The 288,358-nt window shown below is 41.7% G+C and overlaps 1 pseudogene; it reads right to left on the reverse strand.

The window, feature by feature from the left end:
• Positions 1–17,685: 17,685 nt before the first annotated feature.
• Positions 17,686–19,199, reverse strand: LOC145355601 (protein strawberry notch homolog 1 pseudogene; annotated as a pseudogene).
• Positions 19,200–288,358: the final 269,159 nt, after the last annotated feature.

Genomic DNA, 288,358 nt, shown 5'->3' on the forward strand with positions numbered 1-288,358 from the left:
TTGTTATGGCAACTTTTGACTTTGAAGCAGTACAATAAGGAGAATTTGTAATTTATTTCAAAGATTTAGGAAATATTTTGTAAATGTTTAAAGTAGAGTTTTGCATCAATTATAACAACATTAATTAGAGCATCATAGAAACATTAATAATAGCATCATAGAATCTCTACAATGCAGGAGGAGGCCATTTGGCCCATTGAGTCTGCACTGACCAAAACACCACCCAAGCTCTATCCCCTATCCTCACATATTTACCCTAGCTAGTCCCCCTGACACTATCATCATTTTAGCATGGCCAAACTACCTAACCAGCACATCTTTGGACTGTGGGAGAAAACTGGAGCACCCAGAGGAAATACACACAGACGCGGGGAGAATGTACAAACTCCACACAGACAGCGACCCGAGACTGGAATTGAACTCAGGTCCCTGGTACTGTGAGGCAGCAGTGCTAACCACTGTGCCACCATGTCATGAAAAATAAGATGGGCTAGTCTCTGTGACCCTTGATCTGGAAACAGGGCCAACAGGAAGAAAGTCAAGATGCTAGTTAAGTGGCCAGACAAAGAAGAGCTGCAGGCAAAGGAAGCACATGTGTGTGTTTAAGAGCATGTATTAGTGTTACATCTGAACAGGACAGAAAACTAAAGGCAGAGATTGTGAATTGGACAGTTTTATTGCTGTTGCTTTTACTTTGCCAGAGTTAACCAGACCACTTAAGAGTTTATTAAAAAAGGTGAAAATAAAGAAGTCTCTGGGGAAATCGGTGACATCAAGACTGTTGTGAAGGTAGCAGAAGCGTGCCATTCTGGTAATGATCATCTCCGGGGAGCTCCTCTAGAGTATGACTGCCAACAAATGTGACTCAAGGGCCAGGTCTATGCAATGAGAAAGTGAGAGATCCTACAGAGACCACGTTAGAGATGTCCATTGATGCATTTGGTACCATGCAAGTATGGGAATGATGTGGGTTCTTATGGCTGTATCTTTGCTGTATTGACCATTTTAAAGTGAAATTTACATTTTCTCATTAAATGTTTGCCTCTTAGTTCATGTGTGGCTTGTTGCTTCTGATTCACATGAAGGTAAAAGCTACAAAAATGAAATATTGACAATTTCTTCATTTGGAGGTTTAGAAAATGTGATAATTTTGGTTTCTCAAGGAAATTGTAACAAAACTGGGGGCTTTACAGGATTGAATGCAAAGGCTAACAAGTGTTCACTGGAACTTTTCAGCATTTAAATAAGCAACATTCTAATATGTCTTCACTATACTTTTCTGGGAAATCAATATGGGTACCTCTGATGCTCAAGCCTTTAAGAGAGATGTTCTGACTACCAGATACTTAAAGCAATTGAGTAAAGATGATTTTCAGACTTTGGCTGAGGATGTAGGGGTAAACATGATATCAGGAGTTGAGAGGAATGGGATCCATGAAGAAATGGCTAGGCACCTGGGGCTGAATGAAAGAAGCAGTTCTATTAGTGATTGAATACAATGGGCTAGAATTGAAAAAGACCAACAAAAGATTGACTTAGAAAGAGAGAAATTAGCAGGAGAGAAATCAACAAGGGAGGAAAGAGAATTGAGGCTGACTCCAAATTCCCCTCACATTGATTTGCTGAAGGATTTTTGTTTAGTTACAAAATTTATTGTGGGGGGAGTAGGGATGAACTATGTCCTTTGAGAAAATTGCCATTAATCTGAATTGGCTGAAAGAGTGCTCCTGCAAAATAGGAGAAGGCTTTGTTAGTGTACTCATCACTTCCAGCAGAGCATGTATGTGACCACAAGGAAGAAATGACTGCTGTAGTCAATACTAATGAGTTGAAGAGAATGGGCCCGACCTACGTAAAATTCAACAGAAAAATGGAAATGCCATTCAATAATTGGTGTAGGTCATTGAAGGTGGAGCAGATTCTTTGAATACCTAAGGGAGATGTTGGTGCAGGAATTCAAAGATAGTGTCCCTTTGAGATTCTGGTTTGCCCTGGAAGACCACAACATTCACAAGATAAGGGAAGTCTTGGTGATGGCAAAAGATTCTGAGTTGAAATGAGTCATACGATGATATATAACAGGCCCCATTTTGGAACCTTCCAGAAAACTGGAATGAGAGGAAAGATGATGAGCAAACATTGAGTGCTACTGAGAAAGGTGGGAAAGGTAAAGAGTCAGGCACTATTCAGTGCTAAAAGTGATGATTCTGATGGCAAGGGAGGAGGGCATATTACTGGTAAGTGCCTTGGGTTGGAGGTTGCCAGTGACCCTGGAACACCACTGCAGTGTTTTGGGGAGTGGGGAAGGATGCATCTATGAGTTGTCCCTTCCAGCTTTAGTGTAATCATAGAATCCCTTAGAATCATAAAATCCTACAGTGCAGAAGGAGTTCATTCAGCCCATCGAGTCTGAACTGACCACAATCCCATCTATACCCTATTCCTGTAACCCCACATATTTACCGTGCTAATCCCCCTGACACTAGAGGCAATTTTGCGTGGCCAATCAACCTAACCTGCTCATCTTTGGGCTGTGGGAGGAAACTGGAGCACTCTGAGGAAATCCACGCAGACACGGGAGAATGTGCAAACTCCGCACAGACAGTGATCCGTGGCTGGAATTGAACCCTTGTCCCTGGCGGCTGTGAGGTAGCAGCACTAACCATTGTGCTTCGAGAGGGTCCATCTTCCAAATCAGTGTTCCTGGACATATCTTTTCTGGGAGGTCCATGTTCTTCTTCAGTGGTGTTTAAATAAAGTTGAGGGCCTTTTAATATGGCACCCAGATATGATAGCAGGATGCACACAAACTAGCCAATCCCACCACAGAATATGGTGTTAAACCCCTGATGCATAATATGAGGTTGGGCCTAGAAGATAGGCATGGGTTCCCACCAGCCTTCAGTGGGAAAAACTTCCCATCCCCGCATTCAGTAAGGGACTTAGTCCCAGATGGGAATTCCACCCAATGGGCAGGAATTACCATGCATCTATTAGTGTTTTGTGATGGCAGGAGGCAGCTACCATTGACCAACTGCAGGATCTTCTGGTCCTGCCGTTGTTAATGGGGTTTCCCACTGAATGCACCCCTTGCCACCAGGAAACCCCTGGTGGAGGTCTGCTGTTATTGGGATCAGAAAGTCCCACCTGCGTGGAATGCTGGAAAATCCTTGCCAATGTCCTTATGCTAGCTGTTAAGCTGTTTATGTTGCTAAGAACTTGTTGTATCTCAAACTGTTCTAAGGAAAACTTAATTATGACAAAGCTTCCTGTTTTCCCAAGGGGGGAAATGTAACAAGCTTTGAGCTAAAAACAGTAGAGTAAGGAAAATTTACGTTTATTTCAAATATCTAAGGAATTTGTGACTTTAAGAATGTTTGAAAAGGATTGAGAGTGTACATCAATTATTTTCTTCAATAATTTATAAAAATGGTTCATGCATGACATTGTGACCCATGATTTGGAAGCAATACCAGCTGAAAGGAATTTAAGACAGAAGTTGTGTGACCAGACAAATCAGGGCTGCTGCAGAAAAGGGGAGAACATAAAACACATTTACAAGGAGCTGTGTGTGTGTAATACTTCAAAACAGGACAGTGAAAGATGGTTAAAGCAGAAATTAATTAGTTAGACCAACACCTCCACTTTCTCAGGAGGCTAAGGAAATTTAGCATGTCTGCAATGACTCTCACCAACTTTTACAAGTGCACCATTGAAAGCATCCTTTCTGATTGCATCACAACTTTGTATGACTCCTGCTCTACCCAAGATTGCAAAAAACTACAAAGGGTCATGAATGAAGCTCAGTCCATCACACAAACCAGCCTCTCATCCATTGACACTGTTTACATTTCCCGCTGCCCCAGAAAACCAGCAGCATAACCAAGGACCCCACACCGCTGGATATACTCTTTTCCACTTTCTTCACTTGGGAAAAAGATACAAAAGCGCGAGGACACATACCAACTGACTCAAGAACAGCTTCTTCCCTGCTGTCATCAGTATTTTGAATGGACCTACCTCGTATTAAGTTGATCTTTCTCTACACCTGAGCTATGACTGTAACACTCTGCACTCTCTTCTTTGCTTCTCTATGAACAGTATGCTTTGTCTGTATAATGTGCAAGAAACAATCCTTTTCACTGTATAGTAATACTTGTGACAATGAATCAAATCGATTTAATATTGCTTCTTCAGGTTCTGCCAGACTGTAGAAGAGATGAGATAAAGGACTCTCTCAGGAATTTGCGCAATCAATACTGTTGCAAATGTGACTAAGGAAGTTCAAATGACAAATGTTTGGAAGCACATCAGATGGAATACAACTGCAGATATATTAAACTCGAGGGCTCAATCAATTGTGAGAAAGAGAAAGGTCCTACATCTTATGGGCCAAGTTGGAGAACTTTTGTACTGCCTCGGTACACAAGTCTGCAGGGAGTGAAGTCACTGTTTGTGATTGTGTGAGATGTATCTTTGTTGTAATGACTATAAAGTGAAATTTATCTTCTTTTTCTAATGAAGCACCTTTTTTTTTGTTAATTCATGTTTAATTTATATTTCTAATTCATGTTAAAGTAAAAGTTACAAAAAGTGAACTCTTGGTTTGTAATTTCTTCATTTGTTAGTCCTTGGTGAATTTGGTTTACAATTTACAGGGATCAGTGTGTATATTATACCCTGCCATGGTTTTAGAATGACAATCGCAGTAATTTATTGCTGAGCATTAGTCGAGTTTAGTTGGGCACCTCAATGCATTTGACCTGAATTGATCCAGTAACCTGCCGCAAATGCAATAAATGAGAAATAATGAATATGGTTAAGAACCAGCGAGACTCAAAAGGGAGAAACTAGAATGATGTAGCTGAGGCAGATTGAAGCCTGATTATAATTATTCACAGTACTGACAATATGCAATGCTCTCAATCAGATCTCAGCCAGGCTCTAAGCTTCCTGCTGGCAGTGTGCTTTACTTTGAAGCGAGTTCTAATAGTCCAAAAATGAAGCTAATGCATAAAGCAAACTTCACAAAATGTTTATTTATCTTCTTCTTGAAAAAGTTTACCTTCAACAGAAGGCCAAGTGTGCAGATGGAATAAGATGGTCATGTCATTTAGCCCCTTTGAAAATGTGAGTGGAAGTGGTTGGCCGATGAGCTGTATATGAAATTGCTCAGGGCCTTTAATGATTTAGAATTCACAAAAATCAGTCAACACTATTAGCAAGATAACTTAATGCGATGTATCATGGTGATAAGGAATGTAATGGCAGATGAATAATATTTTTGCTTACCCCGGTGTGATTTGGTGGACTTACTTTTCAGTTGGATATATGTTAAGTCTTGTGGTCCTCAAAAGTTTGAAGTAATCACCTTCAAACAAAATGCTGGAGTTTCTTTGAATGTACTTCATAGATTTCATGTGCTATGGGCTAGTATATTGTTGCTCAGCACATGACTGTAGTGTAATAGTAATGACGTGGCAGTCTGGATGTGCATGTACAAAACAGTATTGGTATGGATTTTCATTTTAGAGGTGGGAAACAAAATTCAGGATATTTCCTGGATTGGTACAGTAAATAATTGTATCTGAAAGAGGAGTGGTACCATCTGATTAAATTTAATGCGCTCTGCTACTTTTGATATGAGAAAATTCATAACAAATAGAACATTCCAATCCTGGGGCTTCTGTTTAAATAATGCCCATTTTGGTTGATGCATGCTTCCTCTTGCATGGACTGTCTAAAGTTCTCAAAATTATTTTCAGCAGTTTCAACACCTGGCATAGTGTTTGAGCAAGTTCACGTCCTGGAAGGGCCTTTTTTTTAAAGAATTGCTGCATTGACCTCTGTCGCAAGGTATTGGTTGTAGTTTGCTAAGTTTTATAGAGCTAGTCAGCATCCTAAGTAATTCAACAGTATTTAGTTCACAGTAAAATTCAACAGTATTTGGTTCACAGTCCAAGCTGGGTGCTGTTTCCATGCTTGCTTCCACACAGCTCTGTCTAATACTATATCAACCACTCAGTGTGGATCATGTGTTCTCTTATATCATTATGTACTCAGTCCTATATTAACCCCTTAAATGCCAGACTCTTGAATTACAACCTCCAGAATTAAGTGCTTGATATAATTATGATACATCAATTTAATTTCTTTGACTCAGATCTCCTCCTCCAATCTTAAATAATCTTTAAGCTTCTTGCTGGGGTACAGTGACACAGCTGCTAAATATCTCTCATACCTTACCTAGTCAGCCATCTAGAATTTTTTTGAGCCCAGAGGGAGAGTTTGCATACTAGTCCTGCTGCAGAGGACACAGCTGAAGAACTTGCAGACACAAAAAAAGGCATTGGGGGCCCATGCCTGAAACCTGAACGCCTATTACCTATAAAATTGGACAATTCTCAATACCTCCATTGTCAGGTTGACAGCAGTTACTAAGAAATATAAATAAATACAACAGTGGTATGATCAACTGTCCCAAGTAGTCGGAGGAGAAATGCCTTTATTTCATAGAATCATAGAACCCTACAGTGCAAAAGGAGGCCCTTCGGCCCATTGAGTCAGCACCAACCACAATCCCTCCCAGGCCCTACCCCATATCCCTACACATTTACCCACTAATCCCTCTAATCTACGCACCCAGGATACTAAGGGTCAATTTTAGCATGGCCAATCAACCTAACCCGCACATCTTTGGACTGTGGGAGGAAGCCGGAGCACCCGGAGGAAACCCATGCAGACACGAGGAGAATGTGCAAACTCCACACAGACAGTGACCTGAGCCAGGAATCGAACCCAGATCCCTGGAGCTGTGAAACGCATGGGGGTAAAAATTGATATTCACTGGACTAGTTTTTCAAACTTAACAAAGGTCAAAATATTCACTGCTAGGTTAGGTCGTTCTGCAGAATTAACCTGTATAAATGCCTGCCTAAATTTCTAATCTTCAGTCCACAGGATTGGGGGTGGTTTGGGTTAGAATAGGAGTTGAGTGGACAATCTCAGAAGTACAGACTGGTTAGAGGCAGGTTTGGTGTAGGTTGGATGACTCAGGTGCAGAAGTGGGCCTTTTGAATGGCTCATTTGAAAGGTAGTCATCAATGCTGAAGTCCCCGTGCTCTGGATGAGATGTCACTGCCTTGAGCTGTGTATTCAAGCTGTAAATGTTATCCAACAGTTAGCTAACACTGGAATGAATGGCCCAACATGGTCTTTCCCAATGGGAGAGATGTCCTTGTTGCTGGCTAACCACAGTGTACCTTACTGAACCACTGAAAGCATGGAATGGATTTTCAAGACACAGCCAATACTACGGCAGCATTTTACCATCACTATTGTGAAGCTATGTAGTTAGCTGCCAAGAGACAGTGGGTGGTTGAATGATTAACATTGCCATACTCATTACTACATCTATTTGCCCTCTTGCCACTCATCTATTAGGGTGCAACCACATTGTTGACCCTTGACCAGGCCCATTACTGTTGCAACTGTTGCGACATAACAGGTTGACTGGAAGAGAGAAAAAACTGTCAATCAGTAGGCCTATTAGTGGTAATGGAGCACAACTTGCCACCTTGAAGTCACAGACAGCATACAAAGTATCAATCATTTGCACAGAACCCGTTTCTCCACAACATCTTACATTGATGGTATGGTGAAAATCGTTTGCGCATGTAAGCACACAAAAATGAATGAAGGGTATTTTTCAGAATGAAGATTTGTAGCTTGTGGTGTTCCGCAGGGATTGCTGTTGGGACCTGTGTTTGTAGTATATATAAATGATCTGGAGGAAAATGTGGGTAACTGATTTGTTAGTGTGCAGATGACATGAAGATTGGTGGAGTTGCTGATAGCGCTGGGAATTGTCAGAGGATACAACAAGATATAGTTAGATTGGAGACTTGGGCACAGAAATGGCAGGTGGAGTTTAATCTGAATAACTGTGAGGTGATGCATTTTGGAGATCAAATTTAGGTGTGAATTATGCTGTAATTGGCAAAACACTCAGGAACATTAACACACGAATGGACCTAGGCGTGCAGGTCCATGGTTCCCTAAAAGTGGCAACACAGATGGTCAAAGTGATTAAGAAGGCATATGGCATTCTTGCATTCATCAGCCAGGGCATTGAGTACAAGAGTTGGCAAATCATAGGAGACAGAGGGTGGTGGTTGATGTTAAGTATTCGACATGGAGTTCAGTTACGAGTGGTGTGCCTCAGGGATCTGTTTTGGGGCCACTGCTGTTTGTAATTTTTATAAATGATCTGGATGAGGGTATAGCTGGGTGGATTAGTAAATTTGCTGATGACACCAAAGTCGGAGGTGTGGTAGATAGTGAGGAAGGGTGTCATAGTTTGCAGGGAGACTTGGACAAGTTGCAGAGTTGGGCTGAGAGGTGGCGGATGGAGTTTAATGTGGAAAAGTGTGAGGTAATTCACTTTGGCAGGAATAACAGATGAGTTGAGTATAGGGCTAACGGTAGGACTCTGAATAGTGTGGATGAACAGAGGGATCTAGGTGTATGTGTACATAGATCCCTGAAAGTTGGGAATCAAGTAGATAGGGTTGTTAGGAAGGCATACGGTGTCTTGGTGTTTATTGGTAGGGGGATTGAATTTAGGACCCGCAGCGTCATGTTGCAACTGTACAAAACTCTGGTGCGTCCGCACCTGGAGTATTGTGCGCAGTTCTGGTCCCCACATTATATGAAGGATGTGGAGGCTTTGGAGAGGGTGCAGAGGAGGTTTACCAGGCTGTTGCCTGGTATGGAGGGGAGGTCCTATGAGGAGAGACTGAGGGATTTGAGGTTGTTTTCGTTAGAAAGAAGGCGGCTGCGAGGGGACCTTATTGAAACATATAAGATGATTAGAGGTTTAGATAGGGTGGACAGTGATAGCCTTTTTCCTCTGATGGAGAAAGCTAGCACGAGGGGGCATGGCTTTAAATTAAGGGGTGGTAGTTATAGGACAGATGTCAGGGGTAGGTTCTTTACCCAGAGGGTGGTGAGGGATTGGAATGCCCTGCCTGCTGCAGTTGTAAATGCGCCTAGTTTGGGGGTGTTTAAGAGATCCGTGGATAGGTTTATGGATGGAAAGGGTTTGGTTTAGGTTAGAGGGTCATTGTTTTTTAACTGGTCGGCACAACATCGTGGGCCGAAGGGCCTGTTCTGCGCTGTAATGTTCTATGTTCTATGTTGCAGCTATACAAAACCTTTGTCAGGCCACATTTAGATTAGTGTGTGCAGTTCTTTCACTACACTACCAGAAGGATGTGGAAGCTTTGGAGACAATACAAAGAAAGTTCACCAGGATGTTGCCTGGTCTCGAGGGTATTGACAATGAGGGGAGGTTGAATAACTAGGATTGTTTTCACCGAAAAGATGGAGGCTGAGTCGAGACTTGATAGAGGTCCATAAAATTATGAGAGCTATTGACAGGGTGGATAGCCTGAGGCTTTTTCCTAGGGTGGATTGTCAATTTCAAGGGGATGTTGATTCAATGTGAAAGGGGGAAGGTTTTCCACGCAGAGAGTGGTAGGTGCCTGGAACATGCTGGCATAGAAGGAGGTGGAATCATGGGTACATGATTCAGGAGGAAAGAAAGAGATATGGACTGAATAAAAATTTCCTTTTGAGTTTAATTAGGGCATCATAATGGGTATAGGCTTGGAGGGCTAAAGGGCTTGTTCCTGTGCTGTATGTTTTGTTCTCTGTAATCTGAATAGCTCACAGCTCTATGCCTTACTTTTTTATTCGTAGATGTCACAGAGGAGTTGTCAAGGAAAGGTTGGGTCCAGCTGTCCCACACTTTTGTCCAGAAGCTTCACATTTTGGTACATGTTCTGTGTTCTATATTCTAAGAGTCCAGAAGAAGAGCCAATCCTGTGCCCTGCTGACTGCTGTAATGTCCTTTCAGAAACTAAGGATTCAAATTGTGGCTGCAGTGAATACAGCAGGAGTCCATCAACCCTCGTGGATTCAGACCAGCTGCATTCCAGTGAGGGGACTTGCTAGGCTCATCCACACCAAGCTTCAGGGGAAGCATCATATCATACTGTAGCTAAGCTGTGAGACATGGTACATACTCCTGCTTCAGCATTGAGGTTTGTATGTGTACACTGTTCATGTAGACACATACAGAATACATGTGAATGAGCACTGTGATGCACAGAGTGAAGAGCAATATCCTACCATGCACTACATATCAGACTAACATTAATTCATCTAGTCTTTCAAAAAGGGCAAAGGACATCATGACAATGACCCAGATTGTGGATGGTCAGCTTGGCTGAGACACATCCATCCTCTGGAACAGATGGACGTGGTGATTTCCAGAGTTGCTGAATAGCTGGCAGTTGCTGATAGTGAATTTTTGTTAGCAGATGATAAAGGTGGAGTTGAAATCACCCTGATACATGTTGGTAATGGTGGGCATCATGATGTCAGTTCATTGAGCTCAAGGGTGAATGAGTCAGTAGGGCCCTGCGACTCCTGGAGCCCACACCCTCCTACTTCCTTGGGTTAAGAGAAGACAATTGGAAATCATTTTGTACCACTTCTGGAGAAGTGAACCAGAGTTTCCTAACTTCTCCAAACTTCACTTATTATCCAAGGAAATATGCCACGTTTAGACCTGCTCTAACCCAGTATACACAAGGTTCCACACCCCTAGGATAATAAAAGTGAACTCAAATGCAGGCAGTTGATCATTTAAATGACTAGCTGCCTCTGTAAAATGTGCATGCGTCAATTCCCCCCCACCCCTTTACTCCTGCCCTGATAAAAATGGGCAATGCCATGTTCAGGACATGAGTTACAATTCTCAGAAAGTTATACTATTTTCACTATAACAGAGTCTCTGTCATGGCAAAATCTGGGCTAAATTGTAGAAAAACCTAGGAATATCCAGTTATTGGTCCCGCAGTTAAATTCAGGGGAAATATTTTTTCCAATATGAAAGGTGGAAAACTAAGTTTTAGTTTATTAATTTTCTAGATATTGTTCAAATAGGTCATGGAATATTTTATACTCCCAGTTTTTTCATTTAATGCCAGATTTGGAAAACAGCATTCCCAAATGTACAGCACTTCCTCAGTACTAAATATTGTCGATCATGTGCTCAAGCAGAGAGCAGGGATTTCCTGACAACAGAGCCAAACTTAACATTTGAAATTATGGTAGCTTCCTCGGAGTATGCCAAAGCAGTGGTAACAAATAATTAATCCTCTTGCACGCTGCTGTTCTGAGCCTTCAAGTAAAATAGATGAGGAAAATATTTCAACAGCAAGCACTAATTAAATATTTATAAGAAATAAATATTTTTAAACTTAATTTGTGAAGCAAACCTCAAGTTTCCTCAGAGTCAACATCAGTAATAATATGAAAACAACACTAGCCCATTCGGTATGCAAGCACAGCTAGCTATCTGTGCAAGTGAATCTCATTCACACTACTTACTGCAGTTTCTACTATGTATGTGGACACATTATTAAATCACAGCAGGTTCCTAATTTGATAGGAATTCTGTGTAATGCTGGAATATGTGGATTGTTAAAAAGGACAATCCATCTTTAATTTAGATGTCAGATTTGAAAAAACAAACATGTATGTTTCTAGGAATAATTTAGTTGGTTTGTTATTGTTTGGCTAAATATACGATAAGCTATAAAACTATTTGTTGCATTTTGTATTTAATTAACTGAATAAGCTTTACTGGGGAGGTGAGGCCTTGTTGTAAATCGCTGGACTAGATATCTTGAAACTCAGCTAATGTTCTGGGGACCCAGGTTTGAATCCCGACATAGCAAATGGCAGATTTTGAATTCTATTTTAAAAATCTGGAATTAAGAATCTACTGATGATTATGAAGCCATTGTCGATTTTCAGAAAAACCCATCTCGTTCACTGATGCTCATTAGGGAAGGAAATCTGCTGCCCTTACCTAGTCTGGCCTTCATGTGAGTCCAAAGCCACAGCAATATGGTTGACTCTCAAATGCCTTCTCAGTTTGCAGAGCAAGCCATTTAGTTCAAGGGCAACGAGGAGATGGGCAATACAATGTAAAGCATGATCAGTGTTCTCAGCAAGAGGCATAATTTGCCTGAAGAATGGAACGACAATCTCAACAAGCCAACATCTGAAAGAAAACAGAGCAATGTTCTATATCATTCCGACAGGAGGTGCTAGCAACTATTTTCTGTGGTAAAATTCTGTTTCATATCAAGCTTTTATTTCTCATTTTTGGCGTCTTCATCCAGATTCTATTGTTTTTTCATTCATTCATGGGATGTGGGCATTGCTGGCTGGACCAGTATTTATTACCCATCCCTAATTCCCCTTGAACTAAGTGACTTGCCAGGTCATTTTAGAGGGCATTTGAAGAGTCAAGCACATTGCTGAGGGTCTGGAGTCACATATAAGCCAGACCAGATAAGGATGACAGGTTTCCTCCCCTAAAGGACATTAGTAAACCAATTGGGGTTTTACACCAATCATTTTCATTCCGGATTTTTATTGAATTCAAATTTCACTATCTGCCATGGTGGGATTCAAACCCACATCCCCAGAGCATTATCTGGAGTATTAGTCCAGTGACAATGCCACTATGCCACCATCTCCTCCCCTTTATGATAGCTTAAACACTCTGATCTGGAATTGTATACTAATCCAATTCAGGATCTAATGCAAAACATTGAGGGTTGAATTCCCTTAATAGTAACATAGTTAAAAGCATGCACATCCTTCCAGCATTGAAAATAATCCCATTTTTTCAGTCCCAAAGAAATGGTGCTTTTGCACGTTCAGTATTCAGCATATAAATCAACCTCCATTTTTCAGCCATGACATGCTAAACTTGCTTTAGTCACCCTTAATTTTTCTCTTCATAAATGCAAGTTTAACTTCCACTCCCTTTTTACTGGACACAAGGGATCAAGTGGGTGATACAGACTTTGTTGCAAAAATGCACAGCAGTTTACACATCTTTACATCGGATGCAGATGATATTTCAAAATGGTGAACACCTCCTCACCTCAGTGGTTCACTTATACTCAGTAAATAAGGTAACCTCATGTTTGAGGCGTTGAATTTTGACTTGTATGCCAACATCTATGGTTCAGCATAGAGTGACTTTCTAACTGGTACTGAGCCCCAGTATCATATCCCATTTTCTTAATTGTTTGTTTCTTATCAACAGTTTCTACAATTTGCTAAACCTATTCTCTTGCAATATTATCCCAATCTGTTTGATATAGACCAACAAAATCTTCTTAATCCCTGTGAAAAAAAGTTCTATTCAGGCAACATTTAAGATCTATGTCACAGTTACTCAACTATTTCTGCCCATGATATGGTCCACAGCATAAAGGTTTTAAAATTGTCTTCGAGAACGAATAATGAGTGTTCTTGCTCTGTTTAATCAATTGGCAAACAATATATCATGAGATTTTAGTTTTACTGTTTTGACTTCTCAAATGATGTGTGCTTCAGATTGTGTAAACATTTTAAGGACTTCAACAAAGTGCTAATTCAACCAGGACCTTGGTGGCAGTCTTGCAAGTAGAAATGTGAATGTATTTGTATTTAATGGAGCTTATATGTTTTCTTCTCTCTCATGAGAGTGTAATGCCAGATCAAAGGAAGATAATGTTTCCCAACCAATGGATGCATGAACAAAGTGATTCTTAAGGGCCTTTGAGTATTTGGCATTTACTATATTCAAGAAAAGGGCGATTCCAACGGATAAGCAGAATAATAGGTTAAATGGAGATTATTAAAATAATTGTACTTATGGAAGCAGTGCACCTGGGATAATAAAGAAGCTCCGGGGCAGGTCCATCCCATGTTTATCCAGCAGTAAGGATACTTTGTATCTTTGCAAGCAATAAAAGAACTAACATCACAAAGTAAATCAAAGAAAAAGATTTAATACAGAATTTCACCAACACAAGCTCCCCACAATCCCCTGTATTTTATTTGGACCAGGTTAGCTGACCATCAATTTTTTTTGCCATTAATTACATTGTCTACCAGCTGACCCTCAAAGCATGTTACCATTGGTTAAATTATAACAGATTCCAATGTTATCATTGGTTACATTATAACATCCCAGAAGCTAATAATTGCTTCTGATAATAATATAAAAGAAACATTCTTTTAAAAATTGATTAAAGCAAAAATTAGTTTTTAAAACAAATAACTAATTTTACAGGAAGCTCACCCACCCATATGAAAAGATGGTCGCAAACAGTCCACCCTTAAGAAGAACTATCCTGCAGAAATAACATACTATAGGTGGCCTCAGCAAGCAGAAGGTGGGGCCTCAGTGGAAGGAAGTCCCACTCTCAAGAGTTGTCAACCAATCTGATTGGCTAAGAGCTCTTCTAATCCCAACAGTTCTAGAGCTGTTAGGATTGTAAGCAGGCACATAAATAAAAACAAGGCAACTGGAGACAGGTAAGTCTCAAGCTATTTGGGAGGGGAGAGAGTGAGCATGCTAGAAAGGCAAAGCAGGGAGGCACAAAGAAAAGGAGGGGTATGGTGTCCCTGGTGCACACAATGCATCCCCTGCCCTACCCACAAAGGGTGTAACACCCTTCTCACCCTTTCACCAACTTTGGTTAAAAAAAAACAACTTCCCACTCTCAACTGCCTTCCACCGAACCCAGCCATGGCTGGGGGTTTGTTTGTTATTGAACGAGATTACTTCTTTGAACTTGATCCTGGCCTTCAAATCTGGGGAGGTGAAAACTTTGAGATATCTTATAAGATACAGTCTTAAGGTCAAGTGGAGGCAGGAGGGAAGGTTCAACATGGGCCTTCCAGTCCAGAACTTGTTACCAATGGAGGGAGATAGGCATCAGGTATCAGTCCCAATGCCGACCCACTTAACTTTCAGGCCCTCCTATCTCCTTCCTAGCTAAATTGGCCAAAGACAAAGCTGAGTGATGAGTTGGAAAGAGTGGACAGGGCTCAGCTATTGGAAGAAAAAACTGTGTCAAATCAGTAGGAAGCATTCAAATGCAAATTCTATAGGCATAGCAAAGAAGGGTGGTACTGCAAATCTAAAGCCTCTGATTATCCAATGGCATATAGGCTGCAATAAAGCAGACTAGTGAAACTTATGGCAGTCATAACAGACTTAATATTATTAAAGTATAGAAGAGTATAGAAAGTCCAGGGTGTGGTAAAAATGGAAATTAGGAAATCAATGAGACTATACAAAATGGTTTGGCAGGTAAAATCAAAGAAAATCCTAAGGTGTTTTATCTACACGTTAAAAGCAAGAGAATAATTAAGGAAAAGATAAGACCTATCAGAGATGTACATGGTCATTTGTGGGTTGATGCAGAATATGTGGGCAGGGTTCGCAAAGAGTACTTTGTAGCTGTCTTCATTAAGGAAAAGGGTAAGTTATTAATTATTAGTCACAAGTAGGCTTGCATTAACACCATAATGAGGGGACATAGCTTTAAACTAAGGGGTGGTAATTATAGGGCGGATGTCAGAGGTAGGTTCTTTAGTCAGAGGATAGTAAGGGCATGAAATGCCCGTCCTGCAGCAGTTGTGGACTTGCCAACTTTAAGGGCATTCAAATGGTCAGTGGATAGGCATGTGGATAATATTGGAATAGTTTAGGTTAGAGGGTCATTAGGTTGGTTCCACTGGTCGGTGCAACATCGAGGGCCAAAGGGCCTGTACTGCACTGTAACGTTCTATGTCTATGTCTATGAAGTTACTGTGGAAATCCCTGAATGCAGACATTCTAGCTAAAGATGAAGAGTGTGAAACATTAGATACATAAACATGGTGAGAGAGCAAGTACTGCAGGGATTGGCATCCTTGAAGGTGAATAAATCAACAGGGCCTGAATTGTATCCCAGGCTGTTGTTGGAAGCCAGGGAGGAAATTATAGAAGCTCTAAGAATCATTTTCCAATCCTCACGAGACACAGGTGGGTTCCCAGTGTATTGGAGGCCTGTGACTGTTGTACCATTATTTAAAAAGAATGCAACAGTTATACCAGAAAACTATAGGTTGTTGGTTTTGGTGGGGCAAATGACTGAAAACAAGTCTGAGAGATAGGATAAGCTGTCACCGAGAAAGGCACAGATTGATCTGGGATAGTCCGCATGGTTCTGATACAGGAAGATCATGTCTAACTAAACAGAATTTTTTGAGGAAGTTACAAGGAAAATTGATGAGAGTTTTGCAATGGATATTATCTAATGGATTTTGGTAAGGTATTTGACAAGGTCCCACCTGCAGGCTGGTCAGAAAAATAAGAACTCATGGGATACTGGGGAAGGTGGTGATTTGGATTCAAAATTGCCTCAGTGACAGGAAACAAAGGATAATGGTTGATGGATCTTTTTGTGAATGAAAAACGTTTTTCAGTGATGTTCTGCAGGGCTCAGTGTTGGGGCCCTTGGTGTTTTGACTTAAATGTGGGAGGCTTGATGACACAAAAATTGTCCATGTAATTGATAGTGAAGAGGAATACTGTTACTCCAGAATGATATCAATGGTTTGGTTGAGGGGGCAAAGTAGTGGCAAATGGAATTCAATCAGGAAAATTGTGAGGTAATGTATTTGGGGAACACAAGCAAAGCAAGGGAATACTCAATAAATGGTAAGATATTGAGAGGGGTTGAGGAATTAATAGACCTTGGAATGCATATCCACAGGTCATTGAAGGTGGCAGGACAAGTGGACAAGGTGGTCAAGAAAGCATATAGAATGCTTTCCTTATTCTACAAGATATTGACTACAGAGATATAATGATGAAACTATATAAAATGTTATTGAGGCCACAGCTGGAATTTTATGCACAAATCTGGTCACAATATTACACAAAGGACATAATTTCACTGGAGAGAGTGCAGAGGAGATTTACAAGAATCTTGCCAGGGCTTAAAAATTACAGCTATGAGGAGAGAGTGTATAGGCTGGAGTTGTTATCCTAAAACACAGGAGGCTAAGGGGTGACCTAAATGAGGTGTACGAAATTATGAGAAACCTAGATAGAGTATGCAAAAAAGAATTGTTTTCCCCCTAATGGGGCTAAAGGCTGATAGGTCTCCTGGGCCTGGGACCCAAGTTCGATTTCCGGCTTGAGATGAGACTTACTGTGCAGAGTCTGCACATTCTCCTTGTGTCTGTGTGGGTTTCCTCTGGGTGCTCCATTTCCTCCCACAGTCCAAAAGATGTGCAAGTTGGCCTTGCTAAATTCTCCCTCAGTGTCTGTGAACAGGCACCGAGGTGTGGCGACTAGGGGATTTTCACAGTAACTTAATTGCAGTGTTAATGTAAGCCTACTTGTGACAATAATAAATAAACTTGAGAAGCAGGAGTAGGCCATTTGGCCCTTCGAATCTGCTCCACCATTCATTTTGATCATGGCTGATCATTGAGTTCAATATCCTGGTCCCTCTTCCCCCTCATATCCCTTGATCCCTTTACCCCAAGCTATATCTAATTTCTTGTTGAAATCAGACAATGTTTTGGCCTCAACTACATTCTGTGGTAGTGAATGCCACATATTCACTGCCCTCTAGGTGAAGAAATTTCTCTCACAACAGTTCTGAAAGGTTTACCCCTTATCTTCAATCTATGACTGGGGTCGCTCCACTGTTGGGAACAATCTTTTTGAATCTATCCTGTCTAATGCTGTTAGAAAACAAATTACCCTGGGGTTACGAATTTCTTTGCTTCTACTTTCTTCAACTTCTCATCCCCAGAACCCAAATCTAAAATTCCCATATTGTGTATCCCATTCCTCTTAGCATTCTGAATTACAGCACTTAAAGTGTCTGAAAAATACTGGAAGAGTGTGTTCTGCTGATGTACCTCCATACCAAGGATTCAATTCAGAAATTTCCCAACTCTATTATAATCTTTATCCAATGTGAGCTGTCCTAAATGCTGTTCCACATTGATCAAATTCACACCTATTAATCCCTGTTGAACATCTTTAAAAAAATCCCCAACATAGTCTTTGGGTGAAGACACCAGTGGACGGTCCAGATTTGCAATGAACTTCATTACTATTTCCAAGGTATTTCTTCCATACGTGTCATCAAATCTATGGTGTCAGTGGCTTGTCTTGTCACCATGTGTGAGAGCACCCAAACTTGCAAGTCTTTTGCAACAATAGGTGAGACTCTCTCTACTCCTGCCAATTCGAAGATGAGAAAAACACACTCAGGAGAAGTCACTTGGTTTGATCGATGCGTTCTACCAAATTGCTAAACGGCACTATCTGCACTCTAAGGCAATTCCAAGGTCATTTACAATCGCTGCCTTTGGTTCTTAACCCTGCGATCTGCTTGCAATGAAATACCAGAACTGGCTGTTTCTGAAATGATCACAATGTTCTTCTCTCCATCCATAAACTGTTGCTTTTCTGCAATATTGAGAATTTCTACAAGAACATCATGTTCTGATCTAGACTCGTAAGATATGCTGCCATCATTGTTGCTCACAACCCTATTTTTACGGCCTGCCATCTCTGCTGCATTATCTGGACTATCAAGTTCATCTATTAATTCATTCAGTGTGTTGGGAGACAGATCATCAGCAAGCCTCCCCAGCTTCTCAAGCCACCCTTGTTCCATTTACTGGGCTCATTCTACTACATCCTCTCTGGTTACAATACTATGGCTCCTGTTACCTAAGGGAGTGCATTATTTGTTGTACTGTTGATTGTGGTTGTGGAGAAGCTAAGCTTTTTTGATCCAAGGCCATATGCTGATAAGGCACCTTGGATCGAATCTGGATCTTTTTCTTTTCTTTTTCCTTCTTGCATTCCTTCCTCACTAACCAAGGATCATCTTCTTCATTGGAAGGTTCATCTCTGAAAGGGTTAAAGTCAACATCGCCAGAACTGACAGAGAGAAAGTTTTCTTCATCACTGCCTTCACTTTCAGATACTTCAGATTCACTCTCTGAAGAACTGCTCTCAGCAAGAGTTTTGCTTTTGTGGGTCATTTTTGCTTTCCTTTTATCCCATTGGCATTTCTATTTTTTTCTTTGCTCTGCCTTGATGGACAGTTAATAGGAAACTCATGATTGCTGGGCACACTCCTATCTATTCCCAACAAACTGGGCAGTTTGTTTCTGTCAGGCACTGGAAAGTGTTTCTCAACTGAAGTCTGGAACCCCAGGTTCCAAGTTGATTCATATAAGCCATGTTTCATTGTTCTGATGCACCTATAGCATGAGCATACATTATTCTTGCCTTTGGCTTCTATTTTCCATAACAGGTACTGTTTTTCTGGTGCCTTTAAAAGAACTTGGAAAATACACATTGCTTTTAAAAATGTAGCATTGTAAGTAATTCTTCCCCCTACTACCCCCAAAAAAACTTTCTTGGAAAGCACAGTTTAAAAAAAAATCAAAAGCATGACATTCATCTAAAAATCCTTCTATGATTTACTGCAACTTATTTTTTTAATGTCCTGCAGTCTTTTGTCACACCCTTTGCTTCTTAATTTCCACATCTACCTTTTTACTCTAGCCTTTAGCTACTTTGGCCCTTCATCCCTTAGAACTTCCTCCCTAAACTCCCGTTTTCCTTCTCCGATATTAAATACTACATTTTTTTAAAATCCATTCTGCAGGTGGGATGGGTAGCTAAATATCACTCTGGAAACCCTATCAGATTGTACCATAGACTTGAGATCTGATGGTAAAAATATCCCTTTGATCATCTTGGTTGCGTTCAGTCAATTCTGTAAAGGTTAGAGCTTATGCCTGGTCCCGCCTCAATCTTTATATGAGCATTAAGAATTAAAATGCATTTGTTTGATTTTTTTTTTAAATTTACCACGTCCCTTGCTTCAACTCAATGTAGTAGAACAAACATGTATCACCAATACTGCACAGCAAACACATTGAAAGCAGGTGAATGATTTCACGTCAAACAAATTTTTTTTGAATTATTATGTTATTGGAACCTGATTACTTCTGGAAGTTCTGAGCTATTGTTATCTAAAATAATTCACTTTCAACAACCCTGAAGACAAGAAACTCTGTGAAATTATGGAGAATCCTCAGGGCACAGATTGACTCCCATATGCCCCATATACATAACCACAATGTTGACAGTCTGTTACTGTTTTATGAGTGCAAAGAAACCAGAAACCTTTATGTGCAGCAGATACCCGGGGATAATGGAGAAAAAACAATGTGATCAGCATTTTCCATTTTTATTGTCTAAGTTAAGTGAAAATCGTACAGGGGGACTTTTGATATCACTGATTTTTATAATAGAATTTATCACCATTGTATTGGGACAAAAACTATTTCCTTCTATCCATTACTATCATAAATCTAATGCTTTGAGACTCTTTATAGCAATAATGTCACACTTGCTATTTGCTGTATAAATGAAAGTAACAGAGACAGCTTTTCATTTTATACAATGGCCAGCACCAAATGTGAGTCATAATTCTGAATAGTTATACTAATTCCCGATGGTTGACTCCAAGAAAAAATGGGAACGCAACGCACATCTAATTAATGTCAACTTGGGAAGTTTTCCTTTCATGTATTTCTTTCCAAATATATTGAGGTAACTTAAATACAATATTCCGGCCTACTCTATCAGACCTCCCAAGTCAGGTATGACATTCATTGAAGAAGCAACTCCATCTATTCTGCCTGCACAGAAATGACTCAGTTTCAATTTTAGACAAGCACTTCCTCATTTTTACTTCCCACAACAGTAATCCTGTCATCACCTTAAGTGATGCAGCCAATTGAAAGGAGTTAGGAACTTATTTGAAACTATCCTGCTTTGAAATCTGAGATCATTTCTGTCCCTATATGGGCAATTTTTAATATTGTCAGAGTTACCAAATCAGCCAGCTGAAAGTGGCAAATTAATGGACATTAGTGATTTTTGAAAACTTAATTTCTTTTTTACCTTCTCAGCCTGCCTCTCAAGGCCAAACTTTTATGTTTCTTGAGCACACGGATTCCTGAGTTGGGAGCGTGCAAAATCATGTGTGAATATTGCTGGTGAGATGTCATCATAGAATCATAGAATCCTACACTGCAGAAGGAGGCCATTTGGCTCATTGAGTCTATACAGACCACAATCCCACCCAAGCCCCATAATCCCGTGTATTTGTCCTAGCTGGTCCCCTGACACTAAGGGGCAATTTAGCATGGCCAATCCACCTAACCCACACATCATTGGACTGTGGGAGGAAACCGGAGCACCCGGAAAAACCCCATGCAAACACAGGAAGAATGTGCAAACTCCACACAGACAGTGACCCAAGCCGGGAATCGAACCCGGGCCCCTGGCACTATGTGGCAGCAGTGCTAACCACTGTGCCACAGTGCTGCCCTTGTCGTTTCCTGATTTTCCTGTCCCTCACTTGAGATGTAGCAAGGTTCCTGCCCAATTTTAATGTGATTAGCAGGTCTCCCCACCATGTGGATCTTCACATTTAGAATTTTCCCTTTGTCGAAATGTCGGAGATGTTTACAATTCCTTGTTAAAAATGTGAAGCAGCAGAAGGAAATTCACTAAAGTTGTAAAAGTAATATAGCTCCTGGGGGAGAGGCTCATGCCCAGGCAGTGCTCTGATACTGCACCCTGATGCTGGACGCGAGAAAAAGATTTTCCATCCAGACAGTGGTGGGTGGCTGCCATTCACTGCCTAAGTTGTAGTCAAGGCAAAAGCATTCAACTCATTTAAAAGTTACCTGGATTTGCACCTAAAATGTTGTAACCTGTAAGGCTACAGACCAGGTACCAGAAAGTGAGATTAAAAGGAGTGGCTAGTTTATATTTTTCCCTCTTATGGCCAAGTAATGACAATGGGCTGACTGGCTTCTTTCTGCACCGTCATGTTCCTATGGTTCTATAGTTACGAAAGGCATCCAAAGGAAAGACTGATCTTAGTATCGCCACAGACATCACCAGAAGCAGAAATTACATGGTAAGGTTGCCCACGCCAATCAGTTCAATTCAATTACGTCACCAATTACAGCCATTTTTTTGCCTTACTAACATATGACCAGCATCAGAATGCGCACCCCCAGCATGGGGAGACTATATTGAAGCAGTCTTCTGGGATTAGAAGGGCCTTCCTTTCTGGTTGCCCCTTGGCCCATGGACTGGCCCTTGGTGGCAGTAGCCACTCCTCCAATCAGTTGGACCTGCCCATCTGGTGTCTATATATAAAATGAGTTTTGCTGAAAAAAGGGACACACTATCAAAGCTTTTCATTTTGTACTCAACAGTTGTAAGAATGCCAAATATCAAAGTCCAACAACATGTACTGCATGAGAAGAGGGATTTTTTTTGGCAAAGTGGACTTTGGTCGAGGCGTTGCCATAGAAAATAGGAATATATGTGACTTCTAGCATGCATAAGTGAGCCACACTGTGAGCCTGATTGATAATCTTTGATCAATTATCATTCTAATTCTTTGCACAATTAGATGTTGTCCAGTTGTGAAATCATATCTAATGTTGAACACTATGGCGGGATTTTTTAGCCAACCCACCATTGCCCACCAGCGGGATCTTCCAGTCCTGCCAATGATTGTGGCACTTTGTGTGGCTTGTCAATCTCACTGCTGGAGAACTTGCCATGGGAGGTTGTTTTCAGCAGGACTGAAAAATCCCACTTGTGTGAAGGGTGAGAAAATCCCACTCTGTTTTGAATTTTTCAAGTACAGACTGGTTGGGTATGTCAGTATTTTGCCTGTTATGAACAGCTGAAGGAACTTGCTGTTTGATATAACTGGTTGATAACTACATTTATTCACAGACAGGGCACTGTCCTTTGTAGAAGGAGCATATCCATGCATTGCAAGATTTTTAACTAAACAAAAGCTTGGGGGAACAGACATTCATTGGTACATTTCTCATGGCAAAGTCTTAACCAATCAGAATCAACATACCAGATTTGAATTTAAACAAATGTTTGACAGTTCCATACTCTCTGCTGCATAAATTGTTGTTCCTTTTAGAATTGGTATGTTTGGGGTGAATTTTCTCATTCCACCTGCTATAGGAATTGTAGCAAGCTTGAGGGTTGGACCATGGAAGGTCTGCTAATGTCGGGCAGGGATTTTCCAGTTTTGGGGTGAGCGTGACTGGAAAATCCTGCCTTCTGTGTCTGTCCTACTGAGTGCAATTCAAAAAGTTTCAATAGCATGCCTCTTCTTCCAACAATACTCAAGTCTATGCTACCAAATGATTATTTAGAAATTGAGTTCTTGTGTGCTGTTCAATCTGCCCAACACACACACACCATCATCTCCTTGCAGCCTCAGAAATGGCCAGCTCTATTGATGACATTGCCAAGCTGCCAGCCCTCTGATTGAACTGACAGTTTTGAGAGACAGGTTGCTGCAGGTGCAATGACCTCAGGATCCTGCCATCCGATCTCAGTGAGCTGAGGGTCTGTTTCAATCTCAGCAATAAACCTTTCCTGACTCTCTCAAAATTCCAACCAAGTATGTTCCACACAAAATTCCAGACTGCGTTTTTCCATTGCTGCAATTCAGTTAGCATGCTTACCTTGAAAATTGGCAGTTGCAAGCTGACATATATGGAGTCCCACTGGCTGACTTACATAAGATATAAATTGGGCCAACGTGCAGATGATGTTCATTCAGGACATGTCTAAAGTGATTATCATGGGAACAAGGAACTAAAGGTTCCTTGCATGTGTATGTGTCTTGGTCATGTAAGAATTAGGATTATAAAAGATAAAACTGTCAGTGCATTGCTGAGCTATATACAAAAATAGACGAAAAAGGCAATAGGTTGCATTTATGTATTTTGCTCCTTAAAATATTTGTCATATCGCATCTAGAACATTTTTTCCACTCCAGTCACAGATGTAAGTTAAAATACTGTTGCACAATTGAAGATTAAAAAATTAGTCACAATAATGATTCCAGGTATTATGGATTTAAGTTAGAAGAAGGATCAAATTAAACTTGCCTTATTGCAGATTTTTCACACAGAGGGTAACGGGTGCCTGGAACTCGCTGTCAGGGGAAGTAGTGGAAGCGGATACAATAGTGGCTTTTAAGGGGCATCTTGACAATTACATGAATAGGATTGTAATAGAGGGATATGGTCCCTGGAAAGGTAGGGGGTTTTAGTTAAGTCGGGCAGCATGGTCCTGTAATTTTATTTTGTTCTTTGTTCTTTATTTCCTTTAGCAAAAGCCCAGGCTTTGAGATAAATTATAGGAAGTTTATGATTTAAAATGACAAATTTAATCCAAGTAAATTGTTCATTGTAACAAAGGTTCCACACTTTGAGACTTGGTGAGAAATCAAGAAGTAAAAAAGAAAGTCAAGAAATGGGAGCAATTTAATGCTCATAACAAAATATTTATTAGTGTCACAAGTAGGCTTACATTAATACTGCAATGAAGTTATTGTGAAAACCTGTGGCAACTCTGGAGAATTTACCATGGCCAATACACCTAATCAGGACATTTTTTGGACTGTGGGAGGAAACCAGAGCACCCGGAGGAAACCCATACAGACACAGCGAAAATGTGCAGATTCCGCATAGAAAGTTATCCAAACCGGGAATCGAACCCGGGTCCCTGGCGCTGTAAGGTAGCAATGTTAACCATTGTGCACCGTGCCACCTCTGTTCACCAGCTAGATAGTAGGTGTCAATCTGGCCTGGTGGTTCTGTGTCCCCTACAACCTTATTTAGTATAAACCAGGCACTTACTACTCACTCACCAGAACCAGACAGGGAGGCTGCGGCAGAGGCAGGGTGGTGGGAGTCCATTTAAGGGCAGGCAGAGGTTGTTACCTGTTTGTTGGTGGACCTTGCATCCAGCAGATCTCTCCATTAGGCATGCATTGAGTGTGAGGGGCTCCCGCACCAGGCTGTAGGCATATCCACCAAGGTTTAGCCTGCAGGCTGCCCATGTGACTTGATCCCTAGTAACCGCCTTCTCCTCCCACCTCTAACCCCTAGCTCAGCTTCTGAATGGACAGGTTGTTCTCAAGTCTTCCCGCCGTTGATTTAATGGAGTTGAGTCAGTATTGTGGTATCGTGCTCCACCACACACATTCCAACCCTCTTAATGTGCCCCTATTTCACCACCTTTCAAATCACCACTAAGAAGAGGACAAATTTGTGAAGAACACCATTAAACTAGTAAATCTGAATGGATTAAACATGCAAATAGATACAGTTCTGTCAAAAGAAATAATTTTTGGAATGTGATAATTTGATGAGATTGATCTATCAGTGAACATGACACAGCAATGTTGAATCTAATGACATTTCCTTTGTAATTTATTCTCATCTGCCTGACTGTAGAACATAACATTGAATATCTGGACCTCAAGAGTAAGTTAATGGAATGGAATAGAAGTAATGCTTTATGATTTAACTGGGTCATGGTATATACACCGATTTAGATTCTTAATAAAGTAGCTGATTCTTTTTCAATGGCATACTGCCAGTGATAAGATAACAGCATGGTCCTGGACTATGCAAGCAGTGTGAGTTCCTGTAGGAGTTGTCACAGCAAGCAGAATCACAGTCCATTGTAAAATATTTTGCCCACGGGCTTAGTCTGTGTAACCTGTAATTCTCTAATTGAACAAATCCAATTTAGCAATGTTAGATTTACTATCTTCTGTGCATGTACATAGAGTTTTGAACTATAGGTGAACAGATATCTCATGGTAAATTGATGAGGACACCAAACATACATTTGAAACAAACATCCTATGTAACACAAGCATTGAATCTTCAGCAATCAATGTCAATTTCAACTTGATTACACTGGTGATATGCCTGAACAAAGTAACCTTCTGTACTCTGTGTTACAGAGAATGGTGTTGACTGCAAATTTTGACCTATAGCACCACTTGTTTTGGCATTGCATGGGTCAGGAAATGAAACAAATGGTTGGTGGTCTACCCTTGATGACCCCACCACAGTCCACTCCGATTAGTATGGTTTAATGGGTAAATGTGGCAGAAGCATAGAGATTTGTGATGTCAGTCAGCATCTAACACTGATTTAGTGTGTAGCATGCCATTTTGGACCTTGTTGATTCTGTCAGTGCCCTCTCTTAACTGAACAGTTCAGTTGCCTGAGAGATTCCCCACAGTGCTATCAAAAGGGATCACGATTTCACTTTCTGCTGAGGCATGTTTGACATTTTTGTTGCTGCTATGAAATTAGTGGAATTGCTGTGTTGGAGAAGTTGGCAGTAGTTCTTCCAGTAAAAAGGGAGTGTTGCTAGAACTTTGGAAGGAATGCTATGATTTGTGAGAGTTTTTAAGCACAACATTTCATCCCATCATGGAAGGTATAGTTACAGTTCCTCTTGAACTGCAGAATGACAAGGAGATTGAGTAAAGGCAGCAGAAAGGAGAAACAGTGGAAGGAGGAAGATTCTCGCCAGCAAGGGTATTTATGCATTCCATCGACTTGAATTCTAGCCAGGAGCAGTGACTGCAGCTGTTTTTGTTCTGCTCACATCACTTTATCAGTCTTGAGATAATCATGCATCACGATCCATGTGCCCATTAACAAGCCCTATGGAAGCTTTATTCTGTTTACATGGTATCTTTCATGACCTCAGAATGTCTCAACGAGCGTCAGAGAAATGGAGGTGAATTTTCCCATTCCTCCCACCATGGGAATCATAAAAAGCAAGGAGCACGCCATGGAACTTTCCATTACCCTGGGGCAAGATTTTCTGATTTCAAGGCCAGAAAATCCCACTCAATATTTTTGAAATTTAGTCATCATTGTAATGTAAAATGTGCAGCAGCCATTCGGCACAGCAAGATCCTACTAACAGCAATAACATGTGGGTTAGGTTAATTGGCCACGATTAATTGCCCCTTAATGTCAGGGGGATCAGGAGGGTCAATATTTCGGGTTACAGGGATAGGACTTGGGTGGGATGGGTCAAATGGCCTCCTCTGCACTGTAGATTCTGTGAATAATGATTATTTTAGTGTTCATGGACGAGGGAAAACTATTGGCCAGCTCTTCATTATATAGTGCCAGTAGAATCATTTACATTCACCTGAGAACAGACAGGGCTTCAGTTAAATCCCTAATTTGAAGAGCATTGCATTGTTCCCTCAGTAATGCTCTGAAATGACAGTCTAAATCTGCAGCTCTAATCTCTGGAAAGGGGCTTGAAACTGCAACTTTCTATATCAGAGCCAAGGAAGCAATATTTAAATTCCTTGGTGGATTTAAACTAAATTTAAAGAATCATTCTGAATTGTCCAGATTAAAAAATACATTCTGAATATTGAAGCAGTCATATTAAACCCTGTAAACAGTGTCATCACTTGTGCTAGCTTTTGTTTGTCTTCTCTGTGGTAACATGGCAATTTTTAAACAGATCTTCCTTTGGATGATGATCATGTATGAACCTTTCTGATGCAAAGGCAGGTTCACTTTGTTGCGCACTGATGTTACACCAATTATCATTAACCATTAATGTTGACTAAGATAATGGGCTGAATTTTTCCACTCACCTTGGAGTCCTGCTGATGGGCTGAATGCAGGAGGTGATCTGCTTTGATGGGGCAGTGGGACCCAATGTGCTGGCAGTGGCTAATGAAGAAGCCGCCACCCAGGCTGCTGTCCAATTAAGAATAGTTTTTTTTCTAAAAATTCATTTTAAGGATGTAGACATCACTGGCTATGCTGGCATTTATTGCCCATCCCTAGTTACGCTCCAGAAGGTGTGGTGAGCTGCCTTCTTGAACCATTGTAATCCCTGAGGTGAAGGTACACCTACAGTGTTGTTGGGGAGGGAGTTTCAGGATTTTGACCCAGCTACAGACAAGGAACGGCAATATATTTCCAAGTCAGAATGGTGAGTGACTTGGAGGGAACATCCAGGTGGTGGTGTTCCTAGGTATCTGCTGCTTGTGTCCTCCTAGATTGCAATGTTCAAAGATTTAGAAGGTGTTGCCTAAGGAACTTCGGTGAGTTCCTGCAATGCAACTTGTAGATGGTACACATGGCTGTCACCATGCGTCAGTGGTGGAGGGATTGCATGCTACTCATTCCACAAGCAATCAAGCGGATTGCATTGTCCCGGATGGTGTTAAATTTCTTGAATGCTGGAGCTGAACTCATCCAGGCAAGTGGACACTATTCCATTACACTCCCGAATTGTGCCTTGTAGATGGTGGACAGGGTTGGGGGATCAGGAGGTGAATCAATCACTGCAGAATTTCTGCCTTTGACCTCATTTAGTAGCCACAGTATTTATATGGCTGGTCCAACTCAGAGGTCAATGGTTGATGGCACCCCACTCCCCAGAGCTGCTGGCCCACTTAAAGGACTGACAGCTCAGCAGTGCCATTGTCTCTTTTTCTGTCTTCATTAAAGGGATGGAAAGCACAGTTCTGCCATGTAATGAGAACCCATGCCCCATCTTTCATACCAGATGGTTAGGGGTCTATTTTGTGCCCAAAAAACAGATGTGATATCATTGAATTCTTAAGCTAGTGTTTGAAGTGTGGTCTTCAACCTGATTTTGTTTTTCCTGGCAATGTGATTTATCATCTCATTACTTTCATCAGTTTCACAAGTAAATGTAATTTGAACAAATACGCAACCCTAAAAATGAGAGTGTATAAGATTGGAGGAAGCCTTGTGGCATGGTTCAATAATTGGTCAGGAGGTGAATAACAAGAGGGTGGAGATAAACATTTTGTCCTCTGATGGCTAGGATTTGACAAACAGTGTGCTGTAGCCTCATTTTCTCCCAATACATACCGCTATGTACAATTGTTAAATTGGTGTTTGATTATGTGGTGTTGTTGACTCCTCACTGTCCTCTATGTGCTATATTCCAGCCTGGCTGTGGTTACAGAGAAAACATAAACCAAAGTGAAGCAAAAAGCTTATAAGCATGAAAGCAGACATTTTAAAAGCATTATAAATAAAACTTTTGAATGCAGCAAAATTGGCAGGTCATCTCTGCATATTTCTGAGGCATAATGCACAACACATATCAATGACTTGCATGAAAAAATAGAGGGTCGCACATCCAAGTTTGCAGATGATAGAAATTTCAGAGACAAAGTAAATGCAATTCATTGTGAGAGGGTGAATTATCTGCTTTGGATCAAGAAAAATAATTAAGAAGAGAAACTGGAAACAAATGGAGAGTGTAAGGATTTCAGATGTTTATGTGCAAAAAAATGCTAAAAGTTATTGCACAGATTCAAAGAGTAGTCAAAAAAGTGAATGGAATATTGGCTTTTATCTCCAGCAGGATGAAATTCCCAAGTGGTTCCTCAGTTGTGCAGAGCCTTGAACAAGACCCTATTTGGAATAATACATTAATTTTTAACCTCAAGAAAGATGTATGACCTTGAAGCTAATACAGTGGAGATTTGCTTGAATTTAAACAATTTAAATATGAGGGCAGGTTGCATACATTTTGGCTTGTGTTCCTCTGAGTTTAGAAGATTGATTTAATTGCATTATTTAAAATGATTAGCAATTCAATAGGGTAGGGGTACTGCATGAGATTTTTACTCATTCAAAACCCATCCACTTACATGGACTTAAAGTTGGGCTCAATATTTTGTTTATTGTAGGAACATAAAACAAGACAGCGCACTCTTCACATTACATAGGATTGCATAGAATATATGGCACCGAAATAGGCAGTTTGTCTCAACTAAGACATGTTTGCAGTTACGTTTCACTCAGGTCTCCTCTCATCATTCCTCATCTGAATCAACCATCATGACCCTCTATTCGTTCCTCTTTCATATGATTGGAAAAAGTTAGAGGTGGACTCTTTTGGAGTGAGATCAGGTGGCACTTTAGTTAGCACTGCTGTCTCTCAGCTCCAGGGAGCCAAGTTCAATTCTGGCTTTGGGTGTTTGTCAGTGTGGAGTTTGCACATTCTCCCCATATCCGCATGGGTTTCCTCCTGGTGCTCCAGTTTCCTCCCACAGTCCAAAGATGCACAGGTTAGGTGGATTAGCCATGCTAAATTGTCCCTTAGCGTCCCAAGATATGTAGGGGACTTATCAGAGTAAACACACAGGATTATGGGGGTGGGACCTGGGTAAGGTGCTCTGTCAGAGAGTTGGTGCAGACTCAATGGGCCGAATGGCCTCCTTCTGTTCTGTAGAGTTCAATGATACTGTGAGACTAAGAAGCACACTTTTGCCAAAAAGATCATGGAAATCTGAAGTCACTGCCCCAACAGACTGAGTTCCAGGTCAATTGACATTTCAAGCTGTGACTGATGGATTTTCTTTTCAGCAAAGGTAGCAAGGGATATAGAGCAAAGTCAGGTAAATAAATTTGTGCTACAGATCAGTGCTACTCAAAATCGAATGACAGAACAGGTTTGAAGGTGGGAATGGGCTACGTCTCTTCCTATGTGTTCTATGACTTCGTATTTCTCTTCAGTGTTTGTTTACATGTATGCTAACAAAATTGTCAGCTCCTGATTTTGTTACTGAATCCTAATTACCATTGGACAAAGATAACCTCTACTTTCTACATGCTTATAATTTACAGTATTTCTTAACTATATAAACAGCTGCTCTTTGATAGATTCAGAGATGGCAGTAGTTTTAATTAGTTTTACTGTGTTGATACCTTAAATTCAGATGGTCACTAATTAGTTCTGTCATTCTTCCACATAATATTATGAATAATTCTATCAGTATTCCATTAAACAGGCACTGTGCAAATCACAACAGTGTATTTGCTTCTTCAGATTAATTCTGAATTATTTACTTTTTCTCTGAACTCCGTGAGGTGACAAGCATGAAAGTGAAAGGAATGAGAATAGTAAACTTAATAATTTTCCCCTTGTGCTTTCTACAATCAACATGGAGTTGCAACTTTCTACTCAAATTAAATTGCTGTTTACATTATTTGATTCAAAATGTGAAAGTTCAATGCTCATAAAATCATCTTCAACTGCAATAGAATTGCACTTACATTTTCCACAATCTTCATATTGCAAATTTCTCTGAGAAAGATTTGCAAAATTGGAACTAATTGGAGATGAGTATATTAAAGAAAAAGAAATAAAAAATGCTGCAGTGTCTGTGGAGAGTGAAACAGAAACTGAGAAAGCAACGGTAGCGCGGTATTATTACCAGACCAGAAATCCAGAGACCCAGGGTCATACTTTGGGGATCTGGGTTTCGAATCCCGCTAGGACAGATGTCAAAATTTGAATGCAAAATAGAAATCTGGAATCAAAAGTCTCCATATATAGAACAGAATCCCTACAGTGCAAAAGGATGCCATTTGGCCTATCGAGTCTGTACCAACCATCATCTCACCCAGGCCCATTGACGGCAGGGGGACCAGAGAATCCTGCCATCAGCAAACAGCACATAACATTCCACCGCCAAGAAACACATGACTAGGAGACTTGAGAACCTCGCCTGTGGTCTGGCCAACATGTGACTTTAGATCCACAGCATTGTTGTTAACGTTTAAATACCATGTGAAGTGGTTTAACAAGCCATTTGGTACAAGGACAATTAGGGATGGTACCAAATGCTGGCCCAACAGCAATGTCCACATCCCATAAGCAAATTTTTAAAAAACGTGTATGCTAAAGAGTCATATTGGACTCAAAAGATTAACTCTTTGTTTCTCCCTCCACAGAGGCTGCCAAACCTGTTGAGTTTTATTGTGTAGCATTTCTATTTGTATTCTAGATCCCCCGCTTCCACAATATTTTGCTTTTATATTTCTATCTAATTTTTCACAACCTCAGGACTTCCCAACACACTTCACAGCCAATGAAGTATATGTGCAGTGCAAAAATGTAATATGGAAAAGCTCTTGTCAATTAGCTGTGGATGTGTTCTCACCCAGAACAGGATTGATATTCATAATTCTAAGAAGTAAGCAACTTTCCCATATTCCCTTCTGCCTTGGTAGACATTCTTTCACAAAAGAATTGTGCCAATCATTCCTCTTACAGATTGCCAGCTATGGCAATCTGAGCAGCTGTTTCTGTTACTGTAACAGTTCAATAGTACTAATGATTCCACATGTCCCCCACATACTCACTCTATCATTAGAATGAACTGTGCCAATTGAAACTTTTAATAGAAATGCCTGTGCCAAAAAAATTGAAATCTGAGCAGTAATGACAAAAAAAAAGCTCTTTGGCAAAATATATTGATAGAAAGTTTTAGATCTTCCAAACTGGCAAAAAAAGGATATACACCATAAAGTTTAAAAAAAAAGGCCTGGGAGAATTTATTTGGATTGTCAGAGATTTTTTTCCTTCCATTTATCAATTTGGACTGATAAGGACACTTTTTGCACCTTCAATTCCAATGAAAGTTTAACACATCAGTGAATTATCACTTCTGAACTGAAAGTATCACTTAAGAGCAATTGTTGGGAGTGGAACACATTAATATTTATTAATATACCATTTTCCAGTTTTTGAAATCCAGTAGCAATTAAATGTCTGTCTCTTGGGGCTCTGCTGGTATCTATCAAAGTCGCTGGTACCAGGTCTTTGCAAGCACCTGGAAAAGATTACACTGATATTATTCATCAGTAGTCAGAAACTGACTGATGCATTATTCTGAAGTTTTTGCAGCTTCATTTATTTTTGAAAATGCATAAAAGCTACAAGTCACAGATCAAAGATTTAATGCCATTGCAAACTGTCCCTGCATGGCATGCTATACTCAGGTGCACATCTGCACATTGTCAGTCAGTACAATGTACAAAGGTCGACATAATCACCAGATAACAAGATGTTCAGAATCACCCACACAAAACTTAAAACACAGTTATTATGTATGTAGAACAGAATGTACTCAGTGCTAATTCTAACAGTGGTTCCAAATCAGCAACTGACTAACTCCCTGACTGCCTCTCTTCAAAACACATTGAGGTTTTCACATAAGAACATACATTTGTGTAACATTTGTTAAGTCCTGAATATAACCCAACATGATTTAAAATCAATGTTACTATTCAAGTGTCACTGCTATTACATATGCAAATATTGCAGTAAATTGCATAAAGCAAGATCCCATAAACCACAAATGATAATCTGCCTTAGTTGTGTAGCCTGGTCATATGCAACCTTAGAACCTGGGGCTTTCTTTTCCCAGAATCTGTACCTCTGGCCCAACCTAGGTAACTCATCCAGCCCATGAGCTTAGTCTTTTCAATTTGACAGTGAAGTTTCACCCAGATGTGCAGGAAACAAAGAAGTTTTTAGCTTCTAGTTGTTATTTCTCCAGGTTCCAGGCAAATTAATAACACTGTCTGCAATATTCAGTGATATCCTAGCAATGAATGTGACCTGATCTATAGAATAGCTTCCTCTGCATCCTTCCCCGTGACAATATGAATCACATAGGCCTTGTATTTAATTAGAAATGCTAATTAGCTAGATTTGAAAACCCAATTCTCTTTTAGATTGTAACTAAATAAACAGTTTAAAGCACAACCATATCCAAGAATGCATACTCAACACTTTCTGAAGACCCCCAAGCTGGGATTTTTATTCCTGAGGTGGTGCACAGAGATGAGAAATAGCTCAACTCCCTTAATCCGCCTCAGTAGAAACTGCCCCCAATATCTCTTCACTACTTCCTTCTGCTCCATCAAGCGACCTCATTCTTCAGGCATCAAGAGGAAGAAGACACACCCAAAGGTGCAGCATTATATCTAACCAGACCACACTTCTTCAACACAGATACTAACACGTCGGACGTGTATGACACATTTAGTGGTATGTGGTGAAGGACGCCATACCACGTCTGAGTAAGAGACATCTGCACACACTTGCCCTTGGAAAATGGAAGAAAGCCACGATGATTCTCCAGTAGGCAAACTGGTAAGACCTCGGGAGTCACCCTATGGGAGACAATATTTGGAGCATCAGCAGCAGATGTGTGAACATCTGGCAGAGTTCAGAAACTGAGCGTGAAGGAATCCATAGTGGTGGTCAGCTCGCACTTGTCTTGGGAGCTCGATTGCATGAGCATCAGTCATCTCAAGGTCACATGAAAGATTGACTAATCTCATGGTTAGATACATGGGTCAACACTCCATATGGACACAAGGACATGTAACTCCTTGGTACAATGCTCACTTGGCAGCCAGAAACACAGTTATCAAAGTGTGAGCAGTGAACTCCATGGAATACATAGAGATCTACGTTCCCTGAACAAGACATTCACACTAGTGGCACAACTGTTGCTGGAGTGGATGACTATTGTGGCCCAGCAACCAGCCCCAGCTAACCCATCTGGAGGTCACTCAGGGATGTGAAAGTTAGTGAGGAGGTTGAGGATCTGAGAGCACCCGTATCTTCTTCTACCTCTCCAGATCCCCTGCCAGGGATCTTGTGTGCTCTTCTTGTCCCAGCAACAACAGTTGCCCCTGCAGAAATGCAGAGGTTACAGTCTATGGTGGTCCCTAACAACTCCCTGTACAACAAGGCTAACAACCATATTCCTCAATATCATGCAGCAGGAGAGCTGAGCAGCCTGCCTCCACCTCATCTGAGGGTTAATGAGGCGAAGGGGTAGGGGGCTACATCTCAGTATTCCAAGCATTGGGCGCCATGTCATCTTGATTACTTTCTACATGGCTATGTGGCCTCAGTTACTGATAGGTTTATTTCATATCACTTTATTAATACCGCTATTAAGTACTTTGTGAATACACATGACTATTGTCAAAAATGTTTTGGCTTCCTTTGTACACCAATATTCTCAACAAGAGTGTTTTACAGAAAGAAGGCAGTTCTTAGTGCTGGCACTGAAAACTGCACCTGAAGTATGAGTGCATGCATGTCAGCAGTGGAAAGCTGTTTCCATCTCCAGAGTTTCAGATAAGGCAGTCATAAAACAAAGATTGTGGGTTGAGATGCTCCTTGCAGCATTTCCAATCCATCAATGTTTGTCCTTCAGGGAGGAACAATGATCAGACTCAAAAGATCAAAGCCAGTTCATCAGGTACACTTCAATGATGAATTCTGTCCCAGGCAGTCACCCACATGTGATTGTTACACAGTGGCTAGAGGGGATTTTCTGAATGTCAGGATGCAATGTTTGCTCGAGGGAAGCAAGCTCATGTGGCTTTTCCATTACATTTGAACCCTTTGTCTTTCAGGTGGTAGAGGCCATGGAATCACAGGGAACCCAAGTGTCTGGCAGCAGTATGCATCACAGATATCACGCACTTCTGACACTGGACACCAGTAGTGAATGGATAATAGGGTAGGAGTTAGTAGAAGGAGTTGCAATTGTACGTGTGGCATCAGACTGAACAATTTGTAGTTGCAGAATTACTGCTTGGGCATAAAATCATAACTCAATGCTATGAGTGGGAAGTCATGCATCCTACTTGCACATTTGGCAGATAGTCATGGTTTCAGTTGGCAAAAATGGTTATTACCAACTCAATGACAGCCTCTAACATATATGTGAATGGTTGAAGTTGTGAAGGACTGCTCAAGGTGCATTTGTGCGATAGGTTGAGGTTAAGGATTATGGTTATGGTTTCAGCCATTTTGATGACACTGAAGGCTCGATTTTACCAAACATTCGTGCCCAGGCGATCTGCACCCGAATCCGAGCAGATCGCAACTTTACTTGCGCCCGATTAAATAGACTTAATGAACTGCGCGTCTAATTCTACCGCCAAATCCCATTTTACCACCTCCTGGTCCATTCCGGATTCGCGCTGCAAGTGACCTACTAAATAAAAATCTGAAGCTGTTTCCTATTCTGCAGGGGAACCTCCGAAGCCCACCCTCCTCACCATCCTTTGCAGATCCCCCCACTAACCACTCTGGCATGCACCCCCTCCCCGGGATCGGACCCCCCTGGGAGGCAGGCGCCCCCCTTGGCAGACACCCACCCCCCCCACCCCAGGATCGGACCCTGCTGGGATGCAGGCCCCCCTCAGCAGAGCACACCCCCAACCTACCTCAAACGCTGGTCTCCCTCCACAATCTTTCTCGACCATCTACAGTCCTTCAAGAGTCTGCAGTGCCTTCTTGGCCACAGACTCGGAGCCATGGCTAAAGTGGCCGGGTTTCACACCGTTTCCGCTGGCGTCCACTGGAGCATGAGGGGGCTCAGATGGATCTCTGGTTGGGGGTGGTGGGGGGTAGGAGTGTGGTGGGCTCAGATGGATCTCTGGTTGGGGGGGGTGCTGGGAGGTCTGCTGCCACTCTGTGGGCAATCTCTCCTCCTCACCAGATCCATCTGAGCCCGCCACCCTCTTTACCTCCCCAAACAGAAACCCATCTGAGCCCCCTCCTCACCCCCATACAGGATGATCTGTGTCAGAGAGCTGCTCTCTCTTCTTTTTGCTTCTTTTTCCTGCAACTGGTTTTAATGGTACATCACACAAACAACTAAATATACACAAATCAAATCCACACAAATGTAATCAGGAACAGGAGGCACAGAATTAATGTGAATGGATATTGTCTAATTAATATTCAAAGCATTTTCTTCTTGCACTTAAGCCATGTAATAACAGAAATAAAAACAGGAATCTGTTTTTTCATTTCCTGTATCCTTCCTGTAGAAACATGTTTTAACAAAATAAATGGAGTTGATCATAAATAACTTATTAATGACATCACAATAATATGTGCATTTGTCAAAGTTCCACTAATGTCAACACCAGTCAAGCAGTCGACTGATGGTTATTTCTAAAATTCAAAATTTTGAAGACTACTTCTTCATCCAGAATTTGCTATAATTGTCAACTTTAAATTCATCTTTAAATTGCTCCTCTTTCATTCTAACTCTTTTGGGAACATGTTTGCCCAGTCTTGCTTTCCTTTCAGCTTCTGGCAGAAGGGAAACATCGACTGGCATCATATTTTTAGGCTCCTTGTATCGGGTATTGATAGTGGCTCATCTAGGTTGAACCACCAAAACAGGATACAGCCTGGCATAGATCTGCCTTCCAAAGGGAACTACTGATGTTGTATTGGAATTGTTCTGCCTGGGTACACTGACACAGGATACACAGCAGGAAGCAATCTTTCAGAAGGCACAAATCGCCACAGCCATGTGCTCCAGCTCGGCGCCCGGGCACGCTGCCTCTGATTTTTTTGAACAGTGCAGTTCAGAGATCCGAATGGTCCGGCAGCGCCCACAGCGCGGATCAGATCGGAGCCAGCAAGAAGCGTAGCGGCACGCTGGAATGGGGATTCCAGGCTCAGATCTGTTTTACGCCCAGATCTGTATTATGCCCAGATCTGGCCCTTAGGCTCCAATTGGTAAAATTGGGCCCTGAATTTCAGTATGTGATCTTGGTTTCCCCCTGGTGGGGATGCTCATTCCCCAGTGGAAGTGTGGCTTCCGTGCAAAAGGTTAATTATGTAGAAACTGGGGACAGGTTGTAATTAGTGATATTTCAAGAGCCCATGAGACTAGAGTTGATAGGTTTAAGATGAGAGCGGAGAGATACAAAAGGGTCCAGAGGGGCAATTTTTCCTACAGATGGTGATGAGTGTCTAGAATGAGCTACCAGAGGTAGTAATAGAGGCAGGTACAATTCTGTCTTTTAAAAAGTGTTTAGACAGTTAAAAGGGTAAGATGGGTATAGAGGGATATGGGCCAAATGCAGGCAATTGGGAGTAGCTTAATGGTAAAAACTGGGTGGCATAGACAAGTTAGGCCAAAGTACCTGTTTCCATGCTGTAAACCTCTATGACTCTATGACTTTACTCTAAATTATCAGGCTTCTGGTGATGGCCCCATCCTGAAAAGAATCAGCGATGGGTTAGATGGGTCTGTCCACCAGCCTGTCTCCCATTGCAACCCCTCCTCCCCCATGTCATCTCCATGACCTTGGACAGGGGCCTCCTCCTCTTCCTCCTCCTCTTCCTCCTCAGATGTCATAATTATCGCTCTCCCCTCTCTGGATTTAGGCCCTTTCTTTGCACCATAAAGTGGAGCTTAATGGGCACAACAACTATGTTAGGGATACTGACAGAGGCATACTGAGGAGCTCCTGCAGAATGATCAAGACATCTAAAGTGCATCTTCAAGATGTCAATATCCAGCTCTATTGTATTACAGGTTAGCACATTGATGTTATTGTAGTGATTTTCAGGCTCTGTGTGCCATGGGAGTTATTAACCACCTCCTTGTCACCCAGAAGGCAACAACAAACCTGTGTTGGTGTCTGAAAAAGCTGAGGCAGCTGTGAATTCCTCACTATAAAATAATTGTTGCAGCTTCCTGCAGACTGTACACACATGTGCAGGAGCAGCTTGGTGTGGTCACACCTAGCTGCACATTTAAAGAGTGGAAGGGTTTCCTGATTAGGAAGGTGCTCCAATGGTGATGATGGGGGCTGTCATTCACCTTTTGTGCTGGAGGGAAGCCTGCTAACTCTGCAAACTGCTGGTTCTCTGTTTGCTGCACCACATCCACTGGGATGTTTATTTGCTCCCCACCTAGAAAAGGGAGTACTTGTATTTGCCTTGATGCACTGATTGTGAGATGCTTTCGAGGCCAATGGCTGAGTCCTGGAAGGAGTCAACAACATAAAAATTCAGAGACACTGTGTTTGTGAATGCGACTGGCAGGGCATGGAAATCTGCAGACTGTGTGCCCCATCTTGTTGCATTTCAATAGCCAAATAATCATAAAAAAACAAAATTGTTTCAGGGCAGAGGGTGTCCACTTAGTCCATCATACCTGCACCAGTTCTCACCTAGCACCATTCCTCAACCTTCTCCCCATAACTCTGCGCATTCATCTTTTCCAGATAACATTTTAATTCCCTTTTGAGTGCTTCAATTGAAGCATTCTGAATAATAATCTCTTGTAAGGTGAAAAGATTTTTCCTCATATCAAATTCTTGGATTAATTTAAACTTCCTTCTGCACAGGTTCTCTGTCATATCCAGGTATGAACAATTCTATACACTTGTCTTAGGATAAAATCTTGTTGCCCTTTTCATTCTCCTCCCCCTGCATGGTGAGCACTGTGCTGTCTCCAGTCTCTGGGCTTATCCCTTCATTCTGGCTGTAAATTTGATTTGATTTATTATTGCCATGTGTATTAGTATACAATGAAAAGTATTGTTTCTTGCACACTATACAAAGTGTAGTGTACATAGAGAAGGAAAGGAGAGAGTGCAGTGTTACATTGCTCCTGTCCACAATTCCCTATGGCATGAACATGCAAATACGCCATCCCCATTTCGCAGATTCTTTGGCACAGTGTGCTCTTGTCCCCTTTCTGACAACTGTCCTTGTACCCGCCTGTGAAGTAGACTTGCCCACACTCACACTGGTATCTAACATCATGCCTTTCTTTCTGGACTTCAGTTGATCTTATTGAAGGATTGGGTGTGTACATATATGGGGTTCTCTGTGGCTGAGTCTTTGCTTACCTTCTATTTTATGGCCCTAATGTCTTGGGTAATGGTCAGACTATCAAATTCAATTTTCTTAAAGAAACTAGATAAGGACATAAATGTCACCAAGAGAAAATTGTCAAATTAGCACTCAAATCTACACCATTTTGACTTTTAGTAAAATTTATAAAGATTACACCCATTGGCCAAGATTTTCCACTCCCATTTGCTTTGGGTGGGTTTGGTAGCAAGAGCAGAAAATATTGCCTAATTCAAATTAAAGTTGATGTAAATGCAGCAAGCAATCTTCCAGTTAATAGCAGGTCCTGGTTCCTGACATTAAACATTAGGGAACACATGTAATAAGGTAGCATGTCATTATCAGGCCTATACGCTGGAATCATACCTCCATCCATAGGAATATCATGTCAGAACAGCACGATGCACAACCAGTTTCAGAAGGCATACACCTGATGAGCAGTACTCTGAGGGGAGCTCAGAGGTGAGCATGGTGCCAACGAGGTAGTTCTAAGCTCAGGGGGAGGATAGGCAAGGGCTGGGCAGGGATGCTAGAGTGGTGCCAGGGGGTGCACTTGCATGAAGAATGTTTCCTGATGTGCGGCTGTGTGCAGGGATGGCCTTCTAAAATGTTGTCCAGATCAGCAAAGCTCTGAGATGATCATGGGGTGGGTGAATCAGAGGCAGCCCACCAGTGTTACAGCTTGGAACCCATCCTTGCCTTGCTTTTCAACTAAGTCCACACTTTATGGTGAAAAAATTCTGTCACTGCCACGCAACACTGGACTTTGCTGATATTGGAGACAATTCTCGCCATTGTATTTTTCCCAATTTGTTATTGTCTTTTTCCTCAACTCTATCATTTCTCTCATAATTTACACATCCCACTGGTCATCATCCTATCTTATTCATGAGCATTGAAGAAACGTTATTGTCCAATAAAATACTTACAATATTCATTTCCCAAAATCAAACATTCCATTTAATTCCAGACCTTAATATGCTGTTTGTTTATTCATTTGAACCTTTATATAACCATTTTTTTCTGTGTTTACCACAGCTGTTGTTGCAATTTTAAATTCCCAGTAGTCAGACTCCAGTGTTCTGTCTCCAATTTGCATGAACTAAGTTCGTTTAAGACAGAAGAAGGTGCCCTCACAGCTCAAATTACTTCATAAAATGGATGCTTATGTGAAGATAAAAGTGGCTCAGCTAATTTTTATCCCAGCTTTGCACATCCATATTGTAGAGGGATGATTCTAAATGCAAAGCAAACCCGCAAACCATTTATTAATCATGCTATCATTTACAAAGTATGAAATCCGACTACTTCCTATATTATTAAGCCCACTCTAATTCTTGTGAGGATTAAATAGCATTTCCTACTTAAGTTATTAAAAGAAAAACATTCTTAGGACCATCAACTCCCTGTAAGCCGAAATTTTACTCATGCATTATCTTATCATTGTCCTTGACTACTCTTCCTCGTCCCAAGTCCAAAATAGCGACATCTGTACAAAATTTGCACCTGCGCAAATTTTACTTTGTTTTTTCCTCCGTTAAAATTTTGGTTTCCATTTCATAACTCGAGGTGACTAATAATGGTGCCCAGGCCTCCTTACTGCCCGCCCCCAACCTACTCCACAGGGGATAAGGTGGGTGGTAAGTCACTGCCCACACATAGGCCTGTGGAGGACCTTAACTGTTCAAATAATTGGCAATGAAGGGCCTCAATCTGCCTCTACTGCTATAAAATATTTGCAGTGGCAGACAGCTCGAGTGCAAAGGCCATTTTTGAAATAGCTTCTTTGCAAAGGTGGGAAGGAAGTAGGAGTGTGAATCAATTGGAGGAATTCCTTCCCAAGTTGTCAGCAACCTTTCATTCTTCCCTACCCGCCTTCCCTCTTCTCACCTGCTTGACCCCTTGCGATACATCATAGAGAATGTTGTTGGGGTAGAAAGAAAATCCATTGCAAAAGATATTCTGTCTATGATTAGAAATTTTAAAATAGACTCAGGTCAGAGCAGTCACACTCAGCTGTACAACAGTGGAGAGGCACTGGAGGTCAAATTTGTGAAAGGCTGAAGACAGAGAAGGGTAAAGTAACACTTTTGTCACAGTCATACATATCAGAATTTAGCCGTCCCGCCGGCCGTGGAAATCGGGGCAAGCGAGGGACAAACCATGGAAAGGTCCATTGACCTCAGGTGCAATTTTCCCATTTCGGGGCGACCAAGGCCAGGAAATCCCGTCCATAAGATGTCACATGTGACTTTGATAAGGACCCTTTTGGCACTGTGCTATGGGCGTAATTCTGATTGAAAAGATTTAAACATGGAATTCGGAGAAAGTTGGGTAAAATTTGAGTGGTGACAAGGGGTGGGAATGGCAGGAATGGAAAATCTCACGGGAGCCCCAATATGACATGTAGAACATAAAAAAAGTACAGTACAAACAGGCCCTTCGGCCCACAAGTTGAACTGAACAAGTCCTACCTACTAGGCATACCTATAACCCTCTATCTACTAAGTTCCATGCACTTATCCAAAAAATCTCTTAAACTACCCTATCGAATCCGCCTCTACCATCACTGCCGGCAGCCGATTCCATGCACCCACCATCCTCTGAGTGAAAAACCTACCCCTGACATCTCCTTTGTACCTACTCCCCAGCACCCTAAAATGTACTAGTAGGATTTTCTACTGAGATTGTCCCCACCTTCTGCCAATAACATAATGGGAATATATACATTGAATGTCAGGAACCCAATTAGAGTAAATTTAAATATGATTATCAGACTTTCACCTGATAATCCCCATGTTAGTTTTTCTATTCATGTTGGTGTAAGGACACACTGACATGAATCATGACTGGTCTCCCACGATGTGTAGTTGGTGAGCAGAACATGCATGAGGAGCTCAGGTGAGTTCATTGCTCAGGAAGGAGAGGGTCATGCCTGGATAGTGCTCTGGCCCTGGTCATGGGAAGTGCTCAGGCATTGCCAAGGTGCAGTGCCAGAAGTCAGCATCAGAGGCAGTGCATGAGCAGTGTCAGGGGGCAGTGCTGGAGGGATTATTTGATGGGGGGGTGTTCAGTAGGAAAGGTGGGAATGTTGTGTAGGGTTATGTTCCATTGGGAGGGTGTTCCATTGGTGGGAGGGGTGTCCCAAACGGGGCTTGGTGTTAGGAGTGTGTTGTTTGGGGTGGGGCGGTTATGAGGGAGAGGTGGTTTCTATCATTTTTTTTGTATCGGAGCACCATTTTAAAATGGCGCATGGATCCTTTTGAACACAAGCTGCTGGTGGGAGGGGCTGCATCAGATTCTGACCCACCAGTGTTTTCTTGTGGGATCCACTTCTTCCATTCTTTTCAGCTATAAGCCAAACAACACAGTGGAGAAAGCCACCATTGGGGCTGGTGACTTTAATGCCATTTTTCCCACCCAAAGCCCAACTCTGCAAAAAAATGAGAAAATTCCACCAAGGCTATTGAAGCTGGAAAAGTAATTTGCAAGGACGGTGGGATGAAGGAGAGAGGTAATGACTACATATTTAAACGATAGCATTTGCTCATCCAAAATTAGATAACAACTAGGGGAATTTCACAGTAAATTCATTGCAGTATTAATGTAAACTTTACTTGTGACTAATAAATAAACATTCTTAAAGCTTACTTTCTACGTCAGACTCCTATTCATAGACTACAGTTCAGCCTTTAACACCATTATTCCTGCTAGACTCATCTCCAAATTTGTGGCCTGGGCTTGGCTTTTCCCTTTGCGACTGGATCCTAGACTTCCTAACCTGCAATCAGTAAGGATAGGCAGTAACTTCTCCTCCGTGATCATCCTTAACACCAGTGTTCCGCAAGACTGTGCCCTCAGCCCCTTACTATATCCCTTATACACCTCTGACTGTATGGCAAAATTCCCCTCTAACTTGATTTTCAAGTTTGCTGATTATAGAATGCCTACAGTGCAGAAGGAGACCAATCGGCCCATCAAGTCTTCACCAAAAACAGTCCCATCCAGGCTCTATCCCCATAGCCCCATGTTTATCATGCTAATCGCCTGACCCTAGGACCAATTTAGCATGGCCAATCAACCTAACCCACACATCTTTGGACTGTAGGAGGAAACCAGAGCACCCTAAGGAAACCTTCCCAGACACAGGGAAAATGTGCAACCTTCACACAGGCAGTGACAGAATTGAACCCTGGTCCCTGGCACTGTGAGGCAGCAATGCTAATCATTGTGTCACTCTGCCAAATGTTATGGGTCAGATCTCAATCAATGATGAAACACAATACAGAATAGAGATAGAGAATCTGGTGAACTGTTGCGGTGACAATAATTTCTCCCTCAATGTTAACAAAGTGAAAGAGACAGTCATCGACTTCAGGAAGCATAGTGGAGGGCATGCCCCTGTCTACATTATGGGGACAAAGTTGAAAATGTCGAAGGCTTCAATTTTTTGGGTGTCCAAATCACCAACAACCTATCCTGGTCCCTCCGTGCTGACACTATTTTTAAGAAATCTCACACAAGCCTCTTCTTTCTCAGAAGCTAAGGAACTTTGGCACATCCACTACAACTCTCACTAATTTCTGTAGATGTACAATCGAAAGCATTCTTTTTGGTTGTATCACATTGGTATGGCTCCTGCTCTTTCTAAGACCACAATAAACTATAAAGGGTTGTGAATGAAGCCCAGTCCATCAGTCAAACCAACCTCTCTACTATTGACATTGTCTACATTTCCTGCTGCCTTGGAAAAGCTGCCAGCATAATCAAGGACCCCATGCACCCGGACATGCTCTCTTCCACCTTCTTCCATTGGGAAAAAGATACAGAAGTCTGGGGTCATGTACTAACTGACTCAAGAACAGCTTCTTCCTTGCTGCTGTCAGATTTGTGAATGGACCTATCTCACATTAAGTTGATCTCTCTTACACCTCAGCTATGACTGTAAAACTTCATTCTACACTATCTCCTTTCCTTCCCTTTGCACACTATGCTTTATCTGTATAGCGGACAAGAACATAGAAACATTGAAGATAGGAGCAGGAGAGGGCCATTTGGCTCTTCGAGCTCCTCCGTTCATCATGATCATGGCTGATCATCCAACTCAATAGCCTAATCCTGCTTTCTCCCCATCACCTTTGATCTCATTCGCCCCAAGTGCTATATCTAGCTGCCTCTTGAATACATTCATGTTTTGGCATCAACTACTGCCAAAGGTAATGAATTCCACAGGTTTACCACTCTTTGAGTGAAGAAATATCTCCTCACCTCCATTCTAAATGGTGTACCCCGGCTCCTCAGGCTGTGACGCTGATTATGGACTCCCCCACCATCGGGAATATCCTCCCTGCATCTATCCTGTCTAGTCCTATTAGAATTTTATAAGTCTCAATGAGATCTCCTCTGATTCATTTGAACTCCAGCGAAAACAACCCTAACCTAATCAATCTCTCCTCATACATCAGTCCTGTCATCCCTGGAATCAGCCCTGGTAAACCTTTGTTGCACCCACTTGAGGGCAAGAATACCCTTCCTCAGAGAAAGAGACCAAAGCTGCATACTAGTGTGGCCTCACCAAGGCCATGTATAGTTGCAACAACACATCCCTGCTCCTGTACTCCAAACCTCTCCCAATGAAGTCCAACATAACGTTTGCCTTCTTTGCCACTTGCAGCATCTGCATGCTTACCTTCAGCGACACCCATTCCTAGTGCACATTCCCCTTTCCCAAATTACAGCCATACATTCCTTTTCACTGTATACTAACACATGTGACAATAGTAAACCAAATCAAATCAAAAATTAGGTTTTGGGCCTCAGAAATACTTGAGCAAGTTGCTCTGCCTGGCTTTGCCTCAGACGGACAATATGACTTGCTTTCTCAAGAGAAAAAAATAGCATTGGCTTCAATTTGACCATTTTCTCATCAATTTAAGGCTGGCCTTGAATTTGTGCCACTGCAAATTGGATTCTGGTACAAAGCAAACTTTCCCTGTTCTTTCAATTACCCAGTTTTTTACCCATTTACTTAAGCACTTCTGTTTTTGGCAAATAGTGGAGCAAATCATAGTGGCCTTCATAGCGAGGGGGATTGAATATAAAAGTAGGGAGGTCTTGCTGCAGCTGTATAGGGCATTGGTGAGGCCGCAGCTGGAGTACTGTGTGCAGTTTTGGGCACCGCACCTGCGCAAAGATATTTTGGCCTTGGAGGGAGTGCAGAGGAGGTTTACTAGGCTGATACCGGAGTTGAGGGGGTTGCGCTACGAGGAGAGGCTGAATAAACTGGGCTTGTACTTGTTAGAGTTTATAAGAATGAGGGGAGATCTCATTGAGACATATAAGATGATGAATGGGATGGATAGGATAGAGGTGGAGAGACTCTTCCCGCTCAAAAAAGACAATAGGATTAGGGGGCACAGCCTCAAGATAAAAGGGGGGCAGTTTAGAACGGAGTTGAGGAGGAACTTCTTCACTCAAAGGGTGGTGAATCTCTGGAATTCTCTGCCCGTTGAAGTGGTGGAGGCTGCCTCGCTAAGTATTTTTAGGACGCGGGTTGTTGGGTTTTTGATAAGAGAGGGGATTAAGGGTTATGGGGAGAAAGCGGGAAAGTGGAACTGAGCATCGACAGATCAGCCATGATCTTATTGAATGGCGGGGCAGGCTCGAAGGGCTAGATGGCCTACTCCTGCTCCTATTTCTTATGTTCTTATGTTCTTAAATCTTTGATTAGGACTGTAAACTGTTGCCAATAGTTAAGTGTTTGAATTAGATTTACTGTTCTATAGCAATAAACATGAATTGCCTATTGAGAACTGCCCAGAGAAATCCCGTGAGTGGGATTTTCTGGCCATGTTTGCTCCAAACCCGGAAAATCCTGCCTGAGGTTAATAGACCTTTGCATGGGCTGCCACCCATGGTTGGTGGGACAGGAAAACTCCCCCTTGTATCTTGTGACTGGTTTGTGGAATGTTCGCCCGAGGTAGCGACTTCATGAAACCCTCAACTCAGTTCCAAAGTATCTGGATCAGCATCTTGTAATCTTCAAAGCTATGGACAGGTGTTTGGAGGTGGGATTACAATAGGCAACTCATCTTTTAAAAATGTTTCTTTTACAGCTGGCGCAGACACAAAGGGCTCAATGGCCTCTCCCTTTGCCTTAACTTCATTATGTTCCAATAGTTCCAATAATTCAGTTCATTCCAGCCAAACCTGCCAAGCATTGAAATCTTTCTTTGCTAGTTTTATGTAAAGCAACTGATGTTCAGACATGCAAACTGACATTTATTTATTCCTTAAGAGGCTCACATTATCTTTACATCTATCTTGAAGAAAAATAATTACAACTCATGTCATACTTACACAATATTAATATGAAACATTCTCAACTCATGAACAACTCAGGTTAGCTGGTTATCTGCTTTGGTAACAGCCAATATAAAGCTGATGCTGTAATGAAAATGGAATTTTTGTTTTCCAGTTTTAAACAGCAGAGCTATTGTCAAAATCTTCAGACTTTGGGTTAAACAGTAACTTCAGAGTGTCTAAATTTCAAGTCCTTATAAGCACATTGAAGTATTCAATTCAACTCATGACCACCCTTATGAATTTTTCTCTCCCTTCACTTCTCTTTGACTCCATCTATTCTTTCAATCTCACCCCTTGCCCTGGATTCATGACACACTTCTCTCTGACCCTGAACAATCTTTCCTTAGTAAAAACTTTAGCTTCACGCTCCTTATGGTTCAAGTCAATGAATTTTGAGCTTGGCATGATACTGAGTTCTCCTTCTGACCCCTTTGCCTCCATTGTTTCCATACTTTTGACCAGCAGCCTACCCCTGCCCGGTGGACACTTTGTCACTCCTCCCTTCTTCCTGATCACAGATGTTTTCCTATTATTCCACTCTTCAAAAACCCCTCCGCCACAATGCCACCTCCACGCTCCCCCTCCCCCACCACCCCACATACTACCACAGCTTTTTATCTGCTTCAAACTTATGTTTCCATAAGTTTGAAAGATCATAAACCTGAAACCTCAAAAATGGCAAATCCTATCCGAGGTAAACAAAGCTTTGCATGATCCACCCCTCATCTGCTATGATTCCCATTGTGAGTGGGATGGAAAAATTCTGTTCTAACTGTTTTTCTCTCTCCACAGATGTTGCCTGACTTGCTGAGTACGCCCAAGATTCCTATATTTTACTTCAGATTTTCAGCATCTGCAGTATCTTACTTTTGGAGTAAAGTTTCTTTATTACGGTTCTTAGCATGCATCGGATAGAATTAGCTTCGTGCACACTGAGGACCATGGTTTGGGAACCAAATCAAGGATCTACTTCTATACAATAAAGCCCATGCGTAGGCCCCAGCTGGCACTTCAGTGTGATCCCATATTCCTCACTTCTCAACTTTTCTATTTTCAAATTAAGTTTATGGCATCCTACTTTACATCTAGCTAGATCTTTGTGTCCACTGAGGCTCAGTTGCTGCCATCTGGGGTCTCATCTCTCTTCATGGACCAACCTCCAGTAAAGCTTTGTGTGTGAAGGAATCTGGAACAGGAGAGATGTACATAAACTGCCGACTTGCTATTATCCATTTCATATACTATTGTCTAATGTGATGGATGTTGCTATCACTAGCAGTTGTATTTCTCTGCTGTTTCACGTCACAATGTTCATACTTCGGCTTTACACTGTGCATAGTTAAGATACTGCTTGACAACTGAAGAAAAGAATTTGAATAAGAAGCATTGGGTGCAAATAATCTTTACTTTAAAATAAATAGATCAGAATAATGTATTCAGCTAGGCATTCTTCTTGAGCTTATAAGATTATTTTACAAAACGTTTGATGGTTCACACAGAGGATAGAGGATTGCATACTTTCTTGGGTCTGTTGTAATATTATTTTTCTAAAGGTCTACAAATTACTTTTACTGAAATACTGTGTTATTATTCCACATCAGTAAAATGGTTTCTTATGTTGATTAAAATGTTGCAATTTTTAGCAGTCCTTTTATTTTCAATTGCAAACAATTAGAAAATTGTGCTTACAGCGTACATTAAACTTAAATCTTCAGCTTTATTTTTCTTAATTACTTTTTTTTAGGAAAGAAACACCTTTAATAATGAAACATAAAGCTGTTTTTTTCTGCTGAGTCTTTCTTCTCTGGACAGCTTCAGAAACCCTTTGGGGCTTCTTTGTCTCAAAGAGCAGATTTCATTGAAAATCAGTCATGCTACTGTGAGTAATCAGATAACCAAAATCGGTGGTGGGGGAGTAGAATATCTAACTTATTCTATGGTGGATGTTTGAAGACAGAAGTGTACGATTACAAGCATAATTGTAATTTTTTTGGAGAATGTAGTAGTTTGCCCCTTCAAGTGGCCTGCATTAGAAGAGTCACCCAATTGTCCAATGGGGAATGAGCACAGGGGTCTGGAGGCAGAACGTGGGCTTTTGTAGACAGATTGATCATAGTGCTGGGAATGAACAGGTCGATGCATCCGGAATGTAACTGTTAATAGTAAAAGTTTGTTAGCTCACTGGTGGGACCAATTATTGTATTAATTACATTGGCAATTAGAAAAACAACAACTTAGATTGCCAGCAAAGGGCTATTACCACCCTAAACCCTCAGTAATATTTCAAAGATACTAACTTAACTCCAATGGGAGTTCCTCAGAGGACATCATTGTACCTTTGCTGCAAGGCTAAGGTAAATCTTGGAGCATTGTAATTTTAGGTCAGCATTGAATAACATGTTAAGGGATCGATTGTTATGTGGTTTAAACAATGCAGCTATACAGTGAAAATTGTTAGCTGAATCAGAGTTAACTTTAAAAAAGGCACTGGAAATGGCATCAGCAATGGAGAATGCGAGAAGGATGCCCAGGAGCTACAAAGTACACGTAACGATGAGGTCCACCAGTTAGGGCCGTTTGCTGCAAGCAGCAGTAATGCCAGGAGTGAAAGTGCCGGTTTAATTATAGAGATAAACACAGAAGCCAGAAGAGTCACAAAGTATACAAGATTTAAATGACAGCCCAGGAATAATACAGGGTGCTTTAGGTGTGGAGGAAGTCACTCTCCAGAAACATGTAGATGAAGAGAAGAGTGCTTTGCATATGGATGAAAAGGACATTTGAGGCACAAGTGTAAAAACAAGCAGGGCTTGCCTAATGCCAGGAGAATAAAAAAATCCAGCCCCAGTACAGTGTAAGAGGATCATCCAGCAAGTGAACGAAACATTTTATCACTCAGTCATTTGGAAGCAGGCAAAGTGATCCCTATCACAGTGGTATTGTTAGTGAATGGACGGTCACTGAAAATGGAGGTAGACACAGCAGCGTCAGCTATTGTTATGAGTGTGCAGACCCCACCAGTATCTCCAAGAAGGGCTTCAACCCCTGAGGCTGAGGAACACTGCAGCTAGACTGGCTATATATATCAGAGAGCCATTAAAATTGTAGGGACGACCAGTGAGCTTTAGACAGAATCCTGCACAGTTACCACTGATACTGGTGTCAGGCCAAGGACTGAGTTTAATGGGGCATGACTTGCTCCAAGGGATCAGGTTCAACTGGCGAGAAATTCTTAAAATAAAAGAGAGGGGCCAGCACAAAGACATCAGAAAACACCGGCATGTGTTCCAGGAGGAATTGGGAAAGATCAAAGGATTGTAAGAAAAAATCCATATGGATCTGGAAGCCACTGCCAAGATTTTGTAGAAGAAGCTCTGTGTGCTATGCATTAGTAGAGAAGGTAGAGTCAGACTTAAAATGACTGGAAGGCTTGAGCATCATTGAGTGAGCAGCACCCATTGTGCCAGTATTTCAACCAGACAAGATCACGTGTATTTACGGAGGATACGAGTTGACGGTGAGCTAGGCTGTGAAACTCGACAGGTGTACCCCATTCCTGAAATAGATCTGTATATAAAATCGTCTGGGGGTCTTACAAATTGGACATGAGCCATGCTTACCAACAGTTAGAACAGGGCAATGCATAAAGAGAATATGTCACCATAAATATTCATAAGGTGCTATACCAATATACAAGACTACTGTTTGGGAGTTTGTCAGTTTGCGTCGTCATCCAGTAAACTAAGGAGAATTGGCTGCAGGCTTTGCCCAGTTGACATTTTAAAACAGAATCCACTGGCCAATATGGATGAAGTTCTGAAGAGATCTCAGGAATCCACCTAAAAAGAGAAAAGTCCATCTTCCAAAAAAATGAGGTGGTCCTTGGTTATCGGATCAATGCTCAAGGGTTACACCACATGGAAGTCAAAGTGAGAGCATTTAAAGAGCCTCCAGCCTCTAAGAACACTTCAGAACTCAGATACTTCCTCGGGATGGTTAACTATTATGAATGGTTCCTCTCAAATCTTTTAACATTACCAGCACAATTGCATGTTCTGTTTAAAAAAGCACCAGAGGTGGTATTGGAAAATGCCACAGAAACAGGCTTTGAACCAACTTGAGCAGGCACTTCTAAGCCAACATGCTTATTAGTTCATTTCAACTTCTGTTAGAAAATAGTACTTAGATGCGACACATCACCGTATGGGTTTGGGTTTCTGTAATCCCACACAATGGATGGCAATTCCAAGAGATCCATCAGATATATATCAGGAACCCTATCAGACATGGAATGAGGACACTCCCAGATATTAAAAACAAGGCCTAGATGTTATCCTCAGCATCAAGACATTTCATCAATACATATATGGGAGACATTTTACTATTATCACAGACCATAAGCCACTTTTAGGAATATTCAGGGAAGAGAAAGCAGTTTCACCAACTGCTTCTGCTATAATACTGCAATGGGCGTTGTTCTTGTTGGCTTATGAATATACCTTCGGACATTAGTCAGGAACCCACATAACCAATGCAGGTGCCTTAAGTTGTCTTCCATTGTCATAAGCATGCTAACTCCTCCAGTACCACAAGAGATGGTAATGCCTTAAACCTTTTGGACTATTAACCTGTGACAGCACAATGAATTAAGTACTAGACTAATAGAAACCCTCTGTTATTGAAGATTAAACAAAAATACTGCATGGATGGCAGAATGAGACTGTTTCAGTGAAAATAAAGCCTTATCAGCTCGAGAAGCAGGAGCTTAGTTGTGAGGATAGTGTTGTTCTTTGGGGAATGAGAGTGGTCATCCCTATATTAGGGAGAGAGCTATTGCTGAAGAATCACAGAAGGCCCATTCAAAGATTGAAATGCAAGCAAGAAGCAATGTTTGGTGGCCTCGCATTGATGCTGGTATAGAAATGATTGTGAAACAATTTGAGCAGTGCCAGGTTACATCAGAAGTTACCTGCTATAGCCCCCTTTTACCCTTGGGAATGGTCAGGTCGGCCATGAGTCAGAGTTCACATAGATTGCATTGGCCCATTTATGGACGCAATGTTCCTTCTGCTAGTAGACGCTCATACAAAATGGATGGATGTATTCAAAATTAAGTCCACAACATTGTGTGCTGCAGTTGAGAAACTGTGCCAATATTTTGCCAACCACGCTAGACAAGAAGTACTTGTCTCAGACAATGGAATGGTATCCTCAAGTGTTGAATTCTTGAAGTTCATGATATTTAATGAAATGAAACATCCGAACTGCGGCATATCACTCCTCATCAAATGAATTGGCTGAATACACAGATCAGGCTTTCAAGGCTAGTGTGAAGAAACAATCACTTGTCTCACCAGAAACCAAGTTAGCACAGTTCCTGTTAGCCTATAGATCCACCCTGCATACCATGATGGGAATAGCTCCAGCTGAGCTACTGGTAAGTCAATGCTTGAGAACCAGGTTGAGCCTGATAGTTTTAAGTTTGTGGGGAGGGTGGTGGCAGGGCAGCGTTACCAGAAAAGGAACCATTATTCATCAAAAATGGAAAGAGACTTTGAGATAGACAATCCAGTTTTTGTGAAGAATTTTGGAAGCAGATCAAGTTGGTTCCCAGACATTGTTGTGTCCAGGTAAATGCAAATTACAGCAAATGCTGGAATCTGAAACAGAAACAGAAAAATACTGGAAGATCTTAGCAGGCCTGACAGCATCTCTGAAGAGAGAGTAGAGCCAACATTTCGAGTCTAGATGCTCCATCATGAGCCAGAAAATGCAGTATGAAGCAAACATCTTGATCATAAGAATATGCATTTGAGAAAATGAATGTAAAGAGCCTTGAATTAGTAAGGTATGTTTTAATACTGTCTGCATTATCATCAGTTTCAAACTGAACACTCTTTGTTGATCTGCATCATATGATCCACATGAAAAGATTTCCACATTCAAAATAATCCAGCCAGTGCCAATTTTCTTGACATCAGTATTTGTTCCAGTTCAGACAGTATTGGGCCCTAAATAATAGGTTAACAAGCTTTAAACAGATTTGTTAATCTATTATTTGTTATTGGTGCTTTACTGTCCAATTTCAACCCTTATATTTCTGCCTTCAAAAAATCACATCCATGCACAAAACAATAAAAATGCCTCTGTTAATTGTGTTGTTTCCATTACCCTATTTTGTCAAATGTTTTGCTGCCCTCGACTGATTTTAGTGCAGTCTATTATCTGTGGCTAATGCTCCAGTTTCAAAAGTGTTAAAATGGACAATAAAATCAACCTTTTTTTAACTGGAAAAGATAATACCTGCTGGTGTAGTGGAAGGCATCCAATTCTCTGTCAGCATACAGCAGTGGATTTGTCTGATTCCCTGGCAGTCTAGCAGTGGAGTTGCATCCATATTCCAAAGCAGTATAGTGGAAGACATCTGTGTGTCTGTGTTCCTTGGCAGATTTGTGCATCAACCTGTATTAATCATAATTGGATCGTAAATAACCAAATTTTGCGATGTCTGATGCCAAATATATTAAAAAATGCTTACACTAAGTGGCAGATATGCAATTCTCCCCCATTCTGAATGCTAATAGTAGGAAAGGAAACATTGGATGAAATACTTGTATATTTACTGATAGTGGATAGATGATCATGGGGCATATACCCAAACTCTCAATGCACGTACGCCTATTGCATGATGCTCTGTGTTGGGAGTACTAAAAAGGAAAAGTTACCGTCAGTCTATTGGAAATGAAATGAGCTATTGACCAGTAGCTAAGGTGAATTTAGAAAAGAACAAATTCTCCACCCCACATGCTTAGGATCACGCGATAATTTGGATGAGGTTGATCATTCACCCCCACATTAATTCTTCAATCCTGAAATGTACTCACAGGATTGTTATGGTGCAGAAGAAGGCCATTTGGTCCATTGTATCTGTACTCTTGCCCTCTGTTGCTGCTCTGATTAATTCTCAAATTATCCAGGATGTTTATCGTCCATACTATTTTATTTAGAATTTCCTGATATTAGAATCAAAATTTGACTTTTGCTAGTTTAAACCTATGCCCTATTATTCTAAACCCATAATTTGAAATAATAATTCAGATTTAACTTACCTATAACATTTATTAATTTAATACATTTATATAAGATCATTTCTCTGACGCTTCATTTCCAGGCTGGAAAGTTCAAGTTTCCTTGGACTTTTTCCATAGAAGTTTATATCTCAACCTTCTGATAGTCGGAATAAGTCGGCAACTCTTTGAATTACCACCAATGGTGAAATATATCCCATGTTCAGAATGGGATACAGTTCTCAAGATCATCTTATTACAATTGGTCCCCAGGTGAGGTTCCACAACTTAGTTAACCCAGGTGAGAATCCTCAATTTGGTAGCATCTGGGTGAAATATCCTGAAATTGTTATGCCCCAAGTAAAAACAAATGAAAACAAGGTAAATGAGTTGATGGCACAAATCATTGTGAATGAGTATGATTTGGCCAATACAGAGACATGGTTGCAGGATGGTCATGACTGGGAGTTGAATATCCAGGGGTGTCATACTATTCAGAAGGACACACAGGAAGGTAAGGAACATGGTATAACCCCAATATTTATGGATAACATTCAGGTGGAAGTGAGAGGTGATATAGATTCTATGCAAAAAAAGGTTGAATCCATTTGGGTGGAAATTAGAAATGTTAAGGAGAAAAAGTCACTGATAGGTGTAGTCTATAGGCCACCAAATAATAATATCACAGTGGGGTGGGAAATAAACAAAGAACAGATGCATGTAAAACTGATACAGCAATTATCATGGAGATTTTAATCAGATCAAATCAGATCGTTCAAGGCAGTCTTGAGGAGGAGATCATAGAATGTATCCGCAATAGCTTCCTTGAACAGTATGTAATGGAACCTAGGAAGGAGCAAGCTATCCTAGATCTGGTCCCATGTAATGAAACAGGAATAATTAATGATTTTACAGTTCGGAATCCTCTCGGAAAAAGTGATCACAACATGGTTGAATTTAAAATACAAATGGAGCATGAGAAGGTAAAGTCCAATACCAGTGTATTGTGCTTAAACAAAACAGCAATGGGTCGAGGAAGGAATTGGCTAAGGTAGATTGGAAGCAAAAACCTTATGGGGGGACAATTACAGAACAGTGGAGGACTTTCAAGTGGTTTTTCACAGTGTTCAGCAAAAGTGTATACCAGTGATAAGGAAGGACTGCAGAAAAAGAGATTATCAGCTATGAATATCTGAGGAATTAAAGGAGGGTATCAAATTGAAAGAAAATGCATACAAAGTGGCAAAGTTTAGTGGGAAACTTGAGGGTTAGGAAATCTTTAAAGGTCAACAGAAAGCCACGAAGAAAGCTATAAAGAAAAGTAAGATGAATTAAGAGAGTAAACTAGCTCAGAATATTAAAGCAGATAGCAAAAGTTTCTGCAAATATATAAAATGAAAAAGAGTGGCTAAAGTAAACATTGGTCCTTTAGAGGATGAGAAGGGGGATGTAATAACTGGAAATGAGGAAATGGCTGAAGCACTGAACAGGTGTTGTGCGGTGGACTTCACAGTAGAAGACACAAATAATATGCCAAAAATTGATGACAAGAAGGCTACAGCAGGTGAGGACCTAAAACTATCATTATCATAAAAGAGATAGTGTTGGGCAATCTAATAGGGCTAAAGGTAGGCAAGTCTCCTGGTCCTGATGGAACGCATCCCAGGGTCCTGAAAGAATGGTGGGGAAAATAATAAATGCACTAGTGGTAATTTTCCAAAATTCGTTGAACTCTGGGGTGGTTCCTGCAGATTGGAAGACAGCAAATGTGACGCCACTGTTTAAAAAAGGAGGTAGACAAAAGCCAGTTAGCTTAACTTCTGTAGTGGGAAAATGCTTGAATCTATCATCAAGGAAGAAATAACAAGACATCTGGATATAAATTGCCCTATTGGGAAGATGCAGGGAAAGTCATGTTTCACTAATGTGGTGGAATTCTTTGAGAACATTACATGCACAGTGGACAATGTGGAACCTATGTATGTGGTGTATCTGGATTTCCAGAGGCATTTGACAAGATGTCGCACCAAAGGTTGCTGCACTAGATAAAGGTGCATGGTGTTACAAGTAATGTATTAGCATAGATAGAGGATTAGTTAACTAACAAAAAGCAAAGAGTGGGGTAAATGGGTATTTCTCTGTTGGTGATCAGTGATTAATGGTGTGTCTCAGGGATCAGTGTTAGGACCACAATTGTTTATAATTTACATAGGTGATTTGGAGCTGGGAACCAAGTGTGTCAAAGTTTGCAGATGACACTAAGATGAGTAGCACAGCAAAGTATGCAGAGGACACTGAAAATCTGCAAAGGGATATAGGGAATCTAAGTGAGTGGGCAAGGGTCTGGCAGATGGAGTACAATGCTGGTAAATGTGAGGTCATCCATTTTGGTGGAATAACAGCAAAATGGACTATTATTTAAATGGTAGAAAAAATGCAGCATGTTGCTGTGCAAAGGGACTAGGTGTCCTTATGCAGGATTTACAAAAAGTTGGTTTTCAGGTACAGCAGGTAATTAAGAAGGCAAATGGAATTTTGTCCCTCATTGCTAGAGGGATGGAGTTTAAAAACAGCAAGGTTATGTTGCAGCTGTATAAGGTGCTGGTGAGGCCACACCTGGAGTACTGTGTGCAGTTTTGGTCTCCTTACTTGAGAAAGGATATACTGGCACTGAAGGGCATGCAAAGGACATTCACTAAGTTGATTCTGGAGTTGATAGTGTTGGCTTATGAGAAGAAACTGAGTAGACTGGAGCTAAAGTCATTGGAATTCAGAAAAATTAGGATAGAACTTGTAGAAACATATAAGTTTATGAAGGGAATAGATAAGATAGAAGCAAGAAAGCTTTTTTCCACTGTCAGGTGAAACTAGAACTAGGAGGCATAGCCTCAAAATAAGGGGAAGCAGATTTAGGACTGAGTTGAGGAGGAACTTCTTCACACAAAAGGTTGTGAATCTGTGGAATTCAGTGAATTCAGTGAATCTGTGGAACCCAGTGAAGCAGTTGAGGTACCTCATTGAATATTTTTAAGGCAGGGATAGATACATTTTTGAATAGTGAAATAATTAAGGGTATGGTGAGCAGACATGTAAGTGGAGCTCAGTCCATGAAAAGATCAGCCATGGTCTTATTGAATGATGGAGCAGGCTCGAGGGGTGAGATGACCTACTCCTGCTCCTAATTCTTATGTTCTTATGTTAAATGATTCCCTTTCTTTATTCAACCCCTCTGCTGGTCACAGCAAGAAATCAATGAAGGATCTCTCCCTTCGCAAATAACTTTTCCCAGTCCAATATTTATGGTTTAAAAGGAGCCAATTTAGTCAAGATTTCTTGAGTTAATGGTAGGGTAAGTTTATTAATTATTAAGCGCAAGGAAATGATAAAACACATGCATATACGTTCATATGGATTAGAAATGAGTATTAAGTCTAATTAAGTAAGTAAAAAACAGGTGTTCAAAATAGTCATTGACTTGTGAGGAATAGATGATTGAGCATTGTGGCCATGGTGATTCAAGATTCCAGTAGAACTGGCTTCAGTGGGCAAATAGTCAGTTTTGAAATTCCACCAATGTTGACTTCAACAGGCGAATAGTCGATTTGAGATTCCAATGTTCTGCAGTTTGACAGAGAAGTCTCCCTATTTCCATTTTAGCTGTGGTCTTTGTTGACTTGGCTTATTTCAACAATCAGAATGAGAGCGAGATGGAGATATACCTGCAAAAAGCTTTTGTAGGGGTATTGCTGCTGCTGGTTAGCTTTTTGCTTCCATGTCACACATCCTCTGAGACTTCCAGCACCTGAGGCAACTTTTCAACTGGCTTTTATCCCAATTTTTGTATCTTCCTGCTCGACAAAATCCACAAACCCATCTAGACATTATTCACAGGTTATTTCTTGTTGAGATGATATTCATCTTCCACTGTGTCCCATTGTCGTAGGCGATTAGTTTCTGGATGCTTTGCCTGGAAATAAGTTAGGGCAATTCTGTTATCTCTCTCAGAGTATCAGACCCACAGCATTTCAGCCAGTGACTGACTTTACATCCTCAGCCACCTTTGGCTCGCATGCTCATTTTAAGTGACTCACATGTCTTATTTAAAATTTAATATTTCTGTACGTTCCTGCATTATTGTGAAAGTCTGACCAGAGCACAGTATATTTTAATGATGAATACCTCTGACTTGTATTCTAATGTCTTAGCCTTGCTGATTTCTCTTCCACATTGAATCACCACGACCAGGAAGTTCCCCTTAAAACCTTCCACTCACCATACTGATTTGGAAACATATCACTCTTCCTTCACTGTTGCTAAGTCAAAATCCTGGCACTCCCTCTATAACAGCTTTGTGAATGCATCTACAGCAGATGGACTGTAGCAGTTTAAGAAGGCAGCTCACCACCATCATCTAAAGGGCATAGAACATAGTACAGCACAGTACAGGCCCTTCGGCCCTCAATGTTGTGCCGAGCTATGTCCAAACTCAAGATCAAGCCATCCCCTCCTTATAATTCTGGAGTGCTCCATGTGCTTATCCAATAATCGCTTGAAAGTTCCTAAAGTGTCCAACTCCACTACCACTACAGGCAGTCTATTCCACACCCCAAACACTCTCTGAGTAAAGAATCTACCTCGGACATCCCTCCTATATCTCCCACTGTGAACCTTATAGTTATGCCCCCTAGTAACAGATACATCCACCCATAGAAATAGTCTCTGCACGTCCACTCTATCAATCCCTCTCATCATCTTATAAACCTCTATTAAGTCGCCTCTCAACCTTCTCCGCTCCAAAGAGAACGGCCCAGCTCCCTCAACCTTTCCTCATCAGACCTACCCTCCAAACCAGGCTGCATCTAGTAAATCTCTGCACTCTCTCCAATGCTTCCACATCCTTCTTATAATGAGGTGACCAGAACTGAACACAATATTCCAAATGTAGTCTCACCAACGTCTGGTATAGTTGCAGCATAGCCCCACGGCTCTTAAACACAAACCCCCAGTTAATAAATGCTAACACACTATAAGCCTTCTTCACGGCTCTATCCATTTGAGTGGCAGTTAGGGATAGGCAATAAATGCCAGATGTGGAGGTGAGGAGAGTTTCTTTTCCCTCAGGGGGTTGAGTGCCTTTGGAAATCAGTTTTCCAGAGATTGCTGGGGACTGAGTCAGTGAAAACTTTTAATTCTTGACTAAAAATAGAGTCAAATAGTATCGGGGTAGGTAGGATGTCGTATTTGAGGCTACAATCAGATCAGCCATGATCTTATTAATGGCAGAGCAGTCTCAAAGAAGCTGAATGGCCTAATCCTGTTCCTAATTCATACAATCGTATCTTGGTAAAATGTGACCTATGTCCACAAGATGAGAGGAAGGGGTGGACCAGGGATACAGGGTACCCCATCCCCTTCTGGAAACAAAGAATCAGTGACCCTTGTACCCCTCTGTAGGGGCTCAGAAATGTTCAGCAATCATCATGTTTCATCAGGTCTCCAGGTGTGGACTCCTAGATGCCCCACTTTCTTTATTCAGTACGCCTAATCTCACTTGACTTACCAATTTTGCTTGAGGCAACATGGCAAATGGACAACATGGTAGCACAATAGTTAACACTGCTGCCTCACAGCACAAGGGACCCTGGTTCAATTCCCGGCTTGGGTCACTGTCTGTGTGGAGTTCTCCCCATGCCCGCGTGGGTTTCCTCCCACAGTCCGAAAGACATGGTGGTTAATTCCATTGGGCATGCTAAATTCTCCATCAGTGTATCCGAAGAGGTGCCTAGGGGACTTGCACAGTAATTTCATTGCAGTGTTAACGTAAGCTTACTTGTGACACTAATAAATAAACTTTAAACTTTCCTATACTGCTACATTACATTAGATGAACAAAAAGGCCACCCATCACAACGCCATGAAAACTCCAAATCAAGGACGAGATGCAACACATCCAGTGGGGTTACTCAACGTATTCTGGACAGGAAGTCTTGTGATCTTGAGAAGAGTATTAAACAAAGGCAGTGGTTCACCTGGATGCTGAAGATCACGTGAGACTCTTCAAGGAGAGCAGCAAGATCTCTCGATGTATTCTACAATATCACTTCCTCAAACAAGGTCATAATCAACTCATCATTCATCTCTTTGCTGATCATTGGATCGTGTAGTGAGTAATTTGCCTAGATTACAGTCCTATTCCTCAGGAAAAACTTCTTTTATTGAGGTGCCTGGATTTGTTTCTGGAAAACATGATACAACACAATATAGATGCATGTCTTTTAACTGTGATTCATAATTCTGCCTTCAGCATGGATGGATATTGAAATTCACCTTAAAGAAGGAGCAGATAATTCAAAGGTGTCATTACTAGCCATTGCTCACCAATGATGGAAAAAAAGCACAATTACCACACTGTAATATCAGGAAGTATAAAATTTAAATTTTGAATGGTAGCCTGACCAAAGCTGCCGCAGCTAATCTGCAGCCACACTGAAAAAAATATCAATCAGTAAAATTTAAAATATATTTTCCTGGATTTGTGCCTTGTAATACGAGAGGTGGATGTTTGAATTGACTATCAATTGTGCTTTGAAGCTTCAGCGATGCAAACAACTACAGATTTGTAGAAAGTCAAGAATTTTGTGTGACACGTAACAGTTTTTCTTTTGTAATTCAAATTACTTTTTGTCTGTGTGTATTTTTTTGCTGTGTACATAACTTTACAAAATTGGATTGAAGGAAATGCCTCTGATGTCTGACTGTCACCTGAAAACACTTTGCTTTGAGAGCTCTGTAGAATCAGTAAATCAGTTCCACAGTACAAGGAAGCTGAAAGGTTGTGTTGAATGCCCTGCAAAGAAGCATGTGAAGCTTCTAACAATTCAATTATGAATTTTGTTGGACTCAGAATCCTGTGAAAAGCACAGTTCAGCCACCTTTCCTGCTATAAGACATTAACATGTATCTGCGTCCCCATTCAGCAAGTGTCTGGTTTCCGGGTGGGTCAGGGGTATAGAGGGCTGGAAAACTGCACATCATGAACTATTATGACTGAAAGTCATATTAGAGTGACAAGAACTTAGCCGGTGGTAATTTCTTCTTTGGGTTACACCTTGGCATTTTCAGAGTCAAGGATCTGAGAAGTTTCCAGCGTACTCAGTACATCATAATTTTGCTTGGTTGCATCCATCTGTGCCCCCTGCCAACCTCATCCCCATTCTCCGCCCACCCCCCCCCAATTCCATGCTATCGCAAATACACGCACGTATTTGTTGATGAACAAAAAGGAAAATGTGGAAGAAGGGCCAAGGACATTCACCAACTTCCAAACCTCATTCATATGATTCACATGAACATGTGCAAATTTCAGGTGCTGACTCACACTCACCCAGACCAAGTGGCCTTCTCCAATTCCTAACATGTGTCTCCTTGTGTAAATGGGTGACCTTTGGGAATTCTGGCACATTGTAACGGGGATAGGCATATTCTTACAGATATTCAACGTTTTTTGTCTCTTTGATGCATTTAGTACCATCTTCAGGTACAACAGTAGGAAAACATATACTCTCCACATCCCTTTATTACATTCCTAAAAGTTAATGACTATCTTAAAAAAAACAAAATTGAACCTAACAACTTCTGCTAAGTACAAGTAAATTGAATGTGCAAAGCTTGTCCTGCCACAAAGAATACTCATCCAAGATTTTAAACTCAGAATAAGTTTCAATGATTTCCAGTATGATTTTTATATCTCATGATGATAAGAATGGTATCACAATTATTCAAATGATATAACCATCCTGCTACTCTAGTGAATTGTATGTTTGTATAAGATGGAGGCTTTATTAATGTGGGCATGTACAATTTTCCTACATACTTAGCTTGGTGTGATACAACTTGCAAGGTTGATCTTGTAGAAAATGAAATATCGTGTAAAAGTTTACACATTTAATTTATTGGCTGTTGTGGCTTTTATGCAATGAAGCTGTGATGCTAATAACAATTTGTGTGTGAATCATTCCAATAATGGTCAGTTATTCCTTTATTAAATAGATGAGTCTGGCATCCTTACAGATTTTAACTCATTAATATTCTGGCATTTCATTTAATTAGAACTTCATTAGAGCCTTACATCAGTGGCTTAAAAGTTGTATTTGTGCCATGAAGTTGGTAGTACTCTTGAGTCACATCATCCTGGGTTTTAGTCCCACGCCAGTACAAAAAAAACAATGCTGGCACTCCAATGACATACTAAGAGAGGACAGCATAGTCAAGGTATCATCTTTTGAATATGAACATAGAACTTAAGAAAAGGAATAGGCTTTTCAGACTTTCAAACCTACCCTGCTATACCATTAAATCATGGCTGACCTGATTTCAGTCTCAATTCCTCTTTCTTATCTGCTCTTCTCATAAACAAAGAACAAAGAACAAAGAACTGTACAGCCCAGAAACAGGCCCTTCGCTCCACCAAGTCTGTGCCGACACACAAATCTCTCTAATCTAATGTTTTCTTGGCGCTACATGGTCAATATCCCTCTCTCCCCTGCCTATTTGTGTATTTATCCAGATGCCTGTTGAACATTGTTATAGAATCTGCTTCCACCACCTCCTCCAGCAGCACGTTCCAGGCATTCACCACGCTCTGTGTGAAAAACTTGCCCCTTACATCTCTTTTAAAGTTTCCCTGTCTCACCTCAAAATATGCCCCTGAGTAATTGATGCCTCCATCCTACGAATAAGACTCTGACTATCCATTTTATCCAAGCCTGTCATAATCTATTTGTCCCCCTCATCCTAGTGTAGAAACCAGAACTGTACACAATACTCCAAATGCGGCCTAACCAAAATCTTATGCAGCTGCAACTTGATTTTTCAATTCTTATACTCAACATCCCAACTGATGAAGGCCAGCATGCCATATATCTTCTTGATATCTTGTTCACTTGCGTCGCCACCTTCAGGGAACAGTGGATCTGCACACCAAGATCCCTCTGTATAAAGTTTATTTATTAGTCACAAGTAACACTTACATTAAGACTGCAATGAAGTTACTGCGAAATTCCCCGAGTCACCACACTTTGGCACCTGTTTGGGTCAATGCACCTAACCCGCATATCTTTTGGAATGTGGGAGGAAATTGGAGCACCCGGAGGAAACCCATGCCGACATGGGGAGAATGTGTAAACTCCACACAGATAGTGACCCAAGCCAGGAATCCTACTGTGAGGCAGCAGTGCTAACCACTATGGCACCATGCCGTCCCTCTGTACGCTGACATTTCTAAAGGCTCTACCATTTACTGTGTAGTTTCCTTCTGCAGTAGACCTTCCAAATTGTATCACATTTGTCTAAATTCCATCTGTCATCTTTCTGTCCAGATCTCCAGTCGATTTATACACTGCTGCATCCTTTGACAATCTTTCTCACTATCCGCTACTTTCCTAATTTTTTTATCTGCAAAGTTACTAAAGCTACTAATCAGACCACCTACATTTTCCTCCAAATCATTTATATATAATATAAACAACAGAGGCCCCAGCACTGATCCTTGTGGAACACTGCTTATCACAGACCTTCAGTTAGAAAAGTACCCTTCCACTGCTACTGACCGCTTTCTATGTCCAAGCCAGTTTTGTATCCATCTTACCGTCTCAGATTCCATATGACTTCATCTTCTGTATCAGCCTGCCATGAAGAATCTTGTTGAAGTCCACGCACACAGCATTCACTGCCCTGCCGTAATCAATTTTCTTGTCACTTCCTTGAAGAACTCAATCAAATTTGTGAGACATGACCTCCTCTTCACAAAACCATGCTGCTTATTCCTAATAAGCTTATCTCTTCCAGTTGTGTGCACATCCTGTCCCTTAGAATCTTCTCCAATAATTTCCCCACCACTGATGTAAGGCTCATAGGCCTGTATTCTCCCGAATTGTCTCTTCTGCCCTCCTTAATCAGAAGAACAAAGTTAGCTCCTCTCCAATCCTCTGGTATCCTGCCTGTGGCTAAAGAGGATACAAAGATTTTGGCCAAGGCCTCAGCAATTTGTTTCCTTGCCTCTCTCAGTATTCTACGATAGACACTATCGAGCCCTGGGGACTTGTCTGCCTTAATGTTCTTCAAAACCTTCAATACCTCCTCCCTTTTTATCTCAACATGTCGTAGAATGTCAACATCCTCCTTTCTACACTCAACATCCACCACATCCTTTTCCTTTGTGAATGCTGATGCCAAATACTCATTAAAACCTCACTCACTTCATTTGGCTCCACACACAAATTCCCTCCACTGTCCTTGAGTAGACCTATCCTTTCCTTAGCTATTCTCTCCTTCCTTATATACGCATTTGAAGCCTTGGGATTCTCCTTAATCCTGCCTGCCAAAGACATTTCATGGCCTCTTCTTGACGTCCTAAAGACCATATTTAAACTCTTTCCAGCTATCTTTGTATTCTTCAGCAGCCTTATCTGTTTTCAAATTCCTGAAATTGATGTAGGCCTCCTTTTCTTTTTCTCTAAACTCACAATCTCTCTTGTCATCCAGGGTTCCCAAATCTTGCCATCTTTATCCTTCATTTTTACAGGGACATACTGGTCCTGAATTGCTAACAACTGACTTGACATCTATCAAAAATCTATCTAACTCAACCTTAAATAAAATTAATGACCCAGTGTCCATTGATTTTGGAGGGAGAGGGTTTCACAGACTAAAGACTCTCTGAGAGAAATTAAAAATATCCTCAGCTCCATTTTAAAATGGAGATATCTTATTTTGAAACCATGTTCCCTAGTTCTAATCTCCTCCAGAAAAGGAAACATCCTCTTACCAAGTCTCCTCAGGATCTTATATGTTTCATTAAGATTACCCTTCTTTACTCTAATCTCTAATGTGTATAGGCCCAACCTGTTCAACCTGTCGTTACAGGGTAAGACCTTCAACCCAAGAATGAATTGAATGAACCTTCTCCAAAATGTTACTATGAAATCCTTTTTTAATTAGGGAGACTAAAACTGTACACATATTCCAGATGTGGTCTTATCAAAACCCTGTACAGCTATAGTAAAACTTCTTTCCTTTTAAGTTCTATTCGCCTTGCAATAAATGCCAAAATTCCATTTGCCTTCCTAATCACTTGCTGTACCTGCACACTAACTTCTTGTGATTCATGTAGTAGGGCACAAGTGGCCCTTGCGCAATGCCAGCCCTGTGCCCCCCATATCTCTGGCAATGGCCCGATCATTGCCCCTCCAAACATGTTTAAAGCCCTGTTTGCTCCCCTAGTTATGCGATTTGCAAAAAAACTGGTCCCAACACCATTTGGGTATGGATTGTATCAAAGACACAGCCTCCACTTTCCCCAGTATTGGTAGCTGTGCCACACAAACCAGAACCTACTTCTTCCACACCAGTCTTTGAGCCACATATTCACTCCTCTAATTGTATGTACCACGAGCCAATTTGTATGTGGCTCACGTAATAATTCAGAGATTCTAATCTTTAAAGTCCTGCTTTTCAATAGAGTGCTCACTTGCCCACCAGATCTGCACTGGAAGATGCTCATAATCTCCAACATTTACAGGGACTTAACAGAGTGTCCATGGGTCTTCTATCAATTTATAGTGGACCAGCAGGAGAACGTTGGAGGAAAGTCACCCTACTCTCATGTTCTAAGTTTGTGAATTCATAAAGACCAAAATTGAACCACCTTGCTTCCAGTTCCCATCATTGTAACATTTGCTTTTGTTTCTATCCAATTCAATCTAATCAAAGTCTAATTCAAAGTCTCATCAAATAAGACATTCTCGATACAAACTAACAAGACAGGCTCACCACTTCCTGTCTTGGGCTTGACCTACACAATTCAAGCTGATTAGAGCAGGCATTGCACCTTCTCCAAGGCTTGATCTCATCTGCATCTTAGCCAAAAGGCCTAGATGCCACCTTAAAAAATTGTTTTAAATGAAGCCTCAATGTAACTTCATGATTTCAACCAAGTTCAGGATGCCAAAACTGCAATTGATCTTAGCTAAAAGGATTATAATGTTTTTGCATGTGCTAGATTTGCTCTCTGCATATCAAACAGGGAACAAAAAAGATGCTATATTCTTGTACGCAATGCCTCACCTTGGTGCAACTTGTAGTGAACAGTGGAACACAAAGTAACAGCTCATTGAAACATCAATTAGGAAGATGAAAATAATTTCTTGGCTAAGCTAATCTTAACTTTAGATGCATAATATGAAAATAGATCATGAGATAGCTGAAAGACATTCAGAGGGAGGAGACAGAGAACCTGAGATATTAGCTTATCAGAAAAGAATGTGGCTCAATTCAAGGATTTTGTTGCATGCCTTTTGGCAGCTTACACTGGCTCTTAAGTGTTATCCTTAAATCCAAAACTCTCATGAGAACAGAAACCAAGGCAAAAACTAATGTACGTGCTGAAAAATAGCCTCTCACTTTTGGAAGCAACTACAAGATAAGAAAACTGTGTTTTTTCAATTGAAATCAGCAATAAAAGCAACAGTCCTGAGAAACCAGGCATTCATGGAACAACCCCCCTGTGGTTCTGGGGTCATAAAGTGGTGGTACTCACAAAATAACAATTGAATGTCCCGTTGATTTGATTCACATGTGGAATTTCAGAGCAACTTAATTGCAGTGTTAATGTAAGCCTTACTTGTGATTAATAAATAAATCATAAACTTCTTAAACATGTCTAGTCAATGGTAGTGTTGGCATCTACAAGGATTAACTGGAATTTGGTTCACATCAAATTACTGCACGAGAGCACTAGTGTCGAAGTGCGGCATTTGGATGGATAGTTGGGATATATGCGAGTCCTGCCCTTTGTCTCAAGTGAAGAAGTGACTGTGGAGCCCCACAGGGATCTACGTTCAGGCCATTGCCAATCACCTATTTTATCATTGATCTGGACAATGGAGCTGGGGGACTTCAGAAGTTGGAAGCTGATTCAAATATATCTGCAAGTGTAGATACTTAAGGTGAATAAAAGGGATTATGAGCGGATCTAAATGAAGTGGAACATTGGATCCATTCCTGACAGATGGCATTTAATAGACAAAACCCACACAGGGTTGTAACTTAAGACTGTTGCTTGGAAGAAAGATTAGTGTGTCACAGTCCATGACTCTCTGAATTTACATAACCAATGCTGGGAGGCTATGAGAAAAGAAAATAAACACTGGGGTGTATTGCCAAGACAATCAAATACACTGCAAATTTACTGCACCGTCCTCTTAGAAGTCCTTAGCTAAGTGTTACATTGAATACGGTGCCAGGCTCTGATCCTGTCATGTAGTAAATGATATAATTGAATCATTGAATCAATGGAATGGTTATAGCACAGTGAAGGCCATTTAGTCCATCAATTCTGTGTTGTAGCTAGTCCATTAGCAAGAATGCATCAGCATAAAAGAAGTCAATATTTAAAAGTTGACAGTAAAAGCTCATCTGTGAGGTCTTGGTTCAGCAAGAATTTTAAAAGTGACTGATGCTTTGAAGAGTCAGAACATTGACTGGTAGAGGATATAGTACCTTCGCATCCGAGTCCCCGTGGAGAGAAAGGCTTTGGAGTTGGCCTCTTTTAATTGTATGTTAATTGTATTATTAAGTATAAGGATTTACAGGTGGAGGGTATTGACTGACTAAGCATCTTGAGTAAATATAAAAAGAAATTTGATTGAGAGATCGACTGTCTGTCTCTTTTCTGTGGCTACGTTTGTGGTCAGGTGTCCTAATATAACATAAGAAGTAGGAGCAGGAGTAGGCCATCTAGCCCTTCGAGCCTGCCCCGCCATTCAATAAGATCATGGCTGATCTGAAGTGGCTCAGTTCCACTTTTCCGCTTTCTCCCCATAACCCTTAATTCCCTTATCTGTCAAAAACCTATCTACCCGTGTCTTAAATATATTTAGTGAGGTAGCCTCCACCACTTAAGGGGTGGTAATTATAGGACGGATGTCAGAGGTAGGTTCTTTACTCAGAGGGTAGGAAGGTCGTGGAATGCCCTGCCTGCAGCAGTTGTGGACTCGCCAACTTTGAGGGCGTTCAAATGGTCAGTGGATAGGCATATGGATAACATTGGAATAGTTTAGGTTAGAGGGTCATTAGGTTGGTTCCACTGGTTGGCGCAACATCGAGGGCCAAAGGGCCTGTACTGCGCTGAAATGTTCTATGTTCTACTTCAACGGGCAGAGAATTCCAGAGATTCACCACCCTTTGAGTGAAGAAGTCCCTCCTCAACTCCGTTCTAACCTGCCCCCCCCTTATCTTGAGGCTGTGCCCCCTAGTCCTGTTGTCCTTTCTGAGCAGGAAGAATCTCTCCACCTCTACCCTATCCATCCCCTTCATTATCTTATACGTCTCTATAAGATCCCCCCTCATCCTTCTAAACTCCAACGAGTACAGACCCAGTCTATTTAGTCTCTCTGCATAGTCCAACCCCCTCACCTCCGGTATCAACCTAGTGAACCTCCTCTGCACTCCCTCTAAGGCCAAAATATCCTTGCGCAAGTGCGGCAACCAAAACTGCACACAGTACTCCAGCTGCAGCCTCACCAGTGCCCTGTACAGTTGCAGCAAGATCTCCCTGCTTTTATATTCTATCCCCCTCTCTATAAAGGCCAGCATCCCATTCGTCTTCTTGATCACCTGTTGCACCTGCAGACTGGGTTTTTGTGACTCATGCACAAGGGCCCCCAGGTCCCTCTGCACTGTAGCATGCTGCAGCTTTTTGCCCTTTAAATAGTAATCCCTCCTACTATTATTCCTACCAAAGTGGATAACCTCACACTTGCTAACATTGTACTCCATCTGCCAGGTCCTTGCCCACTCGCTCAGCCTATCAAGATCCCTCTGCAGACTTTCCACACCCTCCACACAATTTGCTTTTCCACTCACCTTTGTGTCATCAGCAAATTTCGACACCTTACACTCAGCCCCCTCCTCCAGATCATCTATATAAATGGTAAATAGCTGAGGCCCCAGCACCGATCACTGGGGCACTCCACTAGTCACCAACCGCCATTCCGAATAGCACCCATTGATACCAACTCTCTGCCTCCTATTAGACAACCAATCCTCTATCCACGCTAACACCTTACCCCTAACTCCATTCCCCCTAACCTTCTGAAGCAACCTTTTGTGCGGCACCTTATCAAATGCCTTATGAAAATCGGGAAACACCACATCCACCTGTTCCCCTCTGTCTACCACTCTAGTCACATCCTCATAGAATTCCAATAACTTTGTCAAACACGACTTCCCCTTAACGAATCCGTGCTGCGTCTGCTCTATCAAACAATTCTTCTCCAGGTGCCTCGCTATTTCTTCTCTGATGAGGGGTTCAAGCATTTTTCCAACAACAGACATTAAACTAACCGGCCTATAATTCCCTGCCTTTTGCCTGCTACCTTTTTTAAATAGCGACGTAACATTAGCCGTTTTCCAATCTTCCGGCACTTCCCCAGAATCCAGCGAAGTTTGGTAAATAATCACTAAGGCATCTACTATCACCTCTGCCATTTCCTTCAGAACCTTGGGATGCATTTCATCTGGTCCCGGGGACTTGTCCACCATCAGTCCCGCTAGTCGATCAAGCACTACCTCTCTAGTGACAGCAATCGCATTCAGGCCCTCAAATCCTACCATCCTTCTATCTTTAATATCCGGCAAACTATTCGCGTCCTCCTCCGTGAAGACCGAGGCAAAAAACTTATTTAAGGCCTCAGCCATTTCCTCATCCCCCACCACTAAATCCTCCCTCTCATCCTCTAAGGGCCCAACATTCAGTCTAGCCAGCCTCCTCCTCTTTATATATTTGTAAAAACTCTTACTGTCCTTCTTTATATTTAGTGCTAGTTTAGCTTCATAGACTATCCTTCCTTTCTTTATCAACTTCTTAGTCAATCTTTGTTGATTTTTAAACCTCTCCCAATCTTCTACTCGCCCACTACTTTTAGCCACTCTAAACGCATCAGCTTTTAATTTAATACTCTCCTTTATTTCCTTTGATAACCACGGCTGGTTACCCCTTCTCCTACGTTCCTTCTTTACCATTGGAATATATTTCTGCTGAGCACCGAAAAAGATCTCCTTAAAGATCCTCCACTGTTCCTCAGCAGTCCTACCGACCAATCTGCGCCCCCAATCTACATTTGCCAATTCCTCTCTCATCCTATTGTACTCCCCTCTGTTCAAACAGAGGACACAGGTTCGGGACCCTACTTTCTCTTCCTCCACCTGCATCAAAAACTCAACCATACAATGATTGCTCGTCCCAAGAGGATCCCTCACAACAAGATCCTTAATTCTACTTGCCTCGTTACATAACACCAGATCTAAGATAGCTCGCTCCCTCGTCGGTTCCATCACACACTGTTCAAGGAAACTATCCCGGCAGCATTCCAAGAACTCTTCCTCAAGCCCACCGCGTCCGACATGGGTCAACCAATCAATATTTAGATTGAAATCCCCCATAATTATCGCTGCTCCATTTTTGCACGCATCATTTATTTGCTTGTTTATAGCCCTCCCCACCTCCAAGTTATTATTTGGGGGCCTATAGATCACACCCACCAGCGTCTTCCTCCCCTTACTTTTCCTTGTCTCCACCCACAACAATTCCACGTTTTGCTCTTTGGAGCCTATATCTTCCCTTATTACCGCCCTGATATTATCCTTAATCAGTAAAGCTACCCCACCCCCTTTTTCCTCCCATCTATCCTTCCTAAACACTTGATACCCCTGGACATTCAGCTCCCAGTCCCTGTCACCTTGCAACCACGTTTCCGTAATGGCCACCAGATCATATCCATTTGTGCTGATCTGCGCCATCAGCTCATTTACTTTGTTCCGAATGCTTCTCAGATAAAGTGTCTTTATCCCAGCCTTTATCTGGACCCTATCTGAAGGAACGCTACCAACCTTTCTCATGCCCCCTACTCCCTTTATTATTGGGACATCCTCAACATTTTCCCGTGCCCGTACCCTCTCTTTTACTTTAGACATTGTAATTTCTCCCACCCCTGCACCGCCCCCCCCCCCCCCCAATTAGTTTAAAGCCCTATCTACAGTCCTAGTTATACGGTTCGCCAGGACTCTGGTCCCAGCACGGTTCAGACCAAGACCATCCCATCTGAACAGGTCCCACCTGCCCCAATACTGATGCCAATGCCCCATAAATTCAAACCCATTCCTCCCACACCAAACCCTGAGCCACCCATTCATCTCTTTAATCCTATTTACCCTGCGCCCACCTGCACGTGGTTCAGGTAGTAATCCAGACATAACCACCTTGTCGGTTCTAATTTTAATTTAATTCCCAGCTTCTCATACTCCCTCTGCAGATCCTTAGGAGGGAAGCTGTGATGTACACTGGTGTGCTTGATTGCACCATGGGTGCTGGGATGCATCATCAACCCAGGAATGACATTTTAATTGTAATTAATTAAATTTCTTTTTGATATTTTATTTCAGCTACAATGTCCCACCAGGGGCTGTCACCCGTGTAACTGTTGTTTAATTGATTCATTATTGTTACATTAAAGAGTATAAAAAGAGACTTGATCGAGGTGGGACATTAGACTCGAGTATTTGCTCCTCTTCTGTAGTTGTGGCTGGGTGTCCTTGGAGAGAGGGCATGCAGCGTCTAGCAGTTCAATTAAATTCTTCCACATCTGGTGGGCACCACAAGGGCTGGAATGTATCATCAGCCCCAGGAATGCTAGTTCAATTTAATTTTGATAGTTTTCCTTTAAAGGCTTGTGTTTGGTTAAAGTGTGCCTTTAAGGTTAAATAGTTTACCTAATAATTTGATTTATTCTGAAGAGTATAAAGAAAGTCTTAATCCCCTCTGTGCCTTTCCATTTGGCACAGAGAAATTTGCTGAATGGGCACAGCCTCCACTTCCTCACCTTCATCTGCCCTCTGATCAGTCTCATCATCCGAAGGTGGCAGAGGGATCTAGTGGAGGGATCTATACACAGGAGCCCTCCTATCTACTGTCATAGATTTGGCACAGAAGGGTATTGCACATAGAAATCTCATGCAAGTGGAGGATAAGTCATTATGTGGACTTGCAGGCCACATGCAATTCGTTCAGTGTTGTGGAGTTTGTGTTTCATGTTTACGGGGGTTGTTCAAGTTTGCAGCCACTTTTTCATTATTGGAAGGAGCTACTGCTCAAAGTTTGGTTGCACTTCAGCCCCACACTCTGGACCTTTGGCCATCTTGTAGGGAGGAGGATGGGTAGATCAGAGGACTTCCTCGTCAGTTTGTTCCTGGGCCTAGCAAAATGGCCATAAGCAAATCCATGCAGCTGTCAGTTGGGGTAGTTTTTCCATTTGATGACCTTAGTTTAATAAGTTTTCATTCAAGCTTTTGTTTAGGTCACAGCACTCCTTTAAAGGTTAGCTAATTAACTAACTTAGCCATTTCTTTTTAGTTTGTTCCAAAGTGTATGAAAGGAGACTTCTGAGACAGTGGGGTGAGGTGATTTTACCAAAAGAATTCTAAGTGCCAAACGAATGTAAAAATGGGGAAAATGGGCATTGTTTTTGGGTGACTTAAAAATTCGAAACTTACCTAAAAATGAGGCCGAACTGATTTCTCACCAGCAGGGGGAGTGGTTGGGGCCTAGCCCGAAAGCTGGCACATAACAACATAGTGCACAATTGTGCATGCTAAGATCTCTGTCTTCTGTCAGGGATCTGTCAGTGACTGGGTCTCCCCAGCTATAGCTGGCATCTGTGGCCAATCACCCCCATTCTGCCCCCCACCCCATGCCTGGACTGATCTCAACTGAAACCTCACACGCATGGACTGGCTGAATGCCAGTTGTAGAATGCATGGTGGTTCCCTCCCTCAATTGGCCTGTTCCCCCTCAGGACCTGTCCCTTGGCACTGTCCTGTGCCCAGCGGGCAGTACCAGTGTGCCAGGCTGGCAGTACTAGGCTCAAAACACCCATCTGCCTCTGACCTCCCGGGAGGCCTTGATAGGATCATATGTGAACCTTGCCTGAGAGAACCTCCCAGCATGACCACAGAAGCAAGTGAGCCTGGACAATTCTATCCTGTGTTCACTTGTAACACTTAATTACTATTTAACACAGAATTTGAATATTACAATCAGCCTCGACCTTTTCTGGCGCGATGCTAATCTTGTTGGATATCCAGTGCCAGTAAGATAGTGAGGGGCAAGAAAATCAGAGCAAACTTGTTTTTTCAGATCTCTTATGATCTTACCAGTTTGTCCCATCCATCAACTGGCAGGGTGAGAAGGTAAGATCGTGGCTTGGGTGTTGATTAAAGAGGAGGCAGACATTTGTACTATTGTATTCTGTAAATCAATCTAGTATTAAGTAAAAGATGGATGTCGGGTTTCCAACTTCATCATCTGCCTTCAGAATGGATAACATGGGAACATAAAATGGAAGCCTCAAGGTGAAGATCGGAAACTAGGAATTCTCCTTTTAGACCAAAGTTTGTAATCTGAGTTACTTGCATGAAGAAGGGTTGAAAGCAAGTGCAAGTTAATCAATTACTCACTGATGTTCTCTGAATCTGAATCCTATGATCAGTGGAAAAATTCAGTGAATAAATGAACATGGGCTACGTCCTGATTGAAGAGAAAGAAAAGGAATGGCATCAACATTGTCACTTCAAACCAAAAGATGAATGAGAAGCAAAGTATTTTGTGAGCTGGATGCCTGGCACTTGGATACTGATAAAGGATTGGATCTTCTCTTCAGCTTCATGGATGAAATTTACAAGAGAGATGATCTATGAAATGCCAACTAGGCATGATCAGACTTTGATATATTTCAAAAGATGGACGATCATTTCACAGGGGAATATATTATAGACTTTAACAAACTGTGGTAAAAATTGCAGAAATTCATTTTGGAGATTTCTTATTCTGTGCTCATATTTAAACTGCTGATTGTACTGAGGTGTTGCATATGGATTGGCTCCTCCTCTTCACTGGCATTCAGCTCTCAGTAAAAGACACTCTTCTGGATCAAATCCATGTCTTGGATAAAGCTGAAAGCAGACTATTTGTTGAATAATTACCACTCGATCGAATTTCGGCTTGAAGCCACCCAAGAACGATAGTAACTATGTGTTGCACCAGCACCTTTGCACCAAGCCGTGTGCAAAATCCATGCTTTACTGTCCCACTGTGAAAGGACCAACAGCTGAAGCAGAACTTCCTTTTGATTCTAGTGGAAAAAGGGTGAGATAGACAGCTGCTCTGGTTAAACTAACTAATTTTGGGAGAATTAAAGGTATCAGTGTCCCCCAGGTGGCCTGACTAACATTTGTTCTAGCCAATAACGCTGTTTGTTCTTCTGGTAAAATAAAGAGCTAATTCCCATAGAGATTTTGAAATGTCATTACATTGAATATACAATGATGCTGATGAGCAGGAAATTGTGACTGTTCAACAGAACCACTGGAATCATTGATCACTGAGACTAAAGGGCAGAATCCAACACTAATAGAAAACCAAAATGCAGTGGATGCTGTTGAAAATCTGAAATAAAAACAAAATATGCTGCAAGTACCCAGCAGGACAGGATGCACAGGTGGAGAGAAATAGAATTAACATTTCAGGTTGATGATCTTTCATCAGGACCAGATAGAATTTAATACTGCCTAACTGCCAGAAATGTCTTTAAATATGCAGATCAGGTGCTACTGATGTTGCTAGAGCCAAACAACAATTTTAAACACAAGCCAATACAGGGGAAATGTCCTGGCTCCTCCAACTCCAATTATTTTGAAAGGCTTGTTTTGTTGAGAGTCACAGGAAGCAGGAGTACTCTGGCAAGGCTCATTTAAAAGAATATATTGGCATTCTTTTTCTATGGGCATCTCTCTCAATCCCACAGCCACAAATTTTACACCATAGAAAACATCCTTTCCATATGTATCACAGCTTGTTATGACTCCTGCTCTGACCAAGACTGCAAGAAACTACAAAGGGTTGTGAATGTAGCCCAGTCCATCATGCAAACCTGCCTCCCCTTCCACTGACTCCATCTACTCTTCCTGCTATCTTGGAAAAACAGTCAGCATAATCAAGGATATCACGCATCCCGGACATAATCTCTTATACCTTCTTCCGTCAGGTGAAAGATACAAAAGTTTGAGATCACGTACCAACCCAGTCAAGAACAACTTCTTCCCTGCTGCCATCAGACTTTTGAATCTTTCTTTACACCCTAGCTGTAACTGGAACATTATATTCTTCACCCTCTCCTTCCCTTTTCCCGCATGCTTTGTCTGTTTAGTGCACAAGAAATTATACTATTCACTGTATCTCAATACATGTAACAATAATAATTCAAATCACAAGCTCTCTGCTATTTCCCTTGCTTTACAAAACTTTGAAATAATCACTTTTCAACACAAATACTGGAACTTTCATTGAATATATTTTTCCAGATCTCACCAATTGGTGCAGAATGATTTAGGAGAGAGTGGTCATTGTATCAGGTTTAGGCTGACAGTAGAAAAGAACAATGAGAAAACCAAAGTAAGAATAATTAAATGGGGAAGAGCCAACATCACTGGGGCAAAAAGGAAAGTGGACCAGACAGACTCGAACCAAAGGTTGGTGGGAAAACCTGTAACTGAACAATAGGGTACCTTGACAGGAGCAACAAAATATATATCCCCTCTAAAGAGAAAGGTAGAACAAACTAATCCAAAGACCTTGGATGAAAAGGGAGATAAAATTTAAGTTAAAGAAAAAGTGTGTTCATGACAGGTATCAGGCAGAAAATACAATTGAGAACTGAGCTGAATACCGAAGGCTCAGAGGAGAGATGAAGAATCAAATAAGAGAAGTGAAGAAGGATTCTGAGAAAAGACTAGCAGTCAACATAAAGGAGAATCCCAAAGTCTTCTATCAGCATATAAATATTAAAAGGGTAATAAAAACAGGAGCAAGGTCAATTAGGTACAAAAAAGGCAATTTGCGCATAGATGCAGAGGGCATGGCTGAGGTGTTACCCAGGCCATGCTGACAGGAGAGGAATTTCTTTCCCTAGAAGGGTTCAAAACTGATAAGGAAGAAGTAAAGTTGACAAGGCACCTGGAGCAGATGAAATACATCCTGAGATATTGAGGAAAGTGAGAATGGAAACTGAAGGGGCATTGGTTGTAATCTTTCAATCTTTTCTAGATCCATAGGTAGTGTAGTGGGCTGGAGAATTGCAAAGATTACACATCTTGTTCGAAAATGGTTATAAAAATAATCCCAACAAATGCAGACCAATCAGTTTTACTTCAGTGGTGAGGAAGCATCTAGAAACAATTATTTGAGATTGAATTAATAGTCATGTGGAAAACTTTGGGTTGAATAGGAAGAACCAACATAGATTTCTTAAAGGTTCAACTAACTTTCTGGAGTTTTTTTTTGATGTGGTGCCAGAAAGTGTTCTCTTGATGGACTTCCAAAAGGCATTTGAAACTCCAGCTCTGACAGCTGTGTGCACCATTTGAGGGAATGATAATTTTTGTCACCTTCATAATGTGCTTGTCTGCATTTAGTTTGATCCCCGTTCTCTGGGTTCTCATTGTGGCTTTATGCAAAATTGTAGCCATGGTCTTATTTATCTGCATCTTGTATATGGATATCACCAGCTGTTCCTCTGAGATCAGATGCAAAACCGCAGGAAAATAGTCTGTCTGTTTCTGGAGCATAAAGAGGTGTAGATTAGGTTGATTGGCCATGCTAAATTGATCCTAGTGTCAGGGAGATTAGCAGAGTAAATATGTAGAGTTACGGCTATGGGGCCTGGGTGGGATTGTGGTCAGTGCAGATTTGTTGGGTCAAATGGCCTCCTTCTGCACTGTAGGGATTCTATGGGTTCTATGGATATTCTGAGACCAGGCCCAACTACACTTCCACTCCCCTTCTGACCACTCACATACTCTGCAATCCAACTACTCTTTGACCTGACCACACATTCACAATTAGCCCACCTGACTAATCCCCCAATCAACCTGACCACACCTTGGCCACCCAACTACTCCTTGATCAGACTCAACTATCTCCTGACTCAACCCTATTATCCATAATAACCCCCTGAATGCTGACAATCCCCCCAACCTGATTCCCTACCTCACCCACCTATCCATCTCCCCAACTCAACCAGCTAGTCAACATACCTCCCTATTCACATCACCTGCCTTACTTATCTCACTCACCCTAGCCACCTTATCCAGTTACCCACCTCACTCATCTGCCCACTTCCCATCTCATCTATCTACCATTTATTCACCTGAAGCACCCCATCTACTCACCTCAGCCAGTTATCTACCTCTTTTACCTATCCACTTACCCAAACTGCCCATTCACCTACCCAGCTCACCCACTTACACGCCTCATACAACTAACCACTTCATCTATCTACTCACTCACCTACTTCACTGATATCACCCATGCTGTTCCACTCATCCACTCATCACTTTACCCATCTCAATTGCCTCACCATACCTGCCTGGCAATTTACCCACCTGCTCACTCACTCACACAAATTTATTCATTTATCCATTCACCGACATTCATTAAAATATACAACCCGTAAATACTTAGCAGAATATGGCAGCTATTGCTGTAAAAAGCGAAAGTGTCTTTCTTCCCCAGATTGTATCCTGCTCCGATGGAATTCCCCAGGGGATGCTGCACATTTGTTTCTTTGACAGTCGCTATCGAATATCCTGGAAGCAGCACCGGTTGGGAGAATCTTTACCCCCAGCGGCAATGCCGCTACTTAAAGATACAGGCCAGTATGGTATATAATATATACATTCAGACTGTTATTGGCTTTCTGTTCAAAAGAGGGGTTTGAAATTCCTGTGTAGTATGCAAAAAACATGTGCAACAACAGCTGTTAGACCTCTGGCAGGCTCATTTGATTAGAACTGCCTTAAAAGCTTTACTTGGTTACTTAAATGTCACATCTATTCTATTCACAACTATTAATAAAGAACTGCCCCTGGAGATTTTATTTTAAAGTATGCAGCTGAAGGGAAGAGGGAGTCAGGGTAAATGAAACATGTCTTCTATTTACTTACATAACTGCATGAAGCCTATTTACAGTCTGTACGTAGAAAGAATAATACAAGAGTTTTTTTTGCAAAAAACGCTTCTATTTTACTTAAATGACACCTCTTGATGCAGTGTCTTTCTTTTTTTCTTTTTGCTTGTCCTAAATATACAGAAGGTATGCAGATTCCCTGATAAGAGAAGCATGGTACAGTTTTGTAAAGGATAGCAATTATAATTGAGGTTGTTCAAATGACCCCTGTGGCATATGCCTAAGAGGAACTGACATTACAAATTTCAGGATTATGGTTTATGGAATTGTAAAATATGCAAAATGCTCTCTAAGTGTGATTAAAATTGTCCATTCATTTCCAGCTGATACCCACATGTTAATTGGCTTTGCTTTATACTGATGTTTAGATTTTTGTTACAACAGACGACAACAATTCTTTGCTACCATTATTCAAAATATTCATACATCCTAATTGTCAGCTTTAAGCCAACTACTACCTGTATATTAGCTTTTCAGTGTATCGTGAGAAAATTGAATCTTTTTAATTGATGCAGAAAGTTGTCAGTGTCAAATAATCATATTTTTTGGAAGGTTAGACTGGAATTCCAAACACTAGCTTTTGGGATTGGAACTGATCAGATAATAATTTCTCTGGCACTTAGTTACTCTAAATCTTGAGGCAGAAACATTTAAAATACAACACAGTAGCACAGTGGTTAGCACAGCTGCTTCACAGCGCCAGGGTTCAATTCCAGCCTTGGGTGACTGTGTGGAGTTTGCATGTTCTCCCCGTGTTGGCGTGGGTTTCCTCCAGGTGTTCTGGTTTCCTCCCGCAATACAAAGATGTTCTGATTAGGTGGATTGGCCGAGCTAAAATGCCCCTTAGTCTCAAGATGTGTAGGTTAGGGGGATTAGTGGGGTAAATATGAGGGTTTACGGGAGTGGAGCATGGGTAGGATGAAAAGGTGTGTTGATGGAGACTCAAAGGGCTGAATGGCTCCCTTCTACACAGTAGGGATTTTATGAAGCACTGGTTGTTGAGAAACCTAGTTATAGGTGTATGTGGCGTTGTTTGTCAAATAATTAGTTTCTCAAAACAATTTATTTTCCTCAATAGGATCTTTCCAGCTGTGTCTCATGTGGAGTTTTAATGTTGTTTGCATCTGCTTTCTTGAATGAAGAAGAATGTTCCTAACAGTGATGCATTAATTGATTTCACTTAACATGAGTTAAGACTTTTTTTTGGATTTGAAAATGTTCGAGAATAAAACAAAGAAAGAAAGTGATGGAACATTCTCACTCGGAAGGACTGTAAAATTTAAAGTTTACTTATTAGTGACACAAGTAGGCTTAATGTTAACACAGCAGTTAAGTTACTATGAAAATCCCCCTGTCGTCACACTCTGGTGTCTGAGGGAGAATTTAACATGGGCAATCCACCTAACCTGCACATTTTTGGATTATGGGAGGAAAGCAGAGCACCCGGAAGAAACCCATCCAGAAATGGGGAGAACGTGCAAACTTCACACAGATTGTCACCCAAGTCAGAAATCGAACCTGGGTCCAAAATGTCAATAAATGCCTTAAACTAGGTGTCAATAATCAAAATGTCTTAGGGAGTGGGGGGCATTCCCTTTTAAAGGATTAGTCCCATGCTTTCAACATTCATATGCCTTTCATGTAATTTTTAAATCTCGATTACTACTAAAACTTATGACCTGGACAGCTTTTAACGGGAGAATCACAGAAAAAACAGAAATTAGATCTGGACTATATAATAACATCTGGATATTTTGGATTTTTTGGTCTGTCTGCGTGAGGTATGGAGCCGTGACAATTTCATACCTGCCTTTGGTTGACTGGAGATTGCAACATTTAAGGTGCAGAATGTGTCCAGTCTGGAGATATCACATTCTGCTAAGAAAATAAGGTAAAACACTTTTGGAAGAACTAAAAAGATCAGAGATAATGTCAAGGAGTAGAATGAACAACAAGAAGTGGGGGAGCAGATGGAGAGGATGGTTAACTCTATGTAGCTATAGTGTTGCTGTTAGCTCTGCACTGTCGAGCAGAATGAGGCTCAGAGAAGTCATGGGAGCTGTTGCTAGCTCCATGTTGCTTGGAATTGGAGCTTAAAGACAGCCCAAGGAACAGTATGTGCTCAATGCAGCCAGGGAGATTAGATTGACTGGATAATGTAACAAATTGTATATGGCCTCAGATGGATTGAGCTTACTGGACAGCAGTATGGGTGGCAGAGTGGCACAGTGGTGACAGAATAGTCCAGTGCCATGTACCCAAGTTCGTTTCTGGCCTTGGGTGATTATCTGGGTAGAGTATGTATGTTCTTCCTGCGTCTATGTGAGTTCCCTCTAGATGCTCCACAATCCAGTGATGTGCAGGTTAGATGGATTGGCCATGGGAAATGGAGGGGGTTATGGGGTGGGTTGGGCCTGGATAGATGCTCTTTCATAGAGTCAGTACAGACTCAATGGGCTGAGTAGTCTCCTTTTGCACTGTAAGGATTCTATGGTTCTATAGATACAATTATCCTTTTATCTATGTTCATTGATGTTTTTAGTGTAAAGATTGTTTTCTTCTTGTGAAAGGTCAGATGTTAAATTTTATGTTCTGATTGATTTTAAGAATAACTGAACTTAAAAGAGAAAAGGATGAAAACACATCTGTTGCGATCCTCTCAAAAAAAAACCCAAAGTGCTGCCACCGGTGGGAACAATAGTGTGCATCCTGCTGGAGCTGCCGGCACTAACCAGGCGGGATGCAAACGTTTTTTGGTTGCAGAAAAATCCCCAACGTGATACATGCTGGGCAATCCCAGATCCACAGAGATCAGGATGTCCAATCTTAGGGTACAATGGCAGCCACCCACCTCCTTCACCTACCACGGTGATTGCAACGTTCTGCAGACAAGGGGAACACCCCGAACCTTTTACCACAGAGGGGCAACCCCCCCATCCCCAACCACTAAATATTTGAATTACCCTCCCCCACACACCCATTCTGCCAGTGCCACCCTACAAGTACCACTGTGCCAGGACACACAATTGTTCTTGCCTTAAGGCTCCTTTACAAGAAGGAATTAATTAACCTGTTGCACATTACCAGGTCTAAAGTAGCTTGCGTAATAATTGGTATAAGAATGAAATGCACACAGAAATTGTTCTGAATAAATCCTATGAGCTCATCCACCAGGCTACTTCTACCAATCTGACACATGCATGCTTTCAGATACAGAGGCTGTGGTAAATTCCCTAGGACCATAGTAACTATAGGCCTTTCAGCCCATCAGGCCTGCTCCACCATTCAACATGATCATAGCTGATTGTCCACTTCAATGTCTTTTTCCCACACTTTTCCCATTTCCCTTTACATTTGGCATTTTGAAATCTGTCGATCTCCACTTTAAACATGCTCAATGACTGAGCTTTCACAGTCTTCTGAAATACTGCGTACACTATCAGAAGAATGTGGAGGCTTTGGAGAAGGTGCAGAAAAGGTTTATCAGATGTGGTTTGGTTTGGAGTGTATTAGTTATGAAGAGAGATTGGACAAGCTTGGTTTGTTTTCACTTGAACATCAAAGGCTGAGGGGTGACATGATTGGAGTTTCCAAAATTATGAGAGGCTTGGATAGAACGGATAGTTGGAATCTTCTTCCCAGGGTAGAATTGTTTATTTATTAGTGTCACAAGTTGGCTGACATTAACACTGCAGTGAAGTTGCTGTGAAAATCCCCAAGTCGCCACACTCCAGCGTCTGTTCAGGTACACTGAGGGAGAATTTACACGACCAACGCATCTAACCAGCTTGTCTTTTGGACTGTGTGAGGAAACCGAAGCACCCAGAGGAAAGCCAAGCCAACACAGGGAGAATGTGCAGATTCCACACAGTCAGCAACCCAAGCTGGGAATAGAAACCGTGTCCTTGGCGCTGTGAGGCAGCAGTGCTGATCATTGTGCTGTCATAGAATAGTAAGGAACTGAACAGTGCAGAAAGAGAACATTTAGCTCATTGAGTCTGCACTAACCATAATCCCATTCAGGTCCCAGCCCCACATCCCTACATATTTACCCATTAATCCCTTTAACCTATGCATCTCAGGACTCTAAGGGGTTATCTTTAACATGGCCAATTGACCTAACTTGCATATCTTTGGACTGTGGGAGGAAACCGGAGCACCCTGAGGAAACCCACGCAGACATGGGGAGAATATGCAAACTCCACACAGTTCATGACCCAAGCCAGGAATCGAACCCAGGTCCCTGGAGCTCTGAAGCAGCAGTGCTAACCACTGTACTACTATGCCACTTGTCAATTACTAGGAATCATAGGTTTAAGGTAAAGGGTAAAAGTTTAATGAAGATATGAGAAGCAAATTTTTTGACACAGAAAGTGGCAAGTACCTGGAATGCACTTCCAGAGGAGGTGGTAGAAGCAGATACAATAGCAATGTTTAAGATGCATCTTGACAGATACATGAATAGGAAAAAGGTCTTTAATTTAAAAGGTGTCATGTTTTGGTGCAGGTTTGGTGGGTCAAAGGTTCTGTTTCTATGCTGGACTGTTCTTTATTCTTGTAGGGAACTCTAAAGATTCACAATCCTCTGAGACAAATAATTTTCTGCATCTCGGTGCTAAGTAGTTTCCCCTTACTTTGGAATTGTGTTCCCTGGTTCTGAATTTCCCAACCGGGGAAATATCTTACCTGCATTTATCCTGTCTATCCCTTGAAGCATTTTGTAGATTTCAATGAGATCACCTCCCATTCTTTAAAGCTCTAGAGAATACAGGTCCCATATCCCCAATCTTTCATCATAGGACAGTTCTGCCATTCTGGGAACATGTCTGGTGAACATTTTTTGCAATCTATCTATGACAATAAAATTTTCTTTAGATAAGAGGAGCAATACTGCACACAGTACTTCAGGTGCAGTATATCAAAGTTCTATGCAAGCAAGAACTTAGCTAGTCCTGTACAGAAATCCTCTTGTGATAAAGACCAATGTACTATCAACCTTCCTAATTGCTTGCTGGACCTGCTTGCAAACCTTCAGTGATTTATTGATGAGGATACTGAGGATTTTACCACTCTTGCAAATCCTGGCCTTATCTGCTGATGCACTCTTGGTTTATATGTTCTGTCCCTTCCTGCCACATTCTATTTATCAATACTGATATCGCTACCTTGCTTTTGTTGCATTGTCCTTCCTGTTCTACTTACTACATTTCCCTCCTCTTTCCCAGTCAGTTACCAGTCAAGTAGTCAATCTGAGATGACTGTATGTTACTTAGGAGTGATCTTCAACCAAATCTCCCTGTTTGATTAATCAGGACTCATCCCATTGATAAATATCTTCTTCCTTGAATGCTGTTTTGTTTTACCATTTGACCATAAGATATAGGAGCAAAATTAGGCCATTCAGCCCATTGAGTCTGCTCTGCTATTTGATCAAGGCTGATATGACCCTCAACCCCATTGTCCTGCCTTCTCCCTGTAACCTTTGATCCCCTTACCCATCTAGGAGCAGAATTAGGATTTCACAGAACACACTTTTTCAAAGAGCTCATGCAGCATCCTCTTCTGGATGCAGATAGTTGGATGCATAATTAGATGTTGTTTGGTTGGCAAATTCCCCAGTTATATTTAATTGCCTTAGCGGTACAAGGATTTCTTCCTGTCCTTCTTGGAGCACTTGTCCGGCTTTGAAAGGTATTCTTCAATTAACTGTTCTATTCAAGTTGTTCTATCCAATTCAATGGTATCACTGCAATTGACAAAACTAATGTAATTAGCAAGGTAATGCACACATCCAGTTTCCAGGTAACAAATGATGCTCTAAATGTGTAACCAGTCCATTAACCCTTTCCTTATGACTGTAATAAATTTGAGAGTCAAGTGGTACCGCCTGAACCCGAACAGAATATCGTTCAGCAGGTTATTTGTATACAATCATCATTACACAACATTGTTGCCAATTGTTTTCATCACTTTACTGATGACTAAGAGTAGTTGAAGAGGGAAGGTAATTCAATTTATATAATTTTAAGTGTGCCTGCTGCTGCTTCTGGCACGCTCTCCTACATGCCTCATTTGACCAAGCCAGGACCCCATTGGACCAAGCCAGGATCTGGTATTGGTTGAGTGAATGATATGCTGGGCCACAATGTTACAGTTTGTGGTGTAATATAATTCTGCTATAACTAATGGCCCACAGCACCTGATGTTTGAACTGCTCAGTTTTTTCTGAAGCTATTCCATTTAACATGGGCCTGAATTTGAGCCGCTGCCACCTGAAGAGTTGGTGGGGAACACATCCCTGCCAACTGCAAAGCTCTACTGCCATTCTACATTCCAATAAGCATTCAATAGAATTGGGCAGGATCTCTGTCCCTCACTTGGAAGGAAGTCCACCCAGCCAACCAATCTGATTGGAAGTATCAGAACTAAGACCCGGGGACAGCACGGTGGCACAATGATTAGCACTACTGCTTCACAGCACCAGGGACCCAGGTTCCATTCCCACTTTGGGTGACTGTCTATGTGGAGTTTGTGGGTGGCCTGGTTTTCTCCCAGATTCCAAAGACGCATGGGTTGATTGGGCATGCTAAATTTCCCCGTAATGTCAGGGGGACTAGCAAGGCAAATAAGTGGGGCTATGGGGATAGGAGCTGTGTGGAATTGCGATTGGTGTAGATTCGATCAGTCAAATGGCCTCCATTTATACAATAGGTGTTCAGTGTTTCTATGAACCGGAGACCCAGATAAGTGTAGGGGATTCCAGGGTTGGGAGGATGGGGAAGGCCTGGAAGGTCACAAAGAGTGGCAATCAGAATCTTGGGAGAAAGTCCAGGGAGGTCCCTTTTCCCAGTCATCAGAGGGCTTCTGACAGAGGTGCACACATTAATTAACCACTTAATAGTCTCAATTGAGAAAAGTGTAGGCTTCACATCTGAAGCCATGTCCTTCCACTCCACTGTAAAATTGCTGTGAGGTTGGGGTGGGCAGGAACCCAGAGGGAATCCCATCCCTGACACTTCTTACTCCCCCACTGCGTACCTCCCCTCCATCCCTAAAAATGAACTGTTGGAGGGATGTGTCAAATTCTGGCAATGAAAATAATGTCAAACAGCACAATAGGTCCTTGCCTCCACAAGGTTTATACTGTGGCCGTTTGACTGTATTGTCAACAAATACATCTGGGACAGGTAAATTGGCAAAGTGAGGTCAATTTTTTTTCCCTCATGATTTTCTACTCACCCCGTCAGGCAGTTATATCCTTAAGGGATTGGAAAACCTCATCAGTAGTGACACTGCCATGCTGTTCTCAGTGATTCTTCTAAGTGACATGCAACAGGAAGGAACTCATCAAATAAAGGTAAGTGTTAGGTGGTAATCAGCAGGAGGATTCCTTGCCCATATTTGATCCAATGACTTAAGATCATCTGGTGTCCAGAGTCTATACTGAGGTCTTCTCAGCCCACTTCCTTCTGACTGTGTATCACTCTACTGCCACATGTGCTGAGGCTGTCCTGCTGGTTTGACAAGAAATACCCAGGGATGGTGATGGAAGAGCCTATGGTATTGGCTGAAATAAATGATTTTGTGGGTGTATTTCTTGACTATTTTTTAGGACAGCTCTCCAAGGTTTGACACAAGTTCCCATAGACAAGCAAGAAGGACTTGACAACATTAACTGGCTTTTGCCTATGTCATGTTTAGGGCTGATGTCAGTGCATAGTTTTACTCTAATTTTGGTGGTTATAGCAATTTTAGAGGGTATATTGTGGTCAGGAGTCATATCTGTATAAATGGGTGGCCAGTTTAGCAGTTTTCCTTCTCTGAAGGTTAATGGTGAATCAGATATGTTTTTCCAACCATATAGTATTTTTATGGTTCACCATTATCAGTACAAACTCTGTTTCAAATTTATTTCAAACAACCAATTTTAAATTTATCAGCTGCTAGGGTGGGACTTGAACTTGTTTCTTAGAATCATTAGTCCATGTATTTGGATTATTAATCCAGTATAATAACTATAATGCTACAATAACCCTGGATTTTTATTTGTGGAATAACTAGATAGAAAACAAGTAAGCATCAGGAAGATTTTTCACCCTTACATTTTTTTGGCTCTTAATTGACCTTTGGGTTGAGTGCACTACCAGAAGGAGTGGTCATCATAAATTAACAGAGAGTATTGGGAACAAAAACTGTGATGCTCAGCTGTTAGAAGATCATTATATTTATTCCATTTTTATTTTATGATCATTCATTATCACCAGTCCATTCAGAGTAGATGAAAGGTGTTCTGTTCATGACTGGCATCCAATAAAGTTTTTTGCATTGCGACTTGTTTAGATAAATGTGAATCCATACAGAATTGTTTGGGACTAAGCATTAGAATATATGTAATCAGTGTTAACGTGATAATCAAGTTGTTTCTCATCAAGATTTGTAAGACTATTACTTAATATATCTTGACAAGAACTGGTTATTTGACAAATCTTAAAAATGATGGTGTCTGTTATCAGGCACATGTTGGACAAAATGGATTGTATCAGCATAACTTTCTGGTGCACTATGGCTTTGTTTACAATCTATCACCAAGCAATAATTGCTCGAATAAAAACTAAGTGCTCAATAGGCCTGGCAACATCTGTGGAAAGAGAAGAACGGTTAATATTTCAAGTCTAATATGACTCTTCTTCAGAACTCCAAACAGGAAGAAGTCGTATTGGATTTGGAACGTTAGGCACAATCTTATAACCCATTCACTCCACACTCCCACTGCAGCAAAGATGTAGAATTTGGCGACAAGATAAATCTCTGTTCACTGCGGTAAGACAGGAAAATCCCACAGGCATGAATGGTCAAAAAATTCCGGTCAATAACTCTCTCCACAGATTCTGCCAGATTTGCTGAGATTTTTTTATACTTGTGTTTTTATTTCAGAATTCCAGAATCCACAGTAGTTTATTTTCATTATAATTGCTGAAACCTTCAAAATCCTGACTGTGGAGTCAAAGTTAGAAAAGCTATCAATCAATGAGTGGTAGACAACAATTATTGGAAAAAGCTTGACACAAGAGTGAAAGTAACTGAGAGGTGACTCCCTGAATCATAAATCCAGAGTTCAGAAAATGATCATGCCAGCAATCCCACACTGTCCACACCATTAAAGAAGATAAAAACAAAGATAGCATCAGCTACTTTGATACAAGCCAACTGTGATGAAATATATCATTCAAGAGAATAGACATCAGGGGGAGCAGTGTTGCACCAAGAGACAATTGTATTAAGAAATTACATGACTTCAACTAAGAAGAAAATAATGTTGCAAGAACAGCTGAGTTCAGTTCAGATTCATTGCTGCACTCAATATACTAAGACCAAGAGATATGTAAGTGAATAAAGCTACATTCCCTTTAATTAACAGGAGTTGTCAATATTTTATTGCTTGACATAAATGACAGCATAATTGTACAGTACAGTTAAAGGTTTTCACTTTGGGCTATAGTCCCCAATTCTACTACGAAATGTATGGGAAATGATTTTTCTTGGCTGATGCTGTTCCCTGATTGCTGTGATGTTAATGTTGATCAGGGGAAAGAACAAACCAATTGATTTCTCTGTATGTATTTGGTTGAGTGCAATATAGTGACAATATAGAGAGACAGAACAACATAAGACATAGAAGCAGAAGCAGAGCATACAGCCCCTTGGGCCTGTTCTATTATTCAACATGATCATGGCTCATCTTCTGCCTTATCTCCAGTTTTCCTTCCACTTCCCATCTCCCTTGTTTCCCTGAGAGACAAAACGTTAATGATCTCAGCATTACACATGTTCAACAGTGAAGAAGCTGTAACTAATTGGGGTAAAGAACTTCAAAAATTTGGGGGCGTGATTCTCCCAGCCTGCTGCATGGCTCTGGCAGTGCAGTGGGATGGGATACATAGATGGAGGCTGTGTAGCGGGCTTCCCACTGGCGCCCAGCTTCTGTGCATATCTGGCTTATGGATTTCTGTGTCTTCAGCTCCGTGCCAGAAATCAGAGCAGAGCTCATTAAAATATTTAAATTCTAATTTAGATCTTATTAGCGGGCCCGGGTCTGAAGTCTCTGGGCCTGTTAGCCTCTCTTCTCCCATCAGGAGTGGTTCACTCCAGCAGGGTTTACAATAGCTCTGCACTAATGGGGAGCTGGTAGCCTAACTACCCCCCACCCCCAGAGTGAAGAGGGGGCCTTAGAGACCCCCAAGAGGTCAGAGGTAAGGGAGGTGCCCACTGGACATTGCCAGCCTGGCAATGCCAGCTTAGCCCCCTGGCACTGCCCAGGGGACACCTTGGCATTGCCCACTGGGCATTGACGGTGCCAAGAGAATGGGACCAGAGGGGCATGCCCTCTCGGGGCAGAATCTCTGGGGGGGAGATTGGTGAGGATGGTGGTTCCTGCTGCCACTCTACAACTTGGATCAGCGATAAAGGGAAGGAAGAGCTGATTTGAGGCTGGCCATCGGGGTGGAGGGGAGTGGTGGTTGGCCTGCCCGGGAAGGAGGAGGGGGTGCGAGGGGTGAGGGGGTGACCTCCGGGGAGGCAGCGATGTCGGACTGCAGGGGAAGGCGGGGGGGTTAGTTAGGGAGATAGGAACTGTCAGGGGGGTGCAGGGAGATCGAGACAGGCTGGGGGTGGAGTGTTGGGGCTGGCCCAGACATGTCCAGGAGACCAGCGATTGGGGCGTGAGGGGGATTGGAGGGGCAGCAATGCAGGGTCACGGTGTTGGCCAGTGATTGAGTGGCCAGTGACCATGAGGCTGCCAGTGCGGGGCTACTGTTCATGTTCTGATCTCAGCTCTGACAGATTGCTGTGTGTGCAGTGACCCGCTCAGTGTGCTGATTTCAGCCTCTCCGGTGAGAATTGGCACCGACCCCTGATTTTAATGAGATACACGCACTCTGTTATGCACAGAGGGTGGGAGATTCATACTGAAAATCCCATTGCACAAAGCAATGGGATTTACTCCAGTTTTTATGCAATTTTCCTGGGAGAATTCCACCCTTGAAATGTACAAGATTCTGAAGGAACTTGACAAGATAGACACCAAGAGGTTCTTTCTCCGAACTGAGGAGGAATCTAGAACACAGGGGGATCTCAGGACAAGGGGTAAATCATTTAGGACTGAGATGAAAAGAACTTTTTTCTCTTAAAGTGTTCGGAACATACAAACTAAAAACATTTGAATTAGGAGCAGGAATTGGCCACTCAGCCCCTCAAGCTTGCTCCCCTATTTAATATGATCATGGCCGATTTGATTGTAACCACCACTCAACATTCCTGCTTACCCTCTATAAACCTTTAACCCTTTGCTTTTCATTTATCTATTTACCTCTGCCTTAACATCCAAAGATCCTGCTTCCACTTTTGAGGAAGAGTGTTTCAAAAGTCATGAACCTCTGAGAGAAAAAAAATCCCCTTATCTCTGTTTTAAATGGGTAGCCCTTTTTAAACAGTGACACCTAGTTCCAAATTATCCCAGAAGAAGAAACATCCTTTCCACATCTGTCCTGTCAAAATCCCTCAGGATCTTATTATTTTCAATCAAACTGCCTCTTACACTTCTAAACTCCAGTGATACAAGTCCAGCCTGCCCATCCTTTCTTCACAAGGCAACACACCCATTCTAGATATTAGTCCAGTAATCTTCCCTGAACAACTTCCAACACATGTACATCCTTCTTTAAATAAGTAGAACAATACTGTACACAATACTACAGATGTGGAAGGCAATTCTCCCAAGAGTGCTGAATTGGCGAGATCATAACTGTTCAATGTAGCTTCAGACCTGAATTTCTCCACTCTGTGCACTGCAGAGGTCCCAATCATGAATATCATTAAAAACACAGGGGGGCGGGGCCAATTCACACCAGAGTCTGACAGTTCTTGAACTCTACGCATATGCAATGGCCCTGGTTTGTCAGTCTTCCCGTTTGCTGGCCAGATCGATCATTGCCAGCCCAGGACTCCCGCAGTGCTGCCCCTCCAGCTCCTGACAACCACCCCCCTCCTCACCACAGCCCCGATCACGGTCCCCACCACAATTCCCAGACCAGCCCTGACCTCCCTCCAGTCTCAGAGTGCCCCACTATCCAGCTCCCCGCACCTGATAGTGGTGATCTTCCTATCCCCCTCACCCCAGCAGACTCCCCCTCGCTGACCTTTCCCAACAGACCACCCCTCTCCCACCCCCCAAGGCAGGCCTACCGATGGGAGGCAGACACGCCTCCCCCCCCGCCCCCCCCAACCAGCAAAGTACCCCCCAGCCCGCCCTGATCGCTGGCCTCCCTCCTGCCCAGATCGATCCCCACGCAGAGTGGCAGCGAGACCCACCTCCCCCACCAATCACCCGCTAGGCCCTGCCCCTTGGCACTGCCTGGTGCCTGCTGGGCAGTGCCAAGGTTCCTCTGGGGCATTGGCACTTTGCCCTTTGGACAGTGCCAGGGGGCACTGGCTGGCACTGCCAAGGTTCCCATGCCTGGGGTGCACCAACCCCCATTGCCCAACTCCTTGGGGGCCCCAATTGTCTCCCCACTTCACTCCAGCAGGACCTTCCGCTAGTTCCCCAAATGTGGGGAGCTACTCTAAACCCTGCCGGAGTGAAATACACCTCGCAGAGTGAGAGATGCTACTGGGCCCAGTAAGTTCCGTGCCGATCCCAATAATGACATATAAAATTGATGAAAAATACATTTAAAACAGATTTAAATCTCTTACCTCTCTTCCCACCTGTTTCCAGCACAGGTCCCGACTGCAGCCGTTCCCTGGCTCTGGGAGATGTGCATGCGAAATGGCTGACATGCGCATCTCCTGATCCGACCTGAACCTATGAGATCAAAAGAAGGAATTTCCATGTATTTAATGCTGTTTCTATAAAATAGGATGCTTTTTGTTTAAAATAGTGACATCATCAATAGACATAACTTAATTGTACGTCAACATGATGTTTGTCCATGGTGGATAGTAAGTGTGTTGGCATAAAAGGTGCAAGGTTAAAGGGTAATGGGTGGATTGATGTGAGTTAACATATGGATTATAAAGGGCCCCTGGGAATGTGGGGTGTATGGGGGTATAAGGGGCCATAGGAGGATGGGCACAGGCTGGCGTAAGGGGTAAAAGGGCCATGAGTTTATGTGGAAGAGGGGGTATGAGGGGCCTTGATGGGTGGAGGGTCATGTGGTAGCAGAAATAGGAAAGGAAGGGGAGCATGTAAGGATTAAGGGGTAAGAGGTGAGGACTGAAGGACTATTTAAAAAAATAAGCTCAATAAAGAACCAGAGTACAAAGATGGGTCTTCCGCCCAGCTGATTTTGCACAAAACAGTTTAGATACTCATTCTGGGGACATAGGGCCCAATCTCTAATCCTGTCCCTACCCCCCCCACATCACTCCCTCCTCCACCCCTCCACCCCCTCCTCCACAACCACTCCCTCCCTGAAGCAAATATGGGAACTGCGGGTAGCCATTCTTAAAGGTTGAGTTTGTCAAATCAGGAATTCTCCTGTCTCTGCACAACCTGCCCAAGAGTGACAATTTGGGCCAAAATATTTGTTCCATGTTGCTACCAATTTTTCATTCTCGATGATAATTACTTTTGTTTCTGCCTCTTAAGGACTGATGTTTATGGTAACTACGCTCCTTTTGAAATATTTGTAAAAACTCTTACAATGTGATTACTCTCATGTTTTTCAAATTTGAGTTTCCCTTGGCTGGTTTCTAAAACACTCACAATCCTCACTTTTGTTTTTTTTGCAACATCATGAACCTCCTCTTTTAATACTATTCATAACTTACTCAGTAGGCCAGGGATAGATCTTTCTTGTAGTTTTTGTTTTTTAATACGTTAGGAACTAGAGATAGTTTTAATTAAGGTATATTTGTGGGTATTAGAGACGAGGTATAACTTGAAGTTTAACAAATTATTTTATTTGCTGATTAAAAAGGTGAAACCTGGGTCTAGTTTAATTTTAAGGTGAAGGCAGCAGGTTTGGAGCTCTTTATATACCTAAATTTTTAATGAGCCCTGCTGACCCTGGAAAGGAAGTTAAAATGAATACAAGGTAGAAAAAGAACTGCAGTTGCCAAAAGGATCAAAAGAGAGTGACCCATTGAAAATAAGTTTAAGGATCAATTGCTGATTATGTTCTAAGCTGAAGGGAGCACTTTAAATCTCTCTTACTGAACACACTAGCATATTGCTGAGGAAATTAGGTCTAGGAATCTTAGATGAGTGCTCTCAAATTAAGGTAACAGTGAATGTCAAATGAGTTTTGGATCTGAAGACAGATACCAAATTGTCAGCAGTCTACTAGGAGCTGGAATAGAGGGAGCAGGTCCTAAAGGAAAGAGAGAAACATCTTAAAAAGACCTTTGGGTTAAATCAAAGGAAAAGATTCAATTAAGTGAAGTTAAAGGTGTGGAGCAGAGGAAGACTCCAAATTTAAGGAAAGAAATTTGCTGGAAACAGCCTTGGACCTTTGAGAAACCATAAGATCCGGGGAGATAGCCAAATGCGTGTGGCTTCTTACTACAGGTGTTCTGTTGGTATAGCCGAATTCCTGAGAGAGTGGAAGGTGGAGCATGAAAGCACGTGCCAATCGATGGGAGAGGAACATTGGATGGAGAAGCTGGAGGTGGATGCTTGTTGAAGAAGACTAAGTGAAAGTGAGGACATTCCAAAGCAAATTCTTATGAGTGGATATTGGAAGCCCAAATATAAAGACAGAGCTTTTGTGAATTCAGTTGGTTTACAGTGTGACAAGTCTCTGTTGGGAGTTGATAAGGGACCCATGAATGTTGTTTTGGATGGAATTTGCCATTTGGACTCAATGTTGTGTTTCTGACTGCAGTTTACTTATTGGTTTACAGAGATTATGTACTCACTGTGAACATTAGAGGATAAGATAAATTTTATAATATGTGTCATCCTTACAAATTTGTATATGTCTGTAAAGGTATAGTTGGGGTGAAGGAGCATTTTCACTCAGTTCATCTTCTCTTGTTAAATAAATGTTAAATTATTTTTGAAACTATTCAGCAGATTTCTGTCATTCCATTCATTAGCCACCTTCCACATTTCTAAACAAATAGTAAAAGTTAGGATCGATCAAGCTAGGTTCCACCCTGGATCTGCCTTGTCCAGTAGTAACATCAACTGAAATCATAACAAGAGGAATGTATTTTTGATGAACATTTTGAATTCTTTTCCCTCAGTGTTTCACACTGTTTGTATCCTTTTGATTAGTCATTAGCCTATGGGGTTTTCCTCTCCAGAGAACAGTGTCACTTAATATATTCAAGGCTGAATCATAGAATCATGGAATGTTTACCCACAGAAAGAGGCCACTTGGCTCAGCTCACCTACAGCTGGCTGAAAAACTAGCTTACCAGCATGTTACCATACTTAAGAAGCATATCCAGATACCTTTTAAATGAATTGAGGGTCTCTGCTTCTATTGCCTTTCAGCTGATATATCCAAGACCCTACTACCCTCTGGATGAATTTATTTTCCTCATCTCTTCTTTAATCTTTCTACCAATCACTTTAGATGTATACTCTCTATCACTGACCTGTCTGCCAAAGTAAATAGGCCATTTGACCTCTCTGCTAAAATAGATAAGCCTTTTCCATCCACTCTTCCATGTCCCTCACTATTTTGAACATCACAATCAAATATCCCCTCAGCCTTCTCTGTTCCAAGGAGAACAACTGTAGCCTCATAGCTCCTCATATCAGCAATTTTCCAGTCCTGCAACGTCCTCATAAACCCCATCTGTGCCCTCTCTGATGATAAGACATCCTTCCTGTAAGAAGGCAACCAGAATTGCACGCAGTGCTCAAGTAGAGACCTAACTAATGTTTTATGTATTTCCAGCATAAGCCCTATATTCTATATCTTGATTAATAGTTGAAAAGATTCCATATACCTTCTCTTAACCACCTTATTGACTTGTCTCGTTACCTTCAGGGATCTGAGAAAATCCCTCCCATTTATTGTCTAATTTTTTATCTTGTTTGACCTCCCCAAGTGCGTCACCTTACATTTTCTGGGTTGAATAAAAAATCGAGAAACACTCAGCCTCTTTGTTTCAAATTTTGGGGATGATTACAAGATATTTCCTGAGTTAATTTCAGGACTTATTTGTTTATTCACGCATTTTTCTCATGGCATGGCACATAATCTTTAGCCAAGAGGTATCTAGGAAATGATGACTATTGAACTGAGTTTCAGCTTTCAAATTTAAATAATTTATTCTAGTTCTACCACTTCTGGCAGCAGACCTCTGAAGCTCTAGTTGCTGTGTTATAATGACTGCATGGATTATTTCTTCAAAAAATAAAGCATCTTAATTCTGATTAATTAGTTTATAGTAAGGCTTATTTAAAATAACCAACTAATTACTTAAGGTACTTCAGTATGTGACTTGGCAATCATAAGCCAAAAGATACCCATAACAATGAATGCCAGGCATAACAAGATTGAGTTATGGAATAATCTTTACACATGAAGATAACATTTTGGTGGGCATATGATGTGACCATATCTTGTTCAAATGTAATTTTCAGGGTGTTGTGTGACATACTGTGGTTTTGCATTCTCACCTGTTCCTGGTTATTCTCTGTGTAGTCATCTTGTCTTGCATACAGTGGTGGTACTTGCGTGACCCTCTGTGACTGAAATAACACTTTTTGCGTCTGAGTCATCGACACTCTGATCCATTTGTGAACAGTATGACTGTGGTAGTGCGCACTTTCGCATTTCCATACTTACATCTGACCCAATGTGCACACACTTTGACCTACACTTAACAGTGCTAACCGTTTTGCTTTCTGGCTGTGCTGCTGGGACATCCTCTATTTCCATTCTAATAGAATAAGAGGGCAGAGGAGGTTTACAAGAATATTACCAAGACTAGAAAAATCTAGCTAAGAGGAGAGATTGGATATGTTGAGATTATTTTCCTTGGAACAAAGAAGGCTGAGGGGTGATTTGAGATGACGTGTGCAAAATTATGAAGAGAAGAGATAAAGTAAAAGTAAAGTTTGTTTATTTGTCACAAGTAAGGCTTACATTAACACTGCAGTGAAGTTACTGTGAAATTCCCCTTTCCCTTGGTTCAGAATTCTAGAACCTGACAACATAGAGTCAAAATAGGTTTAGAGGAGACATGAGGAAAATCTTTTTATGCAAATGATGATTGGTGTCTGAAATTTGCTGCCTGTGTTGGTGATGGAGGCAGAGACCCTAAATTCTTTTTAAAAGTACCTGGATCTGCACCTTAAATACTATAAACTACAGGGCTTGGGGCTAGGGGCAGGAAGATTGAATTAGAAAGAGCACCTGGGTGCCCTTGGGCTGGCATGGGTCAAATTGCCTCCTTTTCTGTTACACCTTTTATACAGTTCTATGGTTGTATGGTTCTAATGTTATGAGCTTCCACCTCGATTGTGAGCAGATGGGATGGGAGAGTGACACAGACTTGTTCCCAAATGTCAAATTAGCTGGTGGGAGTAGACTGTCTCTCCATGGTATGGCCTGAAGGTTGAGCATGGTGATTCTGAAATTTTATTTGGTTTCCTGTCCCTCTGAAAGTGTTGATTTGACTGTCTTGATGGCCCGTTCTGCTAACCCGTTTGATAACCCATTTGCGGGTTATATGTTTTGCACCTCATATTTGTCCTGGAAGAGTTATGTTGTATATTGGAAACTGTTGTCTGAAATAATTGTTTCAGGCACACCAAACATGCTGAAAATAATGATGAGTATTATCAACAAACATAAAGCTGGCCATGTCCTTGATCTGGCAAATGGAAGGGAGTTTGGTAAATCAGCCGTTTACCAAGATGTAATCTTGGCCATTTAGCTGGAATGAATTAGTGGTTATTTTTATCATGGGATAGAGGGAATTTTATTTGGTAACAATCAATCCCTGACCTGCGATGGTCATGATGTGGAGATGCTGGTGTTGGATTGGGGTAAACTCAGTAAGTCTCACAACATCAGGTTAAAGTCCAACAGGTTTATTTGGTATCAAACACCAGTAGCTTTCGGGGCGCAACTCCTTCATAAGGTGAGTGGGAGTTTGTTCCATGCATCTGGCAGGTATAGCATGTTTCTGTCAATCTGTCAACACCCTCATTAATCCTTGGCCAAAGATCTAATTCTTTAGTGATACATTTTGTTCATTCAGCACCCATGTGTCTGATATTTAGATGATTCAACACGGTTTGAGAAATTGTCTGACCTATCAAAACTTGCTTGACTTTGAATATTATGCTTTTGGAGATGCCCAGCCCATCTTTGTAGTGCCAAAATGATTGGATACTTTTGCAAACTTCCTTGGTGTTATTGGACCAACTAATGATAATAACTCACCAGCTGTTATAACTGTGGATCTTGGGTGGCTTGTCGTATCATTTTGGATTGAATAAGTTGATGTGGAGATTGTCTTCCGTCTTGTATTCAATATCAGTAATCTGCAGTTCTGGAGGCACATCTTTGTTGTTGGCTGGGTTGGTAACTGACTCAATGTAATAAATTGAGGGTGACTCGATGTGGCTCCAAGTAACAACGTTTTTATTGCCACTGGTGACTGTACAACACTCATCCCTGTTCTAACTGAGGATCATTCCCGACCTGGGATACTCACCTTTGCAACTGATTGTGGCAGGAAGTTGAGACAACGCTCCATAGGGCCCACCCGATCATGTGGCAGTCAGGGAACGTCCCCTTGAAGAGGCCATGCTATCACATTCAAGGTGTCCTGAAAGGTTATCAATGTGTTTCTTATGGAGTCAAGTCTTCCTTTGGTTCTTTCTTGTGTGTGATAGTGGCCTCTGCCAAATCGTGGATAGTAACCATATGCATGTCACTGTGCAATGACAGACGAATGATTGCTGGGCCAATGGTTTCCATGACATAAAAATCTCCAATGACCACCTGGATCTCCTGTATTGGCACTATATTGTAATAGTGCCAATGCATGGAATGCCAGACCTGTTGTGGGTGGTAAGCCTTTCAGCTGTTGACCGGACTATGGTGTACCATTTTCCCATTTATGTGGTGTTGAGAAAGTGCAGTGGATTTTGGCACTTGCACCAATATCGATTTTTACACATGTGATATATTGTCCATAATGTTGTGGATACTTTAATGTTAACAGTGGCAAATGCTTCAGGTGGGCTGATTTTGTCTATGAGTGAGGTTGACAAAATGTACTGTTTGGCTTAGATTTGTACATTGTGGTGTATTGGGGTGTGTTTCCCTTTATTGATAGAATGAAATGAGCCCTAAAACTATGATTTGTATCAGAATTCTGTGGAATCCTTATTTGTGGTGAGTTGTGTACTTAAGTATGTCTTGTTCGATGCGTTCGTGACACATTTATGCCAATGCCATTTGATGGAGTATAATTTGCTCACATCAAAATTTTCTGGATATTACCCGTCTAAACATCTAAGGACCCATTGCATACAGGTTTTGGATGTATTTGATGTTCTGGTTTCTGTGGCAGTGGTAGATTTAAGATCGAGTGATTGAAAGTGCTGTCTGCAGACCATGAATGCCTCAAATTTCCTACCTTCATCCAGTGGTGCATCAATTGAGTGACCTTTGACTTTGTCCAGTAGTGCTTTCCCAAAAAACTGGATGGGCATTGATGCAATCTCCGTCAATCTCTCCACAATGTCATCGACACTGAAGTTACATGCGGCCCCTTTGCATCAGTACTTGTTTAGAAATTGATGCTTTCATTTGGCCATTATTGATACAACATGAACTGAAAATTCTAAATTTGGTTGGACCTTTAGTTGATCTTCAGTTTGCCTGAAGATTTTATCAGGGTCTTTTAGTTTTCATCATAAACCTAATGAGTTTACACGTATTAGCCCCTTATTGTGGAGATCAAATCGAAATTTGGTGGATTTTTTCCCCTTAGTCCTGCAGACACTTTAAGGAGCTAGAAGAATGCCAGCACCGACCAAAGCAGGAGATATTTGCCCCCAGATTTCTTTAGTCAATAAGGCAATGACTATTGCTGACTTTGATGATAGCTGTCCACAAAGGTGTAGCAATTTCTGTGACATGGATTTAACCTTTCCTAATGTAAATTTAATTCTGCACCAGTTATAGAGGATCTCTAACACCCAGTACAGGTGGTGTCAGCAAGTAGGTTAAATAGCCAGTCACGATGATGAATTCTAACAGACAACAAGCTAGGAGGTAACAAGCAGGATATATCATTCACTTTTTAAAACATTATTTTACAGAAAACTAAATATAGAATTAGAATTACACATTTGGGTTAAGGTAGAAGCTAAAATCTCATAAATAATCTTTTAAAAAAATGTTAGTTTATATATCTATGAAATTTTTGGCATGGAATGGGGAATGGTGATATTCAATAAATACAAAGTCAGGTTGTTCATTGGTGATAATGACTAAGTACACTTGGTAAAACCTCACGTACTAAGATGCAGTATATCATTAATCGTTTTAATAATGAGAATAACAACAGAAAAAAATAGAAATTCACTTCAAATCACTGATTTTTTGATTGATTTCTAAAAAATTGCTCGGGGATGTGACTGGCAATTAATGCCCATCACTACTTTCCTTGAGAAGGTGATAGTGAGCTACCTTCTTAAACCACTACAGTCAATGTGCTACATGTACACTCAAAATAGGGAGGGAATTCCAAGACTTTGTCCAGTGACAGTGAGGGAACAGCAATGTATGTCCAAGTCTGTATGGTGTGATTCTATCTGTGAGAACTTCCAACAGTGCAGGAGCAGTAGAGTATAATTATCAACAACTTCTGAATTTCTTCATTTAATTGCACATGTCAGGACAGTTGCTAAGAGTTCCGCAGAGTAATTACTGTGAACACTGTCATTATAACTGCAAAGCCCAGACCATTTCTTGTCGGATGTTTGCCAAGGATGTGATCTGAAGCTAAATTGAATACTCCAGATTCCTTTCAATTTGCCCATGAAATCACTGCTGGTCCCTTATCTTTGCGGCTCTGTGTGATAATCTAATTTTGATTTTAGCACATCCTTAGCGCTTTCAGTTCCCTGGATCTGGAAACTAAATAACATTGGAATGTTGGAAGAGTGGTTGGAATTGTGGAAACCACTTGTAACCCAAAGTCCTGGTTCATGCTTCAGGGGACAGGATGCCTTTGTTCAAATCCACCATGGCAACCAGTGGAATTTAACATAGTGATTAATAAATATGGAATTTGTTATGGACCCCAGAGGAAATAAGTTGTATTTGTGTATATTCTGAATAGGTTTTAGCTTCAAGTTTAATTTATAATCTCTATTTGTGGGTGTAATATCCCCCAGCACTTCCAAGGGGAATCACTGATTGAATTCCCTGTGGGAGTCATTGAATATGAGTAGTCAATAGCTCACCAGGTGGAGCTTGTCTTCCAAGCTCTGTACAAAGTAGGCCTCTGAGTGAGTCAATTTTTGTATTGTCCCTGTTGGGATCTGTTTATGTTCACCACAGGCTTGTGGTTTTGCTTTACTTTATCTTGTGCAATAAAGCACTGCTCCTTTACATTTGATTGCTGAAGTTATTATAGTGGGTAAAAAAAGGTGAAATCTGGGTCTAGTTTCATTTTAAAGTGGAGACATCAGGTATGGAGCTGTTTGTAGCCCTAATTTTTGAATTGGGTTTTAGACCTCTTGATAGAAAGTTAAGGGACACACAGGATAGAAAACCTGGGCTGTTGCCTAGCAACAGAGAGACGGCAAGGAAACAGAATGCAGTTTGAAGTTCAGTTGATGATTATGTTTTAAACTGAAGGGAGCAGTTTAAATCTCTTTAACTAGGCACCCTAGCAGATTGCTGAAGGAAACAGAAGTCTAAGAATCTTAGATGAGTGTTCTAAAAGTTGAAGTGACAATGAATATCGAGTGAGTTTTGGATCTTAAGGGAGATACCAAGTTGTCAACAGTCTACTGAGAGCAAGAATAGAAGGGAGTAGATCCTAAAGGGAAAGGAGGAAGGTCCTAATAAGACGTTTAAATTAAATCAAAGGAAAATAATAGGAATCTGGAAAAGGTCCAGTTAAATCAAAAGTGAAAAAGAGGATGGCTCCAATTTAAAAAGAGAAAGCTGCTGACAGCAGACTTGGAACAAAATGGGCTTGCAAGACCCAGAAGATCCAAGGAAACAGCCAAATGTGGGCGGTGCCTTACCATGGGCCTGTAAAGCTATGGTGTTCTGTTGGTATGGCTGAATTCCTGAGTGTGTGTGAATGGTGAAGTTTGAATACACATCACAATCAAGGAAGATGAACGTCAGAAATAAAGTCTGAAAGCCTGGAGGGGGATCCTTTGTCAAAGATGTCCAAGTAAAAGATTAGTTTAGGAGTAAAGGCCAAGATGATTTCTTTGAGAGCAGAGAGAGGAAACTCAAGTTAAAAAAACAGACAGAGCTTCTATGAGACCAGTTGGCTCACAGTGTGACAAAAGTCTGGTGCAGATGATGGGGAGTGGATGGGGATGGGGAGTGATGGGGTTGGTAAGAGATCCATGGCATCTATTTAGGGTAGTGTCTGTCAATTGGTTTTAGAGTGTGTAATGTCTCTTGGTTCATATGGACAGTGTACTTACTGTGAACAGTAGAGTGTAAGATAGATTTAGTAACTTGTGTTATTCTTATAAATCTATATATATATATATATCTTTGAAAGTACAGGTGGATGTGTAAATAAGGAAAGACGTTGGGGGGAATGAGTATTGTAAAATAGTTTTTTTTCTGGTTTGATAAATGTTTTATTCTTTCGTTAAAATTTCATAAGCAGACTTGTGTGGCTCTGCTCAGTGGTTGCCCTCCACATTTCTAAACAATAAATAAAAGTTAGGATCTATCAAATTGGATCTACTCTGGGATCCAACTTGTCTGTTAGTAACATCAACTGGGATTATAACAAATTGGGAGCTAACCTCAGTAACAATGATCATGAAACTATAATTATCTTAAAATCTACTTGGTTCACAAATGTACTTTAGGGAAGGAAGTCTGCCATCCTCAGTGGAAGTATAGACTTCTGTTCTCAGTGGTGACCTTTCTTATGTATATCTAAGGCTGAAAAAGATAGATTTTCAATCAGTACAGGAGTTGAGGTTTACAGGGAAAGGGCTGAAAAGTGGATGTGAGGAATATTGGATCAATCGTGATCCCATTGAATGGCGGAGCAGGCTCAAGGGGCTGAAAGGCCTACTCCTGTTCCTATTTGTTATGGTCTTCCCAGGCTGGTGTCTGTTTTAGGGCAATAATGACTTCTGAAGTCAGTTGGTTCTAGAAGGATCTGAACTGAGCATTGGCAAGCAAGTTATTGGTGAGTGTTTCTTAATGGTGTGACTGTTGATATCTTCCTGCATTTTAATTACAAATGGATGGCTAGATGAATTCTGTTATTTCTGGAGAGAATGCATCTGAGCAACTTTCCTCCTTAAGGTAGATGCCAGTATCATGAGACCAGTTGGCTCCAGGGCTTCTGCCCTACATGGAGGATGTTGTCAATGGGAATAGAGTTGGTTATGGCATATTAGACACAGTGGCCAAGAAATGCATTGCAAGCGTCTGTGCAAAGTGGCTGCCTAAACATCCAATATGCTGGGCAAGTTGTGAACTTTCAATATGTACACCAGGAACTTTATCCATCATCTTGGTAAAGGCAGGCAAAGAAGCATCTATAGCCTGTGCCAGAAACAGGCGTTAAACCTATTGCTTTAATTTGATGATTTATTGTCACATCTATTAGGATACAGAGAAAAGTATTGTTTCTTGCAAGCTGTACAAACAAAACATACCACTTATAAACATAAGAACATAAGAAATAGGAGCAGGAGTAGGCCATCTAGCCCTTCGAGCCTGCCCCGCCATTCAATAAGATCATGGCTGATCTGTCGTGGCTCAGTTCCACATTCCCGCCCTCTCCCCATAACCCTTAATCCCCTCGCTTATCAAAAACCCATCAACCCACGTCTTAAAAATATTTAGCGAGGCAGCCTCCACCACTTCAACGGGCAGAGAATTCCAGAGATTCACCACCCTTTGAGTGAAGAAGTTCCTCCTCAACTCCGTTCTAAACCGCCCCCCCTTTATCTTGAGGCTGTGTCCCCTAGTCCTACTGTCTTTTTTGAGCGGGAAGAGTCTCTCCACCTCTATCCTATCCATCCCATTCATCATCTTATACGTCTAAATGAGATCTCCCCTCATTCTTCTAAACTCTAACGAGTACAAGCCTAGTTTACTCAGCCTCTCCTCATAGCTCAACCCCCTCAACTCCGGCATCAGCCTAGTAAACCTCCTCTGCACTCCCTCCAAGGCCAAAATATCTTTGCGCAGGTGCGGCGCCCAAAACTGCACACAGTACTCCAGCTGTGGCCTCACCAATGCCCTATACAGCTGCAGCAAGACCTCCCTGCTTTTATATTCAATCCCCCTCGCTATGAAGGCCAGCATCCCATTCGCCTTCCTGACCACCTGCTGCACCTGCAAGCTGGGTTTTTGCGACTCATGCACAAGGACCCCGAGGTCCCTCTGCACCGTCGCCTGCTGCAGTTTTACGCCACGTAAGTAATGGTGCTTCCTACCATTATTCCTACCAAAGTGGACCACCTCGCACTTGCCAACATTAAATTCCATTTGCCATTTCCTGGCCCATTCGCCCAGCCTATCTAGATCCTTCTGCAGACTCTCCACACCCTCCGCACAATTTGCCGTTCCCCCAATCTTGGTGTCATCAGCAAATTTCGACACCCTACACTCGGTTCCCTCCTCCAGATCATCTATATAAATGGTAAAAAGCTGAGGCCCCAGCACCGACCCCTGGGGCACTCCACTAGTCACCATCCGCCAATCCGAATAGCACCCGTTGACCCCCACTCTCTGCCTCCTATTTGACAACCAATCCTCTATCCACGCTAACACCCTACCCCCAACTCCATGTCCCCCGACCTTCTGCAATAACCTCTTGTGAGGTACTTTGTCAAACGCCTTCTGAAAATCCAGAAAGACCACATCCACCGGCTCTCCTCTATCCACCGCCCTAGACGCATCCTCATAGAACTCCAGTAAATTTGTCAGACACGACTTCCCTTTAATGAAACCGTGCTGCGTCTGCTCCATCAAGCAATTCCCTTCAAGATGCCTCGCAATTTCCTCCTTAATGACGGATTCTAACATTTTACCTACCACAGACGTTAAACTAACCAGCCTATAATTCCCCGCCTTTTGCCTGGCACCCTTCTGAAACAACGGCGTAACATTAGCCATTTTCCAATCTTCCGGCACTTCCCCGGAATCCAGCAACGTCTGGAAAATAACCACGTCTGAAAAATAAAGTACACAGGGGAGAAGGAAAGGAGAGCAGGGAGAATATAGTGTTACTGTCAGTGCTAGCATGTAGAGAAAGATCAATTTAGTATATGGTAGGTCCATCTAAAAGTCTGATGTTAGCAGGGAAGAAGCTGTTCTACAGTCAATTGGTGTGTGATCTTAGACTTTTGTATCTTTTTCCCACAGAAATAGGTGGAAGAGAATATGTCTGGGGTGCATGGGGTCCTTGATTATGCTGGCTGCGTTGCCAAGGCAGCAAAAAATGTATTCAGAGCCAATAGATGGGAGGCAGATTTGCATGATGGACGGGGCTACGTTCATGATCCTTTGTAGTTTCTTGCTGCCTTGGTCAGAGCAGGAGCCATACCAAGCTGAATGTACAAATAGCATTGATTTTGTGACCTCCATGCAGTTTGTTTCTTGGCAGCAGGAGCCATTTGCTGATGTTGGGATCTTCTGGTCCCGCCATTCTCAATGGGATTTCCCATTGATTCCACACCTTGCTGCCAGAAAACCCGTGGTGGAGTGCACCTTGGATGGGGCCAGAAGATACTGCAGGTATGAATGGCTGGATAATTCCAGCCAATGCATCTGAACTTTGAGGGCACATTTGAAAAATTGAATAGCCATGCGCAGCACTAGTCATGTTCAACAACACTTGGCTCAACCAAAAATTCCTAAAAGGGCTTTTGGAATCTGTTGACAAAAATATATGTCTTTACGAAATGCTTGCATCGTTGTCGAGCCAAGGCGTGCAGAGATGCTTTTCTCAACTCTGTCAGATGCTGTAGGTCACTAGTACACACTACCCATCTGCCCTCCACCCCCTGTCTGCTTCAAATCAGACCCCACCTCACCGCTGCTTCCTAGACCACCAGCAGATTACTGCTCCTTCTTCGTCCTGATCACTCGCCACAGACCTGAAGGTCTGTATGGTGACACTATAGCCTGAAATAGTAATTCTGTATGCCAGTAAGTAAGGAATATCCAGCAGGCATCTTCAGTCAAGTAAATGAGGCACAAAGCCCCATTTTGGATCAATACTAAGGTTCTCTCTGTGCCTAGTCCATGCAGCATGAACTAATTTTGTGGATTGAACAAATTTCACACATGAAGAAGAACATTAATTAAGCATTACATATTTTGTAATTTTGTCACAAATGCTAACAGCAGAAAATACTTCTGTTACTCTCCACACTTGCATAATTATTGTAATTAGTATTCAAACAGCCTAAATTTGGATATTTACATGTTCATGGAAAAGTCTTATTTTAGACTGATTTGGATTGTAGCTCTGGATGTGTTTAATTATGCTTTGCAATATGATACATTTGTTTTCTCTCTGTTTGCTACTTATATTTGAATAAGAAGGAAAATTCACTAGTGAATCTCAAACAATTAAGCACTGAACCAATCTCAAACAAAACTTAGTCAAATCTCTTAGTTAAACAAATTAACTAACTGAAATTCTCATTTACCTAATTTTCAAAAGGAAATACATACAAGGTCTCTTGGGGCCGAAGAAGGGAATGTTGACTTCAGCAGAGCAGCTCTTAGTCACACTGAGGTCAATGTGAGACAATAGTATTACTGGAGGCCAACCGTATGTTAAGTACAGAAAGGTGTCAAATTCAGTGCAAATTAGAAGGCCCCCCCAATAAAACTAAAACACAATAACAATATTCCAGTTCGTGAATCCCACTTAAAATGGACTCTTACGAGGATGCCTGGTAGCATTCAATCTCAATGTTTGCTTTCAATCTTCTTTCTTCTATGCTTGACAGAGCATATTTCATGTCAATTCAAAGTACAGTATACTGAACAGTCTTCATTGCTATACAGCAGTGATCATCACTTGTGATTGCACAGAGAGCAGATTTTTAGTTTCCATATCTTTTGAGATCTCCGAAGAACTGTTGAAAACCAAACCCTTCTATACATCATATTTTGCCTACATGAAAGGTACATGCCAGAGATAAGACTTCATTATATATCTATTCCCAAATCCTTTAAAAGACAGTCTATTCATGTAAACAGTTGTAGTTGTTTGCACCAAAGCTATTTCCCTTAGATAAGGCTTTCTGATTTAACTGTTCCCTACCTCTTTGAAGAACAAGCTTTATCAGCCATCATTTTTCCATATTATAGTTACTGATGTTTATTACCCTAGCTCTCAAAGTTATACTTTAATCATTCGTGGTTGACATCATTGCTGTCATGTGTCTCTTTGAACAAGCTATTTACCAATAAGAAGACATACTCTGCATTCTTCTTATGAAACCTCAAAGCCACCCTGTTCACGATAGAAAGTCTATTGCTCCACAACACAATGAAGTTTGATTGTTCATCCCTTAACATTACACTGTGTCCAAAATTGCCTGACAGGAAAATGTTAATGTTGCCCCTGGATGACCTTCTCTATCCAACAGGGCCAATTTTAGCTCATGGTTCTTAAGTCTTCTGTCTCCAAAGGCCAATGTATTAAAAGAGTTACTGTGCCTAATAAAGTCGGAGCTATATACAGAAACGTCAACCCTTACCTTATGCTAGTACTGAACATATTGAACATGGATAGCATGGTAGCAGGAGTTGCATGGTGGCATAGTTGTTAGTGCTGCAGCCTCACAGCGCCAAGGACCCAGGTTCAATTCCAGCCTTGGATGACGGTGTGTGTGGAGCTTGCACGTTCTCCCCATTGCCTGTGTGGGTTTCCCCCAGGTTCTCCAATTTTCTCTCACAGTTCAAAGATAGAATCATAGTATCCCAACAGTGATAAAGAGGCCATTTGATCCATCAACCGATTGCAAACCCATCCTTGTAACCTCATGTATTTACCTTGCTAGTCTACCTGACGTTTAAGTGGCAATTTAACATGGCCAATCCACCTAACCTGCATATCTTTGGACTATGGGAAGAAAGCCGGAGCACCCAGAGGAGACCCACTCAGACATGGGGAGAAAGTGCAAACTCCACACAGACAATGACCCAAGTCGGGAATTGAACCCAGGGTCCCTGGAACTGTGAGCCAATGCAACTTTCCAGCAAGAGTCTTCCTGTCAAATAGCTGTTATCGCACTCTACCATCTGCAGTTGTTTAACTATATTTAGCTAGTACAAACAGGTAAAGTTTGCAATGTCTGTAAAATAACATTCACATTTAACTATCTGTCTTACGGAAATGAAAGTTAAAGAATGAAAGACATGAACAAGTAAGGAAAAACATGAATAAATCATTTATATTGATGCAAGGAGCAGTATAAGCTTGAGGGGATCAGCCATGAAGAAGGATTATGTTTGTGATATATGCTACGTACAAAATTCATTAAATTCATTAACCCTTTCCCTTCTTCATTTCCAATGCTGATAACTTGAGACGTGGCAGATGTACTGGATTCACACTCTTAATTCTTATGCAAGTAAACTCAAACAAATGCCATAATCTTGTTTGTTGGGGCCATTCCCTTTTGATGAATTGTAAGGAGCTCTTAAAGCCATATGAGTATCATTGATAGCACCCTGCAGCTGTAGGAATCCAGAGATAGTAGCAAAGTCCATTGTTTTGGTAGCCTGGCTGGCATCATCTTGATCTGTGTGTAAGGTGAGCCTTGTTAATTAGGACATTGGTGAGTAGATGTGCATGAAATCCCGCAGAGTGTGGAACCCTGGAATGAGCTAATCATAAAGAAGATCAGCGTGGCAGTGACTTTGCGAGCCATTGGCAATGGATGGCCTCGCTGTGCTTGTAGCATCAACTCCTCCTGAAGAATTTGTCAATTGGGAACCACCACATCCGGCATCAAAGATATCAACGCTACTGTCTCTCGCTCATCTGGAGGTATGAGAAGCATCTCTCTGCTCCCTTGGTCTTACCAGGTGCCTCGACTCAATGCTTCTGACAGCCTCAACTTCTGAGCATTGAGCTGGCTCCACACACAGGCTCTTGTTCATTAAGGTGAAGTACTTTCCTTTGCCTAGCCTGGCAGTTACAGACACTTCTCCTTTTTAGCTGCCAGGTTACATGGAAGATTGGCTGCTCCATCCATGCTTCCTCTGTGCTTGTCTCTGCAGAAACATTGGACAGAGACATGATTGAGCATAAACCTGCAAAGATCATCTTCCTAGGAAGTGACTGTGGAGCCAGAGAGTTACTTGAATTCCAGCTACTACATTCCAATTTACTCCCTTTGCCGCACTATTACAGCCTTCAGAATCACCTGAAGCACACCCACCACCTTAACCCAACCCCCTCCAACATTGCCTCCCATGACCTTCCCAGAAAATATAACTACAATGACATTGATTTGATGCAGCCGCTTGGAACTGAAAGAGATCCGTCAGACACTAAAAGACTCAGACAGGGCAGTCTCAGACTGCATCCTTTATTTACACAGCAGCCCAAACTTGCAGTGATGGAATGAGAGTTTGTTGGGGGTGGTTGCGTTGTTCCCACACCTGAACCTCCCAGCTGCAAAGTTTTAGACATCTGCGTTTTGACTCATAGCTCATTTTCTATTTGTTCCTTCTGATACTCTGGAGTGCCCATGAGTGAGATACTAAGCAGTTGCTTAATGGCCCCAATTGAAATTTTATTCCTGTATGAAAATACACGAAAATTTGAGGTGCCAATTCACCAATTTGACATTTGACAGCTCTCAATGTGTCTCAGCTGTGCCTTACCTTTTGTTTTAGCATGCCTCCACAACTGGCCCCACAAGTCTCAGGGTGTCCCTTAGAACAGTCCATAACCCCAAATCCCTGGGGCTTGAGACACCTCTTGCGGCAATTTAAAAAAAAAATTCTTTTTCCACCAAGTCACTGATTCAGGGAGTGGGTGGTGCGTGGAGTAGTGGGTGGGGTGTTGGGGGGGTTGGGTGGTGAGGGGAGTGGGGTGTAGGGTGGTGGGTGGAGTGGTGGGTGGGGGGGTGGTGAGGGGGTGGGGGGTGGGGTGTGGCGTGGTGGGTGGGGGTGGTGGTGAGGGAGGTGGGTGGGGGGTTGGTGAGGGGGTGGGGTGGGGTGGGGGGTGGGGTGGTGGGTGGGGGGTTAGTGAGGGGGTGAGGGGGTGAGGGGTGGGTGGGGGAGTGAGGGGTGGGTGGGGTGGTGAGGGGGTGAGGGGTGGGTGGGGGGGTGAGGGGTGGGTGGGGTGTGGGCTGGGGGTGGTGAGGAGGGTAGGGGGTGGGGGGTTGGGGGTAGGGGGTTGTGAGGCAGGTGAGTGGGGGGTGGGGGTGTTGGGGGTTGGGGGTTAGGGGCTACGGGGTGGTGAGGCAGCTGAGTGGGGGGTGGGGGGGTTGGGGGTTAGGGGGTACGGGGTGGTGAGGCGGCTGAGTTGGGGGTGGTTGGGTGGGGTGTGGGGGTGGTGGTGGAGGTGTGGGTGTGGGTGGGGGGTTGGTGTTTGGGGGGGGGGGTCCACAGCAGTAGATCAGAGAATACAGAGACTGTGGAGAACCCAGTGAATGGGTCCAATAAGGCTAAGAGAAATAAAACACGGACAGTGTACAATACATGACAGAACAGATGATCTGAGGTGTGTTTGCTTTAATGCAAGGAGTATGGCAAATAATGCAATGACTTTAAACTTGGATTACTACATGGAATTATGGGGTTGTTGCAATTACGGAGACTTCGATGAAAGAATGGCAGGAGTGGCAGCTTAGCATGCCATGATTTAGATGCTTCAGATGAGATGGAGAGGGTGACAAAAGAGGTGGGGATGTTGCTGTACTGGCTACGGAGAATGTCACAGCTAGACAGAGGGAGAGCACCTTGGTGGGATCATGCAGTGAGGCTATATGGGTAGAACTCAGGAACAAGAGCAGTACAATCACACTGTTGGTTGTAGTATGGGCCTCCCAACAGCCAGCGTGAAGTGGATGATCTAATATGCTAGCAGATTATGAGAAAATGTAAAAACAACAGGGTTATTGTGATGAGTGATTTTAACTTCCTCAATATAGATAGGGATTCCTTTATGCTAGGGGCTTGAATGGGGCAGAGTTTCTTCAGTGAGTCCAAGAGTGCTTCTTGAGCCAACATGTAGAGAGTAAGATAGCCCCTTCCCAAGCTGGTTCTGGGAATGAGCTGGGACAGGATATCTCAGTAGGGGACTATTTCGGGAACAGTGATCACAATTCTATTAGTTTCAATATACTTGTAGAAAAGGATACAAAGTAGTCCCAGAGTGAAAGTACTAAACTGGAGGAAGACTAACTACAGGAGCATTAGGCAGGAGCTAGAGAATGTAGACTGGAACTGGTTATTTAAGGGTAAATCCACATCCAATATATGGTAGTCTTTTAAAAGTCAGTTGTTAACAATTAAGGATAAATGAAGGATAAAGATAGCAAAATTCGGGATGACAAGAGAGATTGGGAGCTTAGTGAAAAAGAAAAAGGAGGCATTTCATGAAATCAAAAACAGATAAGGCTCTTGAGGAATACAAAGGTAGCAGGAAAGAGCTTAAACAAAGACTTAGGAGGGCAAAAAAGGGCCATGAAATGTCCTTACCAGGCAGTATTAAGAAGAATCTCAAGGCTTTTTTTTGTGTACAAAAGGAGGAAGAGGGGATCTAAGAAAAAGGTAGATCCACTCAAGGGCAGTGAAGGAAATTTGATTGTGGAATCAGATGAGGTGTGTATGGTCCTTAATGAGTACTTTGCATCTGTATTCACAGTGGAGAAGGATGCGGTGGATGGTGAGTGTCGAAAGCAGGATATTGACATTCTAGGACATGTTGAGATAAAAAGGGAGGAGGTATTGGAGGTTTTGAAAAACATTAAGGTGGATAAGTCTCCAGGGCCAGATAGGATCTATCCCAGAAAACTGAGAGACGTAAGGGAAGAAATTGCTGAGGCCTTTGCCAAAATCTTTGTGCCCTGTTTATTTGTGGGCAAAGTACCAGAGAATTAGAGAGTTGTTAACATTGTTCCTCTGTTTAAAAAGAGCAGAAGAGACAATTCAGGAAAATACAGGTCTGTGAGCCTTACATCAGTGGTAGGGAAATTATTGGAGAAGAGTCTTAGGGAAAGGATGCACTCACATCTAGAAGAGATAAGCTTATTGGCAATAGGCAGTATGGTTTTGTGGAGGAGAGGTCGTGTCTCACAAATTTGATTGAGTTCTTTAAGAAAGTGGCAAGAAAAATTGACCAGGGCAGGGTGGATGTTGTATACATGGACTTTAGCAAAGCCTTTGATAAGGTTCCTCATGGCAGGCTGATACACAAGGTGTAGTTATATACCATCCAATGTGAAATGGTAAGATCGATACAAAACTGGCTTGGGCATAGAAAGCAGAGAGGAGCGGTGGAAAAGATACTTTTCTAACTGGAGACTGCAACAAGCAGTGTTCCACAAGGATCAATGCTGGGACCTCTGATGTCTGGAATATATATAAATGATTTGGAGGAAAATGTAGGTGGTCTGATTAATAAATTTTCAGATGATACAAAAATTGGGAGGGTAGTAGATAGAGAGGAGCATTGTCAGAGGACACAGAAGGATATAAATCAGCTGGAGATCTGGGCAGAAAGATGGCAGACGGAATTTAACCTAGACAAATGTGAGGTGATGTGATTTGGAAGGTCTATTGCAGAAGGAAAGTATATAGCAAATAGTAGAGCTTTCAGAAATATTAGCATACAGAGGGATCTAGGCGTGCAGTTCCCTGAAGGTGGCAACTCAGATGGACAAGGTGGTCAAGAAGGCATATGACATGCTGGCCTTCATCAGTCAGGGCGTTGCGTATAGGAATTCGAAAATCATGTTGCAGCTGTATAAGATTTTGCTTAGACCATATTTGGAATGTTGTGTACAATTCTGGTCACCACACTACCAAAAGGATGGTGATGCATTGGAAAGGATGCAGAAGAGATTATCAGGATATTGCCTGGTTTGGAGGATATGGACTATGAAGAAAGGCTGAACAAATTTGGATTGTTTCCATTGGAGTGTTGGAGGATGAGGGGTAATGTGATAGAGGTTTGCAAGATTATGACAGGCTTGGATAGCATGGATAGTCAAAGTCTTTTTCTCAGGGTTGAAGGGTCAACTACTCAAGGGCATAGGTTGAAAATGAGAGGGGGAAGTTTAAAAAAGATGTAAGGAACAAGTTTTTCACACCAAGGTTGGTGAATGCCTGGAACATGCTGTCCAAGGAGATAGTGGAAGCAGATTCTATAATGTTCAAGAGGCATCTGGATAGATACATGAATACAGGGAATGGAGGGATATGGACCATGTAGAGGCAAGAAAATATTAGATTAGAGAAGCATCTGTGTTAGGCTTGAATCTGCTTCCACCACCTTTTCAGGCAGTGCATTTCAGAGCCTAACCAGTAACCAGAGGAGAAATGGTTTTGTTCACGTCACTTTTGTTTAATCAATTATTATTTTTATGAAAGTTTTCCATTATTGGTCCTTAAATCTCCCATTCCATTCATATTGGTGTCACAAAAGAGGTGATCCTCAAAGGAACTCTTTTGACATTTAGGAAAATTTCAGTTAGATGAAAGATTTTGTTTGGAAAGCTGTAGTTTGACGGTACCTGCCCTTATATAAACAATTGCAATACACTTTTGGAGACAATAAGGCAGATTATCATCACTTATACACCTCAGTTATTTGCTGGGATCTGATAAAATTCTGTAACAATGTTATCACAAGAATGATAATACCTATTAAATGTCAAGCATTCACTTACAAAATAAAATGAAAAAGTGAACATACTCCTCACACACATTATCATAGAATGAATTAAAGGCTTTAGCTAGCTAATGTTCAGTAGTTTCCTTCCACTACAGTACTATTGCAGAATACAGTGTTAATTGAAAAAAAAATTGGTAATGCAAAAAGAAAACACACATTGTTTAAAATTCAGTAAAAGTCTTTGAAGAAACTAGGACATTGTGGCATTGTAGCAAGCTATGTTGAAAGCAAAAATAATTGCTTTAAGTTTCACAGTATGTCTTGGATTTAATACTTCTGGATAGTTTGGAAACCAAAGTCTATTGAATGTTAGACTTTAAAAAAAAATCTTAACAAATGACACTCTCGAAAATTGTAATCATCCTATTGTAAAATACATTAATATTACTAATTTATGCCAGAGATAAATGGCCCCTGCAAGCTTGAGATGGACTGTTGCCAGAGTCGTTGGCAATTTCCTCAACGCATGCAGGACCCAAAGTGGGCAACGCGCCTGAAAGGCCATACATGTGTTTGCCTATCTCATCTTAATGGTCTCATAATTTTCATCAGAGTCCAATCCATATATGGGTCGAAACACTACCTGGCCAGTGAATATAATGGAATATCTCAGTAAGGAAGCTGCAGCCAGGAACCCAGATTAAATTCTTTCTAAGACTTTACTGGTGGTATTTTGCCCATTCTTGTTACATCTTGCCTGCATTTTGTGGGTATTTCTAGGCTAGTCCAGGAGTTCAGACTGACAAGCCTAGTGATTTTTTTTTGCAGAGAGCAGACCCAGATCAGGGATTGGATAGATTGATTGTTTTCCTTGGAGCAGAGGAGGGGGGGTGGGGTGGGCATGAGGGAGATGTACAAAATTATGAGAGGCATAGATGCCGCAGACAGGAAAAACTTTTCCTTTTGGCGGAGAGATCAATGAATAGGGGCATAGATTTAAGGTAAAGGGAAGGAGGTTTAGAAGTGATGTCAGGAAAAACATTTTCACCCAAAGGATGGTGGGAGTCTGGAACTCATTGCCTGAAAGAATGATGGAAACAGGGACCCTAATTACATTTAAGAAGTATTTATATGTAATAATAAAAACAGAAAATGCTAGAAAATCTCGTCAGGTCTAACAGCACCTGTGGGGAGAGAAAACAACGAACAGTTCAAATTTGATGACCCTTCATTGAATAGTTAGGCAATTCATCTTTGATTGGCGCAGATATGATGGGCTGAAGGGCCTTTTTCTATGCCCTGTGACTTCAGATGCAGGGTGTGCCCATCCCAAATATGGGAATGCTGTTGCCATAACGATTTGGTTCAAGGTCACTGTGGAAGCAAGTGTAAATTCCAACTCTCCACAGCGGTAATGCAGCAATACTGTCTGCATGACAATGCTTATAGTTATGTAGTGACTTCTCAAATTGAAATGAGTTATATGAATTGCAGAAGAAATTACTTTGTGACCGTTGATGCTCCTGTAGGAAAAAGTGGGACCCAGCTTGCATTAGCAGTGTTGCACAAACAGCAATTCTCTGAATAACCACATAATCTGCTTTTTAGTAGTATTGTCTGGAGGGAAGAATCTTGGCCATGACAGTGAGAGACATCCATAAGAAGGATTGAGCTTTTTGAAGGGGTAACCAAGACGGTATATGAGGGCAGTGCAGTTGATGTTGTCTATATAGACTTCAGCAAGGCCTTTGACAAGGTAGGTTGTTGCATAAGGTTAAATCTCACAGGATCCAGGGTAAGGTTTCTAAATGGATACAAAATTGATTTCTTGACGGAAGGATGGTTGCAGAGGGCTGTTTTTCAAACTGGAGGCCTGTGACCAGCGATGTGCCTCAGGGACCAGTGCTGGGTTCACTGTTATTTGTCATATATATTAATGATTTGGATGAGAATCTAGGAGGCATGGTTAGTAAGTTTGCAGATAACATCAAGATTGGTGGCGTATTGGACAGTGAAGAAAGTTATCTCTGATTGCAACGAGATCTTGATCAATTGGGCCAGTGGGCTGACAAATAGCAGCTGGAGTTTAATTTAGATAAATGCAAGGTGATGCATTTTGGTAGATTGAACCAGGGCAGGACTTACTGGTAGGGCACTGGGAAGAGTTACAGAACAAATAGATCCAGGGGTACGTGTTCATAGCTCCTTGAAAGTGGAGTCACAGCTGGGTAGAATGGTGAAGTAAACATTCGGCATGCTTGGTTTCATCAGTCAGAACATTGAATACAGGAGTTGGGGTACCTTGTTGAAGTTGTACAAGACATTGGTAAGGCCACACTTGGAATACTGTGTGCAGTTCTGGTCACCCTATTATAGAAAGAATATTATTAAACTAGAAAGAGTGCAGAAAAGGAATATTAGGATGCTACCATGACTTGATGGTTTGATTTATAAGGAGAGGCAGAATAGACTGGGACTTTTTTCTCTGGAGGGTAGGAGGCTGAGGGGTGATCTGAGAGACCTATAAAATAACGAGGGGCATAGATCAGCTAGATAGTCAATATCTTTTCCCAAAGGTAAAACTAGAGGGCATTGGTTTAAGGTGAGAGGGAAGAGGTACGAAAGTGTCCAGAGGGGCAATTTTTTCACAGTGGGTGATGAGTGTCTGGAACAAGCTACCAGAGGTAATAATAGAGGCAGGCACAATTTTGTCTTTTAGAAAGCATTTAGACAGTTACATGGATGAAATACGTATAGAGGGATAGCGGCCAAATGCAGGCAATTGGGATTAGCATCGGGATTTTAAAAAAAGGGCAGCATGGACAAGTTGGGCCAAAGGGCCTGTTTCATGCTGTAAACCTCTATGACTTGATGACTAACAATTGCAGCAGTCAGAGATTTTACAAAATAACTCAACTCAATGTTGATGTTCCCAGATCAACAGATCAATTGTCCACCTGCTTCTTAAACTGCCTCATGCCTAAAGCAGCAAGACAATGAAATAAAAGCAACACGACCACAGATTCCAGCCATAAGCCAGCCGAGTCATCAGACTTCAAGAGTTGTATATTCCTTAAATTTTTCTGGACTCTAAATTAATTAATCTATCCTCCCCACTTTTTTACTGTTATGTATATTAGGTTAAATACAACAGAGGTGATCTCTTTTTCAGAAAACCTGGCTAATTTTACATGTTATGGCCACAGCACATATATAGTTAAACATTCATGGAATTGACAAGCATATTTGCTCAAAAAAATGTTGTGATCAGATGAGGAGAGCCATTTGACTCCTCCTCACCTGATTGTAGCAGTAACCAAACACCTATCTTGTCTACTGAATAAATTCTACAGACATTAACTGATTTAATTTTCTCTTCTTAGGTGGTCCCTTTGGTTGGACAATGGTTTACTGTATTCCCTCTCTGGTCAGCTGGGTTCTGAACTAGGTGTTAAGTCCAATGCACAATCTACAGATTCTGTCGCTTGTAGTGTGGGTCACATGGTGTTTAAAAAGTTGGGAGGTGGGTTGTTTGGAGACTTGTGCATTCTGTCTGATGCTTCGACTTTGCTTCTGTTGCCAATAAAATATCTTGATGTGCTTGGTGCCCCCTGAATGAACTTTCTCCATTTCAGTCAGTCACAAGCCAGGGTCCCACATGAGTTGGCGGGGATGTTTGGCCTCTTTAGGGATACATTGAAGACATCCCCAAATTGTTTCTACTGTCATCCTGGGAACCTTCTGCCATGACTAAGTTCCAAGTGGAGCAGTTGCTTCTGGAGTTCTGTATTAGACATATGAATGGCATGCCCTACTCAGTGGAGTTGATTCTGAGTAATTAATTGCTTAATGCTGGATGTTTTGATGTGGGAGAGGATGCTAACGTTGGACTGCCTTTCTGGAATTGAAAGATCTTGTAAAGGCATGCTGGAGATACTTCTCCAGTGCATTGACATGTCTGTGTAGGTTGTCCAAATCTCTGAAGCATATAGGAGCATTGGGTCCACTGGCACCTAGGAAACCGTAACCTTATTCTCAGCTTTGTGCTGCATGCACTTCCATTCTTTGTGGCTATTGACCCATCTATACTCCATGATTTGATGTGGAGAGTGTTCTAAGTTAATGAGCCTATCCTCCCCACTTGCGGTGTGTGAGTTTATGCAAGTGCATGTGTGCCAAAGCTTTCTAAATTATTTTATATATATTGGGTTAAATACAGCTAAAGTGATTTTTAAAAAAAAATGAAAAAAACCTGTCTGATTTTTGCATGGAGGATTTGAATATAGGAATATGAATTATCTGGTGACTCTGATATAGCAGACCACTTCATTGAAACACTCAATGCTGCCCATGTTCATCCAGCAGAAGGAACTCTCCAGTTGCAAACAATGAAATAAAACAACGTTTTTCTTCAACAAGTAAAACAAAAGAAAAAGATTTAAGAAAGAAACTTCATTCATCCAACACTTGAGGTCACACCCTCAGCCATCCAAACTCCCCACAATTCCCAACTGCTTCTTATTTATACTGAGTCAGCTGGTCAGCTGACCATTACGCCACTTTGTCATTGGTTATATAGCATACTGGGTCATCTAGTCAGCTGACCTTCACAGCATGTTACCGTTGGTCACATTATAACAGATCCAATGTTATCACTGGTCACATTCTAATCTATCCTGCTAGTTGGGATTGAGTATAAAAATTGGCAGGTCATGCTTCAGCTGTACAGAACGTTAATTAGACCTCATTTGGAATATTGTGTACAACCCTGGGGACCACACTATCAGTATGGATGCTTTAGAAAGGGTACAAAAGAGGTTTACCAGGATGTTACCTGATCTGGAAGGTAATAGCTATGAGGAGAGGTTGGATAAATTCAGTTTGTTCTCATTGGAACGATGGAAGTTGAGAGGTGACCCGATAGAGGTTTACATGATTATGAGTGTCATGGACAGAGTGGATAGTCAGATGGTCTTGCCTAGAATAGAAAAGTCAAGCACTATATAGGTTTAAGGTGCATAGGGAAATGGTTAGAGATGTGCAAGGCAAGCTTTTTACGCAAAGAGTGATAAATGTCTGGAATGTGCTGCCCAGGGAGGTGGTGGGAGCAGGTAAAAAAGTGGCATTTAAGGGGCATCTAGACAAATGCATGAATAGGATGCGAATGAAAGGATATGCATTCCATAAGTGCATACAGTTTTAGTTTGCACAGGCATCATGATTGGCGCAGGCTTGGAGGGCTGAAGGCCCTATTCCTTTTCTGTACCATTCTTTGTTCTTTGCTCTTTGAAATGACAGCAAGATTGAATTTCATTCATTCCAGTCAGAAATGTTGGAACCTGATTCACAATCTTGGAGCAGCCCAAAAATCACTTACGTTCAATCACCCATCAGTCACTCCAAGCCTAGTTGGCAGTCATTTGTCCTACGTATCAAGGATGTTGTTGGAAAAGAAAAGAAAATTCATCACCGAGAACAAACTGAAAAAAATGTTAGCATGCAGAACAAATAGTCTACAAATAATCTTTCCTTCAGTCAGAGGGAACATTGAGCTGGGAAATTGGAAGCAATGATGAATTTTGTCATCTATATCTGCCTTCATTAACAGAGCGCTCCCCAGATTTGGAAAACAGTACACATCTTCTTGGACCTCACCATTGATCTTTATCAAGGTTAGGCAAAGAGGAATGTTTTCTGGTACCGACTTTGAAGAGGAGTTTGGTTTCCCGGATTTTCAATAAAAGGCCCATTTTCCAATATGCTTTGGAGAAGGAATTTAAATGACCTGGAACTTTTCGGGCACGATCTTACTACCCATTTACACCACACTCTTGCTGCAGTGAAGTGAGAGAATTTAGTGACTAGTCAAATCTCTATTCGCTGCAGCCGGATGGGAAAATCTCCTTAGTGTGAACGGCTGGAAAATTCCAGCCTTCATCTATGAAACAAGCACTGAAGGAACAATTTCTGCTGCGAATGGAGATGGAGTGGAATGCTTCTCGGTCAGGGAGGCAGTCAGTGTTTGATGGACAGAATATTTTGAAGTACCTCATAACCGAAACTCTGTCTTCAATTCCACTATAATTTTACCCAAAAAATTAAAAACAAAATTTTAACAACTAGAAGGTTATTAATAAAACTTAAATTAATATTTTAACAACCAGAGGCTGTTAAATGCCTGAGAAACTGTATAGGGTCAAGGGGCTGATATGGTCTTGCTCATTCTTGGATTTGGCTCAGTCAGATATGTAGCTGTCCACATTCAGTATATAACCATACAGATTAAGAGCAGGAATATGCCATTCAGCCCTTGGAGCCTGCCATTTAATCAATTATTATATGTTGTATATAGTTATATATAATATGCAAACAGTTAATTCACTTGGAAATGACTCTTGAGTTATTGCTTTAATTGTTAGCAAATGCATGTTCCACATTCTCTGCATCTCACCATGGTTCAGCGGCAAGCACTTTCTTCAGTGAAACTGACAGATTGGGAAGCCTTCGAAGAGCGAAGCTGAAAAGCTGCAGTCCTGCCTAGACAAAAGCCTGGTGCTCACAGCACTTGAAAACATGCTCACACTGCTTAACAGGTAATTTCCAGTTTTGTGGAAGATTGTTCACCTGTCTTGTACTTCACTCACCTTGAACTGCTCTTCACTGCTGTTGGATTTCATTGTGGCAAAGGAGTAGCCAATATAGTCCTACTTTGTACTCCTGATAAGGAACCGAACACAACAACTTCAGCTGCACATGCAGCAACACCAACAGCAATAATAGCTGTTTGTCAGCTCTTTAGCTATATTTTGCTCCACAGGGCATAGGGAATGGGCACAGGAATCCAGCTGTTAAGAGTCAAGACTCACAAAATAGGGAATACAAGTATAGGATCAGCCGTCTCAGCATATGTGAGCACCAATGCCTCAGGAGGCTCCAGCTTTCTTGGTCGATCATAGCTGACATCTGCAGTCTCCTGGAACAAGATTTCCTTCATGTGTGGGCACACGTGGCCAGAGGCCATCAAGGCATCTATCACTGGAGGGCCCCACGGTTGTTGAAGCCACAGGAGTGAATTTATAGTTCAGTCATTTTGACCCCTTCCGTTGACAAAATTTCCTGCATCATTCCTCCTGCCTCTGTGATTAACTGGGGAATGTGGAAGCAGGATTCTGATGTCATGGCTGATCTAAACAACCACTGCAAAACCCTCTGTTAAAATAAACAGCTTCCTGACCTTTCCAAACTGGCCTTCCCACCACATGTAAGTTTATTCAGGTGATAGCTTACCCATTACATTAGAGTGCTCTCACTGGGCTGTGAAATATGTACCCCCAGGCACAGAAAGAGAAGATATTTCTGAACCAAGGCATTTTGTTAATTTGGTAAATTAATACAAATGCCGAAATGGTCATTCTTATTTCCTTTTTCTAAGCAACCCATGTTGTTTATTCTCCCTCCTGGTGTGACTGACACACACACACACACACACACACACACACACACACACACACACACACACACACACACACACACACACACACACAGAGCAATATCTGAATTTGCTTATTTGCTTCCATTGCAATCTCCTTAGCCATTTATAAGAATTTAAAACAAGTAGATGTAAATTAGCTGAGTTTGAAAATGCCTGAGGCGATCTCAATTGTTCATGTCTAAGTTTTTCAGTCTACTTTTTGTCCTGATTACTGATTTAAGTCATTTGTTTTAAACCCAGCTTCAAGTTCAATACATCCATGTCAGTTTATATCAATCTACTTGAATTTCTGAACTGAGGCCAACTTGTTCATTTTCATCCAGAGCTCTCATAGGTCAGATATTAATCCTGGTCTGTCAGTAACGTCTTAGATCATCAGCTATGCATCTTGAGGAAATAAATGGCAAACTGACAACCCTTGTCTCAATCAGCAACAGAACAAATGAAATTATCACTTGAAGACTTTTGTAGTTGACAAATGATTAATATTCATGCCAATTTTGGATGGGTGCAATCAGATTTAGGTAACACTTTAAAAAAAAGGCATAAATAAATTTACTGTTTTTTAGTGGTATTGATATCCTTCATCAGATTTATTGCAGGAGTCATATTGACTTCAACTGACACAGTATAAACGAACTTGTGAAAAATGGACAATAAACTTAACACTGAATTGCTGTATGACCAAGTGAACTTTTATTGTTTTCACCTTTAGCGACTTTAATTTTTTAACATGTATGTACATATTTATTTAAAGGCACAAAAATTACAGCTTCATCAAACACTTGATTGTTATGGCATCTCATCAGAAGACAGATGGAAAACAACATCGCATGACCCTAACAGATTGCTTTTGGTGTAATTCCTTCCAGCAGTCTTCACAGCATATAAAAGAAATCCAGAATTGACTACTAATTACCAAGAAAATCTTTAATCATGTGTCATATATAATTTACATGAAACAAAAAGCAAATCTTTCTAATTAGTTGCATCTTTTGAAGGTTAACCCTCGGAGACCCTACATTGCAGCATCTGTGTGGCACTTCACTAATCTGACAAGGTTGGCATTTTTCAGTTGAAAAGATCAGTATAAATAATAAATCATGGCATGTGTTATATTATTTATGCCCATTTTCTTACAGTTTTTAGCATAAAAATTTTAAAAATATTGAACGTCTTCGAAATTTGTTTCTTTTAGTTCCAGGGAAAGAATACTCTCAGAAGTAGTTTCTCTCAAACTGATTTTAGTGCATTATGAGCACTTACATGACTGAATAATTTTTAACTATCTCAGTCCCTCTAGAAATGTCTCAATTTTTACTAAATTTCTTATTTAAAATAGTTCAAAAGCAATTCCATTACACCTATTAGCAGTAGGGTGATGTAAGATCTTTAACATTTTTTAAAGAACTATTGGATAAAATCTAGTACATTAATGTGCCTCAGTTTTTAATGGACGAGAATCAGCAATAATCAAATGACTATGATATGCAGTAGCAAAATTCTGAATTGTGGAAAGGGGAAATTCTGTAAATGAAATATCCCTTTAAAGAAAGCAGGTCTTTGAATAAATATTGTTTCCAATGGACCACCTTCAAGCATTTTGGAGGTAATTTTGACCCTTGGGCGATGATGTGCAATGGTTAATTTCAGGTCAGTTGCCTGATCTTGTAATCTTGTAATTTTCATTTTCATACATATAAAACAATAAACTGAGCAACAGTTCATCTGGTGATCTTGTTATTGAGCCCATGAAACTCTTCTCCTGATTTATCCTTCCACTGAACTCTATAAAAACAAAAATCAGGAAAGGTGTTTAACATGCGACAAAGCTAATACTGCATATTTTGCATTACCTTCAAAGGTCAAACTGACCACATTCGAGTCTGCATTGCAGATTGAATACAACAGTGTGGAACACTTCTTCCTTCTTTGTCCACGCTAACCACATTGCATAATGGCCTTCAGTTATCAGCAACATTTGGACTCATTGAAACCCACAATCTGGTTGTTATACAAAGATCCTGGCTTCAGGTCCATCCTGCTTCTCCAGTCCAGTCTGTCTCCAAGATCGTCCAGATCATACAACATGCCATCGCAGGTCCACTGATCTGGTAATAATTTCCCTAGAACCCAGAATTAACATTAATTTTCAGTTAGCATCAAATATAGTTTTGTAGAATGATCTTCCCCATCAAACTTTTCCGTAAGTGTTTTGTCTGGACAATTATTTTTACTCACGAGCAAAAGAGGGAAATCTGCTCCATTATGAATTTAGTTTTGAAGTACTATGACTATAATTGTTTCATTAACAGATAGACTTGCATGTTAGCTTTGTTAGTCTTTCCCTTGTTTCTTTATAGTTGCTGGATATCATGGAGGATAACATTACTGCTTTTATCTGTAATGGTCCAACTATGACTGGAAGCATTCTGTACAAAGCAGAGAAAATGAGAACTCTAAAAAACAAACAGTGCCACTGATATGATACATGTTTTCTTCAAAATCAGAAGTATGGCCAAGCGAGATAAAAGGGAGTTAGATTCCATTTATGTGGAAGATTATTTTCTCACCAACATATTACAAAAATATTGATGTCAATGATAGGAACACATCACTAGAATGGTAACTAGGTTTTCTGCAGAATCACCAGAATTGGTGTCTATGGTTTATATATTAAGTTTAAAAACTAGTGGGTCACCACCTTGAGGCTGGTTACTTCAGCGCTATTCCCAGAAACTGCTAAATACAAATTGAAGGCTGATAATCAAAACTGAGAACATATGAAAAGATTGGAGGAAATAGTGAAAAACTGATTAGAATAAAAGTAAAATGCTGTGGGTTCTGAAACACAAATGGAGAGTGTTGGAAAATCCCAGCAGGCATGGTCACATCTGTGGAAAGAGAAACGAGTTAACATTTGGAGTCTGAGAAGGCTTATCTTAAGAACTCGTGTTGGACATCAGAGTCTTTTCCTGCTTGAAATGTTAGCTCTGCTTCTCTCTTTACCAAAACTGCTAGACTGGGCTTTTGACAGCCTTTCCTGTTTTTATATCTATTAGCAATTTCTGAGTAGGTTTCACATTGTCTATTTGCTGAAGTTCAATTATGAGGCGGCATGGTGGTGCAGTGGTTAGCACTGCTGCTTCACAGCACCAGGGACCCTAGTTCAATTCCTGGCTTGGGTCACTGTCTGTGTGGAGCCTGCACGTTATCCCCATATGTGTGGGTTTCATCTGGATGCTCTGGTTTCTTCCCAAAGGTGTGCATTGGCCATGCTAAATTCTCCCTCAGTGTACCTGAATGGGCGTTGGAGTGTTACTTTTCACAATAACTTCATTGCAGTGTTAATGTAAGCCTGCTCATGACAAGTAGATGATTTTTTTTGATAAGACAGACCACATGTGCTAATTTGACATTAAATCAAATTGCTGAAAATGCATCATTTGGTAATTATTAAACAAAACACAAGAAATTTAGAGTGGCACAGTGGCACAGTTCTTCAAGGCACCAGGTGGCCAGTCCTGCCCCCATTCATTGGCCCTGATGGGTTAACAGCATGACAACTCTGGGCTAAATTTCATATACAGTAATCATATATACATATAATCATATATAATCTTTACACTGCAGAAAGAGACCACTCGGACCATCGAAACTGCACTGACAAGGCCCTATCTCTGTAATCTCACGCATTTACTCCACTAATCTCCCTGACACTGAGGGGCAATTGAACATGGCCAAATAGCTAATCTGCATTTAAATATATCTCCTTGCCAAATTATTCACCCCTCACTCAATAGTCATATCTCGCTGACAAGATATTCCATCGTCGAGATTTACAACAGGTTTGGTCAACTATAAACGCATTCAGGGGATCCCCCTTGGGGCGCAAAGGTCAGTATAGTCTCTGGAAGGAAGAACCACTTTCTTTCCGATGTTTGCTAGTATCTGCAATAGTTTCTGCAGTCTGTATTTCCATTTCTCAGATGGACTCCGTAGGTATTTGGGAGAAAGAGGAAGTTTCCTGTTCCTCATTATTTTTGTGGTTATGGGACTTGCAGATTGCCTGGACTTTTGCATCAAAAACAGCAGCTGAATTCTTAGAAACCTTCTTCTTACTTTTCCTTGACCAAGATCCCTTTCTGAAGTTGTTGCTTAGAGTTTTTCCAGGGGTTTTGTACCTTCGCAGCCACTCTTAACACTGTTCAAAATCTTTAAAAAACTCAAAATGACGGCTATCAGATGATCTGGACAAAATGCCAAGTCATTTTCCAAATCAGGTAAGTGGTAAATCCATCTAGTAATCCCCAAGTCTACTTGCAATGTTCAAAAAGGATCAATGTTTTCACATTTCCAGGGAAAGACATTGTCTGTCTGAGGGTGTATTGAATTTTAGAAGTCTTTTCATGTCTGAGTATGTCTGTCATCATTACTTAAAGCTTTTTGAATGTTTGACCACATCACAATTGAAAAATTCGCTTTTGGCAGCCGTCTTTAAGGCTGCTAGTGTCCATTGGAATAGAGAATATGAACTTTCTTTTCAGAATTTGGACTATCACAAGCATATTTTTGTGACATAACTGATGAGCTATTTTGGGAATGCTCTTTGGACATGTGGCGCACACAATATTAGTCCTCAGGTCCGAATGAAATTGAAATGACAAAGTACGGATGATTGCTGTGCTGGTAGCTTACTGGTGAAAGAGTTTCAAATTTTGGGTCACCACATGATTCTCAGGTGGGTTCAGGAAAGGCAAAGACTATTGGAAAGCTCAAACCAGGTGGAACCCAGGCCCCTGGTGCCCCAGGTGGAGCAGGATGCTTCTCTTTTGATGGTGGCTCTTTGAGGAAAGCACGTTGGGTACATGTAGACTTAATTATAAGCTTAACTCTGACAATCATCAGCTGCATTCAGGGTATCCAAGTTTTGGGAGCAGGTGCTGAAATAAGTGTATTTTTTAAAATTATGCATGTATAATCTCAGAAGTTTAGCAGACTTAGACCAAGTTTGATGCAAGGATACCTAGGAATACTAGGTGCAGTAGACTTTTGCTGCCAGCAGAGGCTTTCACATCACCCGTTCTCCACATCATCAGTAAATAGGCAGGCAATCTTTCCCCCTACTGAAGTGTTGCATGCAGCAGTACCATACAATCACTGATTGCACCAGTTCACAAACTCCCAAGAAACCTGCCCTTTTTTGTGGCCTTGTGGAGTCTGTGGACCAGGACTGCACAGTGGTTAGCTCTGCTGCCTCACAGTGCCAGGGACCCAGGTTTGATTCGCAGCTTGGCTCACTGTCTATGTGGAGTCTGCACATTCTCCCCATGTTTGCGTGGGTTTCCTCTGAGTACTCCAGTTTCCTCCCAGAGTCCAGGTTAGGTGAATTAGCCATGCTAAATTCTCCCTCGGTGCATCCGAACAGACGCCAGAGTGTGACGACTGGAGTTTTCACAGTAACTTCATGGCAGTGTTAATGTAAGTCTACTTGTGACACTAATAAATAAACTTGCATAGGGAGTTATAGTTATTGTCTCTAAACCCTTTTCACTTTTTAAGAAATCTTCTATTACAGTTTTTTTGCACTTCAACACCATGTTCCTGATCTAAGGGCACTTCAGAAAGAAAGTGGTTCTTTTCCCCCAGAGGCTTTACTGAACTGGAGGGATCTTCTGGGGTGCATTATCAACCCTTTTGATCACATTTTGGTTCAATGTGTTAAGTTTCATTTGTGATTTGTTTTTGTTACAGGCAATTCCCCTTTAAGAGTCGGCCCCTTTGAGTTTGTCCTCAATTTATTTAAAACTTGGTTAACTCAAAAGAGTGGGAGCTTCTTTTGGGGTGCTCTGAGTGTGGACAACAGTCCCTGTCCCCTTCTGTCATTCGTCCCCAAGACCTCCCATAGCCGCAATAATAGAAGAGGGTCCTTCACCTCAAAGTGCTGGAATCTCAAGGCTTCAACATCGAGAGGACAGCTGCCAAAATCATCTCAGACAGCCTGAACACTAGCCTGCCTCCAGTCCAACTACAAGCTGAGGGCTTGTACCTCATAGAAGCACTTGTAGGCACATTTATAAGGAACATGAGCTCATTTGTTTAAACTTTGCACATGTTTAAGATCTGATAGAATTGTTTAGTATATGTTTGTCACATTTATCATTTATGCCTTTATTGCTGCATCGTCAGACATCACCCACACTATTTCTTCCTAAAGTAAGGTCAGACTAAGTTTGGTCAGCTCCTCGGCTGTGTCAGAGCACCTATGAAATTGGGCAATAGGCAACGAAGAGTGAAATGAAGATGACAATATCTAGACAACGTGAGGGTGAGATTTTAATACATAAGAATTGAAAGGATATATAATGATTGAAGGGAGCAGGTGTATGAGGTTGTCCTGAGTCTCCAGTGCAAGGAGTTCCTTAGCCTGCGCTTCCTGCTCAGTCCTCTCCTCCATGTCCTTCCCATTGGAGCAGAAGAGGCAATCAAGCATGTACTCCTGATCTATTGAAGCCCTCACCTACCCTGCAGTGCTAGATTATGCGCAATATCCCCATGGGGGCATACTGCAAGACATCATCAAAATCAGTCTCGGCACTCAAATCCCACCTTTAACAGGCCTACTTAATAGTTGCTTGGGCACACTTGTGGCAAATATTGTAACCTACCTCTGCTACAGTGTGAAGGTTTCTTCAATAAGTCCCTGAAGATCCAAACCTAAGGCAAGCTGGGGGCTGGATAAGTTGTCAAAACTGGGATTGTTGAAGTGCGTGGGCATTTTGTTTGCCCCTGGGGAACTAGACGTAGCTATAGAATATGGTAGTGACAGATGTTGATCATGCAAAACATTTCCAGTTAATAAAGATTACTGACTGGTGTCCGGGAGCCTTGACAGCCACATAGGTGCAATCAGTGGTATCTTGTATCTGACAGAATCTTGTGAAGACTACAAAGCCGATGCCCTTTAACTTTTGACTGTCATGGTCAGGTTGGTAGCACACACTGCCATTAGCCCTCTTAAACAATATATTGGTCATCTCTTTCATGCATGGTGAGCTGGGCGACCCTGTCCATGTCCCCAGTAGAGACCTGGGAAGAGAGTGAAAGTTCAGTGTCAGGGCGATCTTCGGGGTGAAGAGCCTTGGGTGTCCACCAAGGCCGATGGTTGCAGCTCATCCTGCAGTCTGGCATATAGAACAGTGTAAGAAGTCTCACAACACCAGGTTAAAGTCCAACAAGTTTATTTGATAGTAAACCCACAAGCTTTCGGGGTTTGCCTCTTTGTCAGATGAGTCCAATGCCAGCATCTCCACATCATGATATAGAACAGTGACAGCTTTTCATGAGAGCCACAGCTTTTGTTGACACTGTGACTCAAACATCTGCATGTGGTTTAGGCGAGTCTGGTAGACCCTCTGCCACAGATAGGGCCTTGTTGGCACGGCAACATGTTGTTATTCCACCTGTTCTTCCGTGACTTGTCCAGCTGGAGGCTGGCCCGTTTGCTGATGATCTTGCTGCTACAGTAGTGTTGCCTCCAGCACCTGGACCTCCTGACTCTGCATTGCGCCTCCTTCACATAAGAGCCACGGAAGACTGGATGTAGGAGCACCATTCTCATTACTCTCTCCCTCTCTCATGCATTGACCTCGGAGTCAACCTTCCTCGGGACCCCAGTCGACCCTTTGCTCCAGCGGCAAAACCCCTCTGAGTCGATTTCTTCGAGTCCACACTCATTGTCTGTCTGCTTATAAACAAAAGATTTTTGGCCACCTGAAGTAAATCAGAAAAATAAAGAACATGCATTTATATCGAGCTTATCTTGCCTCAGGAATCCCCAAGTTATTTCACAGCCAATAAATCGCTTTTGAACTGTAACTGTTACAGGTTTAATATTCAAACTAATTCTTCCCATGTACTATATTACCACATTTTATCTATTTTGGAAAAGTGTTTAGCATGATCAGTAACATCCACTTGAGTATCAGAAGTGGGAAAAAAAATCAACCCTATCAAGAAAGGTTTAGATTTTCATAAGCAGTAAAACATTTAATGTAAAATTAAAACACTGTTCACCTGCAGTACAATATTATAAAAACACACCTGTGTCGGGGAGCCTTGTCTGTCAACAGCACACAGCAGGGAACATGGGCACACACTCCATCATTTCCCAATGTGTGTTTCAGATGGGTCAGCCTCCCCACCAGGAGTGTGTATTTGCAAAATCATCCCACTGTATGGAAAATCAATTAGAACTTGATTTTCATTCATTAGTTTACAGAAACAAACCAGCAAGCAGCCACGAACACCTCAGAACATATGGCACAAAAGAACATATCCCACATCACAGCCATTTTTCAATGCTACTGAAAAATATACTTTTATATATCTCTAAGCAAAGCACGCACAGTGAGCCTGGCACGAGTGTACACATTCACTTAGAAAAACACAAATACTGTGGATGCTGGAATCTGAAACAAAAAAAGAATAACAGAAGGCTCTGACAAAGAATCATCTAGGCTCGAAAAGTTGGCTCTACTCTCATTCCACAAACATTGTCAGACCTGAGATTTTCCAGCAATCTTCTGTTTTGTTGTACATAGTCACTGAGCTTTTTTTAATCAATCATCTAAGTTAAGGCCACAATCAAATCAGCAAAATCTTATTGAATGATGGAGTGGGGCTCAATGGACTGAAAGAGCCAATCTTGCTCCCAATCTTATGATCTTAATAAGATAATTTATCATATTTCATAATTATAATAATGGTAGACTTACCTAGATTAGTGATAAAATCCCCTTTTCACCCAAAAGCTTGGCTGCTCAGCCTACAAGCCCCCTTGTTGCACAAATTAAACTTCCTTCATGTCATTTCCTTAGAAAGGTCACCAGGAAGATTAAGTCCTTTACATTCAAAAGCTGGGTTGATTTAAATACCAGATAATAACGTAGTGAGTCAAAGCTATACAAATATCATACATGATTTTCTTTAAGAAAAAAATAATTGGAATATAGCAATGAAGTGTCAGATAGCACAGCTAAGTCCACTTTGATCACCGGATAAGGGTATATTCTCCAAATGGTTGAAACCTGAAAATCCATAAGAATTAAAAGAAGAGGAATGTTTGCCAAGAGACAAAGGAAGATAGAAAGGGGAAAATTGCAGCAGCAGCAAATTTCAAATAAGAATAGAATCTTTTGGATGTATGCAGCAGGTACGTCTGTCTCTGCCAGGAGAAAAGACAGATTCATGTTTCTGAATTATACCCTTTGTCAGAATCAAGGAATGTCTGTTTCTGAGGGGACAAATGTGACATGATAGAATGGAAGGCAGAAAGTGAGAAAGGATGAAACGACAAGAGTTCAGAGTATTGCAAATTCAGAGGCAGTAAATAAATGGATGAGTATCAGAAAATGTGCGGAAACACTAAGAAACAAGAGACTGATACATTATATATTTTGTACATGATGAAGTCCATTTCAATACTTGCATAGATTTTCTTGACATTCAGGGAACTATATGAGAATATCAACAAAAGAGTGTCAGAAGGGATATCATCCATTGGAAAATTGTAATTATGATACAATGACCTAGCTGCTCCTGTGGAGTCAATTGATGAAGATATAAATGTGCTGATTATGATTAATACATTCTAGACTGATTTTAATCAGTTGCATGATGAAGTATTTGAGAAAACATTGTCTAAAATTCAGATGGATTTGACATTGAGCTCTAAGACTCATGTTGAGCCTTTGTTGAAGAGAAAATGTGCTCTATTTCATATCCCTGTTAAAAGATCTATTTTAAAATCAAAGGTCTGGTTTAAATTTACAACAATAATCTCTTGCAGAGCATCACATGGACAGCATGGTGCAATTTGCGGCCTGTTAGTAAGTCTTTGAAAAGATTTATTCTGAAGGTCAGTAAAATTAATAGGATGGATTTTTCTTCATCTTGCAAAAATTTTAAGTGACCAATTACTGCATATCCTCATCAAAGCGAAAACAGACTTTGAACATTCATTGCATCACACAAATCCAGAAGAATAAAGGGAAATGAGAGAAACAAGCATTGGAAGTAATAAGCAGGATATAATTTCTGGACCAAACTGAAGTTGGTAGGTATTAAAACCACATAAAAGATGTCTTTTTAAAGTGATCCGTGAGCTACAAATTGCTGACTGTGCATATAGCCCTCTTTCAATTTAGGAGTCCCTCAATTTAGGAGTAAACTAGCAGATAAGCTTTAGTCTTTAATAAGACAAAGAGCAGGGTATTTCAGCTGTTCTTGCCAGCGCAATCTTCCAGTCTCGCTGATGGCAATCCTCCCGTGCTGTGGCTTCCCGAGTGGCGGACGGTGAGAACAATAGGAAACTCCGTTGACAGCTGTGGAGCTGGAAGAACACAACGCTGGCCAATGATTGGCTCCCTCCACCATTGCAAAACACGTCGTGGGGGGCAGACTATCTCTCCAAAATGCTTGTTTATTACGAAAATTACTACTGAAATTCAAATTAGTCTCAGCTTCCTTCTGAGGTTCCAAGTAGTCTTCACCCAACTCATTTGATGATATCAAGCCACATGTTATCAAGAACTGGATACTGCAAAGGCTATGAACTCTAATAACATTCCAACAGTAGCACCGAAGATTTATACTCCAGAACTTGTCCTGTCCCAAGCTGTTCAAGTACAGCTAACAAATTGGCATCTGCCTGACAAAGATAACACTGCCCAAGTATATCCTGTCCATAAACAGCAGAACAAAGCCAACCAGCCAATTACCACCTAGTCTACTCTGGATTAGCAGCAAAGTTTTGAAAGGTGTTATTGGCAGTACTATTGAGCAGTGCTTTCTCAACGATAACCTGTCACTGGTGCAGAGTTTGTGTCCCACCATGGTCAGTCAGCTCCTGACCTCATTACAACCTTGGTCCAAAGGGCTAAATTCAAGAGGTGAGTTGAGAATGATTGCCCTGGAAATCAAGGCCACATTTGACCGAGTGTGGCATCGAGGAGCCCAAGAAAAACTGAAGTCAATGGGAATCGGGGAAACTCTCCACTGGTTGGAATCATACCGAGCACAAAGGAAGATAGTTTGTGGTTGTTGGAAGTTAATTATTTCAGCTTCAGGACATTTCTGCAGGACTTCCTCAGAATAGTGTCCTAGGCCCTACCTTCTTCAGCTGCTTCATCAATGACATTCCCTCCATCACAAAGCCAGAAGTGGAGATTTTCATTGATGATTGCATAAACATAGAACATAGAACATAGAACATTACAGCGCAGAACAGGCCCTTCGGCCCACGATGTTGCGCCGACCAGTTACAAAAACAATGACCCACTAGCCTATACCAATCCCTTTTCGTCCATAAACCTATCCAGAGATCTCTTAAACGCCCCCAAACTAGACGCATTTACAACTGCAGCAGGCAGGGCATTCCAATCCCTCACCACCCGCTGGGTAAAGAACCTACCCCTGACATCCGTCCTGTAGCTACCCCCCCTTAATTTAAAGCCATGCCCCCTCGTGCTAGCTTTCTCCATCCGAGGAAAAAGGCTATCACTATCCACCCTATCTAAACCTCTAATCATCTTATATGTTTCAATAAGATCCCCTCTTAGCCGCCTTCTTTCCAACGAAAACAACCCTAAATCCCTCAGTCTCTCCTCATAGGACCTCCCCACCATACCAGGCAACATCCTAGTAAACCTCCTCTGCACCCTCTCCAACGCCTCAGCATCATGTTCAGCATCATTCGCGACCCTTCAATACTGAAGCGGATTCTGTCCATACACAGCAAAGTTGGACAATATCCAGGCTTGGGTCAGTAAATTACAAGTGACATTCACAACACATGAGTGTCAGGTAATGAACATTGAATAATGGATAGGGGAAGGTGGGATCAGGATATTGAATCTGATAATCAGCCAGATCAAATGAAAGGTGGAACAGGCTTGAAGGGTCAAATGGTCTGCCCCTGCTTCTATTTTCTATGTTTCTATGGTTCTATAATCATCTCCAACACAAGGGAACCTGATCACCTCACCTTGACACTCATTGGCATTACCATTGCTGAAACTCCCATCATCAACATTCTGGGTGTTACCAGAAACTCAACTGGACCAGCAATTAAACTTGCTGGACCCAAAGTATCTCAAAGGCTGGGAATGCTGTAGTGAGTAAATCATCCCCTGACTTCTCAAAACCTGTCCACCATCTGCAAGGCATAAGTCAGGAGAGTGATGAAATACTCTCCACTTGCCCGAATGGGTGCAGTTCCAACAACACTCAAGAAGTTTACCACCATCCAAGACAAAGCAGCCCCCTTGATTGGCATTCCATTCATCACTCTAAACATTCATTTGCTTCATCATCAACATACAGTTGCAGTGTGTACCAACTACAAGATACACTGCAGAAACTCACCAAGGTTCCATTGACACCATTTTCCAAATTGTGACCTCTGCAATCCAGAACAACAAGAGCAGCAGATACATGGGAACACCACTATCTGGAAGTTCCCCTCCAAGCCACACACCATCCTGATTTGGCAATATTTATTCATTTCTTCATTATCACTGTGTGAAAATCCTGGAACTCCCTTTCTAGCAACACTGAGATTGTTCATACAACACAAGGATTGTGGCAGTTCAAGAAGGCAACTCACCACCATCCTCAAATGCAATTAGGACAGAGCAATCCATGCTGGTCTAGTCTGTGATGTCCACATCTCATGATTTAATTAATGTAAAAGATTTAAGGAAAAGATGGTAAAGCTATTAATTAAAATACGGATATAAAAATTTAAATACAGATAAAAGGATATTTTAAGATGAGACTTCAAATCAGTTTCTGTGAGTATTGTTCGATATTATTCTTTCCCAAGTAAAGGGCTTGAGACTTGAGATTTGGTTTAGCAGCTGTGATGGCTTCTGTAGTTGAAGAGTTGGAGCTTACCTTTGCAAGTGGACTCAACAAGCAGAACATGTCCTGAGGGTGAACGAAGGCTCCTTTCTTCACTTTTATAGTACTACAGATGGTTGCTCTTAATAGCCTAATTTAGTACAGCAGTTGGATAGCTGTTTTTTGGAAACCTTCCTCAGTCTCTCCCTCTTCAAAAGCAGTTCGTTTTAAGGTTTCCCTTTCATGATGCTCACTTTGGTTTGTTCTTTAGACAGCTTCCAGCCTTTCTTATAGTATGAAACCCAAAGGTAGCTGCTCCAAAACAGATTAATTATGCTTCTTTAGGTATTGGCCGTTCAAGCAGCCTTTCTCCCACCTGGGTTCTTTGTTTAGCTTCGCAGTAAGGTCCTTCTCAGTTGATTGACTTTGTTCTGAAAGAAGACCAGCAAGTGAAAGAATCTCATTTACACTTGTGGAACACTCATTGAATATAAATATATCTTTTGTAATCCTCTTGAGAAAACCATCCTGTAACGTTTTGAACCAAAACAGAAAGATGCCAAGTTCTGTCCACACATCCCTTTTCTGAACAAATGCTTTTGAATTTTTGTTTCATAGCTAACATGTGTTTTTGAAACAGTTGTCCTTAGGAGTCATTTCATAACTGCACATTGATGATAGTAGGCAACCTTATTTTACTTATTGAGGTGACTTTTTTTAAGATAGCAGAACGAGTTCCATTCAATATTTGGCATGATGACACAGTGGTTAGCACTGCCATCTCACAGTGCCAGGGACCTGGGTTCAATTCCTGCCTCAGGTATCTGTCCAGGTCGAATTTGCACATTTTCCTTGTGTCTGCATGGGTTTCCTCCAGGTGCTCCGGTTTCCTCCCACACTTCAAAGATGTGCAGGTTAGGTTGATTGGCCATGCTTAATTGTTCCTTCATGTCAGGGGGATTAGCAGGGTAAATACGTGAGGTTATGGCATGTTGTGGGATTGTTGACAGTGCAGGCTTGATGGACTGAATGGCCTCTTTCTGTAATGTAGGGATTCTATGATACTATGACAAGGAAATGTGGGATCCCAGCCATAAATAAATTAATTTGATGTTGTGGCATTGAAATTAGCCTAAGCTGTAACAAGAGATGACTGGTAGCATTTGGCCAGATTACACCTTGCCTGTTTTTTCCCATTCATTTAGTGTGTAAAACAGGCTGCCGATACACAATTGTTCGTTTCATGCCCATATTTAGATACATTTAACAGTCCCACACCCCATTTGTGAAAAATAAACAACATCATGGTTGACTGCTGTAAATCCCCCAAATTATTGTCTAAGTAGCCATGCACTCACTTTAAAATGTATTAATCAGCCCCTTAATGCAGAGTGTGTAGGAGATTCTCCGAAAAAGGAAACAGGACATAAATCATAGCCAGATGAATACTGTCAGATTCATTAAATTTAGATTAATTATTAATCAAAAATGTTACATGCTAATACAGGACAGAGAAGTGAAGGTGGGGTGGGGTGGGGGTGGGGGTGGGGGGGGAGGGCACTGAGATGGGGGTTTGACGGGGAGGGAGGTGGTTCACAAAATTTACTGCAGCCAGGCAAGAATAGTCTGCATGCAAACAGTGAGCTCTTCTACGGACATTCACTTCAGGGTTAATCTGAAACACTACCTGTGTGTTCGGTTATCTTTATTAGGAAATAGATCAGGGGTGGGGTGGATAAATTGTTTCAACGTAAGACATGAGGAAATCAACGTAAATAGTTGTGCGTGATGTGGAAATTGTGAAATACATGCCATCTTTTTTACCTTGCTGATTTATGAAAATTAAAGTTTAAAGCCATCAAAACATAGTTTATGCACATTAAGCATAGTGTGTTCCAGAAAATACAATTGTAAAAATGTTCCTGTTTTTAAGGCTACAGATTCTAATACCTTATTTAAAAAGTATTAGGAAAGATAGAAAGTATCATGCAGACCTCAGTAATACAAAAAAAATTGCAATAATGCACCAAAAATAATGACCTCAAGTCCTGCTGCCTCCAAATAAGGAACTGATGCACATACAGGAAATTCACAATCTGTGATCTTTTGCATGTGGGTGGAGAAATGTCAATGGGATTTTGGTGGATATAACTTAGGAAATGAGCAAATGATCAAGGAATTTCATTTGTGAAAATACTTCAATATAAAAGCACTATAAATCAATATCCTCAGAAAATAGCTGCAAAACTCTTTTCTTTCACTTCAGAGATGAGAAACACCTAAGAAATTCCCAGGTGTTTGCCTTTATACAGTGAATCTCTGATGGGCAGTGTGAACATTGGGTGAGAACAGTGAGGGATTCACTGGTGAGGCGTCACATTCTGTTCTTGTTTGTGAACACTTAGTTTTGCCTCAATAAGCATGAAGCGTTCATTTGTTGACTCCTGTCCCTTCAGAACAAAATCTCAATTTATATTTTAAAGGTCACCATTACTTCATGAGCTCCAATGAAATACAATGCACGTTGATAGTGAAAGGTCAAGGCCTGTATTTATCAAGTGTAGCAATTTAAGACCCATGTGCATTATATATGGTATCCTGACAGTTACTGTACTAGATTGCTGATGCACAGCTTTGTGAGTTCAGATACCCCCACTGTAAGTTATGAAATTGAATTCAATAAATTTTGGTTAATTATAGACTAGCTGGGTCATTGATATTCTCAGGGAAGAGAACCTCTCAACCTCTATCTCATTTGGCTTGCATGTTACTCAAGTTCCACTATATGTGATAGACTCTTAATCCCTTCAGGGCAACCATGTCCATACTCCATGTCCTAAAAATAAGATTTTTTTTAGCTTTTTATTCATTCAATTGATCAATTTCTAATCCTCCTTAACTTATGGGAGCATTATGCATCATACATATTTTTACTCCAGTTGGTTCTGAAATTTCTCTCTTAGTCTTTGTCATGTACACATGCAATTATAATTATCTCCACTGGTATTGGAACAATTGTGACACAGATTGAGATTGGGCAACGTAAAACAGATCAGGATTCAATCTTTCCAGTCTGTTTCATTTATGATAACGAGATGTTTTGATGGGAGTTTCAACCTGGTGTACAATGATCAGTTTCATATGCTGTCATTACTATACTGATGCTAGACTCACAACAATTAGTACCATCATCACCAGAAGAACGGCAGTCCTCCAAGAAGTGACCACCAATACCATATTAGAGCAGTAAACAAATATAGTTTTGCCGTCAATACCAACATCCTGGAATAAAATATAAGCGGAAAGATTCAGTACGGTGGAGAAGATACAAGATGTAAATAAATCTTTGACATTCTCACATTCATCAAAGCCTTTAGATGGACACATGACAGCAGTCAGTGACTTCTTCCATTACCTGCTCACCCTGTCATGGTACCTTAAGAAATTAGCTGCTTATTGTTGCTCCTATTAGATGCCCATGTCATAGTTTTCAATAGGAAAGGAGATTGGCACTCAAACCCACATCTGTAAAAGTTTGACGCAAATGTACCTGTTTTTTCAGTATTAGGCAGAACTGAACATCAGAATAACAATGGATAGTCAGAGTCTTTTTCCCAGGGTCGAAGGACCAAATACTCAGGGGCACAGGTTGAGAGTGAGAGGGGGAAAGTTTAATAGAGATTTAAGGAGTATGTTTTTCACACAGAGGGTGGTGAATGCCTGAAATGCCCTGCTGGAGGAAATGGTGGAAGCAGATTCTACGACAACATTCAGGAGGCATCTGGATAGATATATGAATAGGCAGGCAATAGAGGGATAATGGACCACATAGAGGCAAGAAAATATTAGATTAGAGAGGCATGTGTCAGCACAGACATAGTGGGCTGAAGGACCTGTTCCTGTGCTGCTCTGTTCTTTGTTCTAACAAGTGAGGGCACCAGTGATTCAAGCATTGTTGGTGTTATAATTATGTTGCAAGTTTACTGTAAGTGATGAAATTCAATGCTACTGATCTAGAGTAAACTGAAAATGTTGTCCTAAGTGAAAATATAATGTAGAATTATGCGAACTATAAAGCACGTAAACAGGTCATGCAACCCAGCTGGTCTTGTGATGATGTTGTGCCTTTAAGAAATGTAGTTTTATCATTTTTCTTGTAAAAGATAAGTTTGAAAGTTAGTTCTGAAAAAGCAGGTGGCTCAAATGTTGAGAACGCAGGCTGATGATTGATTTTAGCTGGAGATGTATTTCTTTAAATAGAGTTAATGCATTTTTGTTTATTTAGGTTTCCCTTGGGATTCCACAGTAGGGTTTTGATTAGGTCTATTGACTGATTAATGTGAGGAGTTAAACTCGCAAGATGTGTTGTGTTTTGCTTCATTTTTAAAATTGAGACTAGTTGCTGACTGGAACTATTTAAAAGAGACATCTTTCTCTCTCTCTCCAGAAAGTTCTCTCTCCCTCTCTGTCTGTTCAAAAAGCTTTAGGATTGTTAACAAATACAAGCATGTAAGCTTGTGTTGTTTGCTAACTGGTTTTGAAGAGGGGTTTTAAATCTGTAAGAGGAAAATTGCTTGAATTGGAACTAGATTAGCAGTTAAGAATTTTATCTTGTCATGTTTAAGCATTGTTCAAATGTTAAACGTTAAGTTGATTCATTTACCATAGTTAAACTGTATTGTCAAATAAAATTTGTTTTGATAAAAAATCTCTAGCTTGTCAATAAAATCACACCTGGAATAAAATATCTTATCTTCATACTAATGCAAAAATTAGCAAATAGCTGGAGCTGGTCTAATTTCAAATCATACCTTGGGGTTTCTGATCCATATGCTAACAGGTCATTCATGTGTTTTTGCTCCACATGTGTCTTTGTCCATCCTACTTCCTCTCACTCCATCACCTTGCCTTTCTAACCTTCTTTTAACTCTTATACTTACAGTACCTAGTTTTCCCTTAAATTCAAATAACCTATTCACTTCAACAAACGCAAATTCTAAAAATATCACAGACCTATAAAATTTTATGTAAATATTCAGGCTAGATTTGCAATTTCTCTGAAAATTGTATTCTCCAGTGTTAACAGAAAGGTGTCTGCTGAGCATCAAGATTCACTTTTATGAGCAAAATTGTTTTTCAATACATAAAACAACTGAAGACAGTAATATATTTCAAGGACCAATTGATCCTGACACAGGTTCACAATGCATGTTTGTTTCATGGAACATAAGAACACAAGTAAATGAGAAATAGGAACAAATCATAGATTCCCCACAGTGCAGAATGAGCCATATAGCCCATAAGTCTGCTCTGGCTCTCTGGCAGAACATTTTAGAACATAAGAACATAAGAACATAAGAAATAGGAGCAGGAGTAGGCCATCTGGCCCTTCGAGCCTGCCCCGCCATTCAATAAGATCATGGCTGATCTGTCGTGGCTCAGTTCCACTTTCCGGCCCTCTCCCCATAACCCTTAATCCCCTCTCTTATCAAAAACCCATCAACCCGCTTCTTGAAAATATTTAGCGAGGCAGCCTCCACCACTTCAACGGGTAGAGAATACCAGAGATTCACCACCCTTTGAGTGAAGAAGTTCCTCCTCAACTCCGTTCTAAAACGCCCCCCCTTTATCTTGAGGCTGTGCCCCCTAGTCCTAGTGTCTTTTTTGAGCGGGAAGAGTCTCTCCACCTCTATCCTATCCATCCCATTCATCATCTTATACGTCTCAATGAGATCTCCCCTCATTCTTCTAAACTCCAACGAGTACAAGCATAGTTTATTCAGCCTCTCCTCATAGCTCAACCCCCTCAACTCCGGTATCAGCCTAGTAAACCTCCTCTGCACTCCCTCCAAGGCCAAAATATCTTTGCGCAGGTGCGGCGCCCAAAACTGCACACAGTACTCCAGCTGCGGCCTCACCAATGCTCTATACAGCTGCAGCAAGACCTCCCTACTTTTATATTCAATCCCCTTCGCTATGAAGGCCAGCATCCCATTTCCCATTTTACCCAAGCCCTTTCCCCTGCCCTACCTCTGTAACCCCACATATTTACCAATCCACATTACCTGTACACCTTGGGACATTAAGGGGCAATTTTTGCCAAGACAATCCACCTAACCTGTACATCTTTGGATTGCAGGAAGAAACCAGAACACGCAGAGGAAACCCACACAGACATGGGGAGAATGCACAAAGTCCGCACAAACAGTCACCCAAGGCCGGAATCGAACCCAGGTCCCTGACGCTGTGAGGCTGCAGTGCTAACAACTGTGCCACCATGCCACCCAGTAGACCAGGAATCGACCATATGGCCCATCAAATCTGTTATACCATCCAACACAATCATGGCAGACCATTTCTTTCAAATTCATTTTGCTGATCACTCCTCATATCCCTTGATTCCCTGAAAGACCAAAAATCCATCAATTTCAGCCTTCAATATATTCAAGAATGGAGCATCCACAACCCTCTGGGGATGGGAATTCCAAAAGTTCACTGGGGATTTGGAATACAAGAACAAATGGCCTAAGGCAAAAGGCCGAGTAGGCTTTATCATGTCATGATTGCTAATGTGTTTGTTAACTTTTACAGTCAACATCCTGTATGATGAGGCACACAAACCATTTGTGAGGCATTAATAATTGCTGTAATTATGGTTATAATGTGAACTTTGAAATTTCAAATGATTATTAATAACAAAGATTACAATGTTTCAAGTGAATGGGGATTGTTTTTCCTCTTGCAAGTAGCTTTTCGTGACCACAATTAATTGGAATACATACCGAGTAGAAAAAGATATACTAAATACATTAAAAACAAATTATAGTGAAAGCAGTGATGCATGTGGAATCAGTGTACTGCACAATATATTAGAACTCACAGCTTTGCATGTAGTATTGATATAGTTTAAATTGCGGCTGCATTCTTTGCCTTTTTTTGAAAACTGTGCTGATCTTGTAACGGCTCAAGTTTAATCGTGGTTTATATGACAAGGGAATTAAGGGTTATGGGGAGAAAGCGGGAAAGTGGAACTGATCCACTTCAGATCAGCCATGATCTTGTTGAATGTGGGGCAGGCTTGAAGGGCTTGATGGCCTACTCCTGCTCCTATTTCTTATGTTCTTATGTTCTTATTTCCAGTTTCTAGAATATTGGAATAGCACATGGAGACCATTGTTCTTGGACAAACTGAAAAATGTGTCTCTTGCTCATCAAAGAATCTGAATATTAACCATAAGTAGTCTCACAACACCAGGTTAAAGTCCAACAGGTTTATTTGATAGCATGAGCTTTTAGAGCACCAGGTGAGTGCAGAATTTGTTTCATAAATAGGGCATATATAGACACAAGCTCAGTTGCAAGATAATGGTTGGAATGTGAGTCATAACAAGTAATCAAGTCTTTACAGGTACAGACAATGTAAGAGGAGAGAGGGTTAAGCATAGGTTAAAAAGGTGGGAATTGTCTCAAGCCAGGGCAGTTAGTGAGATTTTGCAAGCTCAGGCAAGTCATGGGAGTTACAGATAGTGTGACATGAACCCAAGATCCTGGTTGAGGCCGTCCTTATGTGTGCGGACCTTGGCTATCAGTTTCTACTCAGCGATTCTGCGCTGTTGTGTGTCTTGAAGGTCACCTTGGAGAACGCTTACCCAATGATTAGAGGCTGAATACCCTTGCCTGCTGAAATGTTCATCACCATCTCACATGAGAACACCATCCACCAGGGTGGTACATGGTACATACTCTTGTGACTCAGCCAACATTGTCTATCTGATACGCTGTAGGAAAGGATGTCCCGAGGCATAGTACATTGGCAAGACTATGCAGATGCTATGACAGTGGATGAATTAACACCACTCAACAATCACTAGGCAGGAAGTGTTCCCTTCCTGTCAGGGAACACTTCAGCAGTCAAGGGCATTCAGTCTCTAATCTTCAGGTAAGCGTTCTCCAAAGGCAACTTTCAAGACACATGACAATGCAGATTGCTGAGCAGAGACTGATAGCCAAGTTTCGCATACATGAGGAATGCCTCAACCGAGATCTTGGGTTCATGTCACACCATCTGTAACTCCCACAACTTGCCTGGACTTGCAAAATCTCACGAACTGTCCTGGCTGGAGACAATTCACATCTCTTTAACCTGTGCTTAACCCTTTCTCCACTCACATTGTCTGCACCTGTAAAGACCTTATTAACTGTTAAGACTCACATTCCAACCATTACCTTGTAATTGAGTTTGTGTCTATATACGAATGGTTTGTGAAACAAATCCTGCACTCACCAGATGAAGGAGTTGTGCGCCAAAAGCTTGTGCTACCAAATAAGCATGTTGGACTTTAACCTGGTGCTGTGAGACTACCTACTGTGCCTACCCCAGTCCAACGCTGGCAACTCCACATCATGAATATTAACCCTTAGGGCTAAGTTGTCCCTTCTGCATTGGAAAACGCAAGTCATTTGCTGACTTTGGGATCACAAATCCATGTCCACTCACCCCCACAGTATTTCCATCTCTGTTAGAGATGGGTAGGAAAAGTTTAGGTCTGCCACCTTCCTAGACAGGGTCAAGGCAGTAACAGAGGCAGGTGGATGTCAAAGGGGCTGGTTAGAAGGCCTCCCTTGTTTCTGTCAGTAAGAAGTCTCACAACACCAGGTTTAAAGTCCAACAGATTTATTTAGTAATGCTAGCTTTCGGAGTGCTTCTCCTTCTCCTCCAGTTCTGTAGGACTTCCTACAGAAACTCAGCACGTATGGAGCAGTTAAACTAAGAGTACTCCTCGCCACAATGAATGGCTCGGCACTCTACACCAGCATCCCCCATGATGATGACACTGCTGCAACTGCCTCAGTACTCAATGCTGACAGCAGCCAATCTCCAGCTGCAATTTTACAATCATCCACTTCATCCTGGGCCACAATGTCTTCATCTTCAACAACCAGTTCTTCATCCAGACACACGGAACAGTTGTGGGGACCAAATTTGCACCTCAATATGCTAACATTTTCATGCACAAGTTCGAACAAGACCTCTTCACCACACAGGACCTTCAATCAACGCTAGATATAATTATGACATTTTCTTCCTTTGGACTCATGGTGAACAATCACTGAAACAACTATATGATGACATCAACAAGTTCTATCCCACCATCAGATTCACCATGGACTACTCTCCGGAATCGGTTGCATTCTTGGACACGTGCATGTCCATCAAGGACGGTCACCTCAGCACCTCACTGTACTGCAAGCCAAAGGATAACGTCACGATACTCCACTTCTGCAGCTTCCACCCTAAACACATTAAAGAAGCCATCCCCCATGGACAAGACCTCTGTATACACAGGAACCGCTCAGATGAGGAGGATCGCAACAGACACCTCCAGACGCTGAAAGATGCCCTCAACTCATCGATCGACATTTCCGATGCACCACAGTGAAAAACTGCACTGACCTCCTCAGAAGACAAACATGGGACATGATGGACAGCGCACCCTTCATTGTCCAGTACTTCCCTGGAGCGGAGAAGCTATGACATTTTCTTCGGAGCCTTCAACATTTCATTGATGAAGATGAACATCTCGCCAAGGCCATCCCCACACCCCACTTCTTGCCTTCAAACAACCGCATAACCTCAAAATGACCATTATCCGCTGCAAACTGCCCAGGCTTCAGGAGAACAGTGACCATGACACCACATAACCCTGCCACAGCAACCTCTGCAAGATGTGTCGGATCATCGCCATGGATGCCATCATCTCACATGAGAACACCATCCACTAGGTACACTGTACACACACTTGCAACTTGACCAACGTTGTCTACTTGATACACTGAAGGAAAGGATGTCCCAAGGTATAGTATATTGGGGAGACCATGCAGGTACTACAGTAACAGATGAATGAACACCACTCAACAGTCACAAGACAAGAGTGTTCTCTTCCTGTTGGGGAACACTTCAGTGGTCACAGGCTTTCGACCTCTAATCTTGGGCAAGTATTCTCTATGGCGGCCTTCATAACATATGACAGTGCAGAGTCACTGTGCGGAGACTGATAGTCATGAGGACGGCCTCAACCGGGATCTTTAATTCATGTTACACTATCTGTAACCCCCACGACTTGCCTGGGCTTGCAACATCTCACTAACTGTCCTGTCTGGAGACAATACACATCTCTTTAACCTGTGCTTAACCCCCTCTCCACACACATTGTCTGCATCTTTAAGACTTGATTATCTGTAAAGACTCATTCCAACGATTATTTTGTAAATTGAGCTTGTGTCTTTATATGCCTTGTTTGTGAACACAAGTCCTACTTACATGACGAAGGAGCAGTGCTCCAAAAGCTAGTGCTACTAAATAAACCTGTTGAACTTTAACCTCGTGTTGTGAGACTTCTTACTGTGTTTACCCCAGTCCAACGCCGGCATCTCCACATCATTGTTTCTCTCAGGCATCGGCCCAGTCCTCTCCATGATTGTTTGGCTCCTATGCCTCATCATTCATTCTGTCAACTCCCTCATGCCTCAGCCAATTCCCATTTATCCACTATGCTCCCTCTACCCTCATGCTCCTTCTATACCTGCTTGACTCCCTTAGGTTCATCCGCAATCTCCATTTATCCCTCATATTCTTCCAAAATCTACTGTGTGCAGAATCAATCAGCCATTGGCAAGTCTGGCAAGTCTTCAAAGTGCTCCTGAAACTGATTCAATAAACAAAGAGGCAGCTAAAATATCCTTTTACAACCCCATGAAAGTGTCAATCAACCATCGCCTTCCATTGCATTAATGACAACAGCTTTAATCCTTTAAATACATTTTAATCTTACCCAATTATAAAACAAACAGTGGAAAACCAAAAGACGCTCACTATTATCCCAAATGATGTTAAACTAATCGGCCAGCTGTTGCTCCATCTTTCCTTATGTCCTTTTTTGAACAGTAGTGTAACATTTCCAAATTCCAAGTCCGCCTGTACCCCAGAATCTATGATGTGGAGATGCCAGCATTGAACTGGGGTAAACACGGTAAGAAGCCTTACAACACCAGGTTAGAGTCCAACCAGTTTATTTGATAATAATCTTACAAGCTATTGGAAACGGTGTTCCTTCATCAGGTGTGTGGAAAGTTCTCCACACACCTGACGAAGGAACACTGTTTCCGAAAACTTGTAAGATTACTATCAAATAAACTGGTTGGACTCTAACCTGGTGTTGTAAGACTTCTTACCGTGTTTACCCCAGAATCTAAACAGGATTAGTAACTTATTGTCAGTAGCTCCGGAATTTCCACTCTTATCTCCCTCAGCATCCTCAGATGCATTTGATCCAGCCCTTGTGACTTATCACCTTTAATTATAGCCAGCTTTTGTAGTATCTCCTTTTTTTCTATATTTATTACATTATAACAGATGCTTTAAAAGGTGTTTCCCCAAAGTCACCTGTGAACAATGCATTTGTATTTGGATGTGGTTATCTCTTTCCCTTGAATGAAGAATTCCATTCAAAATAGCCCAACAGCAAAATGTCTTTTTTTCTGAAAAGGAAACGTTGCATTATTTTGTACTTTTGTTCTGGGAGTGACTTGAGAAAAGATAGTCACTAACACTTACACACATAGAGATTAGTTACCACTGAAGATAGAAATGATACTTACAAACACATATCATTTTTAGCCTCTCCTCTTCAGTGCAAATCTGCACAGACCTGAAATTGAGATGTTGTACAAGACTTTGAGATTGTAGGATTGTCTCCCCAGCTGTAAAGCTTTCCACTAGCGAATGGGTGGCGGGTGCATTCTTAGCTAAGCTCATCAGTTGGAACAAGAACAGGGAAGATAGCGGTTCAACACTCCTTTGCATCTGCAGGCTTGATAATTTCAAACTGGCAAGTTACTTCCAGCAGAACAATTGGAGTTCTGGATGTTTTTTTTCTGTTGAAAAGCAGTTTCTGTTCACAATGTCTCTCATGATATTTCAAGATGGTTCAGTTTCTCCAGGCTGTTTCCTGCCTTTTCAATGCAGCACATACTAAAGCTGGTTGCTGTCATCCTGAGTTGCTGTTCCGTGTAAGAGAAGTGGTCATTCCATTACAGTTTTGAATTATTTTTACCAACTGTGCTGTCAAAGAAACCCAGCATTTCACACCTTAAAATCCTGATCAATTCATTTCTTTGTCTTTGAAGGAAAGCAACCTTTTGTTTGTCTTTTATCTTTTGGTACGTTCATTGAATTTTAGATGTCTTTAGATGTCAGGAAATGTCTATTTCTGATCCACTTGGAACCCTCCAGAAAGCTTAACAAACATTGTAGTCGAAAAAATAAATAATTTTAAGGCCTGTATGTCCATGTTAAAAACATAATGCACATTTTTTAAAAACCTGTAACATAAGTACATATCATAACATCATTCAATTTGATTTGATTTGATGGGATTTATTATTGTCATGTGTGTTAGTATACGGTGAAAAGTATTTCTTGCACACTATACAGACAAAGCATACCGTTCATAGATAATGAGAGAGCGCAGAATTTAGTGTTGCAGTCATAGCTTGGGTGTAGAAAAGATCAACTTAGTGCAAAATAGGTCCATTCAAAAGTCTGATGGCAGTAGGGAGAAGCTGGTCTAGAGTCAGGTTGATGTGTGACCTCGGACCTTTGTATCTTTTTCCTCATGGCAGAAGGTGGAAGAGGGTATGCCCGGGATGAGTGAGGTCTTTAATTATTTTGGCTGTTTTTCTGAGGCAGCGGGAAGTTTAGACAGAATCAATGGATGGGAGGCTGGTTTGTGTAATGGACTGGGCTCATTCATGACTCTTTGTAGTTTCTTGCGGTCTTGGGCAGAGCAGAAGCCAAACCAAAATGTGATACAACCAGAAAAAATGCTTCCTATTGTGAATCTGTAGGAGTTGGTGAGAGTCTTAGTTGACATGCCGAATGTCCTTAGTCTTCTGATCTCAAATGCCTCCTCTTTCGGTGTGAGTTTAGAAGCATCACCTTCCTTGATAAAGATAGATAGCATCATTCAGTGGGACTTTATGGCTTCGCTCATTCTAAATCCATAAAATCCCACCTGAGGTCAATGGACCTTTCGATAATTCACCTCTCGCTTACTCTGATTTCTGTGGTGGGCAGTGTGGTAAAATTTCAACCATTGACTATCTCATGCTCTCTGCCCCCATACTTTGACCTTCTTTTTGGTCCATGGTCAGCCTCACTCTGCCATTTACTATTTATGTGCTTGTTGAAAACTTCTGGATTTGTTTTTACATTGGCTGCAAGCTTTTTCTTATATTCTCTCTTTGGCTCTTTAATGTTATTTTCCATTTTCCCTCTGAACTATCCAATTTGTTCTGCATTTGTATTATTTGCCTGACATTTCATTAGATAGAATCCTTATGGTGCAGAAGGAGGCAATTTGGCTCTGAGCCAATAACAATCCCAACCAGGTCCTATTGCCAAAACCCCATGTATTTACCCTGCGAATCCCCCTAACACTAAGGGTCAATTTAGCATGGCCAATCAATCTAACCTGCACATCTGTGGAGTGTGGGAGGAAACCAGAGCATCAAGAGGAAACCCATGCAGACACGGGGAGAATGTGAAAATTCCACAGACAATGACCCAAGGCTGGAATTGAACTTGGGTCTCTGGAGCTGTGAGGCAGCAGTGCTAACCACTGTACCACCCCATATGCATAATTTTTCTATACTTCTTAGTCTCAATCCGCTTGTCATTCAGGGAATTCAAGCATTGTTTGCCCACTTATGAATGTACCTTTCCGCCTCTTAGGAATGTACTTCAACTCTACATGAACTATTCCTTCTTTCCAGGCAGCCCATGTTCTCTCTGTTTTGCCTGCCAATCTTCCAGTTTCCTTGCAACAGATCTGTTTTCATCTCCAGTGAAATTGGCCGTCCTCCAATTCAGCAATTTTATTTTTGTAGTATATTGTAGGAGCTGAGCATTTTGTACATTGCCCTCTCTGCTGCTCTCTCAGTTGTTGTGGTGCAGTAAAATTAGTTCAGGAATGACTGTTTACAATGAGTCTACATGGTTGTCTTTTCTCAATACAGCACACAACAGAAATATGGTGAAAAAGATGCAATGGAATTTTCTTTTACGTTCAATTTGAGAAATTAAGGACTGAAGAACATTGCGACATACTTTTTTTGGAACTCCTAAAATTAAATTTCAAGAAGTTTGAGTGGCTTGAAAGATTGCCCTGCAAGCACATTATGTCTGCTCAGGGAGTTAGCACAATGCATAATTTAAAAATAGTGGTAAGTAAAATTATGGGTGGACTGGCAAAAGGTACACTATCCCAATGCCCTAATTTATAGGTTCACCTGCCTCTTTTCTAGTCCATGGGTGGCCCATGGATTCCGCATATCAGCTGCAAGATCTAGCAGTAGATATCCTTTGGATCAAGGAATGAGAATCATGTGAAATCACAAATTTCCTTGCGATAAATCCCATCTGTATGATGAAGATTTTGAACTGCCATGGTAACAGTAGTCCTTGTGAAAGTTCAGGAGAGGCAAGGGCCCATCTGCAATCAACTCTGCTGCTGGAGCCTCAGTACAAATATGGAAATGTAGAACCATAGAAAATAAGAGGAGGAGACCATTTAATCATGGCTGATCATGCAACTCAATAGTGTGATACCGCCTTCCCCCACATCCTTTGATCCCTTTCACCTCAAGTGCTATATCCACTTTCATCTTGAAAATATTCAATGTTTTGGCCTCAACTATTTTCCATGGTAGTGAATTCCACAGGCTAACCATTCTTTGAGTGAAGAAATCTCTCCTCATCTCTGTCTTAAATGGTCTATCCTGTATCCTTAGACTCTGACTCCTGGTTCTGGACACTACCACCACTGGGAACATCCTCTTTGCATCTACCCTGTCTGGTCTTGTGAGATTTTTATAGGTTTTTAGGAGATCCTCCCTCACTCTTCTGAACTCCAGTGAATACAATCCTAACTGACTCAATCTCTCCTCATATGTCAGTCCCGCCATCCCAGGAATCAGCCTGGTAAATCTTCTGTGCACTCCCTCTAAAGCAAGAATATCCTTCCTCAAATAAGGAGACCAAAACTGCGCACAATATTCCAGGTGTGGCCTCACCAAGACCCTGATAATTGCATCAAGATGTCCTTTCTCCTGTTCTCAAATCCTCTCGCTATGAAGTCCAACATACCATTTGATTTTTTTACTGCCTGCTGCACCTGCATGGTTACATTCAGTGGCTCATGTACAAGGACACCCAGATCTCGTTGCACATTCACTTGTCCTAATTTATGACCATTCAGATAGTAATCTACCTTCCCGTTTTGCTACCAAAGTGAATAACCTCACATTTTTCCAAATTATACTGCATCTTCCAATTATCCAAATCACACTGAAAGATCTCTGCATCTTCTCCACAGCTCACCCTTACACCCAACTTTGCGTAATCTGCAAATTTGGAGATATTACATTTAGTTCCCTCATGTAAAGCACCAATACATACAGTGAATAGCTGGGGTCCCAGCTCTGATCCCTTCGGTACCCCACTTGTCACTGCCTGTCTTTTGGAAAAAAACCGGTTTATTCCTAATATACTGTGCTCTCTGCTGGGGAGGTGTAAATAAAGTTCGTTCAGTAATGGCTCAATAATGAGTCCACATGGTGGATCTTTCTCAGTACTATACATAACAGTTTTTGATTGTTCATTTTCCTTTTCCATGGTCAAAATGATGTAACCTTATGAACACTGCTCCCTAAAATTTCTCTGACTGACAGCTAATCCATCAAAGCCACTTCATTCTCCACAATCAAGTCCAGCAATGTTTGATTGATGCTCAGATTGTGGCAATAGATTCATACCTTATCAATACCTGTATTCTTTTGTGGAATTTGTTATCATCTTTGCAAAAATCACATTATTGAAACATGAAACCTTAAGGTAAGTTTTCAAATGTGTCTATAAGTTTGTACACATTTTCTGAAAAAATTCTTTGAAAATATTTTGCCTTGTCATTCAATTAGAATGCATGAGAATGATTAAGTTGTAATTTTTTTTAATATAAAGTGCTAAAAGAATTTGGCATTGGAAGAAACAGTGCTAAGTGGACAAAAGATGATAGTGTATAATAAACGATTTGTCTGAGAAAGACAGATGGTGACAGGCTGGTGGTAAATTTAGCTGGTAGATATCAGCTACTCCTGCTGTCACCAAGGTGACACTTCAATTCAATCTGTGAAGCAGATTTTAATGCCCGCAATCTTAAAATTTGATGGCGTGAGTAGAAAAGACCACAAGCGCAATTAATTAGCCAGTGAAATAATCTTGAATTTGAGAACAACATTGTAACACAATGAAAACTTGAACCATCGGAAATGAAGGAAATGCTAAAACCTGGAAATTACTGTGACATTATCACACGAACATTCATCATAGGTTAACACCACTGTTAAAGCAGTAACAAGACAAATTCAATTCAAATTTATTCGTTATTCATTGGAATATAGTTATTCATAATAGCTCCCAGGCTTGTATGAAATATTTCACTAAACTGTGCCACAACTTGAAGAAACTGCACTTACGGCAGCGAGCAATAATTTTATACCAGATTCCTTGATTTGAAGATCATGGTGGAATCAATCCAAATTTCCAAATTGGGGTCCACAGGAATTACACAGGAACGCACAGAAACACATCCACCCAAAAGTGCAATAACCTCTAAAAATGAGCAAGGGGATTGGGATATGCAATTTGCTCATACCTATTGGTACAGATGCAGACAGTGCACAGCACACTGGCTGCTAATTCTTTAAAAATCAATATGCTGTCAATGATAAGCACTCTGTTGATAAACTGCACAACTGAGCAGGGGACACAAATCGTGAGAGGAAAACAGAAGATAGTGCATGCCCTACATTACTTTAAAGACTTTTTGCACATCTTAAAGGGAGGAACATTCTGGCTGCAGCAGGTGCTGGAATTCAATGCAAGAACGATTTTGAGATGGGAAAGACAAGAGGTGGGATTTTATGGCCTCACTGATCCTGAAAGAATAAAATCCCAACTGAGGTCACTGGGCCTTCCCATTGTTCGCTCCTTGCCCACTCCAATTCCCATAGCAGGTGGAGCAGTAAAATTCAGGAGAACGTGTAAGGGACCGATCTCCAAAGCTTTCTGATGCTGCACTGGAGGTGGCAAGGAGGAGAGATGTCATCTGTCTACAGGGAACTCCCCAAGCAAACACTCAGAATGCAGTGAGATTCAGTAGCTGTTGCAATCAACGCCAAGACACTTTCCCTGAAGGAGCTGGATGCAGTGCCTCAAGTAGATCAATGATCTCACACATATGATCAAGGTCAGTGACTGCATCTGCAAATGTCATATTCTGCTAACTGCACCACTAGTCTCACACACTTTTGAATTCACAATGCACCCATCACTTACCCACCAACAATCCCCATTAATCAGGACTTAAGCATAAGTCATAGCTTCACCTCACACTATTACATACTTAGCAACAATCCAAGCTCATACCCACAATACCCAGTTTGTACACACTGACAGCTATTCACACACCTCCCTTTATTTTGCAGGATAAAATGGCACCTAAGTGGAGACAGCGACACTAAACAATATGATTGGAATGGCCATGCCTTAGTCCATGCTTGTACATATGTCAAAGGTTGATTGATAAACTTTCTTTGGAATGTTCAGTTTGTGGCAGCTTTTGTTTTATTACATTATCGTCAAGTAGAGTGTCAAAGGGAAGGGGAATGGGGAATGGGGATCATGGTTACATTTGCTGGTATCACAATCAGATGAGTTGGTATTGAACCACCCCTTTTCCCTTTTCCCTCCTTCTCCCCCTTCAGACAGAAAAGTGGAGTTGAGATTACAACCAGATAAACCATGATCTTATTGGATTGCAGAGCCGGCTCGAAAGACATACAAGTTACAAAATAGAAACAGGGCATCAAGCTTAACCCATGTGGATATTGTTCTCCCATGCAATGAGGCATGGTGGTGGCTGTAAAATTTTGCAAATAAAAGGTGCAACTCAGAGGGAACTGTGGGACCAATATGTCTAAGTCATTAAGGGTGGCATGATAGGTTGAAAGAGCAGTTAAGAAGTCTACAGTGTCCTAGTCTTTAATAGGGGCATAGAGTACAAGAGGAAGATGTTTATATCGAGTTTATATAAGACACAAATTATACCTCACCTGGAGTATTGTGTACAGTGCTGGAAGGATTTTAGGAAGGATGAGAAGGAATTGAAGAGAGTGCAGAATAGGTTATTGAGATGAGGAAGAAGCTGTTCCCATTCGTGAAAGGATGAAGAATAAGTGGGCGCAGATTTAAAGTAATTGGGATAGGTGGAGAGACTCTTCCCGCTCAGAAAGGACAGTAGGACTAGGCGGCACAGCCTCAAGATAAAGGGGGGGCGGTTTAGAACGGAGTTGAGGAGGAACTTCTTCACTCAAAGGGTGGTGAATCTCTGGAATTCTCTGCCCGTTGAAGTGGTGGAGGCTGCCTCGCTAAATATTTTTAAGACGCGGGTTGATGGGTTTTTGATAAGACAGGAGATTAAGGGTTATGGGGAGAGGGCGGGAATGTGGAACTGAGTCACGACAGATCAGCCATGATCTTATTGAATGGCGGGGCAGGCTCGAAGGGCTAGTTGGCCTACTCCTGCTCCTATTTCTTATGTTCTTATGTAAAAGAATCAAAAATGATTTGAGTAAAAATGTTTTTTTCACACTGGGAGTGCTTTGGGTCTGAAATGCACAGTCTGAGATTGTGGCGGAGGTGTGTTCAATCAAGGTACTCAGGAGGGAATTAGATTATTACTTGATAAGAAATAATGTGCAGGGTTACAAGGAGAAGGCAGGATGATGGCTCATTCAGCAAGCTGGTGCAGACACAATGGGCAAAATGGTCCTCTCCTGTGCTGTAACGACTCTGTGATTCCAACCGGGCTCCTGCCCATCCTAACCTCTCCTCTGGGCCAGGTCTTGGCTCCAGTGGCTCTTTTGGGGAAGCCTCCTTACAGCAGTCATCCTCCACTCATGGCAGGGGGTTGCCCTGCAGAAAGAAAAGTGCCAATAGCTCAGGGAAATGGTACTTAATTGGCTTTTAATTGTTTAAATCGGCTGCCTGCCTCCAGTCAGCGGGTAGATGCGCCGCTCCTTTTACACCATTGGGAACACTTTTCACTGTGGCACTGTAACTTAGAACTATCCCCATTTGAGACTTCCCTCTCCCTCCTGGAAGACATCTCATCGGGCTGATGGCCAATTGGGGATCAGTTGCTCTGCAGATCCACAGTGCCATGCTAGTCTGGTGGTCATGACTGGTACTGCAGGTCGGGCAGGCGCTGACGTCAGTCATGGACCCGGACATTGAGGAAAGTCCAAGATCTCCCTAATGCCAGCCTGACCGTCCCTAGTGAAGGGAGGGAGAGGAATTAGCGGATGGGGGGGCGCATGTTGGCAGGGGGCGGGTATAATGCTGTAAGTGAAGAGGCAAAGCTGTGGAGGGGACCTCTGATTGGCATAGGAGGCTCCTAGGAGACTCCCCTCCTTTTACTGCCATTAGATAATAATTGCGCACTTACGGGTCTCAATTGAGCCAGAGCCAGACCCAGCACCTCCCCCGCCATCTGAAAATTGTGGCAAGGATGAAACAGCTGTAGGTACACCGCCAATGGCATGGTCTCCTAAATGAAGAACCCCCTGCCGGATGAAACAGTTGTAGGCGCACCACCAATGGCATTGTCCTCTAAATAAAGAATCCACCTGCCTGCTTGCCAGCCCACGGAATACTCCATGTAGCATATGGAGTAAACGTGGATAAAAAAACTTGAGATGCACATCGGCCATGGTTTAGATGAGTGGCCTACTCCTCTTTTTTATGGTCTAACAATGATACAAATTGGGATCTAACCAGGATGCTGATGGAATATTACCATCTGATGAGCAGTGCAACTGCTAGAGGAGAAAGAGATAATGGCTCCAATGAATGGATGGCAGTAGATATAGTGCATAGCAGCATGCCACATGATTGTATCTTGTAGCATATCACCATTTATATTTTTTTTGGTTTTTAGATGGTGCTTCTACATCTAACATGCCTGAAGCACAGCATTTGACATCTTCACTTTGGTTCCCCACTTTTATATTGTCTAAAACTAGCTTCCTCATTCCAGCTGTAGAATCACAATAAAATTACAGAATTGTTAAATGTAAAGATATTTGAATATTTCAATTATGTTCATTCTAGTTTAAAATACGTTCATTTTAAGTTCACACATTTTCACAGTTTATGCTTGGCCATTCATTTAGTTAGGCACACAGATTTGCCTCATTAACCCGCTATGCCACACAGAAGAAATATTTCACACCTTTTAATGAAAAGCAATCTGATTTAATTGCTGCAGATGTGATATCTAAAGGTGTTGATAAGCTGCCTGTCAAACATTTATGTTCTAGATTGGTTCACTGAATGTGAGATATTTTCCAATGAAATGAACTAAGCAGCTGCTCAAGAGCTCATTGTCAACATTCTTGCAAGGACCCTAAACAGGAAGACAAATATCATAAGAAATTTCAAGAAGATATCTGACCCTTCCTTTACCTTTTACGTAAAATATGAAATGGATGACAAAAGCCATGAGTAAAACTTCACCAGCTTCTCCACAGGCTAAAGAGGTTAACATAACAATAATTGGAAAGAGATGAAAGGAAAAAGTGTTGAGAGAGAGGGTTGAGAAGGTAATTAAAAATAGCTCATTGCTTTTATCCATGGCCGAAGTAATTCAGCGAGAAACCAATAAATAGAACGGTTATATTGATACGGCACTTCAACAAAACACATAATTTGATAGTTTTTAAATAGCAATGTAGAATACATGATCAGTAGTAACAAAATAAATCATTGCCAGAGTTTTTACGTTGCAAACATCCACTCACTGAAATATTATCAATCGGCCAGAGTATTGGATGAGTTAAATGCAGACAACAGTTTACTGCACCTTTTAACTGACATGTATGTATTTAACTGGGCTCCACTGTGTCACCATTCCCTTTCTAGTTCAAAATAGTGGCAAAGTTCTGTCAAATGTCTGTCACAAGCTACATGTTCTAATGCATGACTTATTGTTTGATAACTGCTGCTAGAGAATGAATGGGAGAAGAGCTGAGCCAAATCTCGACTCAACCCTTTGACATGGAGGACTTCAGACAATTGCTGCTGCAGTATATGAATGTTGCTGGAGGTTCCTGTAGTAAAGGAACAATACTGTGCGAAAGTTAGCCAACCTGGGGCTATGTAATGCCTAATTGAAACAGATAAGAATAATGAAGGAAGTTGGCATTTTTTCAAACTCTCTTAAGCCGTTAATTATTTATCTGAAGTATCAGAACTTAGGGCTATAATTAGCAGAAAGCTTTTACAAATGTAGGAAGCAACTAACCAGGTCTTTTAAAATCAGACAACAATTAATATCTCCAATACTGGAATTGCAAAATCCTATTCTTAAACAGCACGGTGTCAGGGTACATTTTCCAGCAGAAGCCCTGACATGACCAATTGGCTGTTTGCTTTGTTCATGTCGATTGAATCTATGGCTACATGCCATGTCAAAGCGAAGAGTGTTAATGGCTCTTGGCACTGGTGTCTTGTGCATCCATGTTGAAACCAAACTGAACTTGTCCACAATACTAGCATGGTGCTAAGCAATTATAAAATGAGTGGCGGCTTTAGTGGAAGGTAGAAGTTAAAGGGCACAAGATTAAAATCCTTTGCTTTTTTGGGATGCTGTGACTACCTTTTGAAGTCTGGAGAGAGCAGATAGAGAGAAGCTGTTCCAATCAGTGGAAGGGGCAATAACCAAAAGATAAGCAAGTGATTGGAAAAAGAACCAGAGGCAACTTGAGAAAAAAGTACATAGCAATCAGTTAAAATTTGCAAAATTCACTTCCTGAGATTATGGTGGAGGCAGATTTAATTGAGGCTTTCAAAAGAATTTGATTAATTGGAAGGGGATTGACAAGTTGAGTTTTCCCTCAGACAGCCAACATGGGTACAATAGGCAGAATGGCCTCCTACTGTATTGTCACCATTCTATATTGTTTGGCACTTGATGATGTTTCTCTCTATAATCTTCCACCAGGGAATTTTCACAGGAGGTGCATCCTGGGTTCTGAAAACTTCTTTGATTCTGTGATTCTGTTGTACAACCCAATTACAAGAATACAATCAAAACCATTATGCCACACAAACATGACAGAAGACATTATGAGTCAATGTGTTTACCGTCTAAGCTGTTCTGTAAGAGCCCTATAATACTTGGCACAGTGGGTATCAAGATTTGTCATGGTCTGCTGTGTGCTGCACAACTTTGGCAGCACAGCCCTTGTCACCAACGACACAGTGTGAAGCTGAGGAGCAGGATGAAAAGAAGAAGGAAGAGAAGGAGGAAGCAATAAAGACAATGTCCTTTCTGGCTGGGTTGTATCTCAATGATTCATCTATCTGCAATGTTAATTGTATAAAGTGCATTGTACCTCTTGCCAATGCAAGATGGCTGTTCAGAGTGGCTGCTGATATTTGTCTGCATGTGCACACTTGTCCACACATATACAGGATTTGATTATGTAGATGTGTGCATGTTGGGCTATCAATTAGATAATCCTCAGCGATGCCAAACTTAACTTATGCCACAAATATAATGCAACCAGGTGGAAAGCTTAATGCAAGCCACCCCTCTGAACTAACTAAATTGTGCTCAAATTTTCCATAGTCAACATGGGGCACATCCAATCAGTGTGTAATTTTAAACAATTCTACACTTCTTGAACCTCATGGGCCCAGGTTCTTGGTGTGTGTCCTGCCTGCAGTTTCTGGGGATCAGGATGGGGAGGGAGAGATTGTGTCTGATCCAGCTAACAATGGCTGCAATTCTGTTTGGAGCCCCATTAAAAAAGTCAATCACAGTAAAAAAATGTTAACTCGATACTGGCAGAGATGGTGTAATATTTGCAATTCCTTATCCAGTAATGACTGCACATACACCCTGATGGACATTGCCCCTTATAAAGCTGGAGGTCACAAATACAACCATACAAGCACAACAGTGGCAGCAAACACAATCTATAAGGGGTAAGGATAAACAGGTAGAGGTCATACATTATCTGAGGAGACATAAAGAGAGCTTTATTAAGACCATGATGAGTTGGGTTAGGTGTAATAGATTTGTAATGTTTCACTTTGTGAAAAAGCCAAAAACTGAGTAAAGATTGATTCCTGGCCTCCTCCTTCAGCAAATAGTTAAACATGGTAGCAGAAAATGGTTGCCTAAAGTTGAAGGTTGGGAACCAATATTTGTAACACTGAATAATACAATCTGAGCATTTATTTTGAAGAATGGCTGAAAGCGTGTAAAATTTCAGAGTATGATTATTCCCCGATGTTTTCAGTGTCTGACTCCTATGACAAATGGAAGAATAAAGGGGGTGTGTGGATACAGGATACATCCTGACAATAGAGGAAAGAAGATATGGTTTTGGTATTGCTGCTTTTGAAACAAAAGTGAAATAAAAAACAAAATATTCCGTGAGTTAGCTGCCTGTCAGTTGGATATTGATGAAGGTTTGGCTTTTCTATTACTTTTCAAGGATACAATTTACCAGAAAGATGGTCTATTGGATGCCTACAAGTGTAGGTATACATGAGTAATTACTTTTTAGTTTAACTTGGCCATTTTTATCCTACATTTATTGTAGGAACAAATAAAGTCAAATAAACCATTTTAGTACTAACATAGCTGAAGGAATCAATTTGTATTCTTTATTAACTACATATATTGATCAAATTATTGTATTAAGTAGTAACCAGCCATGAAACAGATGATTAAAAGTGATAAACCTGGATTAAGTTATAATTAGTGAAATAATGTAAATAATTAGAAAGAGTAGGCTTTCAGTTCAAGTATGAATGTATAATAATGAAAAGAGGTGAACATCTCAAGAAAGTGCAATGTCAGCAAGACACCATTTAAACAAAAGAATCTTTCTAAACCTTTATAAGGTATGGTAGGTACATCATGGCCTTATGGAGGTCTGGTTAATGATTTGAAATCAGATTAAAATTGGTAGATTAAAGAAGCCATTGTTCTTTCTGGATGATATATTAATGCGCTTTTGAACCAGGTGCTGTTAATCTGACAGGATTGCAATATCTGGGAGAAGCATCCTAACTTCGACAGAACTATAACTAGCACAACATTAATATGCTGCCTGTATCATACTGAACAGGCACAGTGTAATCATGCATCAGGACCCCCTGCTCAATTTCAGGGGATGCCTACCATCTGCTTATAACAATAATGTGGTACCCTTTTGGAAGATTAAGGGTTAACAAGGTTAACACTTCGGTGAGAAGGGAAGCATGAATATTCATAATCCATGCACAAAACAAACCGGTAGACATTTTACTAAAAATCTGTTGTTATTGAGGCAATGCCAGATGCCCCAGGAAGAATCAAGCACCTCCTTCAATTGTCTCTTGTGTTCTTGTGTCTCAGGAGAAAAAGTGGTTTAGTTTTGTGCCAGTTTCTTGGCTGTTTCTGAAAATGGCTCTGCTCCAATTTATAGATGTGGTAATGGAACTTTTAAAAACCAATCGTTTAAAGCAAATAGTCAACTGACTGATCTGGTAGATTTTGATTGATTGACAGCTTTAAAAATAACCCTCTGGGTTAAATAAAAAGTCAACCTGGAGTTTAATTGGAGTGACAATCTTACATGAGCTCTTCCTGTTCAGCTGTTTGCTTTTGTCCTTGTATCCCTCCTGTTAACTCTGCTTTGCTACCAAATAGTCAACAATTCTGCTATTCCCAGACCCAAGAAGCAATTTTGTAACGGACAATGCATACCAGCTTTAGAAATATAATCCATATTTTATAATGTATAGTTTATGAAATGGAAACAAATCTTACTTGATTCAAATTGCATTCTTTAACTCCACATATGTTAGAAGCTGCTGCAAAAATGAGTTAGCATATTCATTAATTGAAAGGAGAAAATAAAACACAATTCTAGAAACGACTCTGGGATGTTCTTATTTGAAGGAGGAATAACATCTTAGATGGGAACTTCCTTCACAACTACAGTTCAATGCCATTTGTAATTCCAATTCCAGTTCTCTTCTGGCACCTGGAAGAGGCGCCAGAAGAGGAGATCTCATTGAAATGTATAAAAGTCAAAGAGGATAAGACAGGATAGATTCTGAAAGAATGTTCTTGATGGTGGGGGAGTCCATGACTAGGGTGTTTTAGGAGAAGGGCATAATCTTTTTGGACTGAGGTGAGGAGAAATTTCTTCATCCAGAGAATAGTGAATCTCTGAAATTCACTATCACAGAAAGTAGTTGAGGCCAAAACATGTGTGACTTCAAGAAGAAATCTTTGACCAGCGGTGTACCTCAGGGATCAGTGTGAATACACTATTATTTGTCATTCATGTTAATGATTTGGATGAGAATTTAGTAGGCATGATTAGTAAGTTTACGGATGACACCAAGATTGGTGGCATAGTGGACAGTGAAGAAGGTTAGTTATCTAGTATTGCAACAAGATCTTGATCAATTGGGCCAGTGGGCTGACAAATGGCAGATGGAGGTTAAGTTAGAGGTGATGCATTTTGGTAGATCAAACCAGGGCGGGACTTATTCAGTTAATGGTAGGGTGTTGGGGAGAGTTACAGAATAAAGGGATCTAGGGCTAGAGGTTCGTAGCTCCTTGAAAGTGGAGTCACAGGTGGACAGAGTGGTGGTCACTCTATTATGGAAAGGATATTATTAAACTAGAAAGAGTGCAGAAGAGATTAGTTAGGATGCTATTGGGGCTTAATGTTTGAGTTATAAGGAAAGGCTGGATATACTGGAATTTTTTCCTCTGGAACGTGGAAGGCTTAGAAGTGATCTTATAGAGATCTATAAAATAATGAGGGGCATAGATCAGCTTGATAGTCAATATCTTTTCCCAAAGGTAGGGGAGGTAGGGGTTTAAGGTGAGAGGGGAGAGATACAAAGGGGTCCAGAGGAGCAATTTTTTAACACAACGGGTGGTGAATGTCTGGAATAAGCTGCCAGAGGTGGTAGTAGGACAACTTTGTCTTTTAAAAAGTATTTAGACAGTTACGAGGGTGTAGAGGGACATGGGCCAAATGCGGACAATTGGGACTAGCTTAGGGATTAAAAAAGGGACAACATGGACAAGTTGGGCTAAGGGCCTGTTTCCATGCTGTAAACCTCAATGACTCTAAGAAATTAGACAAAGCTCTTGGGGTAAAAGGGATCAAGGGAGATGTGGGGGATAGGGGGGTGGCAGTGTTGGAGGCTGGATCAGGATATTGAATTTGATGATTAGTTATGATCAAAATGAATGGCGGAGCAGACTTAAGGCTGAATCGCCTACTCTTGCATCTAGTTTCTATGTTTCTATTTTCCATAGATAGTCATTTCCAGAATAGGTTGCTAATCTGTCGCCAAGAGGTTATAACTTGTCTCCACACCAAGCGTGCTGACCAGAAGTCTCTCTCGTTTTTACCAGTAATCATTGGCATGTTTGGAAGGACTAACAGGTTGACAAAATCAACCTGGCAGATTGGATTATGAACACACCTTGGCCGTAAAGTTCTAGGGTGGGACTTGAAGCTGGAGCTTTTGGCGTAGAGATAGAGAGCTACCCACTGCCCCACTAGGCTCACTGCCACAAGGCCTCCTGTCATTTGGAATTCAGAGCTAATATTTTAATCTCTCATTCTCTTTCATATGCTGATTGACTTCCTGTGCATTTTTAATACCTGCTTTAATTACTTGCAGATCTTGTGCAGTGTTGCTAATGATGAAAAATTTTAAAGTTGAAGTTTATTTATTTATAACAAGTAAAACTTACATTAACACTGCAATGAAGTTACTGTGAAATTCTCCTAGTTGCCAACTTCAGCACCTGTTCTGGTCAATCCACCTAACCAGCACATCTTTCAGACTGTGGGAGGAAACCAGAACAACCAAGGAAAACCCATGCAGATATGGAGAGATCATGCAAACTCCACACAGACAGTTACCCAAGCCAGGAATTGAACCCGGATTCCTGGTGCCGTGAGGCAGTAGTGCTAACCACTGTGTCACGATGCCACCCCAGTCAGATTTTATCAGAACTAGGATGCTTTACTATGTATTATCATCAAGAAAATTATTTATTTGCACTGGAACTGGCCATGGGATCTGAAAAAGGTCCCCAGTAGAGTCTCAGGACTAGCTGCATTTTTTTTTCAGAATAAGAATCTGACAACACTTGGACTGCAATTTGGGAATCCAGCAATATATGGATATATCCAGCAGTAGGGATACTAGGAAAACCAGGACCTGGGCACATTGAAAAAGGATCCAAGAGATTTAGAAGTATAAGACAGGGAGACCACTTAGCCTGGGAGCAAGAGGGGAAGTTTTGGCATAAGCAAACTTTGGAAAAAATACATAAGGGTTTTTGTGTATTAAGATAGGGTTGCAAGATCTCGGGAGGGGACATCTCTGGGGAGAAGGATCCTAACCTTGACAGAACTATAGACAGCATTGTGTGAGGCAAAGCTTGACAATGCTAAAGAGGAACTGGTGTCACTAGGAGTGATCAACTTCTTGTAGCCTTGTCAGAGGCCAGGGAAACAGAAAAATGAGGTCCAAACTGAACTTAGCTATTTTCAAACATTTGGGTTTTGTTTCTCCAATGCATTTGCACTAATCAATGTTTACCTCCGATCAATCTACAATTATTTTTCTGCCTTAGGTATCCCACCTCTCACTGTACAAAACTCCTATGCTTAGATTTCTTTAAAATAAAGAGTTTGGAAAATTTTCTACTTCTGCATTCCTGGTACATACTGAAAGGACAATATCAGGTAGGGCGCACAACTTACCAATGTATATTTCCTTTGTATGATAGGGGTGCAGAATAAAGAAAACATCCTTTAGGTTATTAAGAACCAGTTTGCTGATTCATGCAGACTTCAATAAATATAAATTTCTAGAAACAAACCAAAATACCCACAATGTTTATAAAATGGTTTTAACCTCAAAAATACTTCAAAAAGAATGAAAAAGAGTGTTCAACCAAAATAATAAGGTAAAGGATTAAAAATTGTTATTATTCTTTCATAAGATGTGGGCATGGCAGCAAAGCCAGCATTTAGGATCGTAAGAACAGGAGTAAGCCATTCGGTTCATCAAGCCTGTTCTGCCATTTCACAAGATCATGGCTGAGCTGCAGTTAACTTCAAAAAACTTCTTTTGACCCATAGTCTGTAATACCTTTGCTTAACAAAAAATTATCTATCTCAGATTTAAAAACAACAACTGATCCAGCATTGACTGCCATTTGTGGAAGACAGTTCCAAACTCTACCACTCTTAGTATGTAGAATTGCTTCCTTCCATCTCTCCTGAATGGTCTAGCCTTAATTTTAACTTATTCCACCTACTTCTAGAATCTCTGACAAGCAGAAATAGTTTACCTTTATCTATCCTGTCTCTTCCTGTTAGTATCTTGAAGACTTTGATCATCCACACTCTTCTAAATTCTGGAGAAAACTGATTTGTATAATCTTTCCTCATAATTAAACCCCAAAAGTTCAGGTGTCATTCTTGTAAATCTACACTGTACTCTCTCCAAGGCCAATATATCCTTCCTAAGGTGTGGTGCCCAGACCTGCTCTTGGTACTCCAAGTGGAGTCTGACTAGGATTTTGTACAGCTACAGCATAACTTCTGTGTCCCTATCTTCCAGTCCTCTAGATATTTAGGCCAGCGGGTCTACTGGCCATTTTGATTAATTTTTATACCTGTTCATGGCATTTTAAAGGCCTGTACACCTGAACCCCCAAGTCCACTGTATTTAACATCATACTATCTAGAAAGTACCCTGATCTTTTCTTTTCAGTCCAAAATGAATAACTTTAGACTTTCTTAGATTGAAATCTATCTGCCACAGTTTTACACATTCACCTAGTCCATCAATATCCCTTGGTAATTTTCTGCTATCACCTATGTAGTCCACAATGCCACCTTACTTTTTGTCATCAGCAAATTTAGATATATGGCTTTCTATACCATTATCCAAGTTGTTAATAAATAATGTGAACAATTGTGACTCCAACACAGATCCTTGTGGGACACCACTAGACACACTGACCAGTTTGAATACCCACCATTATCCCTACCTTCTGTTGCCTGCCATTCAACTAATTTCCCAACCATGTCAGTAATTTGCCTTCAATTCCACCTTAGTTAACAATCTTTTATGTGGGACTTTATCAAAGGCCTTCTGGAAGCCCGTGTAAGCAACATCCATAGACATTCCCCTGTCCGCTACCTTAGTCACCTTTGTAAAAAAAATCAATGAGGTTTGTTAGGCATGACCTACCTGTCATGAATCCGTCCTGGCTCACTATGATCAACTGAAAATTTTTTGAGGCGTTCAGTTAACCTATCCTTGATTATAGACTGCAAATTTCCCCACAACAGTTGTTAAACTAACTGGTCTATAATAACCTGGATGTCCTCTTTCACCCTCCTTAAAAAGTGGAGTGACATGAGCAATTTTACAATACAGTGGGACGACTCCTGAATCTAAGTAACTCTGAAAGATTATAGTTAGGGTATCAAAAATGTGCTCACCTATTTCCTTTAACACTTCAGATGGAAGCCATCAGGTCCTATGGATTACTTATCCTTTAGTTCCATTAATTTCCTCATTATCAATGTTTTACCTACATGAATGGTATTTGATCCATGTCCCCAATCCAGTATTCATTTCATTTTATGGCAAGTTATCCCCCTTTTCTGTGTAAATATTGAGGCAAATAATTATTTAATATGTCTGCCATTTCTCCATAGTCATTAATAATATCCCATTGGGCCAATATTATTCCAGACCACCCCTTTCCCTTTATGTAACAGTAAGATGTCTTGATGTCCCTTGCAAGTCTCCTTTTATAATCCCTTTTATAACTCTTAGAGTTTAAAGTTTTAAAGTTTATGTTTAAAGTTTATTTATTAATGTCACAAATAGACTTACATTAATGCTGCAATGAACTTACTGTGAAAATCCCCTTGTTGCCACACTCTGGCACCTGCTTGGGTACACTGAAGGAGAATTTAGCATGGCCAATGCACCTAACTAGCACGCCTTTCAGACTGTGGGAGGAAACCAGACCACCTGGACAAAACCCATGCAGCGCGCAGAGAACATGCAGACTCTGCACAGACAATGACCCAAGCCAGGACTTGACCCCAGGTTCCTGACGTTGTGGGGCTGAAATTGTATCCTGTTCAGTTTAATTTTGTTGGAGGGGGATGGTGGGGAAGCAATGAATGTCTAATTTTTTTTCTGGCAAACAATCTCAAACTTTTCCAAAAGTTCATCATAGTTTATATAAAGTTGTGAGGCAAAAATGTTTGATTCTATGATAGTGATACATCACTATACAACACATAATATTGTGCTCTCAGTTCAGTGGCATTAAATTTCTTATACATGCTGTGCAATAATAAAATTGATGCAGTCTGTCACTTTGTGGTCCTTTGTTAGTCTTTATAGTTTTCCCATTTAACGGGATCTGTGCTTTTTTTTTGCATTTTTATAAGATAAAAATGCAAAAAAAAATGCATTTAGATTAATACTGTTCCTTTTCTCTTTAGTTGTCCATGGCTGTGTTTTCTGTGAAGCGGAGTTTTTCTTCCTCAGGAGTATAAACTAGTTTTGTATGTGTTTTATGTTACATTAAATTTTTTAAATGCCTTCCACTATTGCCCATCCTTAATTGCTCTTGAACTGAATAGCTTGCTCAGACATTTCATAGGGCAGTTAAGCGTCAACCACATTACATACTTGATGAAGAATCATTGTTTTCTTTCATATTATCAAGAAATCACATCTATACCAAAATTGGTATAATATGTAACCAAATCGGGATTCACAACATCACTTGAACCTGGATATAGACTTGCCTCAAGTAAAGCCTTTAAGAAACCAACATTCAGTTGAAAAGAAAAGCTGTTTAGAAAAATCAAAGAAGCTCAGATTGTTATAAGAGGAGTACCCAGTACATCTAGCCTTTCAATACACACTGATCTTATTGTAAAATGTGCTTAAATTTGAATTTTAAATATTGCTTAAAAGCTTACTTTTGATTTTAGAAATATCAGTTAATGGAGAAAAGTGAAGGACACAGCAATTTCACAAAGTATTTTGAGTAATTTGATTGGTTTACCAAAAAATGAGTGATGCTGAAATATTGAAATGACTTTTTCTCCATATTAAATTTATCACAGAGCTGTGGTTTTCCATTATAAATGGCTAGATAGGCAGTTTCCATTCCACATATTGACAATAAAAGTGGTGCAGGAGGTAATGATTGTAGACAGGAAGAACACACTGGATGAAAGATTTTTCATAACATAAATTGTTAACCTGGCATCCAGAATGGTTCAGTTGAATGATTTGTAACATGGGCTGCAATCTGGGTTCAGAACTAAATGACTAAAGGATAAGATTTTATGTTTCCAATAGGTCAGTTTTGTTTTTATCTGACTATAAGAATGCAAGAAATAGAAGTAGGAATATGCAATGCAGCCCCTCAGTCTTCTTGCACTCTTGCTAACCATGATCGTGGTTAATTTGATTTTGGTGCCTGAAGATTGGAAGGTGGCAAATGTTGTACCTTTGTCTAAGAAGGGCTGCAGGGAAAATCCTGGGAACTACAGGCCAGTAAGCTTCACATCTGTAGTGGGTTAAGTTGTTGGAAAGTATTTTGAAAGACAGGATCTACAAGCATTTAGAGGCACAATGACTGATTAGAGGCAGTTAGCATGGCTTTGTGAGTGGAAAATCATGTCTCACAAATTTGATTGAGTTTTTTGAAGGGGTAAGCAAGAAAGTAGGTGAGGACAGTGCAATTGATGTTGTCTACGTAGAATTTAGCAAGGCTTTTAACAAGGTATCTATGGTAGGGTGTTGCATAAGGTTAAATCTCATGGGATCCAGGGTGAGGTAGTCAAATGGACACAAAATTGGCTTGATGTCCGAAGCCATAGGGTGGTTGTGGAGGGTTTTCAAACTGGAGGTCTGTGACCAGCAGTGTGCCTCAGGGATTGGTGCTGGTCCACTATTATTTATCATTTATATTAATGATTTGGATGAAAATATAGGAGGCATAGTTAGTAAGTTTGCAGATAACACCAAGGTTGTTGGCATAGTAGACGGTGAAGAAGGACATCTAGGATTGCAATAGGATCTTGATCAATTGGGCTAGCAGGCTGATGAATGGCAGATGGCGTTTAATTTAACTAAATGTGAGATGAATGCATTTTGGTAGATCGATCCAGTGCAGGACTTACTCAGTCAGTAGGGCATTGGGGAGAGCTATAGAACAAAGAGATCTGGGGTACAGGTTCATAGCTCCTTGAAAGTGGAATCACATGTGGAAAGGGTAATGAAGAAGGCATTCGGCATGCTTGGTTTCATTGGCCAGAACATTGAATACAGGAATTGGGCTGTCTCATTGAAGTTGCACACGACATTGGTAAGGCCACATTTGGAATATGTGTACAGTTCTGTTCACCCTATTATAGAAAGGATATTATTAAACTAGAAAGAGTGCAGAGAAAGATTTACTAGAATGCTACCAGGACTTGATGGTTTGAGTTATAAGGAGAGGCTGGATAGACTGGGACTTTTTTCTTTTGGAGTGTAGGAGGGTTAGGAGTGATCTTATAGAGGTCTATAAAATAATGAGGGGCATTGATCAGCTAGGTAGTCAATATCTTTTCCCAAAGCTAGGGGAGTCTAAAACTAGAGAACATAGGTTCAAGGTGAGAGTGGAAAGATACAGAAGTGTCCAGAGGGGCAATTTTTTTCACACAGAGGATGGTGAGTGTCTGGAACAAGCTGCAGAGTTAGTAGTAGAGGCGGGTACAATGTTGTCTTTTAAAAAGCATTTAGGCTGTTGCATAGGTAAGATGGGTATACAGGGATTTGAACCAAACGAGGGTAATAGAGACTATTTTAGGGGTTAAAAAAGGGGCAGCATGGACAACTTCGGCTGAAGGGCCTGTTTCTATGCTGTAAAGCTCTATGACTCTATCTATGATTCCATAACTCTACTTTCCTGTCTGTTCCCCATAACCCTTGACCTCCCCCCAAAGTTCAAAAACCATCTTTCTAAGCCCTGGATATATTCAACTTCCACAATTTTCAGGGGTGGAGGATTCCAAAGAGTCAAGAGTCTCTGAGTGAAAAACAAATCCTTCTCTTTTCTGCCTTAAACATACAGCTCTTATTCTGAAATTATGGTCCAGGTCGTCTGGTCTCCAGACCGTTGGAGATTGGATGAACAACTCAAGGTGTGTATCAGGACCCTGCCAAAATCATGATGCAATGCCTCCACTGTAAGGACTTCTCTTTTCTCCCTCAAGACCCCCCCCATACCCAAGTTCATTACACCAAATGCAAATAAGTATGGCCTGAACCAATGAGACAAGTTTCTTCAAATAATTCACAATTGCTTTACTGAATCCCACACAGCCCTCAGTCACATGCATTCAGCAGTTACGAAGTACAGTTACAATTACATTTGTTACCTGAAACCCTGTTCCATTAGAAGATAAACACCCACCATGTTGATTCAATAGATAGCTTGTGATTAATTTTAAAAAAAACATGGTAAATGACCCCAAAATTTAAACAAACTATTCCCAGTATCTGAACATGACTTGGTTAAAATTTAACACAAACACAGACACAACACCAGGGGGGTGATCTTACCTTCTTGTCCAGATGGTTGATGGGCAGGGTAAGATCACAAGATTGGCAAAAAATCGGGTTCGGGCCCGACTTCTCACCTAATACCCAAAGAGCCAAATGCCTATTCCTGCTTCTAGTTTCTATGTTTCAATGTTTCTATCCTCTCACCCATTCATTAACATTCATGTTGGACACTTAAACTTACCTGATGGAAGCTAATGCCTGAAAGAAGTGGGTGTGTCTTTTGCCCTGATTCTCTTTGCTGCTCTCTACGAGGATGTCTGTGCTGAGGGAATTCTTTAGCATTGTTGATTGGAAGTCAGAGCCTTCTCAACGTATGTAGGTAACTGGACAGTTTTTGCTCTGATTAAAGTCAGCCACAGGGATTCTGGCTCTGATTGGAACATTTCAGTCACATGGTCTAAATCTGGAAGCAGAATGGAAGATGCACATCAGGTCCTTGTGGAAGTCCTAATGTACTGACATCTGTGGGATTTGTCTGGAAAGTTTAAATTTCAGATGGTCTAAATCCCTACTGCCTGGAACCTTTCCTGGCGGTCTCCAACCCTGGGTTTAAGCACACAACCTATCTGTATATGTAACCTGGAAATGTTACACGGATTAAAACCTGGCCTAACAGCTAAGTAACTCCACAACCAACACTCCAATCATTTCTGTTGACCATTGGACTACAATCCCAACCATCTGACTACCCCTCAGACAACTCAACTACATCCCAACCCAACCCAACTACCCCCAACCTGACCCAACAAACCCCCCACAACCTTCCTACTATCCCTTTCCACCCAAACTGATTGCTCTCCATCTGACTAACTGCCAAACCTGCACTGACTACTTCCCTGACCTTCTCACTATCCTGACCACCTGACTACTCCCCTGATCCAACTATCCATCTCACCCAGTTAACCATCTCACCTATCACTCAACTACGAATTCACCCACCTACACACTCATTTACCTAACCAATTACCCCCTCACCCACCTACACATTCATTTACCTAACTGATTACCTCCTCATGCACCTATATGACTACCCCGTCCTCGCTTACTCACTCACCCATTCATTCATTCACTATCCATTCACTCACTCACCCATTCATTCATCCATTCGCTAACACACACTAGTTCATTGAAAGACTGGACTTTTAAAAACTGAATGTGGCAGCTACTCCCATAATAAGGGGATGTGCCCTGTCCTTCTCACAACTCTACACCAAAAGGCTTCTCGGCCATTTGGCTCAGACCAACTGTCAGATCAAGCCCAAGATGGGGTGCAATGCCTTATCGTGTCAGCTTGGATCATGTTTATCTATTTACGATGGATGATGTACAAAGATCCTCTAAATGAAGTAATCAACGGGCATTGAAAGAACAGAAACATACTCAAAACCTAAAAAAAAAATCAGTAATGTACAAAAATGGAAGACTCCATATTTTGAACCTGTAACCCTCGCTTCTAGATTTCCCTGTGAGGGGAAGCATCCCCTCAGCATCTCCCTTGTCAAAATGCTCAGAAACTTACATGTTTCAAGATCCCCTCCAATTCTTCTAAACTCCAATGAGCTAGGTCCAACCTGCTCAATCTGTCCTCAGAAGACCTCCCAGGAATCAGCCTAGTGAACTTGCTGTGAACTGCCTCCAATGTAAGTATATCTCTGCTTAAGTAAGTACATGATCTATGCCTTCTCCAGTTGTAGCAAGTCTTTCCCGCTTTTATACCCCTTTCCCTTTGCAATAATTAATCCCTAATTACTTGCTGTACTTGCTTGCTTGCATTTTGCGATTTGTGTATTAGGACATCCAGGTTTCTCTCTGTTACTTCATTTTGCGGTCTCCATTTAAATAAAATTCCACTTTATTTGTCCCACCAAAGTGATCAGCCTCATATTTTCCCTCAGATAGTTGTGCCTCTGTAACAATGGCATTAAAATTCTATACGGAGCAAGCAGTGTTATAATTTGCACTAATTTGTTTTTTTGCCTGTATTTCTTGGTATGAAATAACTTATTTAAATGCGATCAGGGATATTCATAGAAAAGGAAGCAGAATATTGTATATATGGCTTTTACTTTTTGTTTATTGAGAAGAATGCAGTGGATGAGTGATAAAATCATATGTGATTTACACAAAAAGCTTAATCACTGGAATTATATCAATGTAATTAGTCCAAAATATATAGCCATCTTTCTACGTCTTTCAAAAATTAATTTAAATTGATTTACAGGTTATTTTGCTGAAGGATAAATTTCAAATATGTGCTAAGCAGTTCCTGCAAAGTTTTAATAATGGAACACATAACAGTTTTTAAGGGAAACCATTAACACTTAGGACCAGTAGATCAGCATGTACAAATCTCTGATGTAACAATCGAGCGAGGGGGATATGTGATAATCTAGACAAAACATATGTATAGCTCAGTGCAGAGGAAGAGTTTGCACTCCCATAGAATCCCTATAGAAGGACGCCATTCGGCCCATCGAGTCTGCACCAACCACAATTCCACCCACCTATCCCAAAGCTCCACATATTGACCCCGCTAGTCCCCCTAACATTATGGGGCAATTTAGCATGGCCATTCAACCTAACCTGCATATCTTTGGACTGTGGGAGCAAACCGGGGCACCAGACAAAACCCATGCAGACATGGGAAGAATATGCAAACCCCACACAGACAGTGGCCCAAGCTGGGAATTGGACCCTGGTCCTTACTGCTGTGAGGCAGCAGTCCTAACCACTTTGCCACCATGTCGCCCACTTTTCACTGCCTCGGAGAAGCAGCCAGTAAAATCAAGGACGCCATGCACCCCGGATATACCCTCTTCTGCCTTCTTCCATCAGGAAATGGATAAAAAATTCTAAGACGCGTACTAACCAGTCAAGAACATCTTCTTCCCTGCCGCTATCAGGCTTTTGAATGGACCTACCTTACATTAAGTTGATTTTTCTCTAAATCCTTGCTATGACTGCAACCTTTCCTTGTCACTTCTGTACTCTATGAATGGTATGCTTTGTATGTATAGCGTGCAAGAAACAATACTTTTCACTGTATATCAATGCATGTGACAATAATAAATCAAATTAAATCAAAGAGAAGCAGAAATTTGATGAGTGGCATCAATGCATGAGACAAGATAAGCAACACAGCTTAATCAAGCTGGAGCAATGGTCTGGTGAAGGTGAAGCACCAGCTTGGATAAAGAAAAGCAGTGGCTGAGTTATGATAAAAATATTGGGGTGTGAACACACAAAAGGGATCCACATTCTTGGCCAAGCTCAACAGCAACCTAGAAGAGAAACCAAAGAGATTAAATGGTAGTGTGGGGGAACAGAAGCAGAATTTGGAGTCCCTAAATCACTTATGCAGACATTTCTTGCCCCAGGCGATGAATTTATCATTCTTTAAATACCCTTTTTATTTGAACAAGTTTATGAAATTATCATTTTCAAATGTTTCAAATTTATTGAGCATTAATCATACATAGTGAACTAATAAGTTTTTCATCTGGTTTCCATCAATCAAAAAAATTATACATTGAATAGAAATTGTATTTTATTCAAATTTTCACCAGCCCAAGCCATCCATATGATTTTAAACATGGATCATTCAGTTATTAGGGAGAAATAATGTTAATTCTACATTTGACTTAATTATTAATCAGACTACAACAGTTCAGCATTCATTGTACTTGGACCAAATAAGCCTTATTTTAAATGCATATAAATAAAGTCTCATATTTGAGAAGAATGACTAATGGATATACATAATCAGTGTGGTTGTTCTTTCTGATAAGAAACATTAAGCTGATTTTTTGGTTATCATTGCTACTTGTACTAAAGTGAAATGATGACTGAGGATCAGAAAATATATATTACTGTATCTTCACCACCTGAAATCCTTCAGCCTACTTTAAAATCTTATGATCAAAATTGGACTTCACGCAAATATAACGATACAATTGGGAATAATCTTCCAAACGCGCTGACAACGAGAAACCTGTCCACTGCCAGCTCATGTCAAAGAATGCCACACACGTGCCACCCACAATTATCAGTTGAATTCAATGTTCTGAATATTATCCCTTTGAATTACACATAGTGTCATTTCTGTGCCTGAGGGACTGGTCTGACCTGATGCTTGTGGCATTTTTGTGCTCCTGTCACAGACCTGAATGGGCCATTTCTTAAAAGAGCAAAGGTCTTATAGCCATTATCAAAATTTCCAATGTTATCAGATGTTTATAATACATTCTTGGAGAATTGAGTCTGGATTTTTTGGTAGAATTTTATTTTTAAAGTCCTTTTTATCAAAACCAGATATTGGTATTGTGGAATCTAAAAGATCCAAGCATTTTTATCTGCTGATTCATGGGAGAACTAATTGAAACATTCAGTAAACTTTGGCAGATCAGAAAAATTGGAAAAAGAGATGATATGATAAAGGAAATTCTATATACAAACAGGACACCTTAGTGTAAGATTTGGAGTCCTATGAGATTGTATATCCAATTAAAATTCAAATTAAAATAAATTAATTGATTTAACTTTGAACGAATATAAATATAGGCCCTGAAAGTTTGCAGCACATTGGCATTTTGTGGGTGTATTTGTAATGGGAAACTGAAGATTAGATTGTGGTTGATGCCCATGATTCATCAGTGCCATTCAATAACGTGCAAATTAGGAATCTGTTCTGACCAGGATATTATGGTGGAGTTAGGAACAAAAACTCCCGGTGGGCAGATCTCACACTTACACAGAGGGGGTCTTTCAGGTCCATCACATTTCATAGTTGAATAGGAACAAGATGAAATAAAAGAGTGCCAGGAAGATCATTACGCGCTTGAACCAGAATGTTGAACTGCCAAAATGCCACCAATCACTCATTTTTTCACAAATCCCAGTAATAACTGAGGAAACTGAAAGGATTAACAGGGACCCATAATGTTGTGTCATCTGGTACAAGAGCACATGTAGTCAACCAACATAGCTAACATGAGAAAGCCTGTGACTTAAGTGTGCAGCCCACATACATATCGAATAAATACATCAGTCAGAAAAATTAGCAATTTTACCTCAGTTACCTCCAAACAGTATGACAAGCTGGCCAAATATCATCTACAGTTGCATTTCCTGAAGTAGGAAGGGAGTTATAAATGGCAGCCACGTGGCATCTGTTTCTCACTTCTCCTTACCTCTTTGCTGTGACTCACCTGGCATTATCGCCTCAAGTTCACTAACTAAAGCCTCCAGAATGCATATAGCTTAACCAACATTTATGAATGCTATCTAGAAAACGTCCAGCTGCTGAGAGATGTTGATTCATCCCAGAACACTTGTTCTTCAAAGCCAGAAAATGACCAAATGAAGATAATGTAGAATGTTGGTCCCATGATAACATTCAATCAGAGCCTGCATTATAAGATGTTTGGATGCTTGTGTTAATGTTTATGTGGAAGTGAGTGAAAAGAGAAAATTCCAGCCTGAAGTTTTCAGATTGTCAGATATTGGACTGACATCAAAAAGCAACAGGTTTACTAAGATTCTTTTGGGAAGGAAGTTTCATAGCCTTGCCTTATCTGACCTATATGGGACTCCAGATCACACCAATGTGGCTGTGTCTTAATGCCCTCTGAAGTGGCATAATAATCCATTCAATTGTTTCAAACCGCTATGAAAAGGCATAAGAATAAAACTAGACAGGCTATCAGACATCAAATGATGCATCAAAATCAAACACTGTAAAGGTATTCCCAGCCCAATCAGTCCTGCAATGCTCTCGTCACTAACATCTTGAAATGTGCCAAAGTTGGCAGAGATGTCCTATAGACCAGTCAGGTAAAAGCCCTGACGTAGTTTTGTGGCAAAGTCATATCTTTAATCAATTGACTGAGTTTCCTCTATCACCATTCCTGTGTGTATTCTCTCCCACCAGCACGACAAACACACCAGATGTGGCACAATGATGTACAGTCAGGTACTGGGTGTTCTTGACATGGACTCTAGACCCCTTGAAATCTCAAGAAATCAAGTCAAGTATGGAAAATGGAATCACCATTGAATTCCTACAGTGCAAAAGGAGACCATTTGGCTCATGAGTCTGCACTGACACTTTGACAGCATATCTTACCCAGGCCCTTATCTCTGTTCTAACCCCATAAGCCCACAGATTTACCATGGCTAATCCATCTAACCTACACATCTGTGGACACTAAGGAGCAATTTACTATGGCCAAACCACCCAACTGCACCCACCCACACTTTTGGAGTGTGGGAGGAAACAGGTGCATCCAGAGGAAACCCATGCAGATATGGGGAGAGCATGCAAACTCCACACAAACAGTCACCCAAGGCCGGTGTTGAACACAGGTAGGCAGCAGTGCTACCACTGTGCCACCAATCCGAATACTGCCTCCCTAACTGATGAATCTACTCTCTTCCATGTTGAACATTACTTGGAAGTGCAGCAAAGCCACAGAATGAAGTTGGTGCATGAATTCAATGGCCATCACCAATAGTGGTTCAACAGCACCTCTACTGGCCAAGCTGGCTGAGTCCTGAGGACATATCTGCCAGATTGAACTTACAGCAGCTGTTGAGAGAAATATTACCTTCAACAATCCCTCATTGAGGAAAATTGTCCTTGCAGGTGGCTAAGTTTAAGTGAGATGTCAGTGTTGCCTATGGTTTTACTGCTGGGGGTATGTAGGCCCTATCTTACCATTGCAGGCTCTTCCACATTAAGGGCATCTGGAAAACTGACAACAAAAGGGAGGCATGAATTGATGTGCGGAAAAGATAAGTGCCTTTCCAGAATCTCTTGTGGGCCAGAAGCAGCAGTGCCTCCCCTCAGACCCCCGAGCTGACTTTCTTCATGAATAAATCACATGCCCCTCCAAATGATCACCAATGCACCTTGCCCTCCCTACCCATGCCTGCTGTTTCCAATGTCTCCAGATCACCCTTTGACTCTTAAATCACGCTACCACAATCCCCATATCATGACCCCAGCAGCAGAAACCAACTCCTTGGTTGAAGCCTTTTTTGCAGCATTTCTCACAACATTGAAGCTGAACCCCACCCCCGACTAGAAAATCCCACCTGCTCAATATGTGAGCCTCCGTTCCTGTTCAACCACAACATTAAAGTCAATGGGCAATGATTGCCAGGAGGTGTGGAGCTCAGAAGTGAGGCTGTTTTTATATCTTACTTTACAACTTCACATCTAAAAGCTTTTCACGTACATATATTGGGAGGGAATTCCTGAAATCTTGTTCAAGTCCGTCACTTCAGACAGTGTGCCAGTAGCACTAAACAAAGTACAGAAACATGATAGATTTAGATAGAGTGCTCGTGAAAGATGGAGGCTCCTAAACCGAGAGCTCAAACTGAAAAATTGTTACTGTTAGATATTATGCTTGGGCAATCCCCTTTGGGGCTAACTAACAGATTGAAAGGGTCAAAGGCTGACTCAAGTCTGCTGTACTCCTGCGCTAAAAAAATGATCATTTAGATAGATTGTAACTCTCAGTGCAAATGCACAAATCCTGCTCATCAGTCATCTAGAATATTGAGAGGAATTTTATTTAATGGAATTCATAAAATTCATGACAAAATTCAAATGCTGGCCTCACATAGCTCCTGAACTAGCCAATACTAGTTCAGGAGCTATTGAACTATTTCTTTATACTTTCTAGAATTTTTCTTCCTGTCTCCTGAGATACAGCTTTGTAGTCCATTATCTCTGCTATGAGCCCAGGTAGAAAAGCTTGGGCTTTCTGTTCAGCAGTTGCACTAGCAGTAGTGAAGCAGGTGGGCACTGACCCAACTAGTTATGAAGATACCAGGTCATTATCATGCCAGAAGCAGGCTACTTAATCTTGACCGAACAGTTGCAACAGGCGAGGGGTGGAAAAATGCAACTGTAGTTTCTGGTGCAGCAAAAGAAGATAAAGCCAGTGTGCTGCTTGCCAATAATTTCAATGGGGAAAAAAAGGAGAATTTTCTTCTTTTCTGACTTGTGCAGAGTTACACTTTAAAATACTCACAATATCACCTCTTCCAGTTAAACTGCCACAGACAAATTCAAAATGCTGGATATAAAAGGTGACATTGATGCCATTGTTCTTACAGCTTAAATGGCAGAAGACAAGACAGAATCACTTTTCTCAAAATTGAATTTCCTTACCATATACGGCCCTGACGAAGGGTCATGCAGCCTTGAAATGTTGGCTCTATTTTCTCTCCACAGATACTGTAAAACCTGCTTGTTTCTCCAGCATTTTGTGTTTGTGTTTCAGATTCCAGCATCTACAGTATTTTGCCTTTTTCCTTACCATGTGCTTACCCTCAATTTGGGGTCCATTTTACCTGAGTCATAGCTGTACCTTGCCAAGCAGCTGCATGCAGTCTCTCCACTTTAGAGGAGGCAAAAGGACGCAGCAAATACTAGATTAGAGAAGGACATGCAAATTACTGAAGCTGACAGAAGCTCTGAACTACACGAGTGAGGGAAGTTCATAAACAACTGAATATCAGGAAATCCAAATGCATCAATCCAATGTCCAATTATCCCACCTAGAGTGTAATAGTTTGGGTCAATTTTCATATGTTGAAAAAGTGTTACTGACCTTAACTCAGGAGACGTCTTTCTAATTTATACCTTCCATAGGCATGTACTGCATTCTCAAAGAAGAAAAAAAATCTCCACAGAGGTGGCGACAGTCTGGAATGCGCTGCCTGGAAGGGTGATGGAGGCAGGTTGCCTCACATCCTTTAAAAATTACTCAGATGAGTGCTTGGCATGTCATAACATTCAGGGCTATGGACCAAGTGCTGAGTAAAGGGATTAGGTGGGAAATCAGGTATTTCTAATGTATCAGTGCAGACATGATGGGCCAAAGGGCCTTTTCTGCACTCTATGATTCTATGATTCTATTGGTAATGTCTTCTCTATTCATCTATCATGTTAAACATGGTCCTGTATAAAAGCACATTAAGACGATTATTAAGTGAAGTGTTGCCAATGATGACATAACAATCAAAGTAGTGACATGCTTGTAAACGTATATCAGTGATTTATCAGCAATATAACCTACAAGGACATGTCAGTTTACAAAATTTATCCAGACAAAATTAAAGCCTATCGAATCAATATTTAGAATGATGAGGCTAAGGCATTTATTGCACATGCATGTTTGATTTAGTAAATAAGGATCAATAACATGCTTAATGCAAATTTTAAGTTAACTGTTTTTGGACCACTGTTTGTTCAAGGCAGTAGCAACAACTTAAATTTATGCAAATTTACTGTACTGAAATCCCAAGTTGCATGAAGGTAGCAAAACCAGAAAGAAAACTGATCAACACAGAGTCAAAGAAAAAGATATTAGGGCAGACATGCAGAACTTGACCAATGAGATAAATCTTAAAGAGTGTCTTAAAAGAGGAGACAGGAGTAGAAAGACAAAATGGTTTATGGAGGGAATTCAAGAACCTGATGCAAAAACAGGCAAAGACACAGTTGCCAATAGTAAGGCAGAGAAAGCCAATGATTTTTGACTTTAAAATTGGAGGACTGCTATCTTCTTAGAGAGTTGAAGGACTGGAATCAGGTTCTAGAGATAAGGAGTGACAAGGCTCAGAACTTTAAATTTGATGTGTTGGTAGATGAGCAGCAAATGTAAGTCAGCAAGTTCACGGATCATGAGTGAATCGGACTTAGCTCAAGATAGGGTATGTGCAGCAGAGATTTAGCTGAGATCAATTTTATGGAGTGTGGAAGATTGAAGGCTGGCCAAGAGAACGTTGGAATAGTTGAGTCTGGAGTTAACAAAAGCATAGATGGATATAGGTAGTGAGAGACAGCTGATGTTTTGGAGGTGGAAATAGATCATCTCGTAACACAGAGAACATATAACTGGAAACATAGCTCAGTACCGAATTGGATTACCAGTTTAGTTCAGCCTGAGCCAACAGTCAGAGGGAGGGGCTGGAATCTGAAGCAAAAGAACATGACTTAATCTTCATTATGTTTAACTGGAGGAAGTTCCTATTCATTCAGTGATGTTAGAGAAGCAGAGGTAGTGAATTTGTTGAGCAAGATGGTGGTCAGGTTGAGATATGTGTCTTCAACGAACATGTGGAATCTGAACTCATGTTTTCGGTTTATATTGCAGAGGGACAGAACGAAGATGTGTAAAGATCATGATGAGTAAAATACTCTTTGCAGGACCTGTCCAGGACCTGAAAATAAAACCTTTCCCCAACTTCAGTAACACCAAACAAAAAATGATTTGCATTGACATTATTTTACTTGACTCCAAAACAAAAGTTAATGCAACTCAAAATAATTCACAACACAAAATGCTTTAGGATACTTCAATGTAATAAGAAACAAACTGTAAACATCATCATTTGTAATATGATTTATTGCCTTTCGAACTTTGGCATCTTACATACAGAATTAGCTGAGAAATTGTGAAATTATCACCTTTCACTGGGATCTACATTACTTGCAATGAAGAAGTGCACCATTTTTTGAATTTATTGTTTCAAAATCCGATAGTTTAGATTTGAATGAAAGGAGATGAGCAAGATACAATAAAAAGACTTAAGCAACTGGATATTTTCCTTGTGAATTATTACTGCACAAGTGTTGTGACATTTTTCAGTACTTTGAATGCATTCTGTAACTGAACCAGTAGGTAATATTTTGCTGTGTTAATCATTGTTGTGAGCTTTATTATAGTGAATTATCACGCCTGTGGACAGTGAAAATCTCATTTAGACCCAAAGAGTAATAATCAGCATCAACAATGGAGAATGTACTGCAAGATAGATTCAGTAACAGTGATACAACATCCAGGAAGCAATTAGACAAAATGACAAGCTTTTTAATGTAGTTTTAAAGAATACAATTAGTTTCCTTTTTCTAAATAAATTAAAACAGCCACTCAAAATATGCAGAAATAGAAGCAACACAAGCATTTTGGTAGATGAGGGAAAGGAAGAATATGTTACATTATGTTATATTATATGTATATTATAATATACAGAATATTATACCATCCAGATTAAAGTTTTCATGAAGTTCAAGACAAATGATGATCCCATGGACGGGCAATCAAAATTCCTTCCAAGTAAATTTTATGCGTTGGCATCCACCAGATTACTGGAGAAAGAATAAAGCACCTCTAAATCTTCAGAACACCATGCAGCCTCTTCATAGTGAGAGGATTTGAGTATAGGAATAGGGATGTTTCACACTAAGAACAAGGTTGATTCAGATCGAATGTTCCTGATGATAGAGGAGTCCAGAACTAGGGGTCATAGTTTGAGGATAAGAGATAAACCTTTTAGGACTGACATGAGGAGAGACTTCTTCACCCAGAGAGTGCTGACTCTGTGGAATTCATTACCGAAGAAAATACTTGATGTCAAAACATTATGTGATTTCAAGAAGGAATTAGATACAACAATTATTGCAATTGTATAGGGTGTTGGTGAGGCCACACTTGGAGTATTGTGTGCAGTTTTGGTGTCCTTATCTGAGGAAGGATATCCTTGCCATAGAGGGAGTGCAGCTAAAGTTTACCACGCTGATTCCTGGGATGGCAGGACTGTTAGGCAGGGTAGATTCAGAAAGAATGTTCCCGATAGTGAGGGAGCCCAGACTTAGGAGTCATAGTTTGAGAATAAGGGGTAAACCTTTTAGGACTGAGAACAGGATAAATTTCTTCCCTCAGAGAGTGGTGACTATGTGAAAATTCACTACTGCAGAAAGTATTTGGGGTCAAAACTTTGCGTGATTTCAAGAAGGAATGAGATATAGCTCTGAGGACTAAATTGATCAAAGGATATGGGGAAAGGAAGGATCAGGGGTATTGAATTTGCTGATCAGCTATGATCATAATGAATGGTGGAGCAGGCTCAAAGGGCCAAATGGTCTACTCGTGCTTCTATTTTCTCCATATGTTTCTATATATGTATGTGCTCACTAATCCCCAGCCCATTTTGAATCAGGCTAGGAGAGGTACTGTGCATGTGTTTATAATGATGAATACATAATCTGCCTGCTCATGTTTATGCAATAGTGAGAGATGAAAAATCGAGAAAAACATTACAGATGGAATCTGTTTTAAAAAAATACATTAAACCAGTGGCAATAATGATTCATTAATAATAATCTATTTGAATATATGTCACTTTTAATAACAAATGTAACTCCATATACATTTAAATGTTCTTGCAAACTGTGTTACTCTTAAGTCTCACTCTTACATTTTATTTATTAGTTATAGCTTTGCATAAAATGTCCTTCTTTGAAGAAGTAGTGCAGATATATTGTGCCTGCTGCTCATTATACAATGCTGTGTGCCTTTAATGTATTTTCTTAAGCAAACTCTAGCTGCAATATTTTATCAGAATTGGAAGGAGTGGGACTCTTAATATCATGCGGGTGGGTCAAGTTCTGACTGTCAATTTTTAAAAAAGCAAGAAAATAGCTGCATACCATGAAAATAGAATCCCTCCCCATCCCCACGGACACAGGAGTCCCCCCCACCCCACCCCCTCTGCCCCAAGGAATTCCACCCACATGAACCTCCCCAACAGAAACCACTCACTCCCCATTCCAGCGATGGAGGCAGTACCAGGATAATACCTAGACATGATCCTCTCCTCCTGGGGACTGTACTTAACTATGCATCCCCTATGGGTTATCTTTGTCAGGCTCCATTTGTCAAGATCTGTTGTAAACCTTGCCAACATCATGTCAGCAGAGAGGAATTTCTAACATGGGGAGATAATATAATGGGGGAGCCTGCAAATGACACTTAAATGTATGACAATGGAGTTCCCAGAACTTTCATGAACTCCATTATATCATTGGCATGGGGTGGGAACAATCTGAATGGGAAATCTTGTCATAGTATCTCCTGTTGGATTCTCCTGCCTCTCCTACGTTCGTACCTGCCAAAAATGGAAGTGGAAAATCCCAATCAATGTCGTCAACTGACAACTTAATAGACTTAATTGGCTGCTCATTTCCAGCTTCCCCAATCTTGATCACACTGCCTGATTGCCGCTTGGAAATTTGGCCTTTAGCAGAAAGAAACTGGGACACATTCTCCCACTGTGTTTCCAAATCTCCCACTTCCTCCAAGCCCTTCATGGGATGCTAGTAAAGTTCCATCTAATGCTTCAAGTGATATTGCAGATGCATTTTTTAACTCTTCATGAACATCGCTTATTGATCTAATATTAATCTATTGATCTAATTGATCTATTTGATCTATAACACTTAGAAACTGATAGAGGAATAGCATTTGTATCATTTTGTATGGTGTGATTCAACACCAGTGTCAACCAAAAATAATAAATGGAAGCATTGCTGGGGAAAAGAAATAAAAGCAGATAATCTCACCAATTAAAGCATTAAAAATGTGTAAAATACTGCCAAAAAGGTACATTATGGGCAGAATTTAACAAACTCATCGCACCTGTTTTGCGGTGGAAAAATGTCATAAAATTGGGAATGGCCCCCGCTTTTGCGCTCGTTTTCATTTTACTGAGAAAAAAATTTGCCACAATCGGAAGGCTGCCCAAAATGGGCGAAACTTCAATTTACATTGTTTTGGATTCATCACAGTGTCATTAGTGAGCTTCACTCCCAATCATCCTGGCTCACCCTCCTTAACCATCTCATTCGCTGCAGATGGATCGGTCAGGGAAACATCTTGTATAAAATTCGGATTCACACATGACCCGTGAAGGTGAGCGAGGAGGTAAGTCTCTGTGTTCAAACTGCTCCATGTTGTTCACAGGGAGCTGTTTTGGGCGGACTTGCTGCATTTCGGGTCGGTGGGGGGAGCGGAGCTGCGAGTGTGTGCGGGGGGAGCTTAGGAGACTGTTGTTGTTCATGGGGTCCAATTTTGGACTCTCAGCATGGACCCAGGTCTGAGCGCGGACCTTGTCTTAGCACTGGCTCTGGGTCCTATTACTGGCAGCAACAAGCACTGTTGCAGGAGGGGGATGGGCTGGAAACTCTCTGAAGTTTCTCTCTCTTGTGGGCTGAAGGGCCTGTTTGTGCTGCAGTGTTCGATGTTCTAAGTGGCAATGCTGCAGCCTCAGGACTTGTCAAGCAGCACTGCCTGTGGACACTACTGCATGGGTTCTGGGTGTATGTTTGTGAGTGGGGGAGAGGAGAATCGGGGGTTGGGGGGGGGGGGGCGGGGGCTGATTGGCCATCCTGTGATCTGTGGGGGGATATGGGACTGTATGTTTCAGGAAGCCTGTGGGGCAATATGGAGTATGGGGAGTGTGGGGGGGATAGGACAATGGGGGAAAGTCCTCAGCAGTTTTGCACATGTGTCCTTTGAGCAGCTGTGAGGCATTGTGTGCTACTGATGACTCCAGCTCTGAAAGGATCTGTGCCATTTGTTGCAGGACCTGGCACCTCGAGGCACAGGGGGTTGGGGGGCAGGGAGGAGGGTGTCATGGGGCACCCACTCCTGGTGGCTGTGCAAGTGACGGCTGCCTTAAACTCTTATGCCACTGGACCCTTCCAGGCCACCAGTGGAGACCTTTGTGACATTTCCCAACCATCCATCCACAGTGTTATGGAGGTCACAGGTGTTCTGTATGCTGGGTTGGCCAGTATATTAAATCTGACCTGGACCAGGTCCAGCAGGAAGCCCGGGCTTCGGGATTTGTGGTCTTTGCAGGAATGCCTAATGTGCAGGGTGCTATAGACTGTACCCACATCATGCTCAAGACCCCGGTGAAGAATCCTGGAAGATTCATGAGCAGAAAGGCCTTCCATTCAATAAATGCGCAATTTGTGTATGACCATCAGCTGATAATCATGCAAATCTGCGCCAAACACCCCAGCAGCATGCATGACAGCTTCATGTTGAGGAGTTCTGATGTCCCGGAAATCTTTGAGGAGCAGCTTAGTGTGCAGGGATGGCTCAAGGGGGACTTGTGGTATGTGCTATGGACTTGGTTGCTATGCAGAGGCCTGAGACTAATGCGAAGACCCGATACAATAAGGCCCATGTTGCCATCCGTTCAATAGTAGAACGCTGCATAGGTCTCCTCAAAATGTGGTTCAGGTGCTTGGACTTCTCTGGCAGGGCCCTCCAATATTGTTCCATGATATCGTTCCGCAATGTAATGGTGTGCTGTGCCCTAGATGATCTGGCACAGCAGTGAGAAGATCTTTAGGAGGAAGAGGACATGGTGGCCGCCCAGCCATGGTGATGCTGTGGAGGAGACCACCCAACAGGAGGAGGAGGAAGTGGAGGAGAAACAGAAGGAGGAGGTTGACAATAAGCAACACCACCCAGATGCTGGATGGCTGGCAGCAGCAAAGATCAGGCACATGAAAACAGTGAGGGAGGCCCTGATCACCATGTGTTTTGGTCACTAGGGGGCCTGTGTTGCTGCACTTGGGTTCCATTCCACCCCCTCCAAACTTCTACTATCTCCTGCAAAATTGTAACGCCAGATTGGTGGGCCTGGCTACACTGTGTTAGCGAGTTTCTGTGGCAGGCAGGAAGATGATGATGACTCGCTATGCGCCTTTGTGATGATGCTCCCTCCTGACAAATATGGGTATTCTTCTCCTGTGGGGACAGAAGGAGCCATGTAAAATCTGTTGGCATGCTCCTGCAGGGTTTCAGGGGGTGGCCTCAGAGGGTAGTTAGTGATGGGGGGGAGAAGGGGGTTGCATGGAGGTCAGGGGCTGAAAGCATGCAGGACACTGGGGGTGGGGGGATCTTGGGATGATTTGGGGAAAGATGCTACATGAAGTTAAACACTCACCCTTGCCACCTGCATGAGGTCGTTTGGTTTTTTGTCGCACTACTTCCCCATTCTTTAGGCCAGTGCCCTGGCAATAACAGCCTTCCAGGCTGCATTTCCATCCTTCTTCTGGGACAGCATCTTGCTGGGAAGAAGAGGCTATCCCACCTTATCTCCACCACCTCCACCAACCTGACCAGATTAGCACCTGAAAAACAGGGAGCTGTCTCCCTGGAGGCCATTTCTTTCTGGGTAAGGAAGTCAGTAATGTTGGAGGGAGATCTTCGATATCTGTGCAAGGGAGGGGAGGCTGTATCTGGCCCGGGGATGTTCTGTCAGGAGAGCTGTTTTTCTTTCGACTTCTCCTGCGTACGTGCAGTTTGTGGCTCCTATTGAGCTGCAGGCTGTCGGGTTAATTAAGCCCCACCCACTGTCTCTGATGGCTAGAAATGGTCTAGCCCATATTTTTAAAAACTGAGTACATATGATTGGGCGTGAAAACTTGCCCGAAGAACAGGTCAGGAACTCTCCCATGCTCACGCTAGCTGGACACTTACAAAAAATCTCATAAAATTCCACCCTATCATTCAAAAGGACACACAGTCCAGAACAAAGAACAGTAGCAACTGAAAAGAAAGTTGTGGGTGGTTATACCATAGTTCATAAAAAAAAGATTTCCCTACAGTTTTTACCATTTGAAATGACTAGCTTAATAAAGTTCACTTGATTTGTCTATAAGAATGTTAATTAAATTGTGCAAAACTGTAATGGGATTAAGTGCCCTTTTGCATTCAGAATGTTAATCATCTGTTTAATTTAGAAAATGTACCCATGAGTTAATATAGATAATTATTTTATTTTTTTCTAGAGTACCGAGGATTATATTCTAACAGCTGAGTTACACCAATTGGAACTCAAATATAGAGCATAAGGAAAACACGTTTGGCTAGATTTTGCTGTCAGCCTAACAGTAAGGATAATGGTGCTCTCCATTATTTATGCACGTATGGTACAGCAACTTCAGGCAAATACGCAATTAAATGCGAATATCCAATAGTTGCTATCCAAATAGTTCTGCTTAGCCCACAGCTTTGCAAAAATTGCATTTTGCTGCACCATCAGCATGTAATGAATGTCCTGAAATTGTGTATTTGTCAGAACACACCACAGGAAAAAATTATCTTGTTAATACAAGTTTAAATACTATTTTAATAGTGTGATTGATGTTAATACAGATAATTAACCTTTCCAGTGCTTAAAAATAATGTACTTCTGAAAAAGAGACATGCGCTTGAAACTTTTTGCCTTGCGCTTGTCAGAGCAGATGCAAGATGGGTCAATAGTGATGTAGTGGTGATGTTGCCTGATTAGTCACCCAAAGGCCCAAGCAATCCTTTGGGGAACATGTCTCACCATGGCAGCTGATGGAATTTAAGTGCAACTAATCAATCAGTGGTGAACATGCAACTAAGATAAATTGTTGTTAAAAAAAAGGCCATCTGGTTCACTAATGTCCTTTTAGAAAATAAATCTGCCATCTTTACCTGGTCAGGCCTACCTGAGATTCCAGACCCACAGTAATGTGGTTGACTCTTAACTCTCCTGTGAAATGACTTAGCAAGCCATTCAGTTCAAAGGCAATTAGGGATGGGCATCATATTCTGACTGCGTTAGTATTGACCATACTCCAAGATAAAAAAAGAACAAATTTAAAAGGAAACAGCAATTTATACTACATGGGAAAAGGATGTAGATTGCTTGGCAATGGGATATGATTGGTTGAGTCATTGCCAAGGAGAATACATGTTTTCCCCAAGCTTCTGCTTAAATTCAAAAAAGGCTAGTTGACTAGTTGCCATAGGAAATGCAGAAGGGAACATTTATCCCGCATGCTTTTGATTAATTGAAAAAATCCCAGTGCCTGGACATATTCTTTCTATCTGCAGACAGCAAGGCTTATGAATATATATAGCTTCTGGCAAGCAGAAGTGAACCACTTTGTGAGCTTCACTGATAATTCTAAATTGGTTATTAGTGTAATTCTTAACAAACTTGAATTTTAAATAGTCATTTGGCAATACAGAGCTTGAATATTATTGAAAATATATATTTTGTCAAAACTTTTCATTTTGCACTCACCAGGACAATTGCAAGAATACTAACATCAGGGAAAAAAAGCAGCTTTATACTGCATGAAAATTGAATCTGATTGATTGACAAGTGGACATTGATTGTTCAAAATGTTGCCATGGGCAATGCGCCAGTTAACGACAAATTACTTTGACAAAATGTCTGTGCAACAATACCCAAGTTCTGTGCTACCAAATGACTATTTGTACATCTGAGACAGAGGTATAGCAAAAACCAAATCTGGGGTATCAACAACATAGTTTGATTTACTGGTGAGTTAAGCACAGGCAGGCTTTCTATCGAATTTCTCCAAAGAAATTAAACACGAGGTTGTGCCAGTTTTCATTTCCAAAGGTATTAATTATGCTAAAGTGAGACACGATTGAGCAGATAAACAAAACAAGTCATAGCCATTTGCTGGTTCATTCCTCAGGGCAGTGCCTTGACTAATCAGAGTCAAGCTGCCCTGTTTAAATTTTCAAACAATGGGTGGCAGTTAACTGTCAGTCACCATTGACTAATGGTTTCTCCATGGCAACACCTCTACCAATCAGAGTCCACTTCTCAACCAATCAGCACTCCCTTCTCATGGAGCATGAAGTTATTATTTCCCTTAATATTGGTATTCTTGTGATTGTCCTAATAAGTGCAAGATGGGAAGGTTCAATAAAATCTTTTTTTTTAGCAATAATTAAGTTCTGTACCCTCAATGACTATTCTGTCTTCTGGCATTTGTGGATAAGTATACAATAATGATACAACATGCTTGGAATATACAAAAGATTGTTTAGTGTCTGAAAGAGAAGATTTAGGCAAGACTGCTCATTAGAACTTCAATTTAGGTTTTCAGCATTTTTTAGCTCTTTTCTGTTTTTCCTGGCTCATTATCTTACTTTCAATAACTGACTTAAAAGGAAAACATTTGGCTCACGGCTTCATTTATTACAAACTTTTTACTGCAGATACACAATTAAACATTACTAAAAAGATACAAAAGTAGCAGACTACTCATTTTATCAAGCTGAAGCAATATAGTGAGGTTGAAACTGAGATATGTGCAATAAAGACTATTATGCATTAAAATGATCTTCAAGGATACTATGATGAATGTGAAATTAAGATCAGCTGTAACATTTAACTTTCCTCTCACATTTAATTCAGCACAATGGAGCTACATGCATTTGTGTGAATGATCATAATTCATGCATGAACCTCAAGAGCGGGATTTTACAGTCTTGCTCAGGCGAGACTGGAAATTCCCACCCAAGGTCAACAGAGATTTCCGTTGTCAGACCTGTGCTGATTCTGTGGTGGGCAAGGTGGTAAAGGCACAAGTGTCAGCCAGAAATTTGATCAATTCCAGTGTCGATGCCAAGTCTTGCTCAGCCCTCAACATCCAAAGATGCGCAGATTAGGTAAATTGTCCCTTCGTGTGCAAAGAAGTTGGTTAGCGTTAAATGCATGAGGTTGAGGAAATGGAGCAGGGGGTGGCCTGGGTAGGATCCTCTGTCAGAGAGTTGGTGCAGACTTAATGGGCCGATTGCCATCCTTCTGCACTGTAGGGATTCTCTGATTCTTCAACCACACAGAGTTTTACTCACTGACCAATATTGGAGGTAGAATTTGCACGGTGGTTCCTTTATCTTCTCTAATAAAAATCAGTGGGAACCTGGAGAAGTTGCGTAAACTGCAGTTTTACAAAAAAAAACAGGAAATGCTGGAGATGTTAGGCAGGTCAGGCAGCATTTGTGGAGAGAGGAAGACATGGTGAATAGAACCAACAGTGGCTTTTTCTCAGAACCCATCAAATTGAATTGTTGATCCTACTTCCCTCTCTAGAGGTTGTCTGACCTGTTGAATGGTTTACAACTTCTTGCTTTTATTTCAGGTTTCCAGAATTGACAATACTTTGTTTTTTGCAGCTCGCTGAAATGTCACTTGGTCGTACAGAACTTGATTATTGCAGTATTTCTTTCCACTGAAGTTACAGCAAGTGATGTGATAAATACCCAGAGAAATTCCAAGTTTCTCCCTTTCCTCCTTTTTCCTTTGCTTTTTGAAGGGTGTTCAGGAGCTCACATGTAGAAGGAGCTCTCAAATTGAAGAATTAATTCATTCAAGTAATTGAGTTAACACCAGGCATCATTACAGGAAACACCTGTGAAGAAATGTTAATAAGCAATGTAACTTAAAGTCACACTTTTTTTCATTATTCTGCTCAATAATTTAAAGATTGTAAATGATCAATCTTTTTCTGTTTAAAGCACAGAAGAAGAACATTTTGTATATTCTGTCATCTTGTTGGATCAATCCAAAATCAAACACACTGGGGTGATTTTGAACCCGTGCTCGCTGGAGGGATTTGGAAAGTGCGATTCTCACTGGCCAGTTTCTGAGTTCCGATCTTTCAGTCCCCTCACTGGACGTGCAGAGTGAAATACACTGCAGGATCTCAGGTAGCTCATTTTAAGACATTAACTTGTCATTAGTGAGCACGCTCTCCAAGACTTCCCTCCCACTGGTTATTCAGGAATGGTGGTATAATGGTGATGTCACCTGATTAGTCACCCAAAAGCCCAGGCAATCCTTTGGGGAACACATCTCACCATGGCAGCTGATGGAATTTAAATGCAACTAATCAATCAATGGTGACCATGCAACTGAGATAAACTATTATTAAGAAAAAGCCATCTGGTTCACTAATGTCCTTTTGGGAAACAAATCTGCCATCTTTACCTGGTCAGGCCTGCCTGAGATTCCAGACCCATTGTAATGTGGTTGACTCTTAACTCTCCTGTGAAATGACTTCGCAAGCCATTCAGTTCAAAGGCAATTAGGGATGGGCATCAAATTCTGACTGTGCTAGTGTGGACCATACTTCAAGATCAAAAAAAGCAAATTTAAAAGGAAACAGCATCATTTACAACAGCTCTACATCACATGAACCTGGTGACTACACCTCTGAGGGGGATTTGAGGTGAGCGCTCAGGCAGTCATTAACTTCTGGTGTGTTCACTGTTCAGTGGACACTGGCGAGGATGTGGGGGACACAGATAAGTGTAACTGGGGGGGGGGGATATCCCAGAATCACCATATCAAGGAGAGGGGTCAGGAGAGGTCATTTGCAGACCTTACTTGCCCTTCATGTTGGAGCTCCCCATGTTTTAAAGGGGTTGTGAAGGCTGGAATTCAGGGAGCACTCCCTGTGTCCTCCTTCCTTGTTTCCTGTCCATACCACATCTGAGGGAGCACCCTTCCTGAGTGGGAGTTGGCCAGAGGATGGGATGAGTTGAAAACAAAAGGCTCAGCACTGGGGGGCGACTGTGATTTACCTGGATGGGGTCCCATGAGACGTTGGGCTGTCAGGGCAGCCTGGGGTTTCAGGAATGAGCTGTGTCTCTCCTCATGCAGCCTGAAGGGCCTCATCGGGGGAGGACGACTGCAGTGTATTTGGAACCCACACTCAGGCAGGGGCGTGAAGACAAAAGGGAGAAACTGTCCTAAAACTAATTGCCAGAGGTGCTTGTGTGTAACTGTAAGATCTCAATAGGTCCCGGAAGGCTGCTCAGCTCCGCACCTCGGGTGACCTGGGAGAAACAGGATGCCCTCTGGGAATGAGCCGGATATGTTAATTACCGGACTCACCATTCAGCTATGCCTCATCGGCCCAAGAGGCAGACACCTGACTGAACAGCTACCCCAGCCCCCCCTCACCAGTGATTGTGCCAATAAATGGTGTGCAGCCAAACAGCACTGCCATTTAGTGGAGGCCACCTTTGAACCCTTCACAAACCGATATCCCAGGCACTGAGCTGATGCTCCCAGAAAGGCTGCAACATCCCTCAGGTAACACTAATATTTCCCCCCCCGCCCCATGCAAGGCATGATGGTGATGTTTTCTATTTGAGGTCATGACAGGGTGCATCATCAAGATCCCCTGTCAGGCTGCAAACACTGGCCACATGCAGCTACTTGACTGCCCTCTAACGCAATGCCAGGTTTCTTTGGGGGAGGGGGGAGGTTAGAAGCTGGGGAATGCAAATATTTGGTGCCACTGAGACCTTGGTGGGTCCACGCACTGCATCCTGCTGGAGTTGACCAGGACAAATCTGGTGATGTGGCATTAGTGTCAGAGTGGAATGTGTGAGGGATGGTGTTAAGGTACCTACTGAGTGTGTTCCAATTGGGTGGTGGTCCCAGTGGAATTGAGGGATATGGTCCCACATCCTTGGCATCATCCACGTGAATTCACGTTCTTTTCAACTGCACCCTTCATCACCTTTCCACAGACTAAATATTCTCATGTTTCTCATTTAAGATACATTTCTACACATCAATTACATTAAATTACATACATCACCTGTCTTCCCCTTCCACTATTGTGTGATGGATGGAATTGCATGAATATGATGGGGTCTTTGTTGCGCAATAGAGAAACAGTGAGAGTTCTCTTTTAGAGATGGCCAGCTGCAACTTGTTCTACTCAAGTACTTGCCAGGTCAATGGCAAGCTTTCCCATGGATCAAGGACATTCCTGGCCTTTCCTTTCATGATATGGAGATGCCGGCGTTGGACTGGGGTAAACATAGTAAGATGTCTCACAACACCAGGTTAAAGTCCAACAGGTTTATTTGGTAACACTGGCTTTTGAGCACTGCCCCTTCGTCAGGTGACTGGGATTTCAGTTCACAAACAGGACATATAAAGACGCAAACTCAATTTACAAAATAATGGTTGGAATGCAAGTCTTTACAGGTCGTCAAGTCATAAAGGTACAGACAATGTGAGTGAAGAGAGAGTTAAGCACGGGTTAAAGAGATGTGTATTGTCTCCAGTCAGGGCAGTTAGTGAGATTTTGCAAGCCCAAGTCATGGTGGTTACAGATAGCATAACATGAACCCAAGATCCCGGTTGAGACCGTCCTCATGTGTGTGGAACTTGGCTATCAGTTTCTGCTCAGTGGCTCTGTACTGTCATGTGTTGTGAAGGCTGACTTGGAGAACACTTACCCGAAGATCAGAGGCAGAATGCCCATGACTGCTAAGTGGTTCCCCAACAGGAAGAACACTCTTGCCTGGTGATTGTCGAGCGATGTTCATTCATCCATTGTCGTAGCGTCTGCATGGTCTCCCCAGTGTACTATGCCTCCGGACATCCTTTCCTGCAGTGTATCAGGTAGACAACGTTGGCCGAGTTGCAAGTGTATGTACCATGTACCTGGTGGATTGTGTTCTCATGTGAGATGATGGCATCCATGTCAATGATCTGGCACAGCAGAGGTTGCTGTGGCAAGGTTGTGTGGTGTCATGGTCACTGTTCTCCTGAAGGCTGGATAGTTTATTGCAGGCAGTTGTCTGTTTGAGGTTGTGCAGTTGTTTGAAGGCAAGAAGTAGGGGTGTAGGGAATGGCCTTGGTGAGACGTTCGTCTTCATCAATGGCATGTTGAAGTCTCCGGAGAAGATGTAGCTTCTCCACTCTGGGGAAGTACTGGACAATGAAGGATACTCTGTCCGCCATGTACCATGATTGTCTTCTGAGGAGGTCAGTGCTGTTTTTCGCTGTGGTGCACCAGAACGTCAATCCTTGAGTCGAGCCATTATTCGGCTGCTGATCTTCGGGTAAGCATTCTCCAAGGTGATCTTCATGGCACACAACAGTGCAGAGTTGTTGAGCAGAGACGGATAGCCAAGTTCAGTACACATGAGGACAGCCTCAACCGGGATCTTGGGTTCATGTTACGCTTTCTGTCACCATTAGACCATAAGAACATAAGAAATAGGAGCAGGAGTAGGCCATCTAGCCCTTCGAGCCTGCCCCGCCATTCAATAAGATCATGGCTGATCTGAAGTGGATCAGTTCCACTTTCCCGCCCTCTCCCCATAACCCTTAATTCCCTTGTCTGTCAAAAACCTATTTACCCGTGACTTAAATATATTTAGCAAGGTAGCCTCCACCACTTCAACGGGCAGAGAATTCCAGAAATTCACCACCCTTTTAGTGAAGAAGTTCCTCCTCAACTCCGTTCTAAACTGCCCCCCCTTTATCTTGAGGCTGTGCCCTCTAGTCCTGCTGTCCTTCCTGAGCGGGAAGAATCTCTCTACCTCTACCTTATCCATCCCTTTCATTATCTTATACGTCTCTATAAGATCCCACCTCATCCTTCTAAACTCCAACAAGTACAGACCCAGTCTATTTAGTCTCTCTTCATAGTTTAACCCCCTCATCTCCGGTATCAGCCTAGTGAACGTCCTCTGCACTCCCTCCAAGGCCAAAATATCCTTGCGCAAGTGTGGCGACCATGTCTTGCCTGGGCTTGCAAAATCTCACTAACTGTCCTGGTTGGAGACAATATATATCTCTTTAATCTGTACTTAACTCTCTCTCCACTCACATTTTGGTGATGCATTTTGGTAAATTGAACCAGAGCAGGACTTAATCAGTTAATGGCAGGGTGTTGGGGAGAGTTACAGAACAAAGAGATCTAGGGGTACATGTTCATAGCTCCTTGAGAGTGGAGTCACAGGTGGATAGAAGGGTGAAGAAGGCATTCGGCATGCTTGGTTTCATCACTCAGAACATTGAATACAGCAGTTGGGACGTTTTGTTAAAGTTGTACAAGACATTGCTGAGGCCACACTTGGAATACTGTGTGAAATTCTGGTCACCCGATTACAGAAAGGATATTATTAAACTAGAAAAAGTGCAGAAAAGATTTACTAGGATGCTACTGGGACTTGATGGATTGAGTTATAAGGAGAAGCTGAAGAGATTGGAACTTTTTTTCTCTGGAACATAGGAGGCTGAGGGGTGAACTTATAGAGGTCTATAAAATAATGAGGGGCATAGACAAAATAGATAATATCTTTTCCCAAAGCTAGGGGAGTCTAAAACTAGAGGGCATAGGTTTAAGGTGAGAGGGGAGAGATACAGAAGTGGCCGGGGGCAATTTTTTCACACAGAGGGTGGTGAATATCTGGAACAAGCTGCTAGTGTTAGTAGTAGAGATGGGTACAATTTTATCTTTTAAAAAGCATTTAGATAGTTACATGGATACGATGAGTATAGAGGGATATCGGCCAAATGCGAGCAGTTGGAATTAGTTTAGGAGTTTAAAAAAAAAGGGATGGCATGGACAAGTTGGGTTGAAGGGCGTGTTTCCTTGCTGTAAACCTCTATGACTCTATGACATTGTCTGTACCTTTAAGACTTGATTACCTGTAAAGACTTGCATTCCAACCATTATTTTGTAAATTGAGTTTGTGTCTTTATATGCCCTGTTTGTGAACTGAAATCCCATTCACCGGACGAAGGGCAGTGCTCTGAAAGGTAGTGCCTTGTGCTACCCAATAAACCTATTGGACTTTAACCTGGTGTTGTGAGACTTCTTGCTGTGTCTTCCCTTTCGTGCCAACCTTCAGTTTCAAAGCGTTTGCTGGTCCCTTACCCACCCAGTTACTCGGTCATTCCACATCCCATCTTTCCCATTCGCTGCTTCCCTCTCCCAAGCCCTTGCTGTGAGAGAGGGCTCTGAAGGTGAGCAGTGAGAGACAGGAAGAGCAGCTTCAACTTGTAGGAGCTAAGTCTTGAGCTGGAGAAGAACAACGAGGGACGTCTGGGTGCATACCACTGGTAGTGAACTGGAGGCTCAATGGTGAGTGGGAGGGTAATAAAGCATCAAAGGCCACAAATCAGTGGAGGAGTAGTAAGAAGGAGGGTCAGGAAGCAGCAGACATTGCTCCAAAATGCTGCTGATCACATCCTGTAGCCTTCTGGTAAGACACAGCGTGAAACAGCTTTCAAATATAGTTCATAGCGCTAAATACATGTTTGGGTCCATTAACTGACCAACAGAATGATGTTAAAGCTGAATGATTTGAAATAAGTCAATTTAAAATGGGAACTTAGTGTATATAGAAAAATCAACTTGATAGACAGTTTCTGGTATTTTTATCTTACTCAAAAAGAAATATATTCTTTCTGCTTTGTGGCTCATAACATGAAGACTAAATAATTTATTATGCTATTGTTTGAAGATGGAAGACAAGTTGAGTGAGCTGTTTTGCAAAAAAAAAAGCATATGAAATCATTGAACTTCTTTTAATAGAAGAACAAAGTACAAAAGCAAGGAGGTTAATGCTAAAACATTCCGAATCACTGGTTACGCATCAGTTGGCATGTTGTGAACAATTCTGAACGCCACAAATTATGGGCATTGCATATCTGATACCTATAGGGAAGCTGGGTCCATTAGTTAAGAGCTTTTCTAGCACTGATTGGGGCCAGGCAGAGTGGGACTGTTTTCCCACACCGTATCAAGCAAAGCTGCTGCTGAACAATTGAGGAAATAGAGGGAAAATAATTGAAATGCCCTTAAATTCAGGTTACCTGTAGGGGCTGGGTGTTACTGGATACCATATTCCCTGCCTTATCATTCCTCCCCATCCCCTGGCAAATAAGTCTGTGTGGAATCCACCCGTGGGAAAATGTCCCACAGACATTTTATACACAGTGAGGCATTGATTTAATCAGTGAGAGCTTTGGGCCCCCATCTGGGGAGGAAGTCCTGCATTAGCGAGGTGTCAGCCAATCCAATCTATAGTTCCCACAGAGCCAGAATTGAAAGGTGAGAACTAATCAGACTATAGCCGTTTCCCAAAGAGAGGTGGTTATGGAGGACAGACTGTGGTTAAGACCAGCATATCAGTGGGTCTCGGCAGGTAGACTTCAGCAAGAACATCAGTTGGGTAAGACTGAAACTAGCTCGCTATACTTGCCCCTCCCAAAATTTAAGATGGAGGAAACCCAGGAAAACAAGGTTATGCTCCAAATTGCAGTCCCCATTTGAAGTTCCATCCTTCCTGCTTTATCAGATTTGATTTGAGTTTTTAGTTCAAAGTCTTTTCTCACTCTGTATTCTCTTATTAACAGCAGTCAGTGAAATTGTTTCCCATTCAAGTCACTCAAAATGATGACTGACAAATCAATTTAAATCCTGATATATATTTCTCTAAGCTATTTATCTCAGTATTAAACTTAACAACCTATTTAGGATGTCTTCACTATTTCATCAACAGTGGTGGAATGATATAGAAAGATGCCTGATTAAAAGCAACTCCCAATATTCCTAACCACCAGGGAAATTCAGAGTAGAGTTTTGTGTTTAGAAATTAGATTATTTCTGAAATGAGGAATATAAATACAAACTCATGAGTTTTTAATTTTATTTGAGGCAATCTTATTTTCACTCTAGATGTGAAATTGTATTTAAGTTACTTAGACCTACTACTTTTACCAGTGGGATTCAGTTTATGTCTTAATGCACGACCATGATACTAAACAACACCAGTTGCAGCAAACAGATGCCTGTAAGCAAACTTTTGATGGCATTTATACCCATAAATCATAATAAAAGCTGATTTAGAAAAGAATGGTAAAATTGGACAGAGTCAATACAAATTTATGAAAGGGAAATCATGTTTAACATGTTGGACTTGTTCGCAGTTTTTGAGGATGTTGTGATATTGGCGTACCTTTAAGAGATTCTTTTTAAAAATCATGTCATTTTTGCCAAGCTATCTACCAGATTTCCTTATTGCTACTTAAATGGGGTTTTGTTTGTTTGTGCTGTGGACTTCAGGTACTTTCTTGGAATTGGTTTAATGGCCTTACATTGTCAGAAGGCAGCGTGAAGTGTAGACAGCATCAATGGGTCAGAGGAACATTATCGTGGTTGTTCTGTTTGGGCTGTAATTGATAGACGTTATTGCTATTTTTCTTTTCATACATGTTAACTATATTCTTAAATAAACCAATAAAGCTCCCTAATGGGTCATTTAACTCGTACTTGGGGTGAAACATATCATAGCCATATTCAAAGTGCAAAACTTATGATCCAGGCGCGCTCCATAAAGCACTTTGGAGTTTCTGACCTGAGCCATAACAATATTACTTAGCATAAATAAAAGGAGAACGAGTGGATGAAATGTGTGTGAATTTTCAGAAGGCATTTGATAAATCCTACACAGGATGTTAGTAAATAAAATTATAGTGCATAGGAATGGGGAAAATACATTAGGATAGATTGAGAATTGGTTAACAGAAAGTAAACAGAGAGTAGGGATACATAGATCATTTCCAGAATGGCAGGCAGTTACTAGTGGGGAACGGCTGTTCACAACCTATATCAATGATTTGGATGTGGAAAACAATTGTAATATTTCCAAATTTGCTGGTGACACCAAACTAATTATGGTATTCCAAGGGATTAGGGTATTTTGTTTAATATCAATGCTGTTGTAGAGTGTTGGATACTGTTTGGTTGGCCTTACTGAAATCTTCATTGTCTTAAGTATGAGGAAAGTCCGGGGGCTTCAAAGAAAACTCAGACAGGCTAAGTGAATGGACTAGACCATAGCAGGTGGAATATAACATGAATATGTGCAAGGATATTCACTTTGATAGAAAAGAACAGAAAGGCAGACTATTTCTAAAATGGTGAGAAATTAGGAAGTGCAAGTGCCCTTGTTCATGAGTCACTACAAGTTAGTGTGCAGGTGCAGGAGGCAATTAGAAAAGAAAATAACATGTTGGCCTTCATCATAACGGGATTTGAGTACAGGAATAGAGGTGGCTTGCTGCAGTTGTATTGAGCCTTGGTGAGACCATAACTGGGAGTACTGTGTACAGTTTTGGTCCCCTTATCTAAGGGGGAATATCTTTGCCATAGAATAAGTGCAAAGGAGGTTTAACTGATTAACTCCTGGGATAACGGGATTTCCTTATGAGGAGAGATTGAGAAGACTGGGCCTGTATTCCTTCGAATTTTGGAGAACATGAGGTGACCTCATTGAACCTTACAAAATTCTTACATGACATGACAGGATGGATGTAGGTAAGTTGTTAGCCTTGGTTCGTGAGTCTAAAACCAGAGAACATAATCTTTGGATACAAGGTAGGTTATTTAAGATTGAGATAAGGAGGAATTTCTTCACTCAGAGCATGGTGAATCCTTGGAATTCTCTACCCCAGAGGCTGTGGAAGCTCAATCAAGCATGTTCAAAACAGAAATCAGTGGATTTCTGGAGATGAAAGATGGAGATAGTGCGGGAGAATGATGTTAAGGTAGATGATCAGCCATGGTCCAATTCAATGACAGAGTAGGCTGAATGGACTACTCCTGTCCCTATGTTCCTTGATTCCTATTACAGTATCCCAAGGGCTTAGGGTATGTTGTTTAGTATCAATGCTGTCATAGACTGTTGGATACTGTTTGGTAGGCCTTATTGAAATATTCATAGTCTTAAATTGGATAACTGTTTGTATTTATTAATTACAAGAGATATGCAGATATAAATAGTAAAGGGTTGAAGCTTGGATTTGGATGTGCTGTTAGCAATAAATGGCTGCTACTTGGCTCTGGAGTCATCCGTGGTACTGTCATGCTATTTGGGAGCTGCAGCATTTGCTGTGTGGCCACAATGTTGACCTTATGAACAGGCAATGGAGTTAGATGTTGAGGGTCTTCTGATTGTTGGTCGCAATCTTGTCTTTCCTCCACTGGCTATCCTTTGGAGCAGAGAAAAGATAAATGTAGAATCTCCCAAGTGTCAATGTTAGGAGCCCTTTAATTGATATATGTTAATAACACTGATATGAGCATACAGGGCACAATTTTAAAATCTGAGAGGACAAAGATTGGTAGTAATGTGAACTTTGAGAATAGTGATAGTCTTCCAAAGGACATAGAGTGGTGAAGGAGATGAAATTTAATGCAGAGAAGTGTGAAGTGATTAATATTAATATGAACAGAGGCAATACTTAAAAAATGGTTCAATTCTAAAGGGGATGCAGGAGCAGAGGAACTTGGGGTTGGACATAAAAAAAATCCTTTAAGGCAACAGGCAGAATGAGAAAGTAGTTAATAAGGCATACAGAATCCTGGGCTTTATAAACAGAAACTTAGAAACTAGAAGTAGGGGTGGACCATGCAGCCATGCGGATGCAGACGATTCAGAGAATAATGTCAGTGGTGAGCAATTTCTGTACATAGATAGATTTGAGATGTTGGGACTGGCCTCCTTAAAGAGAAGGATGAGAGAGTAAAAACAGAAAATGTCAGTAATACTCAGCAGGTCTGGCAGTATTTGTGGAAAGAAAGGCAGAGTTAGCCGGTGGGATGTAACGGTATTTACTGGTGAGGCTGGGAGGGCAGGAGAATCAGGTGGGAGACCTGCATCCGATTCCTAACAATGGGAAAACTTTCCCATAATTTATGGAGGGTGGAATGGGTCTGCCATGGGAATTGTGCCTACTTGTGGTGGGATATAATTTGGCTCATTAGAATCAAAGTATCCCACAGTGCAAAGGCCATTTGGCCCATCGGCTCTCACTGACCACAATCCCACCCAATGCCCTATCCTCATGACACCATACATTTATCTTAGCTAGTTCCCCTGACACTTAGGGGCAGTTTAGCATGGCCAATCCACCTAACCATTGATGAGCCATTTGAGAGCCGCTATTCCTGTGACCACCGGAATTAATGGTGATTCAGAGATTTAAGGCACTTATATGGGTGTCTGACTTCTCAGTGCATTGGCAGCAGTAGCCAAGCCTTCCTACGGCACTGCTGGTGCTGGAGAGCTGCCATCCCTTGACTGGTATGATTTCTACTCTTGTTAAAGCGAGACACACAACTGCGTCCAAGCAAGTGCCTGACTGAGGTGGCACATTGGCACAGTGGTTAGCACTGCTGCCTCACAGCACCAGGGACCTGGGTTCAATTCCCAGCTTGGGTGACTGTGTGGAGTCTGCACATTCTCCCTGTGTCTGTGTGGGTTTCTTCCAGATTGTCCGGATTCCTCCCACACTCCAATGATTTGTGGGCTAGGGGCATTGGCCATTCTAAACTGTCCCTAAGTGTCAGGGGGACTAGCTAGGGTAAATGTATGGGGTTACGGGGATAGGGTCTGAATGGGATTGTGGTCAGTGCAGCCTCGATGGGCTGAATGGCCTCCTTCTGCACTATAGAATTCTATGAAATAGCACTCGGCTCACCTGAGTGAAGCGACATGGGGTTCCTCCTGGTTCTTCAACCAGTGGATGGGATGCCTGGAGCACTAATTTTATTCCATCCAACATTTTAGATCAATACCCTTTCATCAGAACCTTGTATTCCCTTCCACAGGTGCTGCTTGGCCTGCTGAGTACTTCCAGCATTTTTCTGTTTTTTATTTCATATTCGAGCATCCATAGTATTTTGTTTTTGTATTAAAATTAAGAATAAATTGATAGAGGTATTGAGAATCGTGAGGGATCTGAACAAAATAGATAAAGAAACTTCCCATTGCTGGAAAGGTTGTGATACAAATGATACTGATTTAAGGTGATTGGCAAAAGAAACAAAGAGGACATGAGGAAAAGCTTTTTTACACGGCATGTTGTTAGATCTGCAATGCACTGCCGGCAGCATGATGGAGAAACTTTCAACTGAGGTCTTCAAATGAGAATTTGGTACTTATGTGTAAAAAAAAAGAAAAATTGCAAAGCTATGGTGAAAATACTAGGGAGAGGGACTAGCTGAGTTGCATGTGCAAAAAGCCAGCACAGACACAACAGACCAAATAACCTCCTTCTGTCCAATAACCATTCAAAGTTTCTACTCTTACTGGGGCAGAGATAGAATTCGTAATCACTGTTAATGCGAGCTTGTGTTTGGGTTTTTATTTACTGAGTAGGGATAAACAGGGTGATGTTTTAATTCATGGTAATGTTTATTTTACATCATTGCCTATCCCTATTTATGTCAGTTAGTGTAACTGTATCTTTAATGAACAGTAATACACAAAAAGCTGCACTAATGTGCAAAGATTATCTGCGCCTTAATGAAAGCAGGTGTTACCTGATAGCTGGGGTGAAGTTACAGTGTGAAAAACAAGAGAATAAAGCTTGAAGAACAAAATATAATTTCAAACATACTTCAGAAAACTAATACCAACCAAACAAGTTCTAGACAAGCTTAAAGAGCACAACACAAACACATCTGGAGATGCTTTCTCCTGAAGATGTTCAGCACCATTCTGGGAGAAATTTATACCTTTCCCTACACTGAACATCACATAATGAAATCAAGCACCATAAACAATATATGTAATCCAGTATTCTTTGCTCAAAGGGGTGAATTGGAGGTTCCAAAATGTACCTGGAGGGAGTTCAACTGGTTGAGTTTCCTTTTGGCATCTCCAAGCCTCTCTGAAGACTTATTTTGACTCTCATTCTGCTTTTCACAAAATACCCCATGAATCCTGGTGCATTTTCGTAACCTATCAATTGAGTGATTTAATGATGCTAACACAAATAGGGACTAACTCCTGTTGTAACTGTTATTGTCAATATTGGAAAATGCTCACAACTAAATTTCTGTATCTTTCACCTTTGAAAAGAGTACATAGAATCTCCACCCTCAGGTCAGAGCTGAGGATGCTCACTGGTGATTGCATAATGTTCAGTACCATTCACAACTCATCAGATACTGAAGTAGTCCATATCCAAATTCAGTCGTGATCTGACAAGTGGTAAGTAACATTCGTACCATACAAGTACCAGGCAATCTCCAACAAGAAAAAAGTCTAACCATCATCCCTTGACATTCAATGGCATTAGCATTACTAAATCCCCCACTATCAACAATGGAGGATATCATTGGCTAAAAATAGAACTGGACCAGCCATATAAATACTGTGGCAACAAAAGAAGATCGGAGGCTAGAAATTATGCAATAAGGATGGCATGGTGGCACAGTGGTTAGCACCACTGCCTCCCAACACCAGGGACTCAGATTCGATTCTAGCCTGTGTGGAGTTTGTACATTCTCCCATGTCTGCATGGGTTTCCTCTGGTTTCCCCCCATAGTCCAATAATGTGCAGGTTATGTGGATTGGCCATAGTAGATGCATAGTGTTATGGAGATAGGACAGATGATGGGCCTGGGTAAGATGCTCTTTCGGAGGGTCAGTGCAGACTTGGTAGACTGAATGGTCTCCTCTGCACTGTCTGGATTCTAAGGGTTCTATGGAAGTAACTGAGCCCCTGATTCTGCAAAACTGATCCACGATCTACAAGGCACAAGTCTGGAATGTAATGGATACTCTCTACTTGCCTGGATGAGTGTAGCTCCAATAACACTCAGAAAGCTCAATGCTATCCAGGACAAAACAGTCCATTTAAATGGCACACCACCTTCAATATCTTCTCCCTTCACCACTGATACACAATGGCAGCAGTGAATACCACCTATAAGATGAACTGCAGCAACTCACAAGGCTCATTCAACAGCATCTCACAAGCCTGCAACCACTACCATCTAGAAGGACAAGGGCAACAGATGCATATGAACACTACCACCTGAAAGTACCCCTCAAATCCATTCAGCATCCTGACTTGAAACTTTATTACCATTTCTTTACTGTCTCTGGGTCGAAATCCTGGAATTACCTCACTGACAGCATTGTGGGTTTACCTACACCTGCTGGACTGCAGCGTTTCAAGAAGGTGGCTCAAGGGCAATTAAGAATGAGCAATAAGTGCTAGCCTATCCAGCAACCACCACATTCTATGAAAGAACAGGAGAAGGAGCTAATTGATATCATGCACTATATTAACATTTATCACTGAAAAAGCAACTCCTCCACCAGAGTCCACTTGCCAACCAGTTAAAATTCTCTTCTCATGCAATATAAAATTGTTGATTTTCCTTGTATTTTATTCGTGCCAGAGTCATAGAATCATGTAGTCATAGAATCTTACAGTGTAGAAGGAGGCCACTCGGCCCATCAAGTCTGCACCTGACTGTCCAACAGGGCATCTTAACCAGACATTATCCCTGTAACCCCAACACATTCCCTTAACCGATACATCTTGGGACATTAAAGGACAGTTTAGCATGGCCAATCCACCTAACCTGCGCACCTTTGGAGTGTGGGAGGAAACCAGAGCACCTGGTGGGAACCCATGCAGACATGGGAAGAATGTACAAACTCCACATAGGAAGTCACCAAGATGGGAATCAAACCTGGGTCCCTGTGAAGCAGCAGTGCCACTGTGCTGGCCCCAGATATCCAGATAAATGCAAAATGGAAAGATTCAACAATTAATATCCCTTTTTTCAGCAAGATTCAAGTCCTGCTCTACCAAACAACTAAATTAATATTTCTCTTTCTGGTCTGCCAACTCTGATCCTGGAAGACTCTTGCTGCTTATAAATTAAACTGGATTTGTCTGTCACAAAGAGGAAACATGCACTTTTGCAGGCTTATACCATTATAGATCATAAGGGTAATTAAAGTTGAAATGGACACTGCTGCTTTCCGAAGATCTCAATGTGGATGGTTGGAGATGCTCTGGCCAAAAGAATTAGCATGATTCACTTTTTATGGATTAAAAAAAACCAGAATCCTCTTTTATACTAATGACACATGCTGAATGCTATTTCAGTGCCTCAAACAGAAGATATACTTTCCAGCCAGTGTCTGTTATTTCAACAGGATTATACATCAGGTCATCAGATAACTGCTTCAACAATTATATGGGAATTAAAATATGCTTTTAAAAATGCCTGCAGATGGTGCAATGTTTGGGCTCCAAACATTTTGTTATCTTTTCATTTGGTTGTCTGGGGAATTTGAATGAGCTTTCATCTTGTGAGTGTGGCACAGACCATGATGTAATTTCTGGCTGTTGTCAAAGCACACAGCTCAGGTAAGAACAGAACAGGAGTAGGCAATACTACCCCCTCGAACCTCCATTGCCAATTAATAAGACCATGGCTGAACCACAACCTCAACTCTACTTCCCCATTTTTTTTATTTATTTGTGGGACATGGGCATCGCTGGCTGGCCAGCATTTATTGCCCATCCCTAGTTACCTAAGGGCAGTTAAGAGTCAATCACGTTGCTGTGAGCCATATGTAGGTCAGACTGGGTAAGATGGCAAATTTCCTTTCCTGAAGGACATTAGTGAACCTCCTTCTCTGCAACTCCTTTATTGGTTCTGGAGACGAATGAAACCAGCATTATCAGAGGTAGATTAGGAAGGACTAGATTGTTGGTGATAATATTCATGTAAGGTGGTGACCTTACACAAATATTATCACCATTTCTTCTAAGAACCACCCCTTGACACCCTGCAGGACTCATGCCATCAGATTTTACATGGCTCTTTCTGTCCCAGCCAGGAGAGGCTGACAGGGGGTGGTGTCTCTGAGATTCGGATCCTCACCCACTTTGAGGAGCAGGCACTGGAGCTTGTGGGAGAGGAGGGCACGCAGACCATTAGCAGCAGCATGGTTGGAGGAGCTGCCAATCCTCCACTCATTGGAGTTTTCTGAAATAAGTTGCATGCAGCCCAAATTTGTCTCTCTTCCTTGCATTTAACCTTGTGTTGACATGCTTGGGCCATCTGGCATCATGTTCCAACCCCCTCCCCACCAACTGCTCCCACCCATCCTGCCCAAGACATCTCGGAAGACTCCTTGGAGGAAACAGATGAAGGAATTTCTGAGAAAGGCACCCCCTTTGTATCAGCTTCCACCTTTAGTTCACCATCCCAGAGACACTCACATCAATGGGTCAAGTTAATAGCGAGGCATCTGGGTCACTCTCTGGTGCGCATGACACATCTGCTGATGTACATTGTGGGGAGGAGGGAACGTCCAAGATCTTTGGCATGCAGGACTCAGCTGGCCCCAGGTTACATGCTAGGCCTCTGGGATCACTTCTCCCTCAGCCACTGGAGATGCAGCAACAGAGCCACAGATTGCAGGAATTACTGACAGCAATGAAGGGCAGTGCCAAGACACAGTGGACTATGGCAGCAGCCCTTGAGAATGTAGCCCAGTCACAGAGGGTCATGGCTGACAGGCTGCAGAATATGGCCCAGTCTCAGAGGGCACTTGCTGCTGTCATTGACAGATAGCCCCCAACTCAGAGACCCATCGCTGAGGATTCACCCACTGTGGGTAGGACATATGTGGTCCTCCAGGACTGGCAGGGCCAGGTGATGCCAGAGCTTCTGGACCTCACTGTAGGAACAACACTGTCCCATAGAGTGATCCAGGGATCCACAGGATTCCTAAAGGAGGAAGAAGGGTTCAAGCCCATATCAGGGCCTTCCAGCCAGGAGACTGTGGTTATGGCTACATCTTTTGACCTCCCCCTCTTCCTGGCACCAGGACATCTCAGGGGCAGTGGGATGAAGGGGGTGTCTTGGAAATGTCTCTGACACCTGGAAGCAAGTCAGGGCCCTCAAGATCCAGGCCCTAAGAGAAAGATCACCAAGGGCCTTACAGGCCGAAGGCCATAGTAGGCAGCTGGCCACCTCCACCTCCACCTCCACTGTACATCCTGGGAAGACACTGAGGCGTAGTGGGAGGTCACTTAAAGTTAAGATGTTATAGCTGCACTAAGATGGCACAGCTGAAGGGCAACACTGGTTAGATAGAATATTTAGGCACTTTAAAGTCTCACTTTCATGTGTTTTCATATTATCACTTATTCTGAAGGCACTTTTATTGGCACTAACAAATGTTACTTCATGGGGAGGCGATGGCCAAGTGGCATTATCACTAGACTATTAATCCAGAGACTCAGCTAATGCTCTGGGGACCCGGGTTCGAATTCTACCACAGCAGATGGTGGAATCTTAATTCAATAAAAATTATCTGGAATTAAGAGTCCACTGATGATGATGAAGCCATTGTCAATTGTCGGAAAAACCTATCTGGTTCACTTGTGTCCTTTAGGAAAGGGAATCTTCCATCCTTACCTGGCTGACATGTAAATCCAGAGCCAGAGCAATGTGCTTTATTCTCAGCTGCCTTTTGAGCAATGACAGCTAAGGATGGGCAATAAATGCTGACCACCCAGCGATGCCCATAAGAACATAAGAAATAGGAGCAGGAGTAGGCCATCTAGCCCTTCGAGCCTGCCCCGCCATTCAATAAGATCATGGCTGATCTGAAGTGGCTCAGTTCCACTTTCCCACTTTCTCCCCATAACCCTTAATTCCCCTGTCTACCAAAAACCTATCTACCAGCATCTTAAATATATTTAGCGAGGTAGCCTCCACCACATCAATGGGCAGAGAATTCCAGAGATTCACCACCCTTTGAGTGAAGAAGTTCCTCCTCAACTCTGAACTAAACTGCCCCCCCCCTCCCCTTATCTTGAGGCTATGCCCTTTAGTCCTGCTGTCTTTTCTGAGCGGGAAGAATCTCTCCACCTCTACCCTATCCATCCCCTTCATTATCTTATACGTCTCTATAAGATCCCCCCTCATCCTTCTAAACTCCAATGAATACAAGCCCAGTCTATTCAGCCTCTCTTCATAGCTCAACCCCCTCATCTCCGTTATCAGCCTAGTGAACCTCCTCTGCACTCCCTCCAAGGCCAAAACATCCTTGCGCAAGTGCAGCGACCAAAACTGCACACAGTACTCCAGCTGCGGCCTCACCAGTGCCCCGTACAGTTGCAGCAAGACCTCCCTACTTTTATATTCTATCCCCCTCTCTATAAAGACCAGCATCCCATTTGTCTTCCTGATCACCTGCTGCACCTGCAGACTGGGTTTTTGCGACTCATGCACAAGGACCCCAGGTCCCTCTTCACCGTAGCATGCTGCAGCTTTTCACCCTTTAAATAGTAATCCCTCCTACTATTATTCCTGCCAAAGTGGATAACCTCACACTTGCTAACATTATACTCCATCTGCCAAGTCCTCGCCCACTCGCTCAGCCTGTCTAGATCCCTCTGCAGACTTTCTACACCCTCCGCACAATTTGCTTTTCCACTTATCTTTGTGTCATCAGCAAATTTTGACACCCTACACTCAGCCCCCTCCTCCAGGTCATCTATATAAATGGTAAATAGTTGAGGCCCCATCACCGATCCCTGGGGCACTCCACTAGGCATGTCTCACGACTGAATTAAAAAAACCCATACCTGTGACTAATTTATCCCTGACTAGCCTCCAACAGGAATGTACTTACCCCGACAGTCGCCGGACAGACCCTGCACGTTGATGTCAGTGGGGGAGGCCCCTCAGCGTGCTGCTACTGCAAAAATCAAGGCACTCAAATCATTCACTGACTACAGATGGTGGCATGCATTGGCAGCGACTTGCAACATCTACCATGACATCCCAAGAATCTAGGAGAAATGCCCTGCCCCGTGCCCTGAGGTGCCAGGTCCTGCAACAAATGGCAGAGGTGTCGCACTATTTCCTTTCGGAGCTGGAGCCTTTGGCAGCGCACGATGTCCAACAGTTGCTCAAAGGACTCTCATGTGTGGAACTGCTGGGGTCTCTGCCCCCTCTTCCTCCTGCCCAGCCTCCTGCACCTAGGGGCGAATGGCAGCCATGTCTCGCCTCTGACGGCCGACTCCCTCTATTCCTGTGAGTGGTAAGGCCTGGGCCTCTTCTGCCCTCAATTCTTCCTCCTGCTCCTCCTCCTCAACTCCAGCAGCAACCAAAAGAACAGCAAGATCAAAGCTTTTGTAATGCAAACCTATCCCGTCAATCAGAAGATGGGGGGGCATTGAGGAAAGTAAGAGACAGATGGAGAGGTTAAAGAACTCTCTTGTTCCCCCAGTCCAGCAAAACACACTGCCCATAATGCCCACAGATCCCAACATCACATCCCCCCATGCCCCCCAACAGACCTCCAGCAACACTCACTCCCCATATCCCTCCCATAGCTCCCCAAAAACACACACTCCTCACGTTCCTCCCCATACCCCCCAAAATGGTGACACAGCCTCCCCATTCCCTCCCCCACTCACGAACACACACCCAGAACCCATGCAGTAGTAGCCCCAGACAATGCTGCTTGACAAGTCCTGAAGCTGCAGCACTGCCACTTCTGAGAGTTTCCAGCCCATCCCCCAACAGCATCAGTGCTATTTGCTGTCAGCACTAGGACCCAGAGTCAGCATTAAGACCCGAGGTCAGTGCTCTGATCCAGTCCATGCTGAGAGTCCAAAGCAGGTCTCTTACAGGATTACAGGCCTCCCCTGTCCGGAAACATGGCCACCACAAAACAACCCCTCCTCAAGCAGCATGGAGCTGTTTGAAAGCAGAGTCTTACCTCTTCACTCACCCTCTCTGCTCAAGCATCTGAAACCTACTTTCATACTTGAGGTGTTTTCCTTGCTGATTCCTGCTGCAGTGAACAAAATCGTTAAGATTGATGAGCTGGGACAATTGGGAGTGAAGCTCACGGATTGCATTGTGATGAATGCAAAAACGTGCAAATTGATGTTTCGCCCATTTTGGGCAGGGTCCTGATTGTGTTGATTTTTTTTGTGGTAAAATGGGAACCGGCTCAAAAACAGATGCAATTCCTGCTCGTCGCATCATGCCTGATTTTATGACTTCTTCCTGCCGCAAAATGGACGTGATGAGGTCATAAAATTCTGCCTTCTGTGCCTTTTAGCTGTTACTTTGCTGCTGGCTGAAGATTCTGTTCCATCGCCAACTTCCAAATGTGTTCAGACATTTTGATAAGTTTGCTGTAAGATGAATCAACCATTGCTTGTTATGCAGATGAGTCATCTGTGGAAATAAGAATGTACAAGTTTGGACTAAATAATTTTCAACTGACATTTGAGGAAGTATCTTTAAAAAGCTCCCGCATAAGTATTTGATTTTTCAGACTTTAAAACATCCTGGAATGTAGATACAGTTGAGAAGACAACGAACACCAGCTTTAATTATTCCACATTTTCCAATCCATTGAGCATTGTTTTGTAGCTCTCAGGCTTGTTCATTATGTGGGGAATTTCAGTAACTTTTTTGAGCGATCTTAGTTTAGACATTTTCATATCAGAATGAACTAGTTAGGGATTCAGTAATATCTTCCAGTCATTTTTTGAATGGCTTCACCAAGAAGGAGACCTCATTTTCTCTGAAACATAGTTTCTCAGAGACTCTCATTTGCGTATCATTCTGTTCAATTTATCACCGGTACCAGCCAAATCCTATTTGCTGACAAAGATCAAGAATACTATAGGAGGGATTTTATGACCTTGCTCGTCCTGAAACCGTCAAATCTGGCCTGAGGTCAATGGGCCTTGCCACGGTCCGCTCCTCGCCTGCTCCGATTCCCTTGTCAGGCGGGGCGGTAAAATTCCAGCCTGTGCCTATTTGCGAACAGAAAACCTAGAAAGCATATGGTACAGAAAGAGGCCATTCAGCCCACCCTGTCTATGTCAGCTGAAAAAGATTTATTCAGCCCAATCTTGGTCTGCAGACTCTAGAGCAGTTATATCCTTCCTGTAATGCAATGACCAAAACTATACTCAGTACTCAACCTGTGGGCTAATCAGTTTTTTACACAGTTCCAATAGAATCTTCCGTGTTTATATTCTATACCTTCTCTAATATAGGAAATTATCCTGTGTGTCCTCTTAATCATCTCATCTGCTTGTCCTGCAGCCTTCTGGGGTCTGTGGACATAAATGCCAATGTCCCTTTTCCCTTTACTTTTCTCAATATCTTGCTATTTATTGTGCATTCCCTTGTCTTGTTTGCCCTATCCAAATGTATTCCTTCCCACTTCTCCAAATTGAATTCTCTATTCATCTTCCTGCCCACCTAACTAATCCATTGATTGTTTCCAGTAGTTGTCGTCCTCAATATCAACAATTTTTGTATCATCTGCAAATTTTGTTATCGTGCTCCCGACATTTATGCCAAAATCATTAATACGTGCCATGAAAATGATGAAGCCTAATACAGAACCTTGTGGAATGCCATTGGAAATACCAGTAATGATACCACTGATCACTCTTTCACTGAGCCAATTTTGTTGATTGCCGTTGGATCCCAGGGTCTTTCATTTTTCTGAATATTCTGCTCTGTTAATATCGTATCGCTGTTTGTATTATTTCATCTGTCAGTTCAACTGTCTAAACTATCAATAAAAGATTAACAATAAATATGCCTAATTCACGAACATTTAGTGACAAAATAGATTAATGTGTAATTGAAATATATTTCAATGTCATTGGAGATTATGATTAGAAGATATAGAAGATATAGGAGGTACTAAAGGCAGTTGAATGGTTATCTTAGTAACAAAAATTATTACCACAAGCAATTAATTAGAATAAACAATTTTCTTGTTCCTTCCATAAACATGTGTTGTGATTTGGAAAAGAGTGCAGTAAACTCTGCAATGGAAACCCATAAGGGTAACAACAACTTGTAGAGTCCAATCTTACTCAGTAAATTAATTGTAGACTAGAAAAGAGTAAATTAAATACTCTAGTCAATTTATTTAGCGCAACTGACTGAATACATGATGAATTGCTTTATTTACTTTAAATAAATCCTGGACAATACCATTATTTCTGCTAATGCTATTGTTTAAATGACACCATGCAACAAATTCAGTAATAAATCCATTACAAGAGATTATCTCATCTGTGTCCTAATAGTTAAAATCTTGTAATTATATGCCATTTATATTAAAGATTAATTCTGCCATAATCTGTTAGCCAAAGGCATTATCCTGACATTTGTACTTTAGACCGCTCAGGAAGTAATGAATAAGATAGATGACTGAAGGTAGCTACAGTAACTGTATTCCCCAGATATTTGTGTCAACTCAAAAGAACTGGGATAAGATTTTGTATTTAAAAGTGAGAACAAGTTTTAATGTGTATATTAACTCTTTAAACGGCAATTGGGTGTTCAGATGTTTCATTTCTAAATGATTTTTTCAATGCTTTTACGTAATTTATACAAATGAGTTCTTCCATAATTATAAAGGCAATAAATGAAAATTATTGATGAATAGATGTTTTCTCTTGCTCATTGTTTTCAGTGAAATCACAGGTAGTGAATAAACAAGATGGTCTTCACATTTCCTGTTATCAGTTTCTTACCAACAATGGCGCGCAGAGCTGATTGCACTGAGATTTCTTGGTAAATTCAATATACATTTCCATCAGAGCAGTCACTCTTGTAAATGCAATAAAAAAGGGATAAAGTGTTTGGATGCCTTGAAATTAAATAACCAATTCTGTCTGATGGTTACAGCAGAGAGCTGGATTGACTAATACGATAAGGAGGAAACAGCTTAATTAAGGTAATTGATTAGATATCTTTATGCTACTTTTGTGCCACTTTACAAGAGCATCTGGCATAGGCTGCCGCATAAGCGGAATATACATCACCTGGTTTCTTCCACCATCAAAAATAGAAACCTGTCCCAGATTGAGAGCTGAGATCCCACTTTGATGAACAAGAGTAAGGGGGAGATAGAGCTTACTACTCATGTGGAAGAAGATGGAAACTGAGCCTGCAAAATTTTCAGTAGGCATGGTAACATAACATCCAGTCTCCTTAGGCATCTTAGACACCTGCACACTCTTCACCCTTTGATCATAAGAGCTGTACACACATAACTTCAAAATGCTTTCTTGTTCAGAATCTTACAGTATGACTATCTATCTTTACAAACAGCAAATGCTTGAATTAACAACCATAACACCTTTTTGTACGTTAACAGGATGGTGTCTGTCTTCAGATCTTCTATGCCACTTGGTGAACATTCCTCAACTGCTAACAATTTCTTAATTTATTCAATGTTGTTGCAGAAGAAAATTGAACTAAATACAGATTTAATGAAATGAAGGGCTGTTTCCAACCTGATGGCCTTAAGGCCTACAAGAAGTGAGTAATTGATCCCGTGGAATGCACTCTGCCCTTCCAATGGAGATGGCAATGTTGGTTACAATGCACTGGCTCTACATTGGTGATTGAATACACAGTCACTGTGGCATTGCTGTGAAGAACCATAAAGCCACAAGCTCATTCTTTCTTAACTTTTATCTTTCTCTGAAATCAAACCACCCAGGAGTTGCTGCAGAGACTTCCTGTTGCTTGTTTTTCTGCTTCAATGCTCCCAAACACACCTCATACTGCATGCTTCTACTGCTCATATGCTCTGAAAGGGAAGGGAGTTGGTGGTGTTCATGAGAAAGTGGTGCAGAATGACTTGCACAGCATGAGGGAGCGTGATGGATGGAAGTTGATATGTGATCCTTTTAGCAGAAGCTAGGAATGGCTCTAGAATGGTGAAAAAAGGATATTTGATACCCAAGTGCAGACTCTGCATCTGTTTTTTGAGGGTGCACAATGATTTTCAAATATAACTACTATTAGCTTAGTTTACTGATTGTAAGCAAGAAATGTTGAGATAAAAAAGGGACAAATTCCATTTGTTTTCTATTTCAGAATCTCTTTAATTGGCATAGGATGCAACTTTCCTCACCAGTAACACCAGGCAATCTTATTCTTTATGCTTCATTAGTGTTTACAATGGAGTACTATATTAGATTCTGTATCATAACCCCACATAAGAAACAGCAAGGTACCACCTCCACAGGAGCAGAGATTGCAGTGCTCATAACAACAGGAGATACACCATTGCTCTCTCATACCAAGCTGGCTTCATGTTGTGGTTTCAGAATTGGATAGCTGTCGGTAGATGAGCCATCCAACTGATCAGTAGTGGCATATGGGACCAGAACCCTTTGGAATGACAATGGCTGGACTCAATTTCCTTCTGTAGTGACTTCAACGAGGCTCATGAGGTTGGCCTCCTGGAGTATGAACTCCCTCACTCAGTTCTCGTCCATCCTGACTGTCTGCCCCTCTACTGTGACTATATTCACGGCCAGGCGTCCCTGGAGAGGGAGCATGTGGTGTCCACTGGCGCAGTTGACGCCTTCTGCACCCGTTGGGCACCACAGGGGCTGGGGTGTATTATTGACCCTGATAATCACCTTTTGACTTAATGTTTTAAGTTTCCTTTTAACTTTGTTTTTTGTTCGGGCTGTCCTCCCTCCTTTTGGGGAGCTGCCCCTTTTAATTTGTCTCTCAGTTAATTTGAGTGAGTTTATTAAGTTGGTACCAGAAAAGAAGTCCCTCATTGAGGTCATCATCAAAAGATATCCCTCACTGAAGTCATAATTGCCTGCCCAATTATACTCCAAGAGGCCAACCTCATGGGCTTCATTGAAGTCATTACGACTTCTGCTTTTAGTCCACACAACAGCACACTCCAGGCCTCTGGCCTTCTACATCAGACCACTCTGTCAGTACATTATGGGAAACAACACCAGGCTTCTCATAAACAAGTCTCAGGAATCCAGCAGCTCCCTTTAAGGAGCATGACATCACAAATCAAGGCTCATTACAATCCCATGTTTTTTTTGAAGAATATGAGCAGCCTTCTCTTATAACATTGATCCTCACGTTACCACATAGAACACATGAAAGAAAGGTGTCATCCAGGGAATACAAGAGATTAAAAAAAATAGGTTGGCTTGTGTTCACTTTTGATTTTATCCAAGTAAAATATGCAGCAATGCTTTACTTTGTTATTCATGGAGTTAGAGTTATACAAGAAAGGAATGGTTCCGTATCCTGGCTGATATTATTGAGATCCCCATGGTTACCTGTAATGGCACTTGGGGGAATTTTTCATTCTCTGCACAGAGTGCTGGCTGAGGTGAGAGAAGCTGTGTGCAGCTCACTGACTATTTCTCGCTAGATAATCCCATGCTCTGTACAGGAAGAACCACACTGGCAGGACTGGACTGGAAAACACAGGCAGCTGGGAATCCCAAGATCAGCACACCCTTTAAAAAGGGAGCCCCAAACTCGAACTTAAAACAGAGGACCCCTGGCACATGCACATTGAGACCCATACCTCCCCATAAATAAGGGGGGAATCCCCACCCACAGGGGATCCACTCCCCCATAGACACAGGAACACACCACGTGCAGAAAGGAAACCACCCACCAGCTGATAAAGGGAACCACTCTGGAGCATCTTAGAGGACTCACAACACCAAGGTTAAAGTCCAACATGTTTATTTGGTAGCAAATTTATTTGGTAGCGCTACTCCTTCGTAAGGTAAGTGGAAGTTCTGTTCACAAACAGGGCATATAAAGACACAAACTCAATTTACAAAATAATAGTTGGAATGTGAGTCTTTACAGGTAATCAAGACTTAAAAGTACAGACAATGTAAGTGGAGTGAGGGTTAAGCATAGATTAAAGAGAAGCATATTGTCTCCTGCCAGGATAGTTAATGAATCGTCACATTGTCTGTACCTTTAAGACTTGATTACCTGTAAAGACTTGCATTCCGACCATTATTTTGTAAATTTGGTTTGTTTCTTTATATTCCTTGTTTGTGAGCAGAACTCCCACTTACCTGATGAAGGAGCAGCGCTCCAAAACTAGTGGCTTATGCCACCAGATAAACCTGTTGGACTTTAACCTGGTGTTGTGAGACTTCTTACTGTGTCTACCCTAGTCCAACAACGGCATCTCCACATCGCATCTTAGAGGGCCAGGGGTCAGAGTCAGGGTGCCTGGAGGCAGTGCCAGGATGGTGCCCAGGGGAACTGCCAAGGTACTGCTCAGACATGTCTCTCTCCTCCTATGGTCTATACTTACCTATGCACCCCCAGTGGCTTCCCTTCACCTGGTTCACATTTTTAAGAAACAATCGTAAACCTCACTGACATGAGAGGTAAATGATGTGGGGGTTGTCAATATGGGGGGCAGCCCTTTTTGTTATATGAAAATTTATTGAATGGGGTTCCTGACCTTCCTAGGTTAGAACCTCATTACATCTCTGGCAGAAGGCAGGGAGAATCTTGTTTTCTGAGTCTTGTGATATTTTGTGCCCACACCGCCTTTGGAAGCGGATGCAGGCGCAACATTGTGGCAACTGTGTCATAAAATTGAGCCCATTCAACACCTTGCTGACATATTCCTTAGTAATGGTAATATCTGGTGAGGGCTATCCTCCTTAAATGGTGCCCCCTAATGGTACAGATCAGAAAAAAACAGCAGGCAAGTTTTTTTTATGTTGATGAAAGGATTGTTCCTTCTGTCTACACATTCAGACAACATCTGCTGCCAGTACTCAGCCCCCCTCCCAATCACCTCAAACCCCAGCCAAACATATGAGTCACAGCTTGCAATAAAACTAACTGAATTGGTCAGGTCCTGAACAGCAATTGTCATCAGCATTCAAGTTGGCACCTGCAGGGTGGGCTTCTGGCTTTTTTGTTCTAGCTTAACTTAGCCATGAGTCATATGATTGCATCTGATGCATTAATGAACTTAGGTCCTTCTAGTTTATGCCAAATTTTTTGCAAATTCAAAAGCAGGAATCTTGGTACTGAAATGCCTCTCAATATATATATTGATGGAAATTTGTAGGGGAACAAATGGAACAAAAGAAAACTATACTAATTATGATAGTGAATTTTAGGTTCAAGTTTATGACTTACTTCAAATGTCATGTGATATGTGCTATGCCCAGAGCTAGGTCACAGAATCATAGAATCCCAACAATGCAGAAAGAGGCATTTGACCTATTGATTCTGCACCAGCCACAAACCCACCCAGGTCCTATCCCCGTAACCCCGTATATTTACCCTGCTCATTTAGCCTGACAGTAAGGGGCATTTTAGCAATGCCAAACACCTAACCTGTGCCTCTTTGGAACATGGGCCGAAACTGGTGCACCCAGAGAAAATCCACGCAGGCTTGGAGAGCATGTGCAAACTCCACACGGTCACCCAAGGCTGAGTGAAGTCTTGGGTCCCTGGCACTATGAGGCAGCAGTGTTAACCACTGTGCCACCTTGCCACACAGGTCCTGTGTTCATTGCCTGCTGATGTTACATCTTGAGCCTTTCTCTTGGTAATTTTTGTCAGTGATAGCTAGCTATTGCCTTCCATTCTCAGGGACACGGCAAGAGGGAAGGACCCATATCTACTGCAGTTACAATGGGAATCAAACCCTTGCTGTCAGCATTATTCTGGACCACATGCCAGCTATCTAGTTAACCATACTAACCAACTTGCTTGTTACAAATACTGAACGTAAAATTGTTGACCCATTGCTTCCTAACATAAACAATATTATCTCTCCCCTAACTAATGAGTCATTCATGGCTCCAAAATAAATAAATAAATAATGGTTCGGTATTGTTAAAATCCTGAAATCAAATTTTGTACTGTTGAACATTTAGGGGCTTTGGGAAATTGTGAGAAGATAATTATAACATTTACATATACCTGGGGTGCTAATTGTAAATTACATTGCTGAATTAATCACAATTAAAATTTAAACAAATAATAGTTGAGACAGTTGACTTTTACGAAGATACTGCATGAAAATTATAATGGCAGATTAATTAGATAAACACGATAATGTCACAAAAAATAAGAAGGGCAGATACGTGATGTTTGATATGACTATCATGGAGTAGGTTGTGAAAAGGAGGTCTACAGTTCTGAAATAGTCTGAATCCTTCCTTCTTGACCTTCCTGTTCTCTTGCCACTCTCCCAGGTGTGATTCCCTGCTCAACAAGACTACAGCTTCCTTCTGTGTCCTCCTTAGCATTTTCTTATGAGCATAGTGCAGGCACTCCACAATGGAATATTATAAGCTTCAACCTCAATTGCCCCATTTCACTTTCTCATCAACCTCCCTTCCAGAGCTCTCACTGGGGGTTAACAGTGTCAGTCTTCCTGTCCAACTCATCACTGCACTGCTGATACAGTGGATCAGCTTTCACCATCCCTCCATATATCTCCCTCCAAAATGTCTGCTCATTGTGAACGAAGACCTTGTTATCCATAAACTTGTAAAGAATGATTACAATGACATCACAGCCTTACCAGAAACCTGGCTAAATTTCCTCCTTCATGAAGTATGCCTGTCTGGCTATACCTCACACCATGTGCTCCAGCAATACCCTTAAGGGGCAGAGCAGAACTTAACATGATCTTAGTTAACATCTCCACCTTCTGTCAATCAGAGAGTGCATTGTGTTCTTCAGATTGTGACACCAAGTGTACTCTAGATGTAGGTTCCCACTGAGGTGTGTATTACGCACAGGTGAGCGCTGCAATGTGTCAACAATGTTGTTGTCTGTGGATTCCTCATCTGTGCGCTACTCAGGACTTCCCCCTTAGCTGCTTCCCTGATGTGCCTGTGAGGGAAAGGAGAGGTCATTTGTAAATGGCCGGGTCTGCAGAATAGAGGACCTCACCCACAGAATGATTACCTGCTGGATGATGCAATGCAGGATCCTCATTTGAATGTCCATAGCTCATCTCACCATTAGCACATGAGCACTTTACATCCTCACCAACCAGCTGAATTACTCTGTCAGAGTTCAGCCATTCCTCCCCTCTCTCCCATTTGTTGTGTGCCAGCTTGTTCTGCATGAAGACAGATGGAGGCAGTGTAAGCAGAACCCCTGCCAGACTAGATGATAAGGATGCCTGGTATGCATGGGTGGGGACTGGGGTCATGAATGGGAAGTGGGCACAACCTGCAGGGGAGATGAAGATATGTGTAAAAGAGTGAGTTATGGTGTCCCTTGTGCTGGCATTGAGTGTGATTCCTGTGGGTGTATGATAGGTTTGTGAGTGTGTGAGTTGAGAATGATGAGAAGAGTGACTTATCCTGGTGGACTGGAGGAGGTCATTCATCCTCCTTAGGCACTGGACAGCTGTCCTATTTTGGAGGGCATTGGCACTGGCCACACTGCCACTGCCTACACGTGCTGGATTGGTGGCCTTTTCCCAGAGGTAGAGGACACTGTGGCAGGTCTCCATCATATCTAGTAGGCACTCAAGCGAGGTATTGCTAAATTTATGAACTGCATGTTTGCTTTAGCAGCCACCAGTTGTCAGCAACTTCCTATCCATTTAAGAGAGCTGGCTCTGTGCAAGGGCAGCCTTTAAGTATGGCACCCGGATTACTGAAGTTCTGAGGCTGTGGTGGGGTGGGAGATTCAGAGGCTGTCTTGCCATTGATATGACAAGAAACCCTCGCATCCACATGTTTTGAACAAGTGCCGCACTGTAAAATGGAAAAGAATGGCACTGGCAGCAGCAGTCAAGCATGACTTTCCACACCCACTTTGCCCATTTCTGAGATGATTCCATCCATAATGGCTGAGTTCTCCCAAAAGAAAATCCCCAATTCACGTGAAAATGGGAGTAAATCCCGCCAATTTTTTTAGCATGATTTCCCGAATGAATCTCCTATGCTCTGTGCGTCACAGAGTGCCCCAGTGGGATTCCCTCTGAAAATCTGGGGGTGGGACCTAATCCCGCATGAAAGGCTGGCAGCGTAGCGTTGAGCAATCTGTCATCGACACTGACAGATTGGCATATGTGCAGTTGTCCCACATTGCCAACCTTCAGATCACTGGCCAGCCCAATTACTGGCCAGCCTTGCAGGCCCTATCACTGGCCTTGCAGAGCCCCCAACCCTACAATTGCTAGTCTCCCTAGGCCAGCCCCAATCCCCAATCTTCCTAAAGTCCTACCTGGCCTGCCCCGATTTCCTGATCCCACACCATCTCCCCAGCCCTGACCCTTTCCTTGCACAAATAGCCCCGAATGCAGAGTGGCATCGAAAAAATACTTAGGGGTAGGATGTATGAGCATTTGGAGCGTTGCGATCTGATTAGGGATACGCAACATGGCTTTGTTAGAGGGAGGTCTTGCCTTACGAATCTGGTGGAATTCTTTGAGGAGGTGACAAAAACGGTTGACGATGGGAGAGCCGTTGATGTCATCTATATGGATTTCAGTAAGGCGTTTGACAAAGTCCCTCACGGTAGGCTGGTAGAAAAGGTTAAGGCGCATGGGATACGAGGCCAGGTAGCTAGGTGGATTGAGAACTGGCTGGGAAATAGGAGACAGAGGGTAGTTGTGGAGGGGACCTTGTCGGGCTGGAGGCCAGTGACCAGTGGTGTGCCGCAGGGCTCAGTACTGGGACCTCTCCTCTTTGTAGTCTACATAAATGACTTGGAAGAGGGCGTAGGTGGTGTGATCAGCAAGTTTGCTGATGACACCAAGATGGCAGGGTTGGCGGGTACGGAACTGGACTGTCAGGTGATACAACAGGATATAGATAGGTTGGTGCAGTGGGCAGATAGGTGGCAGATGGCATTTAATCCTGACAAATGCGAGGTGATGCATTTTGGACGGAATAATGCAGAGAGGAGCTATGTGATAAAAGGTAGGCCGATTAGGAGTATAGACGTACAGAGGGACCTGGGAGTGCAGGTTCACAAATCCATGAAGGTTGCGTCACAAGTGGAGAACGTTGTTAGGAAGGCTTATGGGATGTTAGCCTTTATAGGAAGGGGCATAGAGTATAAAAGCTGCCGTCTAATGCTTCAGTTATACAGAACGTTGGTTAGACCGCATTTGGAGTACTGCGTCCAGTTCTGGTCACCTTACTACCGGAAGGACGTGGAGTCTCTGGAAAGGGTGCAGAGGAGGTTTACCAGGATGTTGCCTGGCATGGGGGGACTGGGTTACGAGGAGAGATTGAAGAGACTGGGGCTATTCTCCTTGGAAAGACGGAGATTGAGAGGGGACATGATAGAGGTATATAAGAAACTGAAGGGAATAGATAGAGTTAATAGTGAGAGACTGCTCCCTAGACTGGGTACAAACACGAGAGGTCATCACTTAAGGGTGAGGGGGGGGGAGGTATAATTTGGAGGTGAGAAGAAGGTTCTTTACGCAGAGAGTTGTGGGGGTCTGGAACGCGCTACCGAGTAGGGTGGTGGAGGCAGGAACGTTGGACTCGTTTAAGATGCAGTTAGATAGGCACATGAGTGAAACGAGAATGGAGGGATATGGTAGGGGCTATTAAATAGGGTTAAACCTCGGGAGACACCGGAAGGGCAGGCTGTATGATTAATATTTTTTGTCTTTATTCCACAGGTGGAGGTCCACCTCGTGTCAAGCGAGGGGCATGCACACGGCGGGTCGTGCGTGGGCTGCTCTTGGAAGTCCAGGAGTGGCCTAGTACTTCATGTCAGTGTGTGTGCTTGATCCTGGACCGGTAGACGGGCGCCGCAACAGCTCAGTGACTAGCACTGCTAGCTGTGCAGATACATGGATTTGGGCCTGTGTCTGTGGGAGTTTGCGCATTCTCCCTGTGGTTGCGTGGGTTTCCTCCGGGCGCTCCGGTTTCCTCCCACACCCCAAAGATGTGCTCTTAGGCTAATCGGTTTCTACCAAATTGACACTATTTCTTCCCTGAATCTGACTGAGTAGGGTCCCATTCGTAGACATGCAGGGTAGAATAGGTGTAGGGTGATGCGGCGGCGCGGGCTCGTTGGGCCGAAGGGCCTGTTTCCCGTGCTGGGTTGTTCTTTGTTCTTCTTCTTTGTTCTTTGTTCCCCCACTCCTATCGATTGTTCCCCATTAGGCCCCATCTCAATAAGCCTTGCATACCCTTCCCCCTTGGCACAACCTAATACCCGTTGGGCAGTGCCAAGGTGCAAGACTGGCACTGCCCAAGGGCACTCCCTCTTACCCCCGATCTCCTGGCAGCACTTCAATATCCTCTGTTCCTTCCAGTGGGCTTGACTGCCAGTTCCCTGAAAAATGGGAGCAGTTGAAAACCCCACTGGTGTGAACCACACCTGGCGGGGATGGGGGTGGGTAGTGGGGTGGTGGAGGGGGTGCGGGGTTGGTGTTGGTGGTGGAAGATGCTAGCTGACCTGGAAACTTCAGTGTTAGTGAAATGGAGATGTAGATTTCCATATTGTAATCAGCTCTGCACTGATTTCTGGCACAGAGATGACGATGCTGGAAATCTTCAGCTGGGAAACGCATAGGCACCCAGTGGGAAGCACATGAAACAGCCTCCACTGATGTCTCCTGGCAACTCAGCAGGCTTAGGGAATCACTTCCAATATTTTTCAAAGTATCCTGCTATATCTTCCTCAATAATAACAATTTCCCTTTGACAGATGTTAAGCTATCTGTCTTGCAGGTAAGTGTACAAGGAGATAGGTGAACAGAACAATAGAACACAGAACATAGAACATTACAGCGCAGTACAGGCCCTTCAGCCCTCAGTGTTGCACCGACCAGTGGAACCAATCTAATGACCCTCCAACCTAAACTATTCCAATGTTATCCATATGCCTATCCAATGACCATTTGAACGCCCTTAAAGTTGGAGAGTCCACAACTGCTGCAGGCAGGGCATTCCATGACCTTACTACCCTCTGAGTAAAGAACCTACCTCTGACATCCGTCCTATAATTATCACCCCTCAATTTAAAGCTACGTCCCCTCGTGTTAGCCATCACCATCCGAGGAAAAAGGCTCTCACTGTCCACCCTATCTAATCCTCTGATCATCTTGTATGCCCCAATTAGGTTACCTCTTAACCTTCTTCTCTCTAACAAAACAACCTCAAGTCCCTCAGCCTTTCCTCACAAGACCTTCCCACCATACCAGACAACAACCTGGTAAACCTCCTCTGCACCCTTTCCAATGCTTCCACATCTTTCTTATAATGCGTCGACCAGAACTGTACGCAATACACCAAGTGCGGCTGCACCACAGTTTTGTACAGTTGCAACATGATCTCACGGCCCCAAAATTCAATCCCCCTACAATAAAAGCTAACACACCGTGTGCCTTCTTAACAACCTTATCAACCTGCGTACCAACTTTCAGGGATAATAGTGATAGATGTGGTAGGAACGGAGTAGTTTGTGTGGAACATAATCAAAAGCAAGGATCTGTTAGGTTGAATTTTTTGTTTCTGTTCTATATTTTCTCTAGGATTTAGCATCATTGCTCATTCTAGTAAATATATCCTGGTTCCACTCAAGCTTGGAAAGTTGCTCAAAGTTTAGTTAAATAATAGCATGACCCAGGTATCAATAAAACTTCTAAATGTGTGCTCTGGAATCTCATTTAAAACATAGCCACCTACGCAATATTAAAATCTGCAGCTATGATTTTGCTCAGGCCACTTTGTGCTTCCTTCCGTTTATTTGGAAAATAGACTTAAAGGGATTTTAGCAAGTCAATACAATTGTAATCCAATAAATTGGTTCACTTTTACATAAAACTTACGAATGAACAGAACATTATATTCCATTGAGACTCTTTTTTACTTCTCTTTGTTAAATCAAAATAATAAATAAGGCAACTCTATCTGTCTGTGGACTGAAATCATTCTACAAGCCAGCAACCTGCAGATAATAACTTTTCTCTTCGAGGACTTACCCTAACCAATAGATTATTAACCTCTTTCTGCCAAGTTGGAAAGCATTCTGTCACCTTTTCAAGCTCAAATTACTGAGAGTCCATTTCAGACAGAGAGCAGAGAAAGAATGACAAAGTGTCAGCTTCCTGCATTGAGAATTAGCTTGATGAACTGTCACTTAAACCTACTTCCTGGAATGAAAACCCTAAGGGTTTAAGCAATGGAAATTACATTATCTGTTCAGCTCAGCCTCCTGGTGGGCACTGATGAACAAAAAAAATCATTAAAGATTAAAGATATTAATATCTCTAGATTATGATAATGAGGAGGCAATGGCCTTGTAATATTATCGCTAGACTATTAATCCAGAGACTCAGCCAATGTTCCGGAGACCCAGGTTTGAAGCCAGCCATGGCAGATGGTGGAATTTGAATTCAATTAAAAAAAATTTGGAATTATGAATCTACTTATGACCATGAAACCATTGTTGATTGTTGAAAAAACCCATTTGGTTCACTCACATCATTTAGGGAAGGAAATGTGCTGTCCTTACCAGTCTGGCTCCCACGTGACTCCAGAACCACAGCAATGCGGTTGACTCTCAGCTGTCCTCTGAAATGGTCTAGCAAGCCATTCAGTTCAAGGGCATCTAGGGATGGGCAATAAATGCTGGCCAGCCAGCGATGTCCATGTCTCACAAATTAATAAAAAATATGTTGTATGTTTCACCATTTTCTCAAAGTGATTTGGTATGTGAGATTGCACAATTCCACGAAGGCTTGCGCCCCACCTAATTTATCCTAACTTGTGTGCCTCTGTGACATTGTCCAAAATTATCCCAAGTCCCCCCCCCCACCCCCCCCCCCCCCGAAAATCGTCAAAAATTTGGCAGACCGTTTAAATGTCCACTGAGCGCGGGTGGGAATTATCTGGTCTTGGTGCACACGCAGCCAGAGAATACCGCTCACCATTTTTTAAACTTTATAACAAAATAAGGTTATAACTTAAACCAAAATCCCTTCTGGACCAAATAAGAGGAAGTCTTTCAATTTGATGGTAAGCTACATCACTGCAGCAGCACCAAGCAAAGATTCCAATGCAGCACCTCAAGAGATAAAGACATCAATCAATCAGCAGGTCTTCTGCTGCCAATGTTCATCCTTTTCTTAGCCTGGCTACCACAAGGGATGTCAGGCATTAACATGTATAACCCCATGTCAGTGTTTGCAGTGATATATTATGGCATTGCACTTCCAAATAGTTGCTTGATTGTCCTTTACTTTAGATGTTGCTTCATACCAATGCTGGCTTTTGTCGACATGGATATGGGTCACTTATCTTATAGTGTTGCCAACTGAATACCAGTGAATCCAGTGGTATCTTTTGTCAGGACCCTTTGAACTACCAGATGTATAGCGATTAAAATTCCTTAGAGTAACTCTGGCTCTGCTGTTGAATCTTCACTTGTGTTGGAAAACTAGTTTACACATGTAAATAGGTTTTCCCTGCATAACTTGAGCAGCAACATGTTTGCAGAATCTCCTGGTCACTGCACAAAGAGAGTTATACGAAACAGATTCAGCCTTCACATTAACTGCCACATTGTTAGTAGCAAGTGTGGCTGGACACTTGGTGCTAGGATTAGTTTGTGACCAGATTTCCACACATCTGTATATCAGGGGTCAGTGGTTTGTGCTAAGCAGCAGGAACACCATCTTGCTATTCCCTTACCTAGTCAAAAGGCAAAAAACACAGACCAGGCCTCCTTTATCTTCTTCCACACTGAATGATGAATTTCAATTTGGTTACCTGGAAAACAGTCATATTGCTTTCTAAATCAAAACAATGTAAAGATATTCCATTGTAAAAAAAACCCCTGCTTATTGTTCCTTAAATTCATCAGGAATTGTATTACATTGAATGCTAATACGTTCTTCTAATTATAAAACTCATTGTTCATGTTTAGGATAAAGTATCTCAGATTAGCACTAATTAGATGCACTGAAGGAACAATGCAAGATTCCTCAGGCGGCACCTTCCAAACCCACTACCATCTACCAGGAGAAGTCCCAGATATCTGGGAACACCACCACATGGGGGAAGTTCCCCTCCAAACCACTCACCATCCTGACTTCACTGTCGCTGGGTCAAAACCCTAGAACTCTCTCCCTAACAGCACTGCGGGTGTACCTACAGGGACTGTAGCAGCAAAAAGGGTGTGTCTTACCTCTTCGCAGCCATTATTCCATGTTATTGCTGCTGGGGGCGTGTTACTCCTGTCTCACTCAGCCCAACTGAAGAACGTTGGGTGAGACAGGAGCCGTGAATTTATAGCAAAAATAAGCCTGTCAAGAGTGGCAATCTGACAGAGATTGCCATTCAATGGAAATCATGGGCCATTATTATTTTGGTACATTGCTGCCAGCAATAGCATATATCTTCAATACAATGTGTGGAGAAACATTACCCCACAAAGACTGAGGGTGATTCTTCCAGCCTGATCGAGTAGCGCAGCAGGCAGGCAGACATCAGCGGTGGTTGTTTCATGGAATTCCGGCTGGACCCCAAGGCATCCACATGTCTCCCAGCCAAAGATTTTCAGCGTCAACTGATTCACACTGAAAATCAGCACATTGGCAATTTGCATGCATTACCATAGTTTTACATATGATTAACGGGTTCAGAACAGAATTTTGCCCCCTACCCGCTCCTGTCTCTCCCATTTCCGGTGTGACATCATGCTGGCAGGGTTTACAACTGCTCTATAAAAGTTGGGACCTGGCGTGGCAGCACTGAAGAGGAGTAAGGAAGTAAGTGCAATGGAGCTACAGCACCTGGAGTGCAGGGAAGGATGGAGGAAGGGGTTGAAAGCTTTCTGCTTGGTGTGGGGAATTTCATTGAGAACTGGGCAGGCTGGAATAGTTACAAGCAATGACATGAATCTATCAATCTCTCTCTCTAACCCCCTTGGTCTTATTGGTCTGAAGCTGACCATTATATTGGTCTGAGAAGGAGGAAGCGACTCAGGAGGGTGTAGCACCGTCATTGCAAGAGCAGATAGTGGTAGGCCCTCATGAGGGATGACAGGGGGCTGCTGGTAATGCCTGTAAAGTGGGAATGCAGTTTCCCCAAAGGGGGCCAGGAGAAGGAGGATGTGGTAGTCAAGGCAATATAGGAGCAGGAAGTCGTTTGACGGCCTATTGGAGGCCATGTGCTGTCGCCAGCTCTACCTGTGTAAGGATATGGTCCGGCATCTCTGTGAAGTCCTACCACACCTGACACCTCAGGGAAGGGGAGTGCACCTACTCCCAGTGAAAGTAAAGATGATGGTGGTACTCAACTTTTATGCCACAAGATCCACTTAGGCTGTGGAGACATTTGTAGAATTTCACAGGCCTCAGTCCGCAGATGCGTTTGCCAAGTCACAGATGCCTTGTACGCCCAGACAGGCCAATACATTCATTTTGGTGTTGGTCAGGCTCAGCAGGGGGCCCAGGCTGCAGACTTCCTCACCTTTGCCCTGTGTTTAGGGGGCAGTGGACGGGACACACTTTGCCCTGCAGTCCCCAGGAGGTGAGGGGCAACTTTTCATTGACAGGAAGGGGTTGCACTCACTGAATGTTCAAACTGTTTATGACCATCGGAGCATCATAATGCAGGTCTGTGCATGCCATCTAGGGAGTGTCCATGACGGCTATGTGCTGAGGCAGTGGACATCCCTTGGCTCTTTGCCCAGGCTGCCAGAATGGCTTGTGGGGGTCAAGGGCTATCCGCTGAGGTCATGGCTGATGAAACTAATGCGGCGGCCTGAGACTGAGGCAGAAACCCATTATAATGATGCCTACACTGCCACCTGGTTCACAGTAAGGTGGTGCATAGGCTCCTCTGCCTGGGCCACTCTCGGTGCCCTCCAATATGACCCTGTGCAGGTCTCATACATCGTAATTGTGTGCTGAATCCTGCACAATACCGCTTAAGGGCAGGGAGACCTGGAGGAAGAGCAGGAGGAGGATTGACTCTCGCCAGATGTGGAGGAGTTCCGTACGAGGAGCCAGAGGCTTTGATTTGATTTATTACTGTTGCATGTACTAATATACAGTGAAAAGTATTGATTCTTGCATACAATACAGACAAAGCATACCATACATGGAAAAGGAAAGGAGAGGGTGGAGAACGTAATGTTATGGTCATAGATAGGGTGAAAAGAAAGATCAACTTAATGCGAGATAGGTCCATTCAAAAGTCTAGTGGCAGCAGGGAAGAAGCTGTTTCTGAGTTGGTTGGTAGGTGACCTCGGATTTTTGCATCTTTTTCCCAATGGATGAAGGTGGAAGAGAAAATGTCCAGGGGGCATGTGGTCCTTGATCATACTGTCTACGTTTCTGAGGCGACAGAAACTGTAGACAGTGTCAATGGATGGGAAGCTGTTTTGCATGATGGATTGGGCTGCATTCATGACCCTTTCTAGTTTCTTGCGATCTTAGACAGAGCAGGAGCCATACGAAACTGTGATACAACCAGAAAGAATGCTTTCTATAGTGCATCTTTGAAGTTGGTGAGTTGTAGCTGACATGCTAAATTTGCTTATGCTCATAGAAATCATACAAACCCTACAATGTAGAAGGAAGCCATTCAGCCCATTGAGTCGGCACTGACAACAATCTTACCCAGGCCCCATCCCCGTAACCCCACAGATTTACCCCACCAATCCCTCTAACCTACACTTCCTGGGACACTATGGGGCCATTTACCATGCCCAATGAACCCAATCCTTACTTCTTTGGACTGTGGGAGGAAACTCACACAGACACAGGGAGAATGTGTAAACTCCACACTGACAGTGACCCAAGCTGAGAATTGAACCCAGCCCCCTGGTGCTGTGAGACAGCAGTACTAACCACTGTGCCACCGTGCCGCCTTGCTATCTCCTGAGAAAGTAGAGGCATTGGTGGGCTTTCTTAACCATAATGTCTGCATGGAGGGAACCGGACAGGTTGTAGGTGGTCTGGACACCTAAAAACCTGAAGCTCTGACCCTTCCTACTTCATGCCCATTGATGTAGACAGGGGCATGTTCTCCATTACACTTCCTGAAGTCAATGACAATTTCCTTGTTTCGTTAACATTGACGGAGAGATTATTGTTGCCGCACCAGATTCTCTATCACTTTCCTCTACTCTGTCTCATCATTGTTTGCGATTCGACCCACTATGATAGTGTTATCAGCAAAATTGAAAATCGAATTGGAGGACAACAAGGCAATGATGGTGGAGGTTTGGCAGGGCAGGGATACATTGGAGGTCCTAAATTCAGCCCGTTTCACATAATTGGTGCCGTGCAGTGTGGCGACTGCTCCCAACATCCTCCCACCACACCCCAGGAATCACTGCAGCCGCACCAATCCCCACAACCCAAAGCTGCACCCCAACCCCAATGATACTTGCCCTCCTCCACTCCCTTTCACCCCACCCCCACCCTTTCTCACCCCATCCCCTGACTCCGAGTCACGTCACAACAGGATAATGGGCCTGGGCTGGCCATGGTAGCGAGTCTTTGGTGAAGGCTGGAGGATGATGATGACTCGTTGTAGGGCACACTGGGATCCTGCCCCTGGTGCCACCCTGGTTCCATGTAGCACTAAGGGTTTGGAACACAAGCATATGGTGCAATGGATCAGGAGGTTCAATCGGAGGATGGGGTGATGCCAGGGGTGGTGTTTGACTAAGGGTCCAGTGGATGCTGGGGGAAAGTAGGGCAAGCAGTCTATAAATTTTGGCCAAGGCACTGGTATCATGCAGCACAGCAGTCTATGCCTCGATGTGTGGGATTGGGGTACACTCAGATCTGTGAGGGGCGAACCAGAGACAAATTAGTTACAACTGTGAAGTGTAAATAACATTTAATTGTGATCTTAACATTTCCAGAAACCTTGACCCTGACTACTGGTGACCCTTATTTGTTTGGTCAAAAAGATTGACTAATGCTGGCCTTCACCCATGGTCTTTTAGTGACCCTACAATTGTCTAATCTTGTGCTGTCAAGTGCTTCATCTAGGTGCTTCCCCAGGATGCACATCAGAGGTGGAGATGTCCTGTGGCCTGTGATGCCCTTGGTGGGTGTCCCCTGGAGGGCCAAGACCTGGAGGGCCCCAGCCAATCTGTTTTTGTGCTAGCCTGTTCATGCAGACCCTGAGATGCTCCGGTATGAGGAAGGGGAAATTTGAAAGGTTTGGAACATCTGAAGTCTCCTGGGTGGAAGGTTCCAGCATGGGCTCTAGCACTTCCTCCTCTCTCGGGGTGCCCATAGGCCTTGAGGACACTCCATGGGACACCAGGGCAGCTGGACTGAACTCCTGAAGCACCGACATCACCTGGCTCTGCCAGTACTGGAGACCCAGGTGTATCTGCCCCATGGTCTGTGATCCTTCAGTCCTGGCCCTCTGAGACTGGGCCAAGTTCTGGAGCCCTTCTGCTACAGCATTCTGTGAGTGAGCCACGCCCTGCAGTCCTGAAGCATTAGCTACGTTGTCAGGGCCCATAGCCAGGGCCTGCTGTATCCATCTAGCCAGGCAATCCTGAATCCCATATGATTTTAGTTTTTGTACCAGTCTGCCATGTGGGACCTTCCTAAAGCCCATATAAACTTTCCTCATCAATTATCTTTGTCCCCTCTTCAAAAAACTCAATCACGTGGTGAGAATTCTCTGTACAAAACCATGCTGTCTGTCACTAATTAGTCCATTTTCTTCCAAATGTGCATATATCCTGTCCCTCAGTATCTTCTCCAAAAGCTCCCCCACCACTGACATCAGGCTCACCAATCTATAATTTCTAGGGTTATCCCTGCTTTCTTAAACAAGGGAACAACAGTAGCTATTCTCCATTCCTCTAGGACCTTGCCTGTGATCAAAGAGGATATGAAAACGGATCCTATCCAGCCCAGGAGACTTGTCTACCTTAATGCAATTTAGGATACACAACACTTCCTTTTTGATATAGTGACATTCCCTCTCGAGCATTCACACACCTTTCCCTGATCTCAACATCCATATGCCCTTCTCCTTGGCAAATACCAATACAAAGCACTCATTAAGGATCTCACCTACTTCCTTTGGCTCCATGCATAATTTCCCTCCATTGTCCTTGAGTGGACCTACTCTTCCTCTTGTTACCCTCTTGCTCCTAATATATGCATAAAAAAGCCCTGGGATTCTCCTTGATCCTGTTTGTTAAAGACATTTCATGGCCCCTTTTCACCCTCCTAATTCCATATTTAAGTTCCTTCCTACTTTCACTGTATTCGTCAAGAACTTTGTCAGTTTTTAGATGCCTTGACCTATTGTATGCTTCTTTTTCCCTTTTGACTAAGCTTACAATTTTCCTTGTCATCCATGGTTCTCAAATCCTGTCTTGTCTGTCTTTCAATTGTGGCATTTCTATACCAAAAGAAGATTCAATTCATTTTAATGAATTATTTCATTAAAAAAAATTGGATAAATCCTTGAAACGGGAAACAATTCTTGGGATATGGGGAGAAAGGTTTAATTGAGCAGTCTACCAAAGAGTCAGTAGAAGCACAATGAGCCAGATGACCTGCTTCTGCCCAGTATCATTCAATGACTCTACAACTCTATTGCAATGCTTGAACACACTAAACCATCTGGTGGGATTCAAATTTGTATCTGAGTGGTACGCGCTAACTTTTTGCCACTGGGCAAAAGGCTGGTTGTAGATGTTTTTTATAATTCCCATAACATTTTCCTTTCCCATTGCCTGAAGGTGAAAGTCAAAATCTACTCCATTACTCACAACCTTATCTTTGCTACCTAGGAGATGCTGAGCTGAAGTCAAGCATTTCCCCACACAGGGAACTATGCAAATTCTAAGGTGAGTTATCATGGTGTTGTTTCAACATGTTGTGATTAGCTCAAAAGAATAGGCAAAGAGAATGGACACAGGAATTTTGTTTCACCCTTGAAGATGAGAAATGACATGTGAATCAGACATATTTTGAGAGAAGAGAGGGAAAAACAAAATGGAAATTGTGTATGCGTGCAGTCCTTGGTCCATTAAGTTTGGAAAAGCGAATCAATTTTAATGTGTTTTTTGTTCTGAGACAGAAGACATCAGCAAAGATACAGGAAGTAACAAATTACTCACTGCCCAGGCTTCAACCTGGCTGCTGCTATTTATTTAACTCACCCAGTGGAAGCAATACCCAGAGTGAAAACATTGTAAGTTGGAAAATATTTATTTCTGAGACTGGTTAATCAGTGATATATGTCAGCAATGTTGAGCATTTGCCAGCATGTTGCCAATATTCGTTCAACATTATCTTCAACTAAATGTACCAACTATTGAAGACAATCCCAAGATATCTAAATTAGAATGCTTCTGTTTTCAATGAAGTGACACAGAAAAAGGAAATAATTGACAGTTCTGACCTTTCTTTCTTTTACAAGTTATAGTTTTATTTGGGAATGGAAACAGTCATTTTTTTTTATTGGAGGAATATGGTCTGGCTTTTTTTTTGTAGTTAATGCATTGCAGCTGTTTAGTAACCTGAGGGGTGAGAAGAAGTCCAGACAGAACACACTAATTGCATGTTGTTTTTCCTGTTCCTCTCTCTTTCCTCGAGCCAACTTTAGACAATTACATCTGGCTTTGTTTCATGTTCCACTCTTAAAGGTAATTAACAACATGAAAATTTACTTGAAAGAAAATATTTCTGAAAAATCAAAGATTGAGTCAAAATGTAATGTTTTATCAAGATAGTCTGGAATATGTTATTCCACAGATGACACAGTCAGAATACTGAAGAACATCATTTAAATGTTATTATCTTTGTTTCTATCTCTTTTTATGCATTCATTGCTGGGCTTCAATTTTGTCTGCTACTACTTGACCGTTGAAATCTCATCAAATAAAAAAGAATACAAAAAATCTGTGTGATGCCTTAGTAAACTTTAGAAAGAGCAGAGAATTGAAGGTAAGCCATAGGTTGAATTCATCAGTCATCTAAACTCAATTTGCCACCTTAATGCATTGAAGATAACATAATCTGAAAGCATTTTACCTTTGCAACTTGCCACTAGTCTGCCTAAATTTCTTGTTATCAATTCTGGTGGCACTGGAACGGAGTAACTGCAGGGGTATATAGTCAGGAAGTGATTGATCTTGTTCAATCTTTTCCCACTCTGTAGTGTATATGGGTTTCTTGTGGACCTAAGGAGCCCTTATATGAACAGATTACAGCTTTGTTTTAACATTTGAAATTTGTTGGAATGGGATGCACATTAAGACACATGGGCTGGAATTCTCTGGCTATTCACATGCACTGCTAGCCACCTCAGAGGCGAAAATCTAACCCCACGGATTTACCCACAGCAGTTTGACTTATTGATTTTGGGAAAGAGGTAAAAATGAGCCTATTGGCACTGGATGCCTATGAGGTTAGAGCTTGTGGAAGGAAGATCTCCAGAGGAGCTGAGGTGATGAACTAATTTACGGCCCTGGATGCAATAGCTTGATTTTCAGTCATGGGTCCTGGAGGGAAGGTTCATTACTATTAGGGCACAATGGCACAAAGTTTAGCACTGCTGCCTCACAGTCCCAGGGACCCAGGTTCAATTCCTGACTTGGATCAGTGTTTGTGCAAAGTCTGCACATTCTTCCCATGCCTGCGTGGGTTTCCTCCAGTTTCCTCCCACATTCTGAAAGACGTGCCAGTTGGGTGCATTGACTATGCTAAATTCTCCCTCAGTGTACCCAAACAGGTGGCAGAGTGGGGCAACTAGTGGATTTGCACAGTAGCTTTATTGCAGTGTTAATGTAAGCCTACTTGTGACTAATAAATAAACTTTTAAAAAGAAATTCCAGTCTATCGTTTCCTATTCTAATTATATTCTGAATGTTATTATGAAGTTTTAGTTTGATCAAAAGATTTAGTTGCTTGATTTTTAAAAGTTGCTCAAAAAATGGCATTCAAGAAACAATTGTATTTTTGTATTATTTGAGATAGGAAGAAGAGGATGAAAAGAGGTATGTGAGTTTGCTCAGATTATAACAGAAATAGATTGTATGCATCAGTACTAACAAAGCTGCAATTATACACAGAACAAATTTAGGTCTGAGTGGCAGTGGGAATGTAGGCTATGATTCAATGGGGAGACAGTGACAGAATTATGCTGTCTCTTACAAACAGATCTCCACCTAACCTCCATAACATTTACGAGTCTGGGGACAAGAGCGTTATTATTCGCTTTAGCAGGTGACTGATCCATGGACAACTAACAATTGAACTAAAGATATATGCAACTTTTTTCAGATGGGAAATTTCTTCAAAAGTCAGGAGTATCACTATTCATATGGCCCTACACCATGGAAATGCTTAAACTGCATCAGCTTAAGAAGATGGCTTTCTACGACTTCTCCAGGTCAATTAGTGGTGGGCAATTAAGATGGGCCTTGCTGACTATACTAACATCCCAAGAATGGATAAAACAACGTTTAGTCGTAAGGGCTCCTATTCTATGAATATACTGTTAATATGTGGCCATCAATTCAGGACCGTTAAACTGAATTCCTTTATATTAAGACAATCCACAGAGGTATGTTAATTTGACTGAAAAGAAAAAGGTTGTAAACATGACTTATAAAAGACCGGGAATGACCTCTTTCTTCCTGACTCTTAGTACAGCTGAAATGTCATCTGTGCATAAGTGGCAGAGGTGTACAGATAAAGTACATTATGGTTGATGAAGCCACCAGAATTATTGGAAGACCTTCAAGCAGCAGTTCAGAACAGTTGAGACTCATCTTACAAGAGGGCCTATCAAAGTCCCCAAGATCACTGTATGCCCCAAAGAGACAAGAACAAGGAGCAGATGGAGAGGAGGTCACCTGCACAAAGTCATGATAAGAAAAAGATGAAGACAAGATGCCAGAAGATATTCCTGCTTAACCATCTCTGCTGGCAATCACAGCCAGATGGTAGGCTCTTATTGACAAGACCTTCAGCTAAGTACCCTGTCTGGCCTCCATCTGTCAGCAATACAGTGGCCAAGTGTATCCTCAACATAGGGCTCTAGACTAATCCCGCTAACATAGGTCCCTTTCAATCCATCACTATTATCTTAGTCTATATTGTCCCAAGAAAATTCTCTTCACATAACTGAAATAAAATAAAAACAATTTTACTTACACATTATTGATTAACAACTACTTATTTTGGTATAGTGATGACTTTCCATCCAAATGCTCGTATTAGGCCTGTGGAATTCAGGTGAGTAGGGACTGAGAAACAATAAATGCTTCCAGGCACCATTATCTTTGTACTGTACACCCAAATCATTCACTTGCATTTTTTTATATTAGAAACCTAACGAGCCATGCATCTAGCATGCTAATTGCAGTTCAATTTCTGATATTGGGAAAAAGCCCAGCCAAGCAATGCTTTTGTTCATTATAAACTGGTATAAATGGGATGTCGGTTAAAGTTAAAATTTACAGGGACAAGGTGAGGCAATGTGAAATGATCAATGTTTTTATCCCTCAGCTAGAATTTTGATATTAAATGGAAAGGTTAGCTTGCAAATAGCGCAACATTTTTTGGCTGTATTTCCTCCATCAATATCTACCACAAGGATATTTGAATTTGAAGATGTACTCTGCCTCTTTGTTCAGCTGCTATTCATCATCTGGATTTAATTCTCACTAGGCATACCCATTGGCTACTCTCTCTTTTCAAGATATTCTGAGGATTCTTCTGTATGACCACATTTGAATCTTTTGATCATTTGACTGTCAATAGTTCAAGTTTCCCATCCACAGGCCTGATATAAAATCAGTGCACAAGCTTATTCGCTTTGCTGTTAGAATCAAATTCATTTTATTGGTTCAATTTTTCTGATAATTTCCATCTCACATTTTGGATCTTCTGCGATAATCTGACTGAGGTACACAAACTTATCCAATTATTCTCGATCGGTTCCATAATTGAAATTTCTGCTTTGGTTCAATGAGCATCTTCTACATAGCTGATATTTTAATTTTCATATTTATTTTCATACAAAACTTTTTACCAGCGTTGTTAACTTCATTTAAAATCACTGTAATTGCTCTTTAGGCTCAACCATCAAGTCAATAGCATCTGTGTATATGGTTATGCATGTTTCTAACACCACTATTTATCTCTTCAAGATGTTCAATTCTTCAATTAAAAAAATATGGCGATAAAATACAACAACAAAACTCCTTGTTTGATTTGAACTTCATCTGACATTGTTTTTCTGCCCTTGGGAAAAGCTCCTTGGTTAAAGTACAAATATCTTACTACTGTTCAATGTTTCCCATGAACTCTTATGTTCCTCATTTTTTTTAAAAGCCTGAAGCTGATATTATTTCCAACCCTCATTTCAACAATAAGTTCTTGCATGCGACAACAACTTGCATTTATATGGTGCCTCAGACATATTAAAACATCTCAAGGTACATCACTGGAGCATTAGAAAAAACAAAATTTGGCATTAGACAATTTGATATAAGGGCAGATGACCAAAAAATTAGTCAAAAAGTTAGGTTTTAAGAAGCATTTTCAAAAAGTGTGTACAGAGTATCGTAACACATTATCCCTGCAGAGACCAGCGGCATGATGGCATAATGGTTAGAACTGCTGCCTCAGGGCACCAGCGACCCGGATTCAATCCCTGGCCTGGGTCGCTGTCTATGTGGAGTTTGCATGTTCTCCCTATGTCTGCATGGGTTTCAACCAAATGCTCCAGTTTTCTCCCACAGGCCAAAAGATGTGCTGGTTCAATGTATTAGCCATGTTAAATTCCCCTCAGTGTACCCGAACAGGTGCTGGAGTGTGACGACTAGGGAATTTTCATAGTAACTTCACTGCAGTGTTAATGTAAGCCTCCTTGTAACACTAATGAATAAACTTTAACTCTTAGAAAAGATGAATTTCCCAGTGACCAATGCAAAGGATCACACAACAGGATTTCACGTTTTAAGACTGCAACAAACAAACCAAATCAATGGCAACTAAACACATCTTTTGGCCTGTGGGAGGAAACTGGAGCATTTGGTTGAAACCCAGGCAGACACAGGGAGAACATGCAAACTCCACATAGACAGCGACCCAGACCAGGGATTGAATCTGAGTCCCTGGTGCTTATTAGGGAACTAACAAACCAAAGTGCAGAAAAGATATTCACCATTAGCTTTTTAATATGACCACAAACCCCATGGGTAGGATTTTCCGGTCACACTCGCCACAAGCCTGGAAATTCCCACCCAAGGTCGACAGTTAGGAAATGGAGTTTGTGGCTGGAAGGAAAACAACAGCATCAATATTCCCAATATTTAATTGGAGAAAGTATTTACTCAGCATACAGCATGTCAGATGAGGATTTTGATAATTTAGAGAGAGTGGAAGGGTTAGGAGGGTTGGTGGTAAGGTAGAGTTTGGTGTTATTAGTTTACACATGAAAGCTGATGCAATGGTAGAGTTTTCTAGATTTAATTCCTGCCAGGACAATAGATTCCGTTATGGAATGACTAATTAGTCAGCTTTGCTGATGTTCTTTGAATGGGTCATAGCATTAGCATCTATGACTGGGTTCCCTAACTAATCAAGGAGGGTGGGTGGGGTGATGAATTAATTCTGCCAAAGGTAGCGTTTATAATTAACTGGACCACTACATGGGTTACAATGAATCACTAACACTTGGATATTTGAGGCTGCAACTAACAAAGGAATGGAAACCTGGGAATTCTCTCCCTGGGTCTATCACTCTTGCCTGGGGACACAGCTTTGGACTGGGATCAGCACTATAAGAAGTTTCACAACACCAGGTCAAAGTCCAACAGATTTATTTTTTAGCACAAGCCACAAGCTTTCGGAGTGCTATGCCTTCATCAGGTGAGTGTGAGTCATATTCACAAACAATATAAAGACATAAACCCAATTTACAAGGTAATAGTTGGAATGCGAGTCTTAAAGATACTCTTAAAGGTCACTCAAGTTGCCTGTATCTTAAAGATTTGATTATCTGTAAGAATTCGCATTCCAACCATTATTTTGTAAATTGAGTTTGTGTCTTTATATGCCCTGTTTGTGAACAAAACTCCTCTCACCTGATGAAGGAGCAGCACTGCAAAAGCTTGTGACTTGTGCTACCAAATAAACCTGTTGGACTTTGGGCTTTAACCTGGTGTGTGAGGCTTCTTACTGTACCAAAAGGATTGCAGTGAGATGGGAAGAAGAGGGCAACTTATGGTTGGAAAGATCGACAAAAGTCAGCAAGCAAGTGTGTTGCTCTCCAACCTGGAGACAGTGCATCAAGAGAATCCAGGCCCTTAGGATGTCAAGGCAGCTGATGGCTTAGCACTTTCAGGTGCCAGGTCCCACACTCTGATTTTGCTAATTTTCTGGTGCACATTTCACCTCAAGATAACATATCTTGCAGCTGCCTTAACTTTTTAGAACATAAGAACATAAGAAATAGGAGCAGGAGTAGGCCATCTAGCCCTTCAAGCCTGCCCCACCATTCAATAAGATCATGGCTGATCTGTCGCTGCTCAGTTCCACTTTCCCGCTTTCTCCCCATAACCCTTAATCCCCTCTCTTATCAAAAACCCATCAACCCGCATCTTAAAAATATTTAGCGAGGCAGCCTCCACCACTTCAACGGGCAGAGAATTCCAGAGATTCACCACCCTTTGAGTGAAGAAGTTCCTCCTCAACTCCGTTCTAAACCGCCCCCCTTTTATCTTGAGGCTGTGCCCCCTAGTCCTACTGTCTTTTTTGAGCGGGAAGAGTCTCTCCACCTCTATCCTATCCATCCCATTCATCATCTTATACGTCTCAATGAGATCTCCCCTCATTCTTCTAAACTCTAACGAGTACAAGCCCAGTTTATTCAGCCTCTCCTCATAGCTCAACCCCCTCAACTCCGGTATCAGCCTAGTAAACCTCCTCTGCACTCCCTCCAAGGCCAAAATATCTTTGCGCAGGTGCGGCGCCCAAAACTGCACACAGTACTCCAGCTGCGGCCTCACCAATGCCCTATACAGCTGCAGCAAGACCTCCCTACTTTTATATTCAATCCCCCTCGCTATGAAGGCCAGCATCCCATTTGCCTTCCTGACCACCTGCTGCACCTGCAAGCTGGGTTTTTGCAACTCATGCACAAGGACCCTGAGGTCCCTCTGCACCGTCGCCTGCTGCAGTTTTTCGCCCCGTAAGTAATAGTCCTTCCTACCATTCTTCCTACCAAAGTGGACCACCTCACACTTGCCAACATTAAATTCCATTTGCCATTTCCTGGCCCATTCGCCCAGCCTATCTAGATCCTTCTGCAGACTCTCCACACCCTCCGCACAATTTGCTGTTCCCCCAATCTTGGTGTCATCAGCAAATTTCGACACCCTACACTCGGTTCCCTCCTCCAGATCATCTATATAAATGGTAAAAAGCTGAGGCCCCAGCACCGACCCCTGGGGCACTCCACTAGTCACCATCCGCCAATCTGAATAGCACCCGTTGACCCCCACTCTCTGCCTCCTATTTGACAACCAATCCTCTATCCACGCTAACACCCTACCCCCAACTCCATGTCCCTCGGCCTTCTGCAATAACCTCTTGTGAGGTACTTTGTCAAACGCCTTCTGAAAATCTAGAAAGACCACATCCACCGGCTCTCCTCTATCCACCGCCCTAGACACATCCTCATAGAACTCCAGTAAATTTGTCAGACATGACTTCCCTTTAATGAAACCGTGCTGCGTCTGCTCTATCAAGCAATTCCCTTCAAGATGCCTCGCAATTTCCTCCTTAATGACAGATTCTAACATTTTACCTACCACAGACGTTAAACTAACCGGCCTATAATTCCCCGCCTTTTGCCTGGCACCCTTCTTAAACAACGGCGTAACATTAGCCGTTTTCCAATCATCCGGCACTTCCCCGGAATCCAGCGACGTCTGGAAAATAACCACCAAGGCATCCACTATCACCTCCGCCATTTCTTTCAGAACCCTCGGATGCATTCCATCCGGTCCTGGGGACTTGTCCACAATCAGCCCCTCCAGTCTGTCGAGCACCGCCTCTCTAGTAACAGTAATGTCATTAAGACCCTCCAGTCCTACCACCTTTCCATCGCTAACACCCGGCAAATTATTCACGTCCTCCTCCGTGAAGACAGAAACAAAAAAGTTATTCAATACCTTAGCCATATCCTCATCCCCTACCACTAGGTCCCCTTTCTCATCCTCTAAAGGACCAACATTCACCCTAGCCAGCCTCTTCCTTTTTATATATTTATAAAAACTCTTGCTATCCTTTTTTATATTAAGCGCTAGCCCAGCTTCATAGTTTCTCCTACCCTTCTTTATCAACTTCATTGGCAGTTGTTAGCACTGCTGCCACTCAGTACCAAGGATCCGGATTTGATTCCCAGCTTGAGTCACTGTGTATGTGGACTTTGCACATTTTTGCCACGTCTGCACGGGTTTCTTCTGGGTGCGCCGGTTTCCTCCCACAGACTGAAAGACATGCTGGTTAAATGTATAGACCTGAACATGCACCAGAGTGTGGCAACTAGGGGAATTTCACGGTACAGCGACACAGTGGTTAGTACTGCTGCCTCACAGCGCCAGGGACCCGTTTTCGATCCTGGATTGGGTCACTGTCTGTGTGAAGTTTGCACATTCTCCCCATGCCTGCATGAGTTTACTCTGGATGTTCCAGTTTTGTCCCACAGTCCAAAGATTTGCAGGTTAGGTGGATTGGCCATGCTAAGTTGCCTCTTAATGTCAGGGGGACTAGCTAGGATAAAATGCGTGGGGTTATGGGGATAGGGCATGGGTGGGATTGTGGTTGGTACAGACTCGATGGGCCAAATGGCCTCCTTCTGCACTGTAGGGATTCTATGACGCTATAACTTCATTGCAGCCTTAATGTAAGTCACATACTTGTGACTAATAAGTAATCTTTACTTTCTCCAGGCAGGCACCTCACACATCCATCTGAATAGCCAACATTCATATGCACCATCAACATTTTATCCTCTAAAATTCATTCCTCACAGCCACTGCCCACAAATAATCTTCTTCCTGTCTCCCTACACAAGCCATTATGAACATTCACCCCTCTGTTTCCCTTCTCAAAGGAGGGAGATCACACAATGTGGTGGCAGGCAAAGATCAGGGGCTAACCTAAAGTCACCAGCTGCTTATCCAACTACTTGTGTTGCATGTTCATTGGCTGTATTGTGAATAAGGGCTTGTCGTAGAAGGGGGCAGATGTCAGCAGTAACCTGTGTGAAAACCTGAGCCTTCTGAGGTATATTAATGCTCAGACATCCTTTGCCTTTCCATCCTTGCCTCCTTCCTGTTGGATCTTCATGTTTGTCCCCTCTGTCCTGAAAAGCAGATTGCAGCTGAGGAGAAGGCAACTGATGTTGCTCAAGCTAATGCTGCTGCTGTTGGTGAGAAGTGCCTGAAAGGTGCATTTGAACCACTCTGTTGCTAGACAGCTACAGTTTAACCAGATAAACTGCTCCTATGATATAGTAAAGGTCAACAGCAGGGAAGTGCAGCTAAATGGGAGTGAAGTGTTGAACAGATGAAATGTCTTCCAACAAGTTGGAGCCAGATACCCTGGTTAAGAAATTCAGCAAGGCAGTGCTTTGCAAGGATGGAGGATGGGTTGATTTTTTTTGAAGAATGGGGATAAAGGTGGCAGATTTTCAGGCCCAATCTATGTTGAAAGATTTTTTTGAATAATTAATCAGGTAATTTCTAATGATTTTACAAGTTGAATGGCACCAAGATCACTTCTGTATGGTTTCGCTGTCTCAGCACCCATTAGAAGATCCATTCTCCTATTGAGGTCAGGGAAAGTTGTTATATTTGCCAGAGTTTTTCTGATATCATTGGCATACTCCATATTGCTACAGTGGACACATTCTCAGAATAAGAAGCAGGACATTTAGAACTTAGATGAGAAGGAATTTCTTCATTCAGAGGGCAGTCAACCTTTGAATTAAGTGAAATCAAGATAGCAAGAAAACAGCATTCAGGCAGCATATCTTCCATGTTCTAGTTGAATGGTGGAGTAGAGTTGAGGGCCTGAATGGCCTGTCCTGTTCCCGTGCTCCAATTTACAGGTCACTTCAGAAATTCCATCAAACCCACTTGCAATAAATCCAGTGGAATCCATATCTTTTGTGAACAAGTTTAGGGCAATTCTAGGCCAACAAAGAAGTCAACCATATGTTTAATATTTCCCATAGGCTTTGTTTGAACTTCCAAATATGACCTATCTTCCAAGAGGCAGAGACCAAGGAAAGACTCAATTGACAAGATTATAGCTCCACTGGAGTGATCAGGAGCCAATCCGACCTGTCTGAACAATGAGTACTCTTATTAGTGGGGCCAGTGATACTACTCATACAGATATCCTCCTTTAATGCATCGTGTGGCAAATTTTAGTTCATTCGTGAACTATTTCATCCCTTTTTCATTAGCTGCAGAACTTTAGATGAGCAATCAATTTGGCCCTTTGAGGTCACTGGATTGGATGCATATGTTACTAATGTTCCAAACGCGTCAGTGCTGTGCCTGAACATACATTTGACAAACCTTTTTACTATTGATTTCCACAACAGGTATACTGGCAGACAACCAGGCCATGATCATTTGCAACAATACAATATGGTACCTTTCTTTTTATTTACAGATTAACAGGAGCAAAAGCTTACACATTTTAATTTTTTGAATGCTAATTTCATAATTGAGAAAAATAATAGTACAATAACTCTGATGAAAATGTTTGTTTGCGTTTAGTTTTATTTTCATTATTTATAAATTGAGATTCTAATAATGTTTAAAATTGCCAAAATATAGTAGAGTGGATTCTAATCAATGATTTGCTAAATATGTAGTTGTTCTATAGAGATAATTCCCTTTGCCATCCTATGCTTGTCACCCCACAAAGCTGCAATCAGAAATTTTTTTATAAGAGAGGGGGAGGGATAGAGTGAGAGAACCTAATTTTGTCACATTGTCCTGGCTGACCATTACTGTAACTTTCCAGCTTGTATGCATTAATAGAAACAAGAATCTGAAGTAACTATCCACCACTATCCATTTTGTCTCATTTCCTATTCTTTCTTAGGGCGGCACAGTGGCACAGCGGTTCGCACTGCTGTCTCACAGTGCCAGGTTTGGGTCACTGTCTGTATGGAATCAGTTCTCTGCATGTCTGTGTGGGTTCTCCCAGGTGCTCCGATTTCCTCTCACGGTCCAAAGACATGCTCGTTGGGTATATTGATCATGGTAAATTCTCCCTCAGCGTACCCGAACAGGCACCAGAATGTGGCAACTAGGAGATTTTCAAAGTAACTTTATTGCAGTGTGAATGTAAACATACTTGTGACTAATAAATAAACATTTTTCTCTTACCCCCCAGGTATTTATCCAATTACCTTTTGAAATTTATAATCAAATCCTCCATTGCCTTTCTGTCCCTTCAGATAGTGCATTGTAGATGATAATGTTTTCCTCATGATACATCTGACTCTTTTACCATAATTCTGTGTCCTGTGGTTACTGACTCTTTCGTCATTTGGGACAGTTTCTCCTTATATAGTCTAAAATCTTTTCTTGGTTTTGAATATCTCCAACAAATCTCCCTTAATGTCTTTACTGTAAGGAAACCAAGTTAGTTTCTCTAATCTCTTCGCATAACTGAAACCTTCAACCTCGAGTACTATTGTGTTCAATTATTCAGTTGTTCAGTGTTGATTGTGTGTGTCTGTTGACTGTTCTCAGTGCTGTGTGTGTTAGTCAAGCCTGTGGGTATGGTTATAGAGAAAATGATCTAAAAACATGCTGGAAGCTTGCACACAAGTACATATTTTTAAAACAGTTGTAATAAGGTTCCTTTTTAATACAAAACTTGACATGTGTCATCTCTTCATAACTCTGAGGCATGAAACACAAGGGCCAAAATCTTACGGCCATTCGCACCAGTGGGGTTTCCCATCCCGCTGTAGTGAACGGAGATTTGGCTAGACGCCAAATTCTCCAACATTGCCGCAGTGGGAGCGTGGGGCATGAATGGCTGGTAAGATTGTGCTGAAGAGGTTCCATTCCAATTATTCTTCTCTGCCCTGCCTCTAAAGCTTTGACATCATTTCCAAAGTATCATATTCAGAATTGAATACAACACTCCAGCTCCAGTGTTTTATGAAAAATCGGCATTACTTCTTTGCATGTCTCACTTTATAAAGTGAAGGATTCCATTCATTTGTCTTCTAAATTTGTCCTGCAGCCTTCAAAGGTTTGTGTACATACACCCTCTAGCTATCTGTTCCTGCATCCCTTTTAAAATTGCACCATTTAGATTATATTGCTCTTAGTTATTCCAACTAAAATGAATCACTTCACACTTTTCTGCATTAAATTTCATCTGCTGATTTCACCAATCTAGGTCCTGCTGAAGTCTATTCCTCCCCATTGTGTTCTACAGCACTGTTCCACCAGCATACTTTAAAATGATATGCTATGTATCGTTATCCAGGGTCATTCGTACATATCAAAAAGGGCACTAATCCCAGTGACACCAATGTACACTTCCATTCAGTTTGAAAAACATTCATTTACAGCTACTCCCCGCTTTTTGTCCCTTAGCCAAATTCTTATCCATACATCCACTGCCCCTTAAATCCCATGGGTTTTGATTTTGCTGGCAAGTGGCTTATCTGACATTTTCCAAAAGCTTTTTGTGGTTCATATGTACAATATCCAGTGTACTGCTTACTTCACCTCTCCATGTTACTTCAACAAAAATAAATAAATTTGTTAAGAAACTTTGTTGCAAGTTTGCGCTGCCTTTCATTTATTAGTCCACAGTTCTCCAAGTGCTAATTAATTTCTTCCTGTATTATTGTTTCGTAAAGTTTCTATACCACTGCCAGTAGTCTGACTGTAGGCTGGTTAGCTCAGATGTTTTGAGTGTGGTGCTAATAATGCCAACCTCATGGAATTGATTCCCCTCATATTGGCAAAATACAATGATCTGTTGCTGACTGATATTATAAAGGGAAGGCAGTGACACAGTGGTATTGTCACCAAAAAAGGCAATATTACAATAATCAACAGGAATTCAACATGCAGGTGGATTGGGAAGATCAAGTAGATAGTGGATCTCAAGAAAAGGAATTTGTGGAATGCCTAAGATTTTGTTTGGAGCAGCTTGTGACTGAGCCTACGAGGGAACAGCCAATTCTGGATTTGGTGATTTGCAATGAAGCAGATTTGATTAGGGAAATTAAGGTAAAGGAACCCACAGGGAGCAGTGACGACAATATGATAGAATTTACCCTGCAGTTTGAGAGGGAGAAGTTGGAATCAGATGCTATTGTACCTACAACTAAATAAAGAAATAAAAAAAAACACGAGGGACGAGCTGGCCAAAGTTGATTGGAAAGGGAGCCTAGCAGGGAAAATAGTGGAACAGCAACGGCAGGAGTTTTTGGGGGTTATTCAGAGGAACAACAGAAATTCATCCCAAGGAGGAGGAAACGTGCCAAGGGGAGAATGAGGTATCCATGGCTGATGAGGGAAGTCAAGGACGACATCAAAGCAAAAGAAAAAACTTACAAAGTAGCGAGGATTAGTGGGAAGCCAGATATTGGAAGCCTTTAAAAGCTAGCAAAGGACAACTAAAAAAGCAATAAGGGCAGAGAAGATGAAATATATGAGTGTAAGTTGGCTAGTAATATAAAAGAAAATAGGAAGAGTTTTTTTTTCAATATATAAAAGGTAAGAGAAAGGCAAAAATAGACATTGGACCACTCGAAAATGAGGCTGTGAAAAGTAATAATAGGAAACAAAGAAATGGCAGAGGAACTGAATAGTTACTCTGCATCAGTCTTCAGGGTGGAAGACACCAATGGGATGCCAGAACTCCAGGAGAGTCATGGGCACAGGTGAGTATTGTAGCCATCACTAAGGAGAAGGTTCTGGGAAAATCAAAAGAGCTGAAGGTGGTAAGTCACCTGGACCAGATGGAATATACTCCAGGGTTCTAAACGAGATAGCTGAGGAAATTGTGGAGGCATTGATGGTAATCTTTCAGGAATCAGTGGAGACAGGGAGGGTCCCAGAGTACTGGAAAATAGCTAAAATGTAATGCTGCTGTTTAAGAAGGGAGAGAGGCAGCAGGCAGGAAATTATAGGCTGGTTAGCCTGACTTCAGTCATTGGCAAGATTTTAGGGTCCATTATTAAAGATGAAATCGCAGGGTACTTGGAAGTGCATGATAAAGTAGGACTGAGTTATACGGTTGCATCAAGGGGAGGTCATGGTCCGACAAATCTGTAGAGTTCTTTGAGGAGATAACTAGGAAGTTAGATAAAGGAGAACCAGTGGACGTGATTTATCTAGATTTCCAGAAGGCCTTTGACAAGGTGCCTCATAGGAGACTGTTATATAAGTTAAGGGCCATGGTGTTAAGGGTAAGATCCTGTCATGGATAAAGGATTGACTGACTGGCAGAAGGCAGAGAGTTGGGATAAAGGAGTCTTTTTCAGGATGACAGCTGGTGACTAGTGGTGTGCCTCAGTGTCAGTGCTGAGGCACTTTTCACAACATTCATTAATGATTTGGAAGAAGGAACTGAAGGCAGTGTTGCTAAGTTTGCAGATGATACAAAGATAGAGGGACAGGTAATATTGAGGATGTATGGAGGCTGCAGAATGACTTAGACAGGTTAGGGGAGTGGACTAAGAAGTGGCAGATGAAATACAATGTGAGAAAGTGTGAGGTTATGCATTTTGGAAGGAGGAAAGGAGGCATAGCCTCCATTCTAAATGGGGAAATGCTTAGGAAATCAGAAACACAAAAGGACTTGGGAGTCCTTGTTCAAGATTCTCTTAAGATTAACATGCAGATTCAGTCAACAGTCAGGAAGGCTAGCATTCATGTCCAGAAGGCCAGAATGCAAGAGCAGGGATGTACCTGAGAGGCTGTCTAGGTTCTGATCAGACCCCATTTGGAATATTGTGAGCAGCTTTGGGCCCCATATCTAAGAAAGGATGTACTGGCCTTGGAGAGAGTCCAGAGAACGTTTACAAGAATGATCTCTGGAATGAAGAGCTTGTTGTATGAGGATCAGGCTCTGGGTCTGTTGGAGTTTAGGAGGATGAAGGGGGATCTTATTGAAATTTACAGGGTACTGCGAGGCCTGGATAGAGCAGAAGTGGAGAGGATGTTTCCACTCATAGGAAAAACTAGAATCAGAAGGAACAACCTCAGGCTAAAGGGATGATGCTTTAAAACAGAGATGAGGGGGAATTTCTTAGTCCAGAGAGTGATGAATCTGTGGAACTCTTTGGCACAGAAGGCTGTGGAGGCCAGGTCATTGAGTGTTTTTAAGACAGAGATGGATAGGTTCTTGATTAGGGGTTATGGGGAAAAGGCAGGGGAATTGGGATGAGAAAAAAAATCAGCCATGCTTGAACAGTGGTGCAGACTCAATGGGCCGAGTGGCCTTATTCTGCTCCAATGATCTTATGGTCTTACTAGTGTTCCATGGAAAAATGTTAATGGTTTGTAGACCCAGGATCAAGTACCACCATGGCACATGGTGAAATCTGAATGTTTGAAAACAATCTTGAATGAAGAAACTATTATCAATCCCTTTAATCACATTTTTGATTGAATGTTATAACATTTCTTTCTTTTTTTTGTTTCGGGCAGTTCCCTTCTTTGTGGGGGGAGCTGCACTTCTCGCTTTGTCCCTTACTTTGCTCAATTTAGTTCATTTGGTTGGCATCAGAAGAAATACTATTCGTCTGACGGGCCATAAAATCTAAATGTATAATGAGATGTGTCTGGATATTCAAGAATTTGAATCTTTTCTTGTTGATGAAGTTGATCTGTCTGTTAGCTGGCATTTTTATAGACTAATGGATGACATTAATGTCATCTTGTTCTTGCAGAAATTTAGCCATAGGGAAGCAGCTGAGTGTTTCCTCTATTTCGCTATCACTACCTTGTTGGATGCATGTGGAACTGAAGGAACTCAGAGTTGTGCAAAAACAAGGAGACTATGACATATCTAACACAGTAATGAATACTTGACAGGATAAAACCAGTTGCAATCATTCGATAAAGCCAGGCAGAGCATGAAGAACACACACTCCATTCCACAGTCCATCACTGACGTCTTATCGGACACCCGTTTGAATATTAAAAGGTGCTTCTCCTTTCAAGCAGGTGGATGATATGTGTCCTTGGGGACAACCTCTTTCAAATGGTTGCTGCTGGAATGCCAGCTTAACTGAGGTGTTATCATTCTGTGTTATCATGTTATCCTATTTAGGCTGGCTCAAGATAAAATCTTTGCATTTTTAGCTCTTCTTCTGACACTTGAAATCTAAGATGAAGTCCATCGGTATAACTAGTTCCTCAGAAATCAGCATTTTTTAAGTTGTCTCATGCACCATTTGATAACGAAAGCATTCTCTTACTCTTTAATAGTAAACACCATATGTGAAACCACAGCTTTGAATCTAATTAATCAGTAAGAATGAGCTAGTTGTTTTTGCAAAGAATAAACAAATGCTTTCATATGCCGAGATATGTCCACAATACAGCAGTAATGTGCTGCTTGTTTTTAATCTAAAGCCAGGTGCTTAAAATAATACCAGTATATCTTATTGAGAAGTTTGTTAATCACAGTTACAGAATGTTAATGTTATCTGTATATCATCCCTGCCAATATATCACACCATTTGTATAAAAATTGCTGTCCTGATAAATGATTCATGACAACAAATTGAAAGTGCTAAATGAATATTGTTCAAAAATCTTGGCCGAATTGTTCATAAATTCTGGCCTATTCATTTATTTTGTCTGATAGATCCAGGATAGCTCTTATTCCGTGTTACTAACAGCAGCAGAATTCTTGCAATACTGTTTATAGAAACTAATCTACCCCATGGGATTTAATGTATCATTAAATCAATGCAAAGAGCTGTAAAAACATATGGTGGTCACACTGCCTACTAACTTGTTTTTCTGTGCCTTAGTAATTCTGCACATGATCAAATCATGCAGAGGTTAGCAACATTTTCTTTAATTTTGCTCTGAAAACAGTGGCTGGGATTTACCATGCAAACGCCGGGTGTTTTGCAGCAGCAGGAAGCAATCCGCCATTGATCAGTGGCAGGATTTTCTGGTCCTGCTGTTGTGAATGGGGTTTCCTGTTGAATGCACCTTCACTGCCATGAGACCTGCGGTGGGGATGTGTGTCGTCAGTGGGACCAGAAAAATAGCAAAGTAGCGTTTATTTATTAGTCACAAGTAGGCTTACATTCACACCGCAATTAAGTTACTATGAAAATCCCCTAGTCATCACACTCTGGTGCCTTTTTGGGGACATTCAGGGAGAATTTAGCATGGCCAATCCATCTAACCTGCACATCTTTGGAGTGTGGGGAGAAACAGGAGCACCTGGAGGAAACCCATGCAGACAGGAGGAGAACATGCAAACTCCACACAGACAATGATCCAAACAGGTAATCAAACCGAGGTCCCTGGTGTGCTAACCATGGTGCCACCATGCCATCAGTGTGAATGGCTGGGAAGGACTGGCCTGTAACTGAGAAGTGGAAAGTGGGTGGAAGGATAGTTTCTGTGGTGTTTGCTTTATACAACCACATTTGCTTCAGGTCATCATATTCCCAGCTGAAGGTTCTTTGCATTTTAAAGTAGATCAGCTTACAATTTCTAGTTCACTATTTATTCAGATGTTATAATTATGAAGAATTATAGTTACGCGAACTAAAAAGATAATGAGGGTTAAAAATCCTGGATGCAGCTGAAATGATTGAAGTTCTAATTAAGTCTAAAAGTTGATATTAAGCAAATTGGGGGACCTTTCAACCTCACAAAATAAGTAGCTAACTCACTAGTTAAGTGACAAAAAATATTTCTAAATTGGATACAATTGTATCTATGACTAAGAGAGAAGGGAACTGAATTGGTTAAATTTTATTAACAAGGATAGAAGAAATTATTTTGCATCATGATGCGCTACTTCAACTATTCTGGAATGAAATGCATCTTCTAAACAGCAGGAGCAGTGTGTGTTACACGATGCTGAAGTAACTGCAGTCTAATAACACAAGGTACAGCTGTATGTAATGAGCAGTGGTGCTTGTTATGCTGGGAAAATGCTTTCTTTAACAACAAACATTTGCATGGCCTATCTAAACTAAAGGCTGGTGTGTATTGATATGCACAATTTTCTGAAGCACTTGGAAAAGCTGAATGATTCTGTTTCATATTTTCATGTCATCCTCAAATCATGCTATTTATGATGCTCCCATCCACTAGAATTGTTTCCTTGCTTTTATCATTGACAGTGAAAACATTAACAATCATAGTATTATTATCAGTAAATTAAGCTAACAGTAGTAAAAACAAGTAGTTTTGTGTTAGCTCTTTTGAAGCTGGGTATGTCCATGCTGTGGTTATCGTAGAATCATACAATGCAGAAGAGGCCCTTCAGCCCATTGAGTCTGCACTGACATGCGAGAAACACTTGAACTCCCATCCAATCCCATCCACCAGCACTTGGCCCACAGCCTTGAATGTTATGATGTTCCAAGTGCTCACCCAGGTACTTGAGGCAACCCACCTCTACCAGCCTCCCAGGCAGCGCACTCTAGACCATCACCACCCTCTGGGTTAAAAAGTTTTTTTCTCACATCTAAACATCCTGCCCTTCACCTTGTACTTTTGTCCCCTTGTGATTGACCCTTCAACTAAGGGGAACAGCTGTTCCATATTGACTCTGCCCATGCTCTTCATAATCTTGTACACCTTTCTGGACAAGTAACATAGAAGGCTGGGCTATTAATGCACTGAATGCAAGTTCAAGTTCAGCCATGGCAATTTGAGAACTTGGTCTCAACTTGGTCTGTTGTTGTAATATGCTTTTAAGGGACTGCAGCAATACATCACAAGAAAGGAATTCTGTTTAAGGCTTATAAAACTCAATAAAGTATCAACAGAAGAAGGCGCTGAGGTAATAGCAAGGATGGATTGCAAAGTTGGCTGAAGGACTGACAGAGTTTGATAGAGCAACACTTGAAATATACTCTTTATGCAGTGACTCATTCTTTGTAGAAACACCATCAAGCGGATCACAGAAGGCGATTACAGATCTCCCACAAGGAAGTAGAGAGCACTAAAAAAGATTGTGACCATCCATTTGAGTGGCTATTAGACCTTAATGGCTCTTTCCTGACAGAGTTTATCAAATAAGCTATTGTGAAAACAGGTGATCCAATGGAAGAAGAGATCTTAGATCTTGCTACACTCTGAGTGGAATTTACCCATCACGCCCACCACCAGAATCATAGCAGGTGAAACATGGATCATGCACAGGTCAGCTGATCTCAGGTAGGATTTTCCGGCTTTGTGACGAGTGGAGCAGAAAACCCTGTCCTTTGACTTTCCTGTGAATGCAACTGAAATCTCTGTTATCTTGAATGAGAAGTTTCAGCTAATCATTGAAGAAGGTACTGAAGAGCTGAATTTGATTATCTGTCCCATTGAACCCACTGATGAGATGCATCAACAATTGCTGGCAGACCACAGTAAGCTATCCAGTGTGAAAGATATGCTTGATTCCAACTTGCAACAAATCTTTAGAGAAAGTCCAAAGCTTACTAGTCTTTATGAATATAAGTTGCAGCTCACACTTGAATCTCATCAGCAAGTCATGCTTACATTCAAGTTGCTTTTCAGTGTAGAAGCAAAGGCGCAAACTACAAAACTTCTACAGCTAAAGAATCTTCCACAGAAATTTCATCCAGTTGCAGGTCTGAAGATTTATCCCATTGTTAGAGTGGTGTATCTTCTTATGCTGATACCATCATCCCATTGCCTACAGCAGAGCAGCCTCATGGTAAAACATGTATGAAAATGATACCACTACATACAGAAAGTGCACATTCTGCTCTCAGAGTCATCTTTCCTTCATTTCCTGCAATGTCTTCAGGATGTTCTTCATTCTTTTCATCTAACAGATTTATTCAATTCTCATGCATTGAATACTTTTGTCATCAACGCAGCAGTGAATGATACAGCTGTGAAATACTTCCATCAAAGTTGAAAAAGCTTCATCTTCAAAGGCCTTTCCCCAGAGTGCAAAGTGGATACAGACGATCACAGAGACAATGTCAGTTTGTTCTCCTCTTATTCAAAGGGTTGAGATCAACCACGGCTGGACAATTTCTCCCTTGGATCAGTTTTTCAATGAATGGGTTTCACAACTTTTTCATTCAAGTCATTGTAAAGGTCACAGCCCAGGTATCAGCAGGTGTCAGAAGCTACTATATCACTCCACCAGTGTGTTTGCCTTTTAGGAAGAAGGCACAGAAGTGCAGATACCCATAATGTCTCCAAGAGAGCTGAAAACACTTCGAGATTGAAGGGGTGAAATTGAATGTGTGTGTGTGTGTGTGTGTGTGTGTGTGTGGGTGCATGAGAGAAACTCTAAACAGGAGGTTTACAGATGTTGGAAAGTGTAATGTAAATAACAAAAGAATGTAACAGTTTGAAAATTGTGCTTTAGGGAAGGTGTAAAGTAATGAGTTCACGGTTATGTTAATGACATCAAGATGATATTAATGAAGTAACTGTGAGGTCAGGAGTCAGATGTCTAAGAGGCCCTAAAACAGCTAGTTGTAGAATAGACTGTGTCTGGAAACCATATACTTGCCCTAAGGTCTTTTTAATAGTTCTTAATAAATTGTTCCAAGTAAAACATACCAACTGTTGAAAGTCTGTAATTAGAGAAGCAAAGCCTCATCAAGGTATCCTAAGACAAAAAGACATGTAAAACCTCAATGGCAACATAAAACAAGTGCCTACATCACTAGGCTTCTTTCAAAATCAGGCATCCCATTCCCCCCTCAAAAGGTCTGTCCCCTGCAGGCGCTCTCTCCTCCAATGACCTCTCCACCAACACCCTCAGCCCCTCTCCCCACACCCGTCTGGGCCTCACCTCCCATCGCCAAAGTTGAGGCTCGAATTTACCTGATTCTGAACCCCCAGGACCATGTATCTGGGGACTGTGGATGTTGGAATTGCTGGGACCAGAGACCCAGCTGACTGGGACTGCTGGAACTCATGCAGAGCCTTCTCTTGAACAAAGGGCAGATGTCACATCCCCTTGCAATTATTGTTCCTTCAAGGATCAAATGGCTGTGGGCAGCCAATATTAGCAGTGATGCATTGGTCACCGAGACTTCAATGATAAGACAGAAAGCCCACCATCCTAAAATTCATGGCCCTTATATTTTGTCACAATTTTCCTCAGTGTAAACTATAGCTTATCTACACTTTGTGAAATCAGGCTTCATATTCTTGAGTCCAAATCGTTGTTGTAAATGGGAATCAGCAGTGATCTCAGCATCAATTCAGTTAGAAAATACTTCCCAGCTTCAGCCATTCTGATTATTTTAATAAATGCTCTCTTTGCTTTTGTTTTGTGGCAAGCTGTCCACTACCTCCACATCATCAGACCTTGAATGTACTTGAAAATACAAATCAGTGCAAGTTGAAAGTTTCAAGCCAAAGTTCCCATGGTACAGTGGTAGCTTATTTAACCCAGAGTCTTCACATTTCTTGTTGATCCATGGAAAAGAAAGTCAGTATTATTACTGACTGTGATGTGTGGCTGATCAAATATTACCCTTTTGCATTGGACTCGAAAGCCACAATTACCCCAACAGTGTGAAAAATGGTTGCTGCATTGGTTTACAGACACAACAAATTCATTTAAAATGCACTTAACTGATAAATACTATCCTTCTTTTATTATGGAGCCACAAATTCATAACTGCCTGCTTTGCAAACTAACAGTTCTGCTCATCGCTCTGTCTCGAACAAGCAACAAATTTACATTGGTTGTTTACTCAGCCAAACAGATGATGTGTTCTTTTGAACTTCAGCAACAACAATCAGTATCATTTTAGCTAATGCTGCAACACATCTTCTTTTAATACCAGTCTGTGAAATAATACCTATACTTGTTTGCTTGGATGGGATATTGTGCTCTGCCACATTATGTGTGATTTGTTTGGATCTAAACGAAACAAGCCAGCCGAATCTGCAAACTGACAGGAGAGTGGCCAGACATTTCATTTGGTGTTTTAGTTTCATGTGAGCAAAGGAGTTTTTCATTAGGTCTAAGAGATACTCTGTCCACTTGCAGAGAAAGGATGAGGGGGCTGGATTAATGAGTTCTGCCAAAGACAGTTGCAAAAAAGGAAAAGGAATCATCAGCTGCCAGTAAGCGACAGCCAAAAGGACATTCTCCTTTTTGAGAAACATTTCTGCTGCAACAGAGTTGGAGGCTGCTGGATTCCAAATCCCACCTATGGAAGGTTGCCAACCAAGCTTAGAATAGAAGATAATTCAGCTCCCTTCTGTACTGCAGTCCCACTGAAGGAGATCAGAAGCAGGGATGGCTGCAAATTTGGGGTAGGGCAGGGGGTATTCTTTTGGTAAAAGGGTAAGAACAGGCACAAAATAACTGTTGGTCATTGGCAGACCTATATGAAAGTTGCAGTTAGCACGCAATTTTGGTCTCATTTGCTGATTATCATGATTTGAATTTGCTGGAGGTGCTAAAACAGACATCTGCAGATTTAATACTCAAGCACTGATCAGAGCCAATTTTTGGAGAGCTGTGTACATATAGCCTTCATGCATGCACTTCCACTGCAGATGTCATATGCGCTGGCTGACACAACTGTACATTTCAGGGAACAAAGGGCATATGTTCTCAGACATGGTAGTGGAGGAGATCCAGAGGGAGAGGGAAGTCCTTCAGCCAGAGGGGGAAGGAGCCCTCCTTGCTTTTTGACCACCTTTTGTGAAGCAGCTGATACTTTTTCCCTTGACTTCATGACCTCTTCCTACTTTTCTCAAATGCCTAGTAATGATCAAGCACTCCATCTCTACTGATTATTTTCCTACGGGTTTCTAATAATGTAGATCGATCATTCACTTTTAGTAAAGGCCTCAGAGAATTTCCAGAATGTTGATAGTGATGGTGGAGTCTTGACAAATGCTCCCAAAAGTCTCCCAATATATCTCAAAAGTCCTCTTCAAGCCTGCAGTAAGTGACTAGTGACAGCCAAGGAAGCTTTTAAAAAGCACTTGAAATAATTTGCAATGATGTGTTTACTCCTGTTGAGCTGGTCAGTGTTAAAGTGCTAGCCACCAAAATGCCACAACGCTCTTTAATAAGTGTTGGCAGGCGGTCTAATTGTCAATAATATCCTTAACAATCTTTTGAATGGCTATCCTTCAAGTGGACTTTAAATTATTTACCATGATAGTATATTGCATTAAATTTGGCTAAACTAATTTTGCAGCTGAAAACCTCATCTTGACCATCTCAGAGGCTCAGAAAATGCTGAAGGGAATCATCCAAAGGCACCCTACCAATAGCTCAACTGTTGGACAGAGCATTAAACAAGGAACTATTGGAGCTTGTAACAAAGCCAATGCAATAATTGTGGGGGACTTTAATCTTTAATTAAGTCTGGGACAATCAAATTGGCAAGAATGGTCTAGAAGATGAGTTTATATAGTATTTTTGTGACAGCTTCTTGGAGCAGTAAGTAGTGGAGGAATAAAGCTATCCTAGATCTAATATTGTGTAATGAGGTGGTGTTAATTAGTAATGGGTTAATTATGATGTTGCAGTAAAAGATCCACTGGGAAATAATGATCATAATCCCATTGAATTCTATTTTAGGTTAGAAAATGGCATACTCCAATCACAAGTGGGAATCTTACACTTAAGCAACACCAATTATATAGGTGTGAAGAGAAAACTAGCTGGTGAAGGTAGATTGGGTAAATAGACTGAAAAGTATGACAGTAAACTAACAGTGGGAAAAATTTAAAGAAACAATTCAGAATGTTCAACAAAAATATATTTGATTAAAAAACAGAAAATCAGCTAGAATCCCTACAATACAGAAAGAGGCCATTTGGCCCATCAAGCCTGCACAATCCCAGCCAGGCCCTATCGCCATAACCCCATGCATTTCCTTAACTAGTCCCCCTGACATTAAGGGGCAATTTAGCATGGCCAATGCACCTAACCTGCGCATTTTTGGACTGTGTAATGAAACTGGAGCGAACCCATACAGAGACATGAAGAATGTACAAACTCCACACAGATAGTAACCCAAGACAGGAATCAAACCCAGTTCCCTGGTGCTGTGAGGCAGCAGTGCTAACCACTGTGCCACCCCTGTGCCATTGTACTGTTTCACACTAGAAAGAATCAGCCATGTCTCACTTAGAAGAATAGGATTTGATTAAGAGACTTATAATATTGCAATGGACAATAAGAAGTCTGACGATTGGAAGCATTTTAGAAACCAGCAAACAACTACCAAAGGTTGTGAGAAAAAAAAGAATGAGAGTGAATGAGCCAGAAATATAAAACAAAAGAACTTTTATAAGTACAGAGAAAAGATTTGAATAGCTAAAATAAACATTTAACCCTCAGAAGCAAATTCAAGAAAAATTATCAAGGAAAATTAGTTCATGTCTAATTTGAATGTAATTGGCCCTTGCCCAATTAAGCACCCTCACCTGAGGGCCACTTTTGTCCATATCCATGACTACCCGAAATCTTATGGAATAATGGTCGCTAAGGTCAAAATGCTCCCCCACTGAAACATCAGTCCCTGGCCAATTCTCTCATACCAAGTCAAGTATGGCCCCTCCTTGGTTGGATTGTCAACTACTGTATCAAAAAGCTCCCCTGGACACATCTATCAAATTGCTCTCCATCTGAGCCCCTGGCTATACGGAATTCCCAGTCAATGTGGAAGCAATTAAAGTCACCTACCACAAACTTTTCAGTATCTGCTCCTCTGTCTCCTGTGGCTTTAGGGAGGTCTATAGTACACTCCCAACATTCTGATTTCAGTCTTCTTATCCCCGAGCTCCACCCATAATGCCTCATACAAGGTCCCTCCAAAGTGTCCTGCCTCAACACAGCTGTGATCTGCTCCCTAATCAGCAATGCAACTCCCCCACCTCTTTTGTTTCCCCTTCTGTCCCATTTAAATCATCAATATCTCACAGCGCAAGGGACCTAAATTTGATTCCCGGCTTGAGTCAGTGTCTGTGTAGAGTTTGCATGCTCTCCCCATGTCTGCGTGGGTTTCCTCTGGCTACTCCGGCTTCCTCACACAGTTCGAAAGACATGCTGGTTAGGTGCATTGGCCATGCTAAATTCTGCCTTAGTTTACCCAAACAGGTGCCGGAGTGTGGCCACTAGGGGATTTTCACAGTAACTTCATTGCAGTGTTAATGTAAGCTTACTTGTGATAAATAGATAAACGTTAAAACTTTTTGTTAAGTTGACAGTCCTGTCCTTCCTTTAACCATGTCTCGGTAATTGCAATTACATCATAATTCCATGCAGTATTGCAGCTCATCTGTTTTCCCCGTTATACTTCTTGCATTGAAGCAGACGCTCCAGACCTCCAGTCCTGCTGAGCACTGTGGCTTCCCCCTGCCTGCTCTTACTCTGCGTTATGTTTATCTCAGTCTCACTTTTTTCCCCAGTGTCTACTCTTACTGGCCTGCTGTTCCGGTTCCCATTCCTCTGCTACACTAGTTCAAACCCTCCCGCCCAGCTCTTGAGTCACATGTTCAATTGTACCATCTCCCTGTTTCAAGCCACAGGGCTTGGATCGGGGAGTTAGTACAATTGAACACGGGGAGTAATCCTGAGATTACTACCCTAGAGGTCCTCCTCTATAGCCCTTCCCCTATCTCCCTGAATTGTCTTTGAACTGTTATTTCTATATAAGATATACATTAACTTTTTTTTTATTCATTCATGGGACATGGGCGTTGCTGGCTGGCCAGCAGCTAGGAATTGACTATCCACTCCTAGTTGCCCTTGAGAAGGTACCATTACATCAAGGCTGTTTCTTTGAATAACATCCTGTTGACTTATCTGTACCTATTCAAACTTCTTCACACGTACCAGCTAACCTGTTGTCAGATATTGAGCAGGGGCTGTTCATGTCATTTCAATGTTTTCACAGCAAGTAATTTTGTGAAGAAAAGAAAATGCATTTTTAAGTTCATGTGTGCATTTAAAAAAAAGTCTTCTCCTATGGTGAATCATAGCTGACCCTCAGGCTAACCAGTCAACAATCATAACTTGCAGCTGATTTTCTTACGAAAACTGCTTTCCCTAAATTTCTTGCACCTCTTCAGTTTAGCCAGGATCCAACCATTGAATAGGACTGGCAGCATTTGAAGCCTAAAGTGAGGGCTTCTGAATTTCCTGACATTGGACTGTTGATAGGTCCAGGATAAGTTTGATAGTTCAGTGTGGCACAGCACCTGCCAAAACTTCCCCCGACTGCTTCAGCACATGAAACAGAGGAGGATAGAACTCATGAGATCCTGACTTTTGTACATAGGAATGATTTTTGAAGCTATTTGTCTGTCAGCTTACAGGCACCAGCAGTTGTTTCAAGCAGCTTCTCTCAGGGTTAGAAAATTAACAGCTCTTCATATTCCCATCCATCCCTCAGAGTTTGCATAAGCAAGTATATAATTTCCCATGGGTGTCTATTCCCATGGTGATGCCTGCTAATGCTAAAAGACAGATAGGATTGAGACGCGTTTGTCTCATGACAATTTCCTCCTTTGTACCTTTGTGCCGCATCCCAAATCCCACTGGTATCATGCAATGAGGATGATGGTTGTTAGGCCTGGCATGTGCCACACAGCTAAGACCCCTTCATGACTTGGTTCTTCTTCACCTCCACCCTTATCCTGCTGCTGTGGCGGATTTTCAGGAAAGGAAGCTAGAAGCTAAGAAAGGGAAAGTATCGTCCCTCAGGGATTAAAGAGACAAAAAAGAGGTTATAGAGCATGTTTGTTTTGTACTTCACAGGGACTCACAGGATGACAGTGTAAGTATTCAGTAAGTACTCTAGGTGTGAAATTTCAGGGTGGGTGGCTATCGGTGGGCATTTTGTGCAGGACGATAGAGTGAATGAGGCTAAGAAAAGCAGTGAGATCTGTGTCTGAAGTAAAACAGGAGAAGCAAATAAAAACATGAGGAGGTGTGAAGCTTTTAATGTGGAGGCAAGGTTTTTGGCATTATGCATGTAAGTAATTGTGCAAAGGGCATTCGGCCATCATACTGAAAAATGCTGAGTTAGAAACCTCTCCCACTGTCATTCTCCCCGCCCCATTTTAACCAGAAGAGTTAGTCGAACAAACACTGCCTTAAAAGGGTGAATAGTATGTTGGTGCCCTGGTTGGACAGGAAAGATGAAGGAATGGTATGTAATACTTTATTTTGCCCACACTGATGAGGATGTCATCTGTGTGAGGATGAGGGCAGCATAGTGGCACGTGGTGGGTGGCACAGTAGTTGGCACTGCTGCTTCAGCTCCAGGAACCCAGATTCAATTCCAATGTCAGGTGACTGTCGGTACAGAGCTTGCACATTCTCCCGTGTCTGCGTGGGTTTTCTCCGGGTGCTCCGGTTTCCTTCCACAGCCCAAAGATGTGCGGGTTAGGTTAATTGGCTATGCTAAAATTGCCCATTAGTGTCAGGGGGACTAGCAGGGTAAACACATGGATTTCACGGGGTCTGGGTGGGATTGTTGTCAGTGCAACAGCCCAACGGCCTCTTTCTGCACTGTAGGGATTCTATGTGGAACTTTTGGCAGAGTTGTCCTGTTCTGGGGGCGAGGGAGATGGCATTCAGTGCTCTCTCTCTCTCATCACTAGGCATGAATAAAATCTCTGGGCAAATCAGTGTCACATATACCTAAAAGGCTACTTGTTCTCTCTTCAGTCCTCTCCAGTTGTACCTGGAGTTTCGAATGAGTGAACATTTGTATTCCTCTTCTCTGGTTTGGTGCTATACATGCTGCCCTTTGGACACAAGTTATGCTTGAATAATCATAATTCTACATAAATGAAACTTTTAAAACTTGCTAACACATGCAGTGAAGCATGTCTCCTACACATTTGTCCCTCACCTGCTACTGAGAAGTGCTCGTCAAGCTCCCTTTTTAAAGAATACACAGAGGTTTCCAGGTAGTTCAACTGCCTTCACCAGTTTTATACCAAAAGGAATGAAAATGAGCAGAACAAGGAAATCCATATCTGCTTCCCCATGGAGGAAAGAACAGATGGAGCACTCATTGATAATTTCCTTGGGGGTCCTCTCGATCTGTCACTGTAACTTTAGCAGGAACCCTGTTCAAGCAGTGAGTCCTGGGCTCCCAATGATCTTCTGCCAAAAATACATCAGAGAAAACCAGCGAATATTGCAGCAACATTATTTAAAGGTACAGCAATGGTAGAAGTTATTTTAAGGAACTTTTGACCAATGGTTTTATGATTCAAGGCACCAATGAAATATTCTGATAAACCACAGCCAGAAGCTGAGTGCACATATTTTGCTAAGCTTGTTATTTACTTATTTGTACAATTTGAAAATGCATCTGAAAGTTTCTGTCTGCATACTTTGCATTTCCCTTCTTATGCATAACGTAAACATTTGTCCAAGAAAGCTGAGTAGTATGAATAAAACAGTTTCTTATCACTATGGAACCAGAGAAGGATATAATGAAAACCTTAATCACCATGGTTTGTTTTCCTAATGCACAGTGTTCAGAAGAAAACTTTGACTCATTCAAAGCACTGCATTCATGACAATGTAAGCCTGTAAACCTGCCTTCTCAGTACCTAATTCTCAAATCTGTTGTTGCTGTCACAAACAGGACATCAGTTCCAACTGAATTATATGAGGCACTGAATTCCCCACAATCACCTGCACCAACACTCCCATCCCCCACCATGGGCTAAAAAATCAGGGGAGGTGGTGAGTCTGCTGAGGGATACCTCAATTAGCTCACAGCCAATTAATGCCTATTATTGGACTGGAGAATTCTGCCCCTCAGGGAAGGAAAGTCCTATCTCAGAAAGCCGCCAGACAATCAGCAGCTGGTAACATTCTAGCTCATTGGGCATGTGACACTGGATCAGTGAAGTATTCTTAGGTGCTGAATGCTAAGCTGGCAGACTAGGGTGAGGGGGAGGAGGGTGTGGGAGTCTGGGATTCAAGATGCCATGGGGGGGAATGCAATATGGGGGAGGGGTCGTCCATTGTACCCTGGAACCTGTTAAGGAGGGACCACTCAGGGAAACCTGACATATGGGTACTTGGCATGGGCCTGTCCTGCCACCATTTAAATCTATGATGGCAGTATGATAAGGGTTTTAAGTGGGCACATCAACTGCCCACTTAAAGGTCTCAGTGCACCCACTGGCTGGCAGGCCACTCAACCCCATTCCTACTGCTGGCATAATTGCAGTGGAATGGGCAGGCAGGGCAGGCCTCTTCAGAATTTAATGAATTCATCCACTACCCTTCTGCCACTCACTGCACCACCTCCCCCCCCCCGCCCCCCACACACACCTCAGCACAAGAGCTTTAAATCCAGTCTTCAGTGCTGAAGTACATCACCATTTCACATTGCTAAACATTTGCTTGTGAAAATTACTGAAGTATCTCTTTGAAAATTAAAATATTTAGAATTGGGCCTTTGTGAAAATATAGCGCAATGCAAATACCTCAGAATAGATTATAAAGTGCAGCTCAGAATGAAGCATCAACAGTAACCCGACATGAATCACTGCCTCCAGAATAGGAGAGGAATAAAATAAAATTAGTTAAAATTGTAATTGCTGATTTGCCTGCATCCAATGTATGTTTTTAAATGAAAAGATTATTCTAAAATTCAGTTTTCTCCAGTGGAATTGAATTGTGCCAGTTCTGAAGCATTTCAATTGAATATTTTACTGTGTATTTAATTCATCTATTCATTTCTCTTATAAATATGTGATCACCTATATGGAAGAAACTGCAATTATTGTTTTCTAATGTGATACCATACCATTGCAAAAAGATGTCTTCTGGAAAATAACTCAAGCAAAAATTGAAAATGTGTTCAAAAAGAACAGTCTTAAGATTCCACAAGAAACATTGGAATAGAAGAAATCTACTGAATAGGTAATGTAACCAGAGCATTTAGCCCTTGACTGCCTCCGCTTCTTGCAAAATTTGAATCATTTCAAACAATCCAGATGACTAAGCATAACATTTCTATACTTTTTTGCTGATTAGAGTCCTGCATAAATCAAGCTATGTGATAAAGGTGAATTCTGAACCTTAAAGTTAAAAGAACTAAATGGTTAACATGATCCAAGGATCAACATTGTTCAAGTTGTGGGAAATTTGACAAAACAATTCATATGTTGTGACATGTGAGGCTTTGCTTTTTTTTAAAAAAGGAATGTTCACATAACAGACTGAAGTCTGGGAAAAGAACACAGTGAAGGTCAACGCTGAAGTTGAAAAGATAAAAAAAGGTGGATTAATTTAAGTTTATATTTATTTATTAATGCGACAAGTAGGCTTACATTAACACCGCAATGAAGTTACAATGAAAATCCCCTCATCGTCACACTCCGGCGCTTGTTCGGGTACACTGAGTGAGAATTTAGCATGGTCAATACATCTAACCAGCATGTCTTTCAGGCTGTGAGAAGAAACCAGAGCACCTGGAGGAAACTCATGCAGGTACGGGAAGAACATGCATATTTCGACAGACAGTAACCCAAGCCAGGATTGGAACCCGAGTTCCTGACACTGTGGGGCAGCAGTGCTAGCCACCGTGCCACCCCTGATTTCCCTAACTAAAAATCTGCAGCATTAAAAATGAAACGTCTTGCCCTTTATTCTGAACTAAATGTCACAGTACTGGGGATGTGACATATTGTGTAGCGTAGTTCTTGTTAATGATTACTCTGGTTTTTTTGAGTTCCATGTTTCAAAAGTAGAATGATTGCACTACATATAATTTATGGATTCTTCAATTGGGTGGACTAGGGATTGATGCATTCAACTATTGAACTGCTTTCAATGAGTTTTTTTTAATTTTTGGAAGGAAAGTCAGTAAGCCTGCTTGATATGCAGTTGCTGTGACTGAAGATTTAATGAAAGTATATAGAATCCTTACAGTGTAGAAGGAGGTCATTCAGCCCAGTAAGTCTGCACCAACCACAATTCCACCCAAGCCCCATTCCCGTAACCCCTCACATTTACCTTGCTATCCCCTGACACTTGGGTGAATTTATCATGGCCAATCAACCTAACCCGCACATCTGTGGAAGGAAACTGGAGCTTTGGAGAAAATCGACACAGACACAATGAGGATATGCAAACTCCACACAGACAGTGACCTATGGCCGGAATTGAACTCGGGTTTCTGGCACTGTGTTGGTAGCAGTGCTAACCACTGTGCCACCCTGTCACCCTATTGATGAGAAATATCCCAGGATTGTTGCTCAAAAATGTTTGAGTGAGCTATTCTGACCATTTGCACTGCCCTTGTTGTCAAGAGTATTAGCCTCCACAAATCTGCACATAAATACACCAGGCAGTTCCTTAAAGAAGTGCTACAATTATTTAACATTTATTTTCAGCAACAATTCGCAACCTGTCCACATCCTGTGCAGATCAAGGTGAGCAGCACAAACATTTGGCACACTCAACTCATTTGCAAGACTGTATTGTGTGGCTGAGTGGGCCTTACACAGCAATCTTCTTCTTTGTGCTGCTGGCTGCCTTTGTAATCAGTAAGGGGCTGAGAGCATTGTGTAGGTACCATTGCAATTCCATTGAATTCTGCCAAACCACCCACCACAGAATCGGAGTTGGCAAGGGATAAACGATGGAAATGTCTGTTGACCTCGGGTGGGATTTTCCGATCTCTCTCGAGCTAGGCCATGAGATCTCGCCTCGTGTCGTGCAACCAGCCTGCTCCTATTAAAGACAAGCTGTCCCTCTTAAAGGAAAGCAACGCCAAATAATATTGATGGAATTTAAATGATGAAAAAGGTAGCCCCAAAACAGAGAGAACATTCCAGGATAAGAGACGCAGCATTGGAGATATTAATGTTAGAGCTGGACAGAAGGAAGGATGATGTGGAGATGCCAGCATTGGACTTGGGTAAACACAGTAAGAAGTCTCACAACACCAGGTTAAAGTCAAACCAATTTACTTGACAGTAAACCCACAAGCTTTTGGAAACACTGTTCCATTGTCAGGTGTGTGGAAAGTTTTGATCAGAGAAGAGCATATAAAGGCACACACAGTTTACAGAATAATGATTACAATGTGAGTCTTTACAGCTAACCTGCTATTCAAGTCTTAAAGGTGCAGACAATGTGGGTGGAGATAGCATTAAAGAGATGTGTATTGTCTCCAGACAGGACAGTAAGTGAGATGTTGCAAGTTCAGGCAAGTCGTGGGGGTTACAGGTAGTGCAACATGAATCCAAGTTCCCAGTTGAGGCTGTCCTTACATGTGCAGAACTAGGCTATCAGTCTCTGCTCAGCAACTCTGCACTGTCGTACGTTGTGAAGGCCGCCTTGGTGAATGCTTACCCGAAGATCAGAGGCTGAATGCCCGTGACCGCTGAAGTGTTCGCCAACAGGGAGGCAACAGTCTTGGTGATTGTCGAGCTGTGTTCATTCATCCGTTGTCGTAACGTCTGCATGATCTCCCCAATGTACCATGCCTCGGGATGTCCTTTCCTGTAGCATATTAGGTAGACAACATTGGCCGAGTTGCAAGAGTATGTACCGTATACCTGGTGGATGGTGTTCTCATGTGAGATGATGGCATCCATGTCGATGATCCGGCATGTCTTGTAGAAATTGCTGTGGCAGGGTTGTGTGGTATTGTGGTCACTGTTCTCCTGAAGGCTGGGTAGTTTGCTGTGAGCAATGGTCTGTTTGAGGTTGTGCAGTTGTTTGAAGGCAAGAAGTGGGGGTGTGGGGATGGCCCTGGCGAGATGTCCGTCTTCATCAATGATATGTTGAAGACTCCGGAGGAGATATCGTAGCTTCTCCACTCCGGGGAAGTACTGGACGATGAAGGGTACTCTGTCCACCGAGTCTCATGTTTGTCTTCTGAGGAGGTTGGTGGGTTTTTCGCTGTGGGTGGGAAAGGATTTAACTGTCAAGGTCCATTGAGTTACCATTGACATATGCAGGGTGGGAAAGAAGGTTCAGCATAGTCAGTATGAAGAGGTAGGCAGCAAATTCAGAAGTAAAACTTCAAAGGTAATCTCTCGATTAATACCTGAACCACATGCAAATTGATATAGGGTAAATAAGATTGGAGAAATAAATGGATGGCTCAAAGACTTGTGTGGTTCTGGTTCATAGGCACTGGTATCAGTACTGGGGAAAGTGGGGACCACTTCCCTGTGACAGTTTATTTAGTGAAACCAAGCTAACGATGGCAGTTCTTCCCCATGATATCCAAGAACATGTAGAAGGCTTTCTAATGACAGATTATGGAGTAGGTATTACAGCTTTATTTCTTGGTCCTTTGTGAAGTTTTCCTTTTCATTTAAACCATGAAACGAGACTGAAATATCAAAGAAATACACAGCCCTTCACTTTGATACATATAATTCAATAGCTGTCATGAATAATTAAGGAAAACACTGGCAGGAAAAAGGTGAAGTACTCAGCCAAATTAACTGGGATATGGAGCAAGGTGCAGCAACATGTAATTTAAAACACATAAATAAAACATTTTACTACCTGCTGAAAAGGTTATTTCCCCTTCCAAGGAGGTATTGAGGCAGGTCAGATTGCAGGCTGCATTTTACAACATTGCCTAAATTCATGAGATTCAGACTTTGCAATATATATGCACAGTGTGAGGTTTCACCAAAAGCAAAGAGCCTTAAAAAACCAGAGGTTTTAATGCTGATATTAAATATCTAAGCATGGATGTCTTTATTATTTTGTCCTTTCTTTAATTTTAGAATTAAAAAGTTAGCATTAAGTTGGTAGCATAGTTTTATTTTCATTCGTATTCAGCTAACATTTTGAAGGAAACTTTCATAAGCTTCTTTAAGGTCTAAGATTTCAAGGCAGCAAAACTTTGATGTGGTAGCATACAGTCAGAGTTGAATCCTGAGTATCTGGTGGGCTTGTCAACAATTTTTGGAGAGCGTATTAATTGTTGAGAACCAAGTTTTCAGCAAAGCAAGTAGTTTAAAGATGTTCATGCTTATTCTGTGTCAATCACAACATTTCTGAATATGGTCGGCTTCTACAGCTTGCAGACAGATTGTGCTTTGATTCCTAGCAGTATGCTAAATTCTTGTATAAGTAGCTCTTCTCATTGCATCATTTCAAACAAAATGTCAGTGTACAATGCCTCATTACTGATATCATTGTGCATATATTTAAAGAGATCCAAAAAGTTAAAAGAGCTTTTTTTGCATCTGATAGATTCCTTCCACATTATATACCATTAACTATTATGGGATAAAAATTTACATCCTCTTTTCCATTTTGTTCTGTATACCCTCATCATCCTTATCACTTCATTGTGGACTGGATCACTGCCATTCAGCTAAATTGCTCTGATTGAACAATTAAAACAATGGTCCTTAAATTAGATTTTTTTGCTGCTTGTTTTGTCATCTTGTCATAATTATTTGCATTTCTCTTTTGATTTTCATGTTTTTTTTCCCCAAGTAATTTCATTGCAGTTTTAATGCAAGCCTACTTGTGATACTAAGAAATAAACTTTAGACAACTTCATGTTCAGGATATGTCACGTTTTCCCACATCACAACTTAGCTGGGCACATTAAGCTTTCCCTGTTCAACAATTGGTGCACAAATTGCAGCATTTGTAGACACATCATTTAACTTTCCAAGATGTATATTCACAAGTAAATCTTCTAGGGGAAATGTAAAATCTCTCTCTTGTATTTGAGGGGTCATCAGGAATTTAAAAAAGGAAATGCTGAGATTTCAGTTTTCTATTGCAATGTGCAGTATTCATCTCCAATGGGCTGCATTCGATAGCAGACATTTCGGAGATTTCAACAGGGCCGGACGGATGCTATGCAATAGACATTTGGCAATAATCATCCCCAATGATTAATATTCAGTCATGGTTTTAAAGAGGAATGTGGACATGATGCACAGATTAAGGCTGGAATTCTCTCGTTGCATCCACCATGGGAATTGTACCGGGTGGGAGGGGCCAGACCACGCAGAGGTCCATTGACCTCAGGTGGAATTCTTCAGATTTGAGGCGAGCAAGAATCCTGACCTAAGTTTTTATTTTTGGTGTAGGCACATCACAAATACAGTCTTTATAAATTACTATGCATAAAGGATTCCATGACCACCACTCCCAACTGGGAGGATTACTGGCAGCAAGTACATCTTGTTAAATTGTGGCATGCAGCCTATGATTTTGTATTCATGGCCTTAATTAGTTTTGATGGGAATAAAGGAGAATATTTTGTTTTTCAATTCCATGGTGCCAGCTGCAGGTCTTGTTATTGGTAACACTTAGTGAACAATTTCCACTTAAGTCCAAACAGCCACTATTTGACGCGAATAGCATTGGATGGGGTGTGTGGGGTCAATGAATCGAATTCCTCATATTTTTGGAGCCATTTAAGGCTTGCTAGTCTTGTATAAACAATCTTAATGTACTCAGCAGTAAACATAACAATCTTCCCTCAAAATATGAAGTGAGAACATTCAGAAATATTTTAACTCTTAGTCTTCCAAAGTTTTATGTAGGCTGGGATTCTCCCCAAGAAAATTCTAAGTGCCACATTCACATAAAAACTGGATTAAATCACGCTGGCTTTTTGAGCTGAATTTTCAAAATGAATCTCCCAGACTCTGAGCACTACAGAGTGCCTCAGCAAGAATCATGCTGAAAATCCAGGGACAGGACCTATTCCCACTGGAGAGGCCAGTAGCATAACGTTGAGCAGGCCATTGTGCATGCGCCGATCTGTCTTAGTGGAGATTGGCACTTGCAGTATCCCCACACGGCCAGCCTCCCAATCGCTGGCCAGCCCTGCGATCTCTGCATTGCTGCCCCTCCAAACCCTCCACCTCCCCTGAACGCTTGCCAGCACAGCAGCCCTCCATCACTGATTCAGCAACCCTCTCACCACCTGATCACTGGCCAGCACAGCAACGCCGCAAAGCTACTCTCCAATCGCTGACCAACCCTGAAAACCCTATCACAGGCCTTCTGACCCCCCTCACATGCCAACATCGCTGGTGTCCCAGACATCCCCAGGCTAGCCCCAACCCTCCACCACCCCCTCCGCTCCAGTTGAGCCTATCTCCTGATTCTATCCGCACCCGCCCCTCCTTGCCGATAGCCCCAAGAGTCCTCAGTATTCTGATCATCGCCCCAATCTCAATGGCCAATTGTGATGACCAGCCCTGATCGCTGTTCTCCCTCCCTCCATCACTGATCCCAAATGCAGAATGGCAGTGGGAACCCCCACTCCACTGATATCCCCCATAAGCCTTGCCTGAAAATGCCCTGCTCTTTCTGGCTCCATCCCTCTGGCACAACCCAATGCTCAGTGGGCAGTGCTGAGGTGCCCCTTGGGCATTGCCATTTTGTCCCTTGGGCAGCACTGAGGGGCCAGGCTGGCAGTGTGCAGGGGGCACCGCCCCCACTTACCCCCTGAACTCCTGGGGAGCCTCCATTGCCTCCCTTCACTCCAGCGAGGTTGGGCTGCCAGCTCTTGTTAGTGGCCAGCTCCGTTGGAGTGAATCATGCCTGGGGAGGTGGTGGGGAGCAGAGGTGGGGGTGTGGGAGAGGCTAGTGGGCTCAAAGATTTCAGCCCCAGGTCCGCTAATGAGATTCAAATGCTTATTCAAATATTTTAATCAGATCAGCACTGATTATGTCTCCCGGGATTGCACCCGTAGTCTGTAGAGCATATTGAGAACAAGTGGCACTCAGAAAAAGAATGTAAAGGCTAATGATGTCAAGCTTGAAATGGATTTCATTGTAAAATGGCAAAGTGATTTAGCACCAATCCTCCCTTTCTACTCTCATAAAATTAACATGTTAAGAGGAAAATGCGAGGAGGCTCACTCTGAGGCACCTCCCCAAGAGGACAGGGGCTTCACAGATGGTAGCGGTTGCATTAGCAGTGTCTACAGCAATTGGAAACAGATGTAGTGAAGTAAGGAATCTGGCAAAGTAAGATTTATAAATGGTGTCAAGGTATTTGCTACAAAGCATAGCCTGTCACTGTTCACCAGTTTAAATCTTGGATACAACTTCACAGCTCTTTCTCTACATCTGCTCTATACCACATCTTTGCTGGGCGTACAGTCACAATGTAATGGCCGATGAAACCATGGCCAGAATTCTCCGCCCTGACCCATAGATCAGTTCGCCAGCAGATGCAGGGAAAAAGCTATGTACTATGGTATTTTAAATGCAGAGCAAGCAGACAGAATTGTTGAATTGCTGATTACCTCCATTCCTATGGAAGAATTCCAGAAAGATTTGTTAGACAAGTCCAAAATGTACACCATCAAAGAGCAACTCAAGAATTTACATAAGTACAAAGTCACATGAGTTAATGAAGCTTACAGGCTCCAATTGTTGATACGCTCACTAAAATAGCCAAACCTAGAAAACATGTGGAAAGTCTGGCCTGCTGCGTACACTGAGGAAATGTCCAGCTTTTCATTAAATCTGTGAGGTATTAGGCAGAAAAATCTACTGGCATCAGCAGTGCACAAGGGCAAAGGTTAAGGTAGCAACAAAGAGCTGTGCATTGATCCAATTGGACCTCACACAATAGGTACCCTCAGACAATAAGAATGACCCTCTGGTATCCCATCAGAAATGTTTCACAAGATGATTGACAAACCAGAAACTGATAATGATGGGCACAATGAGATGATAAGGACTGAACGCAAGTTTCATACCTGTCACTTTCATGGAAAGTATACCGTTGCACAAGCCAAAGTTTTGCCAAAATTCAAATGATTTGTTCTTCAAAAGTTGGCAACTATTCATTATTGGTCAAAACTGACACAGAGCCAAGTACTAATGTCTGACCTCTGTGGATTTTAAAAGGCATGTCTCCACAGATGTGAAGGTCATGACAAAATGTACCACTGTGAAGCTTTCAGGATACAACAGTTCACTAATTTCATGTGCAGATCCACAATCCTGAAGTGCAAATATAATCAATCAAGATATTATGCTCTTTTGCAACCCTCTGCAGTATTTCTGCAAAGGCCAGAGGAAACATTCAATAAATGGCATTACTGTGCGAACTATATAAAGAGCAGTATGGTGGCACAATGGTTAGCATTGTTGCCTCACAGTGGCAGGGATCTGCATTCAATTCCGGCCTTCGATGCCTGTCTGTGTGGAGTTTTTCCGCATGTCCACGTGGGTTTCCATCGGGTACTCTGGTTTCCTCCCACAGTCCAAAGACATTCTAGTTAGGTGCATTGGCCATACTAAATTCTCCCTCAGTGTACCCAAACAGGCACTGAAATGTGGCAACTAGGGGAATTTCACTGTAACTTCATTGCAGTATTAATGTAAGCTTTCTTGTGATTCTAATAAATAAAAAAAAGTCTGGTAGAGAGTCAGTGCAGACTTGATGGGCTGAATGGCCTCCTTCTGCACTGTAGAGATTCTATGTAAAATATATCCAGGTGGCAAGATTTGGATTAGACTCCAAGAAAATTTTATGGCTGTCAGATTGACTCTCTTTAAAGAAGATGTAAGGAATCTGTTTTTTCAAATTATTTTCCAACTTTGCTGCTATCGTGCAGGTGCTATTTTAGACACTGAAGCACAAAAATAGTTTTGTGTTATATGTAGTTTAATTAGAATGTGAATACAAATGGTAGATGTCAAGGCAAAACACCTGTCTTTTCCTATATCATCAAATAATTGTCCTGTATAATAAGCTTGTTTCACTCTGTCAGTATATGTGATGACAATAAAAGACTTTAAAATGTCACATTTAGTTTTCTGACAAGACAATATTGTAAACCTCTGTAGTGAAATGCAAATATAGAACCTCAACAACAACATTTCAGAGGTTGCTAGTATGTGCTATAAAACCCACTGAACTTGAATGTCAAAATCCAATGACAGAATACTTTTGCCATGAGTATTGTCCATTAGAAATCCAAACAGTCACAAGTGTGGTCATTGCAAAACAATTTTTGAACTGTTGCACTATACAATCAAGAAAAAAAATGCCTCACTTACACAGCAGAATTTTCCAAAACAAAACTGGCAGAGTGTTAGGTTCTGAGTGAAAATCAGTGTGTTTTATCCCACAAAAAAACAGCCAGGTTCTCTCTCCAAATCTTCTCACTCTTTGCCCAAAGAAAGCAGAGGGGCATGTTTTGCGCTGTCAGTTTTAAGGGGTAGGATCTAACAGTGCCAGCAAGGCCAGCTCCACAGAGAACGGGATGTCCTTTTTAAAGGGTGCCCTGACCTCAACGTTATGAGACAGGTTCCACCCACCACACCCTCCCAACAGACATTGCACCAGTCCCCTCCGTTTATATTCACCAATAATTCCTGCCCCCCCCACCGCCCCTCCATCTATGTTCTTCAGCAATCCCCCCCCTTTATCAATGTTCATTGGCAACTCCCAAACTCTCCATTATCACCCTGCCACCTGGTCCTGCCCCTTAGCAGTGCCAACCTTGCAGTGCCACTGCCCTGCCATGTCCATGACCACCCAGGGGTCATACTGATCTCCGTATCTCCAGTGTGGTCATCCCAACTGCTGCTGGTATGCTTTGACAGCGGGGAGGGCCATCTGACATCCCTGTAAGGTATAGTGTTAAGTGTATTCAGGTTGATGGCAATCAGGTTCATGCCCACATTGGGTGCGAATCTGATGACGATGCTGGTAGGAAGATCTCATTCTGAGATCTACTCTGGCAAATCTCGTTATGGCCCCCTCACAAGAATTTGCATCCATTATGGGATCTTGCAGCCGTGGTGAATGGGCTCAGAGACCCCCCCGCCCCCAACAGTCACAGGTAAATGCATTATGCATTTCACAAACATACATTTATTTAACAGAAATCCCCCACCATTCAAACTTTGGAGTTTTTCCCTTTCAGAAAAGATTGGGGACAGAATCTTCCAAAAAGTGACGAAGTGTCATTCTTGAAACAAAAATTGTGAATATCCACCAATGTCACCCAGACCACAATTTTCAGGCATGTTGAAATATTTTTTCCACACCTGAAAAATGCTGCACCTGAGATGCGAAACATCCGATTTGCCTAGGGATCAAACAATGTTAGTAGTTAAAGTTTGCCCAAAACATGCCCAATTACCTGACTGTCTCAACTGAAACAATTTGTCAAGCTACTGATACCCAATAAGATCCAAAATATTAAAGACTGAGTAGATATGTGGGAAAGCTATCACTCAGGAGTAATTCCCCAGAAAAAAAAACGTAAAAACTGTTACTCAGATAACTGCTTCAGACTGCTTTCAAATGCTATTTTCTTTTCTGTGCAAGTGCTGCCAAAAAGACTATTTATAATATATTAAACATGCACAACTTCCAAAAGGAAAGTCTCTATAATTAGCTACAAAACCAATTAGAGATGTAAGAGCCTTCTGCACAGTTCTGACTCACTTTGTGGCCTTGGACATCAGTTTCAAAGTCGCGACTTCACTTGTGACTTCAAACCCTGGTGAACATATTTAAATCCCTCAACATGTGTCACCTGGTAGTGGAACATTTACAGTACAAGTAACAAGCAGGAGATGCAAGTGCCAAGGAAAAAAAGTCAAACATAAAATATTTAATTTTTTTCCAAGATTTTGAATAATATTGCTTTCAAAGTGGCTATTTATTTTTTAAAATTCCTTCATGAAATGTCGCTGGCTTGGCCAACAGCTCTGAGGGCATTTAAGAGTCAGCCACATTGCTGTGGATCTGGAATCATATTTAGGCCAGACTAGGTGAGGTGACAGGTTTCCTTCCCTAAAGTGAACCAGATGGATTTCCTGATCATCAATCATAGATACCCTAGAATCCCAACATTACAGAAGGAAGCCATTCGGCCCAATGAGTCTGCACCGACAGCAATCCCACCGAGGCCTCATTCCTGTAACCCCAAATATTTACCCCAAAAACACCTCTAACCAATGCATCCTGGGACAGTAAGGGGCAATTTAGCAGGGCCACTCACCTAACCCGCACATCTTTGGATTGTGAGAGGAAACCAAAGCACCTGGAGGAAATCCACACAGACACGGAGTGAACATGCAAACTCCACACAGACAGTGACCCAAGCCGGGAATTGAACCCAGGTTCCTGGAGCTGTGAGGTAGCAGTACTAACAACTGTGCCAATTGCCACCCCCATTAGACTTTTAACTCCAGATTTCTATTGAATTCAAATGCAACCATCTGCCATTATTGGATTCAAACCCAGATCCCCATAGCATTACCCCAGTGCTCTAGATTACTGGTCCAGTGACAATACCACTGCACTACTGTGCAGGGCAATCAATCCTAAATCAGAAGAATAAATATTTTGGATGCTTTCATATTAAAGTTGGACATTGTTACAGCATAGCAAATGATGACCTGTTCAATTTCCTAGTCATCTGAAATGAATGGCTGCCCGTGCACTTTTGCACTGAATGCAAAATTGGATCAGAGTAAAATAAGCTAAACCAGTGTAAAACAAAGGGGAGTTTATTCATTTACCTCATGTGCAAATGTATAGTGATTTTCTGCAATCTCTACTGTTGGTTTAATAACCAAAACTAATCCTACCATAGAACTGGCCATGCCTTCAGTTTGACATAATAAGAGTGGTGAATTTGAACAGGTTGTGGTGCTTTGACGAGGGTTCTTAAATTGATTTAATTTTTCTGGGGTCACAGGCACTGCTAGGCACGTTTGAAAGATTTTATACATCAAATAAAAATTAATTGAGGGGGAGACGGTGGAGTGGTGGTAATATCACTGGGCTAGTCATCCAGATACCCAGCCTAATCCTGTCAAGGCACAGATTCAAATTCACCTATAGCACCTTGTGTGTGGGACTGAGAGCTAGTCTCAGTATTGGTGACCATGAAACTGTCATTAAATGCCATGAATAATCAATCTGGTTTCCTAATATTTTTTAGGTGAGAAAACCTAGCTCTCCTTACCTGGTCTGGCCTACATATGACCCCAGAAGAGTGTGATTGATTTGTAACTACCCTCTGAAATGGCTTAGAAATCCACTCAGTTCATGGACAACAAATGCTGGCCTTAACCAGTGTTGTCCACATCCCATTATTCCTCTTGATTGAAAGCCCAAGATGACATGGAAGGAGCATGAAGGGGCATGGGGATGTGTGCTTGTGTGTGTTGGAGGGGGTGCGGGGGTGGAGCTGGTGTTGTGAGGGCAAGAGGACCTTTTTATTTTTATTTCAACAAAGTCTCATGACACTGTGGTGACCATTTTGAACAGCCCGCCTCTGCACCTAGCTGCCCCTGAGACTGCTTCTAAACTTTTCCTGGTTGGTTGGCCTGATCCCAGCCTGCCTCCTGCCTTTGTGGACACTTTCTCCTGACAAGGGCAAACCGAGTTGGAATTTTCCCAACCCACAGTATCACTCTCACAGATAGAAATTCAGCCCTAAATTTCAACCCAACCTTCTACCATAAATATAACATGAATAAACTCTAACAAAATGATGCATCCTCCTTTAATACAGGTACATTTGTTTGGAAACGTGCATACAAACCATTATCACATTTTGTGGATATGTTAACTGCACATAGTAAATAGTTTTGAGTTTCATTCTCACAGTTTCTGTCATTAGTTTGAACTTGTACCTTGCAACACATTTCGAATTAGCTGTTATTCAATATCTAGTACGAAAGTATTTACTGAGGAAATAAATATTCCCAGAGTTGACTTAGCAACAGAACACCTTAGTGACACACCATGCAGTAAACTTGTAACATTAAATACTACAGCAGTAAATAAAATTTTAATAACATAAGTAAAGTGAGCTGTTAAATCAGCACCTGTTGGTAGCTTATATAAAGAAAAATGAATAATTAGCTGAATAAATAAATAAGTTATTTTGATTTCTATGGTACAGGTACCTAGGCTGATTCAGGGTAGACTTAATTGTGAGGGCTATCAGAAATTTTACTGCTGATACAAAGCTTCACCTACCTGAGAAATACATGGATAATTTTAAATGTTTAGAATATTAACACGAAGTTCCCAGTTGTGCTTCCAGCATTAACAATTCACAACATCAGGAATTTGCACTTCTACCTCACAGGAATTAACAGGAAGGCTGACAGAGAGACACATTAAATGTTTTCTTCTAATCATACAAACAGTATTACCTGGGCTAGGCTTTGGACTCCAGGATAACGGATCAGGAGCAGGATATGCAGAAAATCTTAATACCATCAGGCAGAGTCAACACAGTGTTATGAAAGGGAAATCATATCAAAATGATTGAACTTCTTTGTGGATTTAATAAGCAGCATGATTAAAGAGGGACCTGTAGATGTAATCTATTTGGATTTTGAAATTTCCATAAGGTGCCACATAAAAGATTACCACACAATATCAGACTTCATGGTGTTTGGGGTGATTTTTAGCATGGATAGAGAACTGGCAAAGAACCAGGAAAGAGAGTTGGGTTTAATGAATCATTTTCAGATTGGCAAAGTATAATCAGTGGATATGCCACAGGCAACAGTGCTGGGGCCTCAATATTTACAATCTAGTTATAGATTGTAAAGAGGGACTAACTGTACTTTAAAATTTGCTAATGGCGAGACAAAAATAATCTTTGCTAAAGATAGAGACAAAAACAAGTTCCAAGAAGGATAAAAAGAACCTGCAAAGGAAAATGGATAGATCAAGTGAGTGGGCAAAAATCTGGCAGATTAATACAATGTGGGAAACATGAGGTTATCCACTTTGCTGGAAAACATTTTTTTTAAAAGGAGAGAGACTGCAGAATGCTGCATTACAGAATAATATGAGTGTCCTTGCACATGGATCACAAAAGTTAGCATGCAGATACATCAAGCAATCAGGAAGGCAAATAGAATGTAAGTCTTTATTGCAGGAGGGGATGGAGTATCTATCAATGTAGGGAAGTTGGAGATGACACCAAGAATACTGTGTACTATTTTAGTCTCCTTACCTAAGGAGGAAATATTTGCATTGGAAGCAGTTCAGAGAAGATTCACCAGGCTAATTCCCAGGAAAGGGTTGTAGTATGAGTTGGTTTAACAGATTGGGCCTAAACACATTGGAGTCTAAAAAAGGGGGAGGTTATCTATTTGAAATAAGATTCTGATGGGGCTTGACAGGGTAGATGCTGTGAGAATGTTCCCCTTGTGGTGTAAGATAGAACTAGGGGGCACAGTTTCGAAGCAGGTGCTCTCCTATCTAAGACAGAGATGAGGAAGAATTTATTTCCTCAGAAGGTCATTACCCTTTGGAATTCTCTTCCACAGAACTCAGTGCAGGTTGGGTCATTGATACATTTAAAGTTGAGCTCGACAACTTTCTGATCTACAAAGAAGTCAAGGTGTAGTGTAATGGGTTAATACAACAGTTATGGTAATAAGTGATGTGTATCATGATATAACAATGCCATTATTAATCATGAGCCAGATATTCAAGAGGGAGGGTGGAACAGTCCTCACCCATGAGAGGTGTTCCTGTTTTGTAACGGTTCTTGCGTATAGTGTTAATAAATCAGTTTGACATAACTACCTGAGTAAGGTTACAGCCTCCCTAGATCAGATAGGCCACACAACCAGTAGGTGAAATATGGTAGCAGTGGTGGTGACACCAATCTAACAAAGGATTGGTGCCATCGATGGGATACCAAGATGAGAAAGTATAGGAAAACCTGATAGATGTACATCCACAAACATAGTAAGAAGGGTCTATCTGGAAAGCAATAAGGATGTCAGTGCCAGATGAAGAGTCAATGCCCCTCCCCTATCCATTCAAAAGTGTCAAGGGCCCATAGAGAGGCAAAAGGTGGGAGTAATGGAAGAAACATTCCTCCAGTATTGAACAATATTGGGCCTTCATAGTAAAAAGCAGAGCCAGCAGTTTAGTTCACTCCTGTGCACAATAGGTCGGGTCACCAATTATGCCCTTTTGATAGAGCGGATGGGAAAGAACCCCACAGATTTTGACACTGTCCTTAAAGCCTTCCCCATGTATTTTAGCCTAAAATGAAATTTCATGATTGACTGAGTACGCTTTAAGCAAATAAGACTTCAAATAGCCAGTTTAACCCATGCTGGTTAGACCAGTGGATTCTGTTGCGTTATTTCTGATTAACCCACATTGCCCAGCTAGCTTTTGTGGATATAGTATATGGAAATATTGACTTACTTGAGACTGCATCGTTTTTGGGATCCGTGACCGAAAGCTCTCCGATTTTTACAGACCTTACCTTTAAGTGAGTGGGTGCACCCACACTCGCAATGGCCTGGATATCCCTACAGCAGACATCTTGAAACAGCACCAGTGTCACGATTTCCTCGCAGAGGAATGTTACCAGCGTGGGTTAAACTGGCTATTTGAAGTGCTTCTGTAAGGAGGTTATTTCTGAAATGCCTACTATTTAAAAAAATTTGAAATAATGATAGAGACAAAATTAAAGAGTTTCATTTAGGTGGGGTGTGGGTAAAAGATTTCAGTAAAGACTATTGGTCAGTTACAGTGGAAGTAAAGGCTTTAACGTTGGCTCTAAAATTGAAACTGAAACATGTGTAAAAATATTAGCTGATCATCTGGACTGGTTTCAATCAATACCCTCCATCCATCAGATATTAAATTGCAAGGTCATGCTGGCTCAAGCTTTCCAATACATTATCAGCTAATTACCTCCATTCACCACAAGAAGAAGTGACAGATCCTTCTATGTTGTTCACAATCAATGAGTATCGTTTTTTGAATGGAGATGTTGGCATACCATTGAGTATTTGGGAATAAGTGTTTGAAGACCTGCAATTGGGTAACCAAATGTTTTTCATGGAAGAATTACCAAAGTCATTTGTAAAAGCAGAAGTTGTTATTCTTCGAGCAGTGGTTAACTCCCCACCATAGAGACTTATCCCCCAAGCCCCTGGGTGGGTTTTGAGAGTGTGCATCTCTCAGTTCTTTTCAGAGTTGGGCCAACGAAGGTGAATACAGGAAGCACCATAGCAGGCAGAGGCCATCTGCAAGAAGGTCTGCAACCCCCTCGGGGTTACCAGTGACCAGAAACTAAACTGGACAAACCATACAAATACAGCGCTACAGGAGTGGATCAGAGGCTAGGAATCCTATGACAAGTAATTCACATCCTGACTCTCCAAAGACTGCCCACAATCTGCAGAACACAAATCAGGAGTGCTATTGAATATTCTCCACTTGTCTGGATGAGTGCAGCTTTAACAATACTCGAGAAGCTTGACACCGTCCAGGATAAAACAGCCCACTTGATTGACATTGTTTCTACAAACATTCATTTCCTTCACTACTACAGTTGCAGTAGGGTGTACCAAGAGGACTAGAATACAAAAGCAGGGATGTACTGCTGAGGCTTGATAAGAATGTGATCAGACCACATTTGGAATATTGTGAGCAATTTTGGGCCCCATATCTAAGGAAGGATGTACTGACCCTGTACTGGAGGGTCCAGAGGGGGTTATATAGACATAGAAACATAGAAGCAGAAGGAGACCATTTGGCCCTTCGAGCCTTCTCTGTCATTCACTTTGATCATGGCTGATCATCAATTAATCACAAGAATGATCCCAGGAATGAAAAGCTTGAGGTATGAGAGGAATTTGAGGACTTTGGGACTGTATTCAGTGGAGCTTAGAAGGATATGGGGGTTCTCATTGAAACACACAGAATACTGAAAGGCCTGGTTGGAGTGGACACGGGAAAGCTGTTTCCATTAGTAGGGGAGACTAGGATCCAAGGGCTCAGCGTCAGAATAAAGGGACAATCCTTTAGAACCGAGATGAAGAGGAATTTCTTCAGGCAGTGGATGGTGAATCAATGGAATTCATTGCCATAGAAGGCTATGGAGACCAGGTCATTAAGTATATTTAAGGCAGAGACAAATAGGTTCTTGATTGGTAAGGATATCAAAGACTAAGGACAAAAGGCAGAAGATTGGGGTCGAGAAACTTATCAGACATTATTGAATGATGGAACAGACTCGTTGGGCTGAATGGCCCAATTCTGCTCCTATACCTTATGATCTTATGGTACCATCTACAAGGTGCCCACTGCATTAACTCACCAATTTTCCTTAGGCAACACATTCCAATCCCAAAACCATTACTTTTGAGAAGAACAAAAACAGCAGATACCTCTACTACCTGGGTTCCCCTTAAAATGACTCACCATCCTGACTTGGATATATATCACCATTCCTTCACTGTCACTGGGTCAAAATTCAGGGACTTCCTCCCTAACTGCACTGTGGATATACCTACGCCTCAGGAACTTCAGTGGTTCAGGAAGGTAGTTCACCACCATCAACTAGAGATAAACTATTGCCTAGCCAGCAACGCCCAAATTCCATAAATAAAGTTTATTTAATGTCACAAGTAATTTTACATTAATGCAACGAAGTTACTGTGAAAATCCTCCTGTCGCCACACTCAGGCACCTGTTCAGGTATACTGAGGGAGAATTTGACATGGCCAATCAACCTAACCTGCACACGTTCGGACTGTGGGAGGAAACCGGAGCACCAGGAGGAAACCCATGCATACATGGGGAGAATGTGCAGATTCCGCACAGTGACCCAAGGTGGGAATCGAACTTGGGTCCCTGGCACTGTGAGACAGCAGTGCTTCCTGAATAATAAAAACGAAGACCTTTTGGAGCGGAGTTGGTTCATTCCAGAAGAAGGTGATGAGAAAAAAGCCATTGTAGTGTTGAGCATTCCACAGAGGGCCACACTGCCAGAGAGTTGGTAGAGACTGTTTCCTTGAGAGGAATTGATGCCCACGCTCCAGTCTCATTTGAAAGTCTTCATCCCACTAAAGCTGTCCATCAGCACAAAAATTATGGCCGAATCTTCAGAGCTTCCATAGCTTCAGAATCATCTTAGCGATTCAACCCATTGTTGAAAATGGTATAGTCTTAATTCCTTACCCTAAGAGATTCTTTCCATTGCCCATGGTGGAGCAACCTCATCTGTTGGCAATATGAGCACTGCCAATGGAAATGAAAAATGTTCCTGAAATGTCACCAAGAAATCATCTCACTTCATTTCATGGAATACCTACAGCAATTGTTTCATTCAGATTTGTTTGAGTCTCAGATCTTCATAACCGTTTTCACCTTCAATGCAGCATGGCATGCTACAGCTGTGAAAACCTTCATTGGAGTTGGAATTTCTTTATCTTCTCAAGTCCTTCCCCCAGTGTGTTTTGAGGTAGCAGAAGATTCCTAAGTGAGTCCTAATTTCTTCTTTTCTAGTTCAAGAGAGTTCAACTGTTGATGTCCTCATGCCTTCTCTCTTGGATTAATTTTTCATCGAAAGATTCCACAGTCCTTCAAATTCGGCAGTGCTGAAGTTTATGTCCCAATTGGTAACAGTCTTGAAAGATTCGTGCCCCATTTTGCCGATCATGATGTCCTCCATGGGCCTCAGGAATACATTCATATCTCCAAGATAAGAACATAAGACTAGGAGCAGGAGTAGCTATCTGGCCTCTCGAGCTCCGCCATTCAATAAGATCATGGCTGATCTTTTTGTCAACTCAGCTCCACTTACCTGCCCACCCATCATAACCCTTGATTCCTTTACTGTTCAAAAATTTATCTATCCTTGCCTTAAAAACATTCAATGAGATAGCCTCAACTGCTTCACTGGGCAGGGAATTCCACAGATTCACAACCCTTTATGTGAAGAATTTTCTCCTCAACTCAGTCCTAAATCTGCTTCCCCTTATTTTGAGGCTATGCCCCCTAATTCTACTTTCACCCTCCAGTGGCAACAACTTCCCTGCTTCTATCTTATCTATTCCCTTCATGATCTTATATGTTTTTATAAGATCTCCCTCATTCTTTTGAATTGCAATGAGTATAGCCCCAGTCTGTTCAGTCTCACCTCATAAGCCAATCCTCTCAACTCCAGAATCAACCTAGTGAATCTCCTTTGCACCCCCTCCACTGTCAATATATCCTTTCTCAAGTAAGGAGACCAAAACTGTACACAGTAGTCCAGGTGTGGTCTCACCAGCACCTTATACAGCCACAATATAACCTCGCTGTTTTTAAACTCCATCCCTCTAGCAATGATGGACAAAGTTCCATTTGCCTTCTTAATTACCTGTTGCACCTGCAAACCGACTCCTTGTGATTCTTGCACAAGGACACCCAGGTCCCTCTGCACAGCAGCATGCTGCATTTTTTTTACTATTTAAATAATAGTCCATTTTGCTGTTATTCCTACCAACAGCAAAAAGAATTATTATTTAAATAGTGAATTTGATGGGAGCAGGCGTGAGGGACCTACTTCTATTTCTTTTGTTAAATTCTTATGTTCTTGCATGGACAATTACTGCATTTCATGTCACTTTCTTTCAAGAACTTTTTATTTTACTTTATATAGGTTTTAGAACATTTTAATATATTTGTGCATTTTTATCCTTTGTATGAACTGGGAACATGTAAGAGGTCATTTTCCTAGTTTGTGGTCCAGGATTGGAGCTTCACCAGCTTCACCTGGTGTATCACATAGCTTGGCAATTAGGTGTCCATATATTTCCATCAATTAATTAATGGAAAATTGTAGGGGTGTGAACCTGAATTCCCAATATGTATTCTTGGACACAAAGAGTGAACCAGCTATGTAAATCCGATTTAATTACCGCTATAAAGTACTCATTAGGGAAATGTTTCCAGTTAGTAGATTTGTTCCCAGTGAAGCACAGCAGGTGCACAAGGGCCAAAAACCACTGGCCTCTAACACCCATTATTTTTCAATTAACTTAAAACATAAATAACGCAGTTAACCTACAATAACTTACAATATTTTACCAAGATAAAATGCAAAGTAGAAAATATGAAACAGATGAAAAGTGCAGGCAACAGACATGAGTGCATCATACCATTCAGAACTTACTGGACCTGAGCATCTCACAATTGATGTCCTGAGTTGAATTATTTTCTCCTCGTCTTCCAGCACCAATTAATTTTGCACTGCAGATTGCTGGAACTGTAAAATGATAGCAGGATCAAAAAGTCATCCAGGATTTTGATGAGCAGTAGAACCAACAACCTATTTCCTTAAACAACAGGATGTAATAATTGTGAACAAAAAATCAGTGTAAATGGCACAGAATGAAACAGTTTGAATTGGAGTCGAGTTTGATGCACAATGAGAAATAAATAGAGAACAGAAAGATGAAGAAAGAGGAGGAAACAATTCAGAAAGAGGATGTAAGAAAAACAGTAAAGTTAAAACCGGAAATAAATGTTATGCACAATTCATTACCTGCAGGCATGGGTTTCACGCTTGCTTGCCCTCTGATGTTGATTGGCATTGCTGGAACATAAAATAACATAAAAGTATCCTTGCATAAGAAATGCTAGCCTTAACTTTCTGTGGTGAACTTAATGTACATTTATGGTATAAATTCAGAAAATACTTCTAATCTCCCTTTCAGTTGGTGACAAACTTATATACCTTCAATCATGAAAAGACTTTTGATATGAATTTTAATGTATATTTTCCTGAATTTTCGCTTCTGCTGAGAGTGTTTCAGAATGTCCAAAGTGCATATCATGTGATTTTTCTGATCATATTGGCCATAAAATCACAGAGTATGTTTCTAAATTCTCGATACACAACCCTCAATGGGCAAAGCACTCCACCAGGAATACAAAGTTGTTAAGTAACACTTTAAGTTGTAAACCTGCACTGTTTAAATTTGTTGGATCTGTCCCCAATTAGGAACTAGTTCTAAACTGTTCAAATTCAGTTCACGTAACTCAGAGAGAGCTTTCATTCCCTCAGTTTGGTACACAGTCAGATCAAAGTCCCAGAGGTGAAAGGTCAATGCTACCAGGTCCCATTTCAACAGTGGTAACAACATTTTCCATCAGATCAATACTCCTTAAATCTAATTCTGTTTCCATTAGTGTGACCTTGGTCTTGCAATGCTACTATTTTTTCCCAATTACAGAGCTTCAAGAATTGGTTCTGCAGGGCCAAAGTCAGACAAACTTATGAATTAATTACCAACAGAAATAGTTCTCAAAGTGGACAAAAATCAACAATTATTAAAATTAGGTCCTGTAAAATTCCATTTTGCAAAACACTGCTTTACAGGTAAATGTATGTTTATTTTTTTAAGCATGTTTATCTCAGCTGAGGATAGCATTGGACTCAGTTTCCACAGTTGAGAAGTCATGACAATCTCTTGCTAAATTTCTATTATGATTTTGATGGTAGATCAGTGGAACAACTAGGAAAATGGCTTAGATATTTGAAAATATCTGTTCATGTGGTTTGTCTTGCACAAACCTGCCGTAATCCCCGTGGAGCTCAGGATCTTACTGTCCAGTCATACATAATGAATTCTAATTTTAGTGAGGCATTCAAAAGTATTTGATATCCACACAATTTTGTGTTAATGTATCTCAGTGGTAGCACTATTGCTTCTGAGTCAGAAAATTGGGGGTCAAAATCTACTCCAAGACATGAGCACATAATCTTGGTTGATATTTTAGTGCAGCATTGAAGGAGTGCTGCACTGCTGGTGATGCCATCTTTCAAATGACACATTAAAAGAGGATCTGCGTGCAAAAGATCCCATGGCACGATTTGAAGCAGTGCAGGAGATTTTTCCTGGTATCCTGGTCAACAGTTGTACCTTTACTAATGCGTAAGCAAAGTAACCAGTCATTTATCTCTTCACGATGGGATTTCACTTAGTAAAATTGGCTGACTTTTTTTTACACAACAAGTGATCATGCTTCAAAATTACTTCATTGCTTGTACAACATTTGGCTTGGGATGAACCATGGGGAGATTCATTAGCCCTGTTCACCACTGGTTGGAAAACTGATGTCCTGCTGATCAGGGATAAAACAGGATTCCTGACCTGCGTCAATCATGCTGCCATTCACATACCCTACCAGCACTGACCAGTTTCCTGTCCAGACCGGATGGGAACTCATTGATTATTCCAAGCAGCTAATTTTAATTTAATTGGTGGGCTTGAAGCCTGATTCAAAGCCCTCCTATCATCACAATAGGATTTGCACTGGGTTGAATTACCACTTCATTCTCTACTCCTATCCCACTGTTGTTCCTAACTGCAATATTTACACAAGAGTCACAGGTTCTGGTTCACAGCTGCAAGCAACTTTAAAAGCAGCTAAGAGCTTTCAGTTCCTCTTTTGTGTAAATATTGCAGTTAGGATCAATGGGGGATAATTCAAATGCATTCAGCTGTGAAGGGAAAGATAGATACTGCATGCTGTGCAAAAACAATTAAGCTGTCAGTCAATGTTTTGCTAGACTGCACTATGAAATTGAATGAGAGCAAAGTTTTTCAAAGGATTTCTAAGAATTTGTGCTTTCTAGTAAGGCTCCTAGGCTCTGAGACTAGGAACAAATGCCATGTTAAAAATAGGGCTGAATGAGCAACTGTAGAGAAGAGAATTTCCCCCCAGAGAATGTGTTTTTTACGTGATGGAGGGAGGATGTTCCTCCGTGATGAGCGGTTGATGGTGTTCCCCTGATCAGCAAGGGGTGTGCGAGTCACCATTTGCATTGTGAAAGGGAAGGTGGGGTCTACCAGCATAGAGATTGGGGCACCCTTTATAAAAAGGTACTTCAATCTCTGAACTAGTGGGGATGTTTCACACTCTGCATAAATTTAAATGGTTAAATTGGGTGAATCCCACCTCACAGCCATTGCTAATACCAGCAGAAAACACTCCAGTTTTGCCTTTACCTATTTAATGAATTCACTGTTCCTTTGATCCCATCCTGTTATGGACAGCCCTTTAAATCACCCTTTATTACAGCTGTGCCTTCAGGCAGCTAGATCCCACTCTCTAGAATCTCCCCCTTAAACCCTCTCCAGTTCAATTTTCCTTCAAGCACTCCTTAGAATATATCATCTCCTTTGTGTAGGCATTTGGTTTTTTTATTGTGTCCATGAAATATGTTGGAATGTTCTACAGCGATGCAAGATGTTCTGGATAATATGGCAGAGGGAATGGAAAACAAGGACTACAATGTTGAAGGAATGATGGGTTTTTGACAATATAAGACTGCAGAGAATCAGAAAAATGAAGCTTCAAAGAAGGAAAGGCCAAGACTGTGGTGAGGACAAGGATCTTAAAGTTAATCCTCTGACTCAAAGAATGCCAGAGCAATGTCAGTGGTGTGAAGAATAATAAAATTCTTACTAAAGGAGCAAGTAGAAAAAATATAGAAATGAGAAATTTAATAAGGTCAATAGTCAATACTTCAGCAAGGCGTTTGATAAGGTCCCCCATGCAAGACTTCTGGAAAAGGTGAGAGGGCATGGGATCCAAGGGGCTGTTGCCTTGTGGATCCAGAACTGGCTTGCCTGCAGAAGGCAGAAAGTGGTTGTGGATGGGTCTTTTTCTGCATGGAGGTTGGTCACCAGTAGAGTGTCCCAGAGATCTGTTCTAGGACCCTTGCTGTTTGTCATTTTCATAAATGACCTGGATGAGAAAGTGGAGGGTTGGGTTAGTAAGTTTGCTGATGACATGAAGGTTGGTGGTGTTGTGGATAGTCTGGAGGGATGTCAGAAATTGCAGCGAGACATAGATAGGATGCAAGACTGGGCGGAGAAGTGGCAGACGGACTTCAACGCGGATAAATGTGTAGTGGCCCATTTTGGCAAGTCCAATGGGATGAAGGAGTATAATATCAAGGGTAGGACTCTTAGCAGTGTAGAGGATCAGGAGGACCTTGGGGTCCGGGTCCATAGGACTCTTAAATAGGCCTCGCAGGTGGAGAATGTGGTTAAGAAGGCATATGGTGTACTAGCCTTCATTAATCGAGGGATTGAGTTTAGGAGTCGGGAGGTAATGCTGCAACTTTATAAGACCCTTGTCAGACCCCACTTGGAGTACTGTGTGCAGTTTTGGTCGCCTCACTACAAGAAGGATGTGGAAGCTATTGAGAGGGTGCAGAGGAGACTTACAAGGATGTTGCTTGGATTGGGTGGCATGCCTTATGAAGATAGGTTGAGGGAGCTAGGTCTTTTCTCCCTGGAGAAATGAAGGTTGAGAGGTGACCTGATCGAGATTTATAAGATGTTGAGAGGAATAGATAGGGTGGATTCTTGGAGGCTATTTCCCAGGGCTGAAATGGTCACTATGAGAGGACACAGGTTTAAGGTGCTGGGGAGCAGGTCCAGAGGAGATGTCAGGGATAAGTTTTTCACTCAGAGGGTGTTGAGTGAGTGGAATCGGCTGCTGTCGGTGGTGGTAGAGGTGAACTCGTTGGGGTCTTTTAAGAGACTTCTGGCTGAGTATATGGGATTTAATGGAATTGAGAGTTATAGATAGGCCTGGTAGGTATGGATATGATTGGTGCAACTTGTGGGCCGAAGGGCCTGTTTGTGCTGTAGTGTTCTATGTTCTGTGTTCTATGTCAGCATGAATTTTAAAATGGGAAAATCTTGCTTGATCAATCTTAATGTATTTTTTGAGAAGGTAAAAGAGAAAATAGAGGCGGTAATGAAATGGATGTGGTTCATTGGGATTTTCAAAAGGCCTTCAATAAGGTACTCGATAATAAACAAATGAATAAGGTTAGAGAATGTGGAGGCGGGGCCAAGTAGCAAAATAGATTGTTAGATGGCTACAAGACAAGGGGCAGGAAGCAAGACTAAAAGTGTTCCACAAGGATCAGTGCTGGGACTATGGCTGTTCACAACTTATGCTGACAATTTGGACTTTGGAATAAAAACACAACATCTAAATTTGTGTTTGACAGCAAATTGGGTGGAGATAGTCAAGATGAAGACTAGCAGAATTGGAAAATAACTGGCAAATTAAGCTCAATATTTGAAATAGGACATTTTGGTAGGAAGAATAATAAGTTTTGACTTGAAAGCTGCAAGGCTAAGTGGAATAATGGAACAAAAGGATGTCAGAGTATAAATATATCAATCACTCGAAGTGGTGTTATTAGGTTACCAAGTTCAGAAAAAAGCAAAACAAACACTGATTTTTATTTCTAGATGAATAGAATTGAACAGTAGGGAGATTATACTCCATCATACTTTCAGAGAGTGCATTCCAGATCCAAACCATTTGTTGTGTGAATATATTTTTCCTCATAATCCCAATGTGTCTTTTGCCAATTACCTTAAATCTGTGCCCTCTTGTTCTCGTCCTTTCCACCACTGGGAACATTTCCTCCTGGTCTGCTCTGTCGAGACCCCCGCATGATTTTGAATAGGTCTATAAAATAAACAGCCTTCGTGACTGTCCTTCAATCTCTAAACTAACTTACCATTGGAATCAAGATAGCACTTCTTCAAAAGGTTTTACAATGCAGTATAATTACCATCTGCTCTTTTTGAATAAACCCAATTAACAACTCGGAAATTACAGACAAGCAGTTCTGTATTTAGCAAAAAGAAACTTATAATTTTAATAACTTGGAAACAATCTATTCAAGAAGAAAACTGCTGCAATTGACTTCCAAAGGCAATCTAATTCCTTAAGCCATTGTAAGTGAGGGCACAATATATGTTGTTACTAGCCATATTCAACATCCTTCCTGTACAGCCCCAAAAATGAAACCAAATGCCATATTCCAAGCACCAGAAATTGCAGATGCCAGGGTTAAACATAAAATTCAGATTGCTGTGACATCTGCAGACACACATGTATCCGTTGTGAATGCAGTTAAGTGGAAAATATCACAGTAGCTGGTAATTAAAAGGAATCTGAAACAGGTGGCACACTAATGCAGAATTGTAAGATATAGTTAATAGCTTGTAATTCCATATGTGGTGAGCTCCTGATCTCAGAACTGGAATCATGTAAAAGTGCCAAGTGCAGTTCAAACAGTCTTCATATTGGCATTCTCCAACAAGAGAGGATCTAGCCAAGTTCCATCGACACTCAATGGTATCACAGTTGTTGAATTCCCCACCATCATCATCTTTTCACCATTGACCAAAAACATTAATCAAACAGCCATAGAAATACTGTGATGTCAAATCCAAGTCAGAGTCTGGGTTTTCTGTGATAACTAATCTTCTGTCTCTCCATTTCTTTTACCTCCATCTACAAGGAACATGTCAGGAGTGTGATGGAATACTCTGTCCTTGTTTAAGAATGCAGCTTCAACAACACTACAGAAGCTTGACAATAGTCAGTACAAAACAGTGCTTGATTAGTACCCAATCCATCAAATAAAACATTCACTTAACCCTCAGATCAGCACACTGTGACTGTATTTACACCATATATATTGCAGCCACTTGCAATGATTTCCTCTACAGCAACTTCCAAATCTGTGACTTCTACCATAGGAACGCCAACACCTGCAAATTTTTTTTCAAGTCATCATCATCCTGACTTGGAAATATATCAGCATTCCTTCATTGTCAAAATCCTGGAACTCCCTCCCATCAGCACTTTGGGCGCACTTACATGGAGAGATAATATAGAACTTGAGCATTACTGAAAAAGAGCCAGGACTCTCACAAAAAAATTCTAAGTGTTGAATTTGCGTGACAACTGGCACCAATGCCTGGGCGTACCCCTTGCCCCCCCACCCCTCCGCCCACCCTCCCATGCCCACCCCTCTGCCCATCTCCCCATTCCACCCCCATCCCCACCTCTCCCCTCCCCGATTGCACCGCCCTTCACTCCAGCGCTGTCAGGCCCTGAATGCAGGGAGCGTCATAAACCCTGTTGGAATAGAATATTCCTGGTGGTGGAGGGGTGTGGGCGGATTGGGGGGGGGGGGGCGGCGCAGGGCGGGGTGGGTGGGTTTGAGAGGAGATGATAGAGAGCCCAGAGACTTTAGTCCTGGGCCTGCTAATCATATTTAAGTAGTACTTACGTTAACATTTCAATAATTTATACAGCTCCCCACCAATTTCTGGCGTGAATGTGATGTCGCTGGATATCTGACGCTGTGAGATGCTATCAGTGTGGGATGTCCAGCATGGACCCCATACATTGGGCACTGCTTGAATCTCTGGCCCGCTGTGCTAAAAAAATTAATGCAGCAGGAGCAGAGAATCAGCCCCATTCTGTGTCAGATCTTTTCAATTATTTGGGATAGAATTAGCAGTCACTTGGAAAAATGTTGCTTGGGAAGAGCTGGCATGGATTTTCAAGGGGAAAATTGTGTCCAAGTAACTTACCAGTTCTTTTAAGGAGGTAAGAGAAAGAGTCAATGAAGATAAAGCTGTTGATGTGGTGGTTCAATCAAGGCATTCAAGAGGGCATTAGATGATCATTTGGATAGAAACAATATGCAGGGGCCTAGGGAAAAGGCAGGAGAATGGCCCTAAGTCATAATTCTCATTTGGAGAGCCAGAGCAGACACAATGGACCAAACAGCATCCTTCTGCACTGTACCAATTATGTGATTCTGCGATATGCTTCATGTGTTGAGATGCTTTGGTTCTGTCCATGGTGGAAATTGGTACTGCCCGAATGATCAGGTAATCCACCCATACAATGGGTTTTTCCACCTGCCAACCCCTTACCGCGACAGTTTTTCTGGCAGTGGAGGCGGTTTGCCTTTAGTCACTAAAAGGATCAACCAGTCCAAAAAATCAATGGCCATTTGTATTGTTCGCTGTTGGGGACATGGAGGGGGAGGGTGGGGGGTGTCACCTTTAGTGGGCCTGGAAGATCCCATTGGTGAAAAGGGCCAAAAAATCCCACACACAGGGCGGAATTCTCCCAAAAACATTCTAAGTATTGAACTCATGGAAAAACTGGACTAATTCACGCTGCTTTTTTCAATATGAGCTCCTAGCCTGCTCTGATCGCTGGTCTCCCTCCCACCCCCAACCCCACTCCTATTAATCACAATGCAGAGTGGCAGTGGGAACCCCAACCCCAACCCCAACTGATCACCCCCAGGCCCTGTCCCCAACAGGCCCTGCCCCACCCCCTGGTGCTCCTCTGAGCATCGGGAACTTCCTCATTGGGCAGTGCCAGGGGCAATGCTGGCATCTCCCCATCATGACTGCCAGAGTACCCATGCCTGGGGGCACCCCCCTCGCTGCCTGTCCCCCTGGGGGGCCCCCGATTGCTCCCCTCCACACCATTGGGATCGGGCCACTAGCTCCCTGGAAGTGAGGAACTAGAGTAATAACCGTAGGAGTGAAACACTCTGGCGAGGTGGGAAAGGCTAGTGGGCCCATAGAATTCAGTCCTGAGCTGCTAACAGCACTTAAATAATATGCAAAATAACATTTAAATGATTTGTAAAATAGCATTTAAATACTAGACCAGCCTCCCCTCCAATTTCTGGCACGAAGCAGATCACGTTGGAAATCTGGTACTGGGAGACTCTAGCAGGGCACGAATACTCTCAGGAATCCCGCTGTCTTATACGATTGTCCCGGAATGGAAGAATCACCTCCATGGCTACTAAAATGTGACACTGGTATGAAAGATGTGGGCTGGAATTTTCAAACAGTTCCCATCAGTAGATTCTCTGGTTTGGCTGCAGTGAACGGAGATTTGGCTGAGTGCCAAATTCTCCATCGCCGTTTGTAGACGCGGCAGGGCAAAAACAGCTGGAGAGTTCCAGCCATGAGGTTTACCCAGCTCCTGTATTGGCACCAAATAGCCAGTGTCAGACTAGAAGGTGGACAGTCAAATATGTTTCAATCTGCATACAGAACAAATATTCAGAGATTTCCAAGTTTTTAAAAAAAGGAGGCAAAATCATAACTAACTTGTGGAGCATTGATGGCACGCTGCATTTTTGAATCAAGTAAGTGCTGCATGTTCATAAGATACAGGAGCAGAATTAAACCATTTAGCCCACAAAGTCTGCTCCACTTTTCAATCATGGGTGAGATGCTCCTCATTCCTATTTTCCTGTCTTCTCCCCATAACCCTTCAACCCATTACCAATTAAAAATCTGTCTAACTCCTCCTTAAATGTATTCATTGTCCCAGCATCCACCACACTTTGGGGTAGCAAATTCCAAAGATTCACAATCCTTTGGAGAAATAGTTTCTCCTCACTTCTGTTTTAAATTTGCTACACCTTTTCCGAAGACTATGACCTCTCATCCTAGAATGCCCACCAGTGGAAGCATCCGCTCCATGTCTACTTTATCTATATCTTTTATCATCTTGAATACTTGAATTTGATCTCCCCTCATTCTTCTAAATTCCAGAGAGTATAGGCCTAAACTGTTCAATCTCTCTTCATACAACAAACCCCTCATTTCTAGAATCAATCTAGTGAACCTCCTCTGAACTGCTTCCAATACCACTGCATCTTTCCTCAAATACAGGGACCAAAACTGGGCACAGTTTTCCAGGTGCGACCTCACCAATGTCTTGTATAGTTGCAACAATACTTCCTTCCCTTCATATTCTATTCCTTTAACTATATATGCCAACACTGTCCTGGCTTTTTTTATTATCTGTTGTACCTGTATGTTAGTTTTCTGTGACTCATGTATCAAGTAAGTTCAAGAAGTTTAGAATATGGATTCAGCATCAACATCAAAAAAACAAAAAAAGGTAGTCAGAAAAAATACATTAGAAGAAACTAGAATGAAGATTGAAGTGAATAGTGTCACACAGAAACAAGTAGATTGTCTATTTAGGATAAATGATAATAAAAGATGGTGGATGCGATGCTGAATTTAGAACAAGGATAGAGAGAGCCAAAAGTAATTTGGTGAAGATGAAGAATGTATTCATAACAAGAAAACTCAGGCTGCTTTCGATTCACATCCCTGCGTGCCTGTGGAACAAAACAGAGGTCGTTGAAATGTGAATGCTAAGCTGTGTGCTAAAAATTCCATATGCAGGCCAGTACTGCTATTTTACAACTTCGCTTGGGTGAGGCTCATAAAATCCCCTCCAAGACCAACGGAGAATTCCATTCTGTGAGCCTACATACTCCTGGGTGGTAAAATTCCAGCCCAGGAGACAAATGAAGAGAAAAAAAGTCTAAAAAATGACATCCAGAAAAGGAAGTGTCAGTATTTTGTCCATTTGATCAGAGCTGAAAAGACAGGGTCTGTAATAGAGAGAAAATGAAGGGCAGCGGAAAGATGGGTTGACCTAAGTGTAGCTGGGTGAAGGACTTCACAAAGTGGTTGCAGGTGAACTGCAGTGAGTATGTGAGGATGGTGCAAAATGGATGAGCATAATACCATGACAGCAGAACTTCTTGTAGGACCAGCTACAACCAGTACCAGCACCAGTAAACCATCACTGTGTCCATTGCTGTCTGTTCTACTTTACCAGTACTTTATAATCATGGAAGGTTTCATATTTTCTGACTTCCCCCGCTATTTTGAAGCATTTAAATATAAAATTAGACATGATTTCACCACGACTCATAACTTCATGGCTAAGTATAAAACTCTACATGTATTCAGCAGGTCCGGCAGTATCTGTAGAGAGAAAAACAGAGTTAACAAGGCAATTTGCATTGAGTCGAGACTCCGCAGACCTTTTTAGAAAGTGCATGGGATCCTGAGATCCCACATACATTTCCAGCAGATCCCATTTTCATCAACAGGGTGAACTGTACAGGTGTAACTGTGAACTGGCTGACCCATTGTACAGGGGCAAGCAGCTTCAAGTTTTGCTCCAGGAAAGGTCTTAAGACTTGACAGTAGGGTGGCACAATAGTCAGCACTGCTGCCTCATAGTGCCAGGTACCTG

Source organism: Carcharhinus amblyrhynchos, chromosome 1, assembly GCF_965287045.1.
Source record: "Carcharhinus amblyrhynchos chromosome 1, sCarAmb.v2.hapA, whole genome shotgun sequence".
NCBI lineage: Eukaryota > Metazoa > Chordata > Chondrichthyes > Carcharhiniformes > Carcharhinidae > Carcharhinus > Carcharhinus amblyrhynchos.